This window comes from Equus przewalskii, chromosome 29 (assembly GCF_037783145.1).
Source record: "Equus przewalskii isolate Varuska chromosome 29, EquPr2, whole genome shotgun sequence".
In the NCBI taxonomy this organism is placed as follows: Eukaryota; Metazoa; Chordata; class Mammalia; order Perissodactyla; family Equidae; genus Equus; species Equus przewalskii.
In genome coordinates, this window is record NC_091859.1 from 3,695,105 (window position 1) to 3,983,462 (window position 288,358).

Below are 288,358 nucleotides of genomic sequence, written 5' to 3' on the forward strand. Positions count from 1 at the left end.
GTTTTCTTTTTCTTTATCCTTGATATCAAAGTTAAGTGTTTACCAACCTGTTCTGATAGAGAGCTACCAATTTCTGATTGTTTCCTACCTATTCATCTCCTTGCTCAGGGCTTTGTAGCTACTTTCTTGGGTTTTTGTTTTTGTTTTGTTTTGTTTTTTCCTTTCAGATATGAGGGCATTCTTGAGGATTTCTTGTAGTGGGGGTCTTGTCTTGATGAACTCCTTTAGCTTTTGTTTATCTGGGAAAGTTTTTATTTCTCCATCTTAACTGAAGGAGATTTTCGCTGTATAGAATATTCTTGGCTGAAAGTTTTTGTCTTTCAGGATTTTGAATATATCATTCCACTCTCTCCTAGCCTGTAAGGTTTCTGCTGAGAAATCCACTGAAAGCCTGATAGGGGTTCCTTTGTAAGTTCTTTTCTTCTGCCTTGCTGCCCTTCATATTTTTTCTTTGTCATTTACTTTTTCCAGCTGTACTACTATATGCCTTGCAGTAGGTCTTTTTACATTATCATAGTTGGGAGTTCTGGTAGTCTCTTTCACATGGATTTCCATCCTCTTCCCCAGGTTTGGTAAATTCTCCACTATTATTTCTTTGAACAAGCTTTCTGCTCCATTCTCCTTCTCTTGCCTTTCTGGAATACCTATAATCCTTATGTTGCGTTTCCTAATGGCGTCAGATGTTTCTCTGAAAGCTTCTTCATTTCTTTTTAGTCTTAGTTCTCTCTTCTCCCTCTGAAGCATTTTTATAGTATTGTCTTCTAATTGCTAATTTGGTCTTCCATATTGTCAGTTTTGTTGTTTAGGGAGTCCAGATTTTTTTAATCTCTTCTATTGTGTTTTTCATCTCCGATAATTCTGACTGGTTCTCCTTTAAAGTTTCAATCTCTTTTGTAAAGAAGTTCCTGAATTTGTTAATTTGTCTTTCTGTGTTTTCTTGTAACTCACTGAGTTTTTTTATGATAGATATTTTGAATTCTTTGTCATTTACTTTACAGATTTCTGTGTCTTCGGGGTTAGTTTCTGGGTACTTGTCATTTTCCCTCTGATCTAGAGAGTTAATATACTTTCTTATACTGCTTGATGGTGTGGATTTTTGCCTTGGTATGGTGTTATTATCTGGTCACCACTGCCATGTGCCTCCACTGGGTGGGTCTCAGGCACTGTGAATTTTGGGCTCAGCATGATCAGGGGCTCCCTAGCTCTGGCCACTGACTGCTTTTTCTCACTGTGTGGTGCTCTGGCCATTGGCAGATCTGGAGTACTGGGCAAGGGGAGGGGTGCTCTCCTTCACTTGTGCCTCCCCCAGCCTCTGCTTCTCTCTCTGTGCAGAACTCCGGGTAATCACAGACTGGAGTGCCAGGTGCGGGAAGTGGTACTTTCTTACATCTGTGTGCCTCCCCCAACCACTGACTCTTTATCTGCATGGTGCTCTGGGCACTCACAGGGCTTCGCCAGCTACCACTTCTGTCTCCATGTTGCACTCCCAGTGATCGTGGGGCTGAAGCGTGGGGCTGGAGCACCAAGTGGGGACAGGGCACCTCTCCTCAGCTGAGCACCTCCCACAGCTGATCTCCCCCTCACTGTGCCACCCTCCATGCTCTCGTGTGGGGCTCGGGTGCCTCTCTCCTCAAGCAGTGCATTTCCCCTAGCTGGTCCTTCTTTCACTGTGCCATGTTCCCGGTGATCATGAGGCTGGAGTGCTGGGCAGGGATGCGGTGCCTCTCTTCAGTCACTCACCTCTTCTAACTGTGGCACTTCTCTCTCTGTGGAGCTCCTGCCAATCAGCTTCAGCTTCCTCTGGAGGATCCAGCCCCACCACCACCTTTAAACCTATGGTTGCGTGGGTCTCCAAGACATCTTTTGTGTTGTGTTATGTCCTCTGTTGGTGTTTGAATGTCCTTTTGATTGTATTTTAGAGGGGAGAATCTGAGGGAAGAGCTCACTTCACCATGGTGCTTTGGATTTTTATTTTAAGTGTAATAGAAGCTCTTGGACAATGCTGAGTAGGGAAGTGATAAGAAAGGGGCTGATAAATTCTAATAAAATGGAGTAAAATTATTAGAAGCTTTGGTGAAGTAACAGATTCAGTGGACAAAACAAATACATAGTTAAAGATACAAGATTACTCTAAATGCTTTGACAGGTCATATATTTACAGTATGTCCATAGTGTGGTTAAGTGAAATAAAGTAGAGGAGGAATTCACTGTATTTGAGAAGGTCAAGGAACTTTGATGTGACATACAAAATGACATTGATGTAATAGATATCAGGCCTACGAGGGGAGAAAAGATGAGAGGTAGGTGTGAGTGATGTGATAACAATAGATGGTCATCAAAGGGTCTGGTAAAGTGTGCTATAGCTAGTTAAAATAAAGGTTTATGACACAATGGGGGAGGTGGAAGAGTGATCAATTGGAAATATACAGTGTGAACTGGGAGAATGCCACCTTACCTGCCATTTCTATATGAAGTGAGTGTTAGTAGAGCTGGCAGCTTCAACTTGATATGGCCATAGGGGTCATGGTGTATTTTGGGAATCAGTACATTTCATTTATAGCAACAAGGAATGATGTGTTCTGTGATGAGACTGAAGAATAAAGGGAACACATTTCCCTAGGAACAGTTGTGCCTGAGGCACCTTAAGAGGGTTTGGAATGAGAGTAGGGGAGGAGATTCAAGAGGTGTAAAAGAATGAGTTTATGAAAATGGAATATAATCACTTTTGATCAGGGTTCCAAACAGAAGTTATGACGTCACCTTCAAGTAAAGCATAAGAACAATCGTCATCTCAAGGAGATCCCAAGACTCTCATTTCATGGTGAAAACAGCCACAGTTCTTAGTACCAACAGGAGTTAGGCTTTTCTTCATTTATTATTTATTCATTAAAAATCACTGAAGCATTTGCCAGACACTGTTCGGTGCTAGAATTATAAAGCAAATAAGAGATGAACCCTTTCCTCAAGAGGCTTACTGTCTACTGAAAAGAGACAAAATGTATTTTTGAAAGATCTATGTAGAGTAACTATAATTAACTATATGTAAATTCATAAAATATTAATCACCTTTGTTTGCTCTAAGATCAAAGTTCTCATTTTTAATATATCAAGAACTCCATGCTAAAATAATATTTGCTAAGTAGTGCAGAATTCTAGGCTAAATCCCAGGCTTGGTAGAGCATATTGAGGCCAATGAAGTATGCATTTACAAAAGGTTTGAAACAGGGGAACTTTGTGTAATGGGAATTCTTCTAAAGCAAATCTTAAATATACCTGGATCAAGATCCAGGTACCTTCTGCCCATCCCTGCCCCTTACAATGCAAATGTCCTGTTGTATTACTTAAGGATGGTTTGGTTCCTATTCAGAGAAAACTGAATATCATTGTTTGCTCAAAATGTATGCTGGATTTGTCAGAAGCAGTCAGGTTTTGTCACAAACTCATTTTATGACAGATCCAGGCCATAGACACGAAGCTTGTCAAGTGCTCTATAAATTATAGCTGAGCTGAAGCCTGTAGCAATGGTCCTTAACTCAGGCCCACCTTCCAAATATTCTTGCAAAAATAAAAATGATAGTTAGCTAACACAGGAATGCAAAAATCAATTCCTCCAAAATCTAAGTGCCAAGCATCTGATAATAGTCTTAGACTTTTTATGAATCTGTTTTATTTTCTTTCCCAACAAACCTAAAACTGTCACTATTAATAGAAAACCATGTTATATTATGTAATGTTTTTCTTTAAAGTTTAACCAGCTCCAATTCTAAAGTCCTGGCACAGTTTTTATTTGACAAAATCTCACCTCAAAGAAATGTGACATTAATGTGACTCTTTGATTCATATTGAGTATTGATTTGGTAATCTTTAGGTTCTGAATGGAAATGTTCTGCATTTTCTATGCTCTATTTTGTAAGAGGGCAGGAAGGAAAAGGCTATCATTACGTAGAAGAACAATCTATGTCTCTTCACTCACTGATTTAGAATAATTATATTAACCATTTATGCTAAACAAGAGACGTTTCTTAGATGTTTCGTTATAGTGGCAATAAAAATCCCAGTATAAATTTAATTTTCCAGCTAAAAAGAAAATATTTAATGAATCGATGAAGGAGGTTAGGTTTCACCTTAGACAGTCTGACCAAGAGCCCATATGTTAAACCAGGAGATCACACTTCCACCCTTAGACAAGAGTTTATGTTAACTTCTTATGGCGTCATTTAAAAGTTCTTTATAATTTGTATAAAGTGTAAAAATTAAAAAATTCCAGAAAATTCCAAAAGATTTTTTATTAGCTATTTTTTAATTAACAAAATTTTCTTCACTTTTGCATGATTAATCATCATAGATTTATTATACATTCTAATTGACTTTCACAAAGTTTTTATACTTTCTAGGAAATATATGCCAATACATGCTTCCCCTGAGGCTACTAGAAAGATAAATTTCTCTTTTCCTGACCTATTGTTGCAGAATGGCTTCTATAGGCAAACTTGAATATTTTATAATCATCCTTAGTGAAAAAGAGTGCCAAAATAAACAATTTTATAAATCTGATATTTAACATATAGCCATTTAGTGTATGGTATCAACAAATGTGAAAAAATAGAAATAGTCCTAATTTTTCAGTCCTGTTAACCCAGAATTCTCCATTCTTCAATTCTTAGTTGCAGGATAACGACTTTCATATAGATGGTATCCCTAATGAGAGGAACGGGTTAATTACATAGATGCTATCCTTTGTCAGGGGAACAATTTCGATGGGTTACAACAGCTTTCCTATTAATAATGTGAAAGAGAACAAATTATAATTTAATCCTAAAACATTTTTTTTAGCACTTTTTCTTTTGTCTTCTTTTTTTAAGATCGGCACCTGAGCTAACCTCTGTTGCCAATCTTCTTCTTCTTCTTCTTCCCCTTCTCTTTCTCCTTCTCCTCTGCCTTCTCCTCCTCCCCAAAGCCCTCCAGTACATAGTTGTTTATTTTAGTTGTAGGTCCTTCTGGTTGTGCTATGTGGGACACTGCTTCAGCATGGCTTGATGAGTGTTGCCATGTCTGCGCTCAGGATCCAAACTGGCAAAACCCTGGGTCACCAAGGAAGAGCGTGCGAACTTAACCACTTGGCCACAGGGCCAGCCCCAATCCTGAAACATTTTATGTCAAAACAATAGCATGATCTTAGGTCTGATCTGCTTGAAAATAAAGAACCTTCCAAAGAGAAACACTTCCATAACACTTCACCTTTTTTCATCTAACCACATAAAGACAGTAATATGGGAAAAAAATTTTAAATAAAACAAGGGTCTTACAATTCTGGTCATGATGGGAGAACTGTGCTCTCGCTATTAACAACTAGAAATTAGACAAAACATATGAAACAAGTCTTTTCAGACATTGGACAGCATGCGATTCAGGACTCTAATTTTTGAGATAAAAGAAACAAGTGAGCTGACCATCATGATCTTCATGTCTTTCTGCCTAGAGCCACATTCCAAACCACAATAAAGGCAGACAGAAACCAAGCAGAGCATAGTTGTATCACTGAATTTAGGAGATAGAGAACAAGTTTAGGGAAGCTGAGTTAGCTTTTATGTGAGACAAAGTAATGGAGAAGAGGGAAATACACAAAGAGCTCCAGAAATTTGAATAGGGGCTGCCTAGAATGTTTGGGCTAACACTGAGCTGTGTGTGCCAAAGGTTAAATGCATCCAGGCCCAGCAAAGAAGTACCATGGAGCTGTAAACTGAACAATTCCTGAAGTTCTCACAGGATGGAGAAATACTCAAATTCCAACCAGAGCAGAAGATCTTTATTGAGTATCCAAGCATTCATTACAGACCCAAGAAGGCCATGCTTTAGTAAGAGGGCTAAAGTATTTTAGGAGTTAACAACTATTCTATATGCATCCTAACAAAGATGAAAATTCTTGAAAAGGCAAGTTGATCCACAAATAATAACATTGTAAAACAAAACAAAATGCCCAAAATCTTTAAAGAAAGACAACCAAATCCAAACATTACAGGACATGATGTTTACAATATCCAGCATCCAATAAAACCTTACAGACATGCCAAAAAGCAGGAAAATGTGGTCAATAACCAGGACAATAACCAATCAATAGAAATGGACTCAGAAGTGACAAAGATGGTAGAAGTAATAGAACAGGACTTTAAAAAAATCTTATAAATATGCTTAAGGACTTAAAAAAATATGAGTATAATGAGAAGTGAAATATATTAAAAAGAACCAAATGGAACTTTGAGAGATGAAAAATGCAACATCTGAAAAAACTCTACTGGATGGGTTTAATATCAGATTAGACACTGTAGAAAAAAAAAAAGAGTATTCAAACTTAAAACATAGAGAAAAAAGTCTTAAAAATGAACAGAACTTGTGCCATATCAAAAATATCAAGTAGTCTAAAATACATATGGTTGAAATTACAGAAGGAGAAGAGAGAGAGAGGGTAAAAATATTTGAAGGAATAATGAAAATTTTACATTCAGAGAAACAGGGGTTAGAATACTATTGACTTCTTTTCAGAAACAATGCAAACCACAAGAAAATGGAATATACTTATAATGTTGAAAGAAAACAACCTGAAAAATTAACGTTTAATATCCAGCAAAAATATTTTTAAAAAATGAAAGTGATATAAAGAAATTTTCAGAAAAACAAAGGGTAAGAGAATTCATTGCTAGCAGACTTGCACTACAACATATGCTAAAAGAAGTCTTCTGGCTGAAGGAAAATAATTCCATGTAGAAAATCAGATCTACACAAAAGAATTAAGAGTGTCAAAAACGGTAAGTATGTAGGTAAGTTAAAAATAAGGCTTTTGTTTCTTGTTTTGAAACTTATTTAAACAATAATAAAACATTGTTATTTTGCACATTCATCACAAAAGTTTACCGTTAAGTGGAAATTGGAAATAGAGTATTTAGCTTGGAATATGCAAGTGTCAGTGTTAGAAGAGCCAAACGAAATCCGACTTCATGGACAAAGTCAAGGGCATTTTAATTAGAGGAAAAGTAAAAGAAAAGTTAAGACATAGGAATTAATTTGCAAGTTTTTAAAACTGAAATTCAAGACTTTCCACAACATGACTTCAAACTAACTTTCTAGAGTTATTCCTCACTATTTCCCAACAGGTTATAGAGGGTTCAGGGATGGTGGAGGGCCTTCTGTGTTATTTTTTACTGATTGTGTGTCTCAGAACTTTTGATGCTGTCACTACCTAGAGTGAAAATTTCAGTAACTCATCATCCTTTAACTGTCTCTGCTTAGCTCAAGCTAAGCTAACCATGATTTGAGGTCTATCACCTATCCTCCTCTATGGACCTGTTTTAGTTCTCCTTGACAAAAAATGTCCCTTTCTTTGAACCCCATGATACACTGCATGAACCTCTCTTTATACACATGATCTGTGTTTATATTAGTTATGTCCTTAGCCACCTTCAGTGGTTACCTATAAGCAAAGACTCCCCCTTGCTTGCTGTGGTGTCATCTATCTCATGAAAGATAAAGGCAGGGAGTAGCATTTACTGAGTACCTACTATGAATCCTTATGGAGGTAACCATTTGAAAAATATTAGTCTTAACCACAACCCAAAGAAACAGGTGTTATTATTCCCGTTTTACACATGATGAAGTAAAACCTGTGTAACTTGTTCAAAATCACATAAATACTAACAGCAAAGCCAGAAGAATAACTCATGATTCTATGACAACAAAGCATACATTTGTTTCACTAAATATTGTATATAATTGGCAAAAATAAATATAAACTAAATGGTTTACACCAGTAAGTTGTTAAAATATTAAGTAAAACAAAGAAAGAAAGAGAAAGACAAAGGGAAGAGGGAAATAGGAAAGAAGGAAAGAAGAACAGTGGTAGAAGTGGAAGAAGATGCTAACAAGTATTTGAGGCAGAAATTCCAAGCATTTTGGTGTAGAACATTTCATACAGAACACCCAAGGGAGTAAAAAAGAATAAAGTAAAGTAGCTTTCAGCTCAATACAAATACAGCTATCAGTTAGGGAAAAAAGAACAGCTACAACTAAAAATGATTGTCTTAAAGGGATGAAATTACTATTGATTTGGATTTCTTAGAGTTAGAGGAAGCAGCTTGAATGAACCAAAGCTGGAATTGCTGCCAGCAACTCCAAAAGCAGTCTTATGAGTGCCTGAACAAGGAAACATATTTCTTTCAAGCAGATCAAGTTTCTTCAATATATGTTGTGTATGTAAATAATTAAAGAGATCTATATCCTGGAAATTAGGATGATGATGATGACACAGCTTTTATTTTCTATATCAAAGTCAAGAAACACATTAATTAATGACCCATTTACTCCAAAAGTGTCAGAAACAATTTTGTGCTATGAAGTCTCAAAGAATAGTTGGTAGTCTTGCTCAATGACAGCGATTTTTAATACAAAAAAAGACTATGACCTCCACCTGTTTCTTTAAATACATGGTTTGCAGCAAGTGTCTCATAAGTTGTTAAAATATACAGAAGTATCATCTGTTTGTATATATCTCTATATCTATATATGTGTATACATGTATATATATATATATATATATATATATAACAGATACATATATATATAAATGTAGGGTAAACCTAATTACAAATATGCTTGAATCTTGTGACAAAACAACAATAAAATATTGGAGATTATACCTACATACTTATTATTCTGACGGATATACGTCATGACCAAATAAAAAGAGATACATAATTTATTAACATATTTCAAAAAGTATAATGGGCAGGTATTACTAACTTCAATTTTGTTTACCTTAAGCCACAAATGTGCAATGCGACCACCACCAATGCTTTGCCAATGCAATGTGATAAGTGTTGAAGCATATGAAGTTACTATCCAAACAATGTATATATCTTATGAAAATATACATTTAAATCTTTCCCTGAAAGACATTAACAGAGTTTTTCCAATACGCAATTTTAGGATATTGAACTATTTTTTTAATGTATTTACTAAGGCTTTCTGCTCAACATACATTTCAAAGTGGTTCATAATAACAATAATTAAAATTTAAAATAATGACGATCTTCAATAGTAGGAAGCAATTATTGTGGTAATAATCTGTGGAAGATAACTTCAAGCAGCTAATAGCAAAGGAAAAATTATAGGGACTGAATAATGGTGGTAATCAAATGAGCAATTTCCCTACTAAAAATGCCTATTTCATGGCAACCTGGTTAATTAATATTGTTGGTTGCAAATCAATTTTTTTTAAAAGTATCTTTGCTAAAATGAGTAAATAGAACACCTTTCAAAATAATTGAGAAAAATATTCCTAAGCATCACAAAAGACCCAACCAATAAATATTTGCAGAAACATACCTCAGTCAAGTAGAGAAATAAAAGACATTGATGCAGTGTTGAATTATGAATCATAATGCTGATGGATATAGTTTGCATCATGTCACAAATATTACCTACTGTTTAAACTCCATTAGATCAGTGACTTTATCTGTGTACCACCACATCCACAGATCTAGCACGTACACTTTGCAGGTGTTAAATAATTATGTGTTGAATAAGTGAATTGGAAGATGAAGCATGTCCTCTGAGAACGTCCTTTGCAGTGGCAGGTTCCACAGTCACTCCTTCTCCAAGGATGAACGCACTCACACTCTGCCTGTTCTCTGTGGTCTTCCTGAGCCCATGGGTTACAAGGACATTTTCCAAGGTAATAGGACAAAAAGATTCCTAAATTGCTAATAAGTGTCTGGCAGATTACGGTTTTTTTGCTTCATTTCACTGAACAATATGTGACCCAGAGGGAACTGGAAAGTTTAATATGTGGGTTAAAGTATTCCTTGTGATGTTTCACTGTGGCACTGCACAGTAAAGTTTTGTGGGTTCCAGAAAAACAAATGAACACAGTAATTCAGGCTTGGGTCTAGCTATCTCTATAGCCTTAATTTTTGTTCTCACTTGTGCCATAGCCATCTTGGGAATTCTTATTACAAACTTTAAATTCCTGAATCAACAGAGCAATTCAAACAGCAAAGCTGCTCAACCCATCAAAGAGGTTTGTGTTGCGGAAGGCGGCAGAAGGGCAGGACCATCTTCCAATTCATTCTCACAGTCTTAGGAACTAACACACTCTATCTGGTATCATAAATTCCTTGCCATTAGAGCCCATGAGTTCTTATAGTAAAATGAGTCTTATAAGTCCCTAGCTCCAGCCCCAGTCTGCATGCTCAAGATTTCATGAGAAATTAGTTGTCAATGCTACCAGCTCCTTGAATATGATAACTAGGCAAGAGACAAACACTGTCAATGATTATGGGATTAAAAGACGTCTCTAAAAATAGTATAAACAAGGTTTTAGAAAGGAGGATCTGGTCCTAAAAAAAAAAAAAGAGATAACAGACTCAAGATAAGTGGGTGAAGACACTTAGTTATTAAGGATGAGAAGGTAATTGGCGGATGCCAGTAAGTGATGATCGCAGATGCAGGAGGAGAGGATGGAGTAGATCAACTACAAAGGTAAATTTTTGATTTAGTATCTTGTAACTAGCTAGTTCACATGTGTGAAAACAACATGGGAAAGCCCAGCATAAATGTGGTGAATTTTATGGAGCTTGGTTCTGGAACTTCAAAATTCTTCAGTATTTTTTAATAGTCAATAACATGTGAAGTGCTACAAGTGGTACAGTAGGAGTCAGGATTGAATGAATAAATTAACATTGAAAATATTATCCAGGACATACATAAAACTTCTTGAGATTTCTTTTTTTTTTTCATCAATATTCCAGGTCGTGTGAAATAAAATTACTGGGATAGACTCCAGTTGGCAGTCTGGTTTTCTATTCCTGGATTGGAAATGTCGGAGATGAGCTGTGTGTTGAATCTTGTCTGCCTCTCCCTATGAATAAGAGAACAGTATAAAGAATACAGCTTTGAAGTTTAACAAGAAGGAGCATGATCAACGAAAGCAACCCAGGAGGGAACAGCCCAGGTTCCTCAGATCTAGCCAGGGAACCATAAACAACTAAGGTGTCACCATCTCCTTTACAGGAAACACGGCCTATAGCCAAAGGTTCCAAGGATGATTCAGATCCTCTGGGTGACTTAAGTCTTTGCATAAAGAAAATATAACCTTGCCATCAGTCAGATAGTTTCCTTCTCCATCCTTTGAGTTAGTATTTGATACATACAATCCTAGCTATTGAGACCTAGTTAGACCAGCCACATAATCCTGGATTTTCTGAGTAAGAGCCAAATAAAATTTTCTGTCCTGCTGTTGATGCACGTCCCCTAGATTTGGACTCAGGAAATAATATCCCCTAAACTTGACATCACTGGGCATTAAACATCCCTACCTTAACTCAGTCAGGGCTGGAAAAGGAAGAGTGGGGTTTTTTAGAGTTTCTAAGTTCCATATCAATTTTCAGTTTCTTAAAAGAAAGGATTCAGGCTTTGAAATATCAAAGAGATCAGGATAGTGAAGAGGTTAGTAGAAAATGTGGATTATTATAAGATAAATGATATCTGAAGACCATAGATTAAGCTTAGACACATCTGTTGAATTTCTGGAGTGAGAAGGGTGTAGCTACCCATCTAAATTACTAGCGAATGTTATTTATCATTATTGGAGTGGTTAGAAAAGCCCCTAAAATGACCATAGGAATTGAGGCTAGACATAATAAAGGTCCACCTGCTCTCACCTCTTCCATTCACTTGTTATATTGTGTGCGTGTGTGTGTGTCTGTGTGTGTTTTCTCAATGTCTCCCCCACTATATTGTGAGCTTCTTTAGGGTAGGGATATATTGTTTAATATCTTTGTGTTTTAGATCCTGACATAGAATAGGCACTTAAAATAAATGCATGTTTGTTGCATCAACGCATGCATACTTGAATGAATGAATGCTATGCCCAAGAGAGGAAAAGTAAATAAAACAACAGTAACATTAGTTTTTGCTAATGTGCTTAAATACTTTGATGAAGGAGATAAAATCTTGGCTTTTAAAGTGGAATATAATTCATTTCTCTAGCTTGTATGTAAGAAGCAGTAGGGGCAAAGATTTAGGATGGTTGCATAGCAACAGTCTATTACTAATAGGGAAAGGTCTTGGAGACAGACCTGAAGAAAGGATCCTAAACCACTGTAGCACAGAGTTTCTCTTCTAGCTTAGGTACAGTTAGCTATTGATTATTTAATTCAATTTCATGATATGGCTTATAACTAGTTATGGACTACTGGGCTTGCCTCCTAGGGTCATAGAGCAAACAGCATTCTCCATTTGCCTTTTTCAGTCGAGTCTTTTCATTCCTTTCTGCCACACTCAATGACGAAGAAATAAACCTGAGTCAGCTTTCTAAAGAAACAGGTGAACAGAAAGACGTATGGAAAACATGGAGGCAGAGAACCTGCTTGTCTGAAATCAGGTCAAGCCATGGGGAAAAGCCACGCAGAGCAAAAATGGCTCTTGATGATGCTGGGAGCTAATTGTACCCAATATAACTAATTGTTTCATTCATTTCTCAACTTAAATCTGGAGAAGCTTTCATTGTATATGAACTCATGGCCTTCAGACTGGATATATCTTACAGACAGGTGTTCTTAGGTCTAGTTATTATTGGCCCCCATAGTGTTTTAAAAATTGATTTATCAACAATTAGTATTTGGGATACATCATAAACAAAACGTGTAATTCTACACTTCTTGAAAAATTGTAAGTTCTGGCAACACTAAGTGATTACAGTTGGGGCTTCGTAGTAGCCACTTCATTTAGACAAAGGAGATATCCTCCAATCTACCACAATTCCCACCACTCCTAAATGATCAAACAACTGGCATGTCATGACTCTTTCCAGGGACAAAAGATAGCAGTAGGATTGAGGCACTGGAGTGCTGGAGCCACATGGCTCAAGAGAAACGGTGGGCGCATCTCTTCAGAATTTCAAGTTCTGTGGCATCATGCTGGTGGCTTGAATTTGGCCATGGTGGGAATATTTACACGACAGAAATATACAAATATTATCAGTCAGATTCTCCACCAAACCTCAGAGACCAGTTGTTAAGCATTTATCAGTGTACCACTGGATTAAGGTGAAATGAGGAGCAGTTGCAATTCACAAAGACACTTCAGTTACATCTGTTACCTGCTTTATAGAATAAAATCACAATCCACAATAAAAATATACTGAATCTATCATGATTGACCCTTACATCTATTTTTTAAACATAATAGCAAATAGTCCATTTCAGCCTTACTAAACTATTTGCCATTCTAAGATGGGTCACTTTTTCTCTTTGTTTCTTTGTAAATATTGTTCCCTTTTTCTGTAATAACCTTTCCATCTTGTCCATCAGACTGATGCCTGCCTGTCCTCTAAGGTTCAACTCAGGTACCTTCTGCTGAGTTATGTCTTTAACTGGCTTCAAGGTGTATTTCTGTGCCCCACCTCTGTGCTTATGAACATGCAGCACATTCCTCTAAGAGTTGTCCAATGTTTGGCAATTGCCTATTTGTCTATTTCCCCTACTGGACTTTGTGCTACTTGAGAATACAGCTTTTCTTTTCTTTTCTTTTTAATATCCTTCCAGAATGATACATTGCTTATTACCCAGTAGGCATTCAATAAAATTTTCTTAATTTTAATAAATATTTAGCATCCAGGAACAGAAGTTCTTAATATTTTGAGGCATTTTATACCTGCTTCTTATAGTCATGAGTACTTTCTATCTCTTGATATAAAAGTGCATCCCAAGCCTGAAACATCAAAAGTATGGTGAGGGGGAAGAAGAAAGGAGAAGAGATACAGCATCACTCACCAAGACCGCAAGGCTCTCAGTAACTGACTGAATCAGGACTCTAGTCCAGGGTTCCTAACAACAAAGCCAAGCATCTCTCCACAGGGTTCCAGCTGATTCCCTTATTCTTTAATCCTTTTGTTCCAACTTTAACTCCCTACTGCTACAAATTCCAGCTCAGGTATTAAAGGCGCAGAGATTCAGTCAATATATTAGATATCCAGTTTTGTTATTTAGCACCTTAAATCTCTACCTACAATATGAGTCCATTTCTGCCTTTCCTGGAGTTCATCAGAGACATCCCCTATCATCTTATCGTTGAGATTATTGGTATCATTTCATTTACCAACTGTCTTTTTTTTTTTTTGAGGAAGATTAGCCCTGAGCTAACATCTGTCGCCAATCCTCCTCTTTTTGCTGAGAAAGATTGGCCCTCAGCTAACATTCGTGTCCATCTTCCTCTATTTTATATGTGGGACGCCTGCCACAGCGTGGCTCGACAAGCAGTGCATAGGTCCGCACCCGGGATCTGAACGAGAGAACCCCGGGCCACCATAGCAGAATGTGCAAACTTAGTCGCTGTGCTACCGGGCGGCCCCTGCCAACTGCCCTTTTTGTTTTATATCAGTGGCAGATATTCAATGTGGCATCTTCCCCAGCTGTAATCAATATACAGAATGCCACTGCTCCTTGATTGGTTTCAAAACATTTTCCTGCCTACAAACAGGAAGACAGGTTGAGGTTTCTGATGGCACATTCCAAGTGATGCTGCTTTATTCATTGGCAGTTCTCAATGTTGTGGTTGTTTCATATTGGTCTTTGAAAACAGACTCCCTGGTGTTGCAAGCTGAGAAGTGGTCCTAAAGAAAAGGAGTTTAAAACCTTGATGGTGCAATATAGATACCAGACATCTTACTGCACTGTGAGTATTAATATGCATAAGTTGAAAACTTAGATGTGTTGGCCATAAGACCAACCTCTGCAAGGTGGCAAAGTTATTTACTGTGATTGCTGTTGCCTTCCTAATCAGTCTTTTGTTAACTGCTCTTAACTAGAAAAAAAGTAATTTTCTTGGTAGTACTTTCATACAATTTTCATGATGTATAAGAAAAATTGTTGCTTAAAGAAGAATGTTTTCACGGTAATTGTCACTTGAATTCTCTTATACTAAATTAATACAAGTCGCTCCAAATAAATTTAATGTAATAACTATTATTTATGCAGAGTCTTTACCAACTTCTCAAATAGTGTTTTTATATGCTTATACTCATAAAAAAATATGTAATCTGTCTTCATTGGAAATACTTTCCTTAATTTTGTTTCTATAAGATTGCTTTTATTGTTGTCATTTTATTGTTTATTTAGTATCCGTCAATCAAGTACATACAACAAAGCCAGGGCTTTTGCCATTCTCCACTGAATTTGGCTCTGCTCTGACTATTCCTGCCTCCCCAACTTCTGAGACAATCAAACCAAGACCACCTGAAACTTTAGCTGGAGTTGATGAATTCTGAAAATAAGGTGACTTTTAAAGGACGTTTCTCACAAAAACCATAACTGAAAACACAAGCAATTTTTTAAGAATCTCTCTAGTTTCTAGAGTTGCGTTCATTTTGCTCCCTTGTTATAAATTATTTTTTAGGTATATTAAAACGACCTTGTATTTGAAAAATCTAGTACATTGGCCCTACATAGGTTTATACTATTCTATTTAAGGATACTTTAAAGAATTTTTAGCAGTGTCTGTACCACAGGGTGTCCAGGATATATCAGGAAGGTGGAATGAGGTGTTTCTCAAAGTGACAGTTATAAGTGAGTAAGACATAGGGAGATGAATCACTTGGTCACCATATTGTTCTGAATTCTTGGAGGACATAGATCATATATTTGAAGGAGAATGGCAATGCTTTTCCGCAAATGGGTAGTGCTTAAGTCCCTAAAATGTTCCTTAAAATAATTGGGACCCAAAAGAGGTTGCTTTACCCTAAAATAATCGCAGCTCCAGCCTTGGGAGATTTCCAAACTCTTGGGACTCCTTGGCTATCCTCTTAGGTCAGTGTATCTTTAAGGGGCTAAGCAATGGGGTAGTCACTGCATGTAGAATCAGAGGATTCAGCTTTGAAAACAAGCTTTGCCTCTTACCAACTTACTGACCTTAAGCAAGTCACTTAGCCTAAGTATTAATTGTCTTCTCTGTGAAATAGACTTTGTTGAAGAAAAATGTACACAGATCTTAAAAATCATGTGGTGCACAACAATACTATGCAGCTTCAAAGCAGAAGCCGTTCCATTTTCTCCACAGAGCTCTGTTTCAAGGGCTAGTGGAAAATATTCCAGTAAAACATCTAGTAATTCCTGAACCTTCTGGTCCTGTATATTACATTATGTTGTATAATAAAGCACTAAACACCTAGGTTAGCTTTCACTAAAATTCACAACTGTTTATTGCCAAAAGAAATTGGCAAGCACATATATAAGTTTATAAATTTTCAATTTCATCTTCGCTATTTAAGATTTTCATGTTAGCTAAATAAACTTGGTCATCTCAGTTAACTCCCCTGAGTTTCATTTTTTTCTTCTATAAAATGGGAAGAATAATCCCAACTCTGATTATATCACAAGGTTATGAAAAAGTAAATTAAATAGTATAAAAAATAGCTGTTATATTACCTAGGGATGACCTGTGTATATGAGTAGAAGCCAAGAGTCTCTTGTAAACTGTGAAAGAGAATTGCTTTACTGCCATGTCCAGAAGAAGGGGTGATCATTAGGTGAGGTTCATTCATTCATTCAACCCACACTGATATACGTCAAATATTGTACCAAGGTGGAAGATACTGGGATACATAAAACACACCCCCTAATTTCAGGATGTGCATGGTCCAGAAAGGGTTGTAGTCTCAGCTCATGGTGGGCCAAAGATATATCTCGTTTTCTAGCATAGTTTACTTAAAACTTGAACTGGAAGGTCTTTTAATATACTCTCCAGTTAACCACACGTTCAACCCCTCCCTCTCTTCTTACATTAACCCACTTTAGTCTAACATGATATGTATATGTGTCTCCCAAAGGCCATGTGATACAGGTTCCCCTTCCCTCAGCCAAATGACTACCCCGGTATATATGCCTTGTTGATGTTGGAGTTTGACTCTACGGCTACTTTTAAGACTGTGTGTTCCCATGCCAGCTGTTAGAATAACATTCAGATGATCCCTTCTTATTTATATATTTGTCCCAAATACTTCAAAAATTTTTTTTTTCTTCTGGGCCGTGACTATCTCTACATATTTCTTGGATTTGCTGTATTTCATTACAAAATATAGCCCTGCCCTAGAGGATACACTTGTCTTTCATCCTTCTGAGGCCTGTACTTATCTCAAACCCAACAGAGTAACTGAGCTCTTTACGACTAAGTCTCTTCCACTCTTCACTAATTGCTGTCTTTCCTGAATTCCTGTTGCATTCCTAATGCTTATACCACTCATTTGGGAACGCAGCGACATATGGAAACACTTCTTTAGCTTGTTTAAATCTTTCTAAAATTGCATTATTTATTTTCTGAGATCAGGAATTGGGTCTTAAATTCTCTTATACATTCCAGACCTTCTCCCAGTGAAAGCTTGGTGAAGTAAATTGACAAATAAGCAGTGAAGGACAACACAGCTCAATATGTGGCCTCCAATACATAGGTCTAAGTATATATATGGTATGGCTATATAAAACATAAAATTACATATTTTATATATAGTAAAAATTACTCTTAATTCACAGAATCAAGGCTAAAAGTCACTTATCTGTCTACTTTCTTGATCCTTAAACACAAATAACTCAAAAACAAAAACAAAAACAAACCCCAAACTCTCATTCTGTAGTGATCAATTCAGTGACTTGCAATAGCAATTAGAGTAATATTACCTGTGGTGCTACATTATACTTTAGTTTTCATAGAAGGTTATCCTTATCTTCTACTGAACATGATAGCCTCCTGATTTTATGTATAAACTTATTTTCCTGAGTCTGAGTGTCTCTGCTTTAGAGGATTGCCTTTTAAATATCTCTGGAAGTGAAGACTATTGCGAGAAATTGTGTGCAAACCTAGAGAGTATTATCTTAATAGTTTCACCTAATACATAGCTATGTAGTCTGCCACTCCCTGAGTCCCCGTGAAATTCCTAGTAGACTACAGTCCATTACTTTGATGTGCATGATTTTAAGACCACATTTAACCATGCTTGGGCAGGTCACTTGTCCTTTGTGGCTTTATACTGTGTAAGACTGATCTTTTCATGTGCACATTCGTTTTCTTTTCATTTTCTTCGGTAGCTCACTGCATGCTGGTCATCCTGAAAATTGCTTCCAAGTAGAAAAACATAGATTTGGGGATTCTTTTTAATAAATGCCCCCCCCCACACACACACACACAATGGAATGATCTTTTTATGTGTAAATTGCAAGGAGTTTGCAGAAAGAGACTATTATTATTGAAGGAGCATTGGGCTTCAAATCAGAAGATCAAAATTTGACTTCACGTTTTATCATTTAATAATGATATGACTTTGATTGAGTCTAGTAACTTTTCTGAGCTTGATTTTCCCATCCAAGTAGTATGATATTAATATTGCTACCACTCTCTAAAGGTAATTGGGAGGGTTAAATGAAATAATTTAAGTGAAGAGCTTTGTAAATTTTTAAAGATTATACAAATTTCCACAGTATAACTGCTAAGCATGGATAATGATGGCTAAAGCCTTATATTTGGTATCATTTATTCTTGTATATCCATTGGACAGTGGATTGACCTGTAGGATTATTCAGAGTCCAAATACAGATTTGAATACACAAGGATGAGGCGAGAGTTAGATTTTGAATTATGAATATACAAAACCAAAGTAAGTTTAAAAATAAGTTCAAAACTAGGAAATTCCATGTGGAGAAAGCAACAAGATAATTTGTGAACAAATACATAACACAATGGTAGTTATGATTCTAACCTAAATATGGAATCAGTGTCTCAAATTTGGGAAGTCTATCTAAATAGAAATGGAGCAAGTAATCAGCAAAGAAGTAAGAGCTATGTAGTTGGTAGCAGTCAAAGAGAGCAGATGGGGAGCCAGCATTCATGGGCCCTCACAGTAATAGTCAATCTAGTCATGATAACATTAGGGTGGATTGAAAAAATTCCAATTATTAGAATGATTGGTTAATCAATGAGAAAGAAAATAGGAAAGAAGTATTTTTGTTTTATTTTGTTTTTTAAAATAAATATAACGCAGTGGTTAAAGAATATAAGCAAATGCTCTATTGGACAAACCACAAGGCAGATTTGATATTTGGTCATGCAGCAATGGCCAAAGAATCTTTTTACTCTTTATCATCCATGCTCTCCAAATTTAGGCTGGTATTTGCAGGTATTTCAGGATGAGACCAAAGATGGCATTAATGGGCTAGTATTAGAGGAGTTTCATTCAACTCCGTGGTATTTATTGTCTTTATTAAGCTTACCATGTATTAAGCGATTAACTAATCTAAGAAGCATACAAGGCTACAAAATTGAAACTATGAAAAGTGCTATGTCAAAGAGCTGGTGATACTATTAAACTTCTAAAATGAGCATTTACTTATTTGTATATGCCAGGGAAATTTCCCTGAGAAAGTAATAACTGAACTGAAATATGAGAAATAAAGAAATGATGTGGTAGGGAAGATAAACTAAAGAGGGAGCATTCAGGCAGACGAACAGTATTGCCTCCAAAGGAAAGAACAGCTGGGGAACTGAGGGCAAGGGGGAGAATGGAGAAAAATGGAACTGCGAGGCAAGTAAGGTCAGGTCTGGAGGCCTTGTTCGTGGGCCCTGCCAAACATTCTGGCCCTATAAGTAATGAGAATACATTTCATAGAACATTGTGGCTTCAGTGTGCTGAGTGGATTTACTGGTGCAACACTGGATATGGGGAGAATAGTTGAGACTATTGCAGTAGGAAGGAGTCAATACCGTATGGACTAGGGAAATGGCAGTGGAAATGGAGAGAAGATTCATCAGAGAAATATTTAAGATATAAAATCAATTCGCAGTACTAACTCCATGTTAGAAGAAAGGAGAGGGCAATGAATGTTAATGCTGGAAACAATGGAAGAGATCCAAATTAGGGGAACAATAATGAGTTCACAGATGTTCACTTGTAGGTGACTTTGAGACATCCAAACAGGGATATTAGAACCCTAGTTGGAAATATATTTCTGGAATCCAGAAATTTCATGACTGTAAATATAAATTTGTGAGTAATTTGTACATGTTAGGTATTAGAATTGTTGAAGAGCATTCAGACGTATTTTGATTTGGAAATCACTATGCTGTATCATGGGAATTTTCTCAATAGCATGTTTTTGGTCATTCGCATTGACTGAGAGAGCAAGTGGATGGATTTGTTCGCAGGTGAGACTTTGCTGGAAGGATGTGAGAAAATAGCAAAGGACCCAAAGGAATTGAGAGTATTATTGAGAGTGTATGGAAATATGGATAGTAGACTCTAATGAAATTGGAGATGCTTTAAGGCAGGAAAGAAGGAAAGGTGGTCAACGGACTTGAGATGCCCATTGAAGTCAAAGATAAACGCAACTGGAATAGAAGAAGTTTGAGATTAGAATGTGATGTACTTTACTAATTGAAGATGGAATAGCTACAGGTGGAGCAAGATATTTTATCAGAATGAATGGGGCAGTGGAGTAGAAAAGAAACTCACTGGCAGTGAGGTCAAGGAGCTGAGGAGCCACATGTTGAGCAGTCCACACCCTAAAGCAATGATGAAGAGGAAGAGTGAACGGCTACGTAAACAAAAACACAGACTATTGGTGCTTCCTTACTTAAAAATATGAAAGAGATGAGAGCATATGCTGTTTCAGGGACCTTAAATAAATTATCTCAATGAACCCTTTGGGGTCTCTCAGTTTTGGATTTCGGTATCAGATACTTGTACATGAGCAACTAGTGCTTTTGATATTTCACTCCAGGTGATGTTACACCCATGTCTCCCATTATCACACACACACCAGAAAAACCCAAAACATATATAGCACAGAAAAATATCTATTTTGACAGTTTTGATCATTAGGAAGCAGTGAAGACAGTCACAAGATATTTCCTCGTAGGCTCTGGACAGAGAAAGGAAATGTAATTAAGATGTTGAATAATTTAATGACGTACACTCTCCAGAGGATATCTACTTTTACTGCTGTTGCTATTTCCAGATCCTATTTTCCAGCCAGCGACTTTTTTATGAGTTTGATATTCACTTGAAACCTTAATCATTCTTAGTGATCCAGCTCTAAATGGAAAGTAGGGCTTTTCCCTCCACCTGAAATTCGCTTGAAAGAACTAGAGCTGCTGTGTCAACTGCTTTCAAGAACTGTGGAGGGCAAGCAGAGGGAAATGCTTCAGAAGAATGTAAGAGAGATTTTTAAGGCACTGGTTACCCAGACTTTCCCTGTGGAAACTTCAGTGCTGAATTTTCAGGTCCCAGGTTAAAATGCTGGTTAGATGTGAAACATGATCCAGATAAGAATCTATACTAAAGACTATGTCATCATAAAATAAGCTATTGGCAGCATCTGAAATAATTTACTTACAAAGTAAGTGAGAAGCAAATTTTTCATACGCAAAATTCTAATTTGAAGAGTTCTATTTAACTTTTAATTTGCCTTGAATGTTATTTCAATGAATTTATTTGCCAAATTCTATCATTTTTACCTAAGACTATGTACTCACTTTTACCTTTGTCCCTGACTTTAAAACATAATTCTCATTCCATCCCAGATTGTTTGTGCCCCTAGCTTTGTCTCTATTGGTCTCCTGGCTCTATCAGTGTCCCTGTGCAGTCTTATCTCATGATATTCTCCAAAAAGCCTCCTCAATTTTGCAAGTGTTTGCCTTCCCCAAAGTGAAGTAAGATACAATGCATGATCTCATCCCATCATTGATTTCCAAGCTGTGGCAGGAATGGCAGGGTCACGACCCCTCAAAGATATCTATGTGATAATCCAGAAATCCATGGATATGTTATGTTACATGGCAAAGAGGAATTAAAGTTGCAAAATGAGCAACCTTCAATGTTTGCGTGCTTAGAGATTCTTCCAGGGTGTGAGAAAACAGCTTGTTTTCCTAAAAAAACTTAAATATCCTAGAATGTCACTCAATTTCCTCATCATTTTTGTTTCTTTCCTAAAAAGTAGAAAATTAAGCCCAGAGATGATAATTTTTAAGTTAATGAGCAACCAATTGATTGGATTATTATTTATGAAACTGATATACGTGGTACATATTTCACCTATTTGTCCACATGTATCGTTTTTTACGGGGCTGTGGCATCTACAAGCAGAACCCCAGCGTTATGGAACATGGGTAAGGGTTTGATAGATGCATCCTTTTCAAATTAGCAATGATAATGATTTTAGTTATAAATTTTTTGAATTCACAAGCCCTAAATTCTCAGGCAGAAGGTTTTAGTTAAATAATAGAGATATAATAAATAGATTATCTTGAAGGGCTCAAAGAATAATTTCATAATCTATTTGAAAGAATTAGTAGATTGATGATTCAGTTAGGAAACAGATATTTTTGGAATATCCTTTCTATGAAAAATAAATGCCATGCTATAATGTATAGGAAATATGAGGAATGGAGAAACTAATACCAAAATGACAATAATTAATTAATTAATTTGTGCCACCAAGGATGACATATATTTCTTAGATTGATGTTGAACCAAAAATGATTTTAAACAAAAGGTCTTCCAGAGAAACACAGTATCACAATATTTTAAGGGATATTTTCTTCCAGGGCTGGTAGCCTTTGAAAGAATTGAACCTGCTGGCAAATCAGGATGAAATAAACTCAGATAAAGTCAGAAAACAACAAAACCTAACAAAAGTATTCCGAATCTGATTTTCTTAACCTTCTGGAAAGTTCAAGCAAAGAATCTCAGCTTTATTCTGTTTGTGGAAAACAGCTATCCACTTAGAATAGTTAGACATTTAAAAATCTTGAAAAATAAAATGACATGATTTTGATTATTTTAAGTAAATGTTGTACTGTTTTATTAATAGCCTTAGCACTATGACCAAACATGAGAGAGAGAGGGAGAAACACATGTGGACACTGTGGCTGAATCAAAACGGGCTGTGGCAGTTTGACTATTTATATAAAAATGCCCAAAAGTCAGGCCTTTTTACCTACATACAGATATTCCCATGCTGCCTAAATAAACTTTTCAACAGGAATATTTGATGCCCAGTTACCTCATCTGAACTGCCACATAAAACAATATCCTTTATAATCTGTTCATAAAAATGGAGCTCATGTCAGGCTCACAGTTTTGCCATCCTCAGCTGTTAAACAATCTATATCACTTGAGATAAAGAGTTTTTAGAAAACAAGCATATTATCTGTCTTTATATCATATTATTTCAATGGTCAACTTTCTTTAATTTTTCTCATGAAGCTTCACGTGTGCCACACACGTACGCAATGTTCCATTATTATCCGAAGTTTCCTACTGCAATTGGATTGTAGAAATAAAACTATTCTTATCTACCTTAAAGACAAATGCAACTTCTTACATTTTCATTTATAGAACTGAATGGCCCCCAAATCCTTTGAAGTTTAATCAACTTTAACAGCTAGAATATGAATTTAATTTTTGCAAACTCACGCCCTTGAAGAAAAAGGCTACTAGCGCCAAATGTGGTATATTGCTTCCAGGATTGTAAAACAACGCGCTTCTGCATTACATATTCAACCATCAGTTTGGGGAAACTGCCTTTTTGACTGGTACTACACATTTCCATACTCTCTAAATCAGAGAAGGATTTAGGGGAAAAGAGGAAAAACAAAAGTAATTTGGGTGTAAAAATGTCATCACTAAATCATGGAATAAAACAGATCTGACTTTTACTCAATTATGCCCCAACAATACAAACCTACTTAAAGTGGAAAAGGCCTGGAATATGACCTAGCATTAGCTCTGTGTTATATTCTTTTCCTGAATGGGTTAGAACATTAGCTGTTATTTTAGTTGTTTTGCCAATTAATTGTGATACAAAAATCAGTATTTTGGGAGAAGATCTAGGTTGTTAGTGCCATCAGTGGATTCCAACTCCTAGTGCCCTGTGGACTGCAGAACGGAGCGCTGCCTGGTCTTTTTGCGCCGTCTTCTCACCTTCCAGTGCCACCTCAGACAATGGCTGCTATTCAGAGGGCTTTCATGGCCAATTTTTTTGGAAGTGGATGTCAGGTCCTTCTTCCTAGTCTTTTTTAGTCTGGAAGCTCCACTGAAACCTGTCCACCGTGGCGTGACCCTGCTGGTATGTGAAATACTGGTGGCAGAGCTTTCAACATCGGGGCAACACAGAGCTGCCACAGTATGACAACTGACAGATGGGTGATGTGGCTCCCTGACCAGGAAACGAACCTGGGGTGTGGCAGTGAGAGCAAAGAATCTTAACCACTAGACCACCAGGGCTGGCTGAAGATCAAGGAGTTGTTGATTTTTTAAAAGCCAATTGGAGAATTTTTAAATTCATTTTTAAATTATATTACAGTTTTATTTAAATTTTATTGAAGTTTTTAAGCAGTTAAGTAATATAGAGCATCAGCTTCAAGAAGGAAATAGTCTTTGTCTGCTTTAAATAGTCTTTTTCTGATATAACCAAAGCACTTAGAAGAGTGCCTGAAAAATAGTAAGTAATTAGTAAATAGTTCACCACACTCTGAACTAGAGCCGCTACATACTCACAAAATCCACAGAAAATAGTCACTCATCTCTTTGATCTTTGGACATCAGTGTACCAATGGCTATTCATTATATTCAAATTTTATAAATAAAATGTATTTTATTTAATAAAAATATAATAGACATTTTGGAATAATTATTTTTGAATTTTTTCTAACTTTTTTCTTTTTGATGTGATGTATCAGAGATCCAAAATAAAATGTTACATTATGCTTTCAATATTACATTCGAATTACTTCTCAATTCTATTTTGTTCAAATTCCAGATATGTGTCTTAAAGAGCAATAGATTTGCAATTATCTCAGCTGGTCACATCAAGAGAATTTCCTAAAGTTGAAATTTTGAAAGATAAAGGTCTTTAGATTTTACCTTTGAGAGTGCTTCCATTTAAAAGACTACATACTTGAACTTTTTATTTAGCGCACTGAATATAGGAGAGATTTTGCTTCTGGCTGAGGCTTACGCTTGCCATTTTTCCCCTAACGTCAGGAAAATAAGAGCTCTGATCCTTTAGTGAATATTGCTTTCCCAAAGAAAATGACACTTCATCTAAGGCATCAGGTTCCTTCCTGTTTTGTTCTGTTTTAGAATAAAGATATTAGGACTTGAGAATAAACCTCATATTGAAAGCTAAAATGGTCCTTTGAAAAATGTTTGTCTAAAAATTATACCCTTTTTATCATTGATATTTAACATAGAGACTCTATATTCTGCTACATAAGCCTAAAGTTTATTCATATTAGCATTTATAACATAATCCCACTGCCACAGCAGTGTTCTAGACAAAAGAGAGTGAGTGTATGTTTTATTATTAATATGGTAAATGTGAAGAGAGAAGCTCCATTTTAATAGTTTTTTAAATAGTTTTTATATGTGAATACGTGGGAAAAAATGTATTTCATGAAGGTTTATTTAGTCGTAAATGTAAACTTTCACTTATCTAATATGTGGTTTCTCTGTAGGACTATGGTCACTGCACATCTGTTAAACTGGTAGCGTTCAAAAATGAAAAGTCTATACCTCAGACAGCAATATGATATTTTTTAAACCATATGATATTTTGTGCCAACTATTTTGACATGGGCTTTATATTTTTTATTCTGCTCTCTTGAAAAATTATTATTTGCTGTCTTGACAAAGTTATTTAAACTGAGACAATTTCAAAGAAGCCATTTTGATGCAGGTTTTTGATTGGCTATACTTTGAAACTGTTGGAAAAGAATCTCTCCCTTCCTTTCTTTTGGCCTCATCCCTAGTTCTCACTCCATTCCTGCCACCAGTCTCTGGGGCTACTTCAGATGGTTAAATCACCAGTAAATTTCTAAGTAGTATACCCAGATAAGAAGTTATCAGACAATGTTCTTGCACAACTGCAACTGATTTTAATTTGTATACCAGTTGATCTTTAAACAAATAAATGCAGTCCTGCTAATTCCATCACCTCAAATTTTATCAGTTTATTTCTCCTGAAAAAGGCTAATTTGGGTAATTATTTTGAAAATAAGTATTATCTAAATTCATTTTTTCCCTTTGGTCCTCTGATGAAAAGAATTGAGTTAGTCACTCTCAGCAGTTCTCTTTGTATTTAATTTAATTTTATTTTGTCTATTTATCAGCATCTACACTCAGTCTCCCACATAAACAATCATTGTCAGATATTTAATTTGTGACCTGAAAAATATTACATACATAGAAAGCACATGACATTGTCTTGTGTGCATTTGTTTTAAGTTGTGTTGTAGACCTCATTCTTTCTTCTGTTTTTCCCTTGACATTGTGTTTTTAAGATCTATTCGTGTTGCTATATGGTATCATGTACGCTGCTTCAGCTGCTTCATAGTGACCTATGTTTGACTTTTCCATTACACTAGAAATACACATCTAAGTGACTTCCAGTTTTCTACCACCAAAATTAGTTACAGTGAAAATCTTCATACTTGTCCTCTGAAGTACCTGTGTGAGATTTTCTTTGGGATCTATAACGGGGTGTGATTGCCAAGTACATGCACACTTACTGTCACTAAGTAGGGCAAAATTATTCTGCGGAACAGCTGTGTCCATTTGCACACCTGCTAGAAATTCAGGCTTTCCACACTTCCCCACCAGTCCTTGGAAATAATCCAGCTTGTTAAATTTACCAACCGATCAGAATAAAGTGGTATTGCATTGTGATTTTAATCTGTACTTTTCCGATGAGATTAGGAGCATCTCTTCATATGCTCATTAGTCATTTGCTTTTCTCTTTCTATGAATTACCTCTTTTGCCCGTTTTTCAATAGAAGTTCCTGGTGCGTGTATGTGAGTGTGTATTTGCATACTTCCTTGAAAACCAAATTTTAGAATTTAAAAGTGACACTTCGAGCAGTGATCCATTTGTTAGATTTGGATGAAGTGTCATTTCTTGAACTGAAATTTTTAATTTCAATGTAGTAAAATCCATCATATGTTTGCATTATGATTGTCAACTACATTTTTCTTTCATTAGCTCAGAATTATCCCTTTCAAACCATGTTTTAAGTTCAGTTGGAATTCAACAGTAGTCCAACTATTTTCGCCATCTAAGTGGTCAGTTTTTGCAATACTGTGTCCTACCAAACAGTCCATCTTTCCTGTACACACGGATCTGTTTCTGATTCCTTTATCCCATTCCTTTGGTCTGTATGTCTGCTTTTTGTAAGTACTATGCTGTATCTTTGGACTATATTTTAATTTTTGCATAGTGAGTCCCCATCTTTGCTCTTCTTTTTCAAAATTGATATAGTTGTTCAAGGACTTTTTGTATAAATTTTATATAAATTTTTATATAAATTTTATGTAAATTTTAACATATAGTCATTAAATTCTTCACAACTTCTGTTGGGATCAAATTTCAATTATAAACTAGTTTGTTGAGCATTCAGATGTTTTAATGAGTTATTTCATCCTTGGTGAGACTTTGTAAGCGTGGAGAGATCTGTCATTAGATCTTGTAGGGAGGTATTGCGGGTATTGTTTTATGTCTTTTAATGGAGTTTAATTTTTTTCCATAAAGTTTTTCTACATTTTTTCTTGCATTATTCCTAAATCATTTTAACTTTTTGTCATTTGTGAATGATGCATTTTTTCTATTATAATATCTAGTTGGTTATTTGTGGTATAGGAGGACATTATTGATTTTTATGAGTTAATTATGCCAAATTAATTTTTATCCAGAAGCTTTACAAACCATTCTATTAGTTCCATAGTGTTTTCAGTGATTCTGTAGGGTTGATCAAGTAGTCTGCAAAAAATGACAGTATTTTTCTCCCTTCTAATTCTTATACTTTTTGTTCCTTTCTCCTTTCTTGTAAAATTGGTCAGGACACTTAGTAAGACATTATAGAGTGACAGTGCTAAGGTTTATCTCTGGTCATGTTGATCTTGGAAAGTAAATGTTTCTCTGAATTTCCTGCAGGCGTTTGGTATGACGGCCTTCTGTAAGCCATGGAAGATTCTCTCTATCTGTAGCTTGCTGACAGATTTTTTTTTAATCATAACTATTAATTTTATCAACTTCATGTTCTGATTCTATTGAGATAATTGTTTTCCTTCAATTAATGTGGTAAGTTAATAAATTTTCTCATGTGGAATAGCCCTTGCATTCTTGGACAAAACTAATCAATCATTATGAAATTTTTTTTGACTTTTGCCTCTATCATAACTTAAATGAATCTATCATTCTTTTGTTTCTTGTTCTTTCATTTTCCAGTTTAGAATCAAAGTTACATTAACTTCACAAAACCAAGTGGAAAACTTCCTTTCTATTTCCATATTCTGCAATAATATATGTAAGGATAACCTATTCCTTGAATGTTTAGAAGAACTCACCAGTAAAACTCATTTGTTCTATGACTGCTTATTCAGGAGGTGGGATGGGCTGTAATCATCATTTGACTTTCTTTAGTAGGTAGCGATCTACTCAAGTTTTCTACTTTGTCCTGTAACCAATTTTCACATTTTATATATTTTCCAAAAGTTTGAACATTTCCGTTCAACTTTCAAAATTTATCATATAATTGTTTATATTAGTCCTTATCTATCTTGCAATCACTATTGTATCTGTAGTTGGATATTTCTTTTTCAATCTGGATTTTATCTATATCTAAATTGCTTCCATTTTTCCTGATCAGTTACCTGATTGCTTATCAATAGTTTCAAAGAACTAGGTTTTGTTTGATTAAACTTCCTTTATTTTGTTTGATTGTTTTCTGTTTCAATGATCTCTTCTTTACCTTCTTGTTTGTCTGGATTTGTTTCTCTATTATCCTGTCAGTCTTTTACTAACTTCTTAAAGTGAACGCTTTTTCAATTTGTTCTTTTTATTCTTTCTTGCTCTGTGATAAATGTACTCAAAGCTATAAACCTTTCTCTACGGAGAATTTTGCTGTGTTACATAAGTTTTGGCAGAATTTTCATTGTCATACGGCTCTAAGTATTTTCTAATTTGTCTTGAGATTCTCTTTGACACAAGAATATTTAGTAGTATACTTTTCATTTTCAGATATATTGGATTTTAAGCTATTCTCTTGTTATCAATTTCATTTTGTTGTATTATGATCAAAGAACATCGTTTTTCAGATGTTGATTCCTTGAATTAGCCATTGATTTTTTATTATTGATTCTTTGAAGTTTCCTTTGACACCTAAAACAGTTGATTTCTGTGAGTGGCTTGTGAGTGGGCTCGAAAACAGCATTTAAAGTTACATATTCATTCTAGCTCGCGTGTTCTACATCCATTGTTCCCTTTACAAGAACAGAACATTTCTATTTGTCTGGTATGAAGTTTTTTAAATCACCTTAAATCCTTTTGTCTGTTATTAAAATTGCTAATCCAGCTTCCTTTTGGTTAAGATTTGCTTAAAATATCTTTTTTTCTATATATTTATATTCAAACTTCTGTTAATCTTTTCTTTTGTTTCAAGTGAGTCTTGGACTTTTGAGTGATGTATAAAGAATTTTGTTTTATGCTGATTATTGTTATATCAGGACTTATTTCTGTCATTTTATTTTATATTTTTTATCTGTCGCCCTTTTTAGTTCTTTTATCTTCCTTTATGCCTGCCATTAGACACATAATGTCCTTCTGATCTGAAAGTTAAACATGTTAATTTTATTTATCTAGTGTTTACTCTTAACTTTCTACTACTACTCAGGCTTGTATATATACTTTTTCCTATAAATTTCTTCAGCTTAACAATATCCATATCTTCCTCCAGAACAAAGAGATGCTTTAGCACATTTTTAATTCCCTCTGGTCTCCCTTCAGCCCCCAGTACCCAACTCTCTCATCATATTGTCATCTATAAATCTAGTCCTGGATTGTTTTATATAGAAAATCAGGTATATATATAGGTAGATAAAATAGATATAGATAGATCAATATAGAGCTATATAGGTAATTGTATTTAATCGTTATGTTTTTGGACAAAAATAATCTTTTTTAAATTTTTTTAAATTCAAATTTTTTATTGAGGTATAATTGACATATAACATTACATTGGTTTCAAATATACAACATAATGCTTTGATATTTGTACATGTTGTGAAATGATCACCACAATAAGTCTAGTTAATATCAGTCACAATATATAGCTACAAAGTTTTTTTCTTATGATGGGAATTTTTAAGGCCTACTCTCTTAGCAACTTTCCAATATACAACACAGTATTATTAACTATAGTCACCATGGTGTACAGTAGATCCCTATGGTTTATTTATTTTATAACTGGAAGTTTTCGTCTTTTGACACCTTTCACTTGCTTCACCTACCTCACACCCCCCACCACTCTGGTAACCACCAATTTCTTCTCTATATCTATGGTATCAATTTTTTTTTTTAGATCTCACCTATGAGTGAGATCTTACAGTATTTCTCTGTCTGACCTATTTTGTTAGCATGATGCCCTCAAGGTCCATCCTTGTTGTCACAAAGGCAAATGGCAAGATTTCATTCTTTTTTATGGCTGAATAATATTCAATTGTGTATGTATACCATGTTTTCTTTATCCATTCATCCATCGTTAGACACTTCTCAGTTTACAGAGAATGAAACTGAGGCTCAATTATGTGAAATTAACTTGCCAAAAATTTATAGTAACTAAATGGTGGAGCCAGCCTTTAAGTTCAGATTTGTGTATGACTTCAAAGCCTGTACTATTTTTTTTTCTTTCTTTTTTTGAGGAAGATTAGCCCTGAGCTAACATCTGCCACCAATCCTCCTCTTTTTGCTGAAGAAGATTGGCCCTGAGCTAACATCTGTGCCCATCTTCCTCTACTTTATATGTAGGATGCCTGCCATGGTGTGGCTTGGTAAGTGGTGTCTAGGTCCATACTTGGGATCTGAACTGGCGAACCACCCCCAGGCCACTGAAGCCAAGCGTGAATTTAACTGCTGTACCACTGGGCCGTTCCCTGTACTTATTTTTTGTGTAATAACTGTACTATTAATGATCAAATTCTAAGATTTTTACAATAGTCACACGTAATTCTGAGTTTGTTCACTCATCTATTCAAATGATTTGACACTTCCTAATATCTTTAATATTAAGTTCTCATATACCCAGAGTTAAAACACCTGGAAACCTTAATTTATGCTTTACCTACACACGTACCTTCCTTATTTTTGAGAATGAGATAAACGGCAAATAGGATTGCTCAGGACGACTCTTCTGTTTGGAGCCTTCAGGGAAGGAGTAGTTTTGGATAGTTGAAAGTTTTTGGTCTTTTTTTAGTTGTAATTTTTATAGCAGTGACATTGGATTGTAACCTTATATAACTTTCAGATGAACATCATAATATATTTCAAATTTTGTGTAGATTACCCCATGTTCACCATCCAAAGACTAATTATAATCCATCACCACACACATGTACCTAATGACCCCTTTCTCCCTCCCTTCCCCCTTCCCCTCTAGTAACCACCAATCCAATCTCCAATGCTATGTGTGTGTTTGTCATTGCTTTTATCTTCTATTTATGAGTGAGATCATATGATATTTGACTTTCTCCCTCTGACTTATTTCACTCAGCATAGTACCCTCAAGGTCTATCCATGTTGTCACAAATGGCCGGATTTCATCATTTCTTAGGGCTGAGTAGTATTCCATTGTGTATATATACCACCTCTTCTTTATTTATTCCTCCCTTGATGGGCACCAAGGTTGCTTCCAAGTTTTGGCTATTGTGAATAATGCTGCGGTGAACACAGGGGTTGATGTATCTTTATGCATTCACGTTTTCATGTTCTTTGGATAAATATCCAGCAGAGGAATAGCTGGATCATATGGTAGATCTATTCTTAATTTTTATTCGTTTAGTCATTGACACTTTCAATGTCTCATGCAACATCTCTGAATTCATTTTCTGGTGTTCGTTTGTTTGTTTGTGTACTTCCTCTGAGAATAATATAAAAGAGGGTCTTTGGACGACAAACTCTTGGAGGTCTTACACCTAAGACTATTTGTAATTTCACCCTCACATTTAAATGATAAGTTACCCAGGTAAGTAACATTGGTTCAAAATTCCTTTCCTTCAAAACATTAAAAATACGACTCGATTATTTTCTTGCATTGAAACGTGTTAATGAGAGATGCAATGTCATTCTAATTAGTCTTCATATGCAGATGATCTGCTCTTCCTCTCTGGAAGTTTTTGTGGGCTTTTCCCTTATCTTTTAGTTTGGAATTCTCTAGGCCACTCCAGTATGCTCTGTTTAATTTATCTTGATTTCTCAGACATCCTAGTCATTAGTTATACAAATATTTCCATCTCTCAATATTTTTCTCCCAGGGGGACTCCAACAAATCTCGCAAATTCTACTTTTATTCTTGAAATCTATTTTTCATTTATACATTCAATTTCCTTATCATTTTTGATACCATCTAGGAAAATTACCAAACTTTTTCTTCTAGCACATTACTTTTTGGTGTCTTCCATTTTGCTATATGAAAATATTTTGACTCTCCATTCTGCCTTTTACACTTTTCCTGTGTAGTCTCTCACAGAGAGGGGTGTGTGTGAGACACAACGGAGAGGCAGAACCACTAGCTTTGCAGTGGAGTTTGGGCACATCCTTGGCTTTGGGCTTGACTTGGAATCATTCTGTACTTACACTGCAGGTTCTGCTCTTTTCAGGAGCATTCTCCCTTGGGTCACCATGGGAGAATCACCTAGATCTCAAGTGTACATGGAAAAGGTTGGAGGAAAGAGAACATTCAGGGGCTGGTGGGTATTCTTCCATTTCCTTTTATAATTTTGTCACCTGGCAAAGCTTGATCTCTACCTTGCAGTGGTCCCTTGCCACAGACCAGTGATAACTGGCACTGCTGGTGTCTGCCTCTCAGTTGCAATGGGGCAGCAGGGATTGCCCCAGGGGAGGATAAAACCACCCAGTAAAAGCTTTCTTTCCAACAGACCTTCCATCCATGGCCTACTTGGTTGTTAATTTCTCCTCACACCAAAACCCTAGTAGCTTCTGTCTCTACAGGAGTTTCAAATTGTCAATATCAAGTACAAGACCTAATCATTCTCCTTTTGCTTCTGTGGTATCTCTGGGATTGGATTTGGGAAAAGGAGGTAACAGACGGTTTTTCACCATCTCCTCAGAAGCCAGAGCTGGACTTAACTTCACTGAGTCTCTCTTTCTCTTAATTCGCTTTTATCAGTTCTACTTAGAGGGAGTAAAAGAGGTTTACAGACTTCTAACTTTATTTTTAAATAGTTGCTTTTTCTCTAAACTTTTCAGAGAAATAGCATCACAGCATGAGCTGATGATCAGGCAAGTGTTTAAGATCAGAAGAAATGTTGCATATACCACTTAGTAATTGTTTAGTATTTAAAAATGTTGATGAGTATCCTGAAGTGAGGATGGTAAAAAGATCAGGCCTAGGATGATGCCAGGAGAGAGTAATTTTCAGGGATAGTTTTTGCATACAAAACATAAAATTTTCTTTTTTTTTTTTACATTACTGCTTTTATGAGTCAAATTTGCTGCATTAAAATGCCCTTATTCTAACTAAGCAAGTCCTATATATTGATGTGTCTCCTATTTATTTATTATCTACTACAAGTCAAGCACTGCAACATGCTTCTGCTTATCGCTTAGGAAAGAAAGTGTTTTCATATACATTGTCCTGTATGATTCTTCAGCCTCACAAAAGGTCAATAACTTACCCAAGGACCCAGGCCTTCTGCTTCCAGAGTCTCAGTACTTTCCTCTAGACCATAGCAAAGTGAGCTGAGCTAACTAACTCTGAGCATAATTAATGATATTAGTTCATCACTTTCCCTTTTACTTCTGATGCTCTCATTTGACTCCCAGCCACCCAGGGATCCCTTTTGATTACAGCCTCCATGGACATGCCAGGTTCACAAACCTTGACGCTCAGTTTCTTGAAATCTCACTTCTGTCCCATTCCCACAGTGTCCTACTAGGTGACTGCACAGATTATTGGATTTGAGGGAGTTTTTTAATAGATAATGGATTAATTTGACTCCCTCTTGAAGGGTATTTAGATAATTACCAACAGCCTCCAGTGCCTTCACTCAAGGGGATGAATAATGTGGTAATTTCCAACCCTGTGGCAGGGCTAGTGGGAGAAATCTTTTTGAATCATGGGGTGTAGGAGTAGCAAGAATCGGACTTGACATGAGCTGAATCACCCTGTGTAGGGGGCTCTACCCACACAACCCACACAACAGGTTAGCACTCTCTCTGAGGAGTCAACCTAAAGTTACAGGTACATAGAGGCTCAAGACTCAGCTTCAAACAATGAAAAAGGTCAACACTGTTAGAAACATTAAAAATCATGTTACATTTACACACGTATTGTTTATGTATATATGTTATTTATAGAGCATATTACTGTGGAATTTGGTTTTATCCAAGGAGATGGTAACAGTGTGTTTGTGTGGTTTGCTCTATACTGTGTACTCACATCACATGAAAAGAAATTAGGTCAACTAACCAGATCAGCTAAAGTCATGATTTTGAGGAGTTTTTTTGTTTTATTTTTTCAATGAAGTTCTTCCCGTGGCCTAAAAGCCCCTATGTGATCTATACGGAGGCTCAGCTCCCACCTTGCTTGCTCATGCTTGCTCAGCTGCAGACACACAGGCTCCTTGCTGCTCCTCAGTCACACCCGTCATGCTTCTGCAATTCTGTTCTCTCAGCCTGAAACATTCTTTCCCAGATTTCTTCCAGGGCCTGGCCTTTCCTGACTACTCCACATGCATGACACCCATTCCACCCACTCCCTATCTTCACATCCCTATTTACTTTATACCCCTCACCACCATCTGGCATATGGTAGACAGCATTTATTTATGTAAATCCTGTGAGAGCAAAGACTTGGTCTGATTTGTTAAATCACTGTGCTTGGGAAAATGATAGGGGATTCAATGATTATTTTTTAATAATAAATAAACCAAAAGAGAATTTAAGTACCATGTGTGCTACAACAGAAATCATAATTCTGAAGTAATGCCATGATAATGGCATAATGTTTCTGCAAATGCCTTAAAGTGCATAATGTTTTATATAAATAAGAAACATTATTAAAAATGTTTCTGGCTTCTGACACTTTGTATAATTCCTAATTATTGCTTTTAACAGTCAAAACTTGTGGAGGACTGAATTTTTAGTTTAATTGAAAATATTTGGAGATAAAAGCATGTCAATAAAATAAACAAAGATCTAAGTACCTAAGAAGTTTTTAGATTTTTCTTTACTTCTATACTATCAATTGAAAGATAGTAATTGATTATGTTTTGTGAGTGAGCTTTCAGGTTATCAGAGGCATTATTAGAACCATATCGTAAATCAGAGCATTAGATGTGGTTTTAATTCCACCACATAAATCAGGTGCAAGAAGCATCACAAGACTATATTTTGGCAATCAGATTAAACCTATCTCTGTGCCTTTCTTTGCCACTGCGGCAAGGAATTCAACTTGAGTCATTATTGAGGTATTCCTTCCTCTTTGTCTCTCAGATTCTGTGACGATCCCAGGGTCCTATGCAGTCCAGAAAATGAAGGGTCCCTGGTCTTCTGTTCTCACCGATCACTAAAGATGTGCCTATATTTCAAGTCAATGTTTTCCCTTGGGAGGTGGGCAGGGTAACATGTCAAGTGCAGCAAAGGCACAGGCTGCCTGACTACCTACACTTCCAACCTATTCTCTTTTGCCTTCTTCAAACATCAGAAACTATAACGGTAAAGACTCAATTTACCAGGCTCTACGGTAGCTTGGGTTAGCCGTGTGAACCGTCTGAGCAATGAGTTGAAAGCAGAAGCTCACTGGTATTTCTTTTCACCACAGCTACTCCCTCAGTCTGCTTCCTGAACAGCAAAGTGAGTCTGGAAGTACAGATGCCATATGAAAAGCAGAGGATAAAAGCCAACATGCTGAGATTGGCGGAGTGGGGAGACAGCAAGAGCCTGTGTCCTTAAGGACGGTGCTCACGGCTGAGACAATGCCAAGAATTCACTCCCTGTGGACTGGATTTCATGTGTGAAAAATAAGCACCTGTTTGTTTAAGACATTTTAATTGGGAAACTTTTTTACAGATTTTATTTTTTCCTTTTTCTCCCCAAAGCCCCCAGTACATAGTTGTATATTCTTCGTTGTGGGTCCTTCTATTTGTGGCACATGGGACGCTGCCTGAACGTGGTTTGATGAGCAGTGCCATGTCTGTGTCCAGGATTCGAACCAACGAAACACTGGGCTGCCTGCAGCGGAGCGCATGAACTTAACCACCCAGCCACAGGGCCAGCCCCTATTTAAGACATTTTAAAACCCTCGGTGTCATAGCTAAACACATCTCTAACTGAAACACCCACTTTAGTGAGTGGATCTTTGTATAGCACAGTGCCTGCTGCCTGGCTCCTACCTCTACAGGGATAGCACATTGTCACTTTCCGGAGTCAGTGCTGTCTTGCCGGGTTATTGTGATAAAGTGGGTACAGTTATCTGTTATTCCTAGTAACCCTCCAAAAGCCTGCCTTCTTCCCAGTCTTGGGGAATTTCACCCTTCTCAGAGGTGAGCAGTTCCAGCCTTTACCCTCCAATCACTTTGTTTATTCTCTTCCCTTTTGAAAAGATCAAACATTCACTGCAAATAGGGCGTTAGACCCCTAAATTGGATCTCTCCTTAAGGGTGGAACAGAGGAAGGAATGGAGTAGGAAAGTAGATGCTGATACTAGATACTTTTTTCATATTAATTTGCCCAGTTACACTATTATAACCTATTCTCTCTGGGGTAAGTATTTAATTTAGCCATCCGAAAGATCAATTTTAAATTCCAGGGTCTGTCTTAGCTAGCAGTCAATCAACCAAATGATAGACCCACCCAATACATTGTTGGTTAAGATACCAAAGGACAAATTCCCGTATTTCAAACCTTAAACTTTCTTATAAAGACAAACACAGATACAACTGAAGTTTAAGTTGAAAACAGATTTTATAACAAGGGATAAAAGAAAATAAAAGTGCCATTTCGGTTCTATGTTAGCCACTTGAAATCACCTTCATTCCAGAACCCATGTGTTATGTTCATGTTAAGTACATTTTTAAAACATTTCTCTTTGTCTAAAAATAAGAAGTATGTGTTTGTAAAATATTTAAAAATATTGCCTCACTTTTTGTGGCTAAAGAGAAATATGCTGTCATTTCTTCCATCTTAAAAAAAAAAAAATCACTCAATTCTGCTATTCCCATCCACAATTGCCCAGTTTCTCTGTTCCCCTTTGCCTCAAATCTCCTCAAAAGAGTTCCTATATGTGTTGTCTCCAGGTCTCCTCATTCGTTCATTCCCTTAAACCTATTCTAATCAGGCTTTCACCTCCACACCACCACAAAGCTGATCTTGTCAAGGTTGCCAACGGCCTCCTCATTGCTAAATCCAATGGCCAGTTCTCACAATTGACTATTCCTTCCTCCTTAATTTTACTAATGTTACTTCCAGCTTTTCAGGTCCTCTTAGTTTTCCTCCTACCTCGTTATTTGCTCATTCTCAATCTCATTTGTTGGTCTTGACAATCTCCCCTTACCTGTCAATGTGGAAGTGCCCCAGGAATCAGTCCTTAGATCTCTTCAGTTTCCTATCTACACATACCCCCTTGGTGATCTCACCCATTATGATGGCTTTAAATGCCATCTTTGTACCAACAACTCCCAAATATACATCTTCAGCCCAGACCTCGTATCTAATCTTCCTCTTTCCTAATCACCAGGCTCACATATCCACTTGCCTACTTGAAATAGCTACTTGGGTATTCAAAGGAAATCTCATGTTTACTCTGTGTGTGTATATATATATGCGTATGTGTACGAGTGTGTGTATATTTTTATATATATATATATATATATATATATATATAGCTAAAGGAATTAAAAATTCATTTTCCTAAGAATCAAAAATAAAGAATTCATCAATTTGTTTTCTAAGGAAGAAATCTACAAATACATAAATATAATATCTCCTCTTTTTTATATCTTCTTTTTGTGCTTAGCCAGTTTCTTCAATAATTGACTCTTTTACAGATTAATTGCAGATTTTAGAGACAATGTTATAGATTTTCTAAAACATAATTTTTAAATTAGTAAACAGTATGTTTCAGAAGCATTAAATAAAGTTTTTCTTCTCCCATTTCTACTCTATTCTCCTCAATTTAAAGAAAAATATGCCAAGTTACATTCTTAAAAGAAGACTTATCTTTTTTCATTTTTATCTAGGAAAAGAATAATCCCAAAGTTTTGTGTTAACATGGTTAGCAACATTGGCCACTGCTTCCCCCCTTTTCATGCTAATTGAGGGCTTGTTTTCCATTTTTATAGGATTATGAGAAATAACTAAGCAAATAACCATGTGACCATAACCATTACCTTAACCAGTTCAGAATAGAAGCTCCCCTCATGTGGAAGAACCAGACAAAGCACTTTTGTGGATTTGGTAATTTTCTAAAGAAACCTAATAGACTAGGGATGTACCAACACCACACCAAAGATTCTGTCTAATTTGGGGCGATCTCAGTGTGACCTTGGGGTAATCTTGGAATCTCTTCAGCCTACTCTGCAAAACAGAATAGAAATTATGTAATTTTTATCTTCTTCAGGAAATGTGCTAAGACTTTCCAATCATATAGAACCTTTAAATTATGAAAGAGATTCTGTTAATTTCTATTTATTTTTATAAAATGTAAATAGCTTGATTTCTGGAGATTTAGTCTGTACACAATAAGAACATCCTTTGAAATATGTTCATATTGATGCTAGAATGAATTTGAAAGGAAGATTTCATTACCTTTAAAGGCAATTGGAAATGGGTTTGAAACTGTTGCCAAAATTTTGTTCAATAGTATCTACCATAGAGAAAATCGATACTAGAGAAAAAATTACAAGTTGCTAAACTATAAAAATTCTTTGTAAAAAATCCATGATAACATAATAATAATTATAGTTATAATAGCAGTTCACATTTATTGAGCAGAATCTCGACACAGTATCATGCTAAGTATATTACACGCATCTTCTCATTCAAAACTCATGACAACATTATGATGTAGGTATTACTAATTCTTACCAGTTTACAAGTTTCTATAAAACTTAGAGATTAAATTAGTTGCCAGAAGTCATATAGCTTATAAAGGATGAGAACAAAATTCCAACTCAAATTTACTTTGACTTTAAAACCCTTTTTTTTTTTTACTATAGGTTAAGTAGGCTTATTTACAAAGCAAAATCGTCTCTAATTACTTGTGCCAACTAGAGGGTGGGGACACCAAGGGAGACCTGTAAAGTGAATTTCTGGTCCTGGGAACTAACTCTGGCATTGCTGTTGAAAAAGATTAAAGAACTCTATAAGAGGTTTAAAATATAGTTACATAGAGTCTGTAGCAAATTGGAGTTGAGTCTAGACTGGCATTAGCGTCTGTGAAGGTCCAGCCCAATGGTGAGGCAGTCAGCAAGGGATCCAGGGATGGGGATAAATACCATGTCTACTATACCCCAGACACTTTGTGAGGCCCTGGAGACACCAAACAAAGGAACAAAATAAAAGAATGAATAGTTGACCCTAGAGAGGTAAGAAGGAGCCAAATGATAAAATGTCTTGAATGGTAAACTTAAAATTTTGTGTTTTAATCTGATGTTTATAGATGAACAACTGGGGAAGAACAAGTTATGATATGAATTTCAGAAAAATTAGTCTAAGTAAGAGTTCAATTAACAAATACATGTTAAGATTCTTCTGTGAGCCTGGTAGTGTGTCAGGCAGTGGAGATGGAGTGATGAATGCCTGCTGGCAGACAGTGCTCAGAACAAGAGCACGCCTATCTAAAGCATTTATCAAGTTTCTAGGCAGTAATGAGAAGAGATGAATGACAGCAACTTATCAGTTTACTTACAGCTCCCTGTCACTTTAGTTACCTGAGAAAGAGGAAACTTAACTGTTTCAAAAAAGGAAAGCAAGCAATTGATATTACTGATTTTCAAATAATATATATAATATTAGTAAAATTTTCTAAAGATCTATTTCAAAATTAAATTAACCTATGGAGTTGTTGGGATTCTTCCCCACCCTACCCAACCCCTGTAAGTCCTCAAAGTTGTTTTTTTGTGATTTGCCACAATTTATAATGTCTATTGAGGAACATCTATCAAAAACAAACTGCATCAGACCAAACAGTCAAGGAAGACTTTACTCAAGATTATTACAATAGGAGCCAAAACTATTGCAATAGGGAGAGAGACTGAGCTCGACTCTGCTGAAAGAAAAGCAGGAGAGTTTTTAAGTGCTGGCTGGGCTAGTGGGAAAGTACCAGAGGACGTTAGAGGAGAGGTTGGTCAGTGTGATGAACCCATCTGTGTTTGCTAATTGGCACTTATGGAAGTTAGGCTTCTACCCTTCCACAGACATGGGCGCTATCTTTCATGATTATTCCATTTCAAAGAGATGGCTCCCAGGCCTTTAGAAAGACATTCTTGCATTGCAAAACTGGCAAGAGTCAAAAGAAGACTTATGTTTCCAAGGAGCAGAGAGAGAATTTACAATAGCAAGTTTTCTAAAGTAATTGCTCTAAGAAGAGAGGTCACGGATCTTTGGTTAGGAAGAAACACGTCTAAAGTTTAGTCAAGCTGAGTGGAATGTTAAGCCGTCTTGGTCATAACTACCATTTGGCAATTCGATGTTTTTTAAGGTAATATTTAATCTCATATTTAATATGAGAAATAGTCCCATATTTAACCTGGAATGATTAGTTAAAGGATTATTTGATGGTGTGAGGCTGCACAGATTTCTGCCTGTGGCTCTCTAGTGGCCCATGTAGGTCAGACACTGTCTTCTAAGTATTAGTTCTGTGTGTCCTTTCTCCATGTGTCCAACAAGCAAGGTGTCAATACATGGACATTTGGTGCCAAGAAAAGCTGTTAAAGGCAAATAGTCTTCTTCCACCTTAATCTTTTGACACTCAGTGTTATGGTTATTATTCATAGAATTAACAGTTCTAAAAACATAAGTAAATAGATCTAAACTGTAAAAAACTTAATTTTGGAAAATAAACCTTGTAATGATGTTTGTCCTAGGAATCTCATTTGTGACATGAAGGAGTTTCACGTTACAAGGCCTATGTTCTCAGCAGTAGCTTCTCATTACATTGTGCTCTTATAATAAATAAGAAACCAAAGACTCCTGCAAATACATTTTACACAGGTCAAAACAAAATAAAGCCAGCAACATTTTATATTTTGGCAGTCATTGGTTGATTCTGAAAGCATTTAACCTTAATATGAATGTAAATGTAATGAACGGATATTTCTTTGTCAAAAGTAAAAGAAGAAAGTAAAAACAGGGCCTCTAAGATAAAGTAGTCTAAATTCATTTTTTGTTAGGAAATGTAAAAATTGGTTGCCTCTTCGCTGGCCTCCCTATGATGCGATGCAAGCCTTTCAAGGTCTCCATTGAGAAGAGTATCTGGTCATTTTGTGTGGAATTTATCTAACGTGGTTTATGAAGCAGAATTACAGAATTCTTTCTTTACCCTTGACTTATCGTTTTGTTTATTTCACACTAAACAACCTTGCTTCAGGCAATATTCAGTATTTGCTGCTTCATCTTCTGTCTTTTCTTCGTCTCTGTATCTCCAGCTGTGTGTATGTGTGTTTCTTAATCATTATTATCTTAGATTCTGGAGCCCTCTACCAGCCATCCAACTAGAATTCCTGTAATTTTTATAAGCTTCCTGCCAGCAACCAGCGATAAGGAGCAGCTCCTGCAACAGGAGAGAACGTCATGCAGAGCATTTAAACCACTATCTTTTGTTCCCAGAGAGATGAAGTGACTGGTAAAATGTGAGCTCTCAAGGAAAAGAAAAGAAAAAGGAATATACCATCAGTCCTGAGGTACTGACTTCATGCTTAATCCTTTGCAATAAAGTTACGGCTTTGTTTTGTTTTGTTTTCTTTTGTTATGTTTTTGATCAGCAAATTAAGCATATCTTTAGGTAACATAGCATCTCTTGGCCATTAAGAAAGGCTTTGTTTTAAATAACATTTTAGGTCATTGCTAAAGGATGTCAAAAGGAAATTTTAAAAAACCACTGAGACTATTGATTAAAGAAAGGTTTAACCAAATTTTTCAGGAACTACCACATTCAAATTATATTGAGTCCTTCTCATGCAGTAGCTGTTCCGTCACTATTCACTACTCCTAGATAAATGTGAAATGTTCTCTAACGCCAGAGTATTTTATTCATTTTGTTGTGATGCTAACTCTTCCTGGCTCATAGGAAAAATTCTAAGTGTTTACCAAATTTAACAAAGATTCAAAAAAAATTATTTTCCCTCAAAAATAAGTTATTTGAATTTGAGTTACATGGATGTCCTTATCTCATTTTTTTTTATTATAAGAAACATGCTGAAGGATGAAAGTATAAAGTCTGTGGATTTATAATACCTACACAATATTTTACAAACAATGATGAGTCAAATTTGGAAGCACATTTGATGACTGAAAAGAAGAATTTCTTAAAAAATCTACTCACCTGATCTGCAAGTAAAAGACTACCTAACCTATGCAGTAAGTAAAGGTATCATTTTCTAAAATCTATAATAGTTCAATTCATGCTAGTTTTTATATTTTGAACTTAATCAAAGAGTATTAATAATTAACCATTGCCAAAATACATGACATTGATATCTTTAATCATATGCATAAAATTACTCCAAGCAAAAGAAACTTTTTTCAAATTATAATGCAGCTAAGAAAGTTGTTCTGATAAAATTAATTTCATTTATTACTGATGAAATGCAACATTATATGACTACTGAATGACTACTGAACAGTAGTTTTTAAAGTATAGCTATAAAATTGTTCATACTCTTTAAGCCAATAATTCCATTCTTAAAATAATTTTCAGCAAAAACCCTCCTTGAGAAAAAATAAAATAAAAATGGATATGCACAAAATGGTCAATGCTTTTGAATTTATAATAGCTTTCTATTATAAGAGAAATCATGAATGGCTTAGGGGAATGGGTATGTTTGGAATATCAACCTAAAAGCAAATCATACATCTTTTTTACACTTTAATTGCTAAGACAATGTGAAAAAAATGTTTAGGAAAGAATTTATAGGCCACGCTAGATGAGAGAAACACTTGTGGAGGACTGTTTGTTCCTTGTTTCGTTTGTTAATAATACATATACTAAGACTTTCCTTTTAAATAATATACGTCTAAGGCTTGTCTCAGAAATAACTTCAAAAAATTTACGAGTGGAACACAGGGATTTGTTACTTTAAAGGGCATCGGCAATTTTTCTGATGCAGAGCCAAGATTAGAGATCAACGCAGTAGATGGAGTTCTTCAATGGCAGAGATGGTGTCTTACTCATCTGTGCTGCCCTGGGGTGCCTCCATGAGCATGCACATAGTCAGAACACAGTTCATGAGCAAGAATGAACTGAGGCTAGAAAGATAGTAGGCCAAATTGGAGCTTGACTTGAATGATAGGTTAAATACACACTCTCACACATATGCATACATGTTAATATTATAAAATGAGAATAACAAAGGGGAAAAAAGTAAATTGATGAAATAAAAAGAATTGGTTTGTAGAGTTAAAAATTATGGAATTATAGTTAACTTTTTTCTTTCTATTGATTTCTCTAAGAGCTTTTACTATCTTTTGTAAAAAAAAATAAATCAACTTTATTTTTAAAGAGAACGAATCTGCTAGTGGATAACCAACCAATATATTTGCAACTGGAAGTGCAGTGACAGGTTTATAAGCAACACATGTTTGGTGCACATGATTGGCATTGAGAAGATGAATTAGGAGAAGTGTAGTTTCACTAACTATGTCAGAGGACCAAATAAAAAATGTGTAAACTAAATGTACTCTTATCGTAGGATCCAGCAATTGCACTCATTGTTATTTACCCAAACAAATTGAAATCTTTTGTTTACACAAAACCCTGCACAGGAATGTTTCTAATAATTACCAAAACTTAGAAGCAAATAAGATGTCCTTCAGGAGGTGACTGGGTAAACTATGGTACAATCCAAAAGTGAAATATTATCCAGCACTAACAAGAAATAAGCGATCAGGCCATGAAAAGACATGGAGAAACCTTAAATGCATATTACTAAGTGAAAGAAGCCAGTCTGGGAAGAATACACACTGTATGATTCCAACTATATGAAATTCTGGAAAAGGCAAAATTAGGGAAACAGTGAAAAGATCAGTGGCTGCCGAGGGTTAAGGGGAAGGGAGGGATGAACAGGCAGAGCACAGAGGACTTTCAGGAAAGTAAAACCACTCTGTATGATACTACGATAATGGGTACAAGTCATCATACATTTGTCAAATTCCATGGAATGTGCAACACCAGGAACGGACTCTAACTTAAACTTAGACTTTGGATAAGGATGTGTCAGTGTAGGGTCATCGATTATAACAAATATACGACTGAGGTGAGATACAGATCGGGGGGAAGTTGTGCACTGCGGGGGCAGGGAGGGTCGATGGGAACTCTGTACTTTTCACTTAATTTTGCTGTGAACCTAAAACTGCTTTAAAATATAGTCTATTTAAAAAAAAAAATTGAGTGTTAGGTGACCTGGGATTGTCAATGGAGGTCACCACAATCTTTGAAGATCTTAGTGTTCAAAACGCATATTCAGTGGTCTGTCACTTTGACATGACAGTGTGATAATTGAAAAAAGAAATTGGATAATACTAATTCAATTAAATTATTTAATTTTTAGACAGTAATGAAAAATACCATATCCTCAAAACAGTTACTTTAGGGGAGAACAGAAAATTACAAAATTCAAGGCCAAAATTAATGATACTGAACCCATATTACAGAGAATTAATATAAATCTATAGTTTAATAATGTTCAAGCATTTAAGCAATTAAGTGAATTTTGGCAGAGGAAATTGGAAGGAAGGGAGACAGTGTTTTTCAGTAAAGAAAAATTTTAAGCCACGTATTTTAATCATCATACACTGCTAAGGATTTCAATATTTTAATAGATTCATTTAGCTCTAAATGTCTTCAAGCACGCTATAAATCATCCAGAGTCCCTGCTCTGGAATACAGCCTTTTAACATATTCATTGTCTCTTTCCAAGATAATTTCACTATGGCTATTCCATTAGTCTGTCTTGTGATTTATTTCAAAGATAAAATGAGTATCGTCACTTTTCTTTCATGACTAGGCAATCTTGATTTTTTTAATCAAAGTTTGATGGCAATTATCTTCTATTAAAGTGCATTCTTTCCCCTTTACACATATTTTTCCTTTTTATAGTAAACCCTACATCCTGACACCATTGTTTAAAAAACATTTTAAAAGTAATCATGTTTAGACAGATTCCCTTTTCTGAACTCAGTTTCTTAATACTCTCTTAATAATCAACACTGAGCACTTTCAGACATAGAAAAGGTTCTGTTTATACACGATGCAAAAGTGTTGGATTCACTACCCTTATTTCTCATTTTCATTTTACCTTTCCCCTAATCCTGAGAATTTCACAGAATTTTACAGGGTAAATTTATATATAACCCCACAGTGTAAACAGAATGCCAGCTACATGTGATGTGCTGCTGAAACAGAGGTGCGTCATCCAGAGCGAGCCGGAAGCCATCTTTAGAAGATAAGGCGTTTACAACAAGAGGCTTGGCAAATATTCAAGCCGTAAGGAACTACAGCAGGGAAGACTGTCGGTGGCAAAAATATAAGAGAACAGTTCTGCCTCTGTAATCCTTAACTTCACCACCAAGAAAACAAAAACGTATTTACCTCCAGAAATGCTGTGATGATTAAGTTGGAAAGTGTAAGTGAACATTCAGTATTAGTCATAAAACACCATATGAATATCAGATACCATAATAATAATTTTGCCGTCTCAGAATTATAACAGAAATTTAGGCAAGTAAAGCACTTAGAAGAGGAAAACACTGGGTATGTGCCTAAGACTTGAATGAAAATGTGAGCCATGAATGTTTAAATCCTTTTTCAACCTAAATTCTTTCTTATGTATGAGTGTCTAGTTTGGTACCATGAAGCATAAAAATAGTAAAGCCCGTTGAAAACTCCAAAACAAAGAGAAGAGCCAAGAAAGAATGTGAATAATTTAATCAGATAGGATTCAAGTTTATCCTTAGCTTATTTGCCTTTTATTCTTCATTTCAGTTAGTTACATTTCCATCAGTTGTCACCAAGGTTGTGCATGCACCTTGAAATGTTCACAAAAGATCCACGATGCAGGGGCTCATAATCAGATTATATGTAACATTCAGAATCCCAGGGCAACTAAGAGATTCTGCAAACACTGATTAAGCAAGACGAAGAATTCTTAAACAATTTTAACTACAACAGTTTTAAAGACAAATACAGGCTTCATTTGCCATAAAACTCACAAAAAAGTAATCGATTGAAGAATATCTCTTTTATGCAAAATATACATTTTAGGATATAATTTGATTAATATTCTACTATATACTGACATTGCTCCTTGATCATTTAATAAAAAAATACTCTCATTGACAGAATTTATTTTTTTGTAATATTTATATTTGAGGTAACAATGACAAAAGACTTAAACTATGAATAACGGTGAGATTTTTTTTTGTCATAACAATTTTTAAGAACTAAACAAATATGTGACTAAGGATAGGTCAGTTTTGATAAATAGGCACTGAATATTTCACAACATAATATGACAAGCTGATAACATGAGTGGTTTATAAGAAAATGATAGTCAATTTCATAGATTCAACCAACAAACAAGAAGTAAGGGAAATTAAGATCTACACTACACCAGTATCACTGCCTTGTATGAGTCACAGCACAATCTACTGCAGGCCCACGATGGGTGACTCACAGAGGTACGGGCCTTGCTTGACGCTTCAAGATGTTGATCATGAATTTGGCTTCCTTTGATGTGAAATGGCCAAAGCTGTTGACCTGTGCACACATGTTGATATTTACAATTACTTCATGGACACCAGCCAGTCCACAAACGGATCACTCATATGGGGAGCACCCAATGAGTTCCAGCCACGGTTCTTTCATAAGCTTTAAGTGCCTCATGAAGACGCGGGGCCTCTTCCGAGTGCAACCTGGTCACATCAGGGCACATTCAGCAGTAGAAGTCTGTTTCCAGTACAGTCCTTGGTGTGGCTAAGTTCCACTGTCCCTTTTTCAGCAGTCAAAAATCCATGATAAATTCTGTACAACACTGCAGTCAATAACAGCAGCACCAGACAGTATATTAATTCCTTCACCATAAAGCTGTGGGTAGTTATAGCTATGTGTGGTTTTATCAAAAGGATCACTTAATCTCTAAATATCAGATGTATACGTCTGGGTAAATACATTGCTGTACAAGATCTCTGACATGCAGGTCATGCTCTAGGACTTGAGGATAGAGTAATACATGTTACATGGCCAATAAAAAAAGTGACAATTTTCTTTCTAACAAAAAATAAACATGAGAATTAGGAATTAACAATCTCAAAGCTCCTGAATGCCTTAGAAATATTGTTTAATTCTCAATTTATAATTATGGCATTTTTCTTCCCTTACATGCCCAACACACCAGAAACACTATTGCTTGTGCATTCATAGGGCTGTGTAAACAGAATTTCTTCCAGTTGGACTGAATAAGACTCCCTAGGGGTTTCGCTGGAGTGTAGTGACGAGTGCTGGTTGCTAGGTAGTAGAAACGGACACGGCAGCAGGCAACCAAACGCAATGCTGCTGCTGCTGCTTAAATCCTGCTTATCCAACAGGGTCACAGTACTGCTTAACATAGGTAGTTTAAGGGCATCATTAATATACACACAAAGCAGAGAGGCTGTTCCAAGTAGCAAAGAAGGCAGGGGGCGGGGGAGAAAAACCCAGCACTAAAATCATGAACTTCTGATCAAGGCATTTCTGTGCTTCATGGAGACAGATGGCATATACAGTTAAGACAGACAGACAGAACAACATCCAGGACAAAGCACCTGATTAAACACTGCTTGAAAGTCTGATTAATCCTGTGTGTCAGAAATTTAAGGCTGGTCAAGAAAGCTTCCTTTGAACAACAATGTTCTTTGATATTTGGACAAAACTTTAAAATAAAAGAACGGGGTAAAAAAACCACATAAGAGCTTTGGGTGATGTTTGGCACTCTGTCTCTGAAAATGATGACAAATCCTGATGAAAAAAAAGTGACTCTAGTACCAAGCAGCAGTTCCTGGCTAAACAATACAAGCCTGGCTGGCAGTTACCTTTCTCTCAGGTTTTGTGCCTTCCCCAAGCCATTAAGTAAAAGATCTGGCCTCAGCTTTCATGTAACCAGTAATGACAAGCTCTTGGCAGTTATCTGTGTGCAAACAACCAGAGACATTCAGAACTCCAATACAGCATTTTTGAAGACAACTAAATCAATCAAAAAGGTAAACTATTTAAAATAAATATTTCTTTCAAAAAATAAGGGGAAAAAATGTCACGGAGAAACACACCCCCATGCCCCATAATTCAACATGCAGACCAGTCACCAGTGCTTTCATATCAGCAGGATGGTTCAAGGCAAGTACACACATCCTGAGCCATCCACAGTTCCCGAACGCTGCGACATTGTTTCAGGTGATAGAGACAAGGTGGTCCATGCAAATGAGGTGACCAGAGTCATGTTGGGTATAACCAAGATAGGATCCCAGACATCTTCAGAGTGGTTTACAGAGTCACAAGACATGAAGGTCCAATGAAGTGGTCAGCATTTGGAAGCACACTGTTTTAAATGTATCTCCCTGAAGATATGTTTATGTATTAGTGAACCAGCCAATCTCTGATACTATCTGTCATTTTATTGCAAAAGGAGATCAGGACAATTTATACAGAGAAGTAGTAGCACTACTTTAGATAACCTTGAAAGCCAGGATAAGATGTGTTAGCTACCCAAAATGGCATTCTGACTTCAAATAGTAGTATCATGCAAGATTTATACTGTATTAAAGGAGGCTGGGGTAACTCTACATTTAATTATTTCCATCATGGGGTAAACAGTAGTTGAATTAACACAATTTAGCTGGCAGATACAGTTTGGTTTACAAGATGGATGGAATGGGAGATCGAGAGCGCCTCAGAGGACAAGGAGAGTTGTAGGGTGATGTTACTGGAGAGAGCCTCAGAGCATTGCCTGCCAAGCCCGCTATGTTGTTTAAGCTTCGGGATTTTTCATATCCTTTCATGAGAAAATGCACAGACATCAGTTGAATTCAACCAGAAAATAGACACAGACAAACAATACCATGCAGGGTAATCAAAAGTGTTATTTTTGAGCTCCAGGAAGAATTTGTTTACAAATAATTCAGTATTGAGACAATTTATAACTCAAAAAATATGAAGCTCTCTGTAACTGTCATTCCCAAAAGATTAAACCAGTCATCACAAATTACAGTTGCAATACTTCAAAATCTATTCTTTGCTAGATTATAGTTTGTATTGATGCAATTTTCACATACACAATACCAGAAATCTTTTAAGAATTAGGCAAAGAAACTTAAGTAAGATACAAACTTGGCTAACATTTTTAAATTTCAAAATAGGTTCCTGAAAAAAAAATGAGCTACTTTTTCTCTTCTCATTTTGTTTTTATTTACTAAACTAGTAAAGCATGCTTAACTTTAGGTGGACAAGTCTTTTTCCAGCATATTTAATCTTCCAGCTTTATAGGGTCAAAAGGATGATTCTTAAATAATGGCATTTCATGCCATTACCTAGATGATGTGGAATGAATGCCCATTTCTAATTCCTTGGATAAAAAAGTAAAAAAAAAAAAAAAAAAAAAGAAGATGAGTGAAATATAAATTGAATCATAATTTCAGTGAATTAAAGTCTGAACTTGATTACATGATTTTCAGTTTTCAGCTGACTCCCCTCTGCCAGGAATTGAAAACAATTTGATCCTAATTCACCTTTTCTTTCTGTTATCTTGCATTCTAATCTTTTGTTCATGATAGTCATGACATTACAGAATAAAAGATCCTTCTCACAAACTTTAAACCAATGGCTTGTCTTAGCTACTCAAGCCATACCCCATCAAGGTCACCTTTGGAAAGATTCACATATTGTAGTGTTTTTTAAAGAAAATATCAGAGGCAGTTAAATGAAGTGGGAAGCACATAGTGTAAAGTTAGAAGTGAACAGCCTAAAAAAGCGGGGAACTATTGAGTGAAAAGCAGTCCTATTATACAGCTTAGGAAATAAATGTTCTGACGGCTCCATTGACAAAGTGTTGCAGAGCAGGAAAATGAAATTCTGTTGGGCAGCCAAAGCTGAGTAATTAGATGGAATTCCAGTGAACTTCTTGTCTCCCTTAGACTTATGGCACACTCCTTGGGCCCTGATTAGCCCTCGGTGTGCTTGACGACCGTCTAAGAAAGAAAATGGGCCTTTCGTGTTTCCTCGTGTTCCTCCCCAGCTACTTCTTTCCGTAACTTTATATTTTCACGGAACTTCTGGGGAGGAAGCCATTGCTATCTCTCTTTCTTTTACTGGAAGTGGAGAAGTGATTTAAGTGATTTAGTGATTATTTGATTTTTGAGTGCCCAGGACATATATGGGCATGGATTGCAATAATAGCTCTACTACGAGGTAAGGCTGGACTAATAGGAACCCCTCCCCATGTACACACATACAAACTGTCAGCAGACTAGATGTTTTCTTCGAGATTTTGTAGATGGAAATTTATGCCATCTGTTAACTACGGCAAAGTTCTGTAGGACATAATTTCTGGTAATGTGAGATTTATCTGCCAAGGTGTTTTGTTAGTATTCTGAGCTATAAAACATGGAAAGTGGTATATATTTCATTCTGTTTTGGTGGATGATGAAATAGTTAATGGGAAGATGTCTTAAATAATTTAAAAAGACTTGCAGACCATTTATCCTTACATTGGGACCTTCCCGTGCCTGGAGGGCTAGTTATTACTGCTCTTCCGTAATGCAGTTGGAAATCTAACTTTGAGAACTGTAGAAAGAATAATTTATCCAAGTTGACTGTGTAACCTAAAAACGTAAACTGGACTATTAAACATTGATTGGTTTTGATTAAAAGCAAACTGGTGAATATGCATGAACCAAAGAGGTTGTTAATACCTATAACTCATCCTTACAAAAATTTACATCTTTTCCCCTACAATCTCCAAGCTTTCTACAGGACCTCCAAAAAGGTAAAAATATGTTTGACAGTCTTATATTAATCATGCTAGTTATATGTAAATCTTGGTTGCCATTCTAAATGTTCAGTTATTTATGTGAATTATACTTTTTAGCATAAATATTATCCATTCTTTATAGGTCCTCTATTTTTAATAACTATAATTTGTGTCCATTTGAAAAAGTTTCCCTTCTAATTTAGTAACAAGTACTTAATTAGCAAAATTATAAGTTATTCACAGAAATATAGTTTTGTTCATTCTGCAGGTTCATTTCTAATTAGAAAATTTGATAAATTTTGTCTAATCAAAATTTTACTGAATGGAATAGCTGAAAACATAATTCATGAGAATAAACAATATTGAACCTAGCTTCAATTAACATCAAAATACATGGTGTACGTTTTATACAGTTTTTAAGAGCATATACTTATTTCAGGCAATATTGAAACTGCCTTCCATATACTATCAATGGGAATGTTTTTGTTTATGTAATATGATTTCCTAAAAACTATTGCATAAATAAAAACACGAGTTGTAAGGATTGAGAGTTCACTCTTTCAGGAAATCTATAAGATTTCTTAACGTATGCCCATCTATATTTATATTTGTTGATTGAAAAAGAATTCAATTGGAATCCAGTTGTTTCTTTTCATCTATATAGAGGAGAATTTTCATAACTCCAAAATCAAATCAGTAGAGAGACCAACTTGAAAGGTAGAAGAAGGGATCACATGGGAAATAAACATCTGAGTAGAAGTAATAGGAGACATCTACAACCTACATAAAAGGAAGCAGAAGAAGAAATGAATGAACTTCTGATAGACAGGACAAGATAACACACTAAGAAGAGCAAGTGAAGCTAGCCAGAATTGTTGCCAGACCCAGGAGAAAAAACACAAAGCTGCAAAGGAATTAAGCAAGAATGAAAAAGAAGTTGATTATGGTGAGAAATGATGAAAAATAAAAAGGTATTAATGAAGTCTCAAAGACATTCTCATTGATAAAGAGAATTTATATTTGTGAACTAAAATTGCATGTATAACTTTTCCACACAAACTAAATATCTTATTAATTGCTTTGCTCATGAAACTTTGCCATTTTACAGAAAAACTCTATATTAACACAGTATTTTAAACTTGCAGTGTCTTTTTCATATGTGTCTCATTTGACAGTTTAAAATTCAAAATATTGTCTAACATGGAAGAAGAAAATTCTAGCTAAGTTATTAAACACATAACCTTAGTTTAGATGTTGCATGTGATACTTTATTGAATGATACTCATAACATATGTAAATTGAACCGCATATTACATATAAATACATATATATACATATATACACATATATGCGTATATACATGTATAGTGAGTTAAGGTATGCAATGCACTTAAATATTATGTTCTATGTAAGGTATTATTATCATTATTTAATATATGAACACATATTTTGCTCAAGTATTGATACTTGATAGTATGATAGGATATAAACTATCTTCATAAAATATTTAAAATTGTTCTAATACATAATATTTAAATGTAAAAAAGGAAACAATGAAACAAACCTATTCAGATAATTGAAGCACATTTTGATGCAAGCAACAGATGCACAGAATGGAAATAAATGGAATGAAGTATTTAAAATATCACACACTGAATAAACAAAAGAAGAGTCCTTTGTCATCCCTTTTGATACTCAAAAGCAGGGAGACAGAAAGGACAATATAAAGTGTTCAGAAGGAATGAAAGAGAAGTACAACATGTGTAATGAGATATTTCAAAGACAGACAGAAGCACAAAACGAATATTTGAGGCTCAACATGGTAAAGTATTCAATAGGGAGAAACTGCAGTGAATAGCAAATAAGCACAATATTTTTAAAATGCACTTGCACTAATGTGAAAGTTTTGGAGTGGCTTTTCATTCAAATTCATTCAAGTGCATAAGAAATTATTAGAGTTCTTTCTCTATTCTGTCAATAAACAGGGGGAAAACAGCCATAGCAATAAAGCAATTGGAATTATCAAAGCAGGAGGGAAGCAAAGAGCAGGCCAACATTGTGACAAAGGTAGGTTAGAAGTGTCTCCTATTTCTTAAGGAGGAGGAAAAAGAGCCAATTGTCCTGATCTGCAAAATGTACTCAAAGAAAAAATCAAAAGCAGAAACAATAAACAGCACCTGAGAAATAGTCATAGATGGTGGCACAACCTAGGAAGACGGGACCACGTGAAGGAGGGGAGCTTCAGTGTTCTGTTATTTTCCTTAACCAAGATGCCTACTCAGTAACATTTATTCATTCAACAAATATTTTTGATTATCTTCTATGTGCCAGGCACTGTTTAGTGTAGATTGAAAAATAGTGATCAACTTAAAATTATTATTATTGCCTGGAAGGGAAATTCCGTAAGTACGTTTTGTAAGCACATAAGTGGCCTTTCAGTGATTGGATATACCATTCTTTACAGTGGAGGATCTTGGACCCTTGTAAACCTTCTGACATTCAGATAAACCACTGGGGGAAATTGCCCAAATACTGGATAAGAGACTTAAATAGAGTATGTTCAATGCTTTACTTTGAAAAAGGCTTATTATTGTTTTATAATCATCAATTGCTTATCAAATATACACATAGAGTCAATAGTGAGTTTTACTCTTTGTAGGAAAAAAGATAACTTTTAAAGACGGCTGAATACATTACATTAAAATAATTAGAAGAGTGACCTAATTTTTAAATACTCCATTACAGTCCTGCCCATAGACAAATGGGAAAACAAAAAACTAAAAAAAGGGAGAAGAGTGAAATGCCTTTCCGACAATCAAGTAGGCTGTTATGATATGTATTTTTAAATGTTTATAATGAGAGAAGATGTGATGAGGAGAGAGGAGCCCTACGTGCAGTCTTTCTTAGAAATTGATGGAAGAGTATTTTACATCACTCCATGTACTTGCAACACTTAATTTGAGCTAAGTCACCTGTTAGGATCTGATTAAATGCATGCCTACCTTGCCTGATCCCTCCATCAGAAGCACACGTGTAATCACCTGTCGCCAGTAGGAAACATGTTTCCCCTCTTCTGTTTTTGTCTCTGGTACTAGAGCGTCTCATGGGGAGCCTTTCTGGGGGTGATAACGGCGGCTCACTTCCTGTACTGTCGTCACCTGATAACACTGGTCACAGCACCATGCCCATTGACAGACAGTGATGGACGAGGAAATGAGACAGGACAGAGAGTTTACACCGAATGTCCATAATACAGTCACTCCATATACAAAACACAATAATCACGTCATGAGAAGAAGAAGAATTTTCATCACTCATTCCAGAAATTTACATGGAGCAAAATGGAAATGTATTAAAAAGGGGAGAAATGTTCTTTAGGAAATTTTAATTCCATTTTGGATTCTATCTAATAGGAAATCGACTTTCACAAAACCAATATGAATTCAAAATAAGCATGATAATGAAGTAGCACACAAATTAGTGTCTTACAATTTTTGACATGCTATCTAGTTGCTGTGAATAGGAATCTTTAAAAGTGGAGCCTATTTAAGGAGAAACTCCTAAGTAAATACTTGTCATTGCAGTTCTTTAAAAGACACGCTTTTATTGTTTGCTGAAAGTAATTTTTCCCAAATTAATAAAATAAATTTTATTAAAATAAAATTTATAAATTAATAGAATAATTAATAAAATAATCCCAAAGCTCACAAACTTTGTGTCCTCCTTCTCCATTTTGAAGTGACAAAAATATTTTTGAGCATAACAATGGAAAAAGATCAACTTCTCCAAATGCCCTTGAACCAACTGGTTACTTTACACTTGCCACAGACGTCCACATCCTACCCGCCTCGATACTAGCTTGTTTTCACAATCTTTGCCTAGGCTGAGAGTGTGTCCTCCTTTTCTGTGCCCTTCATATGGGCTCTGCACAGGTACTCTGAGAACAGCCTGAAGAGTCCAGCAACACCAGCTAAACACATTTCATAAAGACATTCTTGGCATAAAGGGTTTCAGACATACATTGACAGAATTTGCAGAACAACCTACTAACTGAACATAAGGATTGTGAATAAAATCTTTAAAAAGCAGTTCATGTTCAGCCACAAATTTTTTTCCACTCACTCTGTAAAATATTATGTAATTTAAGGAGGAAACCTATGAAAATGTCTTTCGTGTTTGTTTGTTTGCTTGTTTTGTTTACTTGGTGTTATTTCTAAATTATGCAAAATTATTTACATGGGATTATCATAAGTCACTTTTCTACAAGAAAAAGATCAAATATATCTAAATTACAGGGAATGCATATATCCTAAATTTTCATGGTGGGCTAGAAGCTAATTGTTTAATCTACAAAATATTTCATGTGTACCAGACATAACAGACTAGAGATGACACTACTGACTATCACTTCAGCAAAGTGAATATCAATTTATAGTCAATCTACTCTAGGTTATCTACAGCAACGAACAGGAGCAGGGATTCAGCTAGTCTCAAGCAGTAAGTCACCCAAATTTCACTTCTGGGAGGGAAGAGAGCCCCACGCATAGTGCATAAAATGGAAATCTACAGAGAAATTCAACCTTGCTATTGATTAGCCAAAGCATATCATCTATCCCCAGAATGATGGTGAGTTGATTATATTACATAGCGCCTTGCCCAATCCAAAGGAATTATATTGAATGCCCTATCTAATTTAAGAATAATGAAAATTTAATCAATCCTCCAGAATATTACTAGGGAAGACTTTTGTTATCAAAAGGGCTATTTTCCACATCACCTCTTTGGTGTTTAGGCCTTTGAAACATAAACATCCATTCTTCTTAAATAACTGCTTCTTGAGACTTAGGGTGAGACACACTGCCCCATGTGGCAGAGATAAAACTGAGACAAACACACCAAGCCAAATGATATGAAGATCAACATTTTGAGGATGAAGAACGAAAAATGTCCAATATCATACCATCACATCATGCAGGGAAACAAAGAAACATTGGCACAAAAGCAACAAATAGGCAAAAGAAAATATTGGCACCATCAGCAAAGGGCATTCCCACTAAAGCAGGAAAACTCTATAGACCAGCTATGTAGACTTCTACTTGGAATTAATTTAGAAAAACTACAGTCTAGCTGTCTACAAGCCTGACACAAACATATTCTGTGAGGGGGGAGAACTGAAAACTCATGAACTTTTGAAGAAAATGAAAACAGTTGCCTTCTACCTAAGGGACATACTGGTCTATAAAGAATTTAACAGCATGCAATTGAAGTTGTGCCTTACCTGATCTGTTATGTTCCAGAAGCCGATTGTCTTTGCCCAGACACATGTCACCCTGTGTGCTATTGCAGGCCATGTTTACTTCTGTCTTGCAAAAAGTAGGTGAGCTTGCCTGAGGGACAGGAGGAATGTGCTTCTTTCTTTTTCTTGGAAGTTTCTGCTTTGCCATTGCCAAGGAGTAGTACATTCCAAAATTGTTGACAATGACAGGCACCGGCATGGCTATTGTCAACACTCCAGCCAGAGCACACAGGGCTCCCACCAGCATCCCTGACCATGTCTGGGGGTACATGTCCCCATAGCCCAAGGTGGTCATGGTCACCACAGCCCACCAGAACCCAATAGGAATGTTTTTGAACTGCGTGTGCTCACTAGCTGAAGGGTCGTTGGGTTGAGCTCCTACCCTCTCGGCATAGTAGATCATAGTAGCAAATATCAAAACTCCCAGAGCCAGGAAGATTATCAGCAGCAAAAATTCATTAGTACTAGCTCGAAGAGTATGTCCAAGCACCCTCAGACCTACAAAATGGCGGGTGAGCTTGAAGATTCTCAGGATCCTCACAAACCTTACCACCCTGAGGAAGCCAAGTACGTCTTTAGCAGCTTTGGATGAGAGCCCACTGAGTCCCACCTCCAAGTAGAAAGGTAGGATGGCCACAAAGTCAATGATATTCAAGAGATTTTTGATGAATTCAAGTTTATTGGGGGAAAAAACAATACGGACTAAAAATTCAAAAGTAAACCACACCACACACACTCCTTCTACATATGTCAAGGCAGGATCCGTTTCGATTTCATACTGTAGAACAACACTTGTGCCGTTGATGACTGGTTCTGTCTTGTTTTTAACAATATTGAAAGCTTCATGTGTCTCCAGGCAAAAGGTTGTGATTGAAACCAGGATGAAGAATAAGGAAGCAAAAGCAATAAACTGCAGGAAAAAAATAAAAAAAGAAACAGAGAGAGTGATCTGAACCACAGTATACTTTGATCCAAATCTACAAGCATCGATCCCTGTGGATGAAAAAGAATAAAACCATATTTAAAGATTTCACTTAGGATATCACTCAAGTGAAAGACGAGATGTGTAGGTAGCGTTAATTAGAGTTGCACATGTAATGTGTTTCAAGTTTAGCTTTCATCTTATATAGAAAACAAGTTTTGCTTTACATTGGAAAATAATTTCTTGACTCTTTGTAAGAAAATATACCTGTGAAGAGAGCAGAAAAATCACTCCAAAAGAATGTTAAAGGGCAAAAGACTGAAAAAAATAATAAAATTTAAACAATGGCTGCAGATACTGTTACAATCCTAGAAATCTTCATGTATTAGATCAAGTTTTACACCCATAAATATAAGGCGCAGTCCACACTGGCTAGAAATTCAGAAGCCACTCAAATTTAACTGTAGGTTTCCATTTATAAATATAATGTTCAGGTTGTCATGAGGTATGAATACAAAAGAAAAAATCTTTGAGACATGTTTCCATTTAAATTGTATCAACTTAAGGGGGCGTCTTGTCCAAAAGAGCAAATCTAAAGAGGTAGAGAGGCAACAAGACCGAAGAGAGAGAAACACTTACGGAACAAATTAAAAGACAATTTCTTCCTCTCCTGAAAAAGAACTCCAAACACCAGAATAACGTGTTATAAAGTTGTAGGGGTTTTTTTTAATTCAACTCTTTTTCATTTCTTCAGTCAATAATATATGAATACATACACTTACTAATACTGAATAATAAAAACTCTCAATTACATATAGTTCTTACTAGCACCAAACACTCTTAAAGGCAATTAACATAATTAACTCAGAGTGATCTTCATAACCACACTACTACTACCCCACTTTACCGTTCCAGATTATTAGGCAGATAGAGTTTAAGTCACTTTTCCAAAGTCATAGATTCAAAACGATGGACCAGAGACACTAACCAGACAAGTTTAGCCCCAGACTCTGTTCCCTTAACTACCAGACTCTCAAATGTAAAATACAAATACGTTGAAAACATTTCTTTATGTTGAGTTCACATACTTCTTAATATTGAACGTCTGAAAACTTGAAACCCAACTGTTTGAGTGAATGGCACTGTCATAGCCAGTTCTAGAGGCATTCAAAGAAGTTGGCAGATTCCCACTGCCCTCTGATAATGCTGTCAGATTTAGCATGCTTATTGAGCACCAATAGACTGTTCTTTGAATGTCTAAACAAATGAATTATTCAGGAGTAGAATTTCATCAGTCAAGTGGAGTGAGGCCCTTATTCAGAAATAATAGGGTATGACAAAACTCAAAGCTGTCCTCCATTTTCTATTCCTCAGCCAAGCCATTGAGAAGACCCAGGTTTCAAGAAAAGATTGAGACCACCTCCTTTTTAAGTTAGTTGAGTTTCAACCCACCAATTTATAAGGGATATACAAGAGGACTAAAAACATCTTAGAACTGTGACCATCTGCCTTAAAGAACCACCCCAAACTATGGAACTGTTTCTATGCAGTGGGCCAGTTAGTACATTATTCATATAGAATTAGAAGGCATCTCATTCTCAGGGCTTTGACTTACTTACCCATGCACATCTTGCAATTTCCCTTTGTTTTGGTATTGTAAGTAGACCATTAGTTTTCTCAGACATGTTGAAAGATATTAGGATGTTTTTTCACTCAGCTTTCCATTCATACAAATAAATATACAATTCTTTTTAAAGCAACTAGTTGTTGTAACAGTATCACTAAGACCATATAGACCCTTTAATAGGCAACATCTTTTGGAGGAAGAATCAGTTATCTTTAATTTATACATTACTTCTTAATCTAATCATAATTTTATCTGTAGACTTAAGAGTCACGTTTGTTTCTGATTTCCCCTGAAATCTTCCTTTGTTGTTAAAGCCCTGCCAGTGTGTACTTATTAACTCCCCTCAACCACTCCCCACACTCTCTACCATCCCCACCTAGTCTCCAGAATTTGAGGCTGTCAAGAGTTTTAGAGCACAAATTCTATCTACCAGGCAGTTAGAGAACATAAGGCAGTTAAACTGCAGTTTCATCTTATGCTTCTAGTATTCCTTAGCCAACATATTTTCAGCTACCTTGTCAGTCTTGAACTCTCCATCTACATTCATGTAGTGAATTGAGTGGAACTTCTCAACATGGCTGTTTCAAAACTAGCCCTAGCTTGCCTGACCACCTCCATGCAACAAAGACAGTTTTCTAGTGTACTTTGATGCTTGATAATAAAACACACTGGGACCTATTCCAGTCAGACATTTTCCAACCCTTCCTTCCGTCATTCAACAAATGTGTATACTTGCCTTTCTATGCCAGGCCACAGAGCTGGGGTCTTAATTTAACAGCAGTTAACAAAACACAGCTCCTGACTTTGAGAAAGGAGCCCACATTCTACCAGGGATACAGACATTAAATAATTAACTGCAGGAAAATTATGTAATTATAACTGTGATAAATTCAATGAAGGAAAAAAAAGATGCTTTGAAAGGATCAAAAAAGGGATTTATTTAAACTCATGGGTCACAGAAACCTCTGATAAAATGTCAATAGACTATAGTTCAGAGTGTGAGGGAAGGTTACCCTGACGGAAAGCAGAGGCTGGTGCCTCACACAGCAGGACGCGGTGACCATGTCTGGGCCTTTCAGTCTCACTTCCTCAAGGATGCCTTGATTGTAGCACCACAGGAACAGCAGGTTTTCCAAATCTTTTTCACAAACTGTGATGAATAAATCCCAACCTAGCACAGAGACCCTGACTTTTTAAAGGTTAACCTCTTTCTCTGAAGAACCATAAGTTAATCAAAAATATTACCTGGGTTTTAAAATGAGGCTGTAACGTGACGTGAGAGCAGTTTGATTGCTGGTGGCACTCCTTCGGAGTTGTTGACGAGTTGGGAGACCTATAGAATTTACTCATCTTAAATTATTGTACCAGCCCCACTGTTTGAGGTGAAGTGAAAATAAAAGATATATATTAAAGTGGTTTTTAATTTAAAGCACTATGCAAATATTAGAAATCATTATTATATTTATTTAAGTATACTTCTTAAAAATATAATTATTACCTCCATAGGAACTTTAGAACCTGATGTTTATGTTCATTAAACGAGCTATTATGTTGTCAGAAAAGGTCAACAGAGTCCTAAGATACCACACTTAGTGGTTGGAATTGAAGTAACGTGAATCTTCTTGTACTTGGAAACCATTTAAATTACCCACCTATATTCCTAGAAAAGGAGTGTGGTCTAAAGATCACATTCATTAGCCTGTACGCGGGGAGCCTATACAAATGGGAATTGCTTTCCCCACATCAGACATCAGACACAGATTCTCTTGTGCAGGGAGAGGAATCTGCACTTCTTATCTTCCTGGGTGGTTGCTGCGCACGCTAAAGTTTGAAAAGCACTACTCCAGTACAAGGTTGACAATTCAACAGAAATGGATTGAAGCAGTTTTTAAATTACAAGCATTTGTAGATTCTTAAAAGAATCTTCTTCAACATTAAGAAGAATATTTCACTACCTCCCAAGTAATGGGGTATTTGTGCTTTTGTCTGTGTCTGTTGTGACATAATTCTGGCATCTACACAAATACCTGTGAGCAAACAAAGCAACTGAGCAGCCTTTAAATATGTACAATTCTAAAACACAAAGTTTAGAAACCAAAAGTTGTCGCCTGTTTTTATAAGTCATTTGGAACTTGTATTTATCAATATTTTTATTAGCATTATTTAAAGAAACACATCACAATTTTGTATTTGTATTATTCTTCATCGTAATTTGTATAACTTAGTATATCTTTAGCTCTTAAGTACTTTTTAAATCTGCTGGAGTGTGATAATAACATAATATAAAAAATAAAAATAGTGTTAAACAAGGAAACAAACTTTGGCATCCTGGAGACAACATTCATCTCAGAAGTAGGTGATTATTTGCTTAAAAAAAAAAACCCAGCTAAATAGGCAATTTTTTATTTGTAAAAGCTAAGGACACCAGGTAGGGTCTAGAATGAGAGGACTGTAACAGAGAATCAAGGTCTTCTTCATAAAAACATGGTAGGTACTTGGAAGTTGGCCTCTGTCAGCTTGAGAGTGAGTAAGCTGGAAGGAAGTTGAATTCTGAAGAGAAGGAAATGGGAAAGGTTTCTAAGGAGAAGGAGCAAAGGCCCATTATGTGAGGACAGACAAGCAAGAAATCCCTCCAGAGGTGCAGCAGCAGAACTTTGGGAAACCAGTGGAGAATATGAAGTTTTAAGACGATGCTTGCTCTGTTATGCTTTCAGCAAAAGGCTGTCGTACAAAACAGTTTGGTGTTGACGGTGCTTTGAGTAGTGAGGTACCGGGCCATGGAGGGACAAGGGAGGAGCAGTCAACCACGAGAGGCAAGACACACAGGGAGTTTCAAAAACATAGGAGAGTAACGCATAAAAGTAAAAGGTAATCAGGAGAAATTTAGCCCCAGTGGAAGTCCTTGGAGATGTTGAGAGAGACAGCGCTTCCCATGGAATGAAGAATAGGAGCTCAGTGTATTAGGAGCTTAGTTGGAGTATCTAATGAAAGAGTGACCCCAGAAGGCTCGAAGACCTGGAATTATCCAGAGGCAACAGCTGGATTGCACTAGCAAGGAATTTGTGTACTTATCTGAACTTAATTCTAAGAGCTTTGGATATAGAAAGTGTCTTCCTTTGTTTCTGACTCACTGAGTTGAGCTGAAATGGATAAATATAAGGATAGATGGAATAATATTTAAGAAAAAGGAATTTAAAAGGAAAGTAAGGAGGAAAAAGGAAGGTTTTACTTATTTGTCTTTCTCCTTCACTGAACTGGGAACTCTTTAAGGACTAGAATGATGTCATTTTCCTTTTTGTGTCTTCTGCTTCTGGCACAGTAGTTAGCATTTAGTGTGCCTGGGTGGATAAACAGATGGAAAAATTAAAAAAAGAATGAATAAATGAACAAAATAATAAGGTAGACCACATTGAAGTGGGAATAAAGATGATGAGAAAAACAAGGAAACAATAGAAATGAAATAATAAATTATGAATATTGAAGCAAAAAAGCCCAATTTACAGCAGAAGCAAATTGAACCGGTCCATTGGTCCAAACATTGCCAATAGTAGCTTCATTCATTCTGTTAATGGAGTTTGTGTCTTAGAAGGGAGCTGGGGAAGAGAATCACATAGCTAACTCCCTCTTCCTTTTCCCCTGTGATAAGACCAAAATGTCCCACAGACATTAAATGAAAATAAAGTGTCATTTTAAATAATTAAAATGTTAGAACTCTTTCCAGACAAGGTGTGTCATGTTGGCTGAATCCAAAGAACTGATGTATCATTCCAGGCATTTTCAAATGGAAAAATCCTGCTAAAATATTGGCTTGTAGGTCCAATGAGTAGCCACCTCTTCTCTATGAGCCCAGTATCCATGCTTAGCTGTATAGAGTGGCAATATATTTTTTTTTCTTGGACTAGCAACCATGGGAAGGAAGTCCTCAGAGTCCAGGTTCTGCAATGGAAGGTATTATGTCAATCTACCTCAATATAAACATTCAAGTAGATATCCAGGTATGTATAATAGGCAGAGAGAAAGGGGAGGGAATGTGGTATATTTTTATGTTTCCTCATTTTGTCTTTCCTGTTAGCATTAAAATAAATATAACTGAACTCGATAACTAACGCAAAAGTGACAGAACTTTCAAAACACAATGAGGAACAGACTGATTAAGTGACACTTCTCTGCGCGCCCCTAGCTCAGGATCACTGATACTGTAGCAGTTTTCACACAGTTTTGTTACTAATGCCACATGTCCACAAATTGTTCAAAGAGAGGGACTTTAACTAATCTATCTGGGGGTAGACTTATCTACCCTCAGATATTAAAGAACAGGGACTGACCGAAAGCAGGAAGTAAGTGCTCAGTACTTGTGAAATTAGTAAAGGAACAAATTTTAAAAGTATGTTTATTTGCTATGTAAAAATTCTATTGGCCGCAAAATAGAATATTTTAAAGGATCTCGGCCTATATTGCAAACCTTAAAGGGGGAAGAACTTCAAGAAAAACTAAACTCACCTCTATTTTTTTAATTAAAGTTAATGAGATAATTTAATACTTAGAAATTAACATCAGGGGAGATTTTAAGACAAGCTACCTAAAATATATGCTAAGGAATTTCATTTTTACAATGCCACATGAAATGCATCTATTTTTAGTTTGTATTCCAAGGACATTATATGTTTTCCAAATGGGAATGCTTCATTCCTATTATGCCTATTCTGCTTTTCTCTCTTAAACAATGAAGTAAAGACATGAGAAGAGCAGGGACTCCCAATATTGAAATATCAGAGCTCATAGGGCCTCCTGGCCCAAAATTTCCAGTTTTAGAAATTTATTCTAGTAAAATATTTATACAAAAACCAAGGATAGATTCAGAAGAACATTCACTGCAGCATTCTTTATACAAAAAAAGAAAATAGAAAAATGTGAATGTTCATGAGTTGCTGGTATGTCCATAATATAGCATTACAGAGAATGAAGTGTCTCACTACGGACTGATATGGAATGATCTCCAACGAAACATTCAAGTTGGCTGTGACACAATAATATGCAGAGTCTGTGCAGAACTGTGGACTCTAGAGAGAGAAAAAGTCTCTTTCAGTAGTAAGTCTGTCCTCAAGGGCCAGCCAAGCAGGGACAGCTAGAGCCCAGAGTCTGCTGGTTCCACGCAGAGTTAAGAATTACTTCAGCGCCTTCTGAGGCTGGGAAAATCAACTTTTCTTCATCCAAGTTTTACCATTCAAAAGCAGTTCCACAAACTTTACTGCATTTACATTACTGAATTAGATTGACGAGAGCTGAACTTTCCTCAGTACCATATACGTACATGATTACTGAATTCAGAAGTCAGGGAAGAAAGTGAAGCAGATTAAACTACAGGTAACTGTCTATAATCATGTGTATGTTTATAACATATGTTATATGTTTTATATCTATAATCACATATGAAATGTGTTTATATCTATGGATAGATATGTGTTACATATGTATAGATTATACATAGGCATGAGTATATTATAAAGATGGGTATAGGAATAGATATAAAGCAGTATAAGATTTAGATTCCTCAAATGAAGCAAATATACCCGAATGTTACTTTTGGCCACTAAGGCTTATGTGGCCCCTGATAAATATCTTTCACCAAATTTTTTGATACTTTTATCCAATATAAATATACACTATTTTCTCTACATTTTTTGTCCTCTGTCACAGACTGATTTCACTGAAATTTTAGTTTGTTTCCAGTCACGGCCTATTCACTCACACACAAGTGTAATTTTCCAGGATACAGGCAAGGGAGCCCTATAAGTAATATTAGCATTAGCACAGAGAATTATGGTGTTCAAAGTTAGGCAACTAGAATTAAAAGTCATCAAGTATGAATACACAGTATCATTTTACTTCTCTAAGTCACTGGGTGAAATTTAAAGTGCTTGTGTAATTAACTTATTTCATGAAAATAATTTCTATAGTTGTTGCATTAGACTGAAGAAAAATTCTATACTTTTCAGCCATAAGAATGATAATAGGTTATAAATAGTCATTTCACAAAATAAACATGAATTGTAATATTTAAATTCCAATTATTGAAAATCTTCTTCCCAAAATTTCCATCTTTAACATATATTAACTTGTTTTAAATGTATTTTTTTAAATGATTTAATTTGTTTTAGAATGATATAACCTACACCACCATGATCTAAGATTACCTAGGGGTCGCATTTTTAAGCCCATATACCATGAGTCCCAGGATATCTTTCTTGAGGCTAACAATCACTTTCCAAAATGAATTATCCAAGAATCCTTGGTTTTACTTAGTTGAAAGTGAGGGAGATGAAGAGAAGTGACTAGCTTACAAACACCGTGCTGGCCCTTCCCCAACACGTTTTAAATTAGGGCTTTGCATTTCCTCTTCCTCAAGATCATTTTGTTCAGTGGATATTACCCCAGAAGGTATGTGGATAAAGGATGTTAGAGTCTCAGTTCCTCTGTTGCTTGAAGGTCTTGGACTCTCTTGAAAATAGTTGCAAATTCTTCCCAGAGGGCAGAGGCAAATTTTCTACTATCCACAAAACAAAAGGCCCTGTGTAACTTGTAGTTTCATTACAAGACAAAGAAAAGCCATATTTAAAATCAGGAGGGGTTGATTTGCTATGTAATTGGAAATCCAGTAGGGTCGACCTTAATGTTGCTTGGCTTAGCAATTTAACTAGATCCACAGCTATCAAAGCGTGACCTGGAGACTCATAGTGGTCCTGAGACCTTTTCTTGGGCCTATAAAATCAAAATTAGTTTTGTAACAATATTAAACTATTTTTTGCCTTTTTCATTCTTGTTGTCTCACCAGTTCACAGGCGAGTTTTCCAGAGGATACATAACGTGTGGTATCACAACAAACTGAGGCACAGGGAGATAGGAGAATATAGCCATCTTTCATTAAGCCAAACATCAAAGAGATTTGCAAAAATGGAAAACAACGCCACTCTTCTCACTTTATTTTTTCTCTTTTAGAAATTTTATTCTTTTTAAAAAGTTATTTTTCAAGTTATATCCTAATCCAGGAAAATAGGGGTCTCCTAGCCCTTCTACGTATAACTAGTAGGTAGGACCCACCAGTGACTCTGTAGAAGATTACAAGATCTCCAAGGCAATCTTCAGTACAATTAGTTGCTTTGCTAGATTACAAAATAAATAAAAGTATGTATTTATTATGTTAATAATTTCAAAACTATCATGATTAGAAGTGAGCTCTAACCTAGGGAATTCTCAGTATTCTTAGAAATCTGGAATAATCAGAAATATCTGCATCTACTGCTTAAATATTGGAACCTCTTAAAATCTTATCACCTCATCTGCTTCCATGATTCCAGCTGCTTTCAGTGTATCAACGATAACTCAAATGTTAATCTTCAGCTTATACGTTTTCTTTGTGAGTCATAATCATAATTCCCCAAATCCACAAAGTTCTTCAGTCTCAATTAAATAACAAATAACATGAAGACAATCAGAATAATGACTCTATTAGTCCAGGTTCTCCAGAGATACAGACCCAATAGGATATAAAGAGGCATATAGAAAGACCCCCTCACACGATTATGGAGATTGAGAAGTACCATCATCTGCCCTTTGCTAGGTGGAGGCTTAGGAAAGCCAGAGGTGTTGTCCCAGTCCAAGCTTGAAGGCCTAAGAACCAGGGAAGCCAATGGTATAAATCTCAGTCTGAGTCTGATAGCCCATTGCCAGGAGCAACAATGTTCGAGGGCAGAAGATGGATGTCCCAGCTCAAGCAGAGAGAGTGAAATCACTCTTCCCAGACCGTTTTGTTCTATTTGGGCCCTCAACAGATTGGATGATGCCCACCCACACTTGTGAGGGGATCTTCTTTATTCAGTCTACCAACTCAAATGCTAATCTCTTCCAGAAACACTCTCACAGATACATCCAGAAATAGTGTTTTACCAGCTATCTGGACATCCCTTAGCCCAGTTAAGCTGACACATAAAATTAACCATCACAGTGACTATTGTACATTTTATTATTAAAGGTTTAAAAGGAACTTCCAATTCTCCTTACCCAATTTGTCATTCAAATCTGATCTTCCTATTCCATTATATATTTCTGTTATTTTGAACCATCACATACCAATTAATAGGCTTGGTACCTAGACTACTTTACTACTTTTTGTCATCCCCAAAATCTTCATCTGTTGCATCACTGAGCCCTGTAGTATTTTTCTCCCCTCTCTCCATTCCCAGTGCCAGTGGCTTAGCTTTTTTTTTTTTTTTAGGATTTTATTTTTTCCTTTTTCTCCCCAAAGCCCCCCAGTACATAGTTGTATATTCTTCGTTGTGGGTCCTTCTAGTTGTGGCATGTGGGACGCTGCCTCAGCGTGGTTTGATGAGCAGTGCCATGACTGTGCCCAGGATTCAAACCAATGAAATACTGGACCGCCTGCAGCGGAGCACGCGAACTTAACCACTCGGCCACGGGGCCAGCCCCAGTGGCTTAGCTTTTAATTTGCCTGTAATTAGCTTTTCTTGGATTACTAGGAATAAGTACCCCTTTAAGGGAACAAATGTAATTACATCATTCATCTGCTTAAAATAGTTTAATGGCTCCCAATTACAGGATAACATACAATGTTCTTAATATGTCATTCAAGAAATTTCTTTATGTGGATCTTGCATACCTTTCTACTGTGAGTATCACTAGCTGCAATGATGTCTCAGGCGCTCTAGTCTTCGTGCCTTTGTACATGCAGTTTTTCTGTCTGAAGTACACCTCTTTTCTTTGTATGACTGGCAACTACTTAGTATTCAAGACTCAACTCAGAAATCATTTGGTGTTTGAAAAAACTCTGAAATTGGAGGCAAAATTAATTAAGCACTTTCTTGTTAGTTTCCTATTCATATCTCTGATATAACACTTACCTCATTTCTGTAATATTTTATTTCCTGTTCCTTTGGTAGAACACAATCTTGTGACAGTGGGAATTTTTATTCATATTTTCTGTCAATGGTGCTGAGTTGGTGTTTAGTAAATATTAACAGGAAGTAATAACGGAGGCTAAGGCCACACCAAACATAAGGTTTAACTCAGTTTTGGTTTAAACATATATTTATACCCAACCACTTCCTCCAAATGGATTTTTAAGAAGGCTTATGCAGACAGCAAATATAATAGACCAGGAAGAAAAGTATAAACTAAGAGCAATAAGGGAACAGGTTGTCAGTCTGAGTGACAAGAGCAGAGCAATGTCAGAGATGAAAAGGAAAGAGAATGTTTAAAGGAGGAGAGATTAACAAGGTCGGTTTCTGCAGAGTTCAAAGAAAAGAAAAGTGGGGGGAGGCCTATTGGATGGGATAATTAGGTCATCGACTGATGAAGCAGTTTTAGTAAAGAAATGAGACAATCCACATTTCAAGGGATTAACAAACCACTGGATGCTGAGAAGTAAGAACGACAAGTAAACACACACACAAATTACTGCATTCACAAGAGTTTCAGTTGGTTTTGTCCACAGAGATCATTGCAAATTTTAAATTGGGGGGGTGGGAAGGGAAGGGGCCTCCGCTATAAGGATAAACAAAATGGGCTAATTCTAGAAAATATAAAAAGCTATTCAGTTAATACAGCACCAGACTGTATTTTTGAAAATGTGAAGATAAGAGCTTAGTGATGAAAGCTGATACCAAATATTCCTGATTACTATTACCAAAATTTTCTAATCATAGACTTTTTCTATTCATAACCAATCAGCAAGCAATGGCAGCTGTATGATTGTTTTGTATCCTTTTTAACTAATTCTTCCAAAATCTAACCTTGTATCTGGTGTCCTAAAGGGTATCATGAAAATAAGAGATTCAGAGCCAAGCACTGCTAGCAGTTCTGTAGGGTTAATAAGTGACAACAGAAAAACTAGCAATAGCTTTAAGATGCCAGGAGCCATGCTCCTTTTGCTGTTCAAAAGGTGGCAACCGTAACAAATAAAATATACATTTTCTCTTCTCAAAATAATAACTATAGTAATAAAAATGGGTAAATTCAGTGAGCATATCTATCCTAAAAAATAATTTTCATCTCATTTAATCCTGCAAACATATTGCACAGTAGATTTTATTATCTCATTTTTACAGAGAAGCAAACTGACACTTAGAGACTAGGGTCAAAGCCCTCTGTAGCATATATTGTTTCTCTAAATGCATCTTTTTTGATTTTTACAAGAATCTTCAACTCTACCAAACACAAAAATTTTAAAATAAATAAAATACTCCTGTAAATAGCATCTCGTACACAAATATGCTTGCAAACAAACACACACACTAAAGTTTGGTCATCAACAATGCAAAAGCATTAAAGTCAGAAATATGAAATTCCTAAGCTTTCTTCCTGATTTGTCTCATGGATTTTTATAAATAATACTTTTTAAGGCCCTTATAGAATAAATGGCATAATAACCAAATGCTGATTCTACATAAGCAAAGATAACTAAGCAAAAGGGTATCAGGCTAAGTAGCAATTTTGTTCATTATTTGGACAAAGTCAAATATACACTTTGGGCCTCAAGTATCTAAAAACTTCTGAAATTTGCACAAATGAACAAGAATGAGCTGGGTTCTTCCTCCTCCTCTATATACTTCTTTTTAAGTCTCTCCTCTCCAGCTAGAGAAAGAAGTGGTAGTTGTTATAGATTATTTAGCTCATTTCAGAGCTTCAGAGCAAGGTTTCCAGGAGTTGACCTTGACATAGAGACAGCAGAAAGAAATCTTCTGAATATTTAACAGAGCTAGAAAATACTACATTTAACATTCTCTTGAGCTGGCACAGTGCTGACTTAGAAGGAAACCTCCTGTGTCTCTTTTCCACACGCAGAACCTAAACAACGCAGTCTAAAGTCTCTAAAATGACACCAACAACGTGAATGGGTACATTCTTAAGGGTGAATATGTGCTGCAAGCTCTTGGTTAATGGGAAAAAGATAAGTGAACTGTGTTTTAGGGATTTTGTTCATGGTCTATTTTTTGTCAACTTATTTCTTCTTTTTAAAACTTCAACAATTTAGCAACATTCAGAATTTTATCTAGGCTTTGTTTTATTTTGTTCTGCGTTGTCATTTTTGTTTCATTTTGTTTGTGTAAGGGATGAACTTTAGGGATACTGGGCAAATCAGCCACCTAGGGACTTTAATAGTCATTGCACATCCAACACGCTTTGTCAATTGATTTAAACAGGGTAAACTTTCAAAAGAATGAGGACAAGTGAAGGAACCCTCATACTTAAAAGTTCTTCTCAAATGGTTATAATCCTTCACAGGACTTTTAAAAAATCCCCTACCGTTTTGTTTCTTCTCTTTTCTGCAACATCTTTAGAGGTTGTGCAAGAGTCTGTAATTCAACTCAATAAATATTTCTTGTTAAACTATTATGTTGAAGGCTGTCCGCTGGGAGAGTCTGGAGAAAGCAAGACAAGTTCCCATGCACGGGGAGCTTGTAATCTATTTGAGGGGAACAATATAAAGAAATAAATGCCTCAAATAGAAGTAAAATATAGTACATTCAATGTGAAAGAGAGAAAGTGCTTAAAACTCAGCATCATCCCCCTTCAGTCTGCCTTCCATTCATATTTCTCCAGTCAGAGCAGCTAGCTCTTGCAGAGGCCATCAGTCGCAAGCCGGTTGCCAATTCCAGTGGATATTTTTATGTTCACACTCTCAGAAGCAGGAAACTCTAAAGGTCCCCTCCTTTCAGACACTCTCACTGAACGACTTCCAGGAGACCACGTTCTTCTGATTTCCTTCCCAGTTCTCTGGTCAATACTTCTCAGTTTTCTTTGTTGGAGGTCCTCTCCTCCACCTGATCTCCAAACATTGGAGTGACACAGGAGTTGGCTCCAGATTCTTTTCTTTGTCTAGGTGAACTGATATAGTCCAATTATTAAAACCTACATCTATCTGCTTGTGATTCCAAATTTATACCTCCAGCCTGACTTCCCTGAGCTCTAGACTCTTTCTTACCCAAGTGCTTTCTTGTCATTGTCACAGGATGTGATGTCAAATGGATTTACTAGATTTTTTCTTTCCTCCCAAATCTGTTCTTCCCCACATCCTCTGTATCTCAGTAAATGGAACACTGTTACTCAAGTCAAAGCTGAGAGGTCATCTTGGTGCCTCCTCCCTTTTCCTCCTCACTTCAGTGTCTAATTCACTAACTCCCTGGAATCCAGGTGACAATCATCCTTTGAGCAATTGCCATAGTCTTCTAATTAATCTCCTTGCTCCCATTCTTTTAGACATTCATTTGGACATCTTATCTATTGCTGTGTAAATATTACCCCAAAATTTAGCAACTTAAAACAACAAATATAAATTATCCCAGTTTCACATTGGTCAGGGTGGGTCTGAGTGGATCTGGCTCAAGGCCCCTCATGAGGCTGCAGTCAAAATTGTAGTCAGCAGCTGTGGTCATCGGAAGATTCAACAGGGGCTGGCCCATCTGCCTCCAAGGTAACATGCTCACAGGCTGTTGGCAGAAGACCTCAATTCCTGTCTTTTGGGAGAAAGCCTCAGTTTCTTGCCATGTTGACCTCTTCATAGGGCTCCTTCAGCATCTCCACAACATCATAACATGTCAGCAGCCCTCTCCAGAGTGAGGAATCCAAGAGAGAGTGAATGAGGAAGAAAATGTGGTACCTTTTATGAACTAGTCTCAGAAATTACTTTATACACCATCACTTTCTCCATATTCTATTTATTAGAAACAAATCACTAAGTCCATCCCACATTCAAAAGGGGGGAGTTAAACTCCACCTCTTTAAGGGAGGAATGTCAAGAATTAGAGAAATATTTTAAAGCCACCACAGTCTTCCTTTGCCAAGAGTTTTGGACAACTACAAGAACACTGTGACATGTGGTAGAGTGAAAGGAAAGGGTTAAGCAAACGGGTAAATTCAAGAATTGTGAGTTAGTGTGGATGTTGATGGAGAGAATAGCATCCAAAAGAAGTCCAGGTGAAAAAGTCTCATGTTAACAAAAAAGATTGGGGGAGATCAGAAATTCTGCAGGTAATTTCAATGAGAAGGAGAGGTGTAAATGCATAAACTACAGACACAAACTTTACTTCAAAGGAGGAAAGCTTCAGAACAGTGGTATGAACTTGGCAGCAGGGAGGAAAGTAAAAGTACTTCTGCTCAAGGAATGCAAAAGGAGGTATTGCTAACTGAAAGTATTCTCAGAAGTGAGGTTTCACTTAGGCAAAGAGGTGGACGAATGACAGTGAAGTGAGCTGTAATCTGGATGGATGAGCCTGCTCTAGCCGCCATAACAGAATACCACAAGCCAGGTGACTTGAAGAAAACTGCATAAATTTATTTTCCCACAGCTCTGGAAGCTGGAAGTCCAAGACCAATGTGCTGGCAGGGTTGGTTCTGGTGGCACCTCTCTTCCTGGCTTGCAGATGCTATTTTATCCCTGTGTCCTCGCATGGCCTTTCTTCTGTGTGTGCTCATGCTTGGTGTCTCTTCCTCTTCTTATAAGGACACCAGTCCTGTTGGATTAGGGCCCCACCATTATGGCCTCGTTAACCTTCATTACCTCCTTAAAGGGTATATCTCCAAACACAGTCACTTGGCAGTTAGGTTTTTAACATGTGAATTTGGGGGTGGGGGAGACATGATTCAGTCCATAGCACTGAATTAGTTAATTTACAGTAAAAGTGGATTGTGGGTTTCATGGAGCAGGTGAAAGAAGAGAAGAGCATGATGGTCCAGGTTGTGGTAAGCACAGGAAGGAGTTAGCATAAATGCGAAGAGGGTGGGAATGTAGAGTGGGGAAGAAGATCTGAAAGGGAAGACACAGAGTCAATTTCAGGAATGGAGTAGCTGAGGAATAGTGGGCTGTTGGTAGACAAGTAGGAAAAAATTGCAAGCTGTGCAATGAGAGGGAGAAACTCCACGTTGATAGACTATTATGAGAAGCCATTAAATTAGAAGTCATTAAATGTTCAATTCATGTATTAAAAAACTTGGTTTGGGGGCCAGCCCGGTGGTGTAGTGGTTAAGTTTGTGAGCTCTGCTTCAGCGGCCCGGAGTTCACCAGTTCTAATCCCAGCTGTGGACCTACACACCATTTATCAAGCCATGCTGTAGCAGGTGTCCCACATTTAAACTAGAGGAAGATGGACACAGATGTTAGCTCAGGGTCAATCTTCCTCAGCAAAAAAGAGAATTGACAGCAGATGTTAGCTCGGGGCTAATCTTCCTGAAAAAAAAAAAAAGAAAGAAACTTAGTTTGAATTGGTGCCAAATTATTAACCTTCCAGAGTCTTCACGTGCCTTGTTTGGCCCCAGAAGGGCAATTACTCTGTGTACAATGATGACTTACAACACCAAGAATGAGAGAAGGACAGTGATAGGTGTGTGTTAACGACAGGCTGAGGAGGGAGTGGGAGCAGAGCTGAACAGGCAGTAGGTGTAATTTCATGAAGTAATCCCTGCAAATACTTCACTCTAAACAATCATTGACAATGTTGGTGGTAAATAAAATGTTTGAGATCCTCAAGTCTCTTATTATACATTTTGACAGTAGACTATGCATATGGACTAGAGATGGGGTAAATCTTTTCACAATTTATGATGAACATGTTTAGGCAAGTGAGAAACAGATGAGAAAAATAAGATGCAAAGGCAAGACTGGTCAAGTATGTCTCAACTTCCATAGCATGCCAATGTGGTAATTTTCACAACCAATTATTATTTTTCCCAGCAAATGATTCATGACCATTTGGATGAATTTTGATACTTTACAACAAAAAATTAGGTAATTTTCACTTTCTTGGCATTACAAAAATGATTTCTTAACTATATGCACTTAAAATGGGAATACAATAAAAAAGTTCCCATCATGTTCTAAATTTTTATTGTTTCAAAAACTAGACTGATTCTCAGATAGATAAATACTGAGAAGTAGAAATTAATATGTATGTTGCTTAATCTCTATTAAATTTTATTTTGAAATACCTTTCATTAGCTCTTCTACTCTTTTATTCCATTACTACACTACTCTAAGGTGCCATACAATGCAGTCTCTCTTATTAGATTCTAAAAGATTGTAAAGCCAAAAAAAGCCACCTTGTCTATTGTCTATTGGATAGACAATCTCACTTCCCCAGAACACCTTCTATCTTCCATGATGCAGCTCCATGTTATGGATGTGAGTGTTTTAATAAGGTGTCCCAATTTTTCTTGAAGAAATTATAACTTTTCACTTCCTGGGGAATAAATCTTGAGAACACTAAGCTCTGCTGATCAAGAAGTTTATTAACTGTTTTGTATAATTGTAGTAGGAAGACTGAATAAATATTTCTCTAAATTATATGGATTATAGAGACAAAACAGAAATGACGTTTTTGGTTTTTTGTTATTGTTGTTATTAGAAGACAGGTTTAAATTTCTTCCCATAGAACTTCTTCTATGCTATTATCAGCAGTGGCAACTGTTTTCAACAAGATGGATGCTTTAAAAAGCGGACTTTGAAATGACAATAGAAATTATGCTCAAAAATGTCATTTCCAAGTTTATTTCTTGTGACAGGTATATCACCTTTTAACATTGAATTTGACTGATGAGAAAATGTCCCCTTTTTTTATGTTGAAGTTTCAGGCTTGAATTTTGTGGACTTAACTTTCCATTAAAGTACACCATTTACAACTTTTACTCCATGCAGAATTTTTTAGTATGCATGATTTAGATTGTGAGTGTACACATTCCACTACTTATACATGTGTGTGTGGTGCAGCACCAACAAATACTACATAAAGATGATATAAAACTTGTGAAGCTGTGAGGATATTTCCCCAAACAACATAGGCAACTAGACAGGTGGAAAAGAGAAACTAATATCAGTGAATTTCTTTATTATTTGAGCATCTAATAATTTTTATTCACTAATTTGATTGTCTTATAAGCTAGCATTTACATTACACAGGCAGAAATACAAAATTAAATATAATTATCAGCCCTTGAAAAATTATTTCAGTGTTAACAAAAGACTGAAGCACAAGGGTTCAGTGAATGCCTAGCAGGGATTCTAACAGTAACAGTCAACAATTTTTAGCTCAGTTCATTCAAAAGCCCCAAGAGCAGCGAGAATGCAGTATTCAGTGCATTGAGGTGCTTCAGGAGACGTCCTAGTTTGATCTAATTTTAATAACACTTTCAAATTGATGAACATGTGATTTTTACTTAGAGTTAAATATTTATAGTTTTTATAAATATTGTAACTATAATATGATATATATTTATGATTTTACCAGTTGTAGTTTTCTCTAAAATTTCCGTTTTGTAAATGTTCAAAGACAGCATTTAATATGATCAGTCTTCCCTTGACTTTCTTAAGTAAAAAGTACATTCACGTTTTCAATTTGCTGCACATTTCATTTGTACCAATTTAAAAAATGTGAAATATATTATCAAAACCCTGTCTTGAAACACTAAGTAGCAAGTACCTATCTATTAAAAGTAAGACATTATTCTTCTTTTATGGAAAAATAAGAATAGTTTGAGAAGACCTAACTTTATGATAGTAATATTTTCTTTTCAGCCTTATTTATCATTTTCCGATTTCTTCACCACTTATTTGGCACTATTTTTTATGGTTAGCCAATTTTTAAAGTATTACAATGAAATCTCTTTATCATTAAGTTCTGCTACAAATTTTGTTGTTATATCACTTCTAACATAGTCATACTTAATATTTTCCTACAAAGACAAAGATATATAAAGACTATACTGTGCTCTTCACATCACTGGAAGTAATAGTAAGTTTTTTTCAAGAGAGCAAGATCATTTATAAATTGGTATTACATGGATGTCACAACCTATGACTGAATTAACGTCTCCTAGGTAATTTAAGCCTTTGGGCTATAATTGCTGCTCAGTTGAAATAATTCATTTGCATATAAAAATGAAAGACTTGGATAATAACCAAAGCAAATAACTCACTTAACGTCAATTAATTTTACTGAAATGAATAGCACTTTCTTACTCCTGGAATGATGTAGTTATGTTACCTGGACCTGACTTTAAACCATCTGTTCTTTCTCCTTGACCAGTCATTCATCGTTTAAGAATGAAATTAAAATATTAAACAAATCCAATATATTTGGACCTCAGATTGATCTATGTATTCTTGTTCTTACTAGTTAATTGCAAATAAATAAACATTTTCAAATTTAAGTGGATGAAGTTTAAAAGTGATATTGTCACTTCAAATATATCAAATAAATATATTCCAATTGTTTTTTATCTATTATAAGTTAATAGAAAAAAATTTTTAGACCTGTAAAGAACTTTAAAATCATCTAATCTAATCTCTTCAATTTATGGATGACAAAAACAGCCTAAGTTAGATATTATGTCTAGAATCAACTAGATTTGTGGCAAAGTCTCTAATCCACTGTAGTATTTACATGCAGTTCTACTTAAAATTTTACAAACAAGAAAGCAGATAAATTACAAAACGTCATAGTATATTAAGTCCTATACAACAAATTCATTATACGTGCATTCAGCCAACACTTATGGCACACCTACATTACATAAGACTCATGAAAGCCAGCAAACGTGATAGATATGAACAAAATCCTATGGGATGGGAGAGATAAAAAAGATGAATTCTTCCTGGGGGAGTGTGGAAAGGCTTCACTGTGGAGGAGATATTGGGGTCCACCTACACCTTTAAAAAGCCTCCTCTGACTCTTCTGCATGGCTAGTTGTGTTAGAAGAAGGATCATATCCCAAGTCTACAAGGCATCACTGAAAATAGTTTCCCACCTTTAATTACCTGCTCTAAGTATATAAATATCCAAAGAATCATCAATATGGAGAACATGTTTCAAGAGCAGTAGCTACTCTGTAACTCCCTATGTCAATGAATAGCCCCATAATATCCTTCCAATTTGTCAGTGGCTCTCACATCCTCCCTGCTCACACTCCCTACAGACTATGAACTCTTTGGGAGCAGAGAAATCATGTATTCTTTATGTTCTCAGTCTCATGCACATAGAAGGCCACCCATAAAACTTCCTTTGAACTAAGGTAAACTAGATCTAATGGAATGATCATGGAGTTTACCTCGTAAGCAAAGAAGCTGGCAAAATGACTTCCCAGGGAAGAAAAAAAAAAATGTAAAAGGTACAGAGTTTTAAAAGACTCTAGTGAGTCTTGGGTAGAGTTTAGCAAAGTGCACTCCCCTGGAGGGGCAAACCGCGGTGTGGAAAGCGGGCACGTGTTGCCTGTGAAGTGAATGATGGGTGATGATTTAGATCTAACCTGGGAATGGCCTTAGACGCCATAATAAACACAGCATGGTTTTCTGTTCACCGCAGGTATTCCATGGATGTTTTAAGCATGGTAGTGACATAATCAGCCTTTATCTTTTTATGAATTTTAATTAATGAGAAGGAAGGACTTTGAGGAGGAAAGGCTAAAGAGGGATATCCCCCAATCAACTAAGCAAGAGAAGATGAAGGCATAGGTCAAAGCCATGGCAGAGCCGTTAGGATGGGGACAGGAAACCAGTTCAGGATACATTTCTGGGGTAAACCAGACAAAATTTGTGGATATATTTTATTAATAATTATTTAATGAGGTTAACAATTTGTAAAAAGCAAGAGTTAGAAATGACAAGAGGTAAAGCTGTGTATACAAACTAATATGCTTTATTCCTATGGGAATTGTCTACTGACAAAAAGATTATATTTGCAGTGATAAATTTTATTTCCAAAAAGCCAAAGGAGGAAAGAGATTTGAGGACTAGAGTGTGATTGACAGTTACAAATATCAGGGAGAAATCAAAGAGAATTTAAAATGGGTCCTTGGAATCAGATAATGGGAAGTAATCAATGACCCCAAGGAGCATCCTTTCATGGAGTGTTGAGCCCAGAAGTAAACTGTAATAGGTTCAGGAAGGACTGGGCAGACGAAAGAAGGGCTAACCGTTCTTCACAAAACTCACTGTAACATGAAGGAGAAATCCAAGGCCCATTCCTGAAGGGGAGGAGCAGTTGAAGGAAGGTCTCTATGTCTTTGCTTGGTTTTTGCTCTTCTTTTAGGAGAAGATATTTTGATATGCTCATAGACAGAAGGAAAGAAATCAGTGGGAAGGAAGAACTTGAATAGAATGAGGTAAGCTAACTTTGTGAGAATATCTTAATAGAGAATGAAAATTAAAGAACCATTGAAACATATCAAAATATCTAATATCTAAAAATCAAAACAATTTTCCTCTCAGGCTTAGTGTATTCTTTCCACTGAATAATTCCAATGGGCTAAGATTTCACTATACAATATGGCTGTTGCACAGTGACTCCTGTGGACAAATTCCAGTGGTTTACAGGGACCTTATTTCAGTTCTTCCTATCTAAGGGTAACGGGGCTCAGTTAACCATTCTTCATTACCCAACACTTAAAAGGAGGAAAGGAAGTCCCTTTACTGGGTATATCAAGAAAAGGAAAGAATGCCCTCCCACACTGTCAGCCTCGGGGCAGAAGCTTCTTGCAGATCTAAGTGCACAAACCTTTGGGGTAAATGAAGCTTCAAGCTGATAAGGACTTAATATCTTCTCTATGCCTCACTTACACTCTCTTGAATCTTTTCTACTCGAGAGAGACCCAGGGAAGTAAGGTTGGGTCTCAGAGGGTCAATTTTTTATTTTTTTATTATTATTATTTTTTTTTTTGCGAAGGAAGATTCTCCCTGAGCTAACATCTGTTGTCAGTCTTCCTCTTTTTTTCCTTTTTCATGTGGGCTGCCGCCAGAGTATGGCAGCTAACAGACAGTGACATAGGCCCATGCCTGGGAACTGAACCCAGGCCGCTGAAGCAGAGCACGTCGAACTTAACCACTAGGCCACCAGGGCTGATGCACAGAAGGAAAACTTTTGAGGCTGCAAAGTCAACTTCAGTAGCCCCATCTATACATCAAGGAAACAATAAACCTGATCTAATCCACCACTCTGTAACAAATTTCATGAAAGTAGATTTCTCTCTCTGGCTCCTTTACTCTGCATAGACATGTGGCTGTTAACAATCATTAGCTAAGGTATATGAGCTAACCGAAGAAAATGCACTGAATCAATAAAAATATTAATAAATAGGAATATTCTTCTGGCTATTACAAAAATATTTTTATGATACATTTTTAGGCAAAACATAGTTACTCTTTTACTTGCATAATATTAAGAATTGCAAAGGCAAATTCTTTCAAGGAGAATTAAATATTTTCAGAGGAAAATTCCCACAGATTCTGATACCTACATTGCCATTTAATCTCCATCTTCAAGTTGAGATATTCATGAATGGGACTTTTAGAAAATTCTTTAATATTCTTAAATACAGTACTGTAAACAATATATAAATGTGTAAATGTGTTCATAATGCATTTAATTTATATGCACCTTTTATAAGATTTATATGTACTAATGTAGTTTAAAATAAAATAACTTTATAAATTATAAATGATTAAAACAGCATTTGTGGGAAATAAATGCAGAGTACAAATATTTTGAAAAACTTATTTTTCAGACTAAGCTGTTAAAAATACCCATAGGACATATTCATGCAGAAGCAGAAAATTACATTTTAAAAATACATGCTTTAAAATTAATACTCCATTTTCTTAGGAAAAAACATATTTTTACATTAATTCTTGTATTTATTTTTTCCAGCTCTTTATTTTCATCCTTCTCATAGTTTTCCTGTACCTGATTACATTTTCATGATATAGTAGAAAGTAAATTTTATAGGATTGGAGTTGAATCATATCGTCACCATTATCTGTGTAACTCTGGGCAATTTACTTAGGCTATTTGTGTTTCACTTTAAGAATAGAGATAATAAAACTCTTCGTATAGTTACCATTGATGCTCAAAACGATCTTGTCTATGTAAAGGCATTGCATAATGCCAGGGTCTCTTCTAGCATAAAAGATCTCTTGGAAGCAATTTAATAAACATTTGCTCTGGGTGGACTAATTTGCAAAAATGTTCCCATACCTCACAAGATCTCACAGTTTAAGAAGATGAGAGAGGATTTCAGATCCCCCCTTATAACCCATGATAGGAGCTGTTGCACAGGGCACAAACTGAAAAATCTACATCACAGCCCTGAACATTTATTGAGGAGGTACTCGATAAATATTATGTTTCATCTCCCTTTCTTCTTAGACATACTAGGCTTATGAATAAGAGTATCCTAAAAATTGGTACATATGTTTTTCATAAATTTATTTTTTTCATATAAACAATTCAGAAGGAAATCCAACACGCTCTTTGTTAACTTCAATGCTTCAGTTCATATTTTATTCTTATTGAGAATGATCTTATGTACTTTATGCACATTAGTTTTCAAAGAGTTAGAAAACAATGAACTATGCTTCCTATAAAACTGTACCCCATCCAATAAACCTCTTCTGCGATTCAGCAGAGACTTCAGAATAATTCCTCAGGACTGTCATCATGAAGAACAACTGACCCTCCATCCCAGCGAAAGCCAGCTGAAGTGTTGGATAATAGAACCCCAGATACAGGGGTCCTGTTAATATAAAGCTCTTATGAAAGTTCCAATTGGGGTATTCTTCAATATGATGTTAATTTGATGCATGTAACTTTGCCGATATAGAATTAATATGTCATAGAGCTAGCTGTGAAGTTACGTACAGCTCTCTGTTTCTGTTGATGCCTCTGTTGCCCAGCTGTTTGTAGGTGTTACTAAGCATCATGTAATCAAAAGAGAGAAGAATTAAAGTGACCTTGACATTTGTGAGCACTGTGGCAAGACAAATGTGATATCTAATTTGATTCAATTAAAAAGGTTTTAAATTACACTAATCACTGGTAAGTAGATCCAACATAGGTGATTCAAACTGATATTTAAGGAGATAAGATACAGCAGTAAAAGGAAAGAAATTTATTCTTCTGTAATTATAAAAAAATGATACCTCAAAAATATGTCTGAGATCCTTCAGGAAGTCCTGTTATGTAAGCATGTGCGTTACAGCTGCTTAATCTCTCTACATAGCTGAAATCTTAAAAATAGATAACATCCAGGAAACCCAAAGATACGAAATGTTAGAATATTTAAAAGAGAAAACCAATAGAAAAATCAAGACAGTCCTATATACAAAGGGTCATTTTATGATTAACTTTTCAGGAACTCTTCTATAGAACTCAAAAATTTCTCTGGAATTTGCTGAGTACCTGGGAATGACAACCTTAACTTGCCAATTTTTTTCTTTCGTCAGTTTAAATCAGAACTTTAATGCTATTTCAGTGAAAGTTTTTGAACTAAAGATCTTGAAATGGCTTTGATCTGACATGATTTTAAGACACAAATTTGTAAAAATTGCTAAATAAATATAACTTGGAGACTATTGTGGGCTTTAGATCTCTCTGCAAGACAGTTTCCACTGAAGTGGGCAGAACAGTGCCGTTCAAAGGGATAGAAACATGCCCCCATTACAAAATGTCTATTTATGTCAAAGAAGCGCAAGTGTTATCTAAACTGCAGCAACTGAACTGAGAACTGTCAGACTCATTCCCTGGCTTCATAACTCTGCACCGGTTGTTTATCTGTTGAGACCTGACATTCCATCACCATAAAAGAGCTACTGCCATTTCTTTAATTATTCAGTCTAAGTATATTATGTCTGTACGACTCTCTAAGCTTCTCTGAAACAAATGTTACCATACAGTAATAATAATAATAATATTGTTATTTTTAAAATAAACATAATTCTAAAATAAGTTCTTGGCCGGCTAAATTCTGCTGAAAAGAACTTTTGACTGTAAGCAGGGAATATAAAAAAAGCTTTCAAAATCAAAGCAATATTTTTATACCAATTTCTGAAACCCATTCTGTTTGTAATTTTGTATGTCTTCTCATTTCTTTAGACTGGTAAAATTTTCATAAAATTAAACTCAAGAAAGAACTCAATGGAGGGGCATCAACACGTTTACTAAAAACTCTGTCTCTATAGTTGCAATATGACATTAATTTCAGATAGATAGAGATGATCTTATTCTGAATATTTTGTTTGTTTCTTTGTTTAAAATATTCTGCACAATTAGAAAGGCTGCACCTAAATTTAGGAGACTGTGAATTATTCATGTAAAACTACGTGCAGTGAAGATATTTGTTTAGAGGAGGAGGAATATAAAATTCCAAAAAATACAGAGACAGATACTTTTTGAATACCATTATTGAATAAACCATAGAAATTATTTAGAGTTCCAGAAAGCGTATAAATTTATGGGCTATCTAGATCTAGGTAGTAATTATCTTTAAGATATTGCTAAGTCTCTCGATTTATAACCTTTTATTCATTGAATTCAAACAAAACTAGATCTATTTAACCTAATTAAAATTGCTGCTGTGTATTGAGTTTCTTCCCAAATATTCTGGACAAGTGACATTTCCCTATGTCAATTTCACATATAATATCACTTGATCATCCATTCTGTTTCATGGATCTTCAAGTTGTCTGCCTACTGAAATTGTAAGCATTTTGAAAGGTAGGATGATGTCATAAAAAAGAATCATCAACAAAAAAATAGATTTAGAGTTTAAAATGGTGGTTTGGTTTTAGGACTGTCATAAAAATCCATTTAGAAGATCTGTTACAGTATTAGTCATAAGAGAAATTAAGTAGAAAATCAGCAAGCTGGGAAAGAGAGTCTAAGGCTGGCTCACAGAATTTTTTTGCCATTTGGGTAAAGTTGCTGTTGAAATTCTGCAGAACTCATCGGTGGCCTGTTTCTACGGTAGAAAGTATAGAGGAGTCAGCCAGATTTGAGGCCAAGACAGGGAGGAGGGAAGGGAGGGTCATAGTATGGAATCTCTCTCTAGGATGCTCGCTCTGATACCCAAATCTTTACGAAGTTTCTGCTACTTGATTAGTTCTACTTTCCTTGCCCTCCTGAAAATTTAGCATCAAATTAACTTGCTTCAAGGAAATAACTGCATTAACTCCGATAGTTTCAGCTTTATTTAGAATTTTGTCTTGTTCTGTCACTGAAGTCCTGGCCTCTTGGGTCCTGTGAGTAATTCAGGATTTGAATATGATCTTGGAGACCACTTTCAAGTTTAAAAGTATCACCCTGGCCTAAAAACTGAGCTTTGCTCAGCTCTTACTCATTTCATAAACATTAATTATACATGGATCATGTTCCAAACATTAGACATGAGATAGTGACACCACAAAGATGTATATGCCATATTCCCTGCCTCAAAGACACTGAAGTGCTAAACAAGCGAGTCAGGTAAATTAATACTTAGGACAATGGTGTGGTAAGTGTTGTGTTGGAGAAACACAGAAAGCAGCATATCTAGCTCAGGAGGACAGGCAAGGCTCACCTGAATCAAAGTCCAAATTACTGAAGGTGGGAAAGATGTTCCTGGATGAAGAAAGAGAAGGGACAGAAATGTTAAATACGAAGATGTGTTGTATTCTTGGATGAAAGTTTCAGGTGGAAGAGTGAAAGAATGGGAATCTAGAAAGATTAGACAGAAAGAAATTATTTAGGAATCTGATTGTTAATCCACAGACTTTGAACTTTAATCCCTAAACAACATTGAAGGTCCATGCAAGAGAATGATAGAATCAGATATATACTTTAGAACTCTAGTAAAAAGTAAAGTAGTCATACACCATGTTTTTTTTTGGATTTGTTTTATCCATTTCTCCCAATCTCCACCCCACCAGGCCAATTTTGGTGCTTCAACTTTGCTCCAGTTAAAAGATGCTATGATTCTTCATCTCCTTACCCCTTCAGAAGAAAACACCCCTTCAGGATCTGAATAATCTCTTTAATTTTCTTAGGAGAAAGTTGAACATCTTCAAACATTAAATCCAATTCTCAGGAGAGCAAAGTGCAAAGTGCCTCAGCAAGTAAACCTTCTCATCTAAAGACTGAAAGGGAATTAGCAGAAGCTTCTTTAGAAAGAAAACACATAGCCAGTCTTGAATCTGTTAGGGCTGGGTGGAGGCAAATGACAGCTGTGATTGTATTACTAATTTCTAAAATGTTAGGGTCTTTGGCCTAAATGTTGAAATTTCTGACTTTATAGCTTTAGGAAACACACTTATAGCTGTACTCATGCTCCAAACAAAAGAAGCCATATACCGTTACTCACATTTGCTCCTCAATAAGTATACCTGAGAAGGAGCAAAGTATATGGTCTTTTCTCAGTACCCTTTTACAGCTTCCTTTAGAATGGAGCTGAATAAATTAATTCCTATCTAAGTCTGTCTTAGCAAAGATAACTTTTCTATTTAACATTTGCAAATGACATACTCTAACTATAAACACAATGGCAAAGTTTTCTAGCCATCAAACTGCTGGTTCAAAGAGCTTTTAGATGGAGATGCTCTATGAAGGGCTAACATGCATTTAAACATTTTGGCTCTCACTTACCCAGAACAGACTTAAGAATATCCAGATGTATAGCCAATGCTGGACTTGGTACAGAAGTCTAGAACAGTGCCAGAGCCTCTTTATATGCGCAGAGTTTTCAATCAACTTATCTTTCTGTATAATAAATGGTAGCACTGTTATTAGGTTTTGTCACTAAGATTTTTTTATATTATGATTAACCTCCAGAATGTGAGACCCTTGATACCTACTCATTTCTATATCCCCAGTGCACAGGACTGTAGTTTCAGCAGGGAAGTTCTTGACTTACTATTTATCTTAATATCTTATTTTCCAGTTAAATGTATCTATTTCTCTCTATATATACAAAAATATTGTAAGCATCATTGAGTTTTAATAAAGCTTAAGAGTAAGATTCTCTCATGATTTGAAATATTTCCAAATTTAATCTAGTCAATGGAAGAAACAAGTCAATTTATAAAAATTTTGGTTTTACCAATTTTTAATAATAGATTTATTTCATCAGTAACACACTTTGTTATTGCTAGTACTAGTTTCTTTAGTCTTTGCTGAGAAAAGAAATCATTTTTGGCATCATTATTTAAATAAAAATGCAACCATATGGGGCTGGCCCCGTGGCCGAGTGGTTAAGTTCGCGCGCTCCGCTGCAGGCGGCCCAGTGTTTCGTTAGTTCAAATCCTGGGCGCGGACATGGCACCGCTCATCAGACCACACTGAGGCAGCGTCCCACATGCCACAACTAGAAGAACCCACAACGAAGAATACACAACTATGTACCGGGGGGCTTTGGGGAGAAAAAGGAAAAAATAAAAATAAAATCTTTAAAAAAATAAAAATAAAAAAAATAAAAATAAAAATGCAACCATTTTGGGGGCCGGCCAAGTGGCGCAGCAGTTAAGTTTGCACGTTCCACTTCTCAGCGGCCCGGGGTTTACCAGTTCAGATCCCGGGTGCGGACATGGCACCGCTTGGCACTCCATGCTGTGGTAGGCGTCCCACATATAAAGTAGAGGAAGATGGGCACAATGTTAGCTCAGGGCCAGGCTTCCTCAGCAAAAAGAGGAGGACTGGCAGTAGTTAGCTCAAGGCTAATCTTCCTCAAAAAAAAAAAAAAATGCAACCATTTCTACATGATAAACACCATTAAAATCAGTCTATTTTCTAAGACTTAATAAATTTCTGTTTTTATGAATCTGAATGACTCATACAATAATTACTTTCCACACACGGTCATTTTGGTAATATCTCATCACATGCTATCTGAGCAAATTTAAGTTTGTTTCCTAATGGGATATTCCATGGCTCTAGTAACTATAATTAAGAAAACAAGGTAAGGTCAACTTCTTGGCATCACTCATTGTTCTTTTATTGTTTAGTCCATGATAACTTTGAAGGACAAAAATTTCTTCTCCTCCAAAGGAGTCCAAGATACACCTTAATTTGTGACTATTGGACCTGTTTGCTATCTTAAAATAAACATGGTAACCATTAGAATCTTAGAAGGGAAGCTAGGTAATTTAGATAATGTCCTTTGTTAGACTATCTTAAGTAATGATAGGATAAGACCTCCAAAATATATTATACAAAGATACAAGTAAAGGGCCAATTGAGTTGAACTCTCGCTTCCTCTCGCAATTCTGACAGGAAAGGAGTTGGGAGAGTAGAAAATTTAGGAGTAGAAATACATGGTGTGCAGGCATCCCAATAGCAGACCAGTGCTGGAAAAAGATCACCCCATGGTCAGTTACTCTCTGAGCTGTAAGAGGAGATCCCTAATTGTTATTATTATTACATTCCTCTTTCTACTTCAGGACTCAAGCTCTAGCTGCATTGATTTTGTCACTTGTTTTCATGCTCTGTGTTGTCATTCTTATACTCCTATCTTTGTGTGAATATGTTTAATTAAAGATGGTATATTTAGCCCATCTTAGGTACCTTGTATATAGTATTCATTAGGGAGATTGGTCAAGAGTAAGAAACAAGATACTATGATTAAGTGCTAGAAGGAAGTAATCTGAATGAAGACTGAAGAATGCTGTGTGTTCTTTCAAGGGGACCAGAGGCCAGACTCATACTGGGAGACCAACCCTGGCAGGAGGGCACTGTACTATAACTTAGGTTTTCAGGACGCATCAGTATAAAGTATTTTAATTCCCACCTTTGCTCAAACTTATGTATTTGAACATTCAGTTCAATATTTTCACATAAACTTATTTTCTATAACTGTAATGACTTTCAAGAAAATGTGATACTAGAGTTGAGAATATAGAAAGAGTTGTTGAATGGTAATAGCAACTTCCTTCAGAATGGTTAGCCTTCACTGTCATAACAGTCAACACTTCTTGAGAACCCTTACTACGAAACCAGCACTGTTCTGGGTTCTGTAGACATGTCAACTCCTACCATCCTCAGGGAAACCCTATTGGGACACATATACTTTTTTATTCATTTTATAAATGAAAAAAGTGAAGCACACAGGCAGTAACTTGTACAAGTTCGCATAGATAGCAAGTGGTAGGGCTGGGATTCCAGTCTGGTTAGTAAGATTCTGTATTGAACAGGCGAGTAAACCTGGTAAGCAAAAGGAATGACTTGAAGGTATAGTGAGGACATTTTTAACATAATTTACATACCTGCTATATTAAAGTTTCAACGTTCTTCACTTAAAACGATCTTTGAATGCCGTAAGTTAATTAACTTGGGTTTGGCTAGAGAATACGTGAGTAATGGTAGGATAAATTACTCTAGATTCTCTCTCTACCTGAGTTTAATGTAAGGGCATAGGGAATTTTATTAAAGTGTTTCCCTCTTCACTGAGATAAACACAAAAACATCATACTTTACCATGAGAAGTTGAAATTAAGCTAGGAGATCAGAGAAAATAGAATTATTTGTTTTAACATAGATCCTAGATGATAAGGCCAAATGGTGTTTGCAACTTAGAGAAAATTTTGTGGTGTTGTGAATCAGAGAACATGGGAATATATTAAACCATATTTATGGTCTGGGCCTCTTTCACCAAGGAGATCTGTTAAACATGAACAAGGATCAAACTTCTGACCTTTCATATGAACACATTTCCAAACACCCTAGAGCGAAAATTTCTCCAGCTTCTCCAGAAATTGTGCAGTGACCTACCTAGCAAATGAAATTCTCTCCACCCCTGAATGGAAAGACTGTATGTAAAATTTCTATTTCAAAAGAAAAAAAGTGCACCTGTGAAAAAAATCTAAGGTCTCAAAATTTTAAAAATATTATTTTTATTGTAATTAGCACACAGCACACATTAAGAAATACTTGGTTGACTGAATGATCGAATAAATAAATGTATATTGAACCCCTTTGCCAGTATATTTGTGAGTATATATATGAGTGTATTGTGAGTGTATATATGCTTATGTGTGTATATATGCTTATGTACTGTTTGATCACCATAACTACTTGCAGGTTAAATCTTATCATACATCATAAAAGCAAGCAATCTCTACACAAGGCTAGGATTCTAACCAGAAATAAAACAACAGCTCTGTTACGGGATACCAAAACCTTGGAAATATCTGGGCATCCAAATGGCTACAGTCTTAATCAGAGTTTCTCAGTATAAAATAACTAAATAAACAAAAGTTAAGATAATTCTCTAAGACATATTTCTCAGCATTTTAGAGATAGAGAGGGAAAAAAAATGTAGCAGCTCTCTTGGAATTAGGCATTTGCTTCAAGGATGCAACTCTTTTTAGGGAGGACATGTGTTTTCCTGTTCTTGTCATGAGGCTTTTCCCCATCTCATCAGCAGTAAGAACAGAGAAGAGTAAATGAGATGCTACCTTTGGCAGTGACTGCAGGAGAAAGACCCTGGGTCTATGACTGCACAGGTCCTTCAGTGAAGACTTTCCTCCACCCAGTTTAATTTTACAGAAAATTTTTTCTTTTTCTTTTTTAACTTCAAAATGTATTCTCTTTGTTCTATTTTCTTGTTCAATCTCATGATCAATTCTGTCGACAATGAATAATTGTCAACTTAATAACTTAATTGTCGACAAATAAGAATTTCCTTGAAAATAATTTTTAAAATCACAAATGTAGAAAAAGTAATCAAATAACATGTTAAGACAGAAGAAGACACACTGCGCAAATAATCCTTCCTTTGGGTGAGGATTAGAAACTGTTTTATTTGGAATCTGTGTGAGAGAGAATGTGTGTATTCATGATCATGCATAAGCCCCACCTGGAGTGGTAATATGAAAGAAACAAAATAAACTCTGGGAAACTTCTGAAGTTGTCTTTTGATATAAACCAACTAGCTACATATAAGGTTCAGTTTTACACTAGAGATTTAGCTTTACAACAATAACAAGGCTTTATTGAATATGTGTAATATCTCTAAAATGGGAATGTACTAAGCTAGTAGGTACCAAATGGTACATAATAGATCCATTTTCAAGATCTGATTATCCTTCAAGGATTAATTCAAGGACCAGGTCTACACCAAAGCCTTCCCTGGCCCCTCTAGCACTTTTGCAATCTCTCTCTCACTCTCTCTCACTCACTCTCTTTCTCTCTCTCTCTCTCTCTCTCACACACACACACACACAGCACTGTGATATGTCTATACTAGCATTTCATTCTCAGATAGTTGCTGAGTTTGTATTTGATTACCCTATGACGGCATGACCGTCAGCATGTAGTGCAGGGGTGACCACAGACCAGAAGTCACATATAGTAACTGACAGAGATTCATGGATCTAATTATGATTTCTTAATCTTCTCATGACAAATTCCTTCTAGAAATACTATGTGCCAGCATAGGGAAAAACTGGTGATTTTCAGAATGCCTTCCTATTTCTTGCAATTATATTCTACAGTCTCCTTGTAACTCTGCACACTAACTATATTCTCAGTATCCATCGTATTAGAAGTGAGCGTATCATTAACAAATTTTTCCCACTAATTTTCAAACTTTCTGGAACAGCATTCAAACTGAACCAAATCCCATCCTAGAGATTTTTTCTCACATCAGAGCTCTGGCATAGCAACATATTTTAATAATTAATGTATTTTGCCACATTCAATTCCTGGGCAATTTATATTTTGTTTATATCAATATGTTCCTATTGTAATAAAGTAGAAGCACAATCTAACACTGCCTATTCCTTTTTCTTTTTCCAGACTGTTACTTTTTCAACATTCGTTTAGACCTCAGAAGCCTCTTAGCTGAAGATTAGCTTAATGGAGACAATAACATATAATAACAAGATCTGAGACTGACTTGACCAACCTCAAAATACCTTTGTTCTACAGATTTACAGCTCTTTTTTAACACAATAACTTGGTTGCTGGGAATAATTTGCTAAATATTTTATCTACAGACTAATTCATTTCTTGCAATAAATTTTCTCAGCTACTCTGAAAAATACTAGCAATAAAAATTTCCATTGCAGATAATGGAGTCATGTCTGTATACCAGTTTGAAAATATAAGAATAATAGTATAAGAGCTATTTATACCTCAGAAACGAGAAACATAGATGCTTCAATGGAAGCACACAGAAATGGAAAACAATGATGTACATCTGCTAAGTTTAAAAAACAAACATAACCCATATTAGTAGACATCTTCTGCCACAACTAATTGGTACCTAGGAGCCTGTGCGGGACCCAAAGCCAATCCTGAATGTACCTTTCTATTGGTTTCTGCTCATGCCAAGTATCTTCAAAATGATTATGTTTATAAAACTAAAAGATGATTCCAGTTTTCTAGATGTATGCATTTTCATATAATCTCTTGAGAACCACTTAATTTCTATTTAAACTTGAACAAATTACCTTTCTACTAAGTATTTTCAGAAAGTGTAAAAGAGGCACAATAATGCTTATTTTTTATTATTACCTCACAAGGATGGTGTGAAGACCAGTTAAGTACTGTGTGTTGACGACTTTGAAAAGTGCTATATAAACACAAGGTATCGCAATTTTGAGGAATAAAAGTTATCTCAGGGAAGTTTTGAATCCTTGAAATTAAAGATGCATCATAAAGCACTGGACTCATCTATAAAATCTATTGGGTAAGAACAGTGATGATTAATCATAATAATACTAATTTTACTTGAAATTATGGAATGACAATGGAAGCGAGATTTCTACACCTGCCCCTGCGACCACCACCACCAACTTTTGTAGTAAAAAGCAAATCTTCCATAGATAACAACCACTAGAAACATACAACAATTAATAGTACTCTTGACATGAATATGAGGAAAGGACAGACAACATTATTTATTAAGCATTACATTACATGCCACATCCTTTGCCAGTTGGTTTAACATAATGATCTCATTTGAGTCTTACAACAATCCTTAAAATGGGTATAGTTTTAGTTATTTCAGAGATGATGAAATAGTCTCAGGTATGTTCAATAATGTGCTCAAATCAAACAGCTGTTAACTATTAGCACCAGAATTTCCATCCGGGCCTTCTATGCTTTGCACTTCAACATATCATGAGTATTTATTTTTAACAGTCATTGATCAAAATATAATCAAGATCTCTCTCATTTAATGTAAATTTATATTTCCTAAAATAAAAGTGATTGCTGTATATAAGAGTAGATACTTCCTCATGTGGAAGTGGATATTACCTGGTATGAAGGTAGATACAGCTCTATGTGTAGGTACATAATTAAAATTTGGTTGTGACTGTCACTGTGCAGAAGGACAATTCAGACTCTTAACATCACAAGTAAAATGAAAATATAAAAAACAGTCTTGGAATAAAATGACATTTGCAACATATGTGACCTGGATTAGTATCCTTAATATGTAAATTATAAACAGTATTTTTAACAAAAATTAATTATATGATTTTTTTAAAGGTGAGATATGAGTCAAAGAACACAAGTAGTGAATTCACAGAGAAGAAATAGAAGTGTGCACTATGTGGTGTTTAATGTTTAGCTTCCCCAGTAACAAAAAAATGCAATTAAAAACAATAAGATATTTGCCATTAATCAAATGAATATTTGAACCACTGTTGACAAAATTCAGGGATGTTTATTCTTCTGGTTTGAGTGTAAATTGGTACAACATTTCAGATTAATTTAGTAATATGAAACCAAAATCTTGAAAATTTAAATTCTATATGATCCAGAAATTCTTCCAGAAAATCACCTGAAAGAATTAAACATTGATGTGTCAATTAACTTAGCTATGAGAATGAATGCTCATTGCAGTGCTGCTTTTCATGAAAAAAATATGAAAATAACCTCAATACCCATGTAATAAAGAAAAATTGAGGTAAATTTCAATGCATTCATATATTGAACTACTTTGTAACCAATTAAAACGATCTTCTGAAAGATATTTAATGATATGGAAGATGTTCACAAATTAACTGAAAAAAGATTCAGGTTACAAAAGAATTCTGAGGATGATTTTATTTGTGTTTCAAGACAGCATACATTTCAGTTTTGCATCCAGAGCTAGAGAGACCTATACAGAGAGGTGATGTGGATCTGTACAGATGGAGATAGATGTAGAGATATACTTAGAGAGACAGAGCGAGACATGTCCACAGAGAAAGACTTGGAGACAAAGACAGAGATAGAGAGACCTATGCAGAGTAATAGAAATGTATCTATAGAGACAGAATGACAGACTCAGATACATACAGATATATTGTGCGTATATACTATATAGTGTATACAGATACATATATATGTGTATATATGTATATGCAGCATATAAAAAACAGCAAAAATTTAGAAGTGGTTACCTATAGATAGGATTAGAACTTTTTTCTTTTGTTTATCTGTCTTATTTTGTTTAGAAATTTTAACAATTTAGACATTTTCTAAAATAAATACATAGTGCTTTGTAAAAAAAAAAAAAGTAATTTGTAAAGACAAAAAGTTATAAACAAAGGCCAGCATCATCTTATAAGAACAGTATCACTACTGTTTTCAGTTAGCTATTTAAACTCATAGCAAGAAGAAAGAATCAAGAGTCTTTTAGTCTTCTCCAATCACAATTTAAATTTCTGCTTATTAATTGTAATGTTAATTAATTGGCATCATATTTGGAATTTCCCGGGTTTAAAATAAAAGTCCTTAGAGACAACCAACATAGATGCATTCAACTGGTCAACGTATGGAGAATGTAGTTATTTAGTAGTTAATTTGATAAAAAATCAGTGAGGGTATATATTAAAGCTGAAAGAGAATAATAAATTAGAAATCATGAAAATAAATAATCATGAAAATAGCTCCAATCCTAGGTCTGCTATTTACTAGGTATGATGCCTTGAAATGCTTCCTAAAAATTTCTCTGCCTCATTTTCTTCATTTATAAAATTGAACTAAAAATAGCTGCCCTCCTACCTTAGCAGAGATATGTGAATACTGACTCTGATAATGTGCATAAAATCTATGAAGGTTTATATAACCATTACAATCAGTGATTGCTATTATTTAGAAATAAATCAGGGAATTAACAATTGAGTTATCATGTCTGTAAATCAGTATAAAATATATTTATTTATTTGTATTTTTATTGAGTTCATAATAGTTTACATCGTTGTGACATTTCAGTTGTACGTATTTCTTGTCTGTCACCACACAAGTGCTTATTTAAATCTAATATTCTCAGGTCTTTAGTAAGATATTTTACTATAATAAATACATGATTTTCTAATATTTTCTTACTCTTCTTTTTTATAGACTAGAAACACACTGTGCTATAATTAGTAAAAATTCAGAAATATCAAGATATATAAAATAAAATGACATTTAGTTAAATTCAAAATATAAATATATTCATTTTTATTCTCTCCATACTATAGACTTGAACCAAGTGGTATATCTAAGCACTGATATCCTAAATTAGATGCATCCTTTTAATTAGAATCCTCTGTTTAATTTTTGACTTGAGAGCCCCATGCTTCTCTTGAATTATTCCGGAATTAAACCAGTTCAAGTGTGATCACAAAGAAAGTTGAAACCTGTGGATGTCAAAGAAAGGAATTCACTCAAAAGTGTCTAAGGAGCATCTCCTCGACCTATTACAATATAAAATGAGAGCCTTGCTCTCCAGGGGCTTATAATCTAGTTGATTATATATATATATCATTATATATATGATATATATATATATATATATCATACGCTTACCACATACACACAGATTAACATATTTATAACATAAAATACATAGATTTATACACACACACACACACACACACACATATATATACACCAGTTAGAAATGCAAAACAGTAAAGGATTAAAAAACACCAAAATGCCATAGGAATTCACAAAAGTAAGACATCGTCCTAGTCTATTTTTTTTCTGGATGTACATCGCAATATATTTTTTAAATGACTAAGTACCATTCTTCGGCTCTTACAATTAGGAAGTGGCAGAGCCAGGATTCAAATCTTTGTCATTTGAATTCAGTGCCTATGCTCTTAACCACTACAGAGGGGCTGACATATTTGAACACTCCATCAACTCTCTTAGGTCACATATATCGTAAAGTGCTCAAGTAGTCCTTTCTGAAACGGTATGTGTCTTCAGGGAGTTTATTGGCCTGATAAAAGGTCTTTATTACTAATCTCTTGCAATAGTATTCCCAAAGCTACTTATCTAGTAACTTTCTAAATAAAGACTCATATCTCAAAATATAAAGAATAAGAAAATTAGACAAAGATGACTTTAGAGTTGTGTCATTAATGCAATGATTATGATGGAAAAATAGTACACTAAGGTTAAAAGAATCTGATTTCCCACCTTCTAAACATTTATTGGTGAAATTTCTTTTCTGCTGAACGTAGGAGCTTGACTTATGCCCACAACAATTCTAAAATTTATAATTTTAATATAATTCAGCTTTTATAGATCAATATATTTTGCCTCTTCCGTATGTCCTTTTATATTCCAGGAAAGATTTAGGATGGAGGAAATATCAATAGTGACTCTAAATTTTCTCTACCCCAAAATTCAAGAAGCCACAATTTGGCTCTAAAACCACTAGAAGGGCTTTTATTAGCCTTTGTTGGGCGGGCTTGGGGGAAGAGAGGAGGGGGCAGGGGTGAGAAATGGGGTCATTAGAAGAGAAGACCTTGTGCCATGTGTTCAGCCAAAATGGTTCACAGCTGCTGAGCCATCTGCAGTCCCTGTCATCTGTCAGTTGTGCAGTCCAGGTGAGTTGGAAGAACACACGTAACAAAAGAATAACGAAAAGAATTTAGCTGAGATGAGACATAAGATGCATTTTTCTACCTCAGTTTGGTATATTTTTACCTCCTTGGTACTCTCCTCTTGAAATACTAAAATGCCTATGAATAAGTCAGATCTCTCTACTCGGTTCTCAACCTGCATTGGGTCATGGAGTAGACAAGCTCAGTGAGTCAGCACCAGACTTCAGGGCTAAGAGGTATTTTTAGTTCACCTCCAAACAAGTAGAATAAAGTCCCTAAAAAACCCTATTCCTTTAGCAAAAAAGTACAATTTAAGATAAATGATAAAGACAAAGTTCAATAAATGAAGGAAAAATGAACATTTGAAATTTCCCACATTAGGCAAGACATTAATATATAAATCTTTCACATTACATTCTAAGTGAAGTGAGTTTGTTTAGTAATTGGCTCAACTAGTTAATTGGAGTTGCATGGCTATAAAATATATCTTTTCAATGCTTTTTAATGTTTAAAAGCACTTTTAGACTCATTTCATTTCATTCATGTAGTCATTCAAAGAAAAATTATCAAAACACTTTCTATGTACCAAGTTCTTTGCTACATACTGGGGATACAAAGATGAATAACGCTTTGCTAGCCCTGTGCTTACAGAACGTGGAGTTTGAGAAGGAAGACCTAAGTGTATGCAAATAATTATAACTCTATGTGAAAAATGCCATAATGAAAGAATGGTCAAAGTGTTGAACCACTTTATCTCCACACTGGTCCTCTGAGCTAAGTGGGGTTATTACTTACCATCCCCGTAGTAAAGGTAGCATTGGTGTTTGGAGACGTAGCATTATTTTTCTAAGGCCTGAGCTAACTGAAAGCAGAATTAGGATGAGGCTTCTTACCTCTAATCTTTTACCTTAGCATTAGTACATGCCACCTCTTCCAATTAGTCAAGACAATATTCTTGAGGTTTAGATTTATAAACCCTTTGGCTATTATTTTAGATGAGCAGAGTAATATCTGTTGGTGGTCTTAGCACCATCTTATAAGAAATTATTCCTATGATTGGTCATTTCAGTAATGTTTAAACCTCTAATGAGACACAATACTTTTTTTTTTTTATTAATCTTCCCTACTGTTTTCATTATTTTGAGATTCATGTCTTTTAACACTCTAGGAAATTACCACTTGGTTTTTCTTTTCGATGCTCATGACCTTAGTTCCACTTGTCCACAGTAAACTTGTTCAAACTAAATCTTGGGGAAGCCCAGGCCAACACTGCTAGTTAATTTGCAGCTCCCTATAGGTGAGCACATGTTGCTGTGGTGTCTGAAAAGCAAAGTCTGAACACAGACTGGGAAAGGGCCAGCATGAGAAGACGAGTACAGGCTGGAGGCAAGCTGCCTCCTCCCTCAATGATCTGGAGCCCAACTCAAAGTACCTTTCCAAAAAGCGTGTTCAGGGAGAAAGATATCCCTGGGACATAGCCTAATGTACTTCAAATGAAATCCTTTGTCCCAATACCATCCCCTTTCTTTCCCCTTGATTACCCCAAGTGACAGAATCATAAATTTCCTGATAACAGAAATCAGTTCTGGAAATAAATATGCTGAATAATTGAGGGATAGAATTTTATCTGGGTTAGTATCCAGTCTATGACATTAATTGACATATAGCATTGGGCAACATATTTAGCCCTCATTTGTGAACTGGGGATTAAAAATACTATCCATCCAATATGGTAATTATAATGAGTAAATGAGGCAAAGAAGATAAGTATTTAGCACAGGGTCTGGCAGACAGTGAAATCAATGGGATTTACCAAATTGTACAAAGATGAAGTTCTAAGTTTCAGTTTCCACATCTGTGAAATGGAAATAAAAATCTATCCTACAAGCTTTGAGAACTTAATGAGGTAATGCATGTAAGTATTTAGAATGGTGTCAGGCGTATAATATGAGCTCGATAAATGTGAGCTCTAGTGTGTTGAACAAGCATAAAGTTACAGTGGAAGCTCTCTTAACCACTAATTAATTGATTGCTTAGATTAACCAAAAATTCTATTCTTTGTGTAAAACACATGAACTGATGTCCAGAGTATCTGAACACCACAGTTAGCAACACATCCTCTAGCTGGGGCAACCAGAGGCCTCAGTTTGTCCGGGCCAATCACAGCTTATGTCCTCTTTTACCCTCAAAGCATGTAGGCTCGGCTGATGAATTATATGCTCACCCTATGAGGACACCCACGGCCTCCATCCCTGCCAGATGCGTATGCTTACCAAGTACCCTCTCTATTAGTTCTCAGCGCTGTTTCTGAAAATTTTATTATTGTTTTTGCAAATTTTACTTATTATTGTAACTTCATAATTCAATTAAAATTCACACAAACATGAAAAATGGTATGGAATTAGATATAATCTAATTAAAAAATCTACATAAACTAATAAAAATTCTATAGCATTGGACATGAGAGAGCAAACTTTAAAAGATCAGGAGATGGGACTAGAGAGATTTTTAAAATGTATAAGGTTCTGCACTCATTACTTCCCAAGTTTCTTTAAATTCTTGCTCTAATTCATAGAAACTCAAAGTAAAAATTATAGAGAATGCAAAAAAGAAAATGTGAAATTTGTCAATGGATGCATGCTCACATACATACATTACCAATAAACCTCAAAATAACCTTGCAAGGAAATAATGCTTCCAAGTCCACTCACCTAATAAACAACATGCTGAATCACAAACCCCAACATGTCAGAAATGGAAGTCCTTGCTTTTAGTGGCTAAACAACACCGCCCGTCCTCTGCCCCCATCATGAAGAGACAGTAGGTAAAGGCCAGAGCAAGCAAGAAATATATAATATCACCTTTACAATTTAAGCCCAAAAGGTTTGATTTGTTACTTCTGGAAGACTGACTACAAATTTTTATAACAAAAGAGCATCACTAATTAAGGATAAATCGTTCTCCTCTATGTCAGCATTCCATTGATTTATATAGTATAGATCTTAATTAATAAAGAAAAAGTGAATAGAGACCAGGTACGTCCTGTTGATTTATTTTCCACTAATATTCTACTGGAAATTAAGTGGCTACATAATTCTGTGGTAATACACTAAAGAAATATATTTAATCTACAGTCAATCAATGTATAACTTTTATGTTAAATAAGAAACTGCCATTCCATCCTCAGCATTCACTGAGCAATGCTCCTAAATTGATACCTTCTATTAGAACATTGTGTAATATGACTAGAAAATAGACTCCAGGTCCATCAGTAATTGAGTTGGGCTCTGCTTTGAAAGATTATCTTAATTATAGTGAAAGTAGGAAAATAAAAATGCAACCTAGCTAGATTTAAAATATGATTTATGAATTTTTAAATATTGAACATTCTTTTACCTACGTGTTTCATTAACATCAATAGGAGATGCGCAGCTAAAAGAACATGCAACACTTAACAATTTTACACTTAATTGAACACTTTTTTCTATTTTCTTTGTCAGTGATGAATTTGGTAGAATTATTACAAATGGAGTAGTGATTTCCCAATTGCTAATAATGTGTTGTTTTTCAGGTTAAAATATATAGGCCTGTGCTATACATCTTGATAGCCACTAGCCATATCTATTTTATTTTAAAGCAATCAAAATTTAAATTTAAATTCAGTTCCTGAGTTTCACTAGCCACATTTCAATTGTTTAATAAACACATGTGGCTAGTGGCTGCCAAATTTGGCAGTGCAGATATGGAACAGCTCCACCATCCCAGAAAATGTTATCAGATAGTCCTGAACTAGGCTTTAGCAGCAACTATTTTCAGCTTTGATTTTTTCCATGTATAACTGTACAGTTTAAGACTTTTTAATAAGCAGGAATGGGACGTTTTTTAAACAATATATTGTTATTATTAATAAACCAGTTGAGTTTGGCATGCTACCTTGTAAGGAGTTCTAAATCCTCATTTCAACAGTCTAAGTGACATCTCTACCAGAAATTTGTATATACCCTCAAACTCATTACTTCCAGAAACTCTACTCATCTTCCATACACTGTTCTCAAAAGCTTCTGTTTCCCTGCTTCTCTTGTTTCTGTTTATGGTACTGCCATCTCCATAGCCCCCTCAACATAAATCTTCAAAAGCATGTCTTCGATTGCTTTCTCTTCCTCTCCTCATCCCTCCAATTGGCCACAATGCCATGTTTTTTTTACCACATAAGATTTTTTTTTTTTTTTGTCTTTTCCTGCTCTCCACCTGCACTGCAACTCTTATCGATATTTTTCTCACTTTAATCCATCTTCCAAACCAAAGGCATAACAGCCTTCCTTAGAACACAGATAACGTGATAGATCCAACTACGAAATCAGCTGCAAAGTCCTTAGCATAGCATCAAGAGACTTCACAAACCCTTACACATGCTACTGACGTCCCCCACAATGCCATGGTAACTACTGTTGTGATTTTTGAAGACTTTTCCAAATACGTGAAAATGAGTCTTTAATCTTTGTGACCCTCAGTTCCTCCATGATAAAGTGGATGAAAGAATATATACTTTCAGGGATAGTTTAGAGATTAAAATTAAAGCATGTAATAAATTGCTGCTATTAATATCATAATCATCGTCTTCAACATCATCGTTAATTTGGCTCCAGCCGCCAAGTTGCTAGTTGCATTCTCAAAAAAGTTTACATAGATAACTTGGCAAAGACCTTTATGTTTCATTTCACTGGTGAAGGAAAATGGGTCAGACAGAGCACCATCCACTTGCCACGACCAATCATATCACTGAGTAGTAGCCTCAGGATACCAATGACCTTCTCATTACCATTAAAAGTGACTCAATGGCTGTCAAAACCCAATGCTATAAATGACCTTAAATTGTTTTTATGTGATTTCTGAGTTTGGTGCAAAGATTTTCATTGTACTCCTTCTACCTTCTAATGAAAAGATGGCATCTGTAGTTTGCATGCCTTATTGTCTAGTCGCATTACAATACCAAATCTATCCAGTTGGTAATGTCATTCCATTAGCACTAAATAAAAATTACTGGAATATTGTTACTGTAAGGCTTATCTCAATTTTCATTCTTGACTTTCATTTGAACTTTTTGATTCTTCAAGTTTATTTTTTTAACTCTTCATGTAGCAACAATTTAGGAACAGTCTTCAATAAAAGTAGCTGTTTTTTGATTTTATAAACGTTACCCGTTATTAACAAAAGGGTAGAATTTGCTGAATGACCATAACATCTGTGTGAGGCTGTCCTAGCAGGTTAATCTTCCTGAATCTCAACTTACCTCGTACACAGTCCTGTTTTAAGAAACAATAAAATAATTCGTGAAAATGTATAAAATGAGAGGTATTAAAAAATAGTACTTTTATCCTCATGGAAAATAGGTGGAAAGTCAGGTATTGTTGTTCTAATTAGAAGCTCTTCAGTTTCTGTAATGCAAACTATGTTTCTGTTTTATTTCATTTTGCCTTTAAAACAGAGTTTAGAAGTTGTTAGAATATGTGGAGAATTCTCTCTCAATGACGGTAAAAATACTCATGGTTCTCAAAAATACCCTACAAGTGAGTGAGTCCCTATACAGTGTGCAAGTATAAAAATATATTGCATATATTGGGGCCAGCCCAGGGCCGAGTGGTTAAGTTCACCTGCTCTGCTTTGGCGGCCCAGGGTTTTGCTGGTTGGGATCCTGGGCGAGGACATGGCACAACTAGGCCATGCGGAGGTGGCGTCCCACATAGCACAACCAGAGGCACTCACAAGAACATACAAACTATGTACTGGGGGGCTTTGGGGAGAAGAAGAAGAAAAAAAGAAAAAGATTGGGAACAGATGTTAGCTCAGGTGCCAATCTTAAAAATGTATACATATACATATATATATATACATATTGCATATAGAAAACAGAATGCCACAAGACTGGAGACAAATATAAAAGTGTCCTTTGAGGTATATATGCAAATATCACCCATTTTTGTTGCAAGCAAGAACTTGGAAGATCTCAATTATTTTATCATTTATGGCAAATGTTTAACAACTCAGTTGTGGTTACTAGTTGATTGAAGGGAATAATACACATGTTGCACTTCAATATGATTTCCCTCAAACACCATCATCATTCCATTATATCCACGTGTCTCAAAATGTGCTCCCTGGATCAACAGTATCAGATCCACCTGAGATGCTTATTTGAAATGCAGATTCCTGAAAGAATCTGAGTTTTGGGGGTGGGACTTGATCTACACTTTAACAATCTCCCCCAGACAACTCCTACGTATTTAATACATTGCATTATATTATTTAAAATGAAAACAATTAAATGACAAAGCCAAAGGTAGATGGAAGGCTGTGCAGAACTTCTCCAGCTCTCTCCCCCAAAATCACGCTGATTACAGCGTTTACTTTAGATACAGGGTGCAGTCAGTTTATATAACTACCCTTTAGCATAAGAGATCTCGTTTTCAAATTTTCCTGTGAAAGTTTCGATAGTTTAAATAGTAAAATAGACTAATATTTATATAGCCAACATAAATTTACTTGTAAAAGTATCTTAATCAGTGTAACACTTCTCTGGGGAAATAAAGCTTATTTTTCATTGCCTTGAAAATATATTCAAATATATTTTATTCAAGTTTGCATTAAAATTCACTGATGACAACTCGTGTAAACATCTTTAAGGCAAATTGAACAAAGACATCTATTCCGAAAGAATGAGACTCTCCCTTGGGTAAGTGATGATTGTGATAATCAATTGCACAAAATGCCAAACAACAATGATTAAAAAATAATTAAAATTCTATGGTTAAGGAAAATAAATGAATAATTGTCCATCTTTCCTTCCCCAACCTCTTCATATTTCTGTTGCAATTTCTAAAGGAAACACATATCAAGTGTTACATTTTAGTCCTGAAGACAACATTGTTTGAATAAAACCTACAAGTTAATAGCTTTGCCCCAAATGGAATCTAATATGTGGATAAGCTTATCATATTCCACTAGAAATCATTCTTGCATATACTGTTCCATCAGTTCATCAAAAATCTTTATGACAAGAATGACTATGACTTTAAGAGGTCATGAATCCAGTATGTGATTGTAATTTGACCTTCAGATTTTTTTAACTGGTTAAATAGCTAGCTGTTCCTTCCCCTATATTTAACACCTCTGAAAGAAATGAGGGTGGAGAGTAGAAAGAAACAAAGGCAGGAATTGAAATTGTTCCTTTGTATCATTTCATGAATTCATAGAACCAAAATATTCTGGCAACCATAAACATAAAAAAATGTGCATATTCAAATGGAATGGTAGCAGTTCATAGATTAAATGAAATTCAGGAAAGTTTTCTTTTAAAATCTGTCCTCTTTTTTCACAATACCAATGGTCTCAGTAGTGTCAACTCTCCTTATGTTACAAGATCAGTTTTTGACCATAAAAAGAAAAAATTATGTAACAACACATTCCTTCCCTCATGTGATTGTGGAAAATCAACGTCTGGTGCTAACGGCCCAGCAAGCCTGATGTCTTCATATGCAACATCCTTGTTGAAGTCAGACCTATTCACCACTGGTGGGTCACCCATGGATCAGTAGTATGTCGAAAGATTCGGAGCCCTTTCTAGTTTACTCAGAGATAGAAGCACTAATTTCATCTAGAAGTATAAACAACAATGTACTGAAAACTAAACTACTCTAAACTGAAGGGTTAAAGACATTGACAAAGATGCTTACTTCCAGACATTTGTGACAACATGGATGGAACTTGAGGGTATTATGCTGAGTGAAATAAGTCAGAGGGAGAAAGTCAAATACCATATGATCTCACTCATAAGTAGAAGATAAAAAAAAAACACATAGCATTGGAGATTGGACTGGTGGTTACCATTGGGGAAGCAGGGAGGGGGGAGGGCAAAAGGGGTGATTAGGGTCACACATGAGGGGATGCACTATAATTAGTGTTCGGGTGGTGAACATGATGTAATGTATCCAGAATTTGAAATATGATGTACATACGAAAAAAATAAAAATTAAAAAAAAAAAAAGATGCTTACTTTATTGGGAGGGCCTGTACTTAGGGATGTAGATCCCACCACAACTGGACGGACTAGAGTTTACGGCGCTCATTTTGCTTCAATTTAAATGGCCAACGGCAACTAAGACCTATAGTCACCCACAAATAGTCCAGCATTTCAGAAAAATTAAGTTTAGAATTCTTATTATTTCCAATTAGTAAACACATATCTACTGACAACAAGAAAACGGAGGTAATATGAGAGCACTTTCCTAGCAGGTTCCACATAAAGAACTCAGGTTAATAGATCTGGAATTTCTAACAGTGCTCAGTGTGGTGCTTTACTAGGTCTTCCTTTTAAAACTTTGGTTATTTTCCAGCTAATGGAAAAGCTCTCTTGCCTCCCTTTGGGGTTGAGGTTCAGAACATCAGTGCTGCACATCTAGTTATTGGTTCAAGGTTTGGGTGGGTACAACCTTCTGCTTGTTAAAAGTAAAGTTAAATATGATTTCTTGTTTAAAGTTTTCTTTCAATTTTTCAATAAAATAAAATTTAGATGAACACAATTACGTATTAAAAATAACAAGTTATCTATTCCTCCGACACTAACATCAAATATTCCATCAACTAATATTTTATAAATGAACCACCATAAAGCATCGCTCTACTAAGATAATACATAGCTGAATGAGCTGCCATTCTCAAGTTGAGCAAATAGCTTGATTTGTTAAAGGTGATATAGCAAGATAGTAAAATTATTCTGCTCTTGTATGTTTGTAAATAAATACACCTATTATCATATCCTCCTAACTTATAAGCTGAACCTGAATAGCAAAATTCTCCTCCACACCCTCAAAATTGTATCCACAATATTTTGCCTTCTCATTTAAATCGATTGTTAAATAATAACCTCTCCCACACCCAGGGAATCTCTGACTGTTATAAAGTCCTTGTTTCTATTTAACAACCACTGTCACCTTTTTAACAGCAAGGCTTCCATAAAGACCATTCAAGCAGAAGTTTCCAGGAATTTTTTAATTGAGTCAAAACTAATAAGGATTAATTAGCTACATCTGTCCTTATGACAGTTCTGATGTGGGAACAATAATGAGATGAAAGCTCTGTCAACAGAAATTGGCAGTGATAAAGACTTACTGCATCTCTCTCTCTGAAACACAAATCCCCAATTGCAAAGATATTATAGAGGGGCTGGCCCGGTGGCGCAGTGGTTAAGTGCCCACGTTCCGCTTCGGTGGCCCGGGGTTCGCCAGTTCAGATCCCAGGTGCGGACATGGCACCACTTGGCAAGCCATGCTGTGGTAGGCATACCACATATAACGTAGAGGAAGATGAGCATGGATGTTAGCTCAGGGCCAGTCTTCCTCAGCAGAAACAGGAGGATTGGCAGTAGTTAGCTCAGGGCTAATCTTCCTCAAAAAAAAAAGAAAGACATTGTAGAAAATGATGTTAGAATGAAATGGAGGATGCATGGCCCACATGCTTGGAAACAGATCAATCTAGTCTAGGAAGATCCAGCTCTTTTTAAAGTAACAATGGGTAAAACTAGACATTAATAACCCCTAATATCCATTTGATAGAAAAAAGGCTTAAAGGCATCATACTTCACATAGAGTGGACTATACATTGTCAGCACACTGAAACACGAAGAAAGATGACCTGTGTTTACTCATCTCTGTTTTGCAGATAACAGAAGAAGTTTAAGGATAGAGATGTATAAGGATGGAGAATGGTTTATAACTGATTATTAATAAAGAAAATCACACAGCCATATTGACTGCTCTCATTTCCAATTTATGATCTTCATTCTCAAGTGGTCCCTTAGTGCTGGCAGGCAATTCCACTGTATCCTCTTAGTCAGATTAAGATGCATGAGTGTAGTCACAACGGGCCCACACTTAGAAGGGCTTGGTTTAATGCTCAGCTATCACTGCAATGAATTTTTAATAATTTATCAACAAAACTCTCACATTTTGCATTTTTCCCCAGGATCTGCAAATTAGGTTGCCGATGCTATTCCTAGTCAAATCACTCTTACATCTTCCACTCTGTCAAATGACTATTTCACACATTGTTTTTTTATATTCCTCCAGCGTCTTCTCCCTCTTTCTTGCTCTCAGTTTGATGATTTGCGTATATTACTTTACTACAGAGAAAATGGAGACAATCAAAAGAGAATTTCTACCTCCTCCTACAAGCATATTCAACAACCTACCTACACCTTTACCCATATAAAGGTGAGTCTCCTCCTGTTAATTGGGTAAATGTTTCTTCCTTTTATCTAAAGCCACCTAACCCACAGAGAACATGAGTTCTACTCAATGCCTGGTCTACTCAATCCCATGACAGGCCAATAAATCTGCCAAATTCTGGAATACAGTATTAGAAAACCCATTTTGCCCTTGCACCTGAGCCACATTCCCCATTTCTACTTTTACTAGTAATAGAGGCAATATTTTTAGGTCTCCATATGTTCATTCTTTGTCTTATTTTTCAGAAAAATACATGTTATTTATAGAAGTCCCTCAAAGGCCTCAACAGTAATCACTGTATAAATATTTATTGAAGAATGAATGAATGAGGCTAATCATGCTCTTAAATATTCGTTTACTTAATCTAGCAAGTAACCTTACATTTTTTAAATTTGACTTCCCTACCATAATTATGATATTTTATTATTATTCCATTAAAGAGTAATATGGATGGGTACTTTGTGATTTCACCAACTATAGGAAGCTATTTTGAGTAAGATGGTATTAGTCAAAGATTCAATTCACTTGAGAAAGTAATTTACAATGGCTTTTGGAAAATGGTGAAGCTAGGTATGACTATATAGAATTCAGATTTCCCCCTTTCCCTACCACAGGCCATCAACAGCTTGGTTGAAGTCCTTAATTTTCTCTATATATCACAATGGACAAATCTGACAATTAGTACCTTCATTACACCACCTCCAACCAAGTCAACTGCAAACAGCTCAGCTCAGTCTCATTTCCTTTTCAAAATAAAGATATGCTTCAATTTCCCCATGTTTATAGGAGATTCAGTTTACACAAGAAAACTGAGAGGAATAAACTAGATGAATGTTTACTAAACATGTTAGTTTTGTGAAAAAATTTTAGGAAAAGTTTTAGGAATATGGAGAAAATAGGAAGGCATCTCAGTGGATTCCCTGCTTTTTACCAGAGCAAATCTGCATTTATTTTCCTTATTCATTGAGTTTTCTCACAACATTTGTTTAAAATATTCTTCTGCTAAAAATTGTCTATGTTCCCTTACAGTTCTAAATGCTTAAATAAAATATTTCTGTTAAGTAGAGGAAAAATCAGATGGTCAATTTGTGACTCAAAGGTTCTATATCAAAGGAAGAAATGGTATGTTTCCTCAGAAGAAAGACTGAGTGACAGTAAGGCAAGCGATTAATTAGGCAATTACAGAAGAAAAGGGATGAGTAATATATGACAGAGGAATAAGAAAAATTGCAAAAAGCAACTTCTCGCCCCATATCATTATCTTACTACCCTAAATCACTTAAAAAATAAGCTTCCCAAGATTTAAGAATTTGAAAAACTCCTACAAGTCACAGATTAAGAGAGGAGAATTTAAAATCAAATATAATTCATAATGCTTTTGCACAAATAATATCCTCAGTATTTTCAGGCCCTTTAAGGAATTTCCACTTTAAAATCATGAGGAATAATTTAATTTATAGAAATATAATTTTTTAAAAAAGAATGAGATATGTCCATGCAAAACCCACCTGTACCTGAATGTTTATATCAGCTTTCGTTCTATTGCCAAAACTTGGAAACCACCAAGAAATCCTTCAGTAAGTGAATGGATAAACTGTGCTACATCCATACAATGGAATATTATTCCACAATAAAAAACAATGAGCTATCAAACCATAAAAAGACAGGAAGAAGCTTAAATGTACATCTCTAAAAGGCAAAACTGTGGAGAGAGTGAAAAAGATCAGTGGTTAGCAGGAGCTTGGGAGACTGAGCAAAGGATGAACAGGTGGGGCATAGCGGATTCTTAGCACAGTGAAATCATTCTGTATGATCCTATAACGGTGGACACACGGCGTCATACATTTGTTAAAATGAAGAATGCACAACATAAAGTGCAAACCCTAATGTGAACTAAGGACTTTAATTCATAATAATGGATCAATATTGGCCAATTAATTGTAACAAATGTACCACAGGGATGAAAAGTGTGGTGACAATAGAAAAAATGGAAGGAGGAGAGTGAGAGCATATTTGGGAACTCTGTACTTTCTGCTCAATTTTTTTGTAAACTCGGACTGCTCAGAAAAAAGAAAAAGTCTATTTTTTTAAAAGACCCGTTAAGAAAACGAGAAGAGAAAATGAAAGTATGCCAGTGAAGTAATTCTACCTTATAAAAAAGTCTTAGAAGACATATACCATGGCTTCTAACAGAAAGGACTTTGAAGACAAATACACAAGCATTTCAGTTTAAGTTTTGCTGTTTACCATCTATTTGACCTTGGAACCACTCAAAATCTAAGCTTCATCATTTACCAAACAGAGATAATATTTATACCAACATCCCAGTGTTTGTTTTTCTCAATATGAAATATTCAAAAACTAATAGTGTCTTATTTGTTCTTGTGGAAATAAGAATAGCATCAAGTTATGAGATGGTTTAGTTTGAATCATTGGTATAAATTTACTACCTTCTACCTACTAGAGTTCTGTAATAAGAAAGTTTATTATTTGTATTATTATCAATATGTGTAATTAAGCAGTCTTGCTTATTTTCAAGTCTTAAACAGGGCGTAAATTCATAGCAATAAGGCTCCAATCTGAACTTCATTAGCAAATTCTGTTCTCTTCTAGACAAGGGCAACATAAGGACATGATTATCTTGTTGAAAATTTCATATTAAAACACATTATCAACATTTAATAGAACAGAACGTTGCTTCTCTTCTCTTTTTCTTAATAAGAAGTATGAGCAACACTTTAAGTATGTACATGTCTTACTGGGTACTTATATTACCGTGCCATCTGTTGCTATTGGTAAAATACCTATTTTGCATTACTCTGGCAGGTTGATTCAGGTTCTACTTCCGTGGAGGACTGCAGAGAAGCTTTTCAAACAAGCTTTTCTAAAGCTATCTTAAATCCCTTTTCTCCGTGGAATTCTTAAGTTGTGCTGGTCTGGTACAGGGAATTATTTCTCAGCAATCAAATTGGAGGAATTCTGAAGCTATACAAAAATCAACAGCCAAGTGTAGCTCATGAGAAAGGCTTGAAAAGCTGCTGATACACAGAGTGGGGCTTCACCCTCAGAGAACTCGGAAAGATTCTGTTCTCAGTGTCCTGCTGACTGTTGACCTGTCAGTTGACCTTGCTCAAGGACTCCTTCTCACTGCATGTGGTAAATGAGCAAAAGGTGTCAATATCTCCGACATTCTTTAATGACAGCTTAGGAATTGATAACCTTGTCTTAAGGTATAAATCTTAAAAAGAAGAACTGCTAAAAAATGCAAAGCATCACTATTATTTATGCACAATGTGATGAAAAAACTGGATGTATTAATTTGAAAAAAGTATGAGTAATGTCTAGAGGGCTGGCACAAAAGCAAAGTGCTATTTGTTCTAAGATAAATTTACTTTCTATGTATAAGATTCAAATGAGAGAAAGAAATTGAATATTGCACATACAAACAGACAACTGTATAATGCATTCGAGGATTCTGGAGTTGAATTTAGTTCACATTCAAATAAAGCTCAGTTTTCACACACTTTTGCTTTGTTTTGTCCATGAAAGCCCCAGCTGCTTGCCCAGCTGTCTATCAGTCATTCTGGATCAGAGCTTTATTAGGGATTCTGTACTCCTGCTATTTCCTTTGGAACTAAAAATGGTAGACGTATATTTTCTTTGTTTGAAGGTCGTACAGAAAAGCTTCTGACTCTATGAACGTGAAGATTGCAAAGGAGACATTACTTAGAGATTCTTATACAAGCATATGGCATTTATCAAAATTCAACCCTGATGGAGTTATTTTGGCCTCATGAGACAGCTGTTGAATGATCAATCATCTCAAAATAAAGAACTCAGCTTTTGCTCAAATACTAGATTTCTATGATTCCCATTTCAATCTCAAGTACCAATTGAATATGTTCAAATTAATAAACAAACAAAATATACCACAAGAACAAACGCCACGTTTCTAAGATCTGTAACATTCATCAGAATAAACAGAATAACTGTGAGCTGTGGGTGAGTGGATCAACCACCCAGGGTCTCTGACACCAGAGGATGGTGTGACCTTGGGAAAATACCTCAGCCTCCATTTTCACATAAACATTGATGGGAATGGGTTAGACGGATGATTTCCAAGTTGTGTTCTGGAACCTCCAGTTTCTATGATGGTGCTTTAGGGAAGGTTAAGATGGAAGGAAAGAGAAAGAAAAGCAGTTCAGATGGAGGGGACTTTCACTCTCCCTTCCATTAGAAGATTTTGCAGTTGTCTTTCTTATTCTTGGGGTTCATCATAAGATTCATTTTAATAAAAATGTTTCCTCTTATACACATACTTTAAACAATTAGGTGATTTCTATAGCCTTTGCATATCTAAGAACCAAAACCTTGATGAATTTAAGATAAATTACGGTCAATCTCTTCCTCAAACAGATCTCCATCAGAGGCACGCTCCTCTGTTTGGTTTGTTCTTATGATGGTATTTTGTACTTACTTTTCAAATTTCAACATGTCCACACAGCAAAACATACTCTGACAATGCAAACTGACTGACAAAGTAAGTAACAGTAAAAACTACATAAATAAGTACAGTTTCCTAAACATACTACAAATTGGACATATAATTTTGCATACTTAATATAAAACAGAATTTTACATGTAAATAATATTCATATATGACATATGTACAGCATGCATGGTTTTGGATGTCATTAAATACTCTTAACTTCCTCTGTCCCATGAATCATATTGCTACTACCATTTCAGTCTTCTCCCTCTTTTGTTCACTAGTAAGACTATCCATTTAGAAAGCCTTCATGTATACTCACAATGATTATAACAAATCCAGAACTATAGCACAATACCTTGACTGCACAGATTTTTAGTACATTTTTGTCTTAGGAACAAATTTAACAAAAATTCAATATGAAATTAATATTCCTTATCTTCTTAAATCACAAATTACAAGCTCATTGTATAGCTGTTAGTGGCAAAAGTGAAATCAGAAGTTTAAGTAATCATATATGAAAGGAAATACAACACACAAAATAGTGGGAATTATGAAGCAGTGAAGATGTTTAAATGAAGCCAACTCCTAAGCATCATATACAAACATCAATTCAATTTGGATGATAGACCAAAATATAAGAGTGAAACTATGCAACTTCTAGAAGAAAATATGGGGAAAAATCTTTGTGAATTTAGGTTAGACACCATTTCCTTACATAGGACATAAAACTCAACAGTCATAAAAGCAAAAAAGAAAAGACAAATTGGACTTTATCAAAAATAAAATCTTTTGTTTTCATGTTAAAAACATGACAAGATAGGCAACAAATGATAAGAAAGTATTTGCAAAATGCCTATTTGATAAAGAACTTGTATCCACAATATGTAAAGAACTCTTATAGCTCAATAATATGAAAGCTAACAACCCAATTTAAAAAAGGACAAAAAATTTGAACAGCCATTTCATCAAAGAAGAGATGCAGCTGACAGATCAGCATACAAAAAGATGCTCAATATTATTAGCCATCAGGAAAATACAAATTAAACCACAATGAACTACTACTATAAAACTACCAGAATAGTTAAAAATTTTTTTAAAAAAATACAAAATACTGGCAAGGATGCAGTGCAACTGGAACTCTCAATCATTTCCTGATGAGAATGCAAAATGATACAACTACTTTGGAAACCGGTTTGACAGTTTTTTGTAAAGTTACAAACAAACTCACCATAGGACCCAACAATATCATCCACAAGTAATTACCTAAGAGAAATGGAAACCCACGTAAAACAAATGTCTGTAAACAGATTCTGCATTCATAATTACCAAAAACTGAAAAGAACCCGAATTTCCAACAACAGACGAATAGATAAACAAACTGTGATAGATCCATATGGTGGAACACTATACAGTAATAAAAAGCAACGACACTGATGAATCTCAAAAACATTGTGCTAACTGAAAGAAGCCAGACGCAAAAAGGTACACGTTGTAGGATTCCATTTATATGAGATCTGAAACAGGCAGATCAGTGATTTCCAGGGGCTGAGACGGCTGACAGACGTGAGAGAGGGAAGGGTGAAGCCAAAGGGGCATCCCACTTTGGAGTGATGGAAACCTTCTAGACCTTGATGGAGGTGTTGCTTCCAACTGTATACATTCATCAGAACTCAGCAAACTCTGACCTAAAAAGAGTACTTTTCTAAAAATGAAAATTGTACTTCACTAAACGTTTCTTTCTGAAAAATAGAGCTGTGCTACTAGAAGTTCAACAATGGAGGGTCAGTGTTTTTTAAGCCATTATAGAAAAATATGCATAGATATAAGATTCATGGAATAATTCAGTTTATTCAGAGCTTTTCAGTGTCACATTAGAGAATCAGGTGTGATTTGGACTTCCTTGAAAAAACCTATGGGGAACTAAAACAAGAAAAAAGAAGGATAAAAAAAATATTTCCAAACAAATAAGAAAAGCTGATGAGGAAGAAACTTAGAAACCGTAAAACAATAAATGTTGAAACATATAATGCATATTAAAAGAGCAAGGGGCCTTAGATAGCGTAAATTCTCGGGACTCCTCTCTTGATTAACTCTGGAGTGCCTCTCATACCACACTTCTCTTCCTGCGGCCCTTCCTGGCTGCTGAGAATGAAGGTCACCTTCCCATGGGATCTGCTAATCCCCTCGCCCCACAGTTCTTAAGGAATAGCACAGGTGGTCCTCCAAGTGAGCCCAGAGTTCAAGAGGAGGCAATCCAGATTGTCCTGATTGGGGGTCATGGATTGGGGGAGTGTTGTACTAATTTATTTGTTTGTTTCTTTATTGGTTGACTTTGGGGTGGGGCACAGATCATACAGTTTTCTCCATAAAATAGCTGCTGATATGATGTTTTGAGAAGTCCTTGGAATGACAGGATTGGGTAAAACATAATGAAAATCTTATGGAGAAGCGTCTATTCCTACTCTCCAGTATGTAGCCCAAAATGCCTGGAGTAGCTAAACGGATGTCTCCTTTGAAATACAAGAGGAAAACGGTGCAGAGCTTCTCAGTTTCCCCTGGCATACATTCACATACAAGCAATGATACTACATTTCAGGGTGGGATCATATGGACAATTTGATATGGGTTATGAAAACATAATCTTTCCAAATGATTTGGACAAAAAAAGAGGGTTTACTCCAGAAGATATGAATCAATATCATTTTGAAACTATAAGTTAACCATACTAGTGTGAGATCACAAAAAGATGAATACTTAAGTGGTAATTCCTAAAGCCTAGATTAAATTGGATTTAATTTGCATAGTCAACTATCTGTATTGAATTTTTTTTCTGAAACTTTAGGTATCTCACGCTTTGCAGCCAGTTCTCATCCTTCTCCTATTTACGATTTTGCCTACCTTGGGTCTGGTCACCACTGAAAATTATATGGAAATATTACAAAACGAGGGTCAGAAGACCTAGGTCCTTGTCACCTCTGCACATCTGGACCAAATCAACTAGCGCAAGGGGGCTCAGTTTCTTTTTAAGGGCTCTTTCAAGGTTAAAGAATCTAATTCCCTTGGATGACAAATGGAAAGGAAGAAAATGTCGTTTTCCAAGCCACTTATGTCATGACATTGTATTTAAATTATATTATTAATGAAATTTTAAAATTATAAAAATCTTTAACTTTTCAAAGTGCCATCACATACATTACTTCATTTTTAGTTCACAAAGTTACTGTCATATATACTTTTTAAAATTGTCTTTGATTTCTGTATTTATCAGTGTAGCTCATTAGTGAGAACTAATAAATATTTATATATATAATTATGCATAATATATATAAAACATATATAAATATTTCATGTAAGTACGTTTATATAAAATATATTTATTGTACGTTTATCAATGTGACTTACTTGTGAGAAGTGACTAGTTAATAGGTTAAAGAACAGTAAACATATCCTGTAGATTGTCAATATAGCATGGCTTATGACGATTCCTAATTTTCCTGGACAACCGTAGTTGTATCTCTGCTTTGGAAGAGTGGTCAGATTCACCTACATAGGACCTAAACAGTTTTCTATTTCTTGGACTAAAGAAAGCAGGCTTGTCCTCCTAAGTGGAGCTGGTTGAGAGACATCTTCTATCATATTCTGGGATATTAGTAAATTATAGCACTGAACTGTGTATGATAATTTGCTTTTAGGGAAAGAAACTATATTTAAAAGGGCAATGTTTCCTCTTGTCTCTTACAAAAGTAAGGATAATTTTAAATTAATATTTCCACTATGAATTGTAATTTTAATGGCAGACTCATTTGCCATTTTGGACATGAGACTTTCCCACATACATTTAGGCGCCTTGTCTTGGGATTGTAAACCTTACACGTATACAAAATTAGACAAGCTTTCTAATTACGGAGATTTGAAAACCATGCTCCATATATCTACTCAAAAATTCAATCCAGCACAGTATGAGGGCAGTTTTATCAAGTTTTAATTGATAAAAATATAATTATTACAATTAAATTTTTTCACATTGATGAGAATGGGTAAACTCCAGGTCACCCAGTGTTCAGAGACATGCTAATTCATTCTGGGGCAATTTCACAGGCTGGAACTACTCTGGGAACACCTAAAGGAAGTTTGGATGTGCTTTGCCAAGAAGCCACACCTTGTTTCAGAGTCGGCCATTTGGTCTGTTACACCCTTTGAGGGTGAGCTCTGAATTTAACATGGCAACAACAAAGAAAGAATTAGTTGATTGAGAGTGTGAGCATAAAGAAAACTTGATTGCCACAAAAAGAACATCTCTAAAGAAGAGAAAATGTGACTAGTCCCCAAGATAACCTTTTCTTCCTAAGAGCTAACTAATGTAAACATACTTATTCCTTAGGAAATTAAAAGAACCAAAAATAAGGGGTCCTTATTGTTCACTTTAATACAGATTTTCCATAGATTTAGGTGTAATGCTAGTAGTTCTGTGGGGTTCTTCCGTATTTTCAGCACAGGAGGAAAGAATGAGAGTAAGAACAAAAAAGGAAAATAAAAGTTGCACATATATTCCTCTATGGTAAAATTTAACAAGCCTTGAAATTTCTAGAAAATGAGATTTCATTTGTGAGCAAGAGATGGCATTTACAACACCCAATCATCAAGTTCAAACTGCTTATCCTAGCAATGCAAACTGACAGCACATGCACACACATAATCAAATGGGAAATAGGAATAGTGCATCTCGATGGGCTGCCCAGCACAAGAGTCAATGGCCCAAGGGACGTGTCAGGAAGAATCACTTCACACGCCTTGCTCTGCTGCTGCAGTCTGCCATGGGCGACCCCGGTGCGCAGTGTGTGAGGCTCTCAGGCAGCAAGACTGGGTCTTTATTCTCACCTAGCTTCTTATGTGGGAAGAAGGATCAGCTTGCATTCCTGACACAAGCAGCTCTTTGCTCAGAGTTAGTGATGGAAGCTTTTTCTAAAAAGCCATATCTCTGTGTGTGCATAGGAAGCAAGAGAGAAGGAAAATGAGCTATTTTCCAATAGTGAGTAAGGGACGAAAGACAGAATTATGCAGAGGGCCAGGTATGACTCTTTTCTTTTCCAGAGGAAAATTCCATCACTTGCAGTAGTTTTTCAAATATGATCATTAGATGCAAATTAGATGACTAAGGTGACATCTGCATTGGTTACATACTTCTAATTTTGGAGAGGCCCAGTAGCTAGCCCAGAAGAAAACACACCAGTGGCCAAAATGGTCCTCAATAAAAGCTGTAGCAATGCAAATGCCCTCTGGACATTTCTTCAAGGTCCGTACCCTTTAGAACTCCCTCCAAAATGTTTACAACAAATGGCCAAAAAAAGGGTAATATTTCTAATTGTCTATGCATATGTATATGTGACACATATTTCTAACTATATATACATATATTTTAAATTATACACATATTTCTAGTTATATATACATATATATCTATGTTGTATTTTTATTTTTAAGATCAGAGTGTTTTATCTTAATGCAGCTAATTAGGGGCAGTGCAGAAAAATTAAGTTCTCACCAATACGGTAATCTTTGAAAAGTTTCTAGAAAGTGCCACTGTCTGTGGAATACATCCCCTCTCCTGTATATTTACTGATAAGAGATCTTTTAACAGAGAATAATGTTTTCAACTTCACAATTTGTTTAAAATAGCAGTACATGGAATGAAATGTTTCGATCTGAACCTCCCATATGATACAACAAATTGTAACTAATACTTTCCTCAGAGCAGGTCTTCACAGTTGGAGGACGAGCACTGGGGCATGGACACCTCAGATGAGTGCCAGCATAACAAACAGAGCCAGGATGCCAGGAATGGAGATGGAGGATGTAGAAGACACGTCCTAGTTTCCCAAAGAGGCTACTGAATTGCTTAAAAAATAATCTCCAAGGACAAACCATAGGCTCACTAGATGAAGATGATTAAAAGGATTAAATCAAATTCAATGGAGAACAAACAAGTCAATGAATGTAATTGGAAATTTCTAGCCATGAGTCAAACTAAATATATTGGTTCTATATCCACTTTATGGTTCCCAAATGTGTGAGGTTTTTCTTCCCTTAGTGTTGTTAAGTAGAATTTTTAAGGAAAGCCTATGATTTGTCCCTATTCATTGTCTTGAAACCTGAAAATATAGCCATTCATAAAATTCCACCAGTAACTTTCTATAAGAAATTGAAGCAAGGGCAATCGTTGTATATTCTTGGATCGATCCTTATTCTTCACTGCCAGGGGTACTGAGTTATTAATTTACCTGGTATCAACCAATCTGCAGGGCGCTCTATATCTGTTACTCATTTGGTTATACCAGACCTTTATGGAGAATAAATACCCCATTTTAAAATGAGGTGTAGAGTTTAACATTAGTAACCTAAAGCCACACAGCTAATGGGAGAACTGGGACCACAAGTCTGATTCCAAAAACCCACACTCATTGTACAATGTGATACTCATATATAGGGGTTGGTACAGTGTGTTCTCTTCCAAAACAGGACCTGACAGAAACCATATTAATAGTTGAGAAGGATCATACTAGTCCTATAACCACCAATACATCAATACTTTTCACTTCTGAGCATAGATTTCAATTATGTCTAGTTCAGATATGAATTTGATAATAACAATAATAAACTTTTACCTAGGATTTATATGTATCAAGTCCTGTTCTAAATGCTTTCCAAATATCAATTTATTTGCCTTTTTAATATCCTCATGCAGTACATATTTGTAAGGAAACAGACATAGAGTAGTTAAGTAACTTGCCCAAGGTCACGCAATGTGAACGATAGAGCCAGGATTTAAACCTAGGCAATACGGCTCCAGACTCAAGACTCTTACCCTAGGTAGTACTGCCCTTTAAGTAATAAAAGCATGTTCTCAAAATTAATGGCAATTGTTATAATCCACTTATTCAACAAATATTTTCTGAGAGCCAACATTACATCAGGCCCTGATCTAGGTGCTTGAGATGAAGCTAGAATCAAAACATCTCAAAGTCCTTGCCTCAGGGAGCTTGAATTCTAGTTGGAAGTCAGAAAGTAGGCATTATCAACAAGTGAAATATATAGCATGCCAGTCCTTTGGAGAAAAATAAAGCAAATAAGTGGATTAAGAAAGTGTAGGTGTATAGGGAGGGAAGATTTACTATCTTAAATCTCCTTACAGCAGAGATGACGTTTAAGCAGAAAGCTGAAGTGAGTGGTGAAACATGTAGATATCTAAGGGAGAGCATTCTAGCAAAGGGAACAGCAAGTGCAAGGGCACTGAGGCCAAAAAGTGCTTAACCTCTATGAGTACCATCAAGAAGACCAGTGTGGAAGAGCAGTAGGAACAAAGGGATAGACTAATGGAAGTGAAATCAGAGATAAACGGAGACCAATCTTAGAACCATAGAGCCTTGGAAGGACTTTGGCTTTTACTGAGAGTAACGAGATGCCATTGTAGGACTTAGAGCTGAAGAGTGTTTTGATCAAGAATGGACTAAGAGAAAAAACATCAAAGCCTGTTAGAAGGCTATTGAACAAATATCAGTGAGACACTATTGGCTTGGACTTGGATAGGGTGGTAGAGATGGAGAGAAGCATCAAATTCTAGACATGCTTTAGATCACTTCCAGGTCTTTTAACTAAGATATGCTTTGAGGTAATAGCAAATAGCATTTCCTAAGGCATAAGATATAGGGAGTTGCGGCCAGCCCCGTGGGTGAGCGGTTAAGTTTGTGTGCTTTGCTTCCGTGGCCCAGGGTTCACTGATTCAGATCCTCGGTGTGGACCTACGCACTGATCATCAAGCCGGGCTGTGGTGGCATACCATATATAAGAACTAGAATGACCTGGCACTAGGATATACAACTATGTACTGGGGCTTTGGGGAGAGGAAAAAAAAGAGGATTATTGGCAAGAGATGTTAGTTTAGGGACAAAAAAAAAAGATGTAGGGAGTAAAAAAAAGACAGAAGTTAAACTTGACTCCAGTGCTTGTGGTCCACACAAAACAGGATAAAGTTGCCATATCTTGAGATGGGGAAAGACTTTTAAAGAAGCTGGTTTAGGGATTACTAGGATTTCATCTGGGGCATGTTAAGTCTGCAATGGTGGCCATAAGGCAACTAAGAAAAGGTGCAAATTAAAGCAGTTGAATACAAGAGTCCAGAGTTTGGGGAAGAGGACTATATGCATCAGCATATAGATGGAATCTAAATTTCTTAGACTGGAAGAGATCACCTACAGAAGAAAATAGAAAGAATGAAATTCTGAGGACCCAACTCCTAGAGAAGTTAATCATTAGGCCATTGGGCAGAAGAGAAAACAGCAAGAGAGTGAGAAGAGCAGACAGAAGGTAAAAGGGAAATCAGATCATCTGTAAAACAAATGTTTCAAGGAGGATGGATGATCAATTGTGCGAAATGCTGTCGATAAATGTTACTGTTGTCAATGATTAATGATTTCACCTTAATTTTATCAACCAGAGGTCACTGGTGACCTTGAAAAGCTCAGTCTGTGAAATTGAGGGCTAAAAGCGTGAGAGTAGTAGGTTCAAGCAGGACTGGTAAACAGGAATGCAGAGAGGAAAAATATGTGCAACTCTTTTAAGAAGTTTTTCTGCTAAAAAGAGCAGAGAAATAAGGCAGCGCTGGAAGAAATTATAGTAAGTTTCTGTGCTGATGAGAATTATTCCAGTGGTAAGAGAGAAAGCAATGATATGCAGAGAGAAGGGAGATTGCTGGAGAGGTGTCATTGAGGAGATGAGACGAGTGGGATTCACTGAGCAAGAAGAGAGATTGTTATCAGACAGGAGGAGGGAAAGTCCATTCAGAGAAACAGGAGGGACAGCAAAGAATGAGGAAATGGGTGATAGATGCATCCGGGTGGGTAGAAGCACACGTAAGTTTCTTTCAGATTGGTACTATTTTCTCAATGAAATAGGAAGGTGAATAACAAAGACCACCACCACCACTAATATTGATTGAGCATCAGCTGTGGAGCAGGCACAAGCTGGGTCCATTATTTATGTCATTTAATACCTCTCATAATTTACATAGTATCCTTACACCTCTATGGGGAAAGCTGATATCAACAACAAAACGATTCCTATATTCAATTTCAAAAACGCATTTTTAATTCAACACATATTAATATTGAGGGAAAGTCAATATTAATCAAGCATCAATATATGTTTATGAATAGCAAATTTTAGAATCAAGTTCATTTTCTGACACAGCAAATATAAAGTTAATGTTTTCCTTTTATATTAAGAAGATAAATCAAAAAATAATATAAGCCTGGATACGAAGAGCTTTGAAAGAATGGGGATAACTGCTCATTACAAAGAGCTTTTATTATGAAGTTTATTATAAAATCAAATACACATAGAAGTAAAATAATATTTTCCATCTCTTATATATTGTCCGAAATGTTTATTTTATGAAATTCTGTCAGAAAAAGAAAGATTTCTCTAAGACTAATCTCTGATTAGTGACATGGCCAGTCAATCTTCTCAAATCTTTGCTAGATTTGTGGTTTCAATTGATGAGCAGAAGGAAACATGAAATGCATCCATCAATTTGAATATGTTTCTTGCAAATACATTTCACGTAACACAGCTATAATTTTTAAGTTTAAAAATAAGAAGAGCAAAGGAATGTGATGATGGCAACCATAAAGAACATCAATTTTAGAGTAAGCTGCAAGAGCCAACAGAAGAAAGAGGCCTAAGGCATTGATTTGCACCTTTTCTAAAATATTCAGGAAAAGCTGCAAGAGCAGTACTTTTACCTGATGCATATCAAAGCTCAGAACTCTCCAGACACTCTGATTTTCTGAAAGTAGCAAGCAGAATCCTGCATATAAACCTAATTTACTTCTAAATTCTGTATTCACATCTCAAAAGATGAAAAAGGAAAAAAAAAATAGGGACAAGAAAGAAAACAATTGCAGAGTAGACAACAAAGTCACCAGCATCGTCCTTGGGCCTGTGACCTCGGGGAGCTGACACATTGCTTCAATCAATAGTAAGAAAGAATATTTGCTGAATAAATCAATAAATAAATACCAAGCAGATATTTGGAACAATAGTTCGGGTTATTTTCCACTGGCTCTTTATAAAATGACCTCTCTGAAGCTAACTGGATACATCCAAAAACATTAATTAACAGCCTGAATTTTGACTCAGAATGACTCATATTTTAAAAAGCAGATATGCCATAGACTAACGTGACCTTGGACAAGCTATGTAACCTCTCTAATCTTTAGTTTCCACATCCGTCAAATAGGAAAAAGAAAATAATTTAATGAGTTATTATAGGATAACTTAGGTAATACAAATAAACCTTTAGGAAGGGGTCTGGAACAATTCAAAATGAGACATCTGCTGTCATGATTACACCCGATCTAGTGTCACCTTTCCTAACCCCACAGTGAGGATGTATTTCCCCCACTGCTTCACACTTTTTAATAAGTTCAGAAACATCTATGTCCATTCTTTAGCCATTCCACCTTCCCAGCTACTTAGTTCCTTTCTATATTATCTTACGGTAGCGATTTTTGAGAGCAAATTTTCATTAAAAATTGAAAGAGGAAAAAAATAGAGTGACCAAAATTTGGTTTTGATTATAGTTATATAAAATACTTATATTTGTATATTTGTGTTTATCCTATTTTTCCTATATTTATTGAACTGAAGACTGTTTAGAGGCTGGAGAAGAAGGCCCCGCTATTTCTTTTAACCCTCCGCGGCCTCTAGAACAATACCTCTAATATTGTTGTTTAACTATTCACCTTAGAAGCAATTATTTTAAAAATAAGGTCAGAATTGGGACTACTACTTACCATGACTGAGCTTTTAATTGCCCTTATCCATTCCCAAACAGCTGCTGAATTTCATAAACCCAGCAACTACAACTTGCCCCCCAAGGCTTCATGCTTCTTGTAAAAGGCTTCTTTGCTTAAATCAAAACCAAAGAGGAAATTGTGTTTTCATGAATCCAATGTGGTAGTTCCAAGGCTGGGATAGTTCTGTTGGGGGTGGATATTTAAGTATTTTTTTTTTCCCCAGCAGTTCATATGCTAGATATGTGCTGGAAGGAAAAGTGGGAATATTATAGCAACTGTTACAATTTCTCTTCATCAAGTTCAGGGTAACTTGGAAAGCAAGAGAGTTACCTACTGGAAAGAGTACAAAGTTTCAAGTCCAGACCATTGGAGTCAAAAATCTTAGTCACTTATTAAAGTAACTTTGGGCAAGTTATTTATTGATCTAAGCCCCCTTTTCCTCACTTAAAACGGGGGAATTATTATATATCTAGAGAGACTGATATGATGATTTAAAAGTAGATACTGCTTGACACATAGTAAACCCATAAACGGTGTTATCTTTTATGTATAACTGATCAGTCTTATAGAAAGACCTGGGAGATTCTGGAGAGGCAGTATAGTATCTCCTGGACTTAAACCTTAGTCTACCCACCATACTCCCTCATGCTCTGTGGTTCAAGACAGCAGCCACTGAAGATAAACTGCCCACTCTCCTCTGCGTCTTGATGGGGGTCCAGAAATGAGTGACCTGATGTGATCATTTGGAACTTAGTGTACCCAGAGAGAACTTCCTCCTTGAAGATCTATGAGGTATCTTAGGGAGCTCATGCTTATGTGGGGTCTGAGAACTTATAGGGAAGCCATAATTAGGGCCATATTGTTAACTGTCTTTGAAGTTAAGTGAATATTAAGGCTTGCATGGCACCCCAGCAGGTCTGGGTGCATCCGAGAAGCTCCTTTGTGGTGCCTCGTCAGATTGCAAGCTCCCTGTCTCTTCATGGCAGGTCCAAAGGAAGAAAAATCTCTTGGGCTTTCCCCTTCCCTGGTTGGCCAGCACTTACAGGACCCTATAACCTGACCTGATGGCTGGAACAGGCAATGGAACCCAGAGACCTAGGGGAGGACTTTCAAGCAGATCTCAAACTAAAGGCTTTTATTTTAAATAGCGCGAAGAAGCTGACGATAACTTGAAACTAGTAAAAAGCAATCATACCATAAAAGGATATCCTTTAGGTCTTAAAAATATAATATGAAATTTAAAAAAGAAAATCTGTAGAGGAAATGAAAGAGAAGATGACAACGTTTAAGAATTGAGAAGGATGAATGAACAGGAATATCTCAAAAAACAGAGAAAAAAATATAAGAATGTAAAAAATCAGGGGAGAAAAGTTAAGAGTCTGAAGGAAAAATACAGGAGGTTTGATATGCAAATAATAAGAATTTCAGATAAAAGAAAAGGAACTGACGGAGGAGAGAGAATAATCAAGCCAACAATAGACAGAATGTTTTCTTAACTGGAGAAATATTTGAGCTGCAGATTAAAAGGATTGACTATGTCCCAGAAAGGACTAATGAAAAAAAAACATATATTTATATGCATTCTGGAAAATTATTCTAAATTCCTAAGAAGAGGTAAACACTTTTGAGCTTCCATACAAAGTACATAACTTTCACGATAAAAAGAATCAGACTAGCATTCGAACTTACGTGAAGTTCCAAAAGGTGGAGGAAGCTAATATTCACAGTCTACTGAAAGAAAAGGGCTGTAATCATGAACCCATACCAGACGAGACAACTGTCACCTGGGAAAATAAAAGGAGTATATCTCTGGATATGCAGAGATTCTGAGGATATGTCACCTATGTATTCCCATCTGAGGAATATATGTGAGAAGTTACCAAATACCAACTGAGCAGGACTGGGGACCTTGCGATAGGAAAAGATGGAGGGAGGAATGAGCGGCGAGCCCTGAGCCTCACAGAGCACAGAGATAAATCTGTATGGATGATCTCCATGAATATGCTGACAATTGATGTGCGATGTTGTAAACATACATTCTTGGAAATTTTTGTCATGTAATATTTTTACTTATAAAATAGGCTACATGTATAAAAAGTCATAAAGCACAATGAGAAAATGAATGTCCATGAATCAACCACCTGTCACCTCGACTCCAGGCTACAATACCTCCATCTCACTGTACCAGCAGTGGCCACTGTCATTTTCTTACTTTTTCTGAATTTGTTTTTTAAGAATATATATTTATATCTCTATGTGATATATTACTTGCTTTTCTTGTTTTTAAGATTTGTAAAAACTGGTATTAGACTGCATGCAATTTTCTACAACTTACTTTTTATGAAATAATATGCCCCTTTAATTTATACATGTTTTTCTATAGATCTGCTTTCACTTGAAGATAATAGCCATTCCATGAACCCATCGCATAGTGTATCCATTTTCCTGCTGGAGAACTCTGGTGGTTAGTAGTTACAAAGAGTATTGCTATGAACGGTTTTATTCATATTTCCTGGTGCAATAGTTTCCTTAGAGAATATAACAAGGTAAATATATCAGTTTACTGTATATTAATAAATATCCATTCTAAAAGGTAATGCCAGTTTTCATTGTCACCAGTAGTATATGATTTTTCATTGAAAGTTGCCAAATTTTGGCATTGTCACTAAGTAAGTAGTTTTAAAATCTAAAGTGATACATTAAAAAAGATGCTTAATAAGTCTGGAATTAAGAATATTTAGCTATCTCCTCAAAATCTAAAGACTAGAAGTGAGTTAGGGAAATGTGGGAAATACATGCATTCTAAAAAGTTAGCCTCCCTTGTGGACAGAGGAACATTATACTTGTTTCTTTTTTTAAAAAAAATCACAAAATATGAATTTGAAAACTAACAATGTGAATAAGAAGGTAAGCACCAGCGGAATGGAAAGAGGAACTAAAAGCTAAATTTATCTGTTTAGATGGAAGAAATCCCTTATCAGTTTATTAGGGAAGAAATAAGAATGAAAATGACTAGAAAAATCCAGAAAGCTGAAGTAAAAATCATGCAATAAAGTTCTCATTAGTCACACCGACTGGGTTGATTTCTTCTTGGGTTGAAGAGAGGCCACTAAAAAACACACAAAACCACCAAAACAAAACCCTGCTCTATCTTTTTTCTTTAATAGCATACATAAAGCAAAGAGGTTAAAAATAAAATGACGGTCAGCTACTAGATGAATGCAAACAGAAGAAAAGGAGAAGTGGCGACACTGGTAGAATGGAATTTAAAGCCAAAGCAATAAATAGGACAAGGCACACGATGTAGTCATAAAAAGCACAGCTTACAAAGATCTTCTATAACCTTTGCCATTAAATATAAAAGTTAAACTTACTAAAAGTACAAGGTGACCTTGATAAACAAACAATTGTAGTATGAGATGCTAATTTGCATCTTTCTGAATAGGACAGAATACAGAGCAAAAGATTTTTTTAAGGAATGAGGGGTCTGAAAAATACAACTAAGCAGCTCACTCATGTTGATCTATATTTTCTATCCATCTTCGTACCTATCTAACTATGTTTTATACTATAAGTACTGAATTTCTATTCACATCTTATGACCAAGAAATATTGATAGAAATGCATCATGTATTAGCAATCGAAAATCTTCAATATAGTTTTAAAAGAAAAAATTTTACAGGTAATACACCAATAAATTTAGAAATGATGAAAAGAATGCTGAAAAGTTTACTGCAATGGCATTTTCTAAATGTTTTTCTTAATCCCTGGGTCAAAGAAGTAATCAAAACTAAATTTACAAAATATACTTAAAATTGTAAAACTTTTACTTTAAATGTAGCTAAAAGATCTACTCAGAAGAAATCTTATAGACTTGAGTATCATCGTTATTAATAAATAACTTAAGAAAGTAACTTAGTACTCATCTTAAGAAACTGGAAGATAAAAAAAAATGAATAAATGAACCAAGAAAGAAAAAGGTGTAATTAATACGGATAAATACTACGATAAAAGAAATACAAAATAAAAAGGAACTTCTACTTTCCAAAATATCTTTTAACAATTCATGTAGCTTTTGTCATCAAAGTGCCCCTTAATTGCATTTTATAATTAACTACCCTAACACATTCATAATAATAAAGGGTTTGGGGTTTTTAGAAAGAAAGATGGTCATGATTAATTCATCACTGTTACCTCAGATCATTAAAACATGTCCTGAGCTCAAATGCTTAAAGAGATCAGGTAAGTGACATAACTAAGAGCAGCAGGACTGTGTGGCACAGTGGGCAAAGACGTGAGCTCCTGTGGACTGGAACACATAGGCCAATCTAAGCGGGCTTCCACCAGCTTCTGGCAAACACCATCCCGTGGAAGTGTGGGCCTAGTGTAGCCACATCTTTCGACCTTTCAAAAGATGCTTAGTCAGTCAGATTTGTTTTGTTTTTATATGAAATTACTTGGCAACTAATCAAAAATTTTTAAAATACAGTGAGGAATTTATTTGAACTAAAACTAGTAGGCCAGATCTACAGCTAGACTTCGTCCATGGGCCACTTGTTTTCACCCTCTGCTTTAAGCCCAAAATCTAATGCTCCAAAGAGTATTACAGCAAACATATAAACAGTAAACACAGTGATTTCAGTTCAAGGTTCCCTCAACAAGCTATTTCATCAGTATTGTGTGGAAAATTAGACAATGTTTATGTACTCTCGTTGTTTAAGAAATAGACATTCCATAGACAAGATAAAGAAAATTATGAAAGTATTGGATACTCCATCCAATTCACACTAGATTTTCTCTTTAAATAATTTTTAGAAATCTTTCCTATTAAAATATAAAATGTCTATTATAATTTCTTTTTGGTTAAGTTTTATTTGTTTATCACCTTCTGTAATATGAAAAAAATTAACTGCCACAAAAGATTAGTAATATCTTAAAGAGTATCTAATTCTAGTCTATGCTTGTGAAACACTATTTATAACTCACAAATTATTCCATCAAATATTAAGACAAGAAAAATATTCCAATTGAAGTAAACTTCTCTGCAGTAAGTATAAAGATAATTCCTCTTTGTAGCAATGACTGCTCAAGTTTACATTTCCTTTAACAGGACTTTGAAGAACCAGAATATTTTTTAAATATTCAAATTTTTTTGTACTTTTCTTGTTAACCCTTCCTACAATTGTCCTGTCCCTGTGTTTTGTTACTGTCTCAAATCTGGCCATTCTGTGTTTATTCTCTCATTTAAAAATTCCTCTATGTTCTATTTCTTTCCCTATTTTTTTCCTTTTTTGCTTATTTATCTTTGATCCCATATTCCTTTCTTTATTCCTCAATTGCAAGTTACTGCCTATTTTCTCCATTTACTTGTATGATTGGAATTCATCTGAACTGATAAGTGCAAGCCTAAACTTTGTTAATAGGTAATATTGCCCAGAAGTAGGAATAAAACAAACATCACAAAATATAACAGATTTTTCAATAACAAACAAATCATCAAATACATTACAGCCATATAATTGAGCATAAAGAAAATCAACAATTTAACAAAAATCTTAAGCACATTACTTTTTTTTTTCCTGAGGAAGATTCGGCCTAAGCTAACATCTGTTGCCAATCTTCCTCTTTTTGCTGAGTAAGATTCGCCCTGAGCTAAGATCTATGCCAGTCTTCCTCTCTTTCAAATGTGGGACACCACCACAGCATGGCCGCTGACAAGTGGTTTAGGCTTATGCTGGGGAACCAAACCCGGGCCACCAAACCACACCACAAAAAGTGTGCTGAACTTAACCACTAGGCCACAGGGCCAGCCCCTTAAGTATATTACTTTTGAATTAATTGTAACCATGCAAAGGACGAATGTTGATAAAAGTCACTATGCCTAAACTAAAAATTTGAAAATGTGTGCGATACTGCTAACAAATGCCTAGTGTACACAATATTCTTCTCGACAATCAGTATTGCCTCAATATTCAAATGATAGGAAACTGAAACTCCGTAGAAAATTCTCAAATCTACACAAAGCAGAATCAATATAGTTTAACTAGGAAACCTGAATTCAATTTACTATTTATCTTAAAAGATAAGCAATAAGTAAGCAAGTGTAGTTCAGAAGACACCAAAAGTAAAAAGCACATTATATGATAGAAAATGATGCTTATAATTATATATTTACCTATTTACCAACACTTGAACATCTAGAGCATTCAAAGTGCATATATACACATGATGGTGCCTATCATTTGACAATTTTAAGTGCTTTAAAATTAATGTACTGACATTAATCATGATTTTCATAAAGGATTCAGAACAGTGAGAAGAATGTACTTAACTTTCATAAGAAAAGATCTCAGCATTACCTCTTGAACATTGAATTCCCAACCTTGATCCAAATTTATTAGTCATTTGAATATGCAGCCTCTGACCATTCCAACATTAAAACCACTACTTCCCCTGTAATTTTCCAGAGAAAGGAAAGATAAAGAATTTAGTTCAGTATAATCCTCCAAAGTATTCTCACAACTAGGGTTTGTATTTATAAAGCAATCACACCATCCTCTATCAGAAATCCTGGCCTGTTAACTTCCCCACACTGCAACCCAGCCTCCATCCCTTCAGCTCCAACTTTCACACCCATCCTCTCTTCCCTTGGAGTTTAGAGTGACTGAGAATACATGGGCTGCCCACTGTTTTTGAGAAGCTGTCACCTAAATCTCAGAAACCCACTTTTGCAAATTCACAATATAAAAGACAGATGAGGGGAAAGTATCACTTTGTTTTTTGATTCTGCAGTTTAATCTCGTCCATGTCCATCACAGAGCATTAGTCTGTTCTCTTACCCTGGATCATAAGAACATTGTGTTGATGTTAAGACATGGAGCACTCAGCCATGTAAAATCTCCTGTAGGAAAGAGATAATGCTTTTTTTAATCAACAGGATCCAACTTAATAATGGCTATTTACTTGTAAATCTATTTTTCCTTACCCAAATTAACCGTCCTACACATACACGCACACACACACATACACACAAACACACACACACTGTTTATGAAAGTTTAATTCCATGGATCATGGCTTAAGATAAATCAAAAGAAAAATCAGAAAATTTAATTAATCTAATTTACATTTAAACTTCACTCAACTAAATTTTTAATTTGAAGCAGAATGAAAGACTCAAAATCTGATGGAATAATATGTAAAATATTCAACTAAAATGAGAGGTTTTTTTTGATATTTTGGCTTAGGGACTCAATACCAGGTATGGATAGGTATATTTTAATAAAAGCTATCACTAAATTTAAAAATCCAAATTAAAAGGTAAAATTGCAGATGGCTGCCAGCTTTGACCCTTCTTTCTTTTTGTACCCTGTTGGCAAATATGGGGGGTTCTCGCTCCTAAATATCTTGCAGGCATCGTTTCTTTATTCAGTGAGTATCCAGGGAGTCTTTAATAAATACCATGTGTTGTTCTGGCAGCAGGCATATGGTAGTGAGCAAAACAGACTAAGCCTTCCTGCTTGAGCCTGTGCTCCAAAACGTGCTGCAGCCATAAGCGTAAGTGTATCAAGAAAAACAAATCGGGACAAGGAAATATTAGAGGATAACATTTCAGATGGAGGCTTACAACCCAAAGAGGTAACACTTGATCAAAGCCTGAGTGATGTGAGGCCCTGAGCCTTCTTCCAGGTGTGTACAAAGGATGCAGTTTCCTCACTGTTCCCAAAGTTACTCGCATCATACCACTGCCTTTATCCAACCTTTGCTTGTGTTGTTCTCTTCCTAAAATGCCCTCCAACTTTTCTGCTGCCTTTTGGAATCCAATCAGTTCTTTGCATGCTTCCATGACCCTTTCTCTAAAAACTCCAGTCAACACTCAACTTCGATCTTTCATGACCACGAACTGTGATCTGTACCAAATGTGATTGCCCTTAGCATCGAAAAGAGAAGAGAGCTGATATTTGCGGAACCTCTAATAAGAACCAGGATCTCTGCCAGTAACCTTTCACATATTGCCTCATTTAAAACGCATGATACTTCTATGAGGTAGGTATTACTAATCAATTTTACAGATGAGGGAAATGACCTTCTGAGAAAGTCTGACCACACAGCTAGTAAACGGCAAAGCCAAAATCCATACACAGTTTCATATAACTTCATATATTTCTTTCTACTTCTTTATGTTCCCATATCAAAAACAGTTTGTCCCTAGTCTTGTTTCCCAGTGAAGGAAGTAGATGATTTCCAATGTTTTTGCCTGGAATTCTGTGCAGCTTCTCCTCTGGGTGTCAATTCTTCAGGACCCAGTATGCCACAGCACTTTTCCAGATTAGTTCAGGCCACACTGACACCTCTTCTCTGAGCTCCTGGTACCCTTGGAATCAGAATTGCACAGATGGGTATCTGTTTATTTCTCTACTTGTATGAATCTTAATCCTTTTTTCTAAAGTAAATTATTTAAGAACCTAGTTAGAGCTCTAGATACCCTCTCCAGAAAAATAATGAATATAATGACAATATTGTAGATATCTGAAACTCATCCCTGGACTGCCTGCTTTGAATGCATTTATTTAAACTACCCAAGGATACTGCATGCTCCTGGAGAACAGTAACAATAACGTATTTTCTCTGGAGCGCCCTCAGTGCCCAGCATCGTGCTGGACAAACACTGAGTGACCCGCCTGCCAAAGAACCTCGTGCTTTAGGCTCTGCAAAGTGATAGCTTTCAGCATAAATTCATCTACTTCAATTCTGCTAAGTAAAAAATATTGGATGCATTTTGCAGAATTCAAAGGTCAGGGGATTATAACTTTAAAAAGGGAGCACAATACAGTTCAACCCCACTATCTCAAGATCATTGAGGTGTGAATCCTGAAGCTGGCTGCAGAATCTGGATGTACAGTCTTAAGAGGAGGTCGGAAGGGACCTGGAGGGACTTGCTGGGCTCAGCTGGGATGTCACACTCCCCGCCTCAGAGAGAATGTCAGAAGAACATATGCTCCTAGTGATATTGTTGGAATTGCTCATTTAAAAAGTAATAATAATAAAGCAAAGGGAAATACTGCTAGATTTCAAAAGGAAGGCTATAAAAGCAGCTACTAAAAATCACCGTTACGAATTCTTCCAATTCACATAATATAATTTTCTTATTCAGATTCAAATAAAATGCATATTCCAAGAAACTGGCTGAATATATAAATGCCAACAGTGGGAAATACTGTAAAAGCAAACCAATATTATCAAATAGCCAAATAGGAAGGATGGAAATGAAAGACAAATCATGATGTTTTATCCTGAAATTTGGAGCACTAGATAACAAAAGGATATTTAAAAGTGGAAGAAAACGGTGTGTAAAGACTAAGCGGCAAGCTGGCTCTTCCTCACGTCTTCTGTCTGGGCAGCCCCAGCCCATGCCCCACCCCTCTCCTAGAGACCCCACAGGCTGAGCCCACACACATCTGCAGCCCACCCACCGCCAAAGAAAACAGCCTCGCCTTCACCAGCTCACTTTGACCGGGGGCATCTCTCTTGCTCTAGCTGTAATTTCCAGCCTAGCGCAGTTTAAAAAAAAAGAAAATGAAAGAAAGAAAGAACTTTCAGATTTAATTACACATTTGTCTTCATACATTGAGAAGTTTCTGAGTTTAAAGGCTTAAGTTTTTTGTGCTTTCTGATGTCAGAGAAGGTTTTGTTCTGAATTCATTCACCTGCTCCTTTAATAATATGCAAAGGGGAAAATGTGGGGAAGCTACAAGCCACACTGGCCTTGTACACAAGCAGGCTGGCCTGCACTGCTTTTATGGTCTCAGCTACAGCCCCAGGAGCACAGGGGGAAATTTACATACATGACCCACAGCAACTGGCCCCCAAAAGACTGGAAGGCTGACTTGTTTTTGTGGCAACTGTTAAGACCCCGAGTAGTCTTGGAAAGTCCAATGGACTTTTATGGCCAAGCACTATTTTTCCACATCGCCAACCACTTCACTACAATTTTCATTATTATTCCCTCAAAAAGGTAATGTTGAAGAATGTTTGGGAATTAAAAAAAAAAAAAGGAGGAAATCAGCAATATATGAGAACAAACTAAAAATTAGACCTCCTAATTTTTGGAAGCATAAGGCAGAGAGGGCAATAATTGAAGCTTAAATTCATAAAATATATAAACAATAATAACAGCACATATGGTAATATATATGAGAATATCTTTCATATTATAAGGAACTGTAAATATGGAAATAACAGTACCTTCATCATTTTGTTATGAGGATCATACGAGTTAACATTAGGGCAATGAAGTTTAGGCACAACATACCACAAATTGAATGGCACCCCTCGAGTGGTGAACTCAGTGACCTGTAGAGTAATCAACATGGGTCAAGGTCATTGTCTACGTGCTTGCCTACCTCACTACACTGTCCTCTCCTCACATCAGGACCTGTCCTTCATCTTTGTACCTCAGTCCTAATATGAGGCCTTAAAAGGTAAATGCTAACGTTTTCAGAGAGCTTCACAAAATCCCTGGGAATTAGATAGAGCAGATATACTATCCATTTTAGATGAACAAAGAAACGAAGTCTCAGAGAGTACAGATGACTTAACCAAGAACTTCCAGTTAAATCACCCTTGGTCATTTACTGAGCACGGTTACTAAATACCTATGATGCACCAGACTCCAAGGGTACAGGCGAGGACAACACCTAACCGTTACTGTGCAGTAGCTAACAATCCATGGGGGAGAAACAGATAATGAGCATGTAAGTAAAGAAATAAAATAACTTCATATACTACTGATGAGCACAAAGAAAGCAGTGAGATAGGGTGGAAGGGTCTGGAGTGGCTGGAGTGACAGGTTTATATAAGGTACTTGCTGAAGGCCCCGCCGAAGAGCTGACCTTTGAGTTTCAACCTCAATGCTGAGAAGGCTGTGCTGTTAGAATCAGGGGAAAGAGCATCCCTGACAGAAGAAAATCAAAGATCAAGATGTGAAACAAGTTGGCAAAGAGCAGAAAGAAGCCCAGAGTGGCTGGAAGGCTGTGAGTGAGAGGAGATCTTAGGAAGAGGAAAGAAGGAAAGGCTGGGCGTTACAAGTCAAGGACAGATTTCATTCTGGTTACATTGAAAACCTGCTAGAAGAGATTAAGCAGGGAAGCAGTGGGATTTGATTTGACTTTAGAAAATGTATTCTAGCCAATACATAGCAACTGAAGTAAGGCACGAGTGGAAAGGTCAGTTCAGGGCCCAGTGTGGCAATCCAGGAGAGAGACTCTGCTCTGCGTTACATCCCTCTACCACTGTCAGAGAGGGAACTTTAACTGGACAGAGCGTGGTGCCGACTGAATATGATATCTTGGAATTTTATGCTTTCATGATTTGCAGGCCCAGGAAAGAGCACATGAAAAGCAAATTTGCTACAAGCCAAATGTGGTACCTGCAGCTTCCTTTGGATCGGTTTCACAGTAGTCGCCAGGCCTGATGTGGACAACTAAACCATAGCGAGACATTGAAAGTGCACAGAAGAAAGCAATGCACCAACTACACTGGACTGTCACGTGGAAGGGGTTTGCTGGATATCCCCGTCCACGGTGTCCTTCCAGGCACTTCTTTTCACTCATTGGCCCTGTTGAATAGATTAATATTAAATGCACAACTTGATAACTACAAGGCTGGGATCTCAGGCTGCTCACAGTTGCTTTCAGGAATGCAACAAAAACCCACAGAGAGACTGCCAAATGAGCCATTTCACACATAACTTCAAAATTTAGATTTTCTTTAAAAAGTGGCTTTGACCAAACCCAATCATAGTTAGGAAGGTGGATATTCTCTCTCTCTAGTAGAGATAGTGGAAGGGTTTGGTTGAAAATAACTAATATTATATACCACTTTATATTTGTAAAATACTTTCTCACACAGTGCCTCATATGATCCTCAAACGAATACTGTGATGTGGGACAATAATAATAATTATCCCCAATACAGAGATGAACAAACAACTTTACAGAAATTAGTGACTTAACCAAGAAAACTCAGCTAGTTACCGGCCAAGTAGGCCAGAACTTGAAACCAGGTCTCTGACATTCAAGGTCATGTTAGTTCCATCGCTCCCCACTGCTTGCCTTTGGTGAAGGTTCTCTAGCCCAAGAAAGCTGCGTGGTGCTGGCGTTAGAGCTCAGGCTTCGAGGTCAGATATAGCTCCATCGATCTGGGCACCAACTCTGCTATTTGGTTGGCAATCTCTCCATATCTGAAAGTTTTCAGTCTCCTCATATGTAAAATGGAGATAATAAACTCCACCTCAGTGGGGTTTTTTTGAGGATTAAGACAATGTATGGAAAGAATTTAGCACAATGTGTTAAGCAAGAACAACAGCTCAATAAACGATAAAGAAGTGACTGACCTTCACAACTAAATGAAGAATATACTCTGATTGTCTCTAAGATACAACTGTAAAACCAAATCAGGGAGAAGGTAACTCAGACAGTGACTATGCTCTGCATCAAGCTTTCAAAGAGGATCTCAGCTCATCCTCTACCTCTCACTTATAATTAATATAAGGCCAGGTATTTAAATGTAATAAATGCACAATGAATAAAACAGAAAGTTGTCTCTTATGATCTTCAGTTTAATATTTCTAGTCATCAGCATTTAAGAGGTGTTCAGAACAACTCACTTCCCATTAACCCCAAATACTCCATCATTTTAATAGTTGCAGAGATTCCACGATATGGCAGGAGTGTCTCATTGATGGCCAGGATTGATTTATGTTGGAGCACAGACCACAGGTTCCTAGGCATCCTGGCAATGAGGTTTGGCAGACACAGCATCCCACCCTGGCCTTCCACCAGGAGCGGCGGCCTCCCCTGGCTGGCCTCCTTTGACTCCATATTCTAAACCAAGCAGGACATACAGCTGGGATGGCGTGGGGCAGCACATCTTTATAATGTCATTCCTTGAGCTCAGCCAGTTCTTTTCACAGCTAGAGCAAATCTATAAGCTATCTTCTAAGTCCTAGGTAATGGCACCCTTTTGAGATTCTGAAGCTGCATGGACTGAGGCCACAGACAAGGCCAAAGCCATCAGGGGAATGTCCTAACCCTGACACGAAAGTACTAAATTTGACAAAAGACATCGGCAACAAGGAAAGTCTCTTACAAAACATTCCTTGGCACATGGCTATTAGTTATCTTTGCCAGGAAAGGCAGTGGCTTGTCCTTAGAAAGCATCTTTTTAACAGGACATGTGGGAATCACTTAAGAGGGGCTCTCAGACGTCATTTCAGAAGGCTTTGAAATGATGCTCTCGTTTCTTAGCAGCATACATCTTTTCATTTCCTTTTAATCATTGCAACATTTTTTCCTTAAGTACTAGCTCTGAGTATGAAACCACAAAAGGCTTATGTGACACATTTTTTTAAAAAAATAAGTGATGCTGTATTTGATCCCCTTTTACTTGCCCCTGCAGCTAATATGAGCAATTCCCCAACAGCAGGCTTCTGTGCAGCATCTGCCTTCTGCCCACTCTAATCTTCTGTGCACACCTCTCTCTGGGCCACACGATCCAAGAGGCCAAGGTTGGCCTTGACACCTTCTGCATTTCCATTTCCAGCCCTTACGATGTTTCCAGTTCTTGATTCCTCTCACCCCTGGTTCCTAATACTACCAATCTCTAAGACCAGTGCTATTGACCTCTCCATTTGGCTCTTAAATACATCTCTGATTTCAATGGATTTCCTATTTGTTACTCCAAAATTCTCATTTGAGGCCTCTTAGAGAAGCTAAGCATTCTCTCTACCGAGTCAGCTGAATTAGAGCAATTTGCTAACAAGTCTCCTTTTTCATTCTACCATTAGTTACTGAGCACAAGGCCAGGAATAGAGTGAGACACTGAGGACATGGCAGTGAAAAATAGTCATGATGCATGCCCTCAGGAAAGAGCAGATGCTAAGCAATAATCACCCATATAACTAGAAAGTGAAAGTTCTGATATGTGCTAGGAAGAATTACAGGGGGTGGGAGGGTGTCAGGGAAGGGCCCTGAGGAAGTAATTGGCTTTGTCACAGGACCATAATCACTCTCCTTTGTTTAACTGTGCTTTTTGATTAGCTATTAAAAGCAGAATATTGTAAGTTTGGTTAACATTCAGCTTGTGATTCGGATACTCTCTGCTGTGGTGCCCAGAGAGCTTGGGGCTGCTTCTTTTGGAATTTTCTATGGAACAGAAGTATTCATTTCCCATGGCCATATTTGATGGATTAAAATAAGTGCTACTTATTTGTCAGATCAGTTGCAATGTCAAAGCAAAATTCCCAATTCCATTTCTAGTATTCACTGTGATCCTTGGCTACCTTCACTTCATAGAGTTTCGGGAAAAGTAAGGTCCTTTGTGCTTACATGACCCTCCCCAAAGGCTTCTGCAAGTTCATGACAGAGAAAAGGTACGAACACAAAGCTCTGGGTTATTAGCTTCTTGACCAGTGACTCAATGTCTACAGTGAGTGACCAGAATCTTCACATGGAGGCTCCTGCTGGCACCATGTAGGGTACACCCTACAGTGACCCAGCCAAAGGACATAGAAGGATGGTGCAAGGAAAGAGAAAGACCATTTGGAGAAATCAAAGACCATGTGCACCACCATCAAGGCAAGAACGTTCGTCTTCTTGCCAGAAGAATGGAGCCATCTCTGTCCTCCTGTAGACTCATGGACAATAGAGTTTATTTGTTGGTGTGAAGGGAGAAGAGAAATGAGAGCTGTTTTATGCAGTCATCACTAGGCGCACCCTACAAAATATGTCACCCAAATCTTAGAACAATCCTGTGCGGGGAGCAGAGTATCCTGTTTTACAGTTGCAGAAACTGAGTCTTTGAGCCACTTACACAGTGGAAAGAAACAGAGCCCATTTTAGAACCTACATAGGTGGAAATCCCAAGTCACTAAACTTCCCCTCACACCTACCAAGCTTGAAAAACACAGGGTATGAATTAAGAGTTAAGTTTGTTCTAATATGTGTAATAGTTACTATTAAATTTCCTTGACGAATGCCCTTTTTTGTATATTGATTTATCAACGGAAAGTTTTATTTTTAAAGTCAGAAGGGCAAGGAACAGTAGTTCAAGGCCTAATGCTCTGAAGTCCAACATACTTGTGTTTTCATCCTGACTCTTCTGCTCACTAGCTTTACTATCTCCCTGACTTTGTTTCTTGCCTATAAAATCTAGTCAATAACAGTAACTCCATATTTAAAATTTTTCAAGAATTGAATTACGCAGGTTGATTGCTTAACTCAATGTCTGGCACAAACTTAGCAAATGGTAGCTATCTTTTTATAATCTACATTCACATGAATGAAATTGTTTCTTGAAGCTGTGTTAAGTGACTTTGAAAAAGCTAAGTTGAGCCAGCCCTGATGGCCTGGTGGTTAAATTTCAGTGCTTTCACCACTTCGGCAGCCAGGGTTCGGTGCCCGGTCATGGAACCACAGCACCCGACGGTCAGTTGCCATCCTGTGGCGGTGGCTCACACAGAAGAAACAGAAGGACTTACAACTAGAACATACAACTATGTACTGGAGATTTGGGGAGTGGGGGGGCGAAGAGGAAGATTGGAAACAGACGTTACTTCAGGGTGAATCTCTGCCACCAAACAAAAAAAGCTAAGCTGAATGAGCACACACCATGATGCATCTTCAAGAAAAGCTCAGATCCACAGTTCATATCCTAAGGGTCTTTAAACTTTATATTCCAGTACTTAAGTCTCAACCTTCTAGAAAATCTAGCTCACATCCACGAAGCAAAACATAAGAATGGCCATGATATAAAAAGACCACAGAATTCAAAGACTAAAGGATCCAAAGATCAAGGTTCAAGTCCCAATTCTTCCCCATCTCTCATTGTGCAACCTTAGATATTCATTTAATCCTTATGAATTGATAAGTAATCCTACACTTAACATAAGGAAAATTGGATTCACCTCCCCCACGTGGCTTCAGTCAAAGTATATCATGTCAAAGAGTATGAAAATCTATTAAGCATGTTTTTTAGTAAGTAAAACAGAAAAATTCAAGCATATATTTTTCTTACTTGCTCTGTTAGGGCAAATAAGGACTAATAAAATTAAAAGCCATCAAAGCAAACCAGCACAAGTACAAACATTTTTTTGTTCATCTATGGAATATTTATTATCTTCTAACATTTGTTAAGGTTGTATAAGGAAACATCAGATACTAGTTAAAAACAGACAACTGGAAAAATATCAGGTAGTGCTGTAGGTCATAGTTCTACTAAAACAAATTTATTCTTGGGAGCTCAGATCTATTTTAATCAGAGGATATTTTAACTCAGGCCTTAGGCCAATCTGCTTTGATAATTTTTAAGGATAGTTTATCAAGTATCATATTTTTTAAATTGAGTGTTTAGCAAATTCTAGATGAAATAAAATCTATCTAACCAGACCAAATAATTACATTAAATTAAGTATATTCCTTCAAAAAGTAAAAATTTTGTAGAAAAATGTTGAAGATTGGTTTATAGGCCTTGCTCATTGTTATAGGATGAATGTTTCTCTAACATCATTATATGAATTTAAGGTTCCACTTCAGGACAAAAGTGAAAGTAGTTCCATAAAACTTCAGCTTCAAATTTGTGTATAGAAGAGACGTGCATGACAAAAGAGTTTTTCAAGGGAATTTCTACTGCATAGATTAAGCCTAACCACTAAGCTTATTTTAATTGGCTTAGAATCAATGATGTGTAAATCTTAGTAGAGTACTGCTTGAAACCAATTCTATTCTTAATAGTACAAAAATAGGTACAATGAAATAACTCTCTTCTAATTAAGTGTTTTAAAAATACACTTAGGGAGAAGAGCAAAACAAACAGCTTGGTATCCACCCACCACCCCAAGCAACTACCTTTCCCAAATGCCTCTTCGAGGGCTGAATAGACAGTGAGCTTGTAATCCTTAATTCTGACTGAGGTTCCCTTCCCTAATCATTCATCCTGCAAATGAAACCAGTATAGCAACACCCCATCCTCCCTTTCATATTGGAACATCCTGATTGTATCTGAAGACAAGTTTTAAGGTCTTGATTCTAGACCAATAGAGTCCAGGGTTAAAAGGTACCAGGCTCCCTGACCTGCATTTTAGCCCAACACAATCTGAGTATAGTTCTCCACCGGGATATTCACCACTCTGATGCTCTCTCTCGTTCGATTCTTTCCTACCATGGAGGAGCCAGTAGGGATCTGATTTTCTTAGGGACCCCTGGAATCAATGAGCATCTCTAAGAATCACACAGAAAGCAGGAGAAACTTCAAAATCAGCTGGCACGTGACACATTGATTCTGGAGGAAGCTGACCTGAGGAGGTTAGAAAGGTTATTTATCAAAAACCAAAAGTGAATTCCACTTTTGCAACATAATGGAGCCAACCTTTAATAAACACTACACTTTCTAAACCCTTCTGTGTTCCCCATTCATTTAGCCAAGTGAATAAAATTTCATCGAAGATCGCTAAAGGAAGATAACATAAATTCCATAAAAGAACCCAAACCTTTCCATTCTTGCTACATGAAATTTGATTATCTTCTATATACAGAGTTCAGTTCTGTATGAACTTAAACCCTCCTCAGCCCCCATGTCAATTTTCACGTTGTATACAACTCCAGAGGAAAAAACAATCTGTCCTCTACTGATCAATTTTTATGCTGCAAAAAAAACCAAAGATATGATTATTCCCATTTCACAAAACAAATCTAGGAGACTTATACACCACATAATGCCTTTATAGCATTTTTTTTTAAGTTAAAAGACTATAGGTTTACTTGATCATACTCTTCAGCTCTATGAAGATTTACTATATAGTGGTAACTAGCTGTTTTGTACCTTCCCTGAAGCCAGAACAAGAGTTTAGATTGCAATGACAGGGATTCTATCAGATGAAACATGAATTGTTGGTAGAGGGGCTTTTGAGATGCTTTAACAGGTTATTAAGGATTAACGGTCTAAGATGGTATAAATACTTAATCATATACAGAGACAGAAAATGCACTCTGGAGATCCCTTGCAGATCAATGATTCTGTAGAAATGGGCCATGACATGGTGAGTATTTGAAGATGAAGACATTTTGTGTGTATCGAAGGATTAAAGATGTAGAATTTGTGTATGTTGTGATTAAATCCCTGTCTCCTATCAGGCTCAGAAAACTCTAAAGATATAAGCTGTTTTTCTTTCTCATTAGTGATTATAGCATTCTGCAAAAAAGCTTACAACCCTCTCACTGAAACGTATCGTCCTTGCTATCTTTATTACTATTCCTATTGAGTAGACCTTAATCAAAATACATCAAAGGTTGTAGGCAAAAATTATGACCAAGCTAGCAAAGAACATCAAACAGGTTCATGTGATGGGCTCCCATGCCGTCATGTTGGGAAATAACTACAACAATTGACAGACTCGTGAGGCTGCAATTCTCCTGCAGCAATTTGTTCACCACATGGGTGATAAATAGATTTACAAAGCACACAAAACCACACATCTAAATTGGGTGTTTTGGAAAATAATCTCTATGTCTTGAATTTGAGTCAAAAGCAGACCAACTTATCTTAGCCAACTGACCAAGAGTTCAGGACCTCATGAATATATTGTTATTCTTCTCAATAGACACTTTTCAATATACTTACAATAAAAAGTAACTAACTATGTTTCTCAGCAGAAGAGCCAAACCAAGTGGAGAAACAGAGGAGCAGATGGGTTTCTTAACCACACGACTGGCACATTCTTATAGAAGGGTGGAACCTTTCACATTTGGATCTTTCTACTTCAGAAAGTGCTTGTTCAGAATGTGAGCCATAGCTGTATGACCCTGTTTTGTTTTGTTTTTAGGAAGATTAGCCTTGAGCTAACATCTGCTGCCAATCCTCCTCTTTTTGCTGAGGAAGACTGGCCCTGAGCTAACATCCGTGCCCATCCTCCTCTACTTTATATGTGGGACGCCTACCACAGCATGGCTTGCCAAGCAGTGCCATGTCGGTACCCGGGATCTGAACCAGCGAATCCCGGGCTGCCAAAGCAGAACGTGTGAACTTTGCTGCACCACCGGGCCGGCCCCTGACTCTGTTTTGATATTACCTTTGGTAAGGTATTTAGCCAAGACTGGTAGAATATGTGGGCTCAGTCCTGGGATGAACTGTGAAGTTGGTAAATTTTGTTATTGACATTTTGTGTGCCAAACACCCCTTTTGTATTCCTTTCACCCTTTTATGAACACTACTTTCAAATCAGGACCTTCAACTGAATTCATATCTTTTTCTCATTCTTCATCAGAATTCTGGGCTCTCCCTTTCCTAGATTCATCCATTGGGAAATCAAGTGTTCAAATATAAATTTCTACTTGAATATTACCCTTTGGATTTATAAAGCACTTTTATATATATATATATATATATATATTTAAATATACTTATATTTACTTAAACACATATATATAAATATATCTCATTTTGCTTCTTATAATAACCTTATAGTACAGATATTATGCTTTTACTTCTAAGCAACAAGGAAACTAAGGCCAAGCGATGGCTATCTAGTGAGCTGTGGAGCCAAGACTAAAAGCTAAGTCCCTCTTGTCACAATCTCATGGCTACTACACCAAGTAGTAAAGAAATTCATCTTTATATCCTAGCCCAGTACTACATGAACTAGTTTTAAATGGATATTTGTTGCACTGAAGGGGGTAAAACTAATAGTGAGTTAATGTGTTATCTCACTTCTAATACCTGCATTTTAAAGGGAATAACATGGTAAATTAGGTTTTTAAAACAAGAAAATGAATTTCCAATGCTGAAATATCAAGCATTAATTAATTATCCACACATTCACTCAACAAACCCTTACTGAATACCTACAATGTGCCGAGCATTGCATAAGGTGCTAAGAATAAAACTCGAACTGGGCAGTTTTACATCTCTAGGGATTTTACGTCAGGAAAGATAGGCAATTAAACACCATTGACTATAGCAGAGTGATAAATAACACAAGAGAGGTTTACACAGGATATTAAGGACACAAAAGGAGTCTGGGGAAAACACTCTGTGGAGGCTTTAGTGTCGTGTGCCAGTGAGCTGAGCTTTGTAGAATGGGGAGGTTGGTGACAGTAGAGGGAGGACGTGTCAGACACTCAGGACTGTGTGAGGAAGGCACAGGCGTAAAAGAGCCTGAAATGTGGAAGGAACCACAAGCCATTCAAAACGGCTCTGGACGATGTGCAAGGCACAAGCCAAGACCACAGATGAAGGGGCACGGGCTGAGTTCAAGACGTGGGACTTTCTCATGAATCCGAAGGGGAGCCGTCAAAGGATTATAAGCAAAAAAGTTCAGGATAAGATTTTTGTTACATAATTTTGTAACAGAATGATTACTCTAGCAGTAAGGAGAATTAGAAACAAGCCTTTGGAGAAGCATCCGGGCTTGAAGCATTTGGAAGGACTTCCTAGTCTTCTTAAATCACACAGCAGAGAGCCAATTCTTCCAAGTGAGCCTAACGTATTAAAAGAAAAACACAATAATATGAGTTTGGGTACAATAGCCAAGCCTTTCAAAAAGTTTTCTGCCATGCCTACTAAAACAGAGTTGTGTTAAACATCTCTACTCTAGTTAATATACTGTATTTTGTTCAAGAATTTTGCTTTCTAGTTTGTCTCAGTTAATGTTTTGGGTTTGGCACTTGTCTCAAAGATTTATGAATGAGAGCTCACTGTGGAAATTATAGAAGACAAGTAGTAACAATCTCTGTGTTCTGGTGAAAGCCACAGTTAACAAAGTGAGAATTAGTAGCTACATGACAGCACTAGCTGAAAACGTAGCTCAAATTAAATTCAAGCAATATTGAAAATTATAGGATCTCTCATTTTCTTTCAGAGAAAAAGGTCAGTTCTCCAACTGTTGACAAGAAGAGAAAAAGGAGCTGGATATTTAAGGAAAATTGCCTACGGCTTTATGGAACCATGGAGAAAACTGGTAGTCTGTTTTATTTAATTTTAGTGATGGTTTGGAAGTAATAATTGGACATGTCAATTGGAAAATATTTTTAAAAAAGGATGGGAAAGAAACTAGACCTTTATCAGGTAATGAATACACATACACTTTCATTCCCAAACTGGAAAGCTTCAAAGAGGATGATGAGGCAAATAAACATATTGTCCTTAGGAATGAAGATAATAAAGACAAGAAATTATGAAGAGGTAAAAAAGGGGCAACAAGTAGCATTTCTCTGAAAAGAGAAGGCAGGTGAAAAAGACAGAATGTACCATTTCTTTAAAAGATGTAAATGGAAGCATGTTTGGAAGATAAATGTAATGAGAAGAGGGTTGAGCCAGTTAAAAGCCATCGCAGGGGATATTCCTATCTCACTAAAAGTACCTTTCAAATAAGTTATCAATTATGGCATTGCTAATGGGATTTCGCTCTCATCTTTAAGTAAAATATTAAAGATTTTTTGTTTTTTATCTACAGAAGAACAAAGACTGCAATCATCTAAAAATATATGGATATGATTTTTCTCCAAACTAAGGAAGAAACATATCAAGGAAAAATCATTAATAAAGGTCATAAAAATGAACATCTTTTTAATATTAAAGAATTTTAGCAATGAAAAAGAGTTTTATTAATGTAATAGGATGCTCCAACTTCAAACACGTCATGAAATTCTTCCTATAGACTACCCTCTGCAATCTATTTTCATCACTTTTTCTGCTAATTAATCTTCTTTTCTTATTATAATATCTTTGATCTGAATTATATTTACGATATAGATTTTAAATGAGAATCAGAATGATAAAGGAAAATCTTTAGTATAATAATCACCAAATTAGCCAATGAAGAATAATAATGCAAATTATGTTTAACTCTCTGTGGCCCACACTGGAAATCTATTCTATATACTCATTCAAAAGTAGAAATATATTCAACATAAAAAAATATGCATGTAGGAACCGGCCCACTGGCGTAGTGGTTCAGTTTGTGCGCTCCACTTCAGCGGCCCCGGGTTCTTTGTTGCTAAAAAGAGTAGTTCATATTTGCACTTCAAGAATTTTAGACTTTTACATTTATGCATACTCAATATCAATCTCCTTTGTTTGTGAGAAGAAAAGAAAATCATACCTAAGATTTTTGTGGTTCAAATCCTACAAGAGAAAAAAAATAGATATTCAAGCCTCAGGAGGGTTTTCAGTGCCTGCTCATGTTATTCAAAAAGAAGGTTAAGCTTTAAATTCATTGATTTCATACAGGAGGCATAAGGAAATGCAGACAGTCAGATAATCACTAGTGGGGAGTCCCATTATCTATTGATTCACACTTTATTTCTTTCCATGTTTTCTCTGGAAAAGATGCAATGAGCCCCTCACCTGCTAATCAGATGCACGGCTCTCTGCCTCGGCATTTCAATTGATATTGATTCATGAAACTAAGGTCAGATTGTCACCAAACAGGAAAATTTTCTTCACTGACTTTTACAAGCCAAGTTACTTTCAGGTAAGAGAAGCGGGCTGAATGGCTATTTAAAGTGTGGATCACACTAAGGTTGCCAAGGTGCCGAGGTGAAATCCTCCTAAGCTGGTTATGCTTGCTCTCTCCTGTGGTTTTATGCTTCACCCCTAACTCCTACCAAACTATTGCCCTATAAAGACAGGCGATGAGTCCCATGGGGAAATGGGCAAATGGTGACAGATCAGCACATAGAAGCATGCACACCACTGGATGAACAAGTCTTCAAGCACAGGGCTCAGCCAGGGAGTCAGGGCACCTACATCCTGTGGAAGAGGTCCTGGTCCCCCAAAAGCTCTGCCAGGCTTACCAGTGAGTCTGGGGAATAACTCAGAACAATCACCCAGGGATTTGCTCATGGATTCAGTGGCTTATATTGAGCTTGCCCTTCCCTGCTGCTTAGTTTACCAAGTGCTAAGAATTAAGTAGCAGGGACCATGTGCTTTCCTCAGCATTTGTAAGTTTTCTCTTACTTACGTTCTAATTTCCACAAAGGCAAGACTACATCCGTACCCTTATGGCTCCCTTTCCAGTGCATACCACAGTGCTTGACACACAGAAGTGTCCCATGTATGTACCTTGAAATAGAGGAAATTCAGAAGAGAAAACAGAAAAAAGGACTGAGGAAGAAATAACATGATTCTCTGGCATCTGTACACTGATGTGGAAATCATGCAGAAAGATGGGAATGGGAAGTGTTTGCTAGAGACAGAACAATCTGAACGGTTATGATAATCAGTATACTAATAGGACATTTGTAGAATGGAATGCTGCCTAAGAGCTTACTATACTCTAATACATTTTAGAAGGCTGAAAAATTTATGGCAGAACAGTAATTTGTTTATGCATTGGCTTGGCAGGGTAAATAACTAATCCAAAGACATATGTAGAAATAAATCTCATAGCTTCCTAAAATCAGTCTATATGACACTATTTAAATTCTGTGTAGAATCCATGATATGCCAATAGTCGTAATTTTTAAAAGTACAGGAACTGTCCTAATCAGTTCTGAGGTGCTATGCCAAAAGAGGTCTTGCACACCACTCTAAAATATGTTTTATATATATATATCTATATATCTATATAGATATCTATCTATCCAAGGTCAGTAGAAATCTAATTGCTCATAATACATTTTCAGTCTTAGTTCATATAATTGTATGAAGGTGCAAACACGCAAGAATATCTATATCTTTCAAGTCTTTAGCTTCAATTAGGTCTGTCTCCTCTATGTTCCTTTAATACTCTTGATTATAGCACTCAACCATATGATGATAATTTATTTACATGTTGTTCTTTTCCATTAGTCCATAAAATTTTTGAGAACCGATTTCCTATTTAAGTCCTCATCCCAGGACTTAACCATGACTAACATAACATAGGCCCACAATAGCCCTGTGCAAAATAAATGAATGAATGATGGGACTAATTAAATAACTTAACAAATGGAGTGCTTGCTTTGTGTTAGAATCAGTATTAGGAAAAGATAGGGCTATAAAGATGAATCACAGGTATGTCATGACCTGAATGAGGTTACAGAAATTATTACAACAGAGAAAGTGATAAAACCATCAACAAGAAATTACTATAAGGGTGTGGTTAAGAGCTAATTCATCTGCATGAGTGTGGATGTTGAAAGCATATGCTATCTATGTTTGTGAAAGCAAGGATTTTTAATTTGACTTGGTTACTTCTACTTTTAAAACCATATCTTTTTTCATGTCTTGTGAAAGATCTCCTAGTAATAAAAGTCAGTGCATAAGGTGGACTTGGTAAAGTGAGGCAGGAAAGCCAGAAAGGGAAACTCAGATGTAGTGCACCCTAGAATTCATATCGCCTCCCTGGCAGTTCTGGATGAACGACCAGCATCTATCATTCACAGATAGAATCAGTCCCGTCTGCTGTGCCTTCCGAAAGATTGCTATTTGGAGACACCAGCGCGGTGATGTGCAGGATGCCCTTCAGGACATAACTAGAATAAACAAACGTTCAGAAAAGATCTAAGCTTGAGGGCAGCTGTGGTGCTTCCTACATTCCCCGCTGAAATCAGCAAGACTAGATGATTATAAATTCTCAGACACACGATGGAACAAGTCAGAGAGAATGCCTTAAATAAATACAAAGTGACTCAGAGCATAAAGAAGGGACTATTTCACAAAAAAGATGACCACAATTTTTATTGATATCTTGGTACATTTGGCTTTCAGAATCTATGCAGAAATTAGAAGGTAAATATAAACTTTATAATAATTTCTTAGATAATTTATCCTCAAATATTAATTACATTCTTTATACTTTACTCTTAGTAAAAAGTATGCTTTTGAAAACAATGGATGACCAGGAACCCTTTTTTAAAATACAGGTGAAGATGGCGGCGTAAGCAGACTCTGAACTCATCTCTTCGCACGAACACAACCAGGTTACAACTCTTTTTAGAAGATTACCCCAGATAGAAAACTGAAAAGTGGATAAAAAGAACCGCCACAACAAGGGACAGTCCTGACTAAGGAGGAAGAGGCAGAAATTCCTTCTGGAGAGGAAAAAAGCCACCTTCGGGAGCAGCGGAGCTTCTCAGCTGGCCAGACGGGAGCCACCCTAAGGTACGAGCCCTCCCTGGAGGAGTGAGGTCCAGAGCAGGGGCGATACTGCTAGAAGCATCCTTCAGACTCAGCCCAACTGAGACGGGGGTCTTACTGTCTGGCTTCACTGGCTAATAACTGCAGTGAGGACACCCCCAGAAAAGCTATCAGCTGAAAGCCTAAAAGACCCTGGTCTTAAAGGGCCCAGGCACAAACTCACTCATTGCAGCAACCTAAAATCTCCTTTGGTGAAAAAGGACTCACCCGGTGGGCTCTGGGGGCATCTTGGTGAGAGGAGGGACCTCTCCGGAGTCTGAGACATTGGTGGGGGCCATTGTTCTGAACTGCTCCAGGTGTGCTGACACAGACCCCGATGTCCGCCATTGAGGTTCATCCCTTGGCCCAGACCCAGGGGTCTGCCACGCCCACTAGAGCACAGATGTAATCCAGTTCAGCCAGGGCAGGCAACCCACCCTAGGGACTGGCCCCACCTAACAGTAAGCCCTCAGGCTACTTTTCAGCCTGCATTGACTGAGTGCCTTGATCCTCTACAGGCAGGCAAGGGTGTCTGCCTCTGTGGGGCAGGGCCTCTGTGAGGACCAGGTGAACTGTGGGGGGCATTGGTGGAGAGGTTGGGGCCTCTGCAGTGCAGTGTCAGGGTACACTCCAGGGAGCTGAGAAGTGTGCACGGACCAGGACTGTGCTGACAGTGTGTGTGGTCTTATGGGGGGTGAGGCTTATCAGGGGCAGAAGACCTGTGCTTCACAAATACTCATAAAAAGGATCAGCCTCACCTTCCAAAGCCCGAAACAATTGAGTGCTCCCATGCCTAGGGCCAGCCCCACTCAGCTGCACTCCTAAGTGAACTGAGAACAGCCTTGTAGGCCTGAGGCCTATCACAACTGTAAGCCCCTGAGCCTAGCAACCAGCTACACTGGGTACCATCCCAATTAAAAGGAAAACTGCAATAGGAGTGTGCTGATAGACTTTGTAGCCAAGGTGTTGAGGCTCCCCAAACTGGATTTACAAAGAGCTGGCCAGGGAAGGAAAGACCAGACTCTCTGGGTACCTGCAGTGGGAGCAACCCTAACACCACAGAAGGACACAAGTAGCCCACAAAGGGGTCACTCCTGGATCTTCTGGACTGGTGAGGAGAGGGAAGCACACTGCTGGGCCTCATAGGGCATCTCATACATAAGGCCACTTCTCCAAGATCAGGAGACACAGCTGACTCACCTAATACATAGAAATAAGGACAGAGAAAGAGGCATAATGAGGAGACAAAGGAATACTTTCCAAGCATGGGAACAAGACAAAACCCCAGAAAAGGACTAAATGAAACAGAAACAAGCGACCTACTCAACAAAGAGTTCAAACAAAATATCATGAGGATGCTTTCAGATATTGGGAGAAGACCGGATGAACACAGTGAGATCATCAGCAAAGAACTGGAAGATATAAAATAAAACAATCAGAAATGAAGAATACAATACTGGAAATGAAAAATTCACTAGAGAGACTCAACAGCAGAGTAGAGGATAAAGAAGAACAGATCAGCAAGTTAGACCAAAGACTAGAGGAAATCACCAAAGCTGAACAGAAAAAAGAAAAAATAATTAGACAGAATGAGAATAGTCTAAGGGAATTCTGGGACAATATCAAGTGTGCTAACATTCAGATTATAGGTTTCCCAGAAGGAGAAGAGAGAGACAAAGGGGCAGAAAATTTATTTGAAGAAATAATAGATTAAAATTTTCCTAACCTGAAGAGGGAAACAGACATCAAAGTACAGGAAGCACAGAGGGCTCCAAACAAGATAAGCCCAAAGAGGCCCCCACCAAGACATATTATAATTAAAATGTCCAAAATTAAGGATAAAGAGAGAATCCTAAAAGCAGCAAGAAAAAGTCCGCAAGTGACGTACAAAGGGAAGCCCATCAGGCTATCAGCACACTTATCAGCCAAGACCCTACAGGCGAGAAGAGAATGGCACCACATACTTAAAGTGCTAAAAGGAAAAAACCTACAGCCAAGAATACTCTGTTCATCAAGGCTGTCATTCAGAATGGAAGGAGAGATAAAGAGTTCTCAGACAACCAAAAATTAAGGGAGTTTATCACCAAGAAACCAGCTCTGCAAGAAATGCTGACTTATTTAAGTGGGAAAGGGACTTATTTAAGTGGGAAAGCAATGACCACAAATACAGATTAAAAAAATTATCAAAAAAACAAAACAACAACCAGAAAAAAACAGGCAATAAAATTACTTGTAAAGGTAAAAATATAGTAAAGGTAGCAGATCAACTACCTGTGAAGATAATATGAAGGTTAAAAGACAAATGTATAAAATCACCTATTTCAGTGATGAGAGGGTAATGGATAGACACACACTAAACAGGAGACTATATATGATTTGAAAAACATAAAATGTAGGAGGAGGGGAGTGAAAGAGTAGAGCTTTTAGAAAGAGATCAAGCTAAGGAGTCTTTCAACTTAGTATAGACTGATATATGCATAGTATATTAAATAGGATCCTCATGGTAATCACATATCAGAAACCTATAATAAGCAAGCAAAAAAGTAAGACAGAAGAAATCAAACGTATTACTAAAGATAGCCATCAAACCACAAGGGAAGAGAGCAAGAGAAAAAGACAGGAACAGAAAAGAACTACTAAAAGACTCAGAAAAGAAAAAAGTAACAGAATTGCAATAAATACATACTTATCATTAGCTACTTTAAACGTCAATGGACTAAATGCTACAATGAAATGCCATAGGGTGGCCAATTGGATAAAAAAAGAAGACCCATGTATATGCTGCATACAAGGGACATGCTTCAGACCTAAAGACACTCACAAACTGAAAGTGAAAGGATGGAAAAAGATATTCCATGCAAATGGCAAAGAAAAGAAAGTGGGGATAGCAATACTTCTATCAGACAAAAATAGACTTTAAAACAAAAATTGTAACAAGAGACAAAGACGGCCACTACATAATGATAAAGGGAACAATCCAACAAGAAGATATAACACTTGTAAAAATCTATGCACCCAACATAGGAGCACCTAAATATATAAAGCAATTATTAACAGACATAAAAGGAGAAATAGTAACACAATAATAGTAGGGGACTTTAACACTCTACTTACACCAAGGGATAGATCATCCAAACAGAAGATCAATAAGGAAACACTGGTCTTAAAGGACACATTAGACCAGATGGACTTAGCAGGTATATACAGAACATTCAATCCAAAAACCACAGAATACACATTCTTTTCAAATATACATGTAACATTGTCCAGAATTGATCACATATTAGACCACCAAACAAGTCTCAATAAATTTAAAAAGATCGAAATAATACCATGCATCTTTTCTGACCAGGAAGGTATGAAACCAGAAATCAACTACAGGAAGAAAACCAGAAAAGCCACAAACGTGGAAGTTAAACAAAATGCTACTGAACAATGATTGGGTCAATGAAGAATTCAAAGGAGAAATCAAAAAATTCCTGAAGACAAATGAAAATGAAAAGACGACATGCCAAAATCTGTGGGATACAGCAAAAGCAGTTCTAAGAGGGAAGTTTATAGCAATTCAGGCCTACCTCAACAAACAAGAAAAATCCCAAATAGACAATCTAAAAGTGCATCTAAAGATAGTGGAAAAAGAACAACAAACAAATCCCAAAATCAGCAGAAGGAAGGAAATAATAAAAATCAGAGCAGAAATAAACAATACAGAGACTAAAAAAAATAGAAAAAATTAATGAAACCAAGAGCTGGTTCTTTGAAAAGATAAACCAAATTGACAAACCCTTAGCTAGACTCACCAAGAAAAAAAGAGAGAAGGCTCAAATAAGTAAAATCAGAAATGAAAGAGGAGACATTACAATAGACACCTCAGAAATACAAAAGATAATAAGAAAATACTATGAAAAGCCATACACCAACAAATTGGATAATCTAGAAGAAATGGGTAAATTCTTAGAAACATACAACCTTCCAAAACTGGACCAAGAAGAAGTAGAAAATTTGAATAGACCAATCACCAGTAAGGAGTTCAAAACAGCAATCAAAAACCTCCCAAAAATAAAAGTCCAGGACCAGATGGCTTCCCTGGTGAATTCTACCAAACATTCAAAGACTTAAAACCTATCCTTCTCAAACTCTTCCAAAAAATTGGAGAGGAGAGGAGGCTTCCTAACTCATTCTATGAAGCCAACATTATCCTGATACCAAAACCAGACAAGGACAACACAAAAAAAGAAAATTAAGGCCAATATCACTGATGAACATTGATGCAAAAATCCTCAACAAAATACTAGCAAATTGAATACAACAATACATTAAAAAGGTCATACATCATGATCAAGTGGGTTTCATTCTGGGGATGCAGGGATGGTTCCACATTCACAAATCTGTCAACGTGATACACCACATTAACAAAATGAAGAATGAAAATCACATGATCATCCCAATAGATGCAGAGAAAGCATTTGACAAGATACAGCATCCGTTTATGCTAAAAACTCTAAATAAAATGGGTATAGAAGGAAAATACCTCAACATAATAAAGGCCATATATGACAAACCCACAGCAAATATCATTCTCAATGGAGAAAAACTGAAAGCTATCCCTCTAAGAACAGGAACCAGACAAGGATGCCCACTGTCACCTCTCTGATTTAACATAGTATTGGAAGTCCTAACCAAAGCAATCTGGCAAGAAAAAGAAATAAAAGGGGTCCACACTGGAAAAGAAGAAGTGAAACTGTCACTCTTTGCAGATGACATGATTTTATATACAGAAAACCTTAAAGATTCCACTAAAAAACTTTTAGAAACAATAAAGGAATATAGTCAAGTCACGGGATACAAAATCGACATACAAAAATCGGTTGTTTTTCTATACACTAACAATGAAGTAGCAGAAAGAGAAATTAAGAATACAATCCCATTTAAAACTGCAACAAAAAGAATAAAATACCTAGGAATAAAGCTAACCAAAGAGGTGAAAGATCTGTACACTGAAAACTATAAAACATTGTTGAAAGAAATGAAAGCAGACATAAAGAAAAGGACAGATATTCCATGCTCTTGGATTGGAAGAATTAACATCGTTAGAATGTCCATCCTTCCTAAAGCAATCTTTAGATTCAACGCAATCCCTATCAAAGTTGCAGCGTTTTTCACAGAAATAGAACAAAGAATCCTAAAATTTATATGGAACAACAAAAGACCCCAAATAGCCAAAGGATTCCTGACAGAAAAGAACAAAGCTGGAGGTATCACTCTCCCTGATTTCAAAATATACTACAGAGCCATAGTAACCAAAACTGCATGGTACTGGCACAAAAACAGACACACAGATCAATGGAACAGAATCGAGAGCCCAGAAATAAACCCACACATCTATGTCCAACTAATATTCTATAAGGGAGCCAAGAGCATACGATGGAGAAAGGAGAGTCTCTTCAATAAATGCTGTTGGGAAAACTGGACAGCCACATGGAAAAGAATGAAAAGAGAGCATTCCCTTACACCATGCACAAAAATCAACTCAAAATGGATTAAAGACTTGATTGTGAGACCCAAAACCATGAAACTTATAGAAGAAAACATAGGCAGTACGCTCTTTAACATTGGTCTTAGCAGCATATTTTCAAGTCCCATGTCTGACTGGGCAAGGGAAACAAAAGAAAAAAATGAACAAATTGGACTACATCAAACTAAAAAGCTTCTGCACCGCAAAGGAAACCATCAACAAAACGAAAAGACAGCCTAACAACTGGGAGAAGATATTTGCAATCCATATATCAGATAAGGGTTAATATGTAAAATATACAAACAACTCATGCAGCTCAACAACAAAAAAATCAACAACCCAATTGAAAAATGAGCAAAGGATCTGGACAGAGATGTCTCCAAAGAAGATATACAGATGGTCAACAGGCATATGAAAAGGTGCTCAACATCATTAGCTATCAGGGAAATGCAAATCAAAACTACAGTGAGGTATCACCTCACTCCAGTCAGAATGGCTATAATTAAGAAGACAGGAAACAACAAATGTTGGAGAGGATGTGGAGAGAAGGGAACCCTGTTCACTGCTGGTGGGAGTGCAAACTGGTGCAGCCACTATGGAAAGCAGTATGGAGTATCCTCAGAAAATTAAGAATAGATCTACCATATGATCCCACTATGCCACTGCTGGGTATTTATCCAAAGAACTTGAAAACGCAAAGGCATAAAGATACTTGCACTCCTATGTTCATTGCAGCATTACACAATAGCCAAGACTTGGAAGCAACCTAGGTGTCCATCAAGGGACAAAGGGAAGAAGATGTGGTATTTATACACAATGGAATACTACTCAGCCAAAAAAAATGATGAAATCCGGCCATTTGTGACAACATGGATGGACCTTGAGAGTATTACACTGAGTGAAATAAGTCAGAGGGAGAAAGTCAAATACCGTATGATCTCACTCATAAGTAGAAGATGAAAACAACAACAAACAATCACATAGCAATAAAGATTGGATTGGTGATTATCACAGGGGAAGGGGGGAGGGCAAAAGGGGTGATTAGGCTCACATGTGAGGGGATGGACTATAATTAGTTTTTGGGTGGTGAACATGATGTAATCTACACACAATTTGAAATATATTATGAGGTACATCCAAAAGCTATATAATGTTATAACCCAATGTTATTGCAATTAAATAAATAAATAAAATGCAAAAAAATAAATAAATAAAATAGAGGACTACTGGACCAGCCCCTTGGCCTACCGGTTAAGTTTGGCACACTCTGCTTCAGCAGCCCGGTCTCAGTTCCCCGGCACAGATCTACACCATTTGTCTATGGCCACGCTGTGGCAACGACCAGAATACAAAACAGAGGAAGATTGGCACAGATGTTAGCTCAGAGTGAATCTTCCTCAGCACAAAAAAAAAAAAAAAAAAAAAAAGCCTACTGAAAGCAGTGGCATATAATTATGATTGCAATAGGCAGAAATGATAACCCCCCCAACACAAGTCTTCAGACTTGTAAATATGTTACATTACATGGCAACAGGAACTTTGCAAATGTAAACCCTGGATTATCTGAATGGGTCAATCAAATCACATGAGCCTTTAAAAGCAGAGAGCTTTGTCTGACTGGAGGTAGAGAGATGAAGAAGAAGGAAAAGTTAGAGAGATTCAAAGTATGAAAGGAACTCAATCCATCATTGATTGAGAGGGGCTACATGGGAAGCAGAGAAAGCAATCAGGCAGCCTCTGGAAGCAAGGCCGTTGACTGACGGCCAGCAAAGCAAGGGGGACCTCTGCTCTACAACCGAATGGAACTGAAATTGGCCACCACCTGAATGAGGCAGAATCTTCCCCAGAGCTTCCAGCCCAGGTAACCCTGAGATAATAAATGGGTGTCGTTTTAAGCCAGCAAGATTGTGATCATGTGTTCCAGCAGCAATAGAAAAGTACTACAGAAGCCCTGGTTCTGGAATCAGACTTTCTAAGGTCAAATCCCAGCCCAACCACAAAGACACCGTCTCAGAAAATGTCTTAAGCAGCTTGTGCAAGTTTACTAATCCACCTTGCAAGCTGGTCAACCTCTACAGCTCAGATAACCTTGAGGAGGTCAGGCCTCCATTCTAAGGCTCTGCATTTTCACTTGGAAAGTTGATTTAATAAAAGCAATACCTACCTCATAGCTTTATAGGAGGTATCATTGAGATACTGCAAGTAACATACTTAGCCTAATGCTTGGTATAGCACGTGCTTGATAAATGTCAACTATTTCTATTTAAAATCAAATACATTTGTTGTCATATCTGCTGGATGTATATTTGTCCGTAATTTATCTTGAAATATATCAAAAATAACTGGATTGATGGATAGACAGAGGGTTATTTAAAAGGATATATATATGACAGAGCAAGCATAATATAGTGTTAATGGTAGAATGGAGGCGATGGGTACATGGACGCTCAATGTGAAATTCTTTCAACGCTTCATATACTTAACAATTTTTATCATAAAAATATTGGGACAAAACAAAATTCATGCCAGAGGTCTTTAAGCAAGAAAACACCTAATGTTAGAGTGAAACACATGGTTATTAGCAAAATTACAAGTTTTGAGACAAAATCTTGGTTTTAGTCCTTGCTTTTTCTCTCTGTCCTGTCTGTCTCTGAGATGTTAAGGAAATCAAATTATATAAGGGATGCAAATTTTCAGTGCAAAATAAAAGTGTTATATGGTATATTTTTATTATAAAATTAATAATTCTTCACAAAGTGATACATTTGTATGTTTTTAAGTAAGCTCATTAAATCAGATTAAATAACTGCACAGTGCTGCTGAAGAAACGTAACATTAATGACAGCTCCCCTGCTAACCCACGCTCCCTACCCATCACCACACTATCACGACTGCTCAGCATTGCTTCCATTCATTCCTCACTGACGCCCTCTCCGCTGATAGCCACATCCCCTAGTTAGTTAATTAGCATGTAAGGTTGCTTTGATCTTGGACCACTATAAATTCTGCATTATTAAGGAAAGATTAATAAAGTTACTACAAAGATTGACTATAGACTTTATCAAATGTATTATATACCTCATTTTTATCCAGACAACAAAAAGTTTAATAATTGTTCTTTTGATAATTAGCTACTTGTAACCAAGGATTTAGTTTATGCTTATTCTAGATGGTTGAGTTAAGGATTCCAAAAAGAAGTAAATATCTTATCATGACCCTTACCCCTCAAGTATAGACTGTATACAAAATTGCTACCATTTAGCAGTTGCATGTCATATAGTGTTCTCACTTACATAAAATAGCAAAATTTTGCTCTCAGATTTTACTAAATCTGATAGAATTTCGAAATTTAGTACCTAAAAATATAGTATCTAGGCCTTATATGCAGGTGTGATGTATTTTAAAAACGGAAAGTTAGGAAAACATATGTAGGCTTTAATAATCAAGCGATAATTAGAAAGTTCGGTCTATGTGATGCGTGCTCTGGATGCTGTAAGAGCTGATAAATAGAGCCAGCCCTGACAGCCCAGCAGTTAAAGTTCAGCATGCTCCACTTCGGCGGCCCAGGCTCAGTTCCCAGTTATGGAGCCACACCACTCGTCTGTCAGTAGCCATGCTTTGGTGGCAGCCCACATAAAAGAACTAGAAGAATTTACAACTATACACAACTATGTACTGGGACCTGGGGGTGGTGGTGAAGAAACAGGAGGAAGATTGGCAATAGGTGTTAGCTTAAGGCGAATCTTCCCCTGCAAAAAAAAGAATTGATAAATAAATGAGTAGAACTCCAAGACTGCAAAAGCAAGTCAAAGTGAGAGGTGTAAACACTGGATCGCATGTGCACCTGATTTCCATCAATAACTCTCAGAATGATACTCAGCAGACCTAGTTCTAGGGTAACTTGGTAAAAAAAAAATTATGTGTCCTCCTTTCAAGATAAATGTGGAGAAAACTAATTTAAATTGACATTTTCTAAGTCATCTATAATAAATTATTTGCTCTCCCAGATGACTGGGGGAAATGATAATTCTACTGTTTATATTACAGTGATTATGATTGATTATTCACTAGATTTTCTTTAAAATATGCATTTCCACAATAAGCGAAAATGTAAGGAAAATTTTTAACCCCAGGGACTATATATGTCATCATTATTAAAGAAGTGTTGAGGAAACCCACTGATTCTATAAAGTTCAACTTGATCATAATGAGCATAAATAGCCTAGCCACTAAAAACTGAATGCAGATGCTATAAAATATTTCAAATTTATTCCTAATCACAAGTATATTTCGCTTGTATAGGGCCAATTAAGACCAAGTCAGCAACCATTCTGTAAGTAGGAAGATAATACATATAAGCCAAGTGAATCAGCCATATTCCTGCCTCAAGAGCACTAATTATGGGAACAGTCAATAGGTAGAAAGGGCAGAGGGCAAAGCAGAGCCCTCAGAAGGTACTGAGCCCATAAACGCCTTTGGCCAGTGAGCTGGGAAAAGGCTCATGGAATAAACATGACAGTGTTATCTGGATCTCTTCAATCACATTTTCATGTGAACAATAGCAAAATCAACATCAAGGCCAGCTGTGTTTCAATTTTAATTCATCCCTCTACATATGAACTAGATGATATCCTAGTATCTTTCTGTATCAGTTAGATGGCCCATTGTAAACTGCATAATTGAGGATCATTTATTGAAGGAATGAGGGGCTATTTATATAGGTGTGAGAAAAGTCAAGGAAATCCAGGAGGGATGGGGAATCACCCTGGTGTCGGCAAGAGCAAGAGCTCGTTATGATTCCAAGGCCTGAAGAGATTAAAGAAGGGACAGTTCCAGGGAGGGCTGCAGCTGCAGGGAAGAAGCACTTGGTCAAGGAATGCAGCTATGACCAATGTAAGGTGCAGCAGGGAGGGAGATGGAGAAATAAATACAGAGACTTCCAGTCTTCTCCCCCGGTTCTCTTGCCAGTTCCTCCAATTGGCTGAGCCCTGCAGGGATCCAGAGGGCAAGTAGGGCCTGTGGAGACATCTCCAGAGCACAAAGGAGGAGAAGGCGGGGAGAGGATCTGAGAGCCAAACGAACAACATCCCACATGTTTCCAACACGCGACGCAACTCATTCTTTTAAACAGTAAAAAAGAGAGGGATGAGCAAAAACATTGAGAGGAATGAAAACGCAGCAGTAGAACTGACTCCTGCTCTCCACCAGAGGCTGAGTCAAGTGGCTCAGTAATTCTACTCATGTGAACTGAGCCACGTCAGCCATCTCCCAAAGTGGTAAAACACTGAACTGAGTAGTAAAGAGAACTGTTCCCCAGCTGAGTGGAAAACAGTCAGATTTTTACCACTAAGTGTGATATTGTCTGTAGGATTATCTTATATGCACTTTAACTAATTGAGGATATTCCCTTTTATTCCTAATTTCTGGAAAATTTTTACCAAGCATAGTTACTGCTTTTTCTTTTTCTTTTTTTTATCTATTGAGAAAATTATATCATTTTCCTTTGACGGTTTGTTAAGGTGGTGAATTAAGTTGTTTTGTTTTCAAGTGATAAACCTGTCTTGCATTCCTGGGATAAATTCCAGTTGATCAGACTTATTATCTTTTTTATATATTGTTAAATTCAATTTGCCAATATTTTATAATGATTTTTGAGTCTATATTCATGAGAGATATTGATCTGTAGTTTTTATCTTATAATGTCTTTTGTTTTAAATCTGGATAAAACTGGCCTCAAAAAATGAATTGAGAAACGTTCTCTCCTCTTTTATTTTCCAGAAGTGTTTTTGTAGAATTGATATTATTTCTTCCTAAAATGTTTTATAGACTATCAGGGAAGATATCTGAGTCTGGAATTTTCTTGATAGGAAGAGCTTTAAGTATAAATTAAATTTCTTTAATAAATTTTGTTATTCATATTATCAATGTTTTAATAAAAATTTTATTGAGATATTCATATCATACAATTCACCATTTTAAAGTGTGCAATTCAATAGTTTTTAGTATATTTACAGGGTGCACAATCATAACCACTATCTAATTTTAGGACATTTTTATCACTCCACAAAGAAATTCCATATCCATTAGTAGTCATTTTCCATTCCTCTCTCCCCTTAGTCCATAGCAACTACTAATTTACTTTTGTATCTATGGATTTACCTATTCTGGACATTTTGTATAAATGGAATCATACAATATATGCCTTTTGTGTTTGGCTTCTTTCACTTAGCATAATGTGTTCACAGTCCATCCATGCTGTAGCACGTATCAGTACTCCATTTTTGTGAATAAATCATATACTGTTGTATGGATATATCACATTTTATTTATCCATTCCTCAGTTGATGGGCATTTGGATTATTTGCACTTTTTGTTTATTATAAATAATTCTGCTACAAACATTCATGTACAAGTTTTTATACGGACATATATTTTCAATTCTCTTGGGCATATAGCTAGGAGTGAAATTAATAGGTTAATGATAACTCTGTGTTTAACCAGTTGAGGAAGCACCAAAGTCTTTTCCAAAGTAGCTACATTTTACATTCTCACCAACAATGTGTAAGGGTTCCAATTTTTCTACATCATCACCAATATTTATTATTATCCATCTGTTTTTATTATAGCCATCCTATTAGATGTAGAGTGGTATCTCATTGTGATTTTAATTTGTGTTTCCCTACTGACTGATGATGTTGAGCATCTTTAAATGTGCTTATTGACCATTTGTACATCTTCTTTGGAGAACTGTCTATTCAGAGCCTTTGCCCATTTTTAAATTGAGTTATTTGCCTTTTTTATTATTGAGTTGTAAAAATTCTTTATGTATCACGGATATCAGTCCCTTAACAAATGTACAGTTTGCAAATATTTTGTTCCAGTATGTGGGTTGTTCTTTCACTTTCTTATTAGGGTTATGACTTGGTTTTCACTATATTTATTTTGTTTGTGTTACATTGATTTTCTTCTCCTAATTATGGGGTTGCATTTTTTTTGCTTCTTTGTATGACTTTTGATGATTTTACTGAATTCCTCATGTATTAGGTCTTTCCACTCTTCCATGTTGGAGCGTGAGCTATTCCCAGTCCTATGCGACCTTTGGAATTGTTCCACCTTCCACTTCCCAGTAGTGCTTTCCCTGCATATGCAGGTGAGTGCGCCACCAAAAATTGAAAGTGACTCCTTTGCATGTATCTGAAACAATCTGTGCAGTTCCACCCTGTTTCATATTTTGCTATGCAGATTACAGCAGCCCTGACCTCCCCATACACCGAACTCTGTCTCCTGTTCTGAAGGAGATGGTGGGACTCCTTTTAAATCCTCTCTCCCTGCCCTGTGGCCCGGACAACTATCTCTAGGGCGTCATCTGGGGCAGTGATGGAACTCTCCTCATTTGTTTTCGTCTCTCAGGGATGACTACCCTGTGTCCTGGATACAGTTAAGATAGGAAAAATATTGAGAGTTTGGGAAATGAGTTTAGAAAGTCAGAAATCATAAATTCCATGCTAAGAAATTTATCTTTATTATTTTTTATTGTTTTATGTTGTTTTTTCCAAAAAGGGACATAATCAGTTAGCTATGTGATTTAGAAAAATCAACAAGTAACAGTGTGAAAGATGGATTACAGGGCAAAAGTTATGATGGGGGCCTGAAATGGGGTGGAAATTGTTGAACTGGTGAAGGATTGCATTTAAAAGTCACTCCAGAAAGAAATTCATTCTGATGAGCATACCATTGAATCTGGAGAATGACATAAAGGAAGGAGTCCATAATGGTGGTAGGTTTTGGAGCTTAAGAAAACTGGTGATAATGATTCTAGGAAAATATTAAGGAATGTAAAAAAGGAAGTATTTTTTTTTATTGGGGAGAAAGCTAAATAGTTAAAATTAGGATATGTGCTAAGTTAGTCATTCTTGTGATACACAGCTAAATGCATTAAGAGACAAAAATATTTCTCTTTGACAATTGTAGGCACTATATTTTATCTGGTTATCCTATATTTATATAGTGGAAAAAATTGGAATTTGGTAAACCCATGAGCTTTCATCCTTTATAAACATTATCTAAATCCCCATTCATTAGTAATTCCCTTGTCATAAGAATTGCCCAATTGTTGGTCATCCTGATTTAATTGGAGGATAATTCAATTTCAGATACATGAAAAGTCTGTCTTGAAAGCTATGCAAATCAACTTCTTTCATCTCCCTTGAGTCCATTTGTGAGGTTTTGGCAGAAGAGTCAAGATGCCTAAAAAGAGTCCTGAAATCTCTGAACAAACTAAATTAAAAGAGGATTTTTCCTTAAGCAGATACTCAGAGCAAAGTTGAGACAGAATTTTAAAAGAAAATCTTATTTTCTGTATTTCCAACAAGAAACAATTTTTCAAAGATATTCTGGACAAAAATGAAAAAGAAAGAGTATGTGCTAAGGGATAGATAATTCCCCAAACTGCAATATCTTTCTTTTCCAAATGCCACAGGCACTGCAAGTTAGCTCCTCTTTCAGATGAGGACTATAATTCATACAATTGCCCTAATCTATCTATTGATGGGCACTTGTGTTGCTTCCACATCTTGACCATTGCAAATAATTCTGCAGTGAACAGAGGGGTGCATATATCTTCTTGAATTATTGATTTCTTGTTCTTTGGATAAGTACCCAGTAGCGGGATAGCTGGATCGTATAGTATTTCCATTTTTAATTTTTTGAGAAATCTCCATACTGTTTTCCATGGATGGACCTTAAGGGTATTATGCTGAGCAAAATAAGTCAGACAGAGAAAAGAAAATACCAGATGATTTCACTCATATGTGGAAAATAAACAAACAAACAAACACATAGATAAGGAGAAGAGATTAATGGTTACCAAAGGAGAAGGGGTGGGGGGTGTTGAGCGAAAGGGGTGAAAGGGCACACATGTGTGGTAACAGATAAAAACAGGACTGTTGGTCGTGAAAACAATGCAATCTACACAGAAACTGAAATATAGTGATGTACACCTGAAGTTTACAGTGTTGTAAGCCAATATGACCTCAATGGAATAATTTTGAAAAAAAGAATTCTCAATAAAGTGAGGACAGAGATAAAAAACAAATAAACAGGGCTGGCCCCGTGGCCGAGTGGTTAAGTTTGCTCTCTCTGCTGCAGGCGGCCCAGTGTTTTGTTGGTTCGAATCCTGGGCACGGATATGTCACTGCTCATCAAACCACGCTGAGGCAGCGTCCCACATGCCACAACTAGAAGGACCCACAACGAAGAATATACAACTATGTACCGGGGGGGCTTTGGAGAGAAAAAGGGAAAAATAAAATCTTAAAACAAACAAACAAACAAACAAACAAAAATGCCTGATCTAAATTTTTGTTCCATATCAAAGGAAGACAAGTTCAATTTACACTTAGACTAGATGCCAAAACTTTTTCCTGATTAGTCAACTGCTCATTACTGGCTGCAAGGTTCCTTTATAGATTGTCAACGTGCCTAAGGTCCACGAACACATCCATCTACAGATCACAACCTTTTAAAGAAATGATGAGAATTTCAACAACACTGTGTTACAGACTTTCAACAGTGAATTTTTTGTTTTTCTATTTGACTGGCTTTTATTTCCCCAAGAACTCCTACTACCTGGAGAAGTATGAATATTTGTTCAAAGCTATAAATAGTTTCCTGACTTAATCCATCACTGAAGAAATGTCTGTTTGGATTTGCCTTCAGTAATAAAAATTATTAAATTAATATTTTCAGGTTTAAAGGATGTGCAAGACTCAGTAATTTCAAATCTAATAATCTATACAAGTTTAAAGAGGAGGAAAGGATTTTTGTCCAGTAATTATCTCTCATGTTTAAAAAGTCTTCAAGATTTGGCTACCAGATATGCTGCAAATTAAGACAAGTGTAACAGGGGCCAGCCCTGTGGCGCAGCAGTTAAGTGTGCACGTTCCACTTCGGCAGCCTGGGGTTTGCCGGTTCGGATCCCGGGTGCGGACATGGCACCGCTTGGCAAGCCATGCTGTGGCAGGTGTCCCACGTATAAAGTAGAGGAAGGTGGGCACGGATGTTAGCTCAGGGCCAGGCTTCCTCAGCAAAAAGAGGAGGATTGGCAGCAGATGTTAGCTCAGGGCTAATCGTCCTTAAAAAAAAAAAGAAACAGGTTTAACAGAATGATTTGTGAACCAAGTACTTGATATTGATCAAGCATTGTTCACATCAGAGGTTCTGTAGCTAAGCTCAGAGGCACTACTTCCCCATCATTTAGGATAGATGAGCATCCACTGAAATGGTAATGATTTTCATAAAATAAAGTTTTTGAGAATTCATTATTTGATAAAATGGGAATTCATTCATTCGACAAGCATTACAGAGCATATATCCTGTGCAAGAAACTGGGCCAGACAGTAGTGACAGAGTGATGAGCCAGGTAGATATGTTCTCACCTTAAATAGAATAGAGCAGGCGAAAAAATAATAATAAAAAACAAACCAAACGAAAAACAGAAAGAAAACAAAGACAAGTGGCAGAGGTGAAAGAAATTAAGAGTATTACAAGAATATATAACAGTGGGAGTTGATTAATCTTTATCTTAATTTCCTCAGAAGTGTGTTGTGATATGCAATATGTATGAAAACTTGAAACAAACAAAACGTTGTACAAATGAAAAGCAGTCTATTATTGTCTCAAATGGTGATTAAAATGTGCCTGGGCAGTTGTCAGTCATCTGACAAGTTAGTTATTATCCACTTAAATTGGTATAGTTAAAATTAAAGCATAATGAATGGCCTATAATAGACATTAAGTGATTACTTATTGAATAAAGTATTGTGATACTCTAAGTATATAATTATCTTGTGTTTCTACTCATACCATGAAAGCACATGATTAATACTGACACACATACTTCTTTATAACACAGAAGGTGCGGTATATGTTCTCTGAAACGAATAATACAGTTCTATTGAGCATAAATTATTTTTTAAACATGATGTTGGAATTGCAAAAAATAGGCATGATTATCTTTGTGGTTACTTAAAAGTGATTATATGTCTAAGTTCAGTGTTGGAAGGTGTTTTGATGTACCACTGCATATATTTATGATAACGTTGCCATTCCATCCATAGATGTACCAAGAATGGAGGACATTAGCTTCTGCAAGGCAAAGGAAACCATCAACAAAATGAAATGACAACCCACCAACTGGGAGAAAACATTTGCAAATCATATATCCGACAAGGGATTAATTTCCAAAATATATAAAGAATTCATGCAACTCAACACAAGAAATTAACACGCAAATCAAAAAAAAGGGGAAAGGGTATGAACCGAGATTTTTCTAAACAGGATATACAGATGGCCAACAGGCATATGAAAAGATGTTCAACATCACTAATTATTAGGGAAATGCAAATCAAAACTACAGTGAGATATCACCTCACACAAGACAAGAAATAGCAAGTGTTGGAGAGGATGTGGAGAAAAGGGAACCCTCATACATTGCTGGTGGGAATGCAAACTGACGCAGCCACTATGGAAAACAGTATGGAGATTTCTCAAAAAATTAAAAATAGAAATACCTTATGATCCAGCTCTTCCACTACTGATTATTTATCCAAAGAGCATGAAATCAACAATTCAGCAAGATATATGCACCCCTATGTTCATCACAGCATTACTCACAATAGTCCAGACATGGAAGCAACCCAAGTGCCCATCAACAGAGGAATGGATAAAGAAGATGTGGTATATATATACAATGGAATACTACTCAGCCATAAAAAGACAAAATTGTGCCATTTGTGACAACATGGATGGACCTTAAGGGCATTATGCTAAGCGAAGCAATTCAGACGGAGAAAGACAAATACCGTATGATTTCACACATATTTGGAAGATAAACAAACAAACACATAGATAAGGAGAATAGATTAACGGTTACCAGAGGAGAAGGAGATGGGGGGAGGGTAAAAAGGATAAAAGGGCACATACATACAGTGACAGATAAAAACAGGACTGCTGGTGGTGAACACGATGCAGTTTATACAGACACTGAAATATAATGGCATACACTTGAAATTTATACAATGTTGTAAATATGACCCCAATATGATTTAAAAAAAAAGAATGGAGGACATTATTATTCTCCTCTCATACACCAGTCCAATGTTTTCAGTTAGATTCAGAATGGATTCTGCAAGGCACTAAGATTATAAACTCTTTTAAAGCAGTACCAGTCTTTTTAGAACATCTATTCACAGATATTTAATTGATATAATTATAAACATAACAGAGTTTCTTAAAGACTACTCTTAGGAAGTACTTTCAGTCTAATATTAAGTGGTGTGCATTTGCTAGTAATAAAATCACATTTGCTTTAAATATTCTAAAATTCATATTCAAACTAGAATTCTCCCTAGTTAGTCTGATTAATCAGGTTTCATATGATTGTAATTACACTTACAAAAGAGAATGGCTAGTAAGCTCATATATAACCAATATCAGACCACTTTTCCCTAAATAAGTACAAAATATTTTCCTATTTTCTCTTTCAAATGCTACATAGCTCAAGTCACTAAGCCAAGATTATACTGATTCTTATGACCCAGGGTTACAAATACTGTTCTCCTTGGACTCCCTACCACTGTTACATAGCAAATGGGAATAAGTCCAGGACAAAACAGATGGAGAAAAGCTAGGTTCATTAGGCAGTGTTCCAGGTATTTGTTTCTGGCAACAATGTAAGAAAAAAATGCCATGGAGTCCCTGACCATTATGCATTTAGAGCTCTGCATGAACGCATTGATGATAGTAGTTAAATTAACATGTCCCTCTTTGCTATAGGGAAGGTCTGTGTTATTTTAACCATACATTCAAACATTTACTGCATGCAAACTCAATGTCCAACTTTCCTAATACTAATGTCACACTCTGCACACACCTCCTGGAAAATCTCACATAGCCTGCTGATTTTATGTACCACCTATCTAATAAAGACTTTTACAGTTGCATCTGTGTTCCTGACTCCTTCCTCCAGTCCCAGGATCCTATGTACAGCTGCACATAGTCTCTGTCTATATATTTTTTTGTTTATCTGTTATAACTAAATTCTTCATCAGACCAGAAAAACATGGACTAATCATATTTCTGAAAAAATAGATGTCTAAAAGAAGTGATGACACAATCATATCCATTAAAATAGCAAGATTATAATTAATATTTTGTCCCCATGCACTATTTGCACGTGTCTTCATGCTGAAACACTTCTGTACACATCATTCCCATTTCTGAAAGAAGAAAGCTTTACAGTCAATATGACCTTTAAAAAAAAGGATATAAAGAAGACATAAAGTCAGCTTAAGTTCTCTTCCTCTGTTCACATTTCCATTAACGAATATTCATCACCATCAAATGTCCCCCATTCTTCAGCCCAGGAAGGAACAGAGCACCAATACCTCCGATTGCCACAAAGTGTGCCTATTGGAAGTTCACATTTATTTTAATAGCTACCAAAATGAAAATACAATGTTGAGTTCATTTCCTAAAGAGAAAAATCTAATTCATCAAGATTATGAGCCTTACTCAAAACCCACTATGGGAATGTAGTGGCTGCTGAGCATGGGTTGTCATTAACCAACAGCCAGCCATGCTACGCTGGGCTGACTTGGTGATATGGACATAAACAGAATCCTGCTAATTCCATTTCCAAAATCAATGTTTATTTTAGGAGGATTCACATCTGGAATATTTCTTGACATGAGAGCACAGCAACCATCTGAATTTTCTGTTGTTGCCTTTCGCTTTAGCCACGGGAAAAAAATCCAAGCTTTAGCCATTTGCTTGTCTTGAACCCACTACAAAAATCTCTACCACTGATTGTCTTCACTTTCTTTATGGCAGGTCTTAAAACATCTTTGCATATGTTTGTACAAATTACCAATACCATTGGAAGAAGAGAATAACAATGTAAGTATACTTGAGGTTATGAAACTATGTTTTTAGGCCACCTGTTTCAGAATCACCTGGATGCTTCTTTAAAAGTAAAACAAAACAACAAATTCCTGGACCCCCAGAAAATCCACTGGCTCCAAATGTTTTTGGTGAAGCAAGAGTCTACGTTTTAATAGAGCTCCCTTTAATAGACACTAAAGTTTGACAAGACACATTTTCGTTGCTTTTGCTGAGTTAACTTGAACAGGATCAGAAAGCGGGACTGAAAGCAAAGGAGATTGTCAAAGATGCTTTACTTTAAAAAAACCGGGTCCCATCTGGAAACTCCTCAGTGAGATGCATTCCAGGGCTACTCGCCTGAGCAAATGCCTGCGCCCTGGAGACCTCGGGGAACCTAACAAACCACATCGTTCACTGTCCACATCTGTAAGCTCAGCTTGACCGCCTCTGCTCTCCTAGAGTTAAAATAAGCACTTCACTCCACTCCATTCTGCTGTAAAAAGCCATCACTGCAAGCATCCAAGTGGCCCAGATATAACAACAAGGCCAGGCCTTGGAAAGTAAGTGAAAAAAAATAAAAACGTGAATCAAAATTTCACCTCTTCCTCAAAGGAAGCTGTGAATTATGGTTAAAAATGAGCCAATAAAACTGTAAGGGATGGTCTGCTTTAAAAACAGCAACAAGTGAAATACAATTTGGTAAGCAGGAGGAAAACACAAACCACAAACTTCTCTTTCAAAAGAGACCACGACGGAGGGTGAAATTTTCTTATGTGAAAAAGAACTTTTGTGTGAATTCAATTCAACTTGAACTGCTCTTCCACATGAATAAATACTACCCTCACTCAGGCTTTCTCTCTTTTTGTCTGAATGCATTTTCTGGTGGTGGCTGATATAACTCTTCTCCAGCACTGAGGAGGAGGTGCCTAGCAGAAATATGTTAGACCTATCTGTTTGGGTGTCTTTTTTTGTTTTTGTTTTTGTAAGGAAGATTGGCCCTGAGCTAACATCTGTGCCAATCTTCCTCTATTTTATGTGGGACGCCACCATGGCATGACTTGACGAGTGGTGCTAGGTCCACGCCGGGGATCTGAAACTGTGAACTCCGAGCCACTGAAGCGGAGTGTTCTAACTTAACCACTACACCACCGAGCTGGCCCCTAGAGCAATCTTTTAAACTATAAAATAAAGCAATTTTTGACTTTGTAAATACGAATATTTTTTCTTAGATTTTTTAATTTCTGAAGAACATTATGACACATAATTGTTAGACTTTGTTTTTCATCTAATCCTGCTGAAGGAATTAATAAAGTATCATAGTAGAAGAAAAACTCATAGCACCCCATATTTGGGCCATGGGTTCCTCACAGGTAACTGAGACAGCAGTACCCTCCCTAAGTGCTTCACAGGGTGACATCCCATATCTGTCTAATGGCAACGTGTGTATCAGTTATCTATTGCTGTGTAACAAATTACCCTAAAATTTAGGGGTCCGAAAAAAACCCACATATTAACTTAGTATTCTGCTTTGGACTGGGTTTACTGAGGAGCCTTCTGATGGTCTCCGCTGTGGTCACTCATGAGAGGGACATACCAGGTTTGGATGGTCCACAATGATCTCACTCACAGGTCGGGCGGTTTGCTGAGACTTCTGTTCTGGGCACTTCTGTTCTTCTCCACATGACTTCTCCAGCATGTTCCAAGAGAGCAAGTCACAATGTGCAAGCATCTATCAAGCCTCTGCTTGCATCATATTTACTAATATCCAACTGACCAAAGCAAGTCACACGGCCAAGCCTAGAGTCACTGTGGGAGGGGAGATGTGGATGCCAGAGGCGTGCTTCGTCAGGAACCATTACTATACAAGCTACCAAGAAAGTACTATAACTATTTTATAAACTGTAAAGAACCATACAAATATTAGAATTATAATAATAAAAGTAATAAAAATAGTAGAATATTATAAAAGTAAATTTGGACTAAGTCTTTCAATACCTTTCCGCCTTGACCATTGACCTTGTTTGTTACCATGTAGTAAATGTGATTGATTTAAATTTCACCACTTTTTCAAACTGTCCTTTAAAGTACATATCGATGGAGACACATTCGAGATATGTGTCTGCTCAAGAGTAAATGGAAGGACCAAAAGGCAGGCAAACAGAAAAGGATATCTGACACTTAGTAGCCCAAAAAAGAAAAAAGTTAAACAAATGAATAATCACAGAGTGAAACAAAGGTTAGAAGAAGAGATATATAATTTACCATGTTTTAAAAATGGAATGATTAATGTTATAGACTCAGAAAGATTTAAACAATTGAGAGATTATCTCCTTCAGAACACCATTTAATGTCATTCCAAAAAATAAAAAATAAACCTATGCTTTAAAAATAGTGAAGAGGAAACCATTCATTCATCTCTTCCATTAGCTCCACTCAGTAGTCAATGACTCTCACTGAGGGAAAGACCTTTTTTTGTGTGTCTAACCTATGCTATTCCTGCTGAAATTTGAGCTTATTCTCTTTGCCTCTGTCCTGGGGCACCCTGTGTGAAGCTGGTTGCCTCCTTCACACAATCACACCACCCTCCACAGGTGTGAAGGCCATTGATGACATCTCTTATTTTTCTCTTCCTTGGACTAAATGCAGTTGTCTAAACTGTTCCTCAAAAGGTTTTATTTTCAAACCTTTGAATCACTTTCACTACACTCTGCTAAATCCTCTCAAAAATTTCAACACTCATCTCTAGGGAGTGGGGCTGCTTCACCGTGGGCTCTGACTAACCAGAGACCATCATGATGCAGTTAACCTCTCCAATATTAGACTGTCTTGAGGATTAAAGAAACTGATAAATTCTCTTAGAATGAGCTTAAAATAGGAAGTAGTATAAAATACGGTTAGCAAGTAGTAGTTATGACAGTAGCCATAGTAGTTGTTTGGCACATTAATTTTAAACATTTTCATATACTGGAATTTTTACTAATAGTACTATATATCCTTGATTAATATGTAGTTTCTCAGCCCCTATGGCTACTAGCTCTTTTTCTTTCTTCTTCTTTTTTTTTTTTTTTTAGCGAGGAAGATGGTTCCTGAGCTAACATCTGTTCCAATCTTCCTCCATTTTGTATGTGGGATGCTGCCACAGCATGGCTTAATGAGCAGCATGCAGGCCCGTGCCCAGGATCCAAACCCACGAATCCTGGGCTGCCAAAGCAGAGCAGACAAACTTCACCACTGCGCCACCATGCCAGGCCCTCTTCTTCACTTTTATTCAGGCAGAATCAATGATGTCCCATTTGAGCATTCCATTTTTTAAAATTTATTCCGCTATTAAAGTTATTCAAAATTTGAATCTATCTTCTCACTTTCAAAGCAATTTTTCCATGTTTGAGTAAGGTTGTAACTAAGGTAAATTTATTATAGTGAGTTGAGCAAGCCACAGGGTCCTAAGAAGGACTTAGGAGAAAGATAACCCTCTTCAGTGGGCATTTCTATGTACCAGAGTAGGAAAGAGTTGTATGCTTTGAAAGGTCATCTGATTTAATTCCAATAATAATAAACAGTAACTAACGTGTGAGCATTTACTATGCACCATACTGCGCTGTGCAATTTGCACGAACTATTTCTTCCATCCTCACACAGTTACAATGCTCATACTGTGCTCGTACTGTTCTCATTTTACCAGTGAGGAAGTTCTGCCCTGGAGAGGTGGAGTGCCTTGCTCAATACTACACACCTTGTGAGTGTCAGTGTCTGAATTCCAATTCAGGTCAGACTCTAGAAGCTGAGTGCCTAATTCTGAAATAAACTTCCTGTACAACTGCCACAAAAAACCTTGTAAGAGAGTTATTAGCTCTAATTCGTAAGTGAAGAAATTGAGGCAGGGAGAGGTTAAATCATTTGTCCAAGATTGCACTATGAATGGCAGATCTAAGATTTGAACCCAGGACAGTCTGGCTTCGGGATAAAACAAAACAGTAGTAAGATGACTATAGTCCCAAAAAAGCTCAAGTCTGCAAATGTGAATTTCTTGTTAAGTTATTTAGATAGACTTTTCATTCACAAATCCAAAATTAAATTTTGAAAAGAAAATAATAGAAACAATGAAACCTGTATACCAGACAGTTTTCAAAGCCCTCTTGAATGTATGGTTGGACCGATTCTGTCTCTCAAGTAAGCAAGCACAGTGCCTCCAACATGGCACACCACCCCCAAAACTGAGTGGCCTACAACAGCAGTCAATCATTCTGCTCATGGATCTGCAGTTTTGAGATGAACAGGCCACTTCTGCCCCGTGTGGCATCAGCTGTTGGGGGTTTGAATGGGGACTAGAGAGTCTATTTTCTTTCTTTCTTTCTTTCTTTTTTTTGAGGAAGATTAGCCCAGAGGTAACATCTGCCACCAATCCTCCTCTTTTTGCTGAGGAAGACTGTCCCTGAGATAACATCCGTGCCCATCTTCCTCTGTTTTATATGTGAGATGCCTGCCACAGCATGGCTTGATAAGTGGTGCATAGTTCTGCGCCCGGGATCCAAACTAGGAAATCCCAAGCCAGCGAACTTAACCACTATGCCACCACGCTGGCCCCTAGAGAGTCTATTTCAAGATGCTCTATGGGTTGAAGATAGGTGCAGACCATCAGCTAGGACCTCAGACAGGGATACTGAGCCCCTTCACAGACTGTTTGGGCTTTCTCACAGCATGGTAGCTGGATTCCAAAAGTGAGCATCCCAAGAGAACTACTCAGAAGATGTACTCTCTTTTATGATCTAGCCTGGGAAGTCACATAGTGACACTGCTGTAGTCACAAGTCAGCCTGCCCATATTCAAAGGAAGGGAACACACACCCACTTCTTGATGGGAGGATAGTCAAAGCAAAAAAGAAATTATCCCCTTGCACCCCTTTTACATTAAAAGCTGTAGGTCATTAACCCCAATTAATAACCTTAGTCCCACTCCCAGGTCTCGAATCAACGCTGTCTCTAGCCAAGAGGATGTGCAAAGCCCTGTTCAACAGTTCAGCAGCTTCGTGGTGAGTCACCCTTGTGGCCTATAGACATATTGATGCTGTTCAAAGAACACGCATCCTGGAAGTTGGGAGACCCAAGATCTCATTCCAGGAGGTTCCACTAACTTGTTCTATGCTTAAGGCCTCTACAGACCTCAGTTTATCTATAAAATGAGATTGTTGTCTAGGTGACATCTAAGGCCTCCAAGATTCATGGTCAAAGTACCTTTACCCACCTCTTCTCCCATACTTAGTGTCATAGCTCATATTCGAGTGCCCATCCAGATGCAGCATGTGTCTGCCTCTGCAAATCCACCTCCATGGCTAGGCACCTAGTGTCTGCTCTGCAGTCCTCTCAGAGGACAACCTGCCCCCCAGGATGTCTATCGCATGTGCTCTGTCACTCAGCTGCCCCGCCTGACTAGGGAGGCAGATGCTAGGTTTGGTAACTGATGGGATGAGGTTCTGTAGATCGACTCGTTTGAGACTCATCTTCAGACTCACACCCTGCGTACCTTCCACTAGAACAGCAGACTCTGTCCTTGGTCCCCTGCTCTCCTTGACGTTCACCTGACCAAGAAGGTTCCAGCAGAAATCTCTGATTTTCTGGCTTAGAATTCCCCACTGCCATCTGATCCTGGGTTCTCATGTTTATTTTGAATGCCTTTCTCTTTTCATAACTGTCTTTAATGAAAAAACTCAGCGAGTCCTTGTATTTTTCACCTTTATTTTTGCTTCTTTCTACAAAAACAGTAGCAAAATCTTTCCACAAAATCACCTGTAAGTCAGCTTGAAAACCCCTATTATGTGTGATATGTTTTGATAGGAGTCTTAATTAGACATATAAAACTAATTTAAGTGTCAGCAGTATTTTTTAATATGCATGTAGATAGACTCTTCATTTCATAATAAAAATGACACAAAAGGTAAGGAAATAGTGTGTGGGAGTAAAGATTGCCTAGGAAAACATTGCAATTCATGGTGAATACCAATTTTTATATGACTGGCATTATATTAATAATTATAATAGTTTTACTTGTCACTGAAAGGGAAAAAAGCAGAATACTAACTTTATTGTACAAAGGTAGATTCATCAAACATATTGTCTGATGTGTATAAACATTATCTATTTTTTAAATTATCATGTTTTTTAAATTAGTGAGTCATAAGTTTCCACAGGGCACTAAATATTCTGAAATATCAGTTATTGAAGGACATGGATATTATCCTTAAATATCCTTAAAATGCAGCATGATAAGCTCATCATGCATTCACATGTGCTGGAGCAGATACAATCAGAGAATTGCTGGTGTTTTCCTACTAGATCTTAATGTTTCATTTATTAAGTTATTAAACAGTTGGCTACTGTACTAAGGTGGGGACACTAGAAGTGCAAAATATGCTCATACAACACTGAGAGGACATTCCCAAGTTTCCTCACCATTCTAGTTCGTCCTATTTACAGCCCAACCTTGTAAATACTTTATAGGCATCAAGGGCCCTCAAAATTCTTGTTGCTGTGGAAATTGTGCAGCATCACTCCTGAGTGGTGTCTTCCTTTTGACATGGCCATTGCCTTACCAAGACTCAGGAAGCAGAGAATCTCTGTGTAATCAAAATAGAGTTCCTCACCAACTCCAGGTCCCATGCAGCTTACACTAAAGCGGATGGGAAAGTCAAGGAAAAGGGCATTGTCTACAAAGTCATGATTCTCAGAAATCCAGAGAAGAATTTTTAGACCTCCTCTGATCTTCTGTGGTGTTTTTACTAGAAAAAAATACTAAATTAAGCAGCTAAAGTTTTACAATAGCTGTGTGCCAGTTATAAATCCATAACCAATATTTACCTGCCAAGCTCAATGTTCTCATGCCCAAGTTGCAGAAGTTGGTCTATGGTTAACTTAGTAGAAATTCTGGATCCTCTCCACAGAAAAATATACCTAAAACCATTTATGGATGAAATTTCAGAATATGCAAGTGGTTCTTAGAACTTCCACATATTCTCTTTAGGATATCCACAATCCCCAGTTTAAAATGTCTGGCCAGTGCTTTCTAACAGGCTGTCCATAGGTTCTATAAATTTTATGTTGGCTGCTGCTCATTCACCCAGTGGATCTAAGCCAGTTTCATTAAGTTCATATCCTATTTTCCCTCCTCTTGCAGCAAAACAAAATGACAAGTAGATCATTATGAGTTGTATAAGATAACGATCACATCCTGTCTTTTCTAAATCATTAATCTTATTCATATGACCAAATTAATATACAGTTTCAATACTTCCTTGATGATTATCTTTTTTTATTTGTGAAATATGAGACCAAACCGAATGCAATCATTTAAAGAATTTAATCAGCGTCAAGGATAGTAGAAAGACAATTTCCAGAGTCCTGCTTGCCATATATTCTGGTAAATAGTGAAATATCTATGTGCTAAGCTGGGGTTTTTTTTTGGTTTATAACTATGAACTATTTCAAAAATATAGAAAATACTGAATATAGTATAATGAACACTTATGTGCCCATCTAGAATTAATGTCTATTAATATTGTGTAGTATTTCTTTCAGATCTTTTATTGTTATTTCATTTAAGAAATAAAATGTCATAGCTACAGCTAAAGTTCCACAACCTCATTCTTTTTTCCTTCTTCACTAGAATAATCACTTTCCTGTAGTTTATATACTTCATCCCCATGCAGGAATTTTTAACACACAGATATGCTCAGAAAAAAAAAGACACAATATAGTTTATAGTTTTGTGTGATTTTAAGAATTTATATAAATGACATCTCTATTTGAATTTTGTATTTTATATAACATTTTATTTTTGAGATTTATATGTTGTTAAAAGTAGATTTTATTTATTAATTCTGCTATGTCCATTAGACAGATAAACCACAGTTTATTTATCTAACCCGCCACTGAAGTAGACTTATTTCACATTTTCACTATTAAAAATAGTGGAACAATCACCATACGTGCTCATGTGTGTGAGTTTCTCCAGGATGGATACCTAGAAATAGAACTTTAAGTCATAGCGTATGTCCCTCTTCAACCTCAATAAATATTGATAAATTAATCTGTATAGCAATTGTAACAAGTTGCACTTCCACCATCAGTGTCTAAGAGCTTCCATTTCCTCACATCTTGCCAACTATCAGTGTCATTAAATATAATCATCATTTTTCATGAGTATGCAATATATCTACTCATTGGTTCAATTTGCTTTTCCCTGGGAAACATTTTTCATTGAGTCTATTTAACATAGTGCTGAGGCCCGAGTGAGAGAAATGAGAAAATAAGTATAAACAAAATGAAAGTTACCAAAGATTGAAAAGAAAAAGAAAAATATTATTTGCAGATTATAAGACTCTATACTTACAAAATCCAAGAGAACTAACACAATTTTAGATCTAATGAGAGAGTTTAGCAAGTTTGCTGACTATATGATCAGTCTACAAAAATTCTTAGCATCTCTACAAAAATTAGGGATTTTAATTTTTAATATTTTTAAATAAATACTTTAATTTTGTTGACAATAGCAACAAAAGCAAAAACACCTAGGGATAAATTAAAAATGTGCAAGATATTTATGGAAAGAAACATAAAACTTGACCTAAATAAATGGACAGATAAATCTTTTTTCAAGGGAAAGAAGACAATCCTTGTCACATCAATCTATCATTTCAATGCTGCTTCGAGCCCTATCCAAACAGGGTATTCATAAAATTTTACTATCTTACCACCATACTCATATAGAAGATTAAGGCCTTACACTAAACCAACTGATGATTCTAATTTATTTAAAGTCATCTGCACACAGAAATAAAATTATAACAATTTAAGAAGTGATTGGTTTTAAAAGACTAGTACATAAAACGAAAACCATAGTCCTCCTAGGAAGGAATTTGCATCTAAGGTAGTCAGAAAACATGTTTATATAAATTAAAATTGGGTCTGGAATTTAGGATAAAATTCAAGTAGATGGGAAAGGGAAAAAAATTCATTCCTGAAAGGTGACCTGGCCTGAGCGCAGCACAGCCATGATGTGTGTCTTGGCCGAGACGGCAGACCTAGCACTTAAGGAAACGGGCAGGGATGGAGCCCTGGGCCTTTTTCACCACATTTACACATTCCAGTTCCCAAGCCCCATCCTTGAAAAGACCAAAATAACCTTGCTTTCAGAGTACCAAGGGGTACAGCAATTTGTGGTGTAGAAGGTATTTCTGGGGCAAACATCCAAAGTTTAGGGTTTGAGAAATAGAAAGTAAATATGAAAACTATTTCATCCAAACCATAACATCCCTTAAATATCAGGCTTAGGAGTTTGGACTTAGAGCAAAACTTAGTAAAATTTTATCCATTGCATAAAAATTCAGTAAGGATCATACTGTACTGATTAAGAATCTACAGCATCCTAACTGTAAGTGAAAGACAGCACAATATCCTCCAAAGGATAGAAATTTGCGGTTCATTGTCATGTACACTTCACAAAGTCCCAACTCCATCCTTTACACGGCTAGTAAATGAGACAGCCTCTCTCAGACCCACACAGCCTTACAGCTCCTCCATGGCGGACAGCCAGTCTGTGACAACTATTCATTTAAAATCAGCTCTCGGGAGACACTCTTCCCTCTCGCCTTTGTTTTAAACCAGGCACACTTAGGTCAGGAGGGCTGTTTGGCCCTAATTGGATAGATAACACAGAACAAGTGTTTCATTTTGTCTGTTTTTTTTCTTCTGGATATGTCTTCCTATTGTTAAAAATAACTAGTCATTTGAATCAAAAAACTAACTTGGTGACTATAACTTCAATATTTCCATTTGGTATATGAAAAGAAAAAGACATCTTATGTGTATTTTATACTATATTTTATATGTAAAATAAAATTGCATTATTTAATTGTTTTTACCAAAAATATAATCAAGCATCACTGTGGTTTTATAGTTTCTCATCAAACTTGGGACCAATTTCTTCAAAGAACACGGAAATCCTTGTTTGGCTTAATTCTCCTTGAAATCTATCTAGGGAAGAAAGAATGAGTCAGCATTCCCAATTCAGTTTTTTTTGCCTCAATTCCAACTCAACAGTGGGGGTCTCCCCTGTCTGCCCATGCAAACATTTTCAAATGGCATGACTTCTTATACTGCTTCTTATGTCACATTGCATTTCATGATGTAAACGAACATGAAAATCTGTTTGATGACCAATGTACTAAAAATTAAAAAAAAGAATCTTGGTGGAAATTGAAAACTGATATCCTCTTCTCACTGTCTACCAGAATATTAGAATGTGAAGTGCAAGTGATGAATGGCCAATTCTCAGTAACTCAATGAATCAACAACGCAATTTAAGGAAACCTTTATCCAGTCATTAAAAAAGGTAATGGTGCGAAAAACTGGAGGAACTCTGTGTGTGCGTGTGTGTGTGTGCGCGGCAAGTATGCATTTTATGTTATAGTTTTCCCACTTACCGTACTCCTTGTATTAGTAATATTAATGTGCAAAAATAAGTGAATTCTGTGTCCACAAATTTCCTTTCACAAATCAAAACTGTATCTTATCTATTTCTCATTGTCTCTTAGTCTTCTAAAGACCACAATTTGCCCGTCCTCCAAAAAATGTTCATTAACAGTGAAAGCCAAGAAAATATATGCCACGATAAATGTGAATAGTTTCAAGTTTAGCTGGAACCTCCATCTGTGGAAGACAGTTTTCTTTACCAGTCTTCTAAGAAGCCACACTAACGAAAAAATAATCACTTGATGTGCCATGTATTTCTGTAGATAATCTAGTTCAAATCTCACATTAGGCATTTTTAATCTTCACTAGGGCTTCACATACAAAATAAACTACTGATGTTTGTTTTTGTTACCAGCTCTCAGTTACTATCAGCCCTGACATCAGCTCCCCTACAGTGAACCCAGCACATATGGGTTAAAACTAAAGGCACACATTCCCAGTTCCCTGGGTCTTTAGTTACACTCACATGTAAATGTCTGTTTCTTTAACCTCTGACTCCTTGAGCTTTACAACCTTACAACCGAATAGAAGTTACAAATTGTTTAAATCCAGATGCCCTCATGCTGGGCTCCCACTAAAGCTATGGCTAATCCCAGGACCTTGAAGTTCTTTTACAGAGAAACTAAAGTGCAGAAAATATCAAGAAACCAAAGCTTCCCAGGCCCAACTTCTCGCTTCCTGACGGTCAGAGTCTACCTTCCACCATGGAGATAAACAGCCAAGGACACTCATATGAGAAATCCTTTGTCTCCTCTGCTGGAAGCAGCCCCAGACACTGGCCAACGGGAAAATGCTGACCAAGAAGGCCATGGCCCCCTCCCGTATCTAAACTCCCAAATAAAAACCCCTATCTGTCTCTTACAAGGGAGCTAGCAGTTTGGGGGGCACTAGCCCTTGCTTTGCTCCCTCTACCTGGCAAAGTAAAGCCTTTCCTTTTTCACTCAAGACTCTGTTCTCATTGTTTGGATTGGCATCAGGATCAGAGAGCGAACTTTCAGTAACATTTTCATTTACGTTTTGACCTGCGTCTCAGAATTTAAAGTATTCATTGGAAGGCACTTTAATTATCTGCTAAGAAACAAAAAAGTCTAGTATAATTACCTAATAATATAAAAAGGAGGATAATAAATTAAAATACATATATATGGTTATTAAATTTGGACAGAAAAAAACTCAATACCTCCTTACTCAAATCTTGTGCATCTTAACTAAGATCTGCAACTGAGGACTCGAGACAAATTCAGTAAGAATTCATGTTTTATTCAATCAGCAGATTCACTGCTTTCAGAACACTGAGTGTGAACATCTTTAGGTTGGGCCTGGACTTTTTAATTTGTCACAGTGCCCAACACTCCCTGGTATCTTACTATGAGCTCTGCCTGTTACCTGCCTGACCCCTGAAGGCATTTGATTGCACAACTTCAAATCTAAGTTGACATTCTGCACCTCTATCCAGAGTCTGCTAGAGATCACTTCTGCCACATACATATTGCTATACGGGCTTTATGCTATTTCCTACATTACTTTAAAATTTCAGAAAACCACTCAGTCTCAATAATTTGGATAATTCAGAGAAATAAAATAACTTCCATTACTTCTTCTTAACAGTTTACTTCAATTTTCACTACATCCTCACTGTCCCACACTAAAACACTTTACCCTCTCCATTAATTGTAAACTTATAGTTCTATGAAATATATCACATTGCTATGCCTGTATAATGTCTAGTCTCCAGACTAGAACCATCATCACCGCCATCTCCAATTTAGTCATTGGCAGATGCCTATTAATACGCAAACGTCAAGGCCACTCTTAAGAGTTCTTTGAGTCCCGCAGGCAGACTGAGTAGATCCTTCCTCCAGGCACCATTAATACGTATGTACCTTTTCATGGTTATATTGTAATTATTTGATCACATGCCTATCCATTTATTAAGCTGTGAGCTCCATCAAAGTAGGAACATCCCAAGTGCTTTGGGCAATGCTTGGGACATAGTAAGTATTCAATAAATATTTTTCAAAAGAAGAAATAAACTGTTGCATAAATAACATCCTCAACTTTACAAGTCACTTAGAGAATCAGTTTAACAACACATTTAATAAAATTGGATTCTAAAACCAAACTGCCTGGGTGCTAATTCTAACTGGGCTACAACTAGCTGTGTAAACATGGGTGAGTTACTCAGACTCTCTGACTTCAGTTTTCTCATCTGTAAAATGAGCACAACAACTTACCTTCCTCAATGGGCCATGACGAGGACTAACTGAGTAAATACATTTTAAAAACAGAAGAGTCCCTAGCACATAGAAGTGCTCCACAAATGTTAGCTATTTTTATTACTGAATCCAGGCATGACATAATGCCTTTTTATGGGCACCATAAGGAAACAAATGATACTGTGTAATCCTCACATTTCTTCAATTTTTAACAGAAGTTTACAAACTATTGGAAATGTTTATTGTCCAAGCGTATCTTTTTTTTTTTTTTTTCAGTGAGGAAGATTCACCCTGAGCTAACATCTGTGCCAATATTTCTCTATTTCGTATGTGGGTCACAAACAAGTGGTGTAGGTCTGCTCCCAGGAACTGAACCCAGGCCACCAATGCAGAGTGTGCCAAACTTAACCGCTAGGCCACAGGGCTGGCCCCAAGCATATCTTTGCATATGCATTTTCAAAAAAAAATATTACATGACCATATTATTCTAATCAAGATTTTACAGTTGTGTTTAATATAATAATACATCACAATGTTATACATTCACTTTTAATAAATAATGCCCTTCTAAATATCAATAATGCTTCATTCACAAATTTGTCTTTATATAGTTAGAAGAATAAATACATACTATAATAAAAATTCATCTATGTAAAAGATAACCTTCAAAACTGTACAGTAAAATTTAGAGGTACAGTCAGTCCTCTACGCACTTGGAGTTCTTAAATTAACACTCAAGATATCTATTTCCATCAGTACAATGGATTATATACCCTGCAGGATCCTCTTCACTTAAGAATTAAAATTATCATATATATATATATTTAGTGTACATATTATTTTGAACACATCACCAAGTTCAGGTGAAAAATGAAACGAGAACTCAGGGAGGTGAGCAAATACCAAAGATGATTTTATCTTGACAGCTTTTGCCTGAAGCCAAAAGACTTTGAGTTTCCATTTTGATAACTGGACAGAGAAACAAGATTGGTAAAGCCTGAGGTGCTTACAATATGGGAAAACTAATAGGAAAATCATACATGGAAGATTAAGTATAGAAGAAATAAATGTTTCTATTTGGAAAGGCACATCAAACAAACACAACTGTCTAGACTCTGGATGTGAATGAAGAGAAATAAAATTTCCCCAGAGAATCAGTAACCAGAGACCAGCTTCCACACAGGTTTGCAGTTGGAATTCACACTACCTGTTCAGTCCCAAGGTCCTCAGGTGGAGAATTTAAAGGTGTCCTAGACTGGCGCAATGCCAGAGGACCAGCAGAAACCAACGTAAATCCACTCTGGAAGAACTCAACTTCAAACTAGACCTCAAAGAATTCCCAGAGATAAAACTCCAAGAGAAATGAAGAGCTCACAGTCAAAACTCACAACCTGCACAAAAACCAAGTCACAATTATTAAGAACCAGCAGAATATAATATATAAATAAACAGATAAGGGAAGGAGAGACACAGAGAGAGAGAGAGAGGATGAGAGAATAGAGATAGATGATTAGACAAATGATAGGTAGATAACACAAAAATTAAAACAGACAACTGATTCTGGAATTACCATATACTTATTTAACACATTTAAAGCAATTAAATCCCTAAGTAGGCAATGTTTGATAAGATAACTAGGAATCAAGTAGATCTGAACAAGAACCAAATAGGACTTATAGAAATGAGGATTATGTATTTCAAGTCCACAAAGGGTCAACACCAAACAATAGGCTGTTTAGGGATGCATTGAAAGGAATTATTATTATTTGGAATAATAGAGATTTGGAGGGAGAGATGATGGCATGTAATGGCAGAGGAGGACATGGAAGGTTCGTAACGTACAAGTAATGTTCCAGTTCTTAGTCTTAGTGATGTAGCAATGATGTACACTTTCTCATTTTTCTTAAATTATACATAGAACTTTATACACATTAGTATGGTATATCTCACAACAAAAACATTTTACTATCAGGACTCTTTACAAAGGAAACTGACTTTAACTCTGTGACAGAACTGACTAGAGAATGTTGAAGTAAACGACTCCTTGGGGTCCCTCCTGTCCCTGATATTTAATTATTTAGCTAACCGAACAGCCACTACATCTGTTGTATCAGCAGAAATAATTGTGAAAGATTTAGATGGGAGCATCTGAAAGACTGGCGTCTCAAACAAACCATGTTCTTTAGACAAAACTGGCTGCTCCAGGCTGAGGAGCTGAGATTTGGGAAGCCTCAAATGAGATCTCCTTTCCAGGGACCATCGCACCTGTCCTCGCAGTTGTCTATTTCCAGACTCCCAGGCTGATGCTCTCATGGAGGATCAGTGGCTCTTATTTATGCAGCCTTTACACCTTGGCAAACATCAGGCATGTAGGACTCTCCATCTCTGGCATTTATGGTGTGGAGAAGATAGGCTACAACAAACCAGACTGACTAAATTCGCCAACCCCATCTGGTGCTGGTGCTGCAGAGATAGATGACATCACGTTTTAAAACAGAAATCTCACTAGTAGTCATGTGTCCAGTTTTTTTTTTTTTTTTTTTTGAGGAAGATTAGCCCTAACATCTGCCACCAATCCTCCTCTTTTTGCTGAGGAAGACTGGCCCTGAGCTAACATCTGTGCCCATCTTCCTCTATTTTATATGTAGGATGCCTGCCACAGCATGGCTTGTCAATCAGTGCATAGGTCCACACCAGGCATCCAAACTTGTGAACCCTGAGCCACCGAAGCGGAATGTGAGAACTTCACCACTGTGCCACGGGCCGGCCCCACAATTGTGTGTCTTGAGTCAGGAAATGTGTGAGCTGGTCACTCAAATACATAGGAGAGGAAAGCTCACTTAAAGCTTTTCATAATTTTGAGCTATTTTCTTTTGATGTCATTTCATAAATCACATGGTATGGTGCTGTAAAACTAAATACAGAGCATATAAATAGATAATAGAAAAGCCTGTAGCTTTCTACTATAGTTACAACACAGCAACTCCTATGTGAGATTTCTTTCACATTTTAAGCATTTCAAAACATTCAAATTTGTTGCTGTCAATTTTCCCTGTCTTTATTGACTCTATCAAGAAGTACCTTTCAAGTTTCAACACATTTTTTCACTGATATGCTGTGCTGTGTGCTAAGTGTGAAGAGAGTTTCAAAACTACCACTAAACTGTTTGGAGCTCACACAGGTTTAGGGAAATTGAAAGATGCTAGATTAATCCTGTCTTCCAACCGCCCCCCACCCCAAGAAAATTTCCCCTCTTTATGATGTCTGCACAAATTTCTGGCTCAAATATTGCAGTAGCAACTATCAATGCACAAATTGAACCAAGGGCTGATTACAGAAACTAAGGAAATTATATTCTAAGGTACCCGTAACGAAGTCATGTTCTCTCACGCATTCCACTATTTAATGGCTGATTTGAAGGCAGTAGAACTAAATGGAAACAAAGAACTAAGAATAGCAATAATTGGTTTTTTCCCCAAAAGCTAGTCTCAAATCCAGTTTTAAACAAATGTCAAACAGCTACTACAAGTAACTAAGGACAAGTAAGACCAAAAAATAAGTAAACTCACAATCATTCAAGAGAATGACGTCAGTGTCAGTGACTACACAAAGATGGGCGTCCCAATCAATTAATGTAGATTTCCTTCAAAGTTAGAGCTCATGGCTGAGAAATTAGACCAAAATCAAGATAATTTGTCTTTACGTTGGCAAGGCTTTATATCTAAATCTGATATGTGAGTTCATGTGCTATATTTACCCACCAATGACGGAAAATGAAAAGGCTTGTTAAGTCTACAGGTTACCCTAACTTGAGAGGGTGCTTTGCTACGGAGAGGACGGGAGAAGAATTAACAAGTTAGCTATTGCCCAAGCAGGTGAAGAGAAGCAGAGCACAGTTCTGTAATGACAAGGTTAGTGAGGTTCAAGTGACCAGGCTAAGTGCTTTAGATATAGTTTATCATTTTCTCTCACAAGAAGGCTTCGAGGTAGGTATCATTTACAGATCAGGACAATGTGAAATTCCAAAGACTTGGGACCACCCATATCCGAAAAAGGAGAAAATGCTGTCATCAGGGAGCGTAAACAAAACAGAGGCACCCACAAAGCAGCACTATTTATTTAAAGGAAGTGGATTCAATTTTCAATGTTTAGAAAATCATTCTAATGGTCTGATTTCGGATCACCAAGGAAGATGATTGTATATTTCATCCTCGAAGTGTTTGAGGGTAGAGATGTCACAGAGAGTGCAGACATCCAGGAAACGCCAGCTGTATGTCTATGTGCAGTAGCTAGGTATAGTACCAAGGTCAAACGCACAGGATTGAGAGCACTGGTCAGCAAATATAGCCCACGGGCCAAATCCGACACTCTGCCCATTTTTTGTATAGTTCACAAGCTAAGAATAGTTTATACGTTTTTAAGTTGTTGAAAAACATGAAAAGAAAAATAATATTTCATCACATGTGAGAGTCATGGCTATTGAAAACTAAAATATTTACTATTTGGCTCTTTACAGAAAAAGTTTTCCAACCCTGCTCTGAGTCGTTGGGTCTTGAATTCAAATCCTGATTTTTGTATAGCTACGTGATCTTAAGAAAGTCACTTAATTTCTTTAAACCTCAATGTCCTCATCTATAAATGATACCTACCTTGAAGGTTATTGTGAGATAAAATGATAAACTATCTAAAGCACTTACCCTTGTGTCTTGCATGATAAAAACTCAAAACATTATAGCTACAGATACTCAGCTCAGATAACCCTAATTGCCCATTTAACTTCACAGACTACCATTTTTATAACATGTCATGGGTTCCATAAGCCCATTTAGAATTTTTTAATATCATGATCATACCATGTTATCATTTTCTAGTAAAGTGGCTAGTGTGTTTATGAGCCAGGGGATAGCTTGGCTGAAACTAAAGCTCTGTAAGGTACCAACTATGCCACACAAATCAACACAATTCAAGAAATATTTACTGAGAGTGCACCATGGTCCCAGGACACTCCCAGGGGCTGCCCTCGTTCCTTCCTGTACAGAGCCTGATGTTGGTACTCTCCCTTCTTCCTCAATGACAGAACTTCGGTTTTGTTTGGGGTAGCAATGACCCAGCTAAAACAAAACACTGCATTTTCCTACTTACCTTGAAAGTAGAGATGACTGTGGTAAGGAGAAGTAAGTGGGAGTCGCTGAGTGAGGGGCTTCCATTTTTGGCTGGATTGCCCCTTCTGCTTTTTGTCCTTAGTCCTTGCCTTTCCCCCTCCCTGAACTATGTACACTATGGCTGGAGCTCTAGCAGTGATTTTGTGGTTATCAGAGAAAGGCTTAAAAAACTGCAGAAACCTAGGCATTGACATCTTTGAGCTGCTAATCCAGCAGCTATCTACCTCAAGACTTCTTGATAAATCAGAAAAATAAAGGCTTTAATTTGTCTTTTGCTTTCTCTGTTTCTTGTAGCCAAGTCCAACCTTAACTAATACATCCATCCTCAAGGAGTTCTTTGATCCATTTCCTTCTTTGGGCCCAGGCACCCAAACATCAAGGCTGTAGTTTAGCAATTAATCAGCTTCTTATCATTTGCATCCCGGTAGCATTATGTAACCAACTAGCACCAATCATCAAAAGTGATGGAAAAGATAAAAATACGGCATTCATTCCTTGAAGAAAAGGAATTTAGGATGCTGAACTTTGAATAAGACTTCTTGCCAGCTGACTACTGACAGTGGCGATCTTAATTGACAGCATCTCTGATTTGGGAGCTTGAACTGTGTGGCAAATCAGCACCACAATTACATTATCACTTAAAGACGTTTTCGATGGAAACTTCAAATTTCATAAACCTTTGCTTCACCCACTCCTCTGGACACGTTCTCTCTTACAAAGATTACATTACATGGCAGGGAAACTTTATTGACATCAAGTCCATTTAAGTCATAACTCACTCAGGCATGTCACTGACTCAAGTTACATTTTGTATTGGGCCAATCTTTGTCATTAATCTAATCCTATGAACCTTAGTTACATAATTTACTTTTGAAGTGAAGAGAAGTCAATGGGAGACTTATTTACATTTTCTCATAGTGTTCAGTAACGGATACGTAAATTTTACCAATCTTTTAGTTTATTAATTTATTATCTAAATAATCCTGTCATCCCCCAAAACTCAAGCTGTGAAATAGAACAGTCCTAAAATAAATAGTGCTGCTTTGTAAACCAAAAAATGTAATTCTAATATTCTGGACTAATGGGATCGAACTTCTAACCTTAATTGAAAGTGGGAAAAAAGTTACTGGCACAACTTTGTTGACCACCTTTAGTAAGAATGAAGTCATACATATATTTGGAAATCACTCCTTAAGTCACTGAAGACTATATTTTTAGACATGCTTCACAGAGAAGAAAGGAAACAGCCACACATTTCTAGTTAATAGCAAAAACAAAGTAACAGCCTGTACCCTCTTATCTTTACATTGGGTGTAACCTTGATTTTTCCCTACCAAGCGGGCCCGGTGCTTTGAAACCCAAAACAAGGTTTTTTCATGGTTGTGACATTTCCCATGACATTTACTCAAAAAATCAATCTTTTCAAGCACTGAAAATAGGGTCTCGTGAAATGAGGAAACCATAACAAGGTTTCAGCCAACAAAGTTGCTTTGATTTTTTTTGCCCGAAAACCTTGTGAGAAGCTTTATCTGAAAGTGGATCTAGTAATGCTTCAAAGGCAAAGGCCATCTGAGAGGCTTTTTATTAACAGTGGGGTTATCTTCTTCTACAGATTTAATTTTGGTCCTCTGAGACTTTGAATATAATCAAGTTAGAGAGTCAATACCGAGGAAAATTTAATTTGGTCTTGTTCTAATCAGACCCAAGAGATGCAACAGGAATGACAAAAATTCCTGTTTAAAAGGCTTGGAGGTATGGGGTGAAAATGCGACCTTGAGAGGGAACAGCCAAAGATTTGTGCAACACGGTTAAGAAATATCTGAACTCTAAGTTGCAAAGCAATATGGGTCTTGTTTTGCTTTTTGTTTTTCTTCCAATAAACTTCAGAAATGTTCCACTGATGGCTTTTGGAATACTAGTATGACTGGCAGTTGCATACAGAACCCTAATAGACCCGAGTCAAGGAGTTTAAGAATGTCTCATTAAAAGAATCAAAGATTTACACATGTTGAGGACACGTAGTAAGAAGGCTCAGTCCAACCCCTTACTCAAGCCAGATGTGTGACCTTGGACGAAGCACTTGAGACTCTCTTAGGCTCAATTTCTAGCCTCACTGGACTATTATTAGGACCAGAAGGCATAATAATGATCACAAAAGGGATTGACCATCTACAAAGCAGCTTATACACACAGTTACTATTTTCCATTTGATATGTAGGTAGCCAAACCGGCATATCTCCCAGAGAGTTTTCATAACTACATATTCAAAGCCCACTCCGGGAGACCCTCACACACTCAGAAGTCTGTATATTTTAAAGTCCTTCAGGTCCTTCTCTCATGAAGCCAAGTTTGCAAACCATTGTAACTACACTATGAGTTAATCGAGGGCAGGGACAGTGTTTGATCATCTTTGAATCCCCTGCACCTAGCACAGGTGTCTGCCCCAGAGCAGATTCTTTATAAGCAAGTCCTAAATAAAAATACATAAATGAATAAACAGATGATAAAAACACTCAGTTACTATTATGGACTGCATTGTGTCCCCCCAAAATTCATATGTTCAACCCTCACACCCAGTACCTCAGAATGTGACTGTATTTGGAGACAGAGCCTTTATAGGGGTAATGAAGTTGAAATGGAATCATTAGAGTGGGCTCTAGTCCAATATGACTCGTGTCCTTATCAGAAAAGGAAATTTGGACACCAGAGAGATACCAGGGATGTGCCAGCACACAGCAAAGATATGTGAGAACATAGCAAGAAGGCAGCCTTCTGCAAGCCAAGGAGAGAGACTTCAGAAGAAACTAGACCTGCAGACACCTTGATCTTGGACTTCTAGCCTCCAGAATTGAGAAAATAAGTTTCCGTTGTTAAGTAACCCAGTCTGTGGTCCTTAGTCATGGTAACCCCAGCAAACTAGTACGGCTGCTCCCAAAACACCCAAACAGTATTAGAATTTGCTATAAATTGACAAAGGATGTTTTACATTTATTAACAACACTAATAATTTCAACATGAGCCAAAGAATTTAGTGCCTTGCCCAAGATCACACTGCCAGGGATCGAAATAAGTTCCAAGGCCGGGGTTTGAACACAGGTTTAGCAGGTTATGTAATTATAACTCAAACGCTTTACCCACTACACCCCAGCACTGGAATGTGCTCCTTCTTTTTAATAAATCCAGAGTTACAACTGCCTTCTAGAACAGGATCCAATCTGCAAGAAGATAAAGATGATTAGAAACAGCACGCTGTTCTGACAACATTGTTGTCAAACGCACATTGATATCTTCTGTATTCTGATCCTCATTTGCTAAATCATAAAATAAACATACCCAGGGCTTCATTAAGATCTAAAAGAAATATATGCATTTAACATCTCAGTTAAATGCACTATCACAGTTTCACAAGTGACATATAAGGTGGGTGATAATAACCCCAGGAAACGGTTTTAAAACATGTAACATAATTTTCAAGCATATAATTGATTTGAAAATTTTGCATCTCCCATGAAAAGCAAATGAGACAAAAACAAATTTAACAGAATATGTGTTTTGCGTCTATTCTTAAACAAGAACTACAATAAAAATAAAATAAAACAGAATAAGTTTCCTTCCTATTTATTGCTAGGCTACGTGAGGTGGCAAGCCTACATATTTGGGTATTAATGAGCCCACATCATTCAAGGTTGTAGGGACATCCATAAATTAGGTCTCGGTGCAGATTAATGGATACTAGATATCCTAAAGTATGGCAAAATAATAAATATTATGTAGAACTTTGTGTTTTTAGAATTAAACCAAAGTATTAAATCTAGAATATTTTTGTAAACATCTATAGATTTATTCCTACAAACACACTTTAAAATGTAAATGATATCTACTCAAGTCAAAATTAATTTTACCCAAAGCTGCATGGGAAAATACTTTCAATAGTAGTCTAAAAACAAAGAGTTCAAAGATATGAAAATAACAGTCTGTCAGATGGAGCACTCTGATATCTCATGAATGAAAAATTCACTGTATCTAACATTAGGGTCTTCTACAGAATAAAGTTCTGCAAAGTTTTAACAAGATGAAGTTAAGTCATCCAAATTTCTGCTCAGTAGAGATCTTTATTGCAATCTTCTCCTCCAGCAATATAAAGAAAGAAAAATGATTACTCTAAACACCTTGGTAAAATTTACAGTTCTGGCAAGTTTTATAATCTGGAGCTGCCACATGAGAGTCACGCAGGCTGGCCACTGCCCAATTCTAGAGAGTGTCATTCACATGAACGTGAATTGCACCCCCCTGGAGTAAAGCTGTTTCTAACTAAGAAATACATTTTTATTCTAAATTCTTTTACTAAGAAAAAACAGTCTTATTCCCTTATCCATGGTATATTACTATTATTACTCAACGTGGCGAGGAGGTGGCGAGAAGGAAGCACTGGCAATTAAGAAGCAATATGCAGGCAAAAACATGAAAATATGAAGAAGGGAGGTGATACCATTATTAAAACCGAAATCTTACCGTAACTTACATTTCTTAAAGTTATGAATTCTGTGTTTACAATATTCCCAAACATGCACTCAGTAACCAACAATGATTGGACTCACCATGAGCAGAGTGCTATGTGATTCTATTTGGGATTATAAACAACAAACAAAGACATTACAGTCGTGTTCTCATTCTCTATTATAGACTGAGTGCCTGCGTACCCCCAGAATTCATATGTTGAAACCTAATCCCCAATGTGATGGTATTTGGAGGTGAGGCCTTTGAGAAGTGGTTAGGTCATGACGGTGGAGCCCTCATGAAAGAGATTAGTGCCCTTATAAAAGAGACCCCAGAGAGCTCCCTTACCCCTTCCACCACCTGAGGACACAACGAGAAGACAGCTGTGTATGGGAAGCAGACTCTCATCAGACACCTCTATCTGCCAGCACCTTGATCTTGGACCTCCTAGCCTCCAGAACTGTGAGAAATAAACTTCTGTCTTTTATAAGCCACCCAGTCTATAGTATTTTTGTTATAGCAGCCCAAACAGACTAAGACACACTCTCTTGGTGTTCCTCTCTCTCTCTCTCTCTCTCTCTCCATGCTAGTGAGTCTTTTCTGTGTGGTGAAGTTTCCCACTGAGCCAATTTACCCCGTCTCAAAAGTAAGCTTTTAAAAAAAAAAACACTTCATGTTGTATAAACATCTTTCTAAAAGTTATTAAATGCCCGTCTCAGCTTCTTTGACAAAACACTTTTATCTCAGTTTCTTCATTTATGAAAGATTTGGGTTATATGGACTCCAAGATTTGCTTTTTGAGTCTTTCTAAATGATCAAGGTTGTTACTTTCAACCTAAATGACAGCTTTTTTCCATGACATCCTGAGGCCATTAGCTTTGGGTCAGCTGAGGTTTCTGGGAGCACACATAAACCTTTGCCAGCACACAACATGGACCTGGCGGCAATGCCTTTGGAATTATTAGATTACTTCTATCCTCTGTTCTTTCTTCTCTCGTTGTCACATTTTCAGAAGCTGTCTTGTGATGTTGAACATTGTTACATCCCTTTGCCCTGATTCCCCACCTTAAATCACCGCAGACTTAAAATCAAACAACCCGATCCCCTTAAACTCAATAAAAAAGAGGCTTGCCCTGTGAAATGTTAGATTTTTTGGGGAGAGAAAACAGATGTCATAACATCACTGTTGCCTACTCACCATCAGAAAACCTCTCTTTCTCCTTTGTTTTAGCTTCATTTTTCAGAAGAGGTAACTTCACACCCCCTACCTACTTGCAGATTAGTGGAAGGGAACATGTCCAGATCCTCTGAGCAGGCCCCATCTGGGACATTCACATGGGAGGCATATTTTACTAGAGATTTAAAAGGCTAAGGCCATGATGTATTTCCTCTTTCTTTCCTGTTCTTAAGGGGAGGAGACTCTCTTCTCTTATAATCTGTCCTCACAAAGAAGACCTGTTTGACTGGTTCTAAAAGTGGATCTGCAGATCCAGACCTGTCTCCCTCCCCTCGGGCAAGTAATCCCGAGCGTGTGTCAGTATTCAGCTCAGGGAAGATGGCCTGCTCCATTTGCCTCAGAATCTAAGGCCTGTATTATAGCTTCCCAGAAAAGCCCAGCAAGGGGAGCAAGGGGGATGAGAAGGGGAGGAGATGCAAGAAGAAAACTGGGTTTGCTGTCATCGTGTGCTTTTCCATTAAATGATAAAGCTGATGTTCATTTCTTTTTTGTCCATCGTTCCTTGTATGTGCAGCTCCCTTGACCAAGAACTTCAAAGGGGTAAAGATTGAGAGGTCATTTCCAGATAAAAGAGATATTACTGTAAAATCATTATGGGGAGCAAACAAACAGTTGTTGAGTGAAACAATTTTTTCAAATGAGATTCTTAAGCTGAAAGTCAACAGATGGTGAAAAAGAACACTTCTCACTTGGAACAAATGCATTTAAGTTTCTGCACATTAAAAATTTGTTTTAATACCAGCCACTTACAGTTGAAGAATTCTGAGCAGTAAATATAGCATTAAGCACACACATATTTCTATGGGTTTTTAAATTTCAAAATATGAGATGGATATCCAGGCTACGTAAAAATATCTGTTGCTACTTACTCATTCCAGCCATTTTCACTCCATTTGTTTTTAAAGAAGCTGGTGACACAATCTTGAACGCAATTTAGAAAATTTCACCACCACACTTGGAGACAATAACTTCAATGATTTGAAAAATATAGATTAAATTACATAAAAGGAAATATGAGTTATTTTGCCACAACTTAAAAATTTTAAATGCTAAGTGTTTATGTTAAAACACACAGTTTTGCTAGACTTTCTGTTAAGTGGATTTCTCCTAACTGTGACCTCATTTCAAAACTGGCATGAGACTTGCTGAAAGATTGTTGCTGCTACTGTGAAGCAAACCCCAGGTTCTCTATAACCACCTTGGGGAAAATCCCACACTCCCCTTTAGTGCAATTTGCAGAACAGTATCAAAGAAGGGCAACAGAATGGTACCTGGACTCAGGAATTCTCAAAACTCCTTTTATAGAGTTATCTTTTATATGTGACTTAAGCTCCCTGTTATATGATGAGTTTCTCTTTGGTCATTTGAGAATACAGGCCCAGCATCTGAACATCATTAGCTCATATTTATCTTTTTGTTGTATTTTTTCCTGTATATTTTCAGTGGGGGATATGGTTTGGACTTCATGTACTTCTCAAGTGTATATGTTGGCCCTGCCAATGTTTGCTCAACCCAGCCCAACACACCACCATCTAAAACCGAACTGATTCACCTCATTTTGTTTACAACAAATTGGCATCCATTTGGGAGACTACTCTGGTTATATTATCATATCAATATCCTGAGGGGCCAGCCCTGGTGGTCTAGTGGTTAAGATTTAGCACTTTCACTGCTGTGGTGCGGGTTCATTGCCCCATCAGGGAACCAGACCATCCGTCTGTCAGTTGTCATACTGCGGCAGTGGCCGCATGTTGCTGTGATGCTGAAAGCTCTGCCACTGGGATTTCAAATACCAGCAGGGTCACCCATGGTGGACAAGGTTTACTTGAGCTTCCAGACTAAGACAGACTAGGAAGAAAGATCTGGCCACCCACTTCTGAAAGAATTGGCCATGAAAACCCTGTGAATAGCAGCAGAATACTGTCTGATATAGTGCCAGATGGTGAGAGGATGGCAGAAAAAAGACCCAGCAGGGTTCCACTCGGCTGTACACAGAGTCTCTAGGAGTCGGAATCTACTCCATAGCACCAACAAAAGAAAATGCTGAGGTATCACAGGTTAAATTACATCCTCAGCCCCACACATGTTCTAACACATTTCACAGTGTGCAGTAACTAGAAAATTCCAGTTCCTAGAAACCATTCAAAGATTTCTGATCCTTTGCCAGTAGCCATATTCCTGCAGGCTTTCACTTAATGCATTTGAGCATAACTATTGATCCTTAACTGGAATGCATTCGTTTGGCCTAAACTGCTGCCAAGTAGAATTTTGGTTAACAGGTCTACCAAGTACCTGCAAGAAGGACATGAATGTTCTCTGGGTAAGTAAATTACAGTCCCTTAAACACTGGCCCGGTAACACTGCTGTTTTATTTCCCCTCTCAAATCTTTTTTTTATCTCTGAGAATAGCCAATGGTACGGTACCTAGAATTTTCTATGTATTATTCATAGGTCAAAAATGGTTGAAATAAAATTATCTTCATTTGCATGAATTATTAAAAATAGAATTAACATTTGTTGGATATTTATCAATACTTCAAAAATCTATTTAACAAAATCTGTCAGTTTTTCAATTATATGCTTCCCTATCTTTACCACCAAAGCATCCCAACAGACTGCAGTGATAACCATTGTTCTTAGGCTAGGCCATGGCTGCTGCAAATACTTCCTTTCCTATTTCACTTCTTAGAGATACTAACTCATTGAGGTCAACACAGTGATCTTGCACAGTTCCCTAGTAATGTCTCACAGATCCATGGGGCCCATTCGTGAAACTAGGGAAACTGATAGAAGGGGGTCTGTATTGTTATCTTTGAGTATGATTAGATGTGTTTATAATATTAACCCTTTAATGATTCTTTTTTCATATTTTATCAGTGGCTTAAATAGAAAATCTCAATAGACCTATAACAAGTAAAGAATCGAAGTACTAATTTTAAAAACTAGCCCCACTCAAAAAACCCTACCTACACGGTTTCACTAGTGAATTCTACCAAACATTTAAAGAATTAATATCAATCCTTCACAAATTATTCCAAAAAATAGAAGAAGGAACACTTTCCAATTTATTGTGAGACTATTATTACCCTAATACCAAAACCAGAAAAAGACATCCCCCAAAAAATACAAAACAATATCTCTTATGAATATAGACCAAAAAAAAAATCCTCAAGAAAATACTAGTAAACTGAATTGAGCAAAATATAACAAGGATTATACACCATGACCAAGCAGATTTATACCAGCAATATGAGACTAGATTAAATCTGAAGATTAATCAATGTAATACATTATATTAATAGACTATGGACAAAAACCACATGATCTTAACTAATGCAGAAAAGGCATTTGACAAAATCTAATACTCTTTCATAATAAAAACATTCAAAAGAACTAAGAACAGAAGGAAACTTCCTTATCCTGATAAAGGGCATGTGCCAAAAACCCCACAGCTAGCATCATATTTGATGGCAGCAGCCAAAGATCAGGAACAAAGTCTAATACCAGGAACAAGACATGGACATCCACTCTCCTCACTTCTATTCAACATGATACTGGAAGTCTTAACCAGGCAAATTATGCAAGAAAAAGAAATACAAGGCATCTAAATTCGAAAGGAAGAAGTAAAATTCTCTATTTGCAGATGTCATGATCATGATGATAAGGAATCCATTAAAAAAAGTTATAACTCATAAACAGTTTCAGCAAGTTTACAGGATACAAGATAAATATGCAAAAATCAACTGTATTTCTATACGCTAGCAATGAACAGTCCAAAAATAGAATTAAGGAAAAATTCCTTTTAAAATAGCATTGAAAAAATGAATAAATTTAATAAAAGAAGTGCAAGATTTGTAGAATGATAATTACAAATATTTTTAAAAGAAATTTAAAAATCTCCAAATAGATGGAAAGACAACCCATGTTCACTGATTAGAAGATCTAATATTGTTAAGATGACAATACTTCCCAACTGATCCACAGACTTGACAAAATCCCTATCAAAATGCCAGCTGCCTTTTTTGCAGACATTGACAAGCTGATGCTAGAATTCATTTGGAAATTCAAGGGACCTAGGACAGCCAAATAGTTTTGAAAAAGAACAAAGTTGGAGAACTCACACTTCTTGATTATAAAACTTACAACAAACCTATAGTAATCAAAAGAGTGCACTAATATTAAAGGTAAGAACTCATTAGATTGGATTAACAACAGACTAGGGACATCAAAACACAGGTTGAGTGAAACCAAAAGACAGATCAACAACAACAACAAAAAAAACTCAAATTGAAACACAAAGGGGGAAAAAAGAATTAAAAAAACAGAAAAAAATTCAGAGAGATTTGGGGCATAGTCTCTCTGACAGCTTGAAAGTCCACATGAAATTCTCCATCTGTTTCATTTATTGCATTCATATTTTCTTTATTTTCTTTAATGTATCAGTTGTAGTTAAAGTTCTTGTCTGCTAACCCTACCATCTGGATTATCTGCATGTCTGCTTCTATTGTCTATTTTTCCATTGATTTTAAATTTTTATTTACATATCAGACATTGGGTATTAAAAAATACCATACAGGCTGACATTGAAAATCTTTTCCCCAAAGCAGATTCTCCCTTTCCATCATTAGGCAGACAGTTTCAGGGGCTAAGTACTTAATCCAGTGAGGCACTAAGATGTGTGAAGGACACTCTGCATCCTCTGTATAATTCAATACATCTCTGGATTCAAATGTTTAAGGGCAAGAGTTGCAGAATGTTCGTTTCAGGCCTTCCCCCAGCAGGACTTTGTTATGTCAGCAATGAGACAACATATGAAATTTCACTCTGCTTTTCCAGTCCAAGATTAATCTGAATTTTACAAATGTTACAATTTTTATCATTAATCCATTAAATCCTCACAACAACCCTGAGATAACTGCTATTATAATTTCTGTCTTACCTGTGAGGAAACTGAGCAAGGGAGTAATTGAGAAACCTTCTCAAGATCACTCATCCATTAGTAGCAGAGTCAACATTTGAACCACAGAAATCTAGATCTAAGATCACACTCTTAACCATTACACATCCATTCCTGCCTTTCATAAATATTCTAAACATTCAACATGACAATGGTTTTAAATAAATGATGTAGCTTTCTATGGAATATTATGTAACCATTAAAATTAGCATGTAGATCTATATTTAGCCATAGGAAATGACAGTAAGTGTATATTGTTAAGTAAAAAAAAGAACAAACTGTATTATAATATGATTTAATTTTTGTAAAACAAAAACAGTGTGGTATGTGCATTCATGTATATGTGTGGTAAAGAGATGTGAACATATGAAAAATGTCAAATAATATACATCCAAATAATAATGGCAGTTACCAGCAGGCATAGGATTCTAGGTGAATTTTTACTCTATTATCTGTATTTTTATTTTCTCCTTTTGTTTCTATTTAACCACAAGCATGGAATACTTATTTTTTTTCATTTGGAAAATAAAATTTATTTAGTAAACGCTCCAAAGAGTAAATTGATGGACTGAAAATAATCTAGCACTTTGCTCAAAAATATAAAATAAAAGCTCCTTATGGGTCACACTTTTCTCTTTAGAAACAATGATAATTACAAGCTAGGAACCATTCATAAATATGACACATGAAAAGAAAATCATTGGTAAATACAGAAATAACATAGTGAGGAAACTGCACAAAGAAAATAACCTTGAGGTTAACATATGTAGAAATGCATGAAATTAAAACTAACTAAATCAAGGTTGATAACTCAATTTGTCCTAGCAGAGACTTCTTTCTTCCACCAATCTGAGCTGTAATTGATAGCTTGTGTTTACAGCTCTATGCTTTTGGCTCTTCTGTTTTCTCAAAAGTACCACTGAGAAACATGGAGTTATTAAGTCATGCATTCTACCAGATAAATTTTTTATTTTCATTTTTAAGATCCTCTGTCTTTTCACATAATTCCTAGTTTATAATACAATTTAATCATGGTTGTATATACGACAGTATCTCAAGATTTTCTGAAACCCTGATGGCCTTTAATCTATAATGCATAAAAAACTTATCTTAAATCCTCTATCACCATTTCCGATTTTGCTTTAAACTCTGCATTTTATCTTCTATATTTGAATGACAACTCTTTGTTAAAAATGTATAAAATGAGATTGCCAAAGACCAAAATGAGTTCCATATCCAAGTAATTTGAAATTCCCCTCTCCAAAAATCTAATCTCTTCTTGCTATTCATCCTTCACCCTCCTGCAACTGACAAAATGAACACTGCTTTTTTTTGATGAATGATTTGAGAAAAACTGAAAGGCATGGCTATTTTGCATAAATCAATCAAGCACTGGAGAAAAAAAGTTCTATAATGACTTTTAAATCTCTTGTTTAGTATTTACTGTGTCAGTCTAGTAGGTGCACATAGTAGACAGACTCTATAAGAATATAAAAAAATGGACTATTTATTAAGCACTTGTCTAGTTGCCAGGTACTGTGCTTAGTCCTTTACCAAAGCAAAATACAAGTAGACATGTATCACCAGCCCTGTTCTGCAGATGGAGAACTGAGTCAGAGATGCCGCTTGCCCAACGTCATACAGAAGCTGGGAAGTGGGGTGTCAGGCTGCAGACAATATAGCTGGTCTAATTGCTATGCCACGTAATTATCAATTGCAGGGTTTCCACACACCAATAAGTTTCATATAAACTTACTAGGAAAAATATAATTAACTAAAAATCAAATAAAACACAATTGTTTTTAGAATCACAAATTAAATAAAATCTTTTGATTTTCTTTTATTTTGACAACTGCATTTTCTGTCTCTGAACAAAATCATATTGGCAGAAGGAGGAGAATTGCTCATCTATGTTTTAAAAAATATTCCCTCATCAAAATTATCTCCAAATAATTTTGTAATCAGTAGGGGTTGTAAATAATGTATCAGCCTGTGATTGGCTAGAAGCTAGAATCTATCCAAATGTATTTAATTCAGCTCAAATAAATATTAAAAATCTGTTTCAATATTTTTGGAAGCAACATTTACATAATCTTCATTTAAAGATATTCTTACATGGTTTAGACCATTGCTATGACTATTTTTAAAGATTTGCTCACACATGTAATGAAAATAATAAGATGAACAAAATGACTTCCCTCTGCAAAAGGCAGGTGAACGATGTCTTCAGTCATCATCTTCGGCTGAGATAGGTGCCAAAAAGGAAAGAGCAAAAATTTTTTGTGAGTTATCCTTCCACCAGGAAATTAATCTACTACATGTAGCCTCTCTCTCTGAAGCCCAGAAACCAATGCAATCATAAATGAATCACAGTAATAAATAATCCCTTTCAAGCATAAAGCTGATTGGGAGGGCCTTTGTCTAAGGCCCTGGTGGTCTTTCCCTGGTAAAGCTCTATCCTAGCACCCAGCACAGTGCCCAGCACAGAGTGAACACCAAACACAAATATTTCTGAATAAATGGATGAATCATTGACTATCACAAAATAGATATAAAATTGCAACAACTCTGAAAGACTAGCTGAATTAATAATAATCAATGAAAAAGCATAAGTTATTCTAAATTTATAACAAGACCTTCAATGATGTTCCATTACAAGTGATAAGAAATGTCATTTAGGGGGCAAAATAAAAATCGTCTGTTTTAAAATTTATAAAATCAAGAGAGAGAGATAATTTTCTTTTTCTTTTTTTTTCTTTTGGTGAGGAATATTGTCCCTGAGCTAACATCTGTGCCCATCTTCCTCTTATTTTGTATGTGGGATGCCACCACAGCATGGCTTGATGAGCTGTGTGTAGGTCTACATCCGGGACCTGAACCCCGGAACCCCAGGCCACCAAAGCAGAGCACGCAAACTTAACCATTATGTCACCCTGATGGCCCCAAGAAATAATTTTTTTAACCAGCTAAACTTCATTTGTACTTTCTCTTCACTGAGCATAAAGATAAAAAAACACTTTGGAAGAATTTTAACCAATACAATCAGTTCCAGGGTACTTTCATTTCATCATCTTCTAAGTTTCATTTTTTCTATCTTTAGTAAATACTTAATCTTCCCCAAAAACAACAAAAAAGTCATTTTAAGACAGTAATTTCTTTAATATAGATTTAGATTGAGTTTGGATTAAAGAGTATTCTTCCTCATAGTTCTAACATTTTTCCAACCTGGTTCCTTAACTTAATCAGGTTATCTAAACAACAGCAAACTTGAATATACTAGAACATCAATTAAACTTGATCAGAATTCTTGAATATTATTAAATACATGGCTAAATTCTCATAAAATGGGTGCTGATAAATAAAACTAGTTTTTCAGATGTTCCGGAATATAATAACGGATGACCATCTTACCTACTCTTGATGCTCTCTATGACACATGGATTCCCCTAGTGAATATAGAAGAGAGTAGCAAAAACCCGTCTTATCTTGCCTCATTCCCACCACAAGAGAGATGGAAACTTTGCAGCAGTGGTACAGTCTCAAAACGCCTCCTGAGATACAAATGAATTTTCCTTGACAGAGTACAGATGTTGGCTCTGATCCACTCCTTTTTAGACATAAAAGCAGCTATTTAGGAGCCAGCCCTGTGGCCTGATGGTTAAGTTTGTGTGTTCCACTTCAGTGGCCCAGGTTTGCGGGTTTGGATCCCAGGCGTGGACCTACACCACTCGGCAGCCAAGCTGTTGCAGCAACCCACAAATAGAGGAAGATTGACACAGATGTTAGCTCAGGGCAAATCTCTCTCAAGCAAAAAAAGAGAAAGATTGGCAACAGGTATTAGCTCAGGGAAACTTCTTCAGCAAAAAAAAAAAAAAAAAAAAAGTGGCAATTTAAATCCTGCCTTCACTTGAAGTTTGAATCCTTCGAATTCCTTCCATTCTCCAGTTCTTAGTATTTATTGGAATGTGTCTTCTCAGTTGTTCGAAAATGAAGTCTATTCCTAGCAGAATCCCACCAAAACTTGGTTATTCATCAAAATGGATTCAAAAGCAAGTCTTTCATTTGATTAGTCAACTTATTTCCTCACATGTTCTATTGAGTTAATTGCGGTTTTGTTCACATAAGCTTTTCTGTGTTAGCATCTATTTATCTGATCTGGTTGAAAGCATAGCAGAGAAGAAACAGTTTAAGAAAAATAAATTAACACCACATCAATACCAGGTGCAAAGAGCAGAGAAGCTGTAGTGTCCAGGAGCAGAAGAATCGGCCTCCCACCTGCCATAAGAACCTCCAGGAAAATAACACAAAGGGACAGCCAGGCACATGGGAAGCAGAGGAGAGCCTGTGTACCTCAAGGACCAACAAGGACCACAACAGTGAACATCCCACAGCAACCCTAGAGGAAGTCACCCCTTCACGCTGGCTGGCCCACAGCAAGGAGAATGAGACCCTTGCCTTGAGCATGTAACGTCAGGTCAAATCAGCACCTGTGTACTGAAGTTCTGCTCTCTGTTAGCACAATTCTAGGATGTGCCTCTCACATAATTTCTCATCCCAAAAGGATTAAATAAGTATTAAATGGTCAAACTGGAAGTTGAAATAAGATAAATACCACTAGGGAATTACAAATAAATTCCTATGGTGCTCAAGAAAGGGGAGGTTATACCTATAGGAAATTGTATCCAGAGATTCCATTAGTGGTGCTCTTCTCTGCACAGTTGCAGTAGCAAACAAAGTCAGAGAGTTTGCAGAGCACAAGATCTTATAGGGCCTGTAGGCCACTGTAAGGACTTCAACTTTGACTTGGAGTCAGATAGAAGCCGTTGAAATGTTTTGAGCTGAAGAGTGACATGACATTACCTCTTATCACCATGCGCCAGCTAAGTGGCCTTCTTGATGTCCCTCAAATACACCAGGCACACTCCCAGCATGGAATCTTTGCACCAGCCCTTGTCTCTACCTGAAAACGATTTTCCCCTATTCTTTGCACAGCTTGCTACCTTACCTCCTTCAGCTCTCTGCTCAAATTTTGCCTTTCTGATGAAGGCTTTCCTGATGATTAGGACATTGCAACCCTCATTTCTTATCAAATACTTTCTCCATATTTTTATCACCATACAATATACAATATATTTATTCATTCATTTATTTACTGTTAACTCCCTCAATAAAATGTGTACTCCACAAGTGTAAAGTCTTTGTTTTTGTTTGTTGCTGCATCTCCAGGGCCCAAAACAGCAACAGAAGGTACTCAATGAATATTTTTAAATGAACAAATGCATAAATATTGTGAAAAGCAAGAACAGCATTTGATGGTTTGAAGTCAGTAACCATATCATCTGAGTTGTGCCTGAGCAAGATTACTTAGCAAGGAATTGGGGTACCTCCAATAAGTAATTTAAAAACTAAGCCATAAAATAAGTGTAAGGAAGTCCAATAAAGTTATTTTTTTCTAAAATGTGTCTTTCAATGTATTTTTAAAATATATAAGAGCAAACTTTTTAAGAAAAGTACGTGTTCCTACTTTCCCAATGCACTACCTTCCCATAAATAACCCATGCCGGGGAAATGGGAAATTCATTGTGAACGTTATTTCTATAGTAATAAAAGGCAGCAGTTGTGGGAGTGAGAAGAATATGTATGTGAGAGATAACAGTAAGATAAAAATTTTAGAATTTAGCAATCAGTTAGATAAGGGAGAAAGTGTAGAAAAATTTTCAAGATAATTCTAGGGTTTGAGACCTATATGATTGTGATGTAAATAGCAACAAAACATTTTACTGAGAGTTGGAAATTTTAGTCCTTATAGGCTACTCCTATATTACTTTAATCACCTTTTAAATTCCTTTATCTACCGTTAGCAGACCATTTCTCAATCAGCTTTGCTCATCCCTGTCTCATATCAATGTTTAGCAAACTGTTTGCATGATTTCAAGAATATAAGAGCAGTTTATTGTATCCTAATTTTCAATAACTAGGAAAATTCTTTCATGAGATATTCTATTTCCATGTTTTAATAGTTTAATTTTAGATATCTAGGCATTATGGCTTCATTTTAGGTGCTATATTTTCTTATTCATACTATTAAATTAATCCATGTGATGATTTATCATTAGAACAGAGAAAATACTATAAAAGTCTTAGAAGAAAATATAGGAGAAAAGCTTCATGATGTTGGATATGGCAGTGATTTCTTGGATATGACACTAAAAGCACAAGAAACAAAAGAAAAAATAAATAAGTTCGACTTCACCAAAATTGAAAACTTTTGTGCCTCAAAGTACACTATCAACAGAGGGAAAAGGCAATCCACAGAACAAAAGGGAATATTTTTGAATTACATCTGATACAGAATGATATCCAGAATATAAAGAACTCATACAACTCAACGACAGAAAACCAAAGAGCCTGATCAAAAATTCAGCAAAGAACTTGAATAGACATTTCTCCAAAGAAGATAAACAAACGGTCAACAAGCACATGAAAAGATGTTCAACATCACTAGTCATTCGAGAAATGCAAATGTGGGAACCAAATGAGACACCACTTCACACTCATTTAAAATGGCTGTTATCAAAAAAATAGAAAATAACAAGCTTTGGCAAGAATGTGGAGAAGCTGGAAACCTTGTGCACTGCTGGTGGCAATGTAAAATGCTGCAGCCACTGTGCAAAATGGCATGCTGATTCCTCAAAAAATTAAACACAGAAATACGACATGATGCAGAAATTCCACTTCTGGGTATAGATCCAAAAGAAGTGAAAGCAGGGACTTGAACAGATATTTGTACACCCACGTCCATAGCAGCACTACTTACAGTAGCCAAATGTGAGAGCAATCCAATGTCCATCGACAAGTGAATGGATTAAAAAATGTGATATATACATACAATGGAATTCAGCCTAAAAAGCGACAGAAATTTTGACATATGCTATAACATGAATGAAACTTCAGGATATCATACTAAGTGAAATAAGCCAGTCACAAAAGGACAAATATTGTACTATTCCTCTTATATGAGATTCCTAGAGCAGCCAAATTCACAGAGACAGAAAGTAGACTGTTTGTTGCCAGAGGCTGGGGGAGGAGGCTCATGAGGGGCTAGTGTTTATCAGGTAGAGAGTTTCAGTTGGGGAAGATGAAAATATTCTAGAGATGGATGGTGGTGATGTGTAAGTGTAAGACTGGACACTTAAAAATTATCAAAATAGTAAATTTCACATTATGTATATTTTACCACAATAAAAAAACAGATAAACTGATTCACACTCTTTTCAGCTTCCAATTAAAAGCCCCTCATAAAAAAAACAAGACTTGATAACAATTCTACACACTGAAGAAAAAGAATACAACATACCATATTCCATGGCAGTGCCCCCACTGGCTGTCATTTTGGTGAGAAAGAGGAGAGTCAAGAGGTTTGTCCCACTCTCCCTCTCTACCCCATCCACACTCAGTTCTCTTCATTGAGAAACTCCCCAAGCCAGGACAGTATTATAATAATTGCGTAGCAATATTTCCTCCTGATAAATTCTCCTTTTCTCTGTAATTTAACATATATAAGTTACAAGCCTTTAATATCCTCTCAAATGTCCTATTCCACTTGTCACCTACTACTTCATCATAAGAATCAAAGTCTCAGACATGAACTGGCTCATCTCCTGGCTCATTTAGAATTTTATCTACGTTTAAACCTAATACTATCCAATTATTTTTATTCTCAGAGGATCTGTGATTCTTGAGTTATTCATTAATCCTTTCACCTAGATCCACTCAATCATCCATTGAGGAAATGTTAATTGAGAGTCTACTGTGAATCATTTCATTTTCTGCCTCTTCCTTGACTCATTTTAAAGACTATTTATTTTCCTTTTTTTCAATTCGTTGCTGTCTCCTAGCTCTGAAAATGCTCAAGTCATATCCAGACTCAAACGATATCCTCTCTTGAATCCAAAGCCACAGTGCTCTGAACCCGCAGCTATTTCTAACTGAAATCCTATCTTCCCCTTCCCCTTCTTAGGCGATTTTCCTCAAAGAATATTTTATACCGTACTTGTCTATTTCTTCTCGTCCCACTGACACTTCAGCTCGCTGGGACATGCAATCTTCCCACACAGAAACTGCTCTTCCAAAAGTCAATAATCACCTGTTGATAAACTGGATAGGTACTTTCCAGGCCTTATATTTTTGGATGTCTAAACTGTACATGGCATGTTGGCCTTTGTTTGGATCCTTTATAAATGTTTTACTCCAGTAGTTTGATGATTGACCATAACTTACCTCCAGGGCCATTATTTCTCAAGCTACTTCGTGACTCCTCCTGTTCCCACTCTTCACATTTTGCTACCTCCTAGAGTTCTGTACTTGGAGTGCTATTCTCACTGCTCTGCATGCTTGCTGTAGGCCTCCTAATCCACTCCAGCCCTCCTCTCAACTGAGCTTCAGGCAGATAATTCAAATGCTCGACGGATGCATGCATCTGCGTATCCCAGACACCTCAAATTCAACTCACCTAAATTGTGTTTATCATCTTTCTCTTATAATCCCAATCTCAGTTAATGACATCTGTCACTCAGAACAAAACCTGGGAGTCATCTGACCCTCTCTCTTTCACCCTCTACACATAATCACTTCGACATCACGATGAGATTACATCCTAAACACATTTCAAATCCAAGTCCTTTTTCCACATTTACTAGCATTGCCTTAATAAAAATAATCACCATAGTCCCATAAATCACTGGTGGAGCCCCCTAATTCCCTATGGTCATTCTTGCCTTAATTTCTATAAACCTATCCAGTGTACTACAGTGAGGTTATCTATTGATCTGGTTGAACTGTGTCTTTCCTCTGCTTCAGTTAACAATGAATCCCTACATCTCGACTTTAGAAACAGAATGATTCATTTTAAAGGATGTGGCAAATTTATATAATCTCTTTAAAGATGAATTAAGACATTAAAATATCTGTGACCTCTGAAACAGCAATCCAAGTCCTGAGAGTTTGCCAAGAAAAAAATTCAAAGGAAAAGGATATGTGTATTCTCAAATACATTCGTATCACTAATGCCTCAGTAATGTCCTAAATAATTTAATCTATAATAGTGAAAAAAATATTGATGGAATATTGTGTCTCATTAAAAAATGTAAAGAGGGGGGCTGGCCCCGTGGCCGAGTGGTTAAGTTCGTGCACTCTGCTGCAGGCGGCCCAGTGTTTCTTTGGTTCGAATCCTGGGCGCGGACATGGCACTGCTCATCAAACCACGCTGAGGCAGCGTCCCATATGCCACAACTAGAAGGACCCACAATGAAGAAGATACAACTATGTACCGGGGGGCTTTGGGGAGAAAAAGGAAAAAAATAAAAAATTTAAAAAAAAAATGTAAAGAGGAAGACTGTTTCAACACAAAACTATTAAGAAAGTCAAGTAAAACAATGCTCTGAATTACTGCACACTGTGCTTCAACTTTGTGCCTTGGAAAGTAGGGAGAAACGAAAGCAATTGTTTTAGAGTGTATTAGTTTGCTAGGGCTGCCATAACAAAATATCACAGACTGGGTGACTTAGACAGCAGAAGTCTACCTTCTCACAGTTCTGGAGGCTAGAAATCCAAGATTAAGGTGTCGGCAGGTTTGGTTTCTCCCTCAGCTTCTCTCCCTGGCTTGTAGATGGTTGCCTTCTCCCTGTGTGTTCACGTGGTCATCCCTGAGTCTGTGTGTCTGTGTCCTCACCTCCTCTTCTTAGAAGGACACCAGTAAGATTGGATTAGGGCCCACTCTGATGATTCCATTTTATCTTAATTATATCTTTAGAGGCCCCTTCACCAAAATAGCCACATTCTGAGGTACTGGGGGTTAGGGCTTCAACGTATGAATTTGGGGAAAATAAAATTCAGCCCATAACATAGAGTAATAGAATTATAGATGAAATGTTTTTTATCATTTTAAGTCTTGTTAATATTACAATAGAGTTTTAACATGAAAAACAAAAAACAAGAACTACTTTCCGAGAAAAACTGCTATGGGATGAAGTGAGAATTAAAGGGAAGATTTAATAAACTTACATAGGGAATTTAATAAAATCTGATCTGTTCCCCTACTTTCTGGCAAAAAGAACAGTGAAGATACCCTAGGAAGAGCTAATGCTATTCCATGCACAGACACAGCATTCAGGAAATGAGCCTATGATCCTATAAGCTGATGGTGAAATCTCAATAATTATTATATATATTACATAATATAATTATTATATATAAAATATAATTGTTATATATAAAATTCCTATTTTTTAAAAATTGTTGAATAGGAAGGAAATTTGGAAATTGTATAAACTAAGATACTTTCCGCTTCAATCATCAAGGAATCAAACTGGCTTAAAATATAGGGAAATTCATCTTAAATTTTTATGAAACCAGAGGAAGGAGAGCCTTCAAGGTTGGCTGTCTCATCAGCTCAGTGAGGTCATCAAGTGGCCAGGTTCGTTCAAATATTCTGCTCTAATATCCTTTGTGTTCATTTCATCCTTTGTCAAACAACAGCTCCAGTCATCACATCCAGATATAATGTCATATAAAGAAGGAAAATGAAGTTCTTGCCTTGAAGTGCACTGTTTGGAAGGAGGATGTTTTCCCTAAGAGTTTCCTTGGAGACTTGATATAAAATTTCATTGAACAATTCACTGACAAGAGGAATGGGATTGTTCTTGGATCGGTCAGACCCACCACTGTATCTAGGTTGGGGTCAGCATCATCTGAGGCATATAGCTGTATACAGAGAATGGTGGCCACCTGAACAAAATCAGGATTCTCTTACAAAGTAGTAAAGTAAGAAACAGAGGTAAACAGCAATGATCCTTGTCCTGCATATTAATACACGAAAGGTGATATCCAGACAGACTAAATACCTTGTCCAAGAATCAAGTGACGAAGCCTACCATTAATGTTCATGTCTTTTTGAATGTGGCGTAACCAAGGAGAATACTGGCTCATTCTCTCAACTTTCATAATGTAACTCATCCCCAGGAACACACCAGCAGCATGGCCCAGACAAGAAATACTAATGGAGAACTCAATGGACTCTTCCACTCTCATCACAACCAACTCCTATGCTTAGTGATGCGGTTCTACTGTACCACACAAATGAGCACAGATGCACAGGCCTATAGCTCTCACTAGAAACTAGGCCTTTTCAAAAAGAAATCAAGTGGTGGGTGAGAATTAAACTGGAAAATTGATCTACAGGGATGGCAAAATAATTCTTGAAGCTCTTAATGTAACTGACATCAAATGTTTTAGCAGAGTCCCTGTTGGTGAAGGCAGTGTGGAAACTTTATTTCGTGAAATTGTGTTTTGTTGATTGTTAAAATCTTTTCAAAGACCTCATTGTAGAATAAAAAGTATCCTGGATTTGGAGTAAAAAATCCCAAGTTTGGAAATTGGCTTTGCAGCTTACCGACTTTTCAAACATGGAACTATTCAGAGCCCTGTAATACCCAAATAGGAATTTAATTAAAGAAAACAATAACAAAAACATACTACCTTCAAAAAAAAGTCACAGAACTGCAGTGAAGAAAAATGAGATAATACACATGAAAGCATTTCGAATATAGCTTAGCACAAAAAGACATTTCTACCTTTGACATAGAAGGACTCAAACCGCCCGTGTGAAGCAAGTAATTCAGAGTGAAGACTGCCTTTCCATCATGGTGCAAGCATTTCAGCCCTCCTTACTCGAAAGGGGAAAAAATCATGCATAGAAAGTTCTGATAGACGAGTCAATAGCTACCTGGACATTCCCATCCTCTCTCTGGCCTTGAATGTTCATCCCTTTGAAAACAAACAACCAGAAGGAAATCTCACGCCAAGATTTATGAAAAACAGAAATATACTAAAGTAAAGAAGATAATGAGGGGATAAGAATCAAATCCCATCATTCTAAAAAGTTTCAGTCACGTGTTCCAACAATATACGATGCATATCCTACTACCTAATTAAATAGTTCAATTCTAAGGTTGAATCAGAGACTAGTAAAAATTATGTTTCTGCAGGAAACGACACAGTATTTTACTTGTGTGTAAACATTCAGAGGGGAAATAATTTTTAAAAGTGAAAAAAATCGCACCTTGAAAAAGACCATTTATTATTTTTATCAATCTCTTTTTTTCATTTTGGCTAAAATACATAAGGAGTGAGTCTGACACATATTTAAAGAAATGTTCTTTACATCAAAGAACAAAAAAAATTAACAAAACAGACCAAAAAAATCAAATTGATTAGATATCAATTCCAATTATGAGAGAAAAAAGATTTAAAGTCAACATGTTTTTCCCCTAGACTTCTGATGTATTTTGGCTAATTTATGCATGCAACGATTTCATGGAAAGAAATTTATAGAATAAAAGTGTCTATATGTATTTTATAAATGAGTTTTTATTATTATTTTCATTAAAAACTATATAAACTATTGATTTTTCAGATGATATTTCTGCTACTATTTCACTAACACACACGGTCTAATTTAGTATTCCATACAAACTCTAAAGCTACAAATTGCAGTATCTTAATCATCATCAACAAAAGCATTTATTGTGTTATCTATTTCCAGACTTTGTGCTAACCACCAAGAATAGAAAATGGTATTAAGGCATTAGATTAAAAATTCTAAAATTTTACTATTTTTCATTCTCATTTTTTCTTTATCGTCAGAAGAATACATGCTCACTATAGTAATTTTAAAATATAGACATAAAAAATGTTAAATACTCAAAAGTTTGCATCTTAATATTTTGGCAAACATCTATTCTTTTTGGGGGAGGAAGGGGTGAGGAAGATTGGCCTTGAGCCAACATCTGTGCCAATCTTCCTCCATCTTGTATGTGGGACACTGCCACACCATGACTCAATGAGCAGTATGTAGGTCTGTGCCCAGGATCCGAACCCGTGAATCCCGGGCCACTGAAGCAGAGTGCACAAACTTAACCACTACACCACCAGGCCAGCCCCAATCCTATCTATGTTGTAATAATAATTATATGATAGAGTTAGTATCACACTCGTCTTCTGCTTCTAATATTATAAGTTTCAAGAGAAGACCATATCTTTTTTGTTAATTACTGTAAAAATCAAATTCTTATCACATACTGGATCTCAAAAATGTTTATTGAATAGATGATATTAATTTCTAACAACATGAAGCCTCCCTTATCATCTATTAGGTTTGTGCGTAAACTAGTTCTGTTTCATCACAAATTATTCCTGGTATAAGGAAAACTAAGGAACTTGGTATGGGCAACATTCTTAGTTCCGATTGTGTTTTATCATTTTTTCCCTTTGATTTTGAAGCATGCAAACTGTTTATTATTTCTTATTTTATGTAGTTTTGTGATTTGTTTTTTTTTTGTTTTGAAAGATTGGCCCTGAGTTAACATCTGTTGCCAATCTTTTTCCTTTTTTCCTTATCCTCAAAGCCCCAGTACATAGTTGTAGGTCTTTCTAGTTCTGCTAGATGGGATGCCGCCTCAGCATGGCTTGATGAGCAGTGCTAGATCGGTGCCCAGGATCCGAACTGGTGAAACCCTGGGCTGCCGAAGCAGAGTGCGCAAACTTAACCTCTCAGCCACGGGGCCAGCCCCTTGTGATTTGTCTCAATAATAAATTTCCCAATATTAAATCACCCCTCTAATGCCTAGAATAAGTCTTAATTGATTGTGATAGATCAACATTTTAATATATTTGAATTCAATTTGTAAGTATTCCATCTAGAAATTTTGCATTCTTTGTGAGTCTGCTATACAATTTTTACTTTGTCAGATTCAACACAAGTAGAGTTTCATAAAATTTACTTGATAGTTTTAAACAAATATTTTCCTATGCTCTGAAATAAATGATATATTGTGAAAGTTATCATTCTTTGAAAGTTTAAAAAACTCGCTATGAAACTAGAAAAGCCTTCTTTTGGTAATTTTCAATGTTCTCCATAGTTAATATTTTTGATAATTCATGCCTTTCCAAAAATATCAATTTCCTGATTTACTCACACATAGTTATAAGTAGAATTGCTCTCATACTTTCTGTTCTTCTAACATGTTGAGTACAGTGCTTCTAAACAAATACTTGAAAAGAACCTGAGTGGACAGTCTTCAATACTGAAGATGCCTCAAGAAAGTAAGGGACTTGAAAAATTCATTTCTAGGATTCTCGTGGGGATGGAAGGCAAAACTCAAAGGTCAATTTATTTAAAATGTAATTGAGTTATGATCCGAGGTACAAGGATTGAGGACTTCATTGAAATTTTAAAAATATATACCAACAATTCCTCATCCTTATTTTAAGAATAATTAACCCTGATCACAAAGCAAACTGCTTCCCTACTTCTAACAATATGATTTTTCCACTCTTTCCAATGCTGAAATCATCCTTTTTCCACCTTCTGTCTATACAGGACATAGCTGCATATCTACAGCAATGCAGATACGACCAATCCTCAGCACTATTGTGGAGTATTGTAGAGCAGCAAAAGTCATATTTAATACTGTTATCTCTGCCTTTGATTTCTGCTTCCTCCCACTAAGTCCAGACGTCCTCCCTTACATGGCCATTGAGGGCTCCCCACTAGAGTGGACCCAGCTGACCTTCCCCAAGCAGCCTCTCACTCTCTCAACCTTTTCATTCCAATCAGGTCATTAAAGTTCCTTTTGCAGAGAAACAATACAATACAATTGGAAAAGAAATTCAAACCCTTCTCAATGACTTTCCAGCTGTGTGACCACAGGCACGTTATTTCACCTCATCAGATCTCAATTTCTTCATCTATAAAATGGGGATGAGTGTACCAATATCACAGTTTTATCTAAATGCTTAATAACAATAATTCTGTGAAGGCATAGTTCTAAGTGCTTCACATCTCTTAAATCGTTTCAGTCTACGAGTCTACTGTAGACTAGTCTACAAGTCTATTAGGGAAATGTCATCTCTATTTTCAGATGGGAAAGAGGAGGTAAAGCAAGGAAAAGGACCGTACCCAAAGGCATACAGATTGTTAAATGATAGATCTGAAATTCCAACCCAGGTAGTCCAACTTTCAGCTCCCCACTCTTTCTGCTCTGCACAGCTGCCTCTCATGTGTGCCTTAGCACGGTGATGTGTGTAAACGCACAGTGCCTGCCTGACTCACGGGAAGCACTGAGTAGCTGGTACTTTCTAAGATCTCCAGTCTCTTACTCAAAACCCAAGGGTCAGATGTATTTCAGAATTCTGAAAAATTCTTTTCAGGTTTTAGAAAGGCAATACAGTGCCTTTAACACATGCCATGTAACACCTCCAGCAGGGTCGGGGCAGCATCCCAGAATCAAGCACATTAATATTTCTGCAGCAATCAAAACATTGACACGAAGTGGGATAAAGAAAGAAGACTATAAATAGCCTCACCTCACTTCAGGACAAGCTTTATGGCAAATCAGTTCCTAAAAAATTTTCTGTTTCTAGAGTCCTTTGGGTTTGAGAACTGAGGATGAGAGATTGTCGGCTGTTTCGTGCCGGGCACTCTCTTGGGCGCCAGTGACTTGTGATATCGAACAGCAGAGCAGGAGAGATGGAGTGAATACACTATCGTGCCAGCCTTCCATCCCAAACAGACTGTTCTCTGCTTCTTACTTCCTCCAGACCCTTACCGATGGTGTGGTTAGCAATCTGATCATTAACTCACGGTAGCGTCTGTGGCTGAGAAGAGTCCAATGGGTTACCCCTCTCAGGAAACATATTCACATGTTAACAGAGACATTCAAAAATCACTGTGCATTCATTGAAAGGAGTGACTTCACTGCTAGAAGTTTTTTGACATTGTAGCAAAGTAACATGGTGCAGAGATTTTGGTGCTTCTCAGCTCAAATATCCTCCACAAACAGACTGGGCATCCGCAGCCCGCAAACCTGAATCTGACAAATCTTCTGTGCTATGTAAACAGGATCTTTGATAACCATGGTCATTTCTAAAACAAATTGCGGTCTACTATAGAAGATATCTAACATGATAAAAAATATTAAGCTTTCTTTTCAGTGTCCAATCCAGAAAATAAAAAATATAAAACCACTGTGCCCAATGACCAAAATTATCAGTCATATTCAGGAATGAAATAATCAGTTACTGGAAAGACCTGGAAATAACAAGACCCTAGAGATAAAAGCAAACTACATTTGAAATTTCCGTAAGGCTTTGAAGTGTCTTCGAAATATTATCTACATATGTCAGGAATTTTAGCATAATCATTATGCTTTTTCTCAAATCCAACTGAATGATATCTCCACCTTCTCACCATAACAAGGATGTAAGAATATGAAATGTCAGCTCCCCCTGAGATGGCCCCACAACTTAATAACAAGAATCTCTTTTACCCTGGAACTTGAAAGTAAAATTGGATGATGTTCTCGTCTTAAAATATTTTATTGATCAAAGAAAGTGAAGCTGCTACTATTTTTCCCAGTAAAAAAAAGGTAAACTCCAGATCATCTAGTAAAAAGTTTTGCTTTTAAGAAACTTGTAGCTGTTCAAGTTTGCTATTCACCGTGCACACTTCTGTAGAGGCAAAAACCTTATGACAACCAGGCACGAAGCGGAGGCAGACAAAGACGTTCACACGGGAACATCTCGCCTAGAGTAGCACAGTGCCTCTTCAAAGGGCTACTCTTCTTCCTCTCTGGATCTTTCCCTATCCATTCTCCAAACAGTAGCAACGATATTTCTAAAACTTAAACGTGGATTTCTCACTCACTTCCTGCAAATCCTTCACTAAACCGCTCTGAGGATATGCCCAAACTCCCGTACGTGCTTCACCAGGCTCTCCAGAGTCTCCACCTGCCTTCACAACCTCACCATCTCTCTGTTCACCCTCTGCCAGATGCTCAGAGCTCCAGCCTTACTCAACTTCATTCATTCCTCAAGAGTATCCCACTCACCACTGGTCCAGCTGATACCCTTCATCTCGCAGCTCAAATCCTCCCTGTTCATACCCACTTCTCCTAATCCACACTCTTCCTTCAAGAATCTATATAAACTTCAATTCCTGTAAGTTTTCTCTCATCATTTTGGCTTGGTTAGATCAACTTTCTATATGTCCCCTGCACACCCCCTATTATAACACATCATATTTGATTGTAATATTGGTTCAGCTTTTCTAGATGCAAATTCTATAAGGATTTGTGTAGTATCTTGTCTTAACTAACACAGAGTGTTCCATTGTATAGAAACACAAAGAATGAAAATTTAACAATTACATGTGCCTTTGTAGGATCTGGATTTTTTTTTTGTACTATTCAAGAATGGATATTTATTAGTGCCAACTTATTCAACTAGTTGAGCGTCTCCATAGACATCAATTAGCTAGCCTAAGGAAACCTGGATTTAATCATTAATAATATCAATCATTAGGTGAGTACCTTCTATGTGAGCACAATTTATATATTTTTCTCATTTAACCCTTACTACATCTCCTTTTTCAGCTAAGAGAGGGACTTTCCTGGAAGTCAATAACTTAATTGGCAGAGCTGGTATATGAACCCAGGTATAATCCCATCAGGCACTTCTTTTCACTTCTTTACATTGCCTGATAGAATATGCTGCCACACCATGTTTCTTTCCTGAATGAAGGGTCACCTAGCACAGTGATCTCTTCTAATTATCTCATAGCACCTGGGAGAGATTATATTCAAAATATTCATCCAGTCCTGTAAGATACATTGATTGAAGAGCCATTCATGTACCTAAATGTCTGCTTGTGAAATGATCTTTGAATCCACAGAGACAGAAGAGTTTAAATGCTTGTGGTAGTTACGTGCCCAATCCTCACTATTCAAAACTAGCGCTGAGCATGACTGTGACAGGAGATACTCTCATGGGAAATTTTTAGTATGTAAATATTCATGAATGGGCACATGAATGCAGGCTCTATCTGAAGGGAGCAGGGGTGTAGAGCTGAAAGGACACGAGAAAAATCTGGAATGGTAAGAGAGATTCTACCTCTGAAATGATTTAAGATCTGTGGAATTTTCTCATAGAAGAAATAGAATAATCAAAAGTCACAACAACCAGAGGCACTCACAATCAGAATATACAACTGTGTACTGGGGGGCTTCGGGGAGAAGAAGAAGGAAAAAAAGAAAAAGAAAAAGAAGATTGGCAACAGACGTTAGCTCAGGCGCCAATCTTTAACAAAAAAAAGTTACAAAAAAGACTTGATATGTAACCCTGTATAGGAATGGTAACAGATGCCATATTTCATCAGATCATAGAAGATCAATTAGGAAAGATATCTTTGAATTGGTACAATGGTAATACATGCTACCAAGTTTACGTGATTTATTGGTTTGCATACCTATTCAACTTCTATATATTTCTGGAGACAGAATGCTATAAAATCTGCAGTCTATTAAATGTACTATTATAGTCTCCTATAAATGTTAGCTTAGTTATTAATTTCTATTTCAATGTAATGCCACTAAAAAATAGAGGTATACCTTCAGTGGAGTCACATAGTACAAAAGTCTACAGATCCAAGACTTTGGGAAATTTTCTTTAGTCTCCTTTGAGAATGCTTCTTGGAGTTCTAGAAACACCAAGCGCATTTTGAAGAAAAATGCCGGGCTTGCCCTCACCACTCCTTCTGTGCTTCTGCACACTACTCCAGCCAAAATGGTTGGCTTGTAGGGCACTCTCAACTTCGAGGCATTCCCAGTGTTGCTCCCTGTCAGGAATACCTTGCTTCTCCAGCCTTCCTGCCCACATTGAACCTGTCATGTAAGACAGCGCAGGCGTCACCTCCTCAAGGAAATTTCTCCTGGCTCCTAGGCCTGGTTAGATGATCATCCCATGGGTTCTTAAGACCTTCTGTGTCTCTCATGAATTTACAAACTGTGTAACTATCTGTTCACCTGTCTGCTACATCACCAGCCCCACTGAGACTGTCTGAGGCTTCAGGCTACAGATAATCTCTAGCACCAAGAGCGCTTAGTAGGCATGAAGCTCAATAAATATCTGATCAATGAATAAATGAAAATTGATTTGGGTACTTAATTTTCTCACTGATAATTTCTCTCTACAGTGTGCATTAGAGTTTAGACATTAGAGATGAAATTTTTGATAATTTCACTAACTCCTTTAAAGCAGGAAGACAGAATTCCAGACCTGCAATATCTTTGGTGCTTGGAGCTTCACTTGCATACACTGCTGTACTCTGGAAACATGTGTTTTGTTTTGTTTTGTTTTGTTTGCTGAGGAAGATTGGCCCTGAGCTAACATCCATTGTCAATCATCCTTTTTTGCTTGAGGAAGATTAGCCCTGAGCTAACATCTGTGCCAATCTGCCTCTACTTTTTGTATGAGGGATGCCTCCACTGCATGGCTGATGAGTGGAGCAGGTCCACACTCGGGATCCAAACAGGCCACTGCTGAAGCAGAGCACATGAAACTTTAACCACTCAGCCACTGGGCTGACCCTGGAAACATGTTTTTTAAAGCAGTTACATTCATGTTTTTTATAAAGTTAATAACTGACCACTGGACAAAATTTAGATGTATATAAATCTTTTAGGATGAAAAAGTAAATGTTCTCAAATCTCTATTATTCAGTTATATAAATTAGAACTTTTTACTAGTTCTCAGCATCATATACCACATATTTAAATTATTAATAATATGTGAAATAAGTAAAGTTTAAACCTGTTATGATAATATTTTAGGATAGGTATTTTTCCATGTTACTAAGACTTTTTTCATAAATATTACTTTTCACAGTAGAATAATATTCCATCATGTGGACTGTCATAATTTACATATATCTCATATCTGCTTTTGTTGGAAATTCAAGTTATTTCAAAATTTTAACTACTATAAAACAATTATTGAAGGAATACTTTTGTGCAAAAGTTAGTTTCCATATATAATATACCTTCTTATAATTAATTTCTAAAAGTAAGATTACTAGATTTAGAAACAATTTTGCCTATTTACAAAGCTAACAACATTTTACCAGTCTTTTCCACGATTTAAAGAAAGTTCGCTGTTAACATGTATGAAGACTCTTCTTTCCATTTTCCTTTTTTTTTTTTTCAGTTCTTGATTCCTTACTCTATCATGGAACCAAGTGATCAAAATCCTCAAATGTTGTCTGGAATGGTGGCCAAACTCAAAGGCACAGAGAGTTGAGTTAAATCCTCATTTCTGGAAATCTTCCCATCCCAGTCCTGCAATTTTACTTAGATACATGAATCCCGGATGCCATTCTCCTTTCATTCACCATTTTAACACCTTTACTGCAACATGTAACTCTACAGCAGTGGCTTTAAAAACACACAGATCAGTGGCCAGCCAGGTGGTGTAGTGGTTAAGTAAGTGTGCTCCGCTTTGGTGGCCCCAGGTTCAGGGGTTTGGATCCTAGGCATGGACCTACCCACTGCTCATCAAGCTGTGCTGTGGCGGCATTCCACATACAAAATAGAATAAGATTGGGGGCCAGTCTGGTGGCACATTGGTTAAGTTTGCACACTTCACTTCAGTGACCCAGGGTTCACTGGTTCAGATCCTGAGCCTGGACCTACGCACGGCTTAACAATGTGTCCCACATATAAAATGGAGGAGGATGGGCACAGATGTTAGCTCAGGGCCTATTTTCCTCAGCAAAAAGAGGAGGATTGGCAGCAGATGTCAGCTCAGGGCTAATCTTCCTCAAAAGCAAACAAAAAAAAATAGAGGAAAATTGGAACAGATGTTAGCTCAGGGACAATCTTCCTCACCAAAAGAAATAATAATAAGAATACACAAATCAGGGGCCGGGCCCGGTGGTGCAGAAGTTAAGTGTGTACACTCCACATCAGTGGCCCAGAGTTCGCCGGTTCCGATTCCAGGTGTGGACATGGCACCGCATGGCAAGCCATGCTGCGGCAGGCATCCCACATATAAAAAAGTAGAGGAAGATGGGCATGGATGTTAGCTCGGGGCCAGCCTTCCTCAGCAAAAAAAGGAGGATTGGCAGCAGTTAGCTCAGCACTAATCTTCCTCAAAAAAAACACGAATACACAAATAAAAACTCAGATAAACAATGATATGATTTTCTCCTTTTAAAAAGTTCCCTAAGGACAAGATATTCCATGAAACTAGCTGGTTTCTTTGGGGGGGGGGGGTGGCGGGGGGAGTTTAGAAGATAAGCAATTTTCCTTTTTGTTTTAAATGGGGTTTCTCAGAGGCTTAAAACACAATGTGCCCTGTGAATCAACAAGTGGAGATAGCGTGTGACTCATTTCTCAAACAGAATTTGTTTTTATGATGCAGCATCTCAAAGGACTTATATATTGAAGAACACACTTCTACCTGGGGAGATTATGCCCTTAGGATGACAATGCCATTGTTTAAAACATTTTTAGAAGTCTTCTGTGGGAACTGACTTCAAGAGACAATTTACTAAACACTAGAAAATCAGTCTTACTGAATTATAGTTATAGGATGTGCTCTTTTGTTCCAACCTCTTTCTTTGTCCTTATTTTCTTGGCTGCATCCCTTCACTGGCTTGTTCCTCACTTACTGAGTCCTGGGAGCTCATAGAAGGGTGTGCTGGTGCTGCTTGTGAGGAGAGTTATTTGCAGAAGAGACACAGTGAGAGCCAAAGGGAATGACTGTGGAACCAAACTGAAGGCAGAGGCAAGGAGCCACCTTGCCCAGAGTACATCATGGAACAGACTGCTTAATTTAAACACTCCCTGACTCTTGCGTGTCTAAAATACTAAAAGTAAGAACATAATATAATTAGTAAATTATGTTATATTACTAGTATAATATATAATATACTAGTATTATATTATATATACTATATATTACTAAACTATAATTACTAAATCTAATTACTAAAAGTAATAACATAAATATAATAACCTGAAGACTAGAAATGAAAATTATGAGAAATCAAATTCCAGAAGACTGCATAGATCCATATATTTAAAAATATATCTGTAATAAAAAGATGGATTTCTGTATAGTTCATTAGCAGTTATTGAGTTGTTCTCAAATAATGCAGTCTTTGTGTGCAATTATTTAGTAATAACTAAAAGCCCTCTTTTTTTGCAATAGTCATACCTCTTTTAAGGAAAATATACTAGGAAGAGGCTATCAACATGCCAACAGAAGTTGTATAAAAGCCAACAGAAGAGAAAAAAAATACGGGGTCATTTAAAGTATGTTGGTCCAATAACTTTTGGATGAAGACGATATTAAATTTTACCCTTTCTCCAGCTCTGGGACCAGGGCAATCACCTCTGGCAGAGTCCCAGCCGTCTTTGCTGTTGTTCCGGCAGTGGCCACACCAGACAGCTGGAGGAGTTATCTGTCTCTATCTGAGCACTAACTGCTTCAGAAATTAGTGCTAGAGCGACTGCAGACACTGTCCAGCACAATGAATGTGTTTGTCAGAAGATTTGGATTGGGACTAATGCTAAAACAGCAAGAAAAACTGCAAAACGAGAGCACCAAAATTTTTTTTCTGAATTCTCTTTAAAACAAAATGTATGGTTGCCAGATTTAGCAAATAAAAATACAGAATACCTAAACTTTGTCAAACAAGAAATAAAATTTTTAGTGTAAATATGACCTTTAATTTAGTACACACACTTAAACTAAAAACACTTATTTGTTGTTTATATGTAATTAAAAGTTAACTAGATGTAGTATTTTATCTGGCAACCCTACAGCCATAAAAACATAAAATAATGATAACACATTACAATAGCCCAGGAAATTCAGGACAAAAATTAACAACATGCCAGAATCCAGGAAGAGTTTATAACAATTAAACTACCTATTGATGAGAATAGTTAAGAATCGATGTTCGTAGCAACTTGTGCTGGAACTCTTGAAATGGGGGTGACGGGTGTGGATACTGACGAGGATTAGAGAAATCTGAAAGCTCTCTTGAGCTTAAAAGTTATTGTTGGTGCAGGCCTTACCTCTGACTAGGAAAAACACTTTAGCCAAGAATCAGTCTACCAATAATCTTTCAAGCAATGGAAACTACTTAGTAAGAGGGAGAACTCTACTTCTGCAACAATATTTTTCCCTAGTCATTGTTACTCTTTTGATAGTTCAGGAAATGGAGAGTTGCCAGCCCGGTTACCAGCAGGGTAACAATGGTTGGGGCTACTCCTGTGCCTTGTTCCTTATTGTCTGACCACCCTTCAGGGAGCGATAGTTCCCTGTAAGAAAGAGGCTTACAGTTGCTTCCCTCAGACATGCATTTGCAGGTTGAAGCAGCAGACGCCTTCGGAGTATTGCATACCGTAAGTACTCCCCTCCACTAGGAAATAGGCAGTCAGCCAGGCTGTCAGAAAACACTTCTTTGAGTACATCTGTGTACCAGTCTGTTCTAGGCATCAGCAATTCATTAAACAAAAGTGATCTCAGTCTCCCCTATGGGTCTCGATCATTCACTATGTTCACCTCAGAGAAGCAGGCATTGGGAGCAGGAATGTTATCTTACTTCATTTCAACACAGGATCCAAACTTAGTGAAATTATGGTCAAGGCAATGACAGAAAGTTGTCAGCCGTGCTCCATAGATAAATTGACAAAAATACAAATAATCTTCAAAACTCTCTCCCACAGTCTCCTGGATTTTCTACCTACAATCCAATGACAAGAGGCCCTCCTGTCCCCAGACCTAGACAAACAACACACATTTGATAGATGTCACCAATTATTTCACCAAAGATTCTGCACATCAGCCTGCCCTTAAGCTTCACATAATAGTAGCTACCATCTATAGAAGGCTTATTTTATGTTAGGCATTCTGCTGTACACATTAAATGCATTATCTCATTTAGTTCTCATATTATTTAATCCTCACAATACCTATCTCATGAGGATATTCTTCTACACACAATGTAACAGAAACTTAAAGAAATTAACTACATCATCCAAGGCCATGCAAATAATGTGTTGGAGGGTCACATCCAAATCCAGGTCTATCTGTTGCCAAGGTCTATACTCTTAGCCATCACAATATGCTGCCTCTTAAAGGGAGATTATGCTAGAATAAAACCGGATTATGAGGAAATTCAGGACAATTTTGAGTCTTGGCTACACTCCATCACTAGGTATAGATCCACCTCTGTAGGCAGGATAGGGAAACTGTGGGGGGAGGGACCCAGAGAACTGTAGAATCAGGGTGGATGTGGAAGCAGAAGCTGCAGCAAGAGGTGCGTGGAACGGTGTCCTGATGACTGAGAATCAAGTTCTCCCTGCAGAGCCTCCCACCTCGAGTTTGCCCAAGACCAAAGTGAGGAAGAGACAGAAAAGCAAACACTCAGAAAAAGTGAGCACTGACTTAAATGGGAAAAGAACCAAGCAATCTAGTAAAAGAATGTATGAAAACCAGAAACACAGTAGAAAATTAAAATATCTGTTGAATATAGAAAAGAACAAATTTGACACTGCAATAAAAAAAAGAGATCATCAGATATACAAAGACTACTTAGGAATTTTTGCAAGAATGCAAAATAAGACGGGAAAACACAAAAAATGATGAAAGATGACAAAATAGATAAAAAGAGAGTGAAGCTATACCAATAGGTAGATTTATTTGAAAAAAAGAAACAGAAAAACGATGTGAAAATGATAAAGTTTCATATGACCCACAAGGCCCTCTCGGCTGTCCAGGCCCTCTTCCCACAGCTCCCCGTCCACTCTCTACCACCTCGCCACACGTAGCTTCCTTCAGTCCTTCCAATCCACTTTGCAACCTCATCTCTAGGCCTTCCTTCCCTCTAGTTCCCATTTTTAAATGCTTTCTCTCCTTTGGTGAAATCCTACTCTTCCTTTATCTTTTAGCTCATGTCCTTCTTGGAGCCACCATTTGTTTAGGGCTCCTGCCTGTGCTTACAACACATAGGAATTGCCCTATCCTCTTTTTTTCTACATTTTATTATTTCTAAATATCAGATGGAAACTGCAGATTTTAAGAAACAAATCACGTATCCAAAAATTCTATACTAAGCCAAGAAAACTTTTATATGTGAATGCAACAGAAAGATATCCTCAGACATAAGAAGATCCACAAAAATACATCATACTCAAGTTATTCCTGAAAAATAAATATAAAATTAATTATCATTTACATATGTGGTATATTCACAACACCTAAAATAACAAACCGAAATGCTAATTTAATCAATAAGAATTCAGTAAGATAACTATACATATGATTAACATACCAAAAGTAGTAGCTTACTCATATGCCATCAATAACTAGTTAAAGTACAATGGAGAGCAAGATTCCATTCACAATACCAACTAAACATAAAATATATAGTAATAACGTTTGAAATAAACATGTAGAACAAATATGAAGTAAACTATGAAATTCTTTTTTGAGATCTAAAACCAGATTTGAATAAAATGGAAAGGCACTGTGTCCCTGATTGCAAAGATTAAATATGGGATTAAAAAGTCTCCATAGTCCTATCGTTAGAATTATCTTAGAGAAAATAAAAACACTAAATTTATAATAGTTTTGGGGGGATAAAAGGGCTATTTTACTCTTCAGTATATTCTATACTTCCCCAATTGTCCATAACAAGAACATTTATCTTTCATGATTTAAAAATACTTTTTCTTTTAAAAATAAATAAACCACAATGATCCCTCATCTTGAAACCATAAACTCGTTCAAATATTATTCTGCTTTGACTATTACAATGTATTTTATAATTTTCATTTTATCTACTATCTCACGATGGTTTTTCCTAAAAACCATACAGATTTGCCTAATCTCTACAATATATACCATATGTTTGTATAAAGGAAGGTTTTCCTCATTCCTTCCATTTGCATGACTACTATAATACATATTTTCTTTAAGCGCCCTTCTCAGTCTTTATATTTGCCAAAGCTCAGAGAGAATATCTAGACATAATTAGGTTTTAGATATAATGGTCTTCATTACTGCATTGGTTGGATAAAGTGTATTCTAGACAGCATGGGGAAAAATTCACCTTTGGATATTTCTATTTTACTAAATGAAATGAGATAACAATACTGTGATAAATAGGAATCTTTTTTTTTCCTGATCTCCTCGTCTAATTTCCTTGCTGCTGCAACATCCATTCTTCAGTATCTTTTCTTAGGACAGAGCATCCTTTAGTGAAGGCCCAGTTTCCACGTAATTAGCAGGACAATCAGTGCCATCTATTATGTATCATCAGGCAGATGCTTGACTACATAATAGGGACTAAGCATTTGGTCCCACTGGCAAAGTCTCTGTTTAAAAAATTACAGCACACTTATATGTAAACATTGTTTCAACATAATGCTGTTACTTTATTTGAGGACTTTAAGTACCACAAACATCTGTTAAACCATCAAAGTTCATGTACCTACAATGTATTCTCAGTGGGCAGATGACAAATTAAAGTGTCACCGTTCTCCAAGTGATAATTTTCTGAGATTTTGTATTAATGTTAGTCTAACCAGCTTCTTACAGCAAAATGATAAAATTATACACTACACATAGGCTTTAAATTTCTTCACCAGAATTAGAGATTTGGGGACCAGAATGGGTAAAAAGTGAATAAAGAAGGTGGGTTCAAAGAAGGTAAGAAGAAACATTGACTTTGTGGGGAAGAATCATAGAGGAATACATCCTTGCAGGCAAGGAAACTCACGGAATTATTCAGATGGTGATTTAAAAAAAACCCACTGAGAAAACTACCAGACACTGTTCACAACTCTGGAGAACAACAACAATAAGGATGAGCTGGTGTTCCACATACAAGTTCATAAGTAGGATAGACAAGAAGCCTATACACATATCATCAAATGCTAGTGGAAGATAGTAAACCTCATCTCCTTGGCCAAGTCTCATTAAAAATAATGAAAACAAATCACAGGGATGGAAAACAGGGAAGGATGCTATCACTGAACCAGGAACACTCGGCTATAAAGCAGATGGGTTTGGAATAATGGAGGTAGGAGTTGAGGAGTAGGGGAGAATGGATTCAATACGGGTGCAGGAGAGAGCATTTCTGGGGGCTGGTCCAATTCTTCCCAAGGAGATCCAGAATCTAGAGGACCCTCAAACTTAGAGGCAACAGGCACTACAACAAGAAGCTGGCTGTGGACATCTACTTGGAGGTCTCCTATTTCCTTGAGTGACTGGCTACAGAATTTCCCTCAGGATAAAGCCAGCAAGAACATCTCTCTAAATTAGGCAGAGAATCAACAGAAGAGAAGATCGTTCCTAATTATGTGCGCTGGTGTGACAGAGAAAAGTGAAGCAAACTTCTTAGCATCTCAGATTTCCTCAAAGCGCATGGAGAAAAAGAAGAGGGAAAGTTCACTCCGCATTAACTAAAATACACAGAAGTCCTATCTCCCAACAAAGCTTTCTTCCTTAGACCTTGAGAGGGTCCCTAGTTTGCCCACTTGCTCCTACTCACCCACCCTGAAGGGAACCCTAGGTTTCTGCACGATTCTGCCGATCTACCCACAGAATACTATGATCACCCCCACGCTCTCTCAAAGGAAAAGATATTTGAAGAAAATCAAGAATATAAAAAAGAACAAAGATGAAAGAATAGAAAAAATATCCATAGAGAAATCAGAGTTCAAAACAGAACTTTAAAAATTGTCTAAGTAGTATTTTTGGAAAGATTCATGACGACATTGTATTCGTTAAATGAGAACACATTAACACGGAAAAGAAGAAATCAGAAAATAAAAGACGTATTGGATATTATAAATGTGTTGCCACAATGTAAAAGTCAGTGTACTGGGTTGAATAGTATCTCCCCAGAATTCATGTCCACCCCAAACCTCAGAATGTGACCTTATTTTGAAGTAGCATCTTTGCAGAGGTAATTAGCTAAATTAAGATGTGGTTGTACTGGATTATCATGGGCTATAATCCAACAATTGGAGTCTTTATAAAAAGAGAAAACTGGAGGGCTGGCCCCGTGGCCGAGTGGTTAAGTTCACGCACTCTGCTTCGGTCACCCAGGGTTTCACCGATCGGATCCTGGGCGCAGACATGGCACCACTCATTAGGCCACGTTGAGGTGGCGTCTCACATGCCACAACTAGAAGGACCCACAACTAAAATATACAACTACGTACTGGGGGGATTCAGGGAGAAAAAGCAGGAGAAAAAAAAAAAAGATTGGCATTGGCAACAGTTGTTAGCTCAGGTGCCAATCTTTAAAAAAAAAAAGAGAGAAAACTGAGACACAGAGACACACAGGGAAGCATATGAAAATGGAGGGAGAGAATGGAGTGATGCATCTACTAGCCAAGGAACACCAAAGATTGGCAGCAACCACCAGAAGCAGGAGAGAGCTATGAAACAGATTTTCCCTCAGACTTTCCAGAAGAAACCAATCCTACTGACACCTGGATTTCAGACTTCTAGACTCCAGAACTGTAAGAGAATAAATTTCTGTGGTTGCAAGACTTCAAGTTTGCAGTAATTTGCTACAGCAGCTCTGGGAAACTAATACACTCAGTTCAGTTCTATAATACTGTGTCTACAAAGTGATATGGAAACTCAGAGGAATAAACTAATGGCTTTTGAGAGAGTTTAGAAGATGTCAGGTAAGCCTTGATAATTATATAGGATATTGAAAGATGATTGACTCACTCTGTTAAATCCACTCCAGGGTGAAAACAGTGTATGCAAACGCACAACAATGTGAACACATCTCTTATATTGGGGAATGGCAAAACATTCGGTCTGACTGCAGCAGTATTTTTACTGCTAGAGTTGTAAAAGTATTACTGGGAGCAAAGGTAGTGGACAGATTCTGAAGAGCAAGGCTAAGGAAAGTGTGTCTTAATATGCAGCCAAAGCAAAGGTAGAAAGAGGTTTCAAGCAAGAACATGCATGGCACATTCATGGTTTGGAAGGAATTACTCCGCCTTGGATCTGAAGTCACCGTCTTCTTCCCAACTGAACTCCTTTGGTGCCTGTTTTCATTTTTATTTTCCTTCCTCACTACGGTTGCCCCTTCCCGGGCTTTTATATAAAGAAAAAATTATTTTAAAGCAATTTTCCAAGGAGTATTTGGAGTCACAGAATCTTAATAGTATTTTCTTTAATCCCTAGTTCAATTTAAGCTTCTAGCTTTGGAGTCCACGTGAGCTACAACATTGGATAGTCAGTCCCATTTCAGAGAAATTATGCAAAAATTAATATTATTTTCTTGGGCTTTAAACCAAAATAATAGCAATGCAAAGTTGACATTTCTTGCACAGAGGACTTTTTACTCCTCACCACCTTTTAATGGTGGTGAATTACTATAACCAAAAATGTTAAGGGCCATATTTTGCACGCAATTTCACAACTATAAAATCTATGAAATAGCTATCTATAATTGGGTAATTGGTACTGAAATATAAAGAAAAATCACAAAACATAATACAAAATATTATAATCTTAAATCCCAAGAAAGAGTAACTACTGAGAAGCCAGATTCTAAAATCACATAAATACTGAATCTTGAATTAGAAAAAAAGTCATAAAGATTTCTTGTCCTATTGTGCAAACAGAAAATAGAGAGACATTCTTGCCTTCTTCCTCTGCCTCATTCACTGCACCTAATCAATCAACAATTCCACTTTAACTAGGTCCATTTTACTTCCTTCCTCTGTCCTCCATCTTAGTTCCAGTCACCAGTATCTCTTACGTGGATTACTGCAATAACCTGCTAACCGGCAGCCCTCCTAACAAACTTGGACTCACCTTCCCACCCAATCTCCTTTTCAGGTACAAAGGTTTCAGAAGGATATTCCCAATTACAAATCTGCATGCCATCGCTCTGCTGAAAATCCCTCAAAAGCTCCCCATTACCACAAGAGGAAGACCAGACCTCCTCAACAGAGCTTACCAAGACTTTCTATCCAATCTCAGCTTCTGTCTCCTGCCAATCTCCCCATTCCTTATACAACACTGCAGCTGCACTGAATTACTTACAGTATCTTGCACAGGCCTTGCCTTCTTTCTCTTTTAGGACTTTGTTTAGGTTTTTCTATCTATCTAGAAAGTCTGACTATCTCCTCTTCAGCCTCTGGTGCCAACAGAGACATATTTCCTCCAGGAAGTTTTTTCCGACCTTCGCAAGACTATGTTAACCTCCAAGCAACCTGCGCTTACTTCTGCTGCAGATCCCAGGACACGGCACTATCATTTCCCTGTGTTGTTGTCTTCTAAGAGACCACAGACTTCTTAAAGGCAGGAAATAGGCTTTCACCTTGCCACTCACAAAATGCTTGGTATATAATACATACAAGTTAGATACTATTCTAATTAATTACTATTTATTCATGAGGGGTAGAATTACTTCTACAACTTCCCAGACAGTTATCCAGTATCCACATGAAGAATATCAGGGACAGACAACTTATTTCTTCCCAAACATTCTAAATGCCAGAAAGCTTCCTTAAGTTGGGCTATTGCAACCACATCATCCCCCAAAATAATAAATACTTGCCCTAAAAAATGATGATGATGATGATATAACTGACATTTATAGAACCAGTACTATTCTAGATCCTTAACATCAATATGCTCTGTCCACCCTCATAACAATGCTTTGAGCCAGATACTAGTGTTACCTCCCAGGCCAAAGGAAAAGAAGGAGGCTTAGAGAAGCAACTTGTTGAAAGCTATGCAGCAAGCAAGTGGTAGAGGCAGGATTCAAACTCAGCCAACTGAGTCCAGCCCTTAGCAATAATTCCCACCTCAAAACCAACAGCAAGTCTTTCAACTCTTTGACCCAAAAAGATCTAAAAAATAATAATAATAAATAAAATTTAAAAATAAAAACCCAGTTAACTTTGTTTTAAACTAGTTTCCAAATTCATCCATCCATGGAACTCTTTTGAGGGGTAACACCCATTAGCCTCTGAGCACCATAGGTCTACAAAGCACACAGCAGGAAACCCTGGTCTAAGCACGATCATTCTCTGAATTCATCATTAAAATGCATTTGCTTCTGCAGCAGGCACAGCACAGGACTGGGACGTGCTGGGCCAGTAGCCAACTACAACCCCAAAGATGTTCACCTGTTCTGAATTCTATCCAAATCCTCCTCAATTAGAATCTCTGGAGTGAGACCTGGGAATTAAAATTTTCAGTCATCATCTTACATTATTCCTAAGCACATGTAACTTTCAGAACCACTACTTTGGAATAAACTGAAATAATGCTGTTTTGTCCTGCCCTGGACTGAGCATCTTACATCTCATTAGGAAATCTCATTTATAAGCCCAGAGGTCCCTTCATTCCAAGTTTCAATGCTGCCTACCTTTCAAGCCTGTTCTCCCACCTTCTGGTCCCTCTATCACCCCACGTACACACAACATGGCGTTCTCTGTCACGCCTCCAAGCTTGCACACTGCTTTGTTGACCTTCCCCGTGATTGATGGCAAACACCTATCTTTTCGAAGTTAACTAAAATGTCACCTCCTTGGTATAGGAGAGTGGGTCCCTCCCTAGTCTGCGTGTCCACACTATGTCAATATATATCTCTATTAGAGTATTCAATGCATTATAGTGTAACCATGGACATATAGTCCTTTTCCAACAAGTGTCTTGAAGGTAAATGCCAAATTTTAATCCTTCTTTTTTTTATTCAAATTTTTTAAACTAAAAGACACCAAAAACTCTTCTTGGATTCTCAGTACCACCCTACTTCCAGTCATAGGTGAAACTCAGTAATTGTTAGCTGAGGGATTCAAAAGCATTTAAAAGCTTTCATCTTTGATGCTTGATTCTCTTCCAGTTGGTTCAGCTAAGAGATAAATGTACTAATGCCTGGAGATAACACACTATTCCACTAACTGGTCAATGCAAACCAGGGCAGAGGAAACGCAAAGGTCAGGGCAAAGAAACCCAGTGCTGAAGCACAGTCAAGTGCTCTGACAACTCCACTTCCTTCTAGAAGACAAATGTTACCAAGAAACCACCTAAGATAGCCGAATCAGAGATGAATTAAATCGATAGATATACAAATAGAAAAATGAAAACAGATTTTGAAGATAATCACGAAACTAAAAAAAAAAATAAAGAACCAAGGAGTTGGCCCAGTGGTACAGTGGTTAAGTTCATATGCTTGATTTGGTGATCCGGGGTTCATGGGTTGGGATCCCATGCGCGGATCTACACACCACTTGTTAGCAACACTGTGGCGGCATCCCACATATAAAACAGAGGAAGATTGGCACAGATGTTAGCTCAGCAGCAATCCTCCTTAGCAAAAAGAGGAAGATTGGCAACGGATGTTAGTTCAGGGCTAATCTTCCCTCACACAAAAACAATAAAGAAAGAACCAATAGCACTTACATGTTATGACTAAAAATTTAGCAGCAGAGTCACAGAAGAAATTGAGGCACTTAATTAAAGAACTCCGTTTTTGCATTAAGACAAATCAACTTTGAATGTTATTGAAGCGTATTAGTGCATTAAAATATGTTTGATTTCATTCATTTGCTTGAATTCTATATCTCTAACATTGTACTCTAAATTTGGAAGCACAATACCAATATGAACCTGGGAATTAAGCATACGCTCACAAATGTTTATCCATCACGATACAACTACAATTTTTCAACTTTGATGCACCCCTAATCATTTTACATGACTGTGATAGGCCTGATAATAAAGTTCCAATGGCTTAAAAAAAATAAAATGCTACTGCCACTTTACATTCAATTTAGATTCTACAGAAAAGGGTCAGCTAAGGCTCTAGTCTGTCCATTTCCTACTCAATTTACATGAAAGTTTTTATTAAGGATATTTTAATAATTTTTTAATTTAATAAATATAATTAATAATTTCCCTCTCATTGCTCACCCCAAGAGAGAAGCAGGAAAATTTAAACAATAAATAAAATCATAATAACTGTATTGTTCTGTTTTCCTAAATAGTGTTATTAATTTTATCCAAATTTATATGTCAAAATAGTAAGGAAGCTTACTCTTGCTATGATTACTTTGCCATTGTTTCCAATACAATTATTAAAAAACAGTCACTTTTAGCAAACAGCATTTTATGCTAAATCAATAAGTATAAAAATACCAAAATAAGCAATCAAATATCTGAATTTTTGTTATATAACTTGAAAGTACAAACACAAATTTTACATAAGCTCTGAATGATGTCTGGCCCTTTCATTGAACCCAATCTGACAAATCATTCAACAAAAAAGTTCATATTGGTCCAAACAGTTTTTGCTTACATATAATTCATAATCATGCTGTGTTAAATTTAGGATTAACAATATAGTTTAAATACATTGACAATACTATTTAAAATCACTTTATTTTATAAAAAATGTATTTGCATTTTATCATTTAGTGAACAACTTAAAAATTCTGGGCAAAGTAATGGTATAAAGTAAGGGAATGTCTGTGGCCAAAAAGCAGCATATCCCCATCTCTGTAATTCTCCATAGGGACAACTCAAGGGAAAACACCTTCCATCGCTGGGACTAAATCACAGAACACCTGCCAAGAAAGACTATCAAGACCTTTGCTCCAATTTTTAAAGATGTCAACAATGTTATCAGATACATAAAGAAAAGCAAAGCTATAAGATCCAATAGCAAACAGAAAATGAGGAAGACACTACTGAGGTGTCCACACAGGATCTTCTTAATACACGGAACAGCAAGGAAATGTCAGTTGACAAAGATGTCCTCATCATTACCAACTTTCAGAAGGTAAGATCAGTCTAGTGACTGTAGAAATGGTGGAGTAGTTTTTTTCCCAATATCACCAGCAACATTGTGGCCCAAGTTCTTCTGTTTGACTTCTGTGAAATGCATTCTCTCAGACACTCCCAAAATTATGATGCTGCTTTACCTCCCATCACAGTGCTCACCACCTTTGGGTAATGATTCATTAAAGAAAGGTTCAATGAAAAGCTTTGCCTCCCAGTGTTTACTGACCTCACAACAACAGCATCCAGTCTCATTTGCAGATCTTTTTTTGTGTGTGTGTAGTGAGGAAGATTGGCCCTGAGCTAACATCCCAAAGCCCCAATACATAGTTGTGCATCTAATTGTAAGATCTTCTAGTGCTTCTAAGCAGGATGCCACCACAGCATAGCCTGATGAGCAGTGCGTAGGTCAGTGCCCAGGATCCAAACAGGCAAACTCCCAGCCGGTGAAGTGGCGCCCTGGAACTTAACCACTATGCCACTCGGCCACCCCTCATTTGCAGATCTTAACGACAACTCTAAACATCTCCCCTCCTCTAATTCACCAGTTATCCCTGTGTAAACCCACCCTGATTTGGTTAATTACAAGTGAGAAGACAACGCTCTACAAAGTACATTAGCCATCACCAATAGACGTAACCAGAGTTGCATTAAAACATTCCAAAGACAATAAATCAAACAAGAGAAGAAAATCATATTACAAAAGACACACACACATAAAGGGATAGAGGGGAATATCATATTATTTCTTAATTATCTACATCTATCCTGAAGCCTATTATACACGACTTCTGTAGCTCCCCTCATAGAGATCATGAGCTGAAGGAAAAAAAAAAACAGGAGGTAAGTGCGCGGACGGGTTAGTTTTGAAGCTTTAAAGGTAGCAGAACAGACAGATGTAGAACTGGTAGAGAAAGCAGCAATGGAATCTGAAGGGGGATCTGGAAACAAGGCGAATACCTAAAACAGAGCTGATTTCTCTGCTAGTGTTGAACAATAGGACATGGGAGAGGGCAGAGCTCACCCTAACCACTCCTAAATGCTTGCTTCCTCCCAAGAGCTAAAATCTGTGCGTCCAATGTTAAACCCGCAGACTCAGCAATCAACTCTGCATGGGAAGAGCACCAGAAATGAGATCTAAATTCTAGTCCTGCCGCCGTCAGCAACCAGCCACAGCTGTGAACAAGGCGGCCCTCTTCCATGGTGAACGGAGGCAGCTGTGCCAGATGACCACCGGTCTCCTTCCAATGCAAGATCTCATGAACACCAGAAGTCTGTCGCACATCCCGTCACCAGTCCTCTTCAGAGAGTATATGTTTTGGATACATATGATACACACACAAACACAAATGATGCCAATCGAAACTTGAAGCCAAATTTTTACAAGTCTCTTTCACTGCTGATTCATATAAAAATTTTATAAACATATTCTATGTATCTACGTTATGATAATAAACACATATCTTCTTTTTATGCAAGTAAGTACATCCTGAAATAGAAAAACTATTTTCTCAAAAGAGAAATATGGATCATTATATAATATACTTATCTTGAAATATTCTTCACTGAGTACATTAAAATATAAATTTATGAGATTTGCTAGAAAGCATACTATTCTCCATGCTTATTCTGATAGAATGGGTTATGAAAGAGATTAGAACTGAATAACTTGACACTATTTTGTAAACACTTAAATGTGTTAGGCATATCTGTAAATCCTCAAATGAGTAAGACTTTCTCTTCTGTATAAGATACAGGAGGGGGAAAGGGTAGTGTCTTTGACAAGGCACTTTCCAGATGGAAATAAAACTGAGATGATCTAATCAGTTATCGTTGTGGGTGCAGGTGGACACCTGCACTAGCTTAGATTTAGGATATGGCAGAGCCAATCATCTTTATGGGTTTCATGACAGAGCCACAGCAAAATGATTTCCTGAGATCAATACGTGGTTGAGAGAAGGCTGTTTTCAATGGAAACAGGAAGCTAGGAGCTAACCTGTTTCTATGGCAACCAGAGCAGCAGCCACCCAACAGCTGTAGGGAAAAAAGTGTAGACAGTTATAAATGCAAAAAACAAAACAAAACAAAATTTATAATGGTTTACCTTATTAGTGTGATGGTCCTTAGAGTACCGTCAAAACCAGTACAGACACATTGTCCTGCCCCACCTGCCCCAAGGGATCTTAAGCACCAAGTATCCTGGTTTTCCTTCCAAACCTCAAAATGTTAGAGCTGAAAAGAAGTTTGGATACCATCTAGTTCAATGTGTCAGCCCCATTTTTTTTTCTTTCAGAATAAGGCAAGGGAAACCAAGGCTTAGGAAGATGAAGTTCTCTTAAGGAAGTTCTCATTATTCATCTCAGGAAGATGAATTCTCCAAGGTCACACAGCTAGGGCTGAAATCAGGTTAGGGCACAGGTCCCACAGATCCCAATCCAAGCATTTACCCAATGTTTCCATATATTCTCCACGCCTGCTCTCTTCTCCTTCAACGCCCACATTTTAGTCACTTTCTGTGAAAATATTGACTACAGAGTATTAAAATTAGTCATCACCCTTCAACCTGTAAGAAAAAGCAAAAAGCAGTGCTATTCTGTCATTAAAAAAAAAAAAATTTGACTGCTCTTCCAAAAGAAAAGCTCTTCATACTTCAAACAGAATTGAATTATGTTTATATAATATATTGATGGTTACTGTTTAGACTACGTTGCCGCTATATATTTCCTTCTGGAGATCTGTGTTTATCTTTTATCAGTCCATTAATGTCCCTTACTATTTCACTTAGACATATTTTTAAAGGTTGCCATGATAAAAAGGAGATATGACTCACAAGTTCAAAAAATATGAGACCTGAAAACCACATTTACTTTATTTGTAGTGATAAAAATAAGTGGTAATGATATATATTTTCAAATAGGAAAGGGTGACCTATATTTTTATATAAACCTACACATTTCCTTGTTTTCAGTTACTTTGAAAATATGCTTCTTGACAGAGAGGAAAAATTTCCTTGACTCTCATGTAGTTTTGTCAACTCAAGTCTACAACTGAGCTCTTAGCAAAATATTTCAGGAGAAAATCATACCTAATCTGTCCAACTATGTTGACCTTTGGGATAGCTGATGCCCAGCAATGGATCAGATCACCTAACTTGTGATCAAATATCCTACTGAATACGCAATTGCCTATTGAAGTTACTGTACTCAGTTATTTTAATCATGTATTGAGTTAGGTACTCTCTCTGATCTTATACAATGCTCAGAATATAAGCATAAAATTAAATTTACTTGTGCACTGTAAAGTTAGTGGCCTGGAAAAGGTCAAAAGACACTTAGATGCTTCCATGGCAATGCAGACACATCAGCCTATTAGAGTAGACTCTTCAAGGGTCAGAAGTTTGGATTTACATTATTACAAGGTTGGCCATGACTTTTAATTAATATAAAAGGGACGAACACATTTGACTAAACCCCCCAAAATTCAGTAGTTCGATATAAAGCCTGCATCATATTATCAAATAATATTGCAAAGAGAGAGCTTATAAATCACTTTGAAAACTCAACAATCAAGAGGAAAAGAGCCTAACACTCTCATAATAAAATAAAGACAAACAATAGTTTAATACCATCATTTCTAAATGGAATCTATTCCTGCATGTATCAGGCAGTATTTCCATGTGAGATTCTTTTTGAGGAAAACTAATCTTTAATATCTCTAGAGTTTTGTTTGTTGTCATTTTGCTACAGTTTTTAATTTAATAGATAATATCTTTAGGAAATGTTTTATCATAAATAGAGTTGCGACGTTACGGAGGGCAAAGGAATACATCTCCTCCATGCGTTCCCAGGATCTTGCATAATTTCTGGCCTAGAGTGACTGCATAATCAATATTCATTGCATAAATAAATGTCCTACAATTTTTAATAATTGACAACAATATTTTATGAACAAGATATATTTGGCCATTAATTCTTTCAACTGAAGCAATGCTTACAAAACAAGAATTCATGCATTTTCTTTCTTTAGTCTTACTATAATATTACTCAAAATCTGCTTACCTTATTACAGTTTTCTAAAATAAATGTTACACTTAAAGCTAGCAAACAGTTATTTAGATAATTTGTTTCCTGTTTTGTTTGGTGGTTTGAAGAAGAGGAAAAAATGGCCCATTAAAACTAAATTAAGCATGTGCAATTCTGAATCCAATTCTAGACATCAAAATTTAAATTTTAATAGTTTTAAGGAGTATATTTTAGTAATGCTGTGGAAATAAAACAGTTTAAAATGCTAATAAAGTAAATATTTTCAAGATTAAAAATAATGATGGATTCACTCTCACCATCTTTGTATACTTCAGGATGACCCACACATAATGGTATTCTAGATAAAGGTCCAGAGAACATATATGAAATGGACTCGACCCACACCCAAAAGCCAACACCTGAAATATGTTTCCATGGCAGTTATTCTTTTATTTTTCTTTTCTAAGATGCTCTTTGAAAGTAACAAGAGGTCTAGCAGGTAATCAAAGATACACATGTCACCAACAAATAGCCACACTCTAAAACACAACCTAATTTAATCACCTTCCCTCTTCCCCCAAAAAAAGTAAATGAAAAGAAGAAGGAGAAGGAAAAACTTATAACTGCTCTCAGCTCTTTAATATGGGTGATAAATTATTTAAAATATTTTGAATCCAGGATTTTGCCCTTATAATATTTTTTTTGACTTCTAAAAAATCTAGAAGGTCTATCAAAGAATTTCTGCCTGGCATCTGTCCACTTACTTATAACATGTGTTCAGAGGAAAGCACATACAAGCTTCATTTCCTTGAGAAACTTACATATTGAATTGGAAATATACAATGCACAACATTTTCACAAATACATCTATGCATCCTTGCTTCTTACTATTTGTAAATATTACTCAATGGCATCAACAGAATAAATAATTTCTCCTTTTCTTTCCTCCTCATTTTCGCCACAACAGGTTTCCATGACAACCTATATTTGAATTTTTATAAATTTCTATTTTTGAATACTATTCTTAAGAATTTATAAGTATAAAATATAAACTTATTTGCCAAGTTAATTGAGCAATTTAGACCTCTCAAGTAGTATGTATTTACATCATAAATTAAAAGTGTTAGGGAGCCGAGTGCTTAAGTTCGCGCTCCTCTTTGGAGGCCCAGGGTTTCGCCGGTTCAGATCCTGGGCGTGGACATGGCACCGCTCATCAAGCCATGCTGAGGTGGCATCCCACATGCCACAACTAGAAGGACCCACAACTAAAAATACACAACTATGTATCGGGGGGCTTTGGGGAGAAAAAGGAAAAATAAAATCTTTTAAAAAAAAGCGTTAGAGGAGGGGGAAATGCCAACCCAAACAAAAGGCAAAAATACAATGTTGTAAAATTCAATTAATTATTCAATTCCTATCACTGTTGTTTCAGTCTGCCAGTTTAGATCATAAAAGTTAGAAATAAAACACATTTACTATATAATTGAGCCTAAGTCCTCAACATTGGGGAAGGATAAATAAAATTAGGAAAAAGGTATAACAAATTGAAAAAGGAATTCAGACAGTTAAAATTGTTCATCTCAAATATATCAATAAAAAATGAACTAAGGTTGAAAAAACAGTAAGCTGATTTATAAAAGTTAAATACTTCTATTAAGAATGAGACTTGTGGCAGTAGGATCACAGCTGAAGCAAACCCTTTGGTAACTGATTTATGACTCCTTAGAATCATGTCCATGCAAAATATAATGCCATGCTGCGACCTCCCGATGTAATTCTATTTGTCAACCTAACCAGATAACACTGTCAGGCCATCATCTGAACTAAAAATTTTCACATAAAAATATTAAATCACATTTAAATAGAATAATGGCTTCTGATTGCTCTTTTTTAGGCGGTCCCTAATAATTTGAAAAGGGATTTCCCTAAAGACAAGTTCCACAAATGTTAGCCAATCTGAAAGAAAGCAAAACATCACATATTAACCGGTCAATAAAAATGGAAAGGTCAAACAGGGCTCATTTTAAGAAGTTCATTTGAATCCCATATTTCACCTAATGTTGGGTGGTGCAGGGTAAAAATTCTATCAGCCAAAGTCCTGGAATATATATATTAAAAAAAGTCATCAATGACCTTTCAAAGTTAGAATGCTAGTGAATAGCTAATGCTGCATTAGAGCTTAAGTCAGCACGATCTGCAGAGATTTCACAGGCGAGACAGTCAGTTATAATCAGCGGTTGTGGTGGAAAGGGCCTGGGGAGGACATCATGAGACCTCCAGCATAATTTTGGCTCTGCTGTTAACTTGCTGTATGACCTTGGCCTTCACTTAGTATCTGCAATCTTCATTTTCCTCATCTATAAAATAAAGGGTTTCATGAGGTGACCTCAACGAAATTTTCCAGGTCTATGATCCTCAGCTGATTCTGCTTCTAATGGCTCTCTGACCTTGTGTCAATCTCTAATTTATCTGCTGTCTTTCCTCCCTAAATTGATGCGGGTCAAATCCTTAACATTATTAAATGAAATATTACCAAGATTTTTAAAAACTATTTTCAAGTTAACGGTCTACCTTTTGACCAATAATCAGTAGAACCAATTTCCATGGCAATAAAAAAAAATTGAACACCTTTTGAAAGTTTTTGCTATGCAATCTGGTCTACAATAAAATTTATGTTATCATGAGGAAAGATACTAAGACATTCTGTCTTTTTTATAGCACACGATCTGGAAAAAAAAAAATCACATGGTGAGCCTGAAAACAAATTCAGATTATCTTGTTATCCACCAAGTGGAAAAAGCACTGTGGCACTCAGCTGGAATCCAAAAAACACAGATGCAGTGGTCATGAGTCTGTGATTTAATTTAAATAAATATGCACTTGTTTGTCTGGTTTTCTGAATACCAATTCTTGTTGAACTTATAGAATGGTCTTAAAAGGACGATTTCAGAGTTGGAGTTACTAATTCTACATTCAAATATGAGAATGTGGACATACTGGAATTTATGTATGCATTTAAATACCAGATCCAAAAGAGTAGCAATGCTTTAAATTGTCTCTTTCATTTTCTGTTTCACACCAAAAACAAAACATATCCTCAGACTTCTAAAGTGGCATCAGAAGCACATCTTTTGACAAGTTAGTGGCTAGACAGCTGCACAGTATCCCAGACGCAGAGACTTCTGACATGCAGAAGACAATAATGAGGACAGAGCCAAAAAGAGGCTGGGAGAATCCCCTTTCTGCCCAGGGGGTATCTTTTCTGGGTGTCAGAAACAAACCAGACACATGCAGTTGCAAAGATTTAACTAAATACAGTACTCCATTCTCACATATAATTAAAACCCATTCACATACTGTATAATTTTTGGTTATTTATATTTCTTTTATTTCCTTTAAACTGAAGAAACCTTTATTAGTTACTTTTATAGTCCCTTCATGGAATTTTTGAGAGTTAATTTGGAGTGTCGAGGACTAAATTTAAGCTGTCATTCAAGCCAGACACTGAAAAGAAAAACTGAGGATGGGATCACAATCTAAAGAGTACAACAAAGTTTGCTACAATCTAAATTATTCAGATTTAGAGAACTGAACTAAACTAGGATCACAAAAGCGTCTAATTCACGTTCAATCTGTAATAAACATAGATGCAGCCCTGGGGAAAAGGCGCCAGACCCTAAAACTCAGTGTGCAGGTGGGGTCCCCGGTCAGCACACGGGGCCGTCAGTCCCAGCCCTCCTCCCTAGGAAGGAGACAGGCCCAGACAGCACTGGGAGGATTTTCTTCACAAAGTGAACCTCCTGACACGCTCCCCCCTCCATCCCCAGCCACGTCTATACATTGCATTTCCCCTTCCTCTGTTGGCAGAGACATCCCTAACTGGAGCCACTGCTTTGGGTGACTCGGACGTGAAGCAGTGTCGGGCCTCTCTGAAAATGTCAAAATGGGATGACCAGAAGGCCCAAAGAGACATCCGAGCTAAAGGAAACGTTGGGACAAGAGTCAGGAAAAACCCAAAGCGCGACATGGGCTTCAGGAGAAGGTTGCAGTCAGACTTGCACAGAGAAGTCGACTTCTCCCTTTAGTCCCCATCTGCTACAGGAAATCTCAATTTGAGTTGAGGAGGGGAGGAGGGGGATGAAGGTGGGCGAGGAGGATGGGGGCCAGGGTCCCTGAGTTTACCTGGCGCCACATGGGCCTCTAATCTCATCGTTAGGGAGCCGTGCTCCCTTGTCCACTACCCCATCCCAGAGCCCTTGGTGGAAAAGAACAGAAAGTTGGGGAAGGAGCTGGGAGAAGCTGGGGCAGCCGGGAAGGGGGCGGTTCGGCCTTACCCTGGCGGCTCTGGAAGAGTAGGGGTCCTCGAAGAGGGCCCACACGCGGGGCTGCAGCCTCCTCCAGCGGCCGGACTTGCCGTCGGGACCCCCCAGGCCCGCAGCGTCCTCGATGCCCAACCTCTTGGCCGCCAGGTCCTCGTCGTCGCCAGGGTCCCCGCCGATGAGGTCGGGGGCCTCGAAGATGTCGAGCGCCTCCTCGGCGTCGCGGTGCTGCCGGTAGGTCATCCAGCAGCAGGGCTCCACGTCCGTCTCGTCGATGCCCCAGAAGGCCAGCTCCTCCTCGAAGAGCGGCCCGCACACGTCGGCCGGGCAGTGCAGCTTGCCGGTGCGGTAGTAGTTGAGCACGTAGGCGAAGACGCCCGGGTGCCGGTCGAAGAAGAACTCGCGGCCGCCCCCGGGGTGGTCGCCGCCGCCGCCGCCGCCGCGGGGACCGCAGTGGCCCGCGCCGCCCTCGAAGCAGCCGCCCGGCCCGGGGGACAGCGAGGGCGGCCGCGGCGGCGGCGACAGCGGAGGGGGCGACGGCTGCAGCTTGTCCGCCGCCGTCAGGCAGTCGCCCGGGGGCTCGGAGGCGGCGAGCAGGGCCAGGCGCGTCCCGGGCAGGGTCTTGAGGGTGCTGCGGTAGGTTTCGTGCCGGGTGCCTCCGACATTGAGGATCACCCTCTCGTTGTTCTCGATCTTGCCCATCTCTGTGGCTCAGACATGACTGGAGGAGGCGAACACAGCGCCAAGTTAAACACCTCGGCCGTCAGAGCCGCACCGTGACCCCCACCCCGCTGCCAGCCCAAGAGCCCCGAGGTGCGCGCTTGGCAGACGGGCCAGGGGCGACCGAGCCTCCCAGGAGGAGATCTGCGCCCAGCCGGTCCCCGCCTCCCACATCATACCTCTCCCAGGCTGCCCGAGAAGTCAGGAGACGACAGTCCAAGCCCTCCTTGACCTTCCGCCACACCCTCTGCCTGACTCACACCTTTCTCCTTTCTCCCCCATTTATCTTTTGACCCTTCACCTTCCCTCCCCTCTGTCCTCTCTCAAGTGGCACCCGCTCCCAGCCCCTAACCCCCCCTCCGAAAACCCCCCATCTCTCCCTCCTAACCCTCTTTCTCCCGCCCTTGCCTCTCTCTCTCCTGCGCCCTGGTCTCTCTCTCCCCGTCCCCTGGCCTGGAGGCAGCTCTCCTAGGCTGGGAGCTTTGGCGGGGGCAACTTGGCAGTGTTGGGGGAGAGCCCCATGCACGCGCACCCTCGGTGCACTCTGGACAGCTCGCTGTCCCTGCCACTCGGAGCGCCCTTTGCTCGACCTGTTCTGGTTCACCCCGACTCTCCCTCCCGGACCAGGCAAAAAGACCGAACGCAGAAGTCACAGCCAAAAATCTGCCTGCCGTTGCCTTTCACCAAGGAGACCTCTAACTGATCCAATTTCCTTCTCACATTATTGTTGTTATTATTACTTGGGCAAGGGAACGACTAACTAGGATCCATTTTTGAGCACAGAAGTGATCAGTGCATCCCACCCCATCCCCCTTCCCAAGAAAAACAAACGCCTTGGGGGCGGAGGGCGGGGGTTGCTTTCTAGGAGGGCGAGGCCCAGGAAGAAGCCGCTGGAGGCACACCCCCTGGGGCCGCGGGCTGGAAGTCCTGGCAGCCGCGGCCGCGCTCCCAGTCGCCCAGCCGCCTCTCCCAGGGCTTCGCCTCTCCGTTCGTGCAGCGGACCGGAGCGAGGGGATCCCGCCCGCAGGGTCAGCGCGCCCTTCCCGGCTCGCCGCCCCCTTCCCTCCCGCCCCAGATACCTTAACGAGACCGAGAGAAAAGTGGGTCTGCTGTGCTTTCCGAGTGGACGAGGGTCTCCGAGCAGGTGGGCCGAGCCCTGACGCCCAGCCCAGCCGCCCTTCTCCAGCGGGAAACTACTTGTTGGCGTTTTCCGGGTGCAGAGGGTTGGGCCGCTCCTCTGGGCGCTGGGGTGGCGGCGACATCCCCCGCCGGCCGCCCGCCCGCCGCGCTGCCCGCCTTCATCCCGCGAGCGGCGGGCTCGGCCCGCGCCCCCCTCGGCGCCTGGGGTCCCCATCGCGCGGGGCTGGGCGAACCATGGAGCTCGGGCGGGTCCAGCGGCGCGCCGCGAGCCTCCGGCGCCGCGGATGGGCCGGCGCGGCTCGAGCCGAGGGCCCGAGGTCAGGGGCGCTCACCCACCGCAAGGCGAAGTCACCCTGCTCCGATTTCGACCTGCAGGTTTTGTTTCTCCCCCTCAAAGCAGCCACTGCTGGAGCTGTCCCTTCCGTGCCACTCGCCGTCACCCGCCGTCGCCGAGCACCGAGCTCGGGAAAGGCTGGGAGGGTGAGTGGGTGGGTCCCGGGAAGCGATGTTGTACCAACCAGGTTCTTATATTTTCCTTCCGTGCAGCTCTGTGCCCACCTCCCCTGGAGCTTCTGCCTGCCTTATTTACTCCCCACATCTTTTCTCTTCCCGCTGCTCCACCCCCACCCCCAACAAGTGAGAGAATCTGAGACCAATTGCATTTTTTCCTTAATGACAGCTGATGGGAGAGAGAAGTCGGCTTACAGGTGACAAGTGAGTCTTGTTTCTCGTGTCTTAGACATGGCTCTGGCTTGCTCTTTTCAGTCAAATGTGGGTCTCCAGTCACATCATGGTTATATAAAATAGAACGAATTTTGAAAGTTTATTCCAGGAGCATAAGCCTCTAGCAAATAAAAATTCAGGTTTACCAGCCGCTGCGAAGATGAGACGCAGAGATCCAAAGACCAAAGCAGGCGTCTAATTAGCCAGTTTCTCCGTTTTTCAGATTTTTATTGGGCCTTGTATTTGTTTTCTAGCGCTGCCATAACAAAGCACCACAAAGTGGACTGTTTAAAGAGCAGAAATTTATTATCTCACAGTTCTGGAGACTATGAATTTGACATTAAGATGTCGTTGGGTTGGTTCCTCCGAGGGCTGTGGGGACGGGACCTATTCCAGGCCTCCTGCTCGGCTTGTAGAGGCCCTCTTCTCCCCGGGTCTCTTCACCTGGTTGTCCCTTCGTGCATGCCTGTCTCTGTGTCCAAATTTCCCCTTTAAGTAAGAACACTAGTCATACTGGATTGGGGCCGCCACAATGACTTCATTTTAACTCCACCACCTCTTCAAGGAACCTCGCTCCAAAGAAGGTCACATTCTGGGCTTTGGAAGTTAGGATTCCAACATCTCTCCTGTTTTGGGGGGGGGGGGGGGTCAGGCGAGGCCAGTAGACAAAATTCAACCCATATCAGACCTTACCACCAAATAGAGCATATGTTTCTGTGTCTGTGTGTATATTCCTAGAAAGAAAGAAGGAGAGAGCAGGGGAGAGGCCCTACTCCACAGGTATAGTTTGATAGGGTTGAAGTCCACGAACCAGGTGAAACAGCAGGTGGTATGTAGGAGCAAGACTCTTTCAAAAACAGATAGTGATATTGACACTGTGACTGGCAAAGAGGAAGAGTTGTGAGTTACTGATAGGAAAGTTGCAGCGATACGAGGGACTGCAAGGTGGGCAGTTAAATATAAATAACTCACGAAAGAAAACTCCTATCTGTTGTGACAGTAAATACTTAAAGTGAAGAACTGAAAAGTTTTTGGAAGATCACTGATATTTAGGAAACTAATGCAAGAAAATACGGTATGTATACATTTATAAGAAATTTACTACCAATATGACAGTCAATGTGTAATAACAACCCAAAGAACGCTATATACATCCAGCCGTGTGAAAATATAAATTTGCTTTACTAGCACACACAACAAAGTATAAAGCTTAAACACTGAGGGAGTGGTTCTAGTTTTGCACTGGTATCAATTACTGAGGCATTTCTAAAAATGACAGTGATAGTACGTTTCAATTGCCAGAAAATTTACAAAGAAAAATTATATTCAAATTCTAACAGGCATTCCCCCAATGTCTAGATGGTTCCTTACATGGTTTAGTATAAATTCAATAGGGAGGAAAGGGGACATGGTTTGCTTTAAAATGAGTTAGCAATAGTAAGTGTAGTAGCAGAAGAATTTGTAATAATAGGTAACATTCACTGAGCTCTCACTCTATGCAAAGTGCTTTACATCAATTACTCCTTTTAATTTAAACGGAGGAAATACGCACATTAAATTACAAGACTTCTAGAAAGATAACTCATACAGACAGTAGGAATCCATAATGAAAACCTTTAGTCTGATAATATTAAATTTGTATTATGAGGAAGCTATGGGAGAAACCAAAAGGAAGGGAAAAAATGATATAAAGGACTCCTGGGTGAAAATAAAGACCTAGTGAATCAATTTCAGTCTAAGGTTGCATAAGCTATCTAATAGTAATAGAAATAATCACATTGACAAGAGGATCACCTTTTAGAAGAATTCAGACTTTTCTTGTGATTCATAAAGGATTAAATGTGAAATTAGAGGATATGTCAGATAAATTTGAAAATAAGAATGTGGGAAGGTGAAAGGGTGAGATGTGCATGTCAATGGAGAATTGATAGAGCAATGAATGAAATACAGTCTTTAATTTTCTTCTGGTCAGTATAAGAGGGTAAGATCCTAAGACAAATATCCAGCTTCATTATTTAAGACAGGAGAGAACAGAAAATCCCTCCAGCTAACTAACTCTACTGATCCTGCTGTAAAAGACAGATAAAAGTGAAAAGAAAGCAAATCTTTGAAAGAAGCCAATAAAAAACTGAGGAGGAAAAAACAGTTGTGGTTTCCTTTCTTGGTCTGTGCGGGAGCAAGGATTTAAAAGACTGTGTGGACATTACCCCTTGCAGAGAAGCAGCTGAAATGCTGCTTCCTTTATATCCTTGAGTCAGCATCACAGAAGGCTACAGAAACTGACCACATCACCACCATAAACGTGAATTGATCTCATGAAGCCACGCTGTGACTGTCAGAATGACATACTTGTAAAAGTTTAACATTTGAACAGATTAATTCTTTTAAAGTCCAGCATAAGGATTTTAAAACTATTACTCACCTTCAATAAACAATTTATTCACAAGCAAAATTTCTCTGCAGTAGATTGAAAAATGACCACAATTTCCCATCCCTCGCTATAGATATGCCCCTTTAAAATGTGACATTGCATCTTCCCCCATCAAGTCTGTTTCTCCAGCCCGTGACTCCACATTGGCTGTGTAACTTGCTTTGGCTAATAGAATGAAGTGCAAGTGATTGTGTACAGTTCAAAGCCTTGGCTTCCAGAAGTCCTACATGATTCTGCTCTCTCTCTCTTTCTTGGTGCTATGAGAACAGGGCTTAACTGGCCTGCTTGATGATGAGAAACTTACATACCAGTCTCTCCCTCTCTTTTTCTCAATCTCTCTCACTCTTTCTCTCTCTGTCTCTCTCTCTTTCTCCCTCTGTCTCTTTCACACACACACACACCCCTTTGTTACAAAGAGAAATGGTATTGTGAAACAAGTCAGAGGCATAATAAAGAATTTTAAAGAAATAAAGAAATACTTAAAGGAAATAAAGTGCCCCCAACAGCTAAAACTTCTCGTCTCTGCCCCCAGAGGGTTGCCAGCCAATCCCCAGAAGCAGAACACCTTGCTCTTACGACACGTCCAGAAGAACCATCCAGCCAAGCCCAGCCCAAGAGCACTGACCCACAGAGTCATAAGCTACATAAAAGACTGTATTTAGGCTAAGTTTTGGAGTTGTTTGTTATACAAGCTTATTTATCCTCTAAGTTCTCTTCAGCTGAAGAGTAAAAGCTACGAACCTTCTTACCTGCCCTCTTACTACATAATATCGTGTATTATGAATTCTAAAAGAAAACCAATATATGAAATATATTTCCATCATTTCATAAACTTTGGGGAGGTAGTATTTTACTGTGGTTAATTCCATAGGCCTTGGAGGCAGGTAAAATGAGTTCATCTTCTGAGTGTTGTCACTAGACATCTGACCCGGAGAAAATTGTACAACTCCCGGAGCCTCAGTTTCCTCTTCTATAGAATGGGGATGATGACGCTATGGTTACTATGCAAGTTAAATGACGTAAGATTAACAATACACATAAGAGAGTTTCTGGAACATTTTAGGCATCTACTAATAGTGACTTCTATTGTCAAATGGAGAAAAAGTCTCAGCCCAAAATCACATAGTTAATAATTGGCAGAAGCAGGATCATAACTACTGTCCTCTGATGGCAATTCCAAGTCCTATCTGTTATACCACACTGCCTTCTACAGAGGTCAAAACAAGGTCAAATATTGGATATTCCCTAGAGATGTAATGACACCAAACTCTAGAATCCTTGCAATAAGTCTGCATTCTTCTCAAATTATTTTAACTTAAAAGTATATATATTAACCATATTTTAATGACCTATTTTATGTAATACACTTGTTTTACTGCTCAACAAAGTTACTTTGGACAATTATGACAAGATAGATCTACAGATGCAGAATTCATGGATTACTAATTTTACAAGTTGGTCGTTTGATTTGTAAGAAATACATATTTGCATTGGTTGTCAAGAGCCAGAGGCCCTGCATAAATACCCAGCATAACAATATAGACATTTAGGCAATTTGAGCTTACTGAAGATTAATGTGCAAGAGTGCTGAGAGAAGGCATTTTAGATTGAAGGAAGAGAAAAATGTTCCATGAATATAGGATGATGTTGACTGATGAGCATTAAAAGCAAGAGTTGAAAATAGCCTCCTCATTATGAAAAATTCTGGGTCATTGTCCTCTGCACCAGGCATTCATTTAAATAGGTGATGATGATAGACAGATAGAGAGAGGGAGAGAGAGAGAAAGAGATGAGATGAGAGAGAGAGAACTTTAGTAAATGGAGCCGCCCGTTATTCACGCCACACTACTTGAATGAGGTCACTATAACTTACAAAGAGGGCATCATGCAGTAGTTTTTCCAGGGGGACTGCCCTACCACTAAGGCTTAAATTATTGGCAGATATCAATAAAGTGCACTTTACTTTTTATTGTTCTTGTTCCTCAACTGGTCATGTATGCTAGATAAGACATTTCGTTAAAATTTTATAAACTGTATTTTTAGTACTTTCCTGCATTCTACTGCTAATTATTTCATATGTGTATGACTTACTCTGCCTCATTATATACGTTTATAGATTCCCTCTCTTCACATTTTCCTTATAATCTCTCAGCCATAGTAGAGTTCTATGCTTTGAAGTGCATCAGACTCCCCTGAGAAGCTTCTTAAAAATGTAAAAAGCTCAACCCTGAGATTCTGATTCAGTTGGTTTGGTCCATACCATCTTCTGCAGTTGGAAATGTGTGTTTTTAAAAAGCATCCTATGCTTAATGAAACATCCACAGGAAGCTGTACTGAAGTGAATGTTTATAGAACTACGACAAGAAATTAGCTGAACATTGCTTCTGCAGACTATATTAGGGAGGAGCAGAGCAGGAAGAGAACTAACATTTATTAGGGACAAACTATAGACATCATACTTTTATATATATATATAATTGTATTATTCATTACAATAAGTCTAACAAGCAAGTATTGAAATATTCCTTTTCTTCATAGTAGGCAAGGGATTGTCAGAGTGATTAAGGAAAAAGAATTATTAGTAATTGCAGTAATCAAAATTTTTTTAAGTACTTAAGTGCAAAATAAAATGCCAAGAGCTTTAGATTTAACTCATTGGACCCTCGACCTATGATTTTACCAGCATTTTATCGATGAGGAGACTGAGACTGTGAAATTTTAAAATAGCTTGCCCAATATCATACAGCTAATAAGAGACGGCTTGGTAACATCCAACCCCACAGGTATGGGAGAGCCACAGTTTGAATACATGTAGAACCATGATCTGAATAGGAAATAGAAGACAATAGACACGACAGAAAACAAATACTAAACTTGAAGTATAACAATTGTTTAGGGAGTTGAAAACCCATTATCAAAATATCGCAGAGCTTTATCTTCTCCTTTTGCTTAATAAACAGCATATGGTCAAAGTAGTAATCAAAATAGGTAAGTAAAACAGGTCTTTGAAAAGGACTCTGTTTGGATTTATTTAACAAAAGGAGAAGAATGGAAACTATAAGTCACAAATATTGTTCTGCAAAAGGTTGGAAATAGTCAGGCTGGTTTCCCCTGGAAATAAAGTACCAGCTCAAGGAATGAGGAAGCTGAAAGAGACTTGCAATGAGACGAAAGCAGACATAAGCACGCCAATTTAGCTTCATTATATAGAAAGACTTCTAGACAGGTGGAAAAGCTAGCTTCTGAAAAAGGACTGTATGCAGGTTTCAAACAGAATCAAGGGAAGTAAAAATAACTTCAGGGCAAAGGAGCAGTTCTAAAGAGGAGCCAGAGGGAGGCAAACATTATTGAAATTCTTTTCCTTTAGCTGGACCATGGAAACCTACTTTTCAATTTTATTTTTATTTATTTTTTAAAGAAATCAAACTATGAGGTATCATGACTAAACAACCTCTCAAAGAAAATGTTAAACCACACACTGAAACACATAGTGAACATCTCCAAGAGATATAAAACACTTCTCAAATTTCTGTCAGGGAAAAAAAAAACATCAATTTTTAATTCCATATTTAGATACATAATCTTAAAAAATCCAGTATTCTCTGAATATCCTGAATTTTTTTCCACAATTAAATTTGCACATTTAGTTAAATAGATTTTATTTCATTCTATTACTATGATGGATGACAATTTATTAATGAAATATAAACTAAGAGAATACTCAGAGTACACACTCATCCCTAATCCTAAAGACAATGCTTCCTGCTTTTACTACTAATCATTTCAATTATTTTGCCCCCTTTCAGGCAATGACTCCCCAGAAAATGTTAGGCAGTAGAACCAAGTTAGAAACCATAATCAAGGACTATAACTAAAAGAAATAAATTGCCCCAAAGGCATAGGAAACAGAATACCTAGAACTAATCTCATCATCCACTATCTTCAATTTCCAATTCAGCCTTTCCAACAACCTCCTGAAATCTCTGAGTGACATCAATATGCTCAAGCTAAAAACTTGGAAAACATTCATGACTCAATCCTTCTTCTATCTCATATTCAAGATTAACTTTGTTACCAAGTTCAGAAAATTCTTTCTTCTAAGTATCTTTCACTTCTTTCCATTCTTAACTGTCCAGGCAGTCAACATCTCTTATCTACACGATACCACAACTACCTAACAGAGCTCTCTGCTTTCAATATTGATACCCAAAAATCTATTCTGTATGCCAAGATCAATATGGTCTTTGAGAGAATAAACCTATTCAAGGTGCCCCTGCCCTTTTTTATTACCTATCAGTGGCTGTCTCTTGCACCCAGAGTAAATCCAAGCTCCTTCATATGCTCCTGTCCATTTTACCTGGGTCATTTCTTTCTGACGCTTTCTCTTTCTTTGAACTACCTCAGGACATTCCCACAGGCTGTTCTTTTCTGGAACCACCCCCCCCCCCATCCCTCCTCACATGTCTAACTGCTACTCAACCCTCAAATCTCAGTTTAAACGTCATTACCTCCTTGAGGCTTCCTCAGTGCTCTGACATATTCTGTGGACTCAGCACTGTGCATATACACACAGCACCCTTTATTTCCTCTATCAGGACACTTAGAAGCCAGAACTGCAATTATTTATTTAATTGCTTATCTCCCACACTAGACTAAGGGCTGAAATCAAATCTGTCTTGGTCGCAATTCTATCTTCAAAGCCCAGTTTAGTGTCTGGTTTACAATGATCAATGCTGATGATAATGAAGATGATGATGAAATAACTGCAATGGGAATTATGTTGCAAGTGGTGAGGATAGGAATCATTATTGCGAAACTACTATCTTCCATATTCTAGTGCTAAATGTTTTACCTGTATCCTTCCATTTATCTCTCACAGTGCTTTAGTTTATGTACTATGATTATTCCCATTTTACAGATAGGAGCATGTAGGTATAGAAAGATTACTCAAATTGCCTGAAGTCAACCCATAGTAATTGGAGGAAATAAGACCTGAATCCAGGTGTTTTCCCAGCAAAAATAAATTGTGGAGGAAATTACACTTTAGGAGTTTAAGTTTCTAAAACTGAGAATTTTAGATATTGGATTCTTATTCTATTGGATTTCTGATGTTTCAGCCTTATTCATTCACAATGTAATCTTAATGCTCTGCTTCCTTTTCTTAAGAATTCCAAATGTAGTATTTCCTTGGATAATTACAGAACCCATAATATACCATAAGTTTACAAAGCTAGAAGGTTCCAAATGTAGTATTTCCTTGGATAATTACAGAACCCATAATATACCATAAGTTTACAAAGCTAGAAGGTTTTTAATGGATATTCAGAAGTTTATAGATCAATGTCCTCCTAATTTTTAAATTAATATAGTGACACTATTTTTTAGTTGATCTTGTTCTAATATTAGTCATTTATATTTTTAAAAAGAACAAACAATCTTCCTAAATATAAGGAAGCTTCTCAGTCTACTTCTTGTCTGAAGTAGGTTGGAGTCCATAAGCCTCTTTTTATTTTGTACTTTCCCTGTTCCTTTCAGTCCAAGCTAATATAATTTCTTTAAAATCTTTGTGTATCAAATTATTATCGACTCCATTTTTAAAAAATACATTCATAAATCTTTTTTCAAAGCCCATTCATCTAAACCTTGGGTCCCCTGTGAGGCTGCTCTGATACAAAACCATTAATAGTCTCAGCTCTATTGTGTTAGCAGAGGAGGTCTATGATGCCCGCCCTTAAATTCTTTAGGAGGCTTTTGTGTAATTGAAAGTGTCTATGAGACACACCAACTTATACCTTTTGGGTATTTTAACAAAGGATCGTATAGCCCCATCTCGATTTGATTCTTACTTTGATATTCTTTTGCTGGGAGAGATTGAGAAAAGAAACAGTTTTATTTTCAAATCCAGAAGTTCTGGCTCATATAATTGTTTTAAATTCTGCTCAAAAACTTGGAGATTTCTTCTTTGGTGCATCTCTTCTTCTCATATTTTGTCACAGGAAGCAAACAGAAGCCAGCTGTCACTTTGCACATTCTGCCGGAAAGTCTCCCCACCAGGCCCGTGAGCCCCTCAGGCCCCATTCTGTTTCTCCTGGGACTTGTAACAAGAGTATTGTCAAATTTCCTGCCACTGCATAACAAGAATCCCTTTTTTTCCAATTTCCAATAAATGTTTTCCTCACTTTCTTTCAAGCCCTCAAGGTATTCCCAGCTTCTACTAACAGTCTCCTCGAGACTCTTTCAGCTTTGCTCTCCCACTGGGTCCCGAATCCGATGGCCAGTGCTGTGGGTTTGTATTACCGCAGTGCTGCACTGCCAGACCAGGTTCTCTGCTGATTATAGCTGCTTCACTAACCACTCCAAAATTCTGCGGCTTAAAACCAGAGCCATATTATTATTATCTCTAAAGATTCTGTGTGTCAGTTACTTAAGCAGAGTGTGGAAAAGATGGCCCATCCTTGCTCCATGCTATCTGGCCTCAGATGGGAAGACTGAAATGGCTGTGGGCTGGATCTGCTGAGACTGACTGAGAATTTGCCATCTATTTGCCAGACTATTCTCAGGATCTTTCTGTAGGATGTCTCCATGCAGTTTCTCTAGTAGGGCAACCCGGGGGAGTCAGACTTTACAATGAAGCTCAGGGCTTCAGAAGCAATAGATCCAATAGATCATGATCCCTACAGTAGATCTACAAGAATTCCCACGATGTTGCAAATCTAACCTTACCCTCCAGTCGCTGTGGTATTATTTCTATTCCCTAATATACTCGACTAGCTCCTACCTTGGGACCATTTTGGTTACTGTTTCCTTTGCCTGAATTGCTTTCTCATGGATCTTTTCCTGGACTGCCCTTTATGTCATTCAAGTCTCTGCTCAGACTCGTCACTATATAGTGACTGTCTTAACATAGTTACCTCCTGCACCAGTCACTCAGAATCCAGGGAGGCATGTCACTTTTCTTAATGAGATGGAGGGTGTGCAGTGGAGAGCTCAAGGGAAAAAAGAAAACGCTCTTTTGCAGATGGTGAGATACTCCAAATATTTATGACTTTTTCTCCTGACATTTTTTTCCCTCCTTGAATCTTTGTGGTTTTATGAAAAGCAAAGTTATTCACAATCTAATCATATGCCTCTCTTTTTCTTCTCCTTCACCATAGGTTTGGGGAAAGTGTAATTATAAATAGAAGAAATAAGTTAGAATCCAGGCTTTAAAAAGTGGGGATCATAGAGCAGAATCTCCAGCCCTAAATCTCCTCAACCCTGCTCCTGTCAACTGTGTCAATCACTACCTTCCCATTATGTTTTACTCCCATACCTTGCGACAGTAACAATATACGGAGGACAGAGAAAATGTCCAATACAAAACAAAGGCTTATGCATTTTTCTTCATTCAAAAACTCTCTCTTAAACTCTCATTATCTCGCATCTGAGCAATAGCACCCCAAATGAAATTGCAAGCTTAAGAATTTGTTAGACATGGGGAGAAAGTTTTGACTTCAATGGTTATAAGAGAGTAAAATCTGTTGTGTTGTCATAGCAGATGCAAAAGAAATTATTAGAAAGCAATGTCTGGATTGGCTTGGATGAACTCTCCCTCTAAGCTAGAAATTTAACCGTTATCTTGTCCTGATCTTAGAAATGTGCACTTGCAATCACAAGGGAATATCATTTAACATCAAGTTTCATCACTTCCACTAGGATTTAGAAGCAAGTTAATTTCACATGCATTCTTTCTTAGTAAGGAAAATATTTCCACAGAAGCTAACTCATGGGAATCATACTAGAATCTATTACACAGTGAAAAAAAGCAATACAGAAATATCTTCGTGCCAGTGCTGGACTAAAAAAGCATAGGCGAAGCTGGTAATTCACACAACCCATTAAGAGTACTCAGAAGCCTTATTCTTAGGCTAGCAAAACAAATGTCTTGAATCTCTTCCTATGAAGATAAAATTACTTTATTGGAGCAAAAATACCTGCAGTGAAAATGGAATGAAGAAACTGGCTATAAAGGACAGCTGGAAATATGATTTGCTCAATGACTATAACATGTCCACCAAACGTGCTACCCTGGAAAAGATGAGAGCCTGCACAGGGTCAGACACTTGACTTCCAGAAAAAAGTAGCAGCTCTCACTTAACATATAATGACATTAAAATTTTGTTTCTACTACCTAAATAGCTGGTAAATATTGTGATTGCTCACGTTTTCAATATATGTAGCAGTTATTCTTTTAGATTTCAAATATTTACTTTTCAATATTTTAAGAAAAGCTATCTAGAATGTATTTCACATTTTCTGCCTTAGTAGTGTGTAAGAAACATAATTTATCCTCTCTTTTAAGATAGGAAAAAAATACATTATTATTGTCTTATTACTTTATATGCGTTTGATTACTAATGAACTCATTCATTAAATATATATATTTAATTACATTTTTGTGTATACACATTCACATTGTACACATACTTTTATACATGTACACACAAGAATGTATATTGTATATTGCTGAATCAATTGAAAATAAGCTATAGATGACTTAGGACTTTGTCTCTGAATATTGCAGTATGCATCCTTATGAAGGAAGACATTCTCCTATATATCCATAATACCTAAGAAAATTAACAGTAATTCAATAATGTCTGGTAAACACTCTATATTGAATTTTTCCCAATCCAGAATCTAATCAACATTCACACATTTGCATGTGTTCGTTATATTTCCTTAATCTCTTTTCATCTAGAACTTGTAGCCCTTCTTTTGTTTTTCACGATGTTTTCAAAGAGGCCAGGTCATTTTTCTTGCAGAGCACCCATATCCTGAATTTGTCTGACTGTTCCTTCATTATTAGATTCAACTAAGCAATCTTGGAAAGAATACTACATAGATGATATACTGTACTTTTTTATTGCGTCACATCTGAAGACATGCAATAGCCAGTTGTACCCTATTGCTGAAGCTAAACCAGTCATTTGGTAATCAAGTGACCACCAAATCTCTTTATGTAAAGGCACATTTGATTATTGTAATTATTAAGTAATCTGTGGGATGATTCTTTAAGATCACATGAAAATTCTTTTCCCCAACATGTCACTTGTTTTAGTATTCAGTGATAATCTTTGTCTGAGTTAATTATTATATTAGTTGTTACAACATGAGAAATTCTAGAAATAAAGTGTATAATTACTGAAATTAAGAAATTATTACAAGAGGGTGACAGGACATTAGACACAGCTGATGAAACAATTCATGAAGTAAAAGATCAGCCAATTAGTAGAAAATATCAAGACTGAAACATATACAGGAAAAAGAAATGAAAGATGAATATAAGAGATAAATGGTACACTGTAAAAGGTCTAAGATGAATGCTGAAATCCCTGAAGGAAAAGAGAGAAATAATTGGGCAGAAATAATATTTAATATTCCAAACTAAAAAGACACTAAGCCACAGATGCAAGAAGTACTCCTATATCCCAAACAGGATTAATAAAATGATGCGCACACCTCAGCACATCAGGGAACACTGCTAAAGAGCAGAGGCAGAGAGAATATCTACACACAGCCAGAAAAAGACACAGTTCTTTCAAGTGAGTCATAATAAGACCACAAGCTGAATTATAAACAGAAACAATGGATGCCATAAAAATAAAATACAACTCCAAAGTGTTCAAAGAAAATAACTGCCAACCTAGAATTCTATATACCATAAAAATATCATCCAAAAACGAAGATGAAACAAATGTTTTCACACACATATGCACACACATCTGAGAGAATTTGTCAATAGCAGATCCACCTAAAGAAATAATCAAAGATGTTATTTGGGCAGAAGTAAATTGATCCCAGAGGGAAATAGGGGGAGAGGGAAACAAATTTAGAGTAACGAGAAAGGTAAATATGTAGCTAAATCAGATGAATCGTTGACTATAAACAAATAATAATGATATGAGCTATCTAAAATGTAAAATGGAATTAAAAAACAAAATGAAAATACCATAAAACATGAGGGATATATAGAATTTACATGTTCTAATATCTTTTGGTTGTTTGATATATGGTAAAAAGTACTAATTTATATTACACTTAAATAAGTCAATGATGCATTTTGTAATCTCCTAGGTAACCAGTAAATAGTAGTAAAGTGATTTTTAACTAAAAGTTAATAGAAGGAAAAATGAAAAACAATACTTGATTAATGAAGCCAGCGGTGAAAGGAAAGAAACAAATATAAAAACAGTTTTAAAAGTATTAAAGAAAATGTAGCTTAATGATTAAAATATGTTCTTGATTCATTTATACCTGCTTCCAACCCATTTCTGGTGTTCTTTAATTGTATAGCCTTGGGAAAATCACTTGATCGCTCTAATTAGTAACCTCTCTATCTGTAAAGTGAGGATAATGTTACTACTTGCTTGTGGTGTTTTGTGAGCAGTAAATGAAATAACTGAAATAAAATATGGGCACACGGATTGTTACCATGTTGGAGGAATCATGGAGAAGACGTGACCGCCAGTTGACCCTCCAGCTGGACTCGGACAATCAGAGGCTCCACTCCTGACTCCCCACCGCTCCTTCACTCCCTCCCCACCCCTCGCCCCCATCCTTGAAATGTACCTTGACAGAGCAAGGTGTTGAGAGACCATCTGGACTGGACACGTCACTGAACCCAGTTAGGGCCTCTCTATAAACTTTCAAGATTCTGGCTGGTGCAGATCTACTCAAGTTGCAGCGCCCAAGACAAGCCTCCTTTGTAAGTTCCTTCGCTTATTACACCTGTCACCTGCCAACCTGGAGTGGTCTGCCTCTTTCTTCATCTCTCCTTGCCTTCCATGTATGGGGACCAGTTACATATTTCACCTGGGAAATTCCCTAGGTTTTGAACCAACATATCAATAAATATTCACTGCTAATGTATAATAAAACTAACATCTATAGTTTTAAATTTTGTCTTTTACCTGAATCCTGTGATCCAGAAATTGTGAAAATTATAAAATTATGAGATTGAAAGTCCCATGGTACATCCACATACCAGGTTGGTTTGTTATATAAATTTTTTGATAAAAATATATCTTGCCTGATAACATCATAATGTATAAAATTAGGTGTTGATAATTGGTGAGCAGCAAGATAGTATGACATCCTAACAAATAACTATGGTTTTTCAAGCTGTGTGCAATAGTTCCCTAAAATTAAATGACTTTGTTGTCTGAGTTCTAGCTCTGGCCTTTTTAGTGCCTACTCATGGCAAGAATGTCTTTGTTCATTGGACAATATCATTTAGCTTTGATGGTCCTCAGTAGCCTCAGTTTTTTAAATGGTGATTTTAAAAAATCCACATTGCCTACCTTACAGGATTTCTTTTTTTTTTTAATTTTAATTTTTTTTTTAGATTTCTTTTTAAATAAATCAAATGAATCGCAAACATAGAGAACACTGAAAAGTATGGTATTCAAATGTAAAATGTTGTTGTTGACATCCCTCATAGGCACGGAAATCACTTGTCATTATTGGTTCTGAAAAAAGGGAAACATCAGGAAAAAAATACTTTGTTATTTTACAATTATTATTCTTCACAGGGAACAAGTGTTAAGGCTTTAGATAGTTTAATGTGCTAAAATAAAGCCCTTTGTGGGAGACAGACTTCAACATATGTAGAAGTTATTCAGTCTGTCCTTGAAGAACCATGCCTTGATTCACACACATTTGTCAAGGCATTATTTGGAAAACATCAGAAAACAAATCAACTTTATCGGAACTACAAGACTATTTACAAAATAGTTCATATACAAGTTCATTCACTAAAAAATAAAATTGTTGCATGTACGCTTGCATTTGGGTATTGTGTCTAACTTCGAAGTGTCAAAGTCATGCATGATTCAAAAACTACATATACCAATTTTGTATGTCAATAGTTTTTTATTTTAATTGTTAGGGATGAGGAATACTTTCAATCATTTTTAAGGAAACATTTTAGGCTTGTAACACTCATATAAAGTTAAAGAAGAGAAATTTCCAACATATGAAAAACATTCCTCCTCTGCCTTTCTGATCAGCACCTTGACTCCCAACACCTAACATTATCCTTGTTATTTTGAACTTTATAGAAAGAGAATCATTCAACATGCATTTTTTCATATCTGGCTTCTTTTCCTGGGCATTATGCTTGTGAGATTTACCCATTTTGCTTAGTGCAGCTGTAATTCTTTTATTTTCAATGCTGGTATTTTTTTTGAGAGATCTTATTTTTTAGAGCAGTTTTAGGTTTACCACAAAACAGAGAGGAAGGTACATATACCTCCTGCCCCTAAACATCCTTAGCCTCTCCCATTGTCAACATCATTTACCAGAACGGTACATTTTTTACCAGGGATCAACCTATATTGACATATCATGAACACCCAAAATCCATACTATATCTTACGATTCACTCTTGGTGTTGTACATCCTATGTGTTTGGAAAAAAGTATAATGATATATGTCCATCATTAAATAATATCATATAGAGTGTTTTACTGCCCTAAAAATCCTCTGGGCAGTGCTTCTTCATCTCCCCTCCACCTGAGTTGAAAACCACTGATTGTGTTATTGTCTCCATAGTTCTGCCTTTTCTAAAAATGTCACATAGTTAGAACCATATGGTATGCAGCTGTCACGCATTTCACATATATAAGCATATATAAGTGTGTATGGGTACATATATAATTCATACTAAGTATATGTAATTGAATACATCGTTGCTATTATTTTGAAATATTATCTGTTAGATCAATTAAGAAAAATGAAAGTTGCATTTTATCTTTACTTGTTTCTTTTCTGATAGTTTCTGACTTTTATTATTTTCCTCCTCTCTAAAGAAAACTCTCTCGTTATTTCTCCTTCACTTTTGAAGGATAATTTCACAGGGTACAGAATTCTAGATTGGTGGGATTTTTCTCTCAACACTTCAAATATTTTACTCCATTCTCTTCTTGCCTGCGTGATTTCTGAGAAGAAGTCAGATGTCATTCTTATCCTGGTTTCTCCTAGGTAAGGTGTTGTTTTCCTCTTGGTTCTTTCAGGATTTTTTCTTTATCTTTGATTTTCTATAATTTGAAAATGATATGACAAGGTATAGTTTTTTGGGGCATTTATCCTGCTTCATGTTATCTGAGTTTGCTGGATGTCTGGTTTGGTGTCTCACATTAATTTGGGGGAATTTTTAGTCATCGTTGTTTCAAATATTTCTTCTGTCCCTTTCTCTCTTTCTTTTCCTTCTGGTATTCCCATTATGTATATGTTACACCTTTTGTGGTTATCTTACAGTCCATGGATATTCTCTTCTGTTTCTTTCAGTCTTGTTCTCTTTGCTTTTCAGTTTCTGAGGATTCTATTGATATATCCCCAGCTCAGAAATTCTTCCCTCAGCCATGTCCAGTCTAGCAGTAAACTCATCAAACACATTTTTCATCTGTTACAGTGTTTTTGATCCCTACATTTCTTTTTGGTTCTTTATTAGGATTTTCATCTCTGCTTATATCGCCCATCTGTTCTTGCGTGCTGTCTGCTTTATCCATTAGAGCACTTAGCATAGCTAATACTAACTGTTTTAAATTCCCAGTCTGATAATTCCAAGATTCCTGCCATGTCTGGTTCTGATGCTTGCCCTCTCTCTTCCAATTGTGTTTTTTGCCTTTTAGTACGCCTTGTAATATTTTTCTTCATAGGCAGACATGCTGTACCAGGTAAAAGATACTGCTGTAAATAGGCCTTTAGTACTCTGGTGGGGAGGTGCTGAGGGAGGGGAAGTGTTCCACAGTCCCATGATTAGGTCTCAGTATTTTAGTGAGCCTGTGCCTCTGGACTGTGAGCTTCACAAGTTTCTCAGTTTCTTTTTCCCCCTTAGGTAGGACAGAATGGATAGATTGGAGTGGAGCTGGGTATTTCCCTTCTCATTTGCGGAAGGCTAGAGCCCTGGAGTGGGGCATTTCCTTCTCCAGGTCAGTTAGACTCTGACAATGCCCCAGCAGGTTAGGCTCTGGTTAACTAGTTGTACCTGATGGTAAGCCTTGTTGAGAAGAACAGGCCCCGCTATTTTAAAATGGTTCCTTTTCCCCTCCCTCTGCCAGAAGCACAAAGGGATTTTTCTCTATTTACTGTGGGCATCTGGTCATCCCCAGAGGTAAATCTCACAACATTGTGGGAATCCGCATATGACTTTGTCCCCCTGGAGTTTTTAACTCAAAATTGTCTGCCCTGAGCCTCCAGGAACCTGCCAATTAGAGTTCAGTTTTTCCTGCTCCCAGCACTGGTTCCTGTGGTGGTTTCTGCTTGTGAGTCCTGCTCTGGTGAGCCGCTGCTCCCTATCCTCACCAGCTGTCCAATCTTGGGGCAGCAGTGTACCCTGTATCCTACCCCCTCTTATGGGTCCAAGAAGAGTTGTTGATTTTTCAATCTGTTCAGCTTTTCACTTATTAAATTGGGATCAACAACTTCCAACCTCTGGTTCTTCATGCAGAACCAGAAACTGGAAGTCTTTTCATGGCTTTTTAGTAGGTATTACATGGAATTACTATAATTTAGGTATTAATTTGTGAATAATGATAGTTTTATGCTTTTCTCAAACTTTTACACATTTTGTTTAACTTTTTTTTTTTTTTATTGCACTGACAAGAATGTCCTAAACAATGTTCAACAGAAGTTGTGATAGATGCCCTCCTTATCTTGTTCTGCTTCTCAGGGGTTAAGGTTTCAGTATTTGACCAGTGAGGATGATATGTTCTGTAGATGTTTCAAAGATACCCTTTAGCATATTAAGAAAGTTTTTGTCTTTTCCTGGTTAGCTAAGAGGGTTTTTAAGTCATAAATTGATGCTAAATATTATAAATACTTTCTTTGCACCTACTGAGATAATCCAAATGATTTTGGCAGAAATCCCATAAATTGGTGTTGTGTCTTCCCACTGCATCATGTAGAAGGTACACGAGCCAATTTTCTTATCATTGGCGATGTGAACTTTGATCACTTGTTAGGTGGTGTTTGCCACTGGAAATTGTCTGGTTTTCTCTTTGTTATTAATATGTACCTTGCAGGAACACATTTTGAAACAATGTAAATGCCTGTTTATAGTTTACCCACTAATTTCTAACAATCTTTTGATTGAAACATTTGTTCCTTTTACTTTTAATGCATTTACTATATCTTTTTATTTATATCTGTTTACTTTATATTGATCCAACTTGTTCTATGTTAATTTTTCTCCTTTTATTTCCTTTTTATGAATTGGGGAAATTTTAATATTTCATATTTTCCTTCTGTCAGCTGAGAAGGTGCTTACCATAGAAATTACAACAGGTATCCTTGACTTATGAAAGCCTAAGATAATAAACATTTTCAACCTCTTGGAAAATGCAAGGATTTTAGAATATTTTAAATCTATTAGTCTAGATTTAAATGATATTATTGTCATGTATTACATATATAGAGATATAGACCTATAACATATATACATATATAATATATTGAATTTGTAATATATAATTTTGTGTATAACGAATATTAAACTCTACAAAATATCATTATTATTATTCTGTACAGTCACCATTCATTTATATTGGCCCACATCCTTTCCCATCCATTGCTCTTAATTCATTCCCACATCTCAGAGCTGCCGTAGGTTTCTTTTCCTTCTTCCTGAATAACAATCTTTTGTATTTCTTTCAGACCATCAACTGATGATAGATTTTCTCAGTTTTGATTTGTCTATGAATATCTTTATTTTGGCATCATTTCTGGAGGATTTTTTTTTTTAAAGATTTTATTTTTTCCTTTTTCTCCCCAAAGCCCCCCGGTACATAGTTGTGTATTCTTCGCTGTGGGTTCTTCCAGCTGTGGCATGTGGGACGCTGCCCCAGCGTGGTCCGATGAGCAGTGCCATGTCCGCGCCCAGGATTCGAACCAACGAAACACTGGGCTGCCTGCAGCGGAGTGCGCGAACCCAACCACTCGGCCACGGGGCCAGCCCCTCTGGAGGATATTTTTTATTGGACATAGAATTCTAGTTTGGCACTTATATATTTCATTACTTTGAAGATATCATCTCATTATATCCTGTCTTCTAATTGCTCTTGAGAAGCCAAGTGTCATTCTTCTATTTTTCTGTTGTTTAGAAAACTTTCTATTAACATATTTTAGCAGTTTTACCTTGAGGGGTCTAAATAAGTCTTTTTATTTGTTATTCATCCCTCTTTGTGTTGGAAGGGCTTCTCAAACTTGTGTATTGATGGCTTTCATTAATTTTAGGACTTTGTAACTAATAGGTCTTGAAATATTGCTTCTGCTCTGTTTTCTTATTTCTCTTCTACCATTAATACAATTACAATTACAGTAGATCTGTTCACTCTGTATTTCCTATATCTTTCATATTACTTTCTGTATTTTTTCATCATGTCGTTTCTCCGTGGTTCATTATGAATGTTTTCTTTTGACGTATCATCATAATAATTTTCTAAAAATATGCTTGTTTGAATTCTACATTAAGTACTTAATTTTGATTATTATAATATTTTCTTTAAATATGCATTTTGTTAGTTTTTATAGTTTCAAGTCTGTCAAAGTTTCCAATCTTTTTAATTCTTTGAACAAGCTCATCGTAGTTATTTTAAAGTCTGTGTTAATTCCATTTTCTTTATTTCTTATTGACTTATTTCTATATTACATTGTTTCTCTTCTTTTTAAATCATGTTGATTGCCTCCTTGAGTTACTCTATTTTTTATTGAAATCATATGTGCAAATATCATATATGAAATGTTATGAAGTAACCTGGGGCCTATGATGACATTAACTTCCTCTAGAGAGGAATTATTTTTGCTAGCTTCTCTGTTACTGCTCTGTGATTTTTTGCTAAGAGTTACTTAGCAAAAATATGGATTGGCAATTCTAGTTTAGCAATTATACAAAGAAGTGCTCAACTATTTTATTTAGTTCATTTTGAAAAAAATCTGATACTTTAGGATAGCTTTTATCCATTTAACAACTTTTATTGTTAAATAAATTATTATTAGATCCATGCAGCTAGGAAAGTTAATAATCATAGATCAGATACCTTTACAGGGATTAAAATGACTTGACACTTGGCGCAGGTTTCTTGAAGGGCTATTCTCTTCTGGTTCAACCTTATTCTAGGGTGTAGTCTTTCAAATTCTAAACTAAAGGTGGGAGACTTGCCAATGCTACTCCTTCTTGATAAATTCTGGATACCAGTTTCTCCCTGTCATGCTATAAGACTGTTCAAAGATGTGCTGGGCTCTCATCCTCTGAGATACCCTTCTCAGAACTGGCAGATATCCCCCAGTGAAGGGCTGCCCCAAGAGTCAGGGTCCTTTCTCTGTATTCTTGAATCTTTGCTTCATAATTCTTCAGTGACTTGTTAATTTTCTGTGCCTTTCAGCAATTTTGGTTTTATATTTTGTCCGTTTTTCTAGATGTTCTTGAATGGCTGCATTTCTTTGCCTTCTGTTACCAGAATCACTTCTCTATGAACTTGTCCTAAAGATTACTTTAAACAGTATGAATGGGTTGTGCTGATTTAGTAATTACGTGTGACAAAGAACTGCTCAACAGTTTTATTTAATTCATTTTCACAAAGAACTTAACATTTCAGGATCCCTTTTATTCACCTATTTAACAGTTACCTATTGAAGATTTGCTATGAATGAGCACGCAATAATAAAAACACAGAAGTTTCCTACCTCTCAGCATTTACTTTCTCATTGGTGTAATATAATAAACACAGAGATACGTATAATGACTTGACTTTATAATAAGTGGTATAAACAGAATAAACAGCAGGTTGTTGTAGAAAACAACTGAAACTTGAAGATTACGTAGGAACTCCCTGTGCAGAATATTGAAAAGACAGTGTCCAGGTGAAGAGAAGTAAACAAATACTTAAGGAAGATCAAAGTTTGCTGTGTTAGCAGATCACGGCTAAAGTCAGGTGTGTGAGGAGGAGATTAGTATGAGTTGAAGTTGGAGAGGAACACAGAGTCTGGATCATGTAGAACCCTCAAGGCTGCAATGAGAACAACTCTTTTTTGTTCTATAACTTTTTTAGTGGAATACAATATGAGTTAGGGTGCTGTCCTAGAGCTACATTAATTGCCATAATATTGCTACCCAACTGGCTACAAAAAATGATCCCAGGCCACTAAGCTGGTAAGAGTGCCCTGGACTGTCAAAATGTTAGTAACTAGATTGTTTCTACTGACAAGTTTGTCTCTTAGAGGGCAGTGGAAGCAACCTGGGAAACTGCTACCTGAATTTAATAATGACCAAGAAGAAAAAATTGGTTGGTAAAGTAGAAGTGACAAGAACACTGGGGACAGGAAGCAATGCTACCTTAGAGTTTTAAGATAACAACAAAAAAAATCCTGGGCTCATTCAGACAACATTCTTTAAGTTTTTGAAAGAAATATTTTTTATTAGTTTGTTTAAGGACAAAGTGAAAATGGCCTCAGGCCATCGGAACCTAAGAGGGAAGGTGTCAAGAGTTTTCAAAAGGCTCCACAAAATGTAATTCTGCTTATATCATTATAGAAGAGATTTTGATGAGGAAGAATATGGAGGCAGAAACAATGAGGCTGATATTTTCACAAAGGAACCTTTCTGATATACTCAATTTAAAATGACAAACTAGTGGGGCTGGCCCCGTGGCCGAGTGGTTAAGTTCACGCGCTCTGCTGCAGGCGGCCCAGTGTTTCGTTGGTTCGAATCCTGGGCGCGGACATGGCACTGCTCATCAAACCATGCTGAGGCGGCGTCCCACATGCCACAACTAGAAGGACCCACAAAGAAGAATATACAACTATGTATTGGGGGGGCTTTGGGGAGAAAAGGGAAAAAAATAAAATCTTTAAAAAAAACAAGACAAACTAGTAACAGTGACAAAATAGTGGCCCTTAAGAATGTTTTCAGGAAGTCTTGTTCACAATACATTTAAAATTACAGAAATATTAAAGACAACTAAAACAACTCTTTGCTCATTTTTGGAGCAAAAAGGACAACCAAAGACAACGAAGCTTGAGGAAATGTTGATTTACCACATGAATAAAAAGAAACTTAATTATTTTGCATTTGTATTCTCCTGCAAGGTGAATGAATATTTAAGGAACAGAATAAACTACCAAAAGGAGGGAGTTGAAAGCCAGGACATAAGAGATTTAAAGAGGCACAGTAACATCTCAAAATGAGGCCAGTTGTCTTACACCTGGTGAATTATCCCAAGAATGATAAAACAACTTGCAAATGAATTTGCTGAAGGATACATATTAGGCATTAATTCTCAAGAAATTCCAGCGAATTCATGGGCTACTAGAAGCCTGGAGAGAATCTAATGTCTCTCTAATAAAAGGCAGAGAACAAAGTAAAAAGTCCTGAAGACTGTCCCATCTGAAGAACACTTCTAGAACAGGTTATAAAGGTACAATTTACAGGCATTAAGAAATGAAGCTGTAATTACTATAAAATAGTAAGTTTACTAACGACAAGTGATTTAATACTAACGTATTTTTCCTTCTCTCCCTTTCTGTGCTCCAGCACAGAGGGCTCCTTTTCATCCAAAACCCTGACACGTAATAGAAACTCAATAATTTTCTTGAATGGATAACTCAATTCTCAATTCTCAGTTTCTCTAAGATGATATCCTCCAAAGGCCAGCTCAGTGGTGCAGCAGTTAAGTTCACCCGTTCTGCTTCTTCGGCCGGGGTTTGCCGGTTCGGATCCGGATATGGCACCGCTTAGCAAGCCATGCTGTGGCAGGTGTCCCACATATAAAGTAGAGGAAGATGGGCACGGATGTTAGCTCAGGGCCAGTCTTCTTCAGAAAAAAGAGGAGGATTGGTGGATATTAGCTCAGGGCTAATCTTCCTCAGGAAAAAAAAAGATGCTATCCTCCAATGGGTTTTCCCACACAGGGCTCCTGCACATGCTGTGCCCTCTGCCTGTAAACCCCTCACTCTCTTGACTGACACTCCCTTAAACCCCACAGCTCTCATCTAGCTAACTCAATTCATCCTTCATGTCTCAGGTTCAGCATTATTTCATTAGGGTATCCTTCCCTGACACCGCCTCCACACAGAAATGCAAACGTTAGGCAGATTCCCCATTACATCCTTAGTCCCTCTTTTGTAGCACTTACCACCTTTATGATTGATTAGGTGTCTGGGTAATTATTTGTTTAATATTTGCCTTTCTCACCTTTTCTCAATCTCTATCAGGATGAGGAAGATGTCTGTCTTGTTCATCTCTATACTCCAAGCATCCAGGTGAGGGAAATTTGCTAGTCATAAATTCTTTGCAGGGCATTTTGTGGATTTAAGCAAGGTCTCTTAGAGAAACCTCTAAGAAAAAAGATGGAGAAATATGAGCTGGTCATGGTTGACTTAGATTGAATAGCAACCTTGGATTAAATGACTATATCTGAGGGATAGAGATTAAAGAGAGTCTGGAGTCAGTATATATTACGTGTCCAGTGTCACATCACACAATTAAGCAGTGATTCATTATCTTTAATGTGAATAAGGATCACCTTTGTACTTGCTAAAAAAGATAAACTTCAGGGCCCCACTCCCAGCTCTTCAGGTTCATGAGGTTCTCCATACTCTCCCTTTAGGGAAACTTTCTAAGAATTTTGTGATTTTCTGCGGGGTCTCTCGCTGTAATGTTACAAGGACATTCTTTCTCCCATTGATCTTTTTTCTCTCAGGCATATTCAGTTACAAACTACATTAGTAAGAATTCATCTTGGTGGCTTTTCTATTTTAGGCTACTATATAAATGACACGCAGGATAGAATTACAGATCAAAGGAAACATTTTACTGTGGGGGAAAATTTTACTCAAAGAACAGATTTTTTATATGTAAATGTTTTAGTTTATAATAGTTTTAGATATACAGAAAAATTAAAAAGGTAGTAGGCAAAATTTCCTTACACCTATACCCAGTTTCCACTGTTAATAATAATATCATATGTTATTATGGTACATTTGTCACAATTAATGAACCAATATTGATCATTATCATTAGAAAGTCCATATTTTATTCATAGTTCCTTAGTTTTTAACCTGATGTCTTTTTTTCCTGTTGCAGCATCCCATCCAGGATATCACGTTATATTTGGTTGTCATGTCCACTGTTTCCTCTTGATTGTGACTTTTTCCCCGGCTTTATTTTTGATGACCTTGACAGTTTTGAGGAGTACTGGTCAGATATTTTGTAAAAAGTCCCAATTGGGATTTATCTGATGTTTTTCTCATGATTAGACTGGGGTTATAGGTTTTGGGGAGAAAAACCACAGAGGTAAACTCCCATTCTCATTCCATCATATTAATGGTAAACATGATCAATATGTCTTATTGCTATTGATATTGATCAATTGACTGAGACAGTATGTGTCAAATTTTTCCACTGTGAAGCCACTCTTTTCCCCCCATTTCCATACTATATTCTTTGGAAGTCACAATGCACAGCTCACACTTAAGAAATGGGAAATTATGTCCCAACTCCTAAAGACAGAGTATCTACATAAATTATATGGAATTCTTCTGCTTGGAAGATTTGTCTATTCTCCCCATTTATTTATTTATTCAATCATTTATTTATATCTGTATAGACTCGTGGATATTTCTTTCATACTCTGGGTTATAATCTAATATCTATTTATTTTGTTGCTCATATGTTTCAAGCTTTGCTCATTAGGAGCTATCCCATCATTGTGAGGTTTTGGTTTTATTTTGTTTTGTTTTTGAGCACTACTTACTTCCTTACTTTCTGTAGTACTTTCTAATACTACAGGATGTCCCAGGCTCATCTTGAATATATCCTGCTCTAGTCCTGGAATCAGTCATCTCTCCCAAGGAGGCCTGGTTTCTTTTATTGGAGAGTGATACTCAAAACGAAGATTTGAGTGTGCTCATTGTTACTTGGGTGTCATTGCTTCTAGGCTCTCTCAGCTGACAGAATAAGGAAATATGTGTATACGTACTAACCCATGTATGTACACACATCTATAAACATTTCTATATGTAGCCATCTGTATAAGTTAAGCTAAATATGAGTTCATACCGAGGTCTTCAATACTAATTCCTTACCACATGAATTATTCTTGCCTCCTCTCCTTATTATCTGTAACCTCTCAATCCATCAGTGAGAAACCTGGCTCCCACTATGTACCATTTATTTACTTAATCGTTCAATCCAGTGTACATGTATAGTGGTTTTAGAATTGTTACCTCATACATGTGGGAAACATCTCTGAAGCAAAGCATGATGCTTATGTAAAGTTTGCTTTGCCTTTCATCCTATAGACTCTATTCATTTTCAAAGCTACTCAGGTCAACAGGTTTTTCCCCACCCTCTTCAGTGAAATTGTTTCATACATTAGAAACACAGATAGATTCTTTGTCACTTTTACATTCCATTCTTGGATCCCTTGATCTCCTGGTCTGCAACTTTCTGCAGAGGAATCACTGATAGATTTCTTGGGCTTCCTTTGTACGTGATGAGCTGTTTTCTCTTGCTATTTTCAAAATTCTCTCCTTGTTTTTGACTTTTAATATTTTTATTTTATTGTAACTCAGACTGATCATCTTTGAGTTGATCTTGCTTGGGGTCATTTGAGCTTCCTGCACCTGGAACTATATCTCTACTTAGATTGAGGGAATATTCAGTTATTATTTCTTTAAATAATCTTTCTGCCCCTTACTCTCTCTTTTCTCCCTTTGGGACTCCCATGATGCAAATGTTTCTTTGCCTGATGGTTTCTCATAATTCATGTAGGCTTTCTTTACTCTTTTTCATTTTTGGTTCCTCTAACTAGCTAATTTCAAATGATCTGTCTTAGAGTTCACTGATTCTTTCTTCTGCATCATTAAGGCTGTTGTTGAAGTTCTCCACTGAGGTTTTCAGTTCTATCATTGTGTTCTTCAGCTCTAAGATTTCTGTTTGGTTCTTTTTTATGGTTTCTATTTTAATACTAAATCTCTCATTTTGTTAATGCAATGTTTTCCCCATTTTTAAATTGTTTATCAGTTTTCTTTTGCATTTCTTTAAGCTAATTATTTAGAAATCTTTGTCAGGCAAATCATAGACCTCCTGGGAATTTCTCCTGTCTGGTCCCTTTGCCAGCATTTCTGCTCATAGACTGTGGCTGGGAGGGGCCTATAGTCAAATACAGAGCCCTTTCGGGATATCTGGGGGTGCAGATGACAGTATCTCCTGCTGAAATCCTAGACTCTCAAGCCTGCAGGCAGACTGTGGCTGTGAGAAAGCTACAGCCCATTGCAGTCGTGTGTCACTTAACAATAGGGATACCTTCTGAGAAATGCATCATTGGTGATTTTACCATTGTGCAAACATCATACAGTGTACTGACACAAACCTAGATGGTACAGCCGACTACACACCTGGTTATATGATACTAATCTTACGGGAACACCATTGTATGTGCGGTTCATTGTTGACTGAAACATTGTGATGCAGTGCATGACTGTATAGGGCCCTTTCAGGATACCTAGGGGTATAGATATATCTCCTGCTGGATCACTGTGCCAGCAGGACTGTGCATGGGCTATGCCTGGGACAGGCTGGAGCCCAAGACAAGGCCCTTTCAGAATCTACAGTCTGAAAAAGTTTGGAAGGATTACTTCTAGGGTTCCTGGACTACAGCTGAGCAGAGCTGGAGCTGGTTACAGGCCATTTCAGAGTCTACAGCCAGGACTGAGCTCTGTATGCCTGTTACCTAACACACAGGTCAGCATGACTCCTTCCAGGTCCCTTAGTGTATGGTGCTAGTGACAGAACCAAAGTCAAACAGGGCTGTAGCCAAGTTCTCAGTGTATATGGAGGTATTTCTGGGTCTGTAGCTGGGACCATGGTTGGCAAAGCAGCTGCCTGGTTGTGAGCATGTGTCTCAAAATAGCTCTCCTTGGTCTTGGACTGCACTAAGTTTTCACAGTCTCCTACCTGGATCCCAAAGCTCCCACAAAGGCACCTTTTTCTGTAGATGGATACTAAATTATTCTTGTTGGGGGGTGGAATTTGAATGAGGGACGTCTTATTCAGCCATCTTGCTGACATCACTCGTGCCTGCATGGTTTCTGACAAGAAGTCAGATGTAATTCTTATACTTATTGCTCTATAATAAGAGTCCCCCTCTGGGTGTTTTCAATATTTATTCCTTGTCTTTGTTTTCTCCAATTTGAATATGATATGCCTAGGTGTGGATTTTTGGTATTTATGTTCTATGAACTTCCTGGATCTGTGGTGTTTGTTATTTACTTTAAAAAGTTCTCAGAGATTATTACTTCAAATATTTCTTCTGCTTTGTTTTCTTTCTTCTTCTTCTGCTATCCCAATTACATGTATGTTATATCTTTTGAAGTTGCCCCACAGTCTTGAACGTTCTTGTCTTTTTTGTTTTCATTCTTATTCTCTATACAATTGAGTTTGGGAAGTTTCTATGTACCTATCATCACTAACATAATGAAACACTAAGACATTGTCTTAAGTCATCTAGCTGAAGCAGACACATATAAAAATATTGGCAGTATATACTTAGTCTTTTGTGTTCTCAGGTAATCTCTGTTCATTTATGATTACATTCTTTCTGTTTAATTTGGGAGTATAAAAATACTAATCCATTTGTCAGTATTCTGTACAATCCAATATTCAGTTTTTTTCCTTTATTGCATTTTCAAACTCCAGCAGTCATATTTTTATCTCAAATATCTTTCTTGGATCTTTAATGACTCCTTACTCTGGCTTTCTTGAACTTTAATACATTTACAGATCATGGATTTTTTAAAGTTTCTCTAGTTTCTTATAATGAGTTTGTTTTGCTGGTGGGCATTTGTTTTACCTCCTGAGATTAGTCTAATTTAAAAGTGTACAGTTTTCAATATATTGGTCAACATTTTGGTTTACTTAACCTTAGAGAGAGAAGCTCATATTTGAACAATATTGGAACTGAGATGAATTGTAAGAAACTGAACGAGCCCCTATGCAAAACATAAGAGCAAGAAGAGAAAAATGTAGTTTTATGATAATTTTGCTTTGGAAGATTAGCGGTCAAGGACATTATACTTGGATGCAATCAGAGCATGGATTTTCTCTTTGCTGGAGTTTCTCCTCTGTAATTATTGGGTAGTCTCAACTCTCTCTATAAAATTATTCTCAGTGGCTTGACAGCTCTCACTGGGAACTAGCCTCAACTGTCGTCCTGATTTTGTGGAAAGTGTAATATGAGAATAATCTGTACAGCAGGCTCCCTCCCCTGCATAAACTCTGGCATCCAGGAAATTTCTGATGCTAGGCTTAATTAGGATCAAGTTATGCTTCTTACCAACTGCTCTGCAACCCACTTTCATCAAGATCTTGCCATTTAAAATTAGGTGGTGGTAATAGGTCCTTCAGTTCTTTCTGAGATAGGCTATAGTTTATATGCAGTGAGTTATAGGATAACACAGGTTCTCAATACATTCTACCCCTTCCATAGCCTGTAGACCCTTCAAATATTTGAAATAAGAACCACACTCTTTCCCAATTTTCATTGTTAATACGTATTTTTTACTATTATTATATTTGCTTCATAATTTAATATGATTTTATGAAAGATGAATGGAATGGGGCTTAAAACGTGACAATTAATACTTTACACTTTTATTATAATCTATGTTTAAAATGCTAAGGCAATTAAATACTACTAATTCAAATATTATATTCTCCTAAATTTTACCACAGTGAAGTCCTCTGTCTTTATTTCCTCTGGATGCTTTTCAGATTTTCTCTTTACAACTGGTTTTCAACAATTTCATTAAGATATAATTTAGTGTAGTTTCCATGTTTACTCTGCTTGAAGTTTATTAGGTTTCTTGGGTCTGTAGGTTTATAGTTTTCCACACTCTTGGAAAATTGTCAGCTATTATTTCTTCAAATGTTTTTTCTCTCATCCTCTCTCTCTCTTCTTTCATTTTGAGACCACAATTGCATGTATGTTAGGCTACCTGATATTATCCCATAGGTCACTGATGCACGGTCCATTTTTGCCTTTTTTTGTGTGCCTGTGCATAATTTTGTATAATTTCTATGGCTATGTGTTTAAGTTCATTGATCTTTTTTTCCACTGTACCTAATTTAATGTGAATGTGATCTATCTTAGTCTATTCAGGCTATTATAAAAAAATACCATAGACTGATTAGCTTAAACAACAGATATATTTCTTAGTTCTGGAGGCTGACAAGTCCAAGATTAAGACACTGGCAGATTTAATGTCTGCTGAGGGCCCACTTCCTGGTTCATAGATGGCCATTTCACTGAGTTCTCACATGGTGGAAGGAGTGAGGGAGCTCTCTGGGGTCTCTTTTATAAAGGTACTAATTCCACTCATGAGGGCTCCACCCTCATGACCTAATTACCTTCCAAAGACCCCACCTCCAAATACCGTTATATAGGAGATCAGGTTTCAACATATGAACTTGGTGGGGTGGGCACAATCTATAGTATGATCTATTTTATTTTTAATCTCAGGTATTATATTTTTAATCTCAAAAAGTTTGCATTTTTATATTTGCCAATGCTCTCCTTTTCATGACCATGTCTTTCTCTACCTTCTTGTCCATATGGATTATAATTAAAATAGCTGTTGTAATGACTTCGTCTGCTAATTCCTTTGTCTCTACAATTTCTGAGTTGGTTCTATTGATTAATTAAAATTCTCTTTATATTAAAAAAAAATTCAATTCTAATATGTCCCCTAAAAATCTTTAACAAAACATTATCAGAGCCAATTTTTCATAGTAGTCAAAAACTGGAAAAGAATCCAAATGGATAATCAATTTTTGGTATATTTATTCAATAAAATGCTATTCAGCAATAAAAGGGAACAAACTACTGATACATACAAAAACATGGAAGAATTTCACAGAAACCATGTTGAGTGAATGGAGTCAGACACCATTCAGAGTAGATACAGTCAGAATAGATGTAGTCACAGTAGATAGTATGACTTTATTTATATGCATTTCTAGAACACAGAAAATGAACCAATGGTGATAGCAATCGGAACAATGGTGGTTGGCACGACGCAGTGGATAGGTGATCAACTGGAAGGGAGTAGAAAGGGACTTCCTCTGGTGACAGAATTGAACAGTACAATGGCTTGTATGTTGGTCACATGGATTTATATATTTGCCAATTCTTTGAATAGTACTCTTAAGATCTGTGCATTTTACTGTAGGTAAATTACAGCTCAATTTAAAGTGTTATGGAGAGATCTCGTCAAGATGGCAGCGTAAGCAGACTCTGAACTCATCTCCTCTCATGAACACAACCAGGTTACAACTATTTTTGGAAAAATTACCCCAGATTGGAAACTGAAAACTGGATAAAAACAACCCCCACAACTGTCCTGACTAAGGCAGAAGAGGCAGAAATTCCTGCTGGAGAGACAAAAAGCCACCTTTGGGAGCAGCAGAGCTTCTCAGCTGGGAGAAACCATAAGGTACGAGCCCTCCCTGGAGGAGTGAGTTCTGGAGCGGGGCCCATACTGCTAAAAGCATCCTTCAGAGTCAGCCCAACTGAGATGGGGGTCTTACTGTCTGGCATTGCTGGCTATTAACGGCAGTGAGGACACCCCCAGAAAAGCTATCGGCCAAAAGCCAAAAAGATTCGGGCTCAAAGGGCCCACGCACAAACTCACTCATTGCAGCAACCTAAAATCATCAGACAGAAGGCTGACAGTCCTTTGGTGAAAAGGGACTCATCTGGTGGGCTCCGGGGGGCATCTTGGTGAGAGCAGCGACCTCTCCAGAGACTGAGACATTGGTGGGGGCCATTGTTCTGAACTGGTCCAGGTGTGCTGACACAGACCCTAGTAGGTGCCATTGAGGTTCATCCCTTGGCCTGTTAGCCCAGGGGTCTGCCATGCCCACTAGAGCACAGATTTAATCCAGTTCAGCAAGGGCAGTCAACGGGCCCTAGGGACTGGCGCCACCTAACAGCAAGCCCTCAGGCTACCTTTCAGCCTGCATTGACTGGGTGCCTTGATCCTCTACAGGCAGGCAAGGGTGTCTGCCTCTGTGGGGCAGGGCCTGTGTGAGGACCAGGTGATCTGTGGGGGGCATTGGTGGAGAGGTGGGAGCCTCTGCAGTGTTGCATCAGGGTATGCTCCAGAGGGTTGAGAAGTGTGCATGGACCAGGACTGTGTTGATGGTGTATGTGGTCCTGTGAGGGGTGAGGCTTATCAGTGGCATAAGACCAGTGCTTCACAAATAGCCATAAAAAGGATCAGCCCCACCTTCCAAAGCCTGAAACAATTGAGTGCTCCCTGCCTCGGGCCAGCCCCACTCAGCTGCACTCCTAAGGGAACTGACAACAGCCTTGTAGGCCTGAGGCCTATCAGAACTGTAAGCCCCTGAGCCTAGCAACCAGCTACACTGGGTACCATCCAATTAACAGGAAAACTACAATAGAAGCATGCTGATAGACTTTGTAGCCAATGGTGCTGAGGCTCCCCAAACCAGATTCAAAAACAGCTGGCCAGGGAAGGAAAGACTAGACTCCCTGGGTCCTGCAGTGGGAACAACCCTGCCACAGCAGGACACAAGTAGCCCACAAAGGGGTCACTCCTGGATCTTCTGGACTGGTGACAAGAGGGAAGCACACTGCTGGGCCTCATAAGGCATCTCTTACATAAGGCCACTTCTCCAAGATCAGGAGACATAGCTGACTCACCTAATACACAGAAATAAGGACAGAGAAAGAGGCATAATGAGGAGACAAAGGAATACTTTCCAAACAAGGGAACAGGAGAAAACCCCAGAAAAAGAACTAAATGAAACAGAAACAAGTGACCTACTCAACAAAGAGTTCAAACAAAATATCATGAGGATCTTCACAGATATTGGGAGAAGACTGGATGAACACAGTGAGATCATCAGCAAAGAACTGGAAGATGTAAAAAAAAAAAAATCAGAAATGAAGAATACAATACTAGAAATGAAAAATTCACTAGAGGAACTCAATAGCAGAATAGAGTATGCGGAAGAACGGATCAGTGAGCTAGACGAAAGACCAGAGGAAATCACCCAAGCTGAATAGAAAAATGAAAAAAGAATTAGACAGAAGGAGAACAGTCTAAGGGAACTCTGGGACAATATCAAGTGTGCTAACATTCAGATTATAGGTGTCCCAGAAGGAGAAGAGGGAGACAAAGGGACAGAAAATTTATTTGAAGAAATAATAGATGAAAATTTTGCTCACCTGAGGAAGGAAACAGACATCCAAGTACAGGAAGCACAGAGACCTCCAAATAAGATAAGTCCAAAGAGGCCCACACCAAGACATATTATACCTAAAATGTCCAAAATTAAATATAAATAGAGAATCCTAAAAGCAGCAAGAGAAAGGCAACAAGTGACATACAAAGGGAAACCCATCAGGCTATCAGCAGACTTCTCAGCCGAGACCCCACAGGCGAGAAGAGAATGGCACCACATATTTAAAGTGCTAAAAGGAAAAAACCTACAGCCAAGAATACTCTATCCATCAAGGTTGTCATTCAGATCGAAAGGAGAGATAAAGAGCTTCCCAGACAAGCAAAAATTAAAGATGTTTATCACCAAGAAACCAGTTCTTCAAGAAATGCTGAAGGGACTTATTTAAGTGGGAAAGTGATGACCACAAATAGGGATTAGAAAATTATCAAAAAAAAAAAAAACCCAAACAAACCAGGCAATAAAATTACTTGTAAAGGTAAAAATATAGTAAAGGTAGCAGATCAACCACCTGTGAAGATAATATGAAGGTTAAAAAACAAATGTACTAAAATCACCTATTTCAATGATAAGAGGGTAATGGATAGACACACACTTAACAAGAGACTATATATGATTTGAAAAACATAAAATGTGGGAGGAGGGGAGTGAAAAAGCAGAGCTTTTAGACAGAGGTCAAGCTAAAGAGTCTATCAAGTCGGTATAGACTGTTATATACGAAGAATAGTAAATAGGATCATCATGGTAAGCACAAATCAGTAACCTATAATAAGCAAGCAAAAAAGTAAGACAAAATAAATCAAACAGATTACTAAAGATAGCCATCAAACCATAAGGGAAGAGAGGGAGAGAAAAAGAAAGGAACAGAGAAGAACTACTAAAATACCTGGAAAAAGAAAAGTAACACAATGGCAATAAATACATACTTATCAATAGCTACTTTAAATGTCAATGGACTAAATGCTCCAATCAAATGCCATAGGGTAGCCAAGTGGATAAAAAAATAAGACCCATGTATATGCTGCATACAAGAGACACACTTCAGACCTAAAGACACTTCCAAACTGAAAGTGAAAGGATGTAAAAAGATATTCCATGCAAATGGCTAAGAAAAGAAAGCGGGGGTAGCAATACTTATATCAGACAAAGTAGACTTTAAAAACAAAAACTGTAACAAGAGACAAAGACGAGCACTACATAATGACAAAGGGAACAATCCAACAAGAAAATATAACACTTGTAAATATCTATGCACCCAACATAGGAGCACCTAAGTATATAAAGCAACTATTAACAGACATAAAAGGAGAGATAGACAGTAACACAATAATGGTAGGGGACTTTAACACTCCACTTACACCAATGGATAGATCATCCAAACAGAAGATCAATAAGGAAACACTGGCCTTAAAGGACACCTTTAAACCAGGTGAACTTAATATATATATATACAGAACATTCCATCCAAAAACCACAAAATACACATTCTTTTCAAATACACATGGAACATTCTCTAGGATTGATCACACATTAGGCCACAAAACAAGCCTCAATAAATTTAAGAAGATCGAAGTAATACCATGCATGTTTTCTGACCACAAGCCTATGAAACTAGAAATCAACTACAGGAAGAAAACTGGAAAAGCCACAAAAATGTGGAGATTAAACAAAATGCTACTGAATGATTGGGTCAATGAAGAAATCAAAGGAGAAATCAAGAAATTCCTGGAGACAAATGAAAATACAACATGCCAAAATCTGTGGGATACAGCAAAAGTGATTCTAAGAGGGAAGTTTATAGCAATTCAGGCCTACCTCAACAAAGAATAAAAATCCCAAATTGACAATCTAAAAGTGCATCTAAAGGTACTGGAAAAAGTATAAGACCCAAAGCCCAAAATCAGCAAAAGGAAGGAAATAATAAAAATCAGAGCAGAAATCAACTATATAGAGACTAAAAAAAAAAAAAATAGAAAAAATTAATGACACCAAGTGCTAGTTCTTTGAAAAGATAAACAAAATTGACAAACCCTTAGCTAGACTCATCAAGAAAAAAAGAGAGAAGGCTTATAGGCTTATAAATAAAATCAGAAATGAAAAGGAGAGATTACCATGGATACCTCAGAAATACAAAAGATAATAAGAGAATACTATGAAAAGCTATATGCCAAGAAATTGGATACTCTAGAGGAAATGGGTAAATTCTTAGAAACATACAACCTTCCAAAACTGGACCAAGAAGAAGTAGAAAATTTGAATAGACCAATCACCAGTAAGGAGATTGAAACAGCAATCAAAAACCTCCCAAAAAATAAAAGTCCAGGACCAGATGGCTTCCCTGGTGAATTCTACCAAACATTCAAAGAAGACTTAAAACCTATCCTTCTCAAATTCTTCCAAAAATTTGAAGATAAGGGGAGGCTTCCTAACTCCTTCTACGAAGCCCACAGTACCCTGATACCAAAACCAGACAAGGACAACACAAAAAAAGAAAATTACAGGCCAATATCACTGATGAACATCGATGCAAAAATCCTCAACAAAATACTAGCAGATCGAATACAACAATACATTAAAAAGATCATACAGCATGATCAAGTGGGTTTACTTCCAGGGATGCAGGGATGGTTCAACATCGTCAAATCTATCAACATGATACACCACATTAACAAAAGGAAGAATAAAAATCACATGATCATCTCAATAGATACAGAGAAAGCATTTGACAAGATACAGCATTCATTTATGATAAAAACTCTAAATAAAATGGGTATAGAAGGAAAATACCTCAACATAATAAAGGCCATATATGAGCAACCCACAGAAAATATCATTCTCAATGGAGAAAAACTGAAAGGTATCCCTCTAAGAACAGGAACCAGACAAGGATGCCCACTGTCACCACTCTTATTTAACACAGTATTGGAAGTCCTAGCCAGAGCAATCAGGCAAGGAAAAGAAATAAAAGGGATCCACATTGGAAAAGAAGAAGTGAAACTGTCACTCTTTACAGACAACATGATTTTATATCTAGAAAACCCTAAAGAATCCACTAAAAAACTTTTAGAAACAATAAAGGAATACAGCCAAGTCACGGGATACAAAATCAGCATCCAAAAATCGGTTGCATTTCTACACACTTACAAAGAAGTAGCAGAAAGAGAAATTAAGAATATAATCCCATTTACAATTGCAACACAAAGAACAAAATACGTAGGAATAAAATTAACCAAAGAGGTGAAACATCTGTACACCGAAAACTATAAAACATTGTTGAAAGAGATAGAAGAAAAGACAAAGAAATGGAAAGATATTTCATGCTCTTGGATTGGAAGACTTAACATCGTTAAAATGTCCATACTTCCTAAAGCAATCTGTAGGTTCAGTGCAATCCCTATCAAAGTTCCAACAACATTTTTCTCGGAAATAGAATAAAGAATCCTAAAATTTATATGGAACAACAAAAGACCCTGAGTAGCCAAAGGATTCCTGAGAAAAAAGAACAAAGCTGGAGGTATCACACTCCCTGATTTCAAAATATACTACAGAGCCATAGTAACCAAAACAGCATGGTATGGGCACAAAAACAGACTTACAGATCAATGGAACAGTATTGAGAGCCCAGAAATAAACCCACACATTTATGGACATCTAATATTCGACAAGGGAACCAAGAGCGTATGACGGAGAAAGGAAAGTCTCTTCAATAAATGGTGTTGGGAAAACTGGACAGCCACATGGAAAAGAATGAAAGTAGACCATTCTCTTACATCATCCACAAAAATCAACTCAAAATGGATTAAAGACTTGATTGTGAGACCCAAAACCATGAAACTTCTAGAAGAAATCATAGGCAGTACACTATTTCAAATCGGTCTTAGCAGCATATTTTCAAGTACCATGTCTGACCGGGCAAGGGAAACAAAAGAAGAAAGGAACAAATGGGACTACATCAAACTAAAAATCTTCTGCACAGCAAAGGAAACCATCAACAAAACGAAAAGACAGCCTAACAATTGGGAGAAGATATTTGCAAACCATATATCAGATAAGGGTTAATATCCAAAATATACAAAGAACTCATACAGCTCAACAACAAAAAAACCCAACAACCAATTAAAAAATGAGAAAAGGATCTGAACAGAGATTTCTCCAAAGAAGATATACGGATGGCCAACAGGCATATGAAAAGGTGCTCAACATCATGAGCTATCAGGGAAATGCAAATCAAAACTACAATGAGGTATCACCTCACTCCAGTCAGAATAGCTATAATTAAGAAGACAGGAAACAACAAATGTTGGAGAGGATGTGGAGAGAAGGGAACCCTTGTACACTGCTGGTGGGAGTGCAAACTGGTGCAGCCACTATGGAAAGCAGTATGGAGTATCCTCAGAAAATTAAGAATAGATCTACCATATGATCCAGCTATCCCACTGCTGGGCATTTATCCAAAGAACTTGAAAACACAAATGAATAAAGATACATGCACCCCTATGTTCATTGCAGCATTATACACAATAGCCAAGACTTGCAAGCAACTTAGGTGCCCATGAAGGGACGAATGGATAAAGAAGATGTGGTATTTGTACATGATGGACTACTACTCAGTCGTAAGAAATTATGAAATCCGGCCATTTATGACAACATGGATGGACCTTGATGGTATTATGCTGAGTGAAATAAGTCAGAGGGAGAAAGTCAAATACCATATGATCTCACTCATAATTAGAAGATAAAAACAACAACAAACAAACACATAGCAAAGGAGATTGGATTGGTGGTTACCACAGGGGAAGCGGGGAAGGAGGGGGGCAAAAGGGGTGATTAGGCTCACATGTGAGGGGATGGACTATAATCAGTTTTTGGATGGGGAACATGATGTAATCTACACAGAACTCGAAATATATTATGATGTACAGCCAAAAGCTATGTAATATTATAATCCAATGTTACTGAAATTAAAAAAATAAATTAGGGGCCAGCCCCGTGGCCAAGTGGTTAAGTTCTTGCATTCCGCTGCAGCGGCCCAGGGTTTCGCCAGTTCGGATCCTGGGCGAGGACATGGCACTGCTCTTTGGGCCACGTTGAGACGGCATCTCACATGCCACAACTAGAAGGACCTGCAACTAAGATACACAACTATGTAACAGGGGTGGGATTTGGGGAGATAAAGCAGAAAAGAAAAGAACATTGGCAACAGATGTTAGCTCAGGTGCCAATCTTAGAAAAATAAATAAATAAATAAATGAAATTAATTAATTAAACAAATAAATTAGTTAAAAAAGTAAAATAAAATTGCGAGGTTACAGAGCATGTGAATGTTCAAGGGATCGAACTACTTGGCAATCCACCCAGTCTATAATCGAAGGTATGATTGCTTTACTTCGCCCCTCACCGACATTTGTGTAGCACACGTTTCCCCCTACCCCAAGTTGGTGGGTATAAACTCGTATTGCATTTTGGTTTTAATTTGCAGCTATCTGATTACTTATGAGATTAAACATTTCTCATATGTAAAAATAAATGTTATGGAAACTATCTTCACTAAAAAGCAATAGTTCAAAAACAAAAAACAAAACAAATTGAAAAAAATTGCAGTCTATGAAACAAAGTCAAAATCTTAACTAATGAAATTTTGAGAATCAATATGGAAAAGATGCTATCCAAGTAGAAAATTAAGGAAAAACAATAAAAACACGTATTTTTTCAAATAGTAAAATGGCAATAAAATACATGAAAAATGGTAAACTCCTTTAGTAATTAGAGAAATGCAACTTTAAGTCATAGTAATAGACATGTAATTTTTCACCTTCTAAATATTTTCGTTTATTATAAATGTCATATAAATTTATATTTCAATATGTTTCATATACTAGACCCTCAAATAATCAGTAAATGAATAAACTAATGCTTGTTTAATTTAATTTATCTGCGTTTAAAATTTATAAATATTTAAATACCAATTTTACATTTATCATCTAAAGAAGAGGAATATATCTTAAGGATATTAACAATAAAATGTATATCAAATTATATAGAAGGCAATCAAAGCTGTAATGGCAGCATATATTCCATAGCTTTCATTACTTTAAAATACATAATAAAAATAAGTTAAAAATATATTTATCTCCTGTTCAAAATCACTATAAATAAACCTTAACAAAGAATAATAAAAAGTAAAAACAAAAATTACAAATAAGTTGATTAACCTAAAACAAAAAAAAATAGAATCAAAATCAAGAGCTGACTTTTGTTTTTTTTGGCAAAGATTAGCCCTGAGCTAACATCTGCTGCCAATCCTCCTCTTTTTGCTGAGGAAGACTGGCCCTGAGCTAATATCCGTGCCCATCTTCCTCTACTTTATATATGGGACGCCCACCACAGCATGGCATGCCAAGCGATGCCATGTCCACACCCAGGATCGGAACCTTCGAACCCCAGGCTGCTGAAGCGGAATGTGGAAACCTAACCGCCGTGCCACCAGGCAGGCCCCAAGAGCTGACTTTTTGAGGCAATAACAGTAAAATAAAATGCAATAATAAATTCTATTAAAAAAAGAGAAACAAATATAAATAAAATAAGTAAGAAAATAATACACTGAGGAGATGATAAATTATAAGAAGTACACTAATACACTACACATTTCATGCTAATGAATATGAAAAGAAAAGGATTTTATTTTAATTATCAAATGTTTCTGAAGAAGAATCAGAAAATTTGAAAATACAAATAACCAACGATGATAACAAAAACTGAATAAAAAACAAGTGAGGAACCAAAATAAACTATGAAAGTTCACTGACAGATCTAAAAGAAAAGCTGGAAAAGGGAGAGATGTATCATGAGCAATAAAGGAACAATTAATAAATCTATGTTGACCATCACCTCCACTAATGACAAAAGACATTAACAAAAAACTAATTATAAGGTTCATTAAAACAGTAAACTAAAGATGCTATGGAAAATATAACTACAAATTTTTTTTGATAATAGTAACGAAGAAGGACATGAATGACAGAAGTTAACATAGATTACAAACAGCATCTATAAACAGATTCATGTATGTATTTTAATTTAGTTTGTGGCAAGACAGCATTGTAAACAAAAATGAAAATATGAGCTATTCAATTATTGTATTTGAATAATTGGATTTACACACTGAAGAAAAATAGAATAGACCTGTATGCATGTGTAAATTTCATGGTAATTCATATTACAAAAATGGTAGAAGAAAATATAAGTTAATATTGGCAGGGATATTTTGTAAGTTAAGTACAAAAGCTAGAGGAAAAGACCCGACAGATTTTATTTTATACAAATTAAAGACTCCCTAAAACTAAATAAAGTTAAAATTTCAACAAAGTTCTGGGAAAATTTTGGCACCATATATTACTGACAAGGATTACTATCCAGAATATATTTACAGTGCCTAAAGTGAATTTTAAAAAAACAATAGCAATAATGGGCAGGACAGGGGCCGCCCTGTGGAGAGTGGTTAAGTTCCCGCACTACGCTTCACCGGCCCAGGGTTTTGCTGGTTCGGATCCTGGGCGCGGACGTGGCACCACTCGTCAGGCCTTGCTGAGGCAGCGTCCCACATGCCACAACCAGAGGCACTCGCGACTAGGATATACAACTATGTACTGGGGGGCTTTGGGAAGAAGAAGAAGAAAAAAAAAGAAAAGAAGATTGGCAACAGATGTTGACTTAGGTGCCAATCTTTAAAAAAAACAAAAAATTAAAAAATAATGGGCAGGACATAAGCAGGCAAGTCACAAAGGATAATCACAAATGTCTATATAAGTACATATTAAAAGATGTTCAACCTCACTAGTTATAACAAAAATGCAAATTAAAAGTGATTATTTTTCATAAGTTTGACAAGAATTACAGTGATAATATCCAGCCTTGGCCAGTATACAAGAAATAGTTCTGTACAGTCTTAGTGGGAGTATAAATTGGAGAAACCATTCTGGAAAACAAGTTGACAGCCTATCAAAATAAAATTGTGTATGCCCATTGACTCAGCAGTTCTACTTCTAAGAAACAATTCAAAAGAAATATTCACAGATGGGCAACAAAACGTACATACTAGAATGATTTCTTTGTTGTGGAAAATTGGAAACCTAAATGTCCATCAATGAATTATTTTTTAATAATATTGTAATATATTACACGGTTATTTAAATAAATGAGACAGACTTTTATGTACTTGTACAAACCCTAACTCCATAAAAATGCAAGTTATGAGATAGAGAGACTAAAGGTTGAAGTATCAATTTTCATTCGATAGAAATCCCAGAAAAAGAAAAATAAATTTAAAAATGAAGAGGAAAGAACTGAAGATAGAATAGTCATGAATTTTTGTAACTAAAGAGAGATATGCCCTTAGTCAAGAAGCCTCATAGACTACAGAGCAGGGCAGAAAAGATAAAACAATACAAATGTGTACATGGTACAGAAATAGTCAAAAACATTGAACACAAAGAGAAATCCTCAACGTTTCTAGAGTGAAAACAGTAAGCCTAAATTTGAATCATTGACCTGAGGTTTCCAAATTTCAATATTTGATGTAAAAAGATAAAAGACTAACATAGCATATAATGGATAAAGTATGAATTCTTTTGTGAACGACGTTGAAATAATTGGTTCACTATGTGGAAAACACAATGAAATTACGACACTGTGTCACAGGAATAAGCACCATGGATTGAAGGCATATTATGAAAAGAAAAATAAGAGTATTAGTAGAAAGTGTATTCTAATATCTTTTCTCTATATATAGAAGATGATTTTTAAAGAACACCAAAAGGCATTAATGATATAAAGGAAAATCGTGTATAGCACTACATTAAAAGCAAAGATTTCCTCAAACAAGTTCCCCTTAGATGAAATTAGCAGTAAGAAGGTATTTACAACATCCAAAACAGACAAAAAATTAAGATCTGGAATATATAAGAAGTGTTATAAATTATCAAGAAATAAGGAGACCAAAAAGAATTGGGAAAGGATACAAATAGGCAATTTATAGATGCAAACATCATAAATATATGAAGAAAAAATCAACCACGTGTTAATCACACAAGTAAAAATAACAATGACATACACTGCATGTTCATCATATTGGCAAAAATTCAAATAATATCAAGTATTGGTGCAGATGCACTGAAATATAAACCCTGATGCACTACTCTTGGAGGTAATCAGTGGCATTCATTTTGGAAATAAAATCCATTGGTTAATTAAATAAGGGTATATCCGTATCCTACAGCAACAACAACAAAACCCCGGAGAAAGCCTTGCTCAGGTACGTGAATAGGCATGGATTAAAATGCTCATTGGAGTAGAATTGCAGTAAAAAGTTGGAAACATTCTAGATATCAGTCAATAGAAGACTAGATAACTCAGGTGGGAACTAAAAAAGGATAATTCCAATATATCTGTCAAAAAAAATCCAGTTCTATATGGTTGAGTGAAAAACATAAGAAATATAATGCAGCACATGTAGCTACATATGAATCTGATATTTATATAAGACATACAATTCACATATACGTATATAGGCATTACATGAAACAATATTGCATATTTTACATTGACACATATAAGTAAAGAAAGTATGGAAGGTACGGATCGGCAGGACATAAGCACAAAAGAGAGGGAAAGCACAAGGGAATGGGATCATGCTGGGAGATGAAGGGCATGGAAATATAAAATAGAAATTTGTCATACATTGACTGACAATGTACTGAAGAGTGCACCTCAGTGTGGTGGGGTGCACTTGAGATCCTCCTTCTCAAATTGCAACACTGAGCACGGACAAGGCCATAGCGAGACAAGCACTCACACGTGCCGTGCTGTTAGGTGATACTTTTCAGGACAAGAACTCCAATCTGTGTTCTCTGGAATGTATAATAAGTTAGTCAATTCCCAAGACTATAATAATGTATGGGAGCAGGTTTTACCACTCTTGACTAGCAAGGCCACTTTTAACCACCTCAGTCTTAGCTTCTATCTACTTTCTAAGATATTTCTCTTTCATTCACTCAAGTGATGTTTACCAAACTCCAGTTACGTGCCACACTCTCTTAGAATTGACCCCTGTCCTTTACTGATTCCCCTTCCACTTCTCTGATTGTTCCATTATTTTATTTTTCAAAATTTTAACCTACATCTAAATCTGAAAATCTCCAAAACACAACCGTTATATTTTTGCCTAAAATATTCTTTAGATTAATCCTCTGTTCTCATAGCTTCTCTATATTGTCAATTTCCAAATCTGTTTTTCCATCTGGATATTTATGCTTTCATATCATTTTACTACCTCACACTCAGCATAAATCACTTGACTCTCATTATCTTCTTCCCAAAAACATCTCCCATTGCTGATTACAGTTGTCTTCTGTGGATGCATTGTTATCCCAACTGACCACTTCAGCTAAAAAAAAAATTATTCGTATATTTGTTTTGTTCTTCTCTCTCCTTTATCAATCACATCAATTCCCATAAAATCACATCCATGTTAGTTTCCTATTGCTGTTGTTACTACATACTTAGTGCTTAATAATAAGGTAAATTTATTATCTTAAGTTCTGGAGGACAGAAGTCTGGAATGGATCTCACTGGACTAAAATCAAGGTGTCAACAAGGCTGCATTTCTTACTGAAGGTTTTAGGGAAGAATTTCTTTTTTTGCCTTTTTCGTCTTCTAGAGACTGCCCACATTCCTTGACTCACGGTCCCCTTCCATCTTCAAAGCCTCCAATGACTGGTTGAGTCTTTTTTATGCTGCCATTTCTCCGGTTCTCTTTTTTCTGTCTCCTTCTTCCTCGATGACCCTTGTGATTACACCGAGCCCACCCGGATAATCCAGAATAATTTCCTAGATTAGCTGATTGCAACCTTAATTCCTTCCTCAACCTTAATTCCCCCTCGCCAGGTAACATTCACAGGTTCTGGGGGTGAGGACTTGGACATCTTTTTGGAGCCATTATTCTACCTGCCACAATATCCAATCCATATCAATTCAAGTAGCACCCTTTTTGGGTTTTCTTGCTTTTTTCCTTATTTCATAATTTAGGACCAATCCTCTGCAGAATCCTTTTCCTCCCAAGTACTTCTGGGGCCCTCACCAGGTATCTTGCATGTACTCAAACAAAGTCATGTTTCTTAACATGCCACCTGTATCATCATCCCTCATTTTTCCTCAGCCTTTTTCACTAAATACAAGCCTGTCCTCTGGTTAGTGACGTAACCTCTGAGGATCACTGCTCTCAGCCTTGCTCACCATTTCTGCTGATGCTGCAGCAATGGAACTCAAATTCAGAAGGATAAAATCTCTGAATTGGAGGAAAATGCTTCTTTCCACTTTTTGTTTTTTTCTACTAAAGGATCACAAAGCAGAGTTGTTTGTTCCCATCTTAGAGCCTTTTAAATAAAACTTGACTTTTACTTTAAAACATAGGTCCATAGAGGAGACAATTCAAACTGGTAAAAATGATATGACTCAGCATCACCAAGAATGACAAATGCCAAGTTTTGGTTCTTATACCTACAGGTTGAGTCTATTGACTACCCCTTCCCTTAGGTTGCGTTTTCATCCAGAAGTCTCCTCAGCTGGACTGGTATACTCTGCTAGACCTAATCACCGTCACACACACCAGAGCTATCGGAATCCAATGGTGGATACAGCTGGGCTTAAACACACTTAACTGCAGTCACAGCCTCTCATACTTGTTCCTTCTTTACTTTTCCATAAGCACAAAACTCGCCCTGCAGGGGAGGTCACTTAATATTTGGATAATTGCAACAGCCACCACCACCACCCCATTGTCCAACTAATCCTTGGCAATCCAACATGACCTCATTGATTAAGATTCCTACGTCAGTGCTACTTTTCTATTTGAGAAGGTACAGTATTTTTCTGTGATCTTTCAGATAAAGTCCTAACAATCAATCTGTCATTCAAATACCTTCCTCATGTTTGTAAAATGACTTCCACTGTTCTTTGTTTTTAGCCATTGCCTTTCTTCATCCTGGTCCTTCTGTCACAAATACTCTTCATTTTCAAACTATCTAAGTCACATCATATTTAAGGGTCTGCCACAAATTCCCACCTCCTCTCAAAACAGTTGTGACGTTTTCTGGGACAATTTTAGGTTGTCTTTCTTAAAATTCAGTAAATCATTTGATGCTTAACTGATTGAATAAGTTCATATTTTGTTTAATAGATGTCAGCTGATGCTTTATTGTACCTGGGTGAGAATAGTAGCTCTTAAAAGTAAAATTAAGCCATTCATCCCAAGGTTATTATTACCCCCTCAGGCCAGCAGACCACTGATAATGGCCCCAGGTTTTACTCTGTCCTTTATTGTTAGACTTAAACTCAACAATTCCAGGTTAAGCCTCATCCTGATATCCTCAAGAACCCAATTTGGCAATTCTATTATTTCCTGCCTATACCTAGTACCTTTAGCAATTCTCCTTTCCTGAGGCCACTGCCTCCCTTTTTAGAAAAATTCCTCTTTGTCAATTGCTCCAAACTCCCAATTTTTTTCATCTGGCTTACCCTCAGTTCCTTCTGGAAAAGACTGGAGCTCCTTCAGGCTAGATCAAAAATACAATTCTTTAAATTCCAGAATTTCTCATAAAAACTTTCTTTTATTTCACCATTCAAAGCCATACCAGGTCAGATCACTGCCATATGATCATTAATAAATCATGCAATTAGTTCATCTGAAGGTAATGTGATCACTTTCGTGGACAGGAAAGACAGGGACTATAATTCACTATCCAACAAAATTTGAAGAAGAAAGTATTTCTTCACAAAGCTTTCTAGACTAAAAGTGCTATATAATTTCAAAATAACAGACTCATTTTGGCACCATAGGAAAAGAGCTTCAAGGGTTCTGAAGTATGTCTTTGATGCGTTTTTAGAGATCTTTCATGAGGAAGAAGCAGCCCTTATAGTTAGGGGAAAAACAGTCTTGCTGTAATAGTCGATAAAAGTAAATAGTTCCAACAACAACAACAAAACCCAGGATTTAAGACACTGTAAGTGGAAGATGAAAAGGTTTGATATTTGGGACCTTAAAAGTTACGTTTGCTGAGGAACTCAATGCTGTTTAGCAGTTTGCATGTATTTACTGTCATAAAGAGGTCGAAGAGACAAGCATCATAGAAACCAAATACAGAAAAAGTAAACTCTTGTTTTGGGGTCTTCATAGGTTGTCTCTGATCTTGCAGGAAAGAATTACTGAGCTAAAGGAAGTCATCTTGTCTCCTTGAATTCATTATAAGATACTTGGAGGGTTATGATGAAGAGACTTGAACCAATGACTCCTCCCTGCTCTGTCACCACGAAAAAGCCCTGGATTTATCAGAACTCTTGATACTTGGTGGAAATCTCCTCACACATAGTCCTTACCACCTCCCTTAGACAGGAAGGGTACAATGCTTTCTAGACAAATATGATGTGTGCAAAATTTAGACTAGAAAATATCTGGGGGCAATCACCTGCGAACAATCTTCATTCCTGTTTTTCTTAGTCACTGAAAAATGTCAACAGCACACACTTTCTCCTCTTTTCTTTTCCAGGACACCACTACTGTTTTCAGACTTCTCTTCCTCATCTTTCTATTGAATGACCTAAACCCCTACCTTCTCCTTCGCCACACAAGACTCTTCTGTGGAAAATGAACTGCCCTGTGTCCTTAACCTTCCTTTCAAGACCTCTTCACCTCCCTTACCTCCTAGATAATTTTAAAGTTTTCCACACATCTGACAGCAGAAGAACAGTCTTCCCAAGGAGCCAGAGGACTAGCCCTAAGCAGCCTCAAAGTGTAAATTTTCTTTGACATTTGCTGCATTATCATTAACATGTACGTGGATTTTCTATCCTACTTCAAAATGTTCATCTGAGATGTATGAAATTCTTTACCAAGCGTGGAAATCGATGCTCTAGGAAGACAGGCCTTGATGAATTACTGCTTTCAGCCCTCCCATAAGCCTCCCTATGAAAGCTATTCCTTTTCCCATTTCCACAGGAAAGTGGGGACATTCCCCTGATCCCTAATTCGGCTTCCTGACCTTTACTCTTCCTTCTGCCTATAAAAGTCCATCCTCATTTAAGGCTATTATCTTTTATCATCCTTCTCAAGCTCACTTCATTTAACGTAGACTTTCAGACCTGGCTCACAGTCATTTTCTGCTGTATTTCTGCCACAATTCTAGAAGATTTCAGTGTTCATGTAGACAGATGATCACAGCCTAATTTCAAATTCTCTGGACGTCTTTCACCTCACCTCTTCCTCCTCTGCAGTACAGTCCTCCTCCAAGGGGCACACATTTAAAAGGTCACTTCCATTCTTCGAAAACAAATTCCTGTTTTTTCACCTCTCTCGTACTATCCTTCCCACCAGATCTGCACAACGATTTTGACAAACACTCCAGTTCCTGGATTCTCCATTTTCCCTGAGTTTATCAGTCCCATCCTAGGCTACCTTCCTTCCTTACTGAGCTTGGACTTCAAGGTTGTTCATCTGAAGTTCAACATCGCCAGCAACCTGCCAAACCCAAATCCTTGAGCAGTAACAGTTAACCCTTTTGGTTTCTACATTTGGTAAGTTCAGAATACTGTATAAAAAGCCCCTAATTCTTTGATTTTGCACTACTATAAATTCATGGTTTCCAGCTTTGGCTGGGACCTCAGCATCAACCTCAGTCCTCTTCCTTGTCCTTGATTAGTTCCCTCCAGCATTCGCATGGGAACCTATTCAGAACCTGCACCGTTCTCCTCCAACCTCCTCTCCGCTCAGACCCGACTCTTTTATTCTTGGCAGATTTCAAAGTTTCCTATTTCATACTTCATCAAGTAAACAAAGCCTCTCTCCTTTGACTCCCTACATCCTCATCCACAAAATCTATTATCCACATGAATAAGTAGCTAAATATTATTTTTATTCAAAGAAAAAAACCAGGTGCCTATTTTTTAAATTATTTTCAATCATTTGAGAGGACCTAACCCATTTGGTAGCTCAGAATATGAAAATAGACCAGATCTGGTCTGAATACGTATAGACAACAGGTGTGCCACTCTATGTGTTCCTGCCTAGATGCGGGCTGGACAAAAAACTACCTACGCCCCGTTTATTGCTTCCAAACTATACACACACTTTAAATTTTGACATAGTACAATGAGATTTATAAAGTGCCAAGCACGGAGACTGTGCCACTTTTAAGCTGAAAGAGGCAGTGAATTTTTGTTCACTCTGGTGGAGAGAGAGCTGCTGAGACTTCATTCTCTGCAAGTCACACCTTCAGAGTCCTCACTTTCATCAAGGCAGAGATCTGCTGACATTATTGCCAACTCAGGGACACCATAGTTACTGTCCTGGAGGGTCTGGGCTCTGCACCTAGAAACAAGCCAAACCAACTTCTTGCAACATTCAAGAGAAAATATTCAGTTAGTCATTTAGAAACTACGTCCCTCCAGCAAAAGAGCTCAGTGTCATTAATCTTGGAATGCTTTATAACAAGCACAAGAATTTGCAATAATTTAATGAATAATTTAATGAATGTTTATACTTCCAGATCGAGAAGGCACAAAGCTAATATGGATGGCTTTGCTTTTGAAAAGACTAGTAGAAAACTGCAAGCTTTCAGCTGAGCCTCCAGTTTATCGAGGCTTAATATTTCCTTCCTTCCGAAATATGACAATGTATAATAGTCTTATATGAGTGGAAAAAAAAGTTTAAGACAGCAGTATGTTCCATTTCCTGTTTCTGAATTTTTTCCAAGACTGGTTTTTTTCCCTCTGTTTTCTGTCAGAAGCAGCGCATTTACATTGACTAATCTGGACTTCTTCATGAGTGGATGAAACATTGCATTCTTCTTCAACTATTCTGGCAGCCAGCAAAAACCGCAGACTCCAATGCAAGATAAATGCTAGGTTTCACCTTCATAAAAGCCAAGGATCTGTCCAAAATATTGGCAGCCAGGATAAAAATTTACGTGCAAGATCCAAAAAAAGTTGGTTAAATCCATTAGATCTTGACATTTCTCTGACTTGCACATAAAATGTTACTGTTCTCAGGGATAGCCTTCATCAAGCTCAGTCCTTTTTTCTTGTGGCTGGAATTTCTGTTCCTATTCAAGGTAGAGTTTCAACAGCTTAGATGGCTGGATTCATTCCAGACTGCCAGGACCTGTGCCCCCAGATCCTTCACTGGCTAGGAGTTGTAGCGTCTGGCCTAGTGGGGGCCGAGCGCAGAGGAACATGAGGGACTCTTTCCTGGGTCAGCAGTACCCTCCAAAAGGCCACTGCCACTGCCATCTCCTGCTCAGCCTCACAGCCCCAGCTTTATGCCACTTCCCAGACCCAGCACCCTGCTGGCAACACCTCTGCCTCCAGACTGCTGGTCCGCCCTCAGCCCGGGGCCCTGCCATGCACCAGCAGAGGCTGAAGCACACCTCTTCTTGTTCATCATATTTTAATTTCCAAAGTTAAAAACTGCTCTCTGATTTTTCTTTTTTCATAGGACACTGTTTTTGTTTCATAGGCAGGTTTTCTTTTCTTATATCCTTGGTGATATTAACCATGACCTTTTTTTGTTTCTTCTGTTCTATTGATTGTCTTAGTTTTTGTTCAATTTTTTTTTTCTGTTTGTTTTTGTCTCTGTCTCCTAAGTTGAAGAGTTAGTGGTCTTAACCAGCCTGAACTGGGCAAAGAGTTGACTCTCAGTTCCTGAAAAACTCAAGCACCTGTTACCATGGTGACCCAAGTGTCAGAGATGTCATCTATAGGGTGGGCTTTAGTAATGCGTTATCTAGCTGCTTTTGCAAACAGACTGAGTATAGCTGAAGCAAGTTGGCCCCCAATTTGACTCCTCCAGTTAAACTTGGCAGATTGACCACCCTTGTCCATCAACTCTCTCTCCAAAAACTTCATGAAAATATCATTCAAGAATAAAAAAAATTATTAACCACAAGGACAAAGAGAACATAGGAGACAACAGTGGAAACCTGCCACATAGGTGACTTCAGCCCCACACTGTGCCTGCTAATACTTGGAGAGCTCCCGTCTCACGCTTATAGTGTCCACTGAGTAAAAGCCTAGGAGTCATTTTAAGTAAGAGGCTATCAGTTTCCCCCAGATTTAAATCCAACCTAACATTCATTTGCTACCTTCATGTGTGCTCACCAGGCTCTTACCTTCCTTCCATGGCTGCCTTCCGTAGAGGGGTCTAGACCCCCAACAACCCTTACATGGCAAGAAGAAGAGAATATAGAATGAAGGAGAGGAAAGCCCCATGAACTTCCACTGGCAGGAACCATCTTGGATGACGTTTTGTAGTTTTTTCAAAATAAATGAAGTAACCGTTCATTGAGTAATCAACCTCCTCTCACTCATTGTGTAGTGACAGTTCCTATTTTTGCTTTCAGCAAGCCCATAAAGAAAAATGTGAACCACCCAGTCTGAGAGTAGGTAGCTGATCCAGTACTCAGAGTGGAACCTTATTCCTGAACAGGTGACCACAAGCACAGTCAACGCAAGCTGTAGAATGGGCTCTGCGAACATATGAAATAACAGTTTCAAGGCTCACAGAATAACTTGGGAAAGCTTCAAAGTAAGATCAGTGCTTTTTGAATAGATGCATGCTAATAGCCCCTGGACATAACTGTGTCCCCCCAGTTTTCTAACCACAAATGGGAGAGGCCTGCCCACAATTAAGTTACATCCATTCTCAACCATCTCCACTCTTTTTCCAAAAAGTCTTCAAGTTCATCTGTGTGCACCCTTGACTGCATCTTGTCCTCAGCTTCCTATTACTCCATCAGTACCTCCTATTTTTTAATCACCTTCCCTTTTACCTTATTTTTATTATTCTTAAGTAGTACCCTTGCTTTATCCTCATAGATGCTTTTTTCCTTAAATTCCATTTTGTCTGATATTAATTTAGCTTTATCAACTTTCTTATGGTCATTTTTTAAATGGTGTGTATTTCATCAACATTTCTGTATGGTTTTAATTTAGGTAATTAATTATTTAATTTGGGTATCCCTTACAAGTAACATGTGGCTAAAATATTTATTCTTTTTATCCAGTATGATAAAATCTTCCAGGTGAAATTAGCCCACTTGTGTTTATCATGGTTGCTGATTTATTAGAATTTTACCACAGTCCTATTTTGTGATTTCTGTTTAACCAAGGTTTTCCTTAGATTCCTTTTCTCTCTTCTGTTTAACATCTTTATGCTTCCTTTTTTCTCTGATAATTTCAAAACTTTACATTTCATCTTTATTCTTTTTGGTAGTTTCTGCTAAAATTTTGACATGAATACTTAACTATAATTTTTAACAA

The 288,358-nt window shown here is 36.9% G+C and overlaps 1 protein-coding gene and 1 pseudogene across 9 annotated transcripts; both read right to left on the reverse strand.

Annotated features, from left to right (window-relative positions):
- Positions 1-46,254: 46,254 nt before the first annotated feature.
- Positions 46,255-237,747, reverse strand: KCNC2 (potassium voltage-gated channel subfamily C member 2). Of its 9 annotated transcripts, none has more exons than XM_070600590.1 (5): positions 237,476-237,747; positions 235,692-236,397; positions 56,592-57,519; positions 54,355-54,480; positions 46,255-49,339 (listed from the first exon to the last, which is right to left on the reverse strand). In XM_070600590.1, exons 2-5 carry the CDS (start codon positions 236,376-236,378, stop codon positions 49,203-49,205), a joined length of 1,878 nt encoding a protein of 625 aa, XP_070456691.1. In that variant the 5' UTR covers positions 236,379-236,397; positions 237,476-237,747; the 3' UTR covers positions 46,255-49,202. The 9 variants fall into 9 exon arrangements, with proteins under 9 accessions (XP_070456691.1, XP_070456690.1, XP_070456687.1 ...); XM_070600589.1 differs by having other exon boundaries at positions 46,255-47,347; positions 54,316-54,480; XM_070600586.1 differs by having other exon boundaries at positions 54,316-54,480.
- A 47,411-nt stretch (positions 237,748-285,158) lies between these two features.
- Positions 285,159-287,219, reverse strand: LOC103544470 (cyclin-G2 pseudogene; annotated as a pseudogene).
- Positions 287,220-288,358: the final 1,139 nt, after the last annotated feature.

Excerpts from the sequence above, each read along its gene's own strand:
- KCNC2 (XM_070600586.1), bottom strand. The coding sequence starts at position 236,378 with ATGGGCAAGATCGAGAACAACGAGAGGGTGATCCTCAATGTCGGAGGC. Across the intron at positions 54,481-56,591 it reads TCTGGAACATAACAGATCAG|TGTTATCAGGTGACGACAGT; the intron begins GTAAGGCACAAC and ends TGCTGTGACCAG. Across the intron at positions 49,340-54,315 it reads TGATGGAGGGATCAGGCAAG|GATATGAAAAATCCCGAAGC; the intron begins GTAGGCATGCAT and ends TTCTCATGAAAG.